General features: G+C 37.4%; 1 protein-coding gene across 7 annotated transcripts; it reads right to left on the minus strand.

The window, feature by feature from the left end:
* Positions 1-122,743: 122,743 nt before the first annotated feature.
* Positions 122,744-242,625, minus strand: ATP6V1H (ATPase H+ transporting V1 subunit H). 7 transcript variants are annotated; one of them, XM_072604587.1, is made up of 14 exons: positions 242,488-242,625; positions 240,785-240,942; positions 217,865-217,967; positions 215,244-215,333; positions 213,106-213,219; positions 210,577-210,681; positions 207,689-207,739; positions 196,118-196,215; positions 193,370-193,562; positions 185,759-185,937; positions 172,132-172,257; positions 162,926-163,027; positions 156,641-156,754; positions 122,744-123,160 (listed from the first exon to the last, which is right to left on the minus strand). In XM_072604587.1, the coding sequence occupies exons 2-14, from the start codon at positions 240,895-240,897 to the stop codon at positions 123,100-123,102; spliced, it is 1,449 nt and encodes a 482-aa protein (XP_072460688.1). In that variant the 5' UTR covers positions 240,898-240,942; positions 242,488-242,625; the 3' UTR covers positions 122,744-123,099. The 7 variants fall into 7 exon arrangements, with proteins under 7 accessions (XP_072460688.1, XP_072460691.1, XP_072460690.1 ...); XM_072604590.1 differs by lacking the exon at positions 242,488-242,625 and adding an exon at positions 242,311-242,408; XM_072604589.1 differs by lacking the exon at positions 242,488-242,625 and adding an exon at positions 242,307-242,388.
* Between the last annotated feature and the right edge of the window lie 40,854 nt (positions 242,626-283,479).

Genomic DNA, 283,479 nt, shown 5'->3' on the forward strand with positions numbered 1-283,479 from the left:
GGGCCCAAGCCAAATGTGTTGTTTCAGATTCGTTAGTCCGGAAGGGCAGGCAATAAAAATTAAATGTATCCTATTCATCCTGAATTATCTACTCAAATTGGGTAAAAGATGGGCACTGTGTTGAGGCAGTGAGTATATGGAGGTCATTTGATAATTGAGTTTGGAATATTTACATTATGTACTATGGAGGAGGGAGGCATATTGCTGCTCAAAATTCCATGATCCTTTAATTACCTTTGTTATTATGTTTTATTTGAGCTCATAATAAAAATAAATTTTGAGCCTACACTAAATGGTGAAAGGGAAATGGATCAAGCAGGAGGCAGTCAAGCCTTGTTGAAGCCAATTTGCGAAGTAGTTCATTCTTACATAAAATAGGCAGTGAAGATAGCACTATAAAATATACACAGATTCTCCTCTCTCCTTCTGGGCTGCTGCCCATCTCCTGGAGTTTCCCAATATTTCTAAGTTTATCTCAATTTTAAAACTTAGCTAGTAAAGACAAAGAGGAAACCATTCCCACTCTCCTCTTTATGATTCTCCATCTTTCTGTAGGTATCTATAGGTAATACACACTTACTATCGTTTGATCTCCAAGGCAAAAATTCTACAAGACCTGTCTTCATCAGAAGTACCTTCCCTCCTACCCTAACACCTATCCTTCCTCTTCTCCTTATCTGTCCTCAGCCCACTCAGAACCCTGCTCTCTTTATTCCAAGATACCTATAAGAGGAATGAGTAGGCCTCTAATGTCCCTTCCAACACTGAACCTTTTAATCCTATAATGCTACAACTCTTAAATTTGTCTCTAACCCTGACTTGTCCCCTGAGCAACTTATCTGTTCTTCCCATTGTGGGTTGGATAGCTTCATCTAAATACCCTAGTAATAGCATTTGAGGAGGGAGATGCACCTAAAGACACTGTGGTCTGAAATTTCAGTAGGATCAATGACTCCTATTGTGGAAACTTTCTCATGAAGATGACTAACATTTCTGTACCTCTTAAAGAGTTGTCTGGGGAACTTAGAGGTTAAATGACTTGCCCATGATCACACAGCTAGTACGTGTCAAAACAGACCCTCAAGAGTCCCAATCTCCCAGTCACTGAATGAAAGAAAAAGTATTTATTAAGGACTCACTAAGTCCAAAGCACTGCGCTGAGGCCTACAGACAAGTAGAAAAGCAAGACAAAAAGAAAGCAAAAATTTTCCTTTCATGGAACTCACATTCTAATAAATGGAAACAACATATGTTCAGGGTTTATGGAAAGGCCAGTGATCCTTAGGGCATGGCAGCAGAGACAATGGTAAGGTCTAGGGGTCTATAAGGCAAGTGATCCAGTTTGGCTGGAATAATAATAACAGCAGCTGTCATTTCCATGACACCTTAAGGTTTACAAAGTACATTATATATCTTATCTCATTTAATTCTCATAATAACGGTTTGAGGTAGGTGCTATTATTGATGTGGATACAAACAGTGCCCTATAAGAGTAAGTGAAGGTCACTTTCCCAGGCTCTCTGAGGGGATTTGAGGCTCGTTCTGTGGTCCATCCTGTGACTTGAGGGTATCCTAATGCCCTTTTTCCCTTATCTTGAAATACCATGCAACTTGTACCAAAAGAATTTCTTTTGTCCCCCTTATCCTATGTTCTCTATCCTGTCATTCATCTTCCTCATCCTGTGTCATGACAACTTCTCCTTATCTTGCAAAGCAACCACCTTCCTCACCTTGTTTGTACTTGTCCTGTCCTTAAATCTCCAACCTACATAAGAAACCCTAAAATTATATCACTTTCTGTATACATAAGTCTGGTTCTTTTCCTATAGCAATGCCTTTGTTTAGCTCCTTGCTAAATCTCAGGACTGCTGCTTTTGAGTCAGTAAAGCTCCCGATGCCTACAGAGAAGGTCTAAGTGAATTCATTCACATCTGAACCAGCTCTCCCATCTCTCTCCTCAACATTATTATCCTCAGTGTATAGGAGAGGAAACAGGTGGACAACAAATGTAGATGAGCAGCCCTGGAAAGGTTTAGCAAGGACTCACACCAGAAGTACTAGTCCTCCTCAAATAATCCATAAACCCCACAAAGCAAATATAAAGAAGTCAAATACTAGGTAGTTAAATATAACCAGAAGTTGGGGGATCATGAAAGGCATTATGCAGAAAGTGATGTTGAGCTATATCTAGAAGGAAGAGAAGGATTCTGTGAGGTGGGGTTGAGAAAGAGGTGTGTTTCAGGCATGGGAGACAACCAGTGCAAAATCATAGAGATAAGAATTAGAGTACTAGATATTTGGGGTGGCTCATGACTCTGGGCTTGATGTCATTGGTCAACTTAGGAATATTTATACCACGTGAAGCAGATTCTGCTCTCCTGCTCCTCAGCACTTGTAAGTGGGGAAACCCTCAAATAAGCTCTTTCAACTAGCAAACACCCTCAAAAGGGCACTAGAAAGTGTTACTGTCTGGAATTGGCTAGCAGTTCCTTTAAGTCAGAGAACTTTGGATCCTCTGGACCAAGTAAACAAAACTAGTCAGTTCTTCATTCACCAAAATTCTTCACTGTCCATTAGATTTCAAGCATTTCTTCCTTCTGAAAAAAGCTATTAAAAAATCTTTCTCTATTCTACTTTTCCCTTTCAAATCAGAGAGGGCAGACAAGAACACCAGTCACTTGTAAGAAACTTCAGCTCTTTCGAAATTTAGGTGGCACTGAAGGACAGTAGCTAATATTGATGCATTCATCTGATGAGCTCTGATTTCTCTGCAGCCTATCAGGAATCTCATAACTGGAGTCTTTTGTCATTTCTTCACACAGTTTAGACAGAGCTGAATTATCTATCCCCTACTAAGGATATACCTTAAATAAACCATACTTTATCAAAAAAATAGTAAATGATTGAACTGGGAAAAAAAATATTCAATTTTAGGAAATAAATCACAAAGTCATACTGTCCTTATGGATAAGACGAAAAGATAAGGGCTAGATGTTAGTATAGTTTGGTGATGTTAACATGGTCTCTGTAACGACTATACTATATATACTATACTATAGATATAGATATGTCTCTTCTTCACAGGGAAACAGGACAATGGAGTTATACAACAACCAGCCAGTTAGAAAATTTTCTGAGGCCCAGAGCTGCTTGACATACCAGTAAACCTTTGTGATTGAACTCTAGGCAAATTTGGAGATAGCTGTAGCTGCCAGAAACCCCAGAACTAACCTTGACCAGCTAAAGGGCATCCTCAAACAGAAACTGCTGAGTCAAGACCTTGCTCAGAACTTTCTAAATATCCTGGCTTATTGTGTCTGCAGATGATCCCCTCCCCTTACTAATAATTCCTGCCCAAAAGCCTCTAGAAACTATATTATCTCATCCTTTGAACAGTCAAGAACTCTCTCTCTCCTTCTCTGCTGCCTTGCAGCATCTTCTCTCCCCTATGTTTTTTTTTCCTCAGACAAAAATCACTTTGTAATCTCTGATTAGACCCTTTTATTTCAGGTTCTTTTATGGACCTGGGGGTTTTTTGTTAGCAGTGGACTTAGTATTGGTTAAATGCCCCGACTCAAAAAGAATGCAAGTTTCTTGATGTCCAGGATTTTTGTTTCTGTTATTGTAACCCTACCTGCTTAGCAAAGCATATGGCACTTAGTAAGTGCTTTAATAAATGCTTGTTTAATCATATTGTCTCATGCACATATGTCTCATTACAAACATCGTCCTTTGAAATATTTAATATGTTTTATTTAACATTCTCTTGAAACTTGAATCTTCAACCAAAGGCAAAGAATCATCAATGATAGGAAATTCTAGTCCTGTGGCAACTAAAATTATGACATATAACCTCAAAATAAAGTGATCTCTGCCTCTGAAACTAAATCACTTCCTCATATGAGAGCTTCAAGTATCTTTTCATAAGCATAGGCTATCTCATAACCCCTTATAAAAGAATGACCACTCTTCCTTAAATTGCTGGTATTGACATCTGGCAGCAGTACAGGATGTGAATGAGAGTTGTTGGTTCTATATGATAAACAGATAGTCCATTGTGCTATTTCTACTTGTTCCCTACTCTCCCACGTCTACCCACACACTTCATTTATTCCTCAACCATTCATCCTGTCTCTCACTCACTAACATATTCAACTAAATATATTGACCCAATCAGTCAGCTTATCCACCCATCATTTCATTCAACTCCAGATCAACTATTCTATTTTTTAAATTTGCACAACTAAGCTATTCATCTTTCTCTAAAAGCACATGATAATAAGTGGCACATTTTCAAAACCAAAAAGGAAGAAAATAGCATCCATTGAGAAGTCTCTTGTTCTTTAGCAACTCTCAATTCTGCTGCTGTCCAGGGTCCTACAACCTGCAGTTCCATAACTATTCCTTTTCTCAAGTACATTTCATTTTTTCCAATTAAAAAAATGATTCATCAATGTTAAATTTTCTTTAAATAAATGCCTCACTTCAGGTGCCACCTTCTCCATGAAGCCTCATCTGACTTTCTCTCCTTGTTCTCATATCACTCCACCTAAACATATCCTTTGTTCTTACTTCACTCTCCCTTGTAGCAGTTATTTGTATGCAATATTGAGACTTTGTTACATCAAAAGGTGGTTCAGAATGGAGCTTAGATAGAATACCCAATGTAGAGTTAAGAAGATCTAAGTTCAAATCCTTCCCTAAGCAGTTACTAGATGCATGAACTGGAGCAAGTCACTTAATCTCTCTCAACTCCAATTTTCTCATTTATACAATTAAGATAATAATAGCACCTACCTCACAAAGTCATCTTCATGAGAATATAAGATAACCTAAGTAAAGTAAATCTGAGAGAGAGAGAGAGAGAGAGAGAGAGAGAGAGAGAGAGAGAGAGAGAGAGAGAGAGATGGGAAAATACATTTTATCAAATAAGATAATCTTTGAAAACCTTAAAGCATCAGAATGTTAGCTGCTGTTGTTGTTTCATCCTCCAAACCTGGTATAGTGGTCGGTTATTGGTGCTAGAATGAATGAATGGAATTAATGACCAAAAACCAAGTTCATTTCTTTCTCCTAAATCTACTCATCCTTATGATTTCTGTCTAACTTATTCAAAATCTTAGGGATTATCTTTGACTCTTTTCTCTCCATTGGCATCTAGTTTCCAAGCCTGTTTAACTCTATCTCTTTATCATTTCTCAAATCTATCTCTCTGCCTTTATTCCAACTGGCACTAATTTAATAATAAATCTTCCTGATGCCATTCTCCACCACCCTCAGCACCCCCCAACCGCTCCTTCATACCATTATCACAATAGTTTTTGTTAGGCATAAATGTAGACATAACATTTTTCTGCTAAAAAAAAAATTCAGTGGTTCCCTTTGCATGATATCCAATAGACTCCACAATCTGGCACCACCCTAGCTTTCTAGCCTTATCTCAAACTGCTAAAGAGTAGGGCTGACTATGTTACTCCCTTATGAAGCAAGCTCCAATAGCCCTCTCTTGGACCAAATAAAAAGTCCTCTGTTTGACACTGAAAGCCTTTCACAATCTTATTCAAGCCTCCTTTTCCAGACTTATAAGACAATAGTCTTCTTCATGGACTCTGTCTCAGCCACTCTAGCCAACTGGTTGTCCTTCACATGTGACATTTCAATTTCAGGCTCCATACCTTTGCATAGTCTATTCCCCTTGACAGGAATGAACTAACTTCTCACTTCCATGTCTTAGAATTTCTAACACCAGTAAAGGTTCACCTCATAGCACCTCCTACATATGATCTTTTCTAATCTCCAAACTCCTGATACCTCCAGCCCAAAATGATTTTGTACATATTTTGTATAAACTATTATGTGTACCCATTGTTCTCCTGATAGAACATAAGCTCTGGGAGGAGAGGAATTATTTTATTTTATTTTTTGTATTTATATCCCCAGTGTTTCACACATAATAAACATTTGGGAATGTAGATTGATTAATTGAATCCATATATTCTATAGAACAGGAAAACTTGACTAATCAGGTCCAAATAAATGTCTTCCTCACCTCCATGCCTTTCCTCACATAGTTTCTTAGAATCCAGTGTTTAGAATGTTTAATTTTTATCTACTTTTATTTGTTTTAATCTATCATTTTTTATTTATTTTAGTCTCTTATAAGCCTGATACCTTGATCCATATCAAAAAGTAGGAATCATCCATTTATCACTTGTATCAATTGTAACCTCAACCTTGCAAACTAATATGAGTTGAAAAACAGACATCAAAATTAAAAATGGATTTTCAACTCAAGCCATTCACAAAAAATACCACCATATAGAAAAATTGTCAGGGTACATAACTATAAGAATCCATAATACCATATGGTGACATATGAGAGTATTTCAGGATTAGCCAGAATTGAAATTACATGGGCAGCTAAATGGCTCAGTGGATACAGCACTGTGGCTAGAGTCAGCAAGATCTGAATTCAAATCAAACCTCAGACTCTTGCTAGTTGTGTGAAGCTCAGCTAGTCACTTAGTGTCTGTTTGTTTTAATATGCTGGAGAAGGAAATGGTAAACCACTCCAGTATCTTTGCTAAGAAAACCTCATGGACAGTATGGTCCACAGGTTCATGGATAGCTGGACATGACTACACAACTGAAAAACAGCAAGGCACTGTGGTAAACACTGGGGATAAAAAGAAAGCAAAAAAACTGTCCCTGCTTTCTAGGAGTTCAATCTAATAAGGAAAACAACATGCAAACAGCTATGTGCAAAAAGAATACGTACAAGGTAAATTGAAGATATTCTCAGAGGAGAGAAGAAGGAGGTCTATGAAAGATTTCTTGCAGAAGGTGGGGCTGAGATATGAAGAAATTTAGGAGGAAGAGATGAAGAAGAACAACATTCCAGGTATAGGGAATAACCAGAGAAAACAGTCAGAATCAATAGGGGACAAACTATCAAAAAAATGATAGAGATAGAAAAAAATAACAATAAAATTCACCTGGAAGAGCAAAAGATCAAGAATATCTAGGGAATTAATTAAAAAAATACAAAGAAAGGTGGTGTAGTAATACCAGATCTCAAACTGTATTATAGAGCAGTAATCATCAAACTATCTGGTACTGGCTGAGAAACAGAGTGATGGATCAGTGAATAGATTAGGTGCTCAAGACATAGTACTAAAATAACCGCAATAATCTATGTTTGGAATAGATTAGGTATACAAGATGTAATAAATGACCATAGTAACCTGACCTATGTTACTGTGGTCATTTATTACTGTCTTGTATACTTTTCCAGAAGTCATTATTTGACCAAAAATTTCTGGGAAAGTAGAAAATAATAAGGCACAAACTAAAGTTAGACCAACATCTTACACAGCATACCAAGATGAGGTCAAAATAGGTACATGATATAGACATAAAGAGTGATACCCTAAACAAGTTGGAAGAGCAAGGAATAGTCTACCTGTCAGATTTTTGGAAAAGGGAAGAACTTCTGACCAAACGAGATAACATTAGAAAATGAAAAACAGATAATTTTGATTATATTAAATTTAAAAGTTTTGCACAATTGAAACCAATGCAGTAAAGATTAGAAGGAAAGCAGAAAGTTGGAAAACAATCTTTACAGCAAGTATCTCTGATAAGAAGCCTAATTTCTAAAATATATAGAGAATGGAATCAAATTTATAAGGATACAAGTCATTCCCCAACTGATAGATGGTCAAAGAATATTAATAGGCAATTTTTAGATGAACAAATCAAAGCTATTTATAGTCATATGAAGAAGTGCTCTAAATCACTTTTGATTAGGAAAAATGCACATTAAAACAACTTTGAGGTACCACCTCACACCTAGAAGATTGGTTAATATGATAAAAAAAAAAAAAAGGAAAATGGTCAATGTTGCAGAGCATGTGGGAAAATTGGGACACTAATGCACTGTTGGTAAGGTTGTGAACTGATGCACCTATTCTGAAGAGCAATTTGGAAGCCTTCCCAAAGGGCTATAAAACCATGCCTATCTTTTGATCCAGCAATACCACTACTAGGTTTGTATCTTAAAGAAATAATGAAAAACGAAAAAGGACCTACATGTAAAAAATATTTATAACAACCTTTTACATGGTGACAAAATATTGGAAATTGAGGGAATGTCCATCGTTTGAGAAATGGCAGGACAAGCCATGGTATATGAATGTACTGGGATACTATTGTGCAGTAAGAAATGATGGACAGGCAGATTTCAGAAAAACCTGGAAAGACTTGTATAAGCTTATGCAAAGTGAAATGAGCAGAACCAGGCAAACATTGTAACAGCAACAGCAACATTGTGTGATCAACTATGAATGTCTTAGCCCTTCTCAGCAACACAGTGATCCAAGACAAATACAATGAGCTCACTGTGGAAAATGTTATCCATATCCAGATAAAGAACTAATGGACTCTGAATGAAGATCAAATCACACTTTTTAAACTTTATTTTTTTCATGGCTTTTCCCCTATTGGTCTGTTTCTTCTTTCACAACTGTGACTGATATGGAAATATGTTTTACATGGTTGGACATATATCTATATCAAGTTGCTTACCATTTTAGGAAGAGGGGAAGGGAGTAAGGGAGAGAGAAAAATTGGAACTCAACCACTTGTAAAAATGAATGCTAAACATTGTCTTTACATATAATTATGAAAAATAGAACATAATTTTTAAAAAAGAATCAACAAAGAATATGTTGGATGTGAGAAATAGTAAAGAGGTCACTTGTCACTGGATCACAAAGCATGTGGGAATGAATAAGGTATAAGATAACTGGAAAGGTAGGAAGGAGCCAGATTATTGTGAGCTTTTAAAATTTATCCTGTAGGTAGTAGAATTTACTGAATTTGGAGAGAGAGTGTAATATGGTCAAATTTGCATTTAAGAAAGATCAGTTTGAAAACTGAGTAGCAATTAAGAGATCATTGGTAACTTCAGAGAAAGCAGTGATGATGAAGTCAGAAGTCACACTCAGAGTTAAGAGAGTAAGAAAAAAAAAAGGAAGCCCCTATTGTAGACACATTGTCAAGAAATTTAGCCATAAAAGGGAGGATACAGAATGATAGCCAGCAAGTATGGAAGGATGGTATTAAGGAGGGGAGAGGAGGAGAGGGAAAGAAAGAGAGGAGAAGAGAAGACAGGACAGGAGAGCAGAAAATGCTGTCTACCTCCAGAGAGAGAAATGAGGAACTCTACATGCAAATTGAATTATAATTTTTCTCACTTAATTTTTCTGCTTTTTTTTTTGCAATGTGGCTAATATTGAAATATGTTTTGTGTGATTTCACATGTATAAGTGAGATCATATTGCTTGCCTTCTCAGTGGGTGGAAGAAGAATAGGAGAGAGGGAGAGAATTTGGAACTCAGGTTTTTAAAAGAAAATGATAAAAGTGAATAATAAAATTTTGAGTGAAAAAAATACTTGTTAAAAATAAAAATAATTAGTGAGTGTAGGGATGATAGAGGAGCCAATCTTCTGGGGAAGACAGGATGGAGTAGGATCACTAATCCATGTAAAACAATTTGGCTTGGGCAGGAGAAGAGCCAGCTTCTCATGTAAGACAAGATTAAAGGAGGATTTAGTAACAGAAGCCACTATCAGGAGGATGGAAGAAAGAGAAGTAGCTCTCAGCAAATGACCTCAATTTTTTCAGTTAAATATAAGGCAAGGTTTTCAGTTGAAAGGGTAGAGAAGAAGGAGACATGAGAGGTTTAAAGAGGTATGAAAAGTTTAGAAAAACTCCCTAACAATTAGAGCTCTCTGAAAGCATGTAGTATGAGCAGCTTCTGAAAATGGTATATTGTAAGTCTTCAGACAAAGTCTAGGTGGCAATTTTGCAGGGGTGTTGGTGCAATGTGATTTGCAATAGACGTGTGGCTTGTCTAATGGTTGGCACTCTGGACACTGAACCCAGTAATCCAAGTGGATATCCTGATTCAACCTACAAAGTGTTGCTTGCTGGTTCCATAACTGCTCCTTTTCTTCCTCTTGTTTCTGCAACTGATATTTTTGAGGCAGGGTTGTATGGAAGAAAGAGGATTGGAATTCAAGTGAGAAGACACTAGTTCAATTCTGTCTATTCTATAACCTGTCTGACCTAGGCAAGTCATTTATATTCTCTGAAACTCAATTTCCTTATTTGTAAAATGGAGACTTAGGACTAAAAGATGTCTGTGGACCCTTCCAGCTTTAAATCTATGTATAAAAGGAAATCTATCTCCATGGCTAGTTTTCCAATCCTGAAATTCTGGGATCCTGGGAATCCTTTTAAGCTACAAAATAGTATGGCTTCTCAGACTACTTTTAATGCCCCTTAATACTCTGCTCTGCATTATATTTAAATAGATACATACATTATTACAATCCCTTAATAAGCATTGTGGCTATCAATGTGTTACCTCTTGAATATAATAATATCTCACTTGAGGCCAAAAGAAATGAAAGCTTAACCTCCAATTGACCCATTTTTAAAGCAATTGACAAAACGGATTGTTTCAATGGTAAAGTTCAGTTTGTCCCAGTAGAGGAGCTTATCTACTGCATAATATCTGAATTGAATTGATGCTTAGATAACATGATCACTAGCACACTAAAGAGGAGTTACTGACAAACTCTTCGGGACAAGTCCAACTAAAGAGAATCTGAAGCTCAAGATCTAGAAAGCTCTGAGTTCTTCACTCACTGAAATATCATGGGAGTATCTCAAACCTGTCCTCAAATTCTAAAATCCCAGGAGGGCTCAAACAACCTGCAGTGAGGATGTGACTCTTGGAAAGCCAAGTCACTCCCAATAAGTGAGAATTCACAGAATCGAAGAAATTCATCATTGGAAGAAACTTCAGAAGCCTTCTAGTACAGCCCTTACCTGTATAGGAATCCAGCATTAAACATTTCCAACAATTGTTCATGTAGTCTTTGTCCAAAGATCTCTAGTGAGTGGGAGGAATCCAATACCATGAGACGGTATGTGTATTCCACTTTTGGATAACACAAATTGCTAGGAATGTTCTCTGGGTAACTCAGGGCAAGTTAGTTAACCTCCATCTAAGTTTATTCATCTGTAAAACGCGAATAATAGCACCTGCCTCACAGAATTGTTGTATCAAATGAGATATTTGTAAAACATTTAATACTATGCCTGACACCTAGAAGATATTTAATAAATGCTTGTTCCCTCCCTCTTTTCCTGATCCCTTCTGATTCAAGTCATCCCCTAACTATTGTGGTGCCGTGGTAGACAGAGTCCTGGACCTGGAATCAGGAAGACCTGAGTTCAAATCTCACCATAGGCACTTACTACCTGAGTGGTCCTGGGCAACTCACTTAACCTCATCTGCCTCAACTTCCTCCTATATTAAATGAGGATAATACTGTTGCCTACCTCCCAAGGTTGTTGTGAGGATTAAATGAGATATACCTTTGACAAACCTTCAAAGTACTATATAAATACTATTTCTATTATTATTTTAATTTTATTATGATCATATACCAAACCTTCTTCTCTCTTTACTTCTGCTCACTACTTCTAGCTCTGCTGTTTGATGACAAGTACAACAAATCTGATCACTCTTCACTAATCTCTTCTGGTTCTCCTCCAACAACATGTCTGACTGCTCCTTGGTCTCCTTTGCTGGTTCATCATTGACATCACACTCCTTAATTGTGGTTCTATAACCATAATATTCTCCTGGACCTTATTTTTTCCCCTCTATGCCCTTTCACTTGATGACTTCATTAACTTCCAAGAGTTTAATTATCATCTTTCTGCAGCAATCTTTCAGCTCTATATATGCAGCACTGATCTCCCTCCTGAGTTATTGTCCCACATCACCAACTGCCTATTGGACATTCCCAAAGACATCTCAAACTCAGATGTCCAAAACAGAACACATTATCTTTCTCCCAAAATTCACCCCTCTCTGAACTTCCCTAGATCTGTCAAGGGCACAGCCAACTTTCTAGTCTCTAGGACACAACTTTGGCACCATTCTTCACTATTCTTCTCTCCTCATATGTCCATTCAATGGCTAAATCTTTTCATTTCTACCTCCACATCTCTCATATTCCATCTTTCCTTTTTATTTACATAGCAACCACCCTAGTTCAAGCCCCCATCACCTCTTACATGGACAATTGCAATAGTCCAAAAAGAGAAACTCCTAGGAACATTGTGGCCAAATTCCAGAGTTCCCTGGTCAAGGAGAAAATATTGCAAGCAGTTAGAAAGAAACAATTCAAGTATTGTGGAAATACAATCAGGATAACACAAGATCTAGCAGCTTCTATATTAAGGGATCAAAGGGTATGGAATAGGATATTCCAGAAGTCAAAGGAACTAGGACTAAAACCAAGAATCACCTACCCAGCAAAACTGAGTATAATACTTCAGGGGAAAAAATGGTCTTTCAATGAAATAGAGGACTTCCAAGCATTCTTGATGAAAAGACCAGAGTTGAAAAGAAAATTTGACTTTCAAACACAAGAATGAAGAGAAGCATGAAAAGGTAAACAGCAAAGAGAAGTCATAAGGGACTTAGTAAAGTTGAACTGTTTACATCCCTACATGGAAAGACAATATTTGTAACTCTTGAAACTTTTCAGTATCTGGGTAGTTGGTGGGATTACACATACACAGAGAGAGACAGAGTGCATGGAGTGAATTGAAGAGGATATGATCATATCTTAAAAAAATGAAATTAAGCAGTGAAAGAGAAATATATTGGGAGGAGAAAGGGAGAAATGGAATAGGGCAAATTATCTCTCATAAAAAAGGCAAGCAAAAGACTTTAGTGGAGGGAAAAATAGGGGAGGTGACAGAAAAACATGAAGTTTACTCTCATCACATTCGACTAAAGGAAGGAATAAAATGCACAATCATTTTGGTATGAAAACCTATCTTACAATACAGGAAAGTGGGGGAGAAGGGGATAAGCAGGGGAGGGGGGATGATGGAAGGGAGGGCAATGGGAGGAGGGAGCAATTTGAGGTCAATACTCATGGGGAGGGACAGGATCAAAAGAGAGAATAGAAGCAATGGGGGGCAGGATAGGATGGAGGGAAATATAGTTAGTCTTATACAACACGACTATTATGGAAGTCTTTGCAAAACTACACAGATATGGCCTATATTGAATTGCTTACCTTCCAAAGGGAGTGGGTGGGGAGGGAGGGATGAAGAGAAGTTGGAACTCAAAGTTTTAGGAACAACTGTCAAGTACTGTTCTTGCTACTAGGAAATAAGAAATACAGGTAAAGGGGTATAGAAAGTTATTTGTCCCTACAGGACAAAAGAGAAGAAGGGGACAAGGGCAGAGAGGGATGATAGAAGAGAGGGCAGATTGGTGATAGGGGCAATTAGAATGCTCGGTGTTTTGAGGAGGGGGGACGGGAGAAATGGGGAGAAAATTTGGAACACAAAATTTTGTGAAAATGAATGTTAAACGTTAAATAAATAAATTTAAAAAATAAATAAAACATAAAAAAAAAGAAAAACCAAGGAATAAAAAAAATACCCATTGTTTAGACAATTGTATGCAAATGAATAGACATCTCATTGACCTGGTGCCAAAGAGAGGCACTTTGCAAGGACAGTGAGCTGAGAATAGATTTGAGTAGTAGGAGAAAGAGATTATGCTGGATTGGTTTTAGGAAATTACATAGTAGATGTGTTTTGTATTTACATAACAAACATTTCCAAATTCCTACTACTACATGAGAAGTCTCTTATAGTAAAGTAAAATTGTTAATAAAAACTAAAAATAAAGTAACTTCATCTTAATATGCATGCAGCATTTCTTACCTCCCTATTTTTTTAAATAACCAGAAATCTATTTTTCCTCCATCCTACTAAAAAAAGAAAAAAAGAGAGAAAGAGATTTCTTATCACAAATATACATAAACAAAACAAATTCCCTCGATGGCTGTATACTATACATATATAATTCTACACCCTAAATCTAGCCCTAATAATTCAATGATAATTATTAGATGTTAAATCCATCAGGGTGAATGAGTTGTTCAGGGAGGACTAGCACCTCTAGTGTGAGGGCTTGCTGAACCCTTTTCAGGGATGCTAATCCTCCTTCACCCAACTCTGAACCTGCGGCTCCAAGAAGCTGGAGCATCTTGGCAAATGGGATAAACCAGGTGGAGGGTAAACAACAAGCCTCAAGCCCATTGGTGAGTTAAGGAAATGTCTATCCCAAGCATGTGAATACTCTCCCTCTGCTGGAATGGGCAGATGAAAACAATTTGTTCTAGCAGACATAAAGGTGGCTGAAGTGGGCACTATGGAGTCCTGCATCCAGGACTTTTAACTTTTGTCCTGCCACTGGACTTTGGTGACTCTGGAAGAGAGAGTGAGGTTGATGATTTTGTGCAATTCTGCCTCACTTAAATCCTATTCACACACAAATGAAGATGCTATTGGTCTTCTTCAAAAATGAAGAGCAAAACCACATTAAATCCATCACCTCTATGTAATAAATAGCATATTTCATTATTGGTCTTTGGAAATCGTGAATGGTCCTTGCACTGATCATAGTTCTTAAACTGTCAAAGTTGCTTTTATGCTGTCACTCTTACTGTATAAATTGCTTTCCTGGTTCTGCTCATTTCAATTTTCATTGGTTTGTAGAAGTCTTCCAGTTGTCTGCTTTTGTAACATTGGTGTTATGCCATAAACTGTTCTTATTCTACTACTTCACTCTGCATCACTTCACAGAAGTCTTTGCATGTCTTCTTAAGAATCATCTATTTCTTACAGCACAATAGTACTTCACGACATTTATGTGCCCCAATTTATTCAGCAGGTCCTTAAATGATGGATAGTGCTTTTTAACGAGCCTAAACTACTCCCTCAAATAAAGGCACATCTTTTAGCATTAGTCTCCTACTGCAACCATGAGTCATGGGATACCACAATTTTTAAAGAATAAAAGTTTGGGGTCAACCATAAGGCAGTGGAAAGATGCAAAGTCAGGGGGGGGGAGGGTGTAGCCTGTGACACTTTATCAACAAAAGAATTGTTCAGGGGAAATAGAATACAAGATGTCATGAAAATGGTGTAAGAACAGAAAAGAAGATGGTCACTTGGTAAAAGCAAGGGATTACCAATGGACAGTCCACTAGTATCCAAAAAATTTCAAGACCTATAGAGCCTCATATTGAGTTGGCCTCTATGAAGGATTTATGAAAAGATAAGGACAAGAGTTATACAGGATGTGAAGTCCAGGAGATTCACTGTTGGATTCCATGTCAATGAGATCACAAATGTAAGTTTAAAAATCCCACTGTTGACTCATATTTAACTCACCAACCACTAAAATCTTTAAAAAAAAAGTTTTCTACGTAAACTGCCTCACCTCCTCCACCATGAACTTTCAAAGTTGGTTTTCAACCCAAATAAAAGATTTTACATTTGTTTTATTAAATGTGACTTTGTTGGATTCAGTTCAACTTTCTGTAATCTGGTAACCACCTATCACAGACTGCTATCACCTAAAAATGTAATAATCATGCCACCTATATCTCCATCTAAGGCATTAACAAAAAGTAAATAGCACAAGGTCAAGAACAGCTATCTGGAACACCCCATTAGAAACGTGTCTCTAAATTGACAAGTGACTGACTAATGACTACCCTAGCCAGAGACAGCCAGGTGACACCGTAAATAGAGTGCTGGACCTGGAGTCAGAAAAACCTGAGTTCAGGTCCAGCCTCAAGACTTACCGGCTATGGGACCTTGGGCAAAGTACTTAACCTTTGTCTTTCTCGGTTTCCCCAGTGGAAAATGGGCATAATAATAGCACCAAACTCACAGAGCTGTTGTAAAGATCAGATGAGATAATATGTGTAAAAGTACCCAGCACAGGGACTGGCACACAAGATGTTTAATAAATGTTTGTTCCCTTTCCTTCACTTTGGGTGTGGCTATTCAGCAAGTTCTATATCATCAAGTTATTGTTTAGCTTGAATCTTTCTATCTTATCTAAGAGGCAGGCATGAGAGAAGAGCAGAATTCTATGTGAATAGATCTATGTTGCATTCAGTCTCAGGGGACTTAATTGTTAAAATATCTCAACAGTATTTCCACAATCTAGTATCTCCCACAGGTATTGGACTGTGGAAGACCAGCAAGTTCCAAGAGGTGTAGTGCTTCTCTTGGGGACTGTTAGGATACTTCAAAAAGACCATAAGAATTTTTTATTTGAGAATGTATTTGTCTTTGAGACTGGGTCTCCCTATCTCCCCCAAGCTGGAAGTATAATCACCACTTGCAACTCTCAGCCTGGGCTGATTATTATAGAAGTTTTGACCTGTTCCATTTCTAGCATGGGTCAGTCTACTCTTCCTTTGATAGGTTGGTTTCACCACCACCCCAAGAGCTTGAATTTAGTGCAGACAGCAGGGCTAGGGCCCTGCTGCAACTCAGAACTCCCAAACTCAAGCAGTCTACCAATTTCAGCCTCCCCAAAGGCAGAGATTACAAATGTGAGTCACTGTGCTCAGCTGTAATAGTAATCCTATCATGCCATTTAGAGAATAGGAAAAGAATAACAGTAGCTATCATTTTTACAGCATTAGAAAGTTTATAAAGCATTTTGCAAATATTACCTTATTTTATTTTCACAATAACCTTGGGAGGTAAATGTTTTTATCATTCCTAATTTACAGATGAGGAAACTGAGGCAGGCAGAGATTAAATGATGACCAAGGTCACACAGCCAGAAAGGGTTAGATTTGAATCTGAGGCTAGATTTGAACTCCAGGCTTCCTGACTTCTACCTACCTGGACTGGTATGGTCATTGAAGGCTTTGTGATCAATATACAATTTCAGCTGGTTCCTTTCTGTCTCCATTGGAAAGTTGGGTAAAGTTGAATATAAGTCACAAGGTGGACGTAAATTTGACCTTAGAGTCACCTGGGTTCAAGTTCACCCTCTAATACATGTGCACTGTGACTCTAGGAAAACTATTTAACTTTTCTGTGTCCCAGGAAAGTCTCTAAGACTACAAATTGACAAGAAAGGTACTAATTTACACTGGTAGAGAAATTCATTTTTATATTTTATCTTTCTAATTATATGTAAAAACAATTTTTAACATTCTTTTTTTTTATTTTAAATTCCAAATTCTGTCTCTTTCTCCCCTCTCATTTAGAATGCAAGCAATTTGACAATTTGATATAGGTTAGGTTATGCAAAACATATTTCCCTGTTGTGAAAGAAAATACATCCTCCCCCAAAGAAAAAGAAAGTTTTTTTTAAAAAATCTTCAATCTGCATTCAGAACCATCAGTTCTTTCTGTAAAGGTAGATAACATTTTTCATCATAAGTCCCTCAGAATTGTCTTTGGATCATTGTGTTGCTGAGGAAAGCTAAGTCATTCACAGTTTATTGTCAATATTGCTGTTACTGCATACAGTGTCCTCCTGGTTCTGCTCACTTCACTTGCATCAGCTTATGTAAATTTTTCCAGTTTTTTCTGAAATTATTCTTCCTGTCATTTCTTATAGCACAATACTATTTCATTACAATCATATAATCATATACCTTGTTCAGCCATTCCACAGCTGAAGGACATTATCTCAATTTCCAGTTCTTTGCCATCACAAAAAGAGCTGCTATAAATACTTTTTCACATATAGGTCCCTTTCCCTTTGTCTTGGATCCCTTTGAGATCCAGAGCTAGTGGTGGTGTTTATGGCTCAAAGGTTATGTACAGTTTTATAGCCCTTTGAGCATAGTTGTAAATTGCCCTCCAGAATGGTTAGACCAGTTCACAACTCCACTAACAGTGCATTAGTGTCCCAATTTTCCCAAATCCCCATCATTTGTCATTTTCTTTTTCTGTCACGTTAATCATTCTGATAAGTATGAGGCAACACCTCATAGTGGTTTTATTTTGCATCTCTCTAATCAATAGTGATTTAGAGCATTTTTTTCATATAACTAGAGACAACTTTGATTTCTTCTTCTGAAAACTGCCCATTCATATCCTTTGACCATTTTTCAATTGGGGAAAGACTTACATTCTTATAAATTTGACTTTTATCAGAGTAATGCGATAAAAAAAAAGTTTTTCTTAGTTTTCCATTTTCCTTCTAATCTTGGCTACATTTGTTTTGTTTATATAAAACCTTTTTAATTTGATGTAATTAAAATTATCCATTTTGCTTCCCATTATTTCATCTAAGAGAAATTCTCTATTGGGAGCTTCCTACACAAATGAAATAATAGACTTAAGCTAAAAATGATGGTAAAGCAGTCAGGACCCTGACCCAGTTTGCTTTTCAAATTCTTCTAGACACAGCTCATTCTCAGTGTGTAAAGGGGGTTGCAGACCCTGACAGTATAGAGGAAGGATGGAGTCATTCAGCATGGTTCAACTCCTCCAAGAAGCCTTCATGGGTTTCTCTCAGGCAAAAGAAACTAGATGCCGTAATAGTGAGTTGGGAGTAGGAGGAAACGAGTTTAAATTGTGCCTCAGACAATTCCTAGCTGTGTGACTCCATGCAAATCACTTAACCTCTCTTGGTCTCAATATCATCCTCTATAAAATGGAGAAAATAATAGCACCCACCTCTCAGAGTTTTTCTGAGGTTTGAGATAATATATGCAGTGCACTTTGCCAACCTTCAAATGCTTTATAAGTACCAGATGTTATTATCATTGTTATTACATGAGTGCTTCTTTCTCTAACCTCACATAGAGCTTGGTACATCTCTTAAATTCTTCATAGGGTCTATTCTGCGCTATTGTTATTCTAATGTAAGCCCCTTGGAACAATTTTTTTTTACCTTTGCACCACCAGCAGCTAGGACACTACCTTGCCCACTTGAAGCACTCACCCAATATAAATTCAATATAAATTGAATTGAAATCAGTCACTCTACTTCATCATCACCACCGCCACTATCATCGTCATCATAGTTATCATCATCCACATCATCATCATGGCTAATATTTATATACTGCTATGTGCCAGGCACTGTTTTAAGTGCTTTACAATTATCTCATTTTATTCTCACAACCTGAGAAAAAATTAATATAATTCTGTATATCCCTCTGCATTCCTAATTTTTGTCACACCCCACTTCTGAAGGACAAGCAGTTTCTAAAGGGAGTGATCAAGCAATGTGATTCCTTCTAGCCCCCAAAGCTCATTAACCAGCTGGGGCTGGTCCCCTCCCAAGTAGACCCTTGCCTTTTGTTTGCCCAGTAAGCAGGGAAGTCAGTTTAGCTAGGCCCTCCCCAGGGGATTGCTCCTGTTCTTGCTTTCTAATCAGTTAGGCGTGATGTGATCTATACAGGGGAGACCAAACCAAGGAAAACCTGGTTGACGTGTCTTCTGTTTTTCTAGCCAAGATTGGGAGAGGCAGCTGGGTCTCAGAGAGGGACCTAATCAACCACATCTGAAGGCCAGTCAACTTTTCCTAGTTGCAGACTACTACTTTCACTTTAGGATTAGACCTACACACCCCCATAACTCCCAAAAAAGATGAAGCAATAGGAAGGAGCTGAAAACTCTTAATGCACCTCCTCGTTAAAATGTCTACAAACAGTGATTGCTTTGCCTTTCTTTACCAGGGGAAATCCAAGTGATGTGATCTCAATCCTGACTGTCATCCACAGTCAGTCAGAAGAAGACATACCTATATTGCTCAGGATTTTGCTCTGTCAGCTTGCTAATTGTTGAAAAAGACCTTGTCAGTCCTTGCTCAAGGTCTTTGGTCATCTACAGGGCCAATAACCCAGTCTATTGGCTATTGTTAGCCTAACTAACAGATTGATCATGCTTGGAACTTTGTCTCTAAGAAATTCTATTTTTGAAATACCCATCCTTTATTATCAGGGCACATTCCCCTGTTAATAAGTGATATCTTACTCAAACAATTGCCTCTGTTTACTTTTTTGTTAAATTTCACTTTCAAGAAACCATAGCACATTCCAAGCACTGTGCTAGGTATGCAAAACAAGTACTGAAACAATCCCTGCCTGCAAGGACCATATATTCTAACATGAACTGAACTGCCCTGGTGTGCAACAGAGCAAAACCACTAAGAGGCCATACAAAAGTACCAACTCCAGTGAAGCAGCTGCCAACAGCGTTTTCCATGCCAAGCTACAGAGAGGGCTGAATAAAAGGGGTGGATAGAAAAGACTATTACAAATGAACCCATGTTTAAGGAGGGACTCCAAACCAGCCATCTCTTCATTTCCCACTTGGCTGCACTCTTTTGGACTTCCTCATCTTGCCATCATGACCCAGGAGCCTCATCATTGGGAAATCTCAACATCCAGCAAAATATAATCAGCCTTGGTACTCATCAGTAGCTTCTGTCATTCTGATAGGGAATATACAGCCATGTACTCATGGAAGGTATGGCCAGCCTTCTTTTCATTTCCCACAGGACTACACTCTTTTGGACCTCCTTGGACTTTTCAATCACATCCCTCTACAGGGTTTCAATCACATCCTTCCCCCACCATTTTCAGCTTCCTTTTGTGTCTTATCTTCCCCCATTAGGCTGTAAGGTTCTTAAAGGCAGGGACGGTCTTTCCTTTTCATTTTTGTATTTGTATCCTCATCACTTAGCACAGTGTCTGGCACATAGTAAGTCCTTGCTAAATGTTTATTAACGGACTGGCTGAAAATACTATAGGATTCTTATTCAAAGCTCTTTGGTGAATTGTACTGTAGTAAACTTGCCATTGGGGAGCATAACGCCCAGGATTCCAAGCAGTAGCTCCCTCTGAGTCTGCAGGTGACTTGGAAAAGGGGAAATAAAGAAAAAGTGTTCACATTATAGAGACCTCGTTGGATGCTTCTGTGTCAATATGTTTTATAACTGAGATGATAGTAATCTCAGCAGATGAGTTAGGCTTCAAATAGTACTTATGACATTTAATTCCTGTGTAACCTTGGGTAAGCCACTTTATTGCTATGTGCCACTGTTTCCTTATTTGTAAAAGAAGGTGTTTGAACTATATGACTCTAAGGTTCTTTCCCTAAATCTATTATCCTTTAACTAAAATCACCTATCATAACACCAGGCATTGAATGATGTGGAAAGAATCAGTTGTTCCTGAGTTGGGGTACTCTCCTAGAGATTTTTGTAGGAGAAGAATATCTCTGAATATCCAAGTTGAATCTAATCAAAAAGCACTTATTGAAGACCTACTACGTGCGAGGCAGTATGCTAAGCTCCAGGAATTTTAAAAAAGGCAAAAAAAAGCTCTTCTCTCTGCTGCTCTAAAGAAGGTCTAATGAGTCTAATCCATTCTATAAATGACCAATTGGTATAGCCTTTCAGGAAATCTATGACTTATTAGGAGAGGGACACCCCCCAAAGAATCTCCAGCCTTCATGTAGGTAAGAACTATTGCCATTAAGGTAATAATTACAAGGTCATTGAGATGAGAATCATAGTGGTAGAAGTAGATATCCTAGAAAGAGGTCCACCATACCAATTTACAGAAGTGACTTAACCTTAAGAGTCTAGAAAGGAAGCTGGGGGTCATATGACATGTCCCCCATCCTGACCTGGACAAATCCAAAAATCCCGATCCTGCCAGTTGATGCTGAAACTGCTCCCTCAACTAATTTTGGAAAATTCAATGGCCTTTACTCAGTACTCATCCTTGATATCTCTGAAGTTTTTCATACTGTTGACTATTCCATCATCCTGGATACCCTTTACTTTCTCAATTTTCACTATGCTTCTCTCTCCTTATTCTTCTTCTACTTGTCTCACTATTATTTCTTAGTGTCTGGTCCCTAACCATAATTATCACCACATCTCTGTCCTGAGCTCTTTTATCTTCTCTAGATATATTCTTTCTCCTGGTGATCTCATCCATTATCATCTCCATGGAGATGAATGACAAATTTGCAAATCCAGCCTTCTTGTGTCTCCTGAGCTCCATTCCTGCATCACAACTACCTCATGAACATCTCTACCTGGATGCCCCTTAGCCACCTCAAGAATTCATAAATTACCCACCCCCAAAAAATGCCACTCCTTGTAATTTTCATATTTTTCTAGTTAAGTGGTCTACTATCTTTCAGTTACCCAAATTCATAAACTTGGAGTCACAGCTACTAGTTGATGACAAGGGTAAGAGCTCAGAACTTGGAATCAGGAACACCTGAGTTCAAATCCCACCTGACACTAGTCATGTGATCATGGGCAAGTCATTTAACCTCTCTGAGTCTCAGTTTCTTCCTCAGTAAAATGGAGACAATAGCACCTGCCTCACAGGTAGGTGTTGTGAAGATAAAATGAAATTGTAAGTTCAATATTTTGCAAACCTTAAAATGCTATATAAATGTTGGATATTATTATTAATTGTTACTATTATTAATCTATTCCCTCTCCTTCACCTCCAGTTATGACCCATCAACTGCCAAAACTTGTCAATTCTATCTCCACACCAACTCTCCCACATCCATCTTCTTCCTTACAACCACCACTCTTATTCAGTCCCTCATCACCTCGAACTATGGTAGCCCTCACTCACTCAAAACAAAATCAAGTGCAAGTCATGTCATCATTTCTCTGATGGCATGGTCTTCTTCAGCAGTGAAGGACAAACACATCTCTAACTATGGTAACACCTCTTAATATGGCAATAGCATTCTAATTGCCCTCCTAATTTCTAAGCTCTCCTCTCATCCTTCATATAGTTGCAAAATCTAGCACTTCCCTGCTCCAAAACTCCAGTGGCTCCCAATTGTCTCAAGGACAAACCACTCAGCTTGACATTTAAAGCCCTTTACAACCTGACTCCAGGTTACCATTCCAGACTTACTTCACATTACATATTCCCCTTCACACAGTTTTTGTTCCAAACAAAATAGCCTACTTTCTATTCTGTTTTCAGCACACCATCTTTGGCCTATGTGCCTTTGTGTTGTCTCACATAACTAGAAAGAATTCCTTTCTTATCTCCATCTCGTGGAGTCCTTCAAGGCTCAGCTCAGGTTCCTCCTCCAATAAGAAGTCTTTCTTGATCACCCTAGATGTTCCTGCTCCCTCCCCAAATTATCATGCACTTACATGTGCTTACATGATGAATCTTCTCATAGAATACAAGCTCATTGAGAGTAAGAGATCTTGTTCTTTTGAATTCTTTTATCACCAAAACCTGGCACATAAAAAGTGCTTGATAAATTTTGGATTTAAAGTCCAACATTTCTATTACACATATTTTTTTCCAGAGGCATGTAGTCTAAATAATGTACGCCCATGCCAACATCTCTCTGCATCTTTAAAATTCCAAAGGAATCACAAATTTGGAACGTGGAAAAAAGAAGAAATGTGATGACCTGTCAAATTAACGGGAAGATAATGCTTTAAAGAATCCAAGCCAGACCTATTGTCCTCAATATGTGGACAAACTAAATAAACATAGTTCTTTGGCAAGAATCACTGAAACATCTGTTGGCAATTGGCATATTCCTCCTCTTTTCCCCTTGGTGAGATTGTTACCCTTTGGAAAATAGGTTATTCTGCATTTCAATCTCTCTTCTTTCAGTACAGCTTGGGGTGGTGATGGTGGGGAGGAATGTGAACATTTATTTTGACAGGAAGTGCTGTGAAATACTAATTTAACTCCCTGCTGGTTTCCGCATTTCAAGTGCAGATCCCTGTGACAACATCATCAAGCCAGAGCCAGATGAGAGCGGTAATGAGTTGCAATGCTCAACAAAACTGTTACACACTATGCTTATCCTATTTTCCTCTATCTGTCAGCATCCTTGGCATTTCAAATGTATTTTAAGGCAATATGTGTACATCCTCCTCTAAAGGTCAGTGGAGACTTCTGTGAAAGGAGAAGTAGGGGATGTGATGGAAACAATTGATCATTTACATATGCCCACATAAAAGACTATCAAGGGATAAAGATTATTATTTCCTTCAGAACCAAATCAGGATTCCATATAATGTATGTGAGCAAACTTAAGTCAGATTTGTTTCTAATATCAGGGGGTTTTTACTTGTTACTACATTACCACCATCATCATCATGCCTAAATTCTTAACATTCATTTGACTGTTGAATTGGCATGTCAATGCTAACAACATGATAAATTGTTTTAAAATTAGACATCATGTGTGTTAATTTTCATTTATCTACTGGGAAGCCAAGGCAGCATCACAAAGTGGATAGAGGGATGGCCTTGGAGCTTGAAAGACCTGAATTCAAATCTAGCCTCTGACATATACTGCCCGTGGACCATGGTCAAGTCCCTTACCCTCTCAGTGCTCTAGGCAACTCTAAATCAAGACTATATGGAGATGTTAACCTGGGGGTGGGGAGGTTCCTTACCAGGGAGTTTCCTATGCCACTGAAACCACAGGCCCTAGCCCCTTATCTCTGAGATCCATGCCTGTCAGATTTTTATCAATATCATAACATTTCCTTCAGAAATTTTCCTACTATTCTGAGCATTTAGTTTGTCCTTTACAATAGTCTGAAATCCCAGACCTATTTTGAAAACGATTTCTCTTCTAGTTCTTGATTTTATATGACACCAACAATAGCAAATGATTGGTGTGATCCTTAATTCCACCTGTATTGGAGCCGTTGATTTTTTGAAAAATAGTTTGTTGGTTTCCTTAAGGAGAGTTTCTGGGGTTTTTTCTTCTTTTTTAGCGACATGATTTTTTCTCTCCTCTAATGAGTCAAAATCACCCTTTTGATTGGTCTTACCACTGAGCTATGAGTGCCCCTGTAATGCTGTTGTCAAGCTTGCTACCATCTGAAGATTCTGCTTTAATTTTTAGCCAGAAATTATGAAGATGATTTGTTTCTTCTTCCCTCCTGTGCCCGTAACCCAACAATCCTTTTTGTATTTCCTGGACTTCGAGGGGTTCTGATCTTTGATTGTGACTGATCCTTGGGTAATTTAGAAGAAAGCAAGGGCCTCGACCTTTTATTCTTCAAGAGTGCCTGAAGATGTAGAAGTCCCCTTTTAATCCTATCAGTCACTTCAGGGGTTCAGAGGAAACAACTCACTGAAGAATGAAAGGGGCATTCAGTGGGCATGAATTAATGTCACTTAAGTATCTTCAAGTAATAAAAATGTGCTGGTGAATTAACAGCTTAACCCTGGGAGAATATCGTGATTTATTGTCCATGTCATCCTGGTTGAACTGTGAAAATAATCTGCTACTTACCATAGGTCAAGAAGTCAGTAAAGCAGGAATATGTACACATGTGAATATGCAGTCTTTAGGTGGTTCTGGGCACTCTCGAACTGGAATACAAATTACTTGATGCATAACCTTTAGAATTAATGAATTTCTATACAACTTTTTTTTCTGGAACAAACTTCCAAATCCTAGTGCAGCGTATTAATACTCACTAAAAGCTGAGGGATATTTATAGTTTCCTAAACGAACCAACTTAATAGTGCCATCAGAACAGAAATAGACTTAATTGAATGTCTTCCACACCTGTCCCAGGAGTCTTTCAATTCTCGTGCAAAAAGATATAGTTTAACACAGATGCTTCGTTAATAGATTATTCCTATCTTTCTTCTTTTTCTAAACAAGCTGTATGCCAAGAATTTACCGTCTCTAATGACTTCTATTCATTGTTTCCTAGACTTCCTTGTGCCAAACAAAATAAAAACAATTCCTCTTGAGTCACTTAGAACTGCAGCCTGAGAGGTAAAATGTCTAGGAAATAGATCTCAAACTCAGGAGCCCAGAGTTTTAAGTCCATCTCATCATTACATTAATTTGGAGCTTTTACTGGTTACTCACTCTCCCTGGACCAGTTTCGTCATGTAGGAAACAAGGTTCACCATAGAAATTGTGAGGAAGAGCTAATACAAAATGTTCTATGCAAGCACCAGTCACATATCCAAATGGTGATGATGGTGCCTTAATTCTCCATTGCCTTTTTGGAGAGTATCAAAATGTTTGTGCTTTTATGGTAGCACATATTCTTGAAATTTCTGCTGCTGGGGAGGCTGAGGCTAGTGGATCCCTTGGGCTCAGGAGTTCTGAGCTGCAGTAGGAAAGGAAAAAAAGAGGAGAAGAAGGAGAAGGAGGAAGAGGAAGACAAGGATGAAGAGGGGAAATAGGAGGAGAAGAAAGAGCTACAACAGCCCAGTGGAGGGTGAGATCAGAAGAAACATGATATGCTCTAGAGAGATATAATAATGCCCAATCAGGTACAATAAACATAACATCACCAGAAGGGAATGTCGGTAGGTTGTCATCATCGGAAGTATGCATTGTCCCTCCACACATGTCTAGGCTATACATGTGTTTGCTCCCCCGTATTTGATCTCTATGCATGATCTCTATAACATCCTCCCACTGATAGTATATAGATAAATATTTGCGTGTGTGTGTGTGTGTGTGTGCAGATATAACTATATCTACACGTACATTTCGGGAGAAATAAGTCTCCATTTTATTGGGGGGGAAGGGAAAAAGGGAATGTTCTGTTACTATTTTTTATTGTTATTTTGTTAAATGCTTTTTCTTTGAAGTAATTGTACTCCTCTAGTTTATTAATAAAAGTAAACATGAGTGGGGGTTTGTGAGCTATAGCTCTAAGCAGTTGTAGATCCAAAGAGTATTTTTTTGCAGTAGCTTTTAGCAGATCCACATATGTTAAAGAGTGGCTCAAGTGCTATATCTACTATGCAGTATTTACTCATGTCTGTCCGTATTGTCCATTTTAGGTTGGAAAGTTAGAAAATTTATGTTCTTTTTTAACACCTAGCATTATTATTTGTTATTATGGGGGCAGTTAAGGAGAGTAATGGATAAAGCATTGGGCCTAGAGTCAGGAAGATGAATTCAAATCTGGATTCAGACATCAGCTGGGTAACCTTGGGCAACTAACAACACTGTTTGCCTCAGTTTCCTCATCTTCAAAATGGTCTGGAGAAGGGAATGGCAAACTGCTTTAGTATCTTTGCCAAGAAAACCCCAAATGGGATCACAAAGAATCTGACACCACTGAAACAACTGGACAACAACAGTAACATTATTGTGTACATATAGATTTCTGCAAATACATGTGGATAACTGATGCAAGTTGGTCATACTTAACCCCTGCCTCCTGAAGGGACAGGAGACAAAAAATGTCAAAAACAGTCAAAGTAAATGGTTATTTGAGAGGTTTAACTACAAAGCACAAAAGTAAGTGTGCATTCCTTCTTTTGTTTAACTTCTGATGGATAGTCACAGGTGCATAAGGATTTTGTTTGCTTGTTTATTCAAACCTTGGTGCAATCAGAAAAAAACTGACCTGAGCTTAGGTGGAGGGGGGAAATACAAAGAAAAAAAAGTGAGAGTCAGTCTACCATTCTAGTAGACCTAAACAGTTTCTAGTTGGATCTCACATGTGACATAGTGATCAGGACAAATGGGATCCAGGGTGGCGTTGTCACAAAAGGTAAACATTTCCTTGCTGTGTCCTTTGTTTTGATATCATTCAAGTACAAATAAGTAAATTCCCTGAATTATGAACCATGTCTGACTGCCTTGAATCCATAAATGAAAACTACATTAGAATGACTTTAAACCAAAGTGTTTTTTTTCACTGTAGTGAGAAAACACAGATTGATAATTTTGATAATGGTAACTAAATAGATAACTGTTGACTAAATCTCAGTAATAAAAACATTGAACCTATGAGCATTTCCAGTCACACAGTCATAGGAAATAAATCTTTAGAATTGGATTTCCTAATCTTGAGGATGCAATAATCCTCTACTGAAACCTTTGCAATAACCAGCGTATCTTGTCATTATTTTATGTGTCTAGTTCCTGTCTTTGGAGAACTCCAATTACAATACTTGTAAAAATCATCTGCAATTGTGATCATAATTTCATTTGACCCTCATTTTCATTCTCTGGGCTAATAGATCAAGGTTATAAACTGCCTTCTACAATTTGAAAAGTGTTGTCGTCTAGACTCTAGGTGCAAATGGAGTCTCAACTCCTATTCCAGAAGCCCAGGCAACAAGCAGCATTTGACTTAAATGGAATTTTTAAATAATGAGATAGATGAGACTTAATAGGGGGTCTTAGTGTTCCATCTGATTTTTGTGTGTTCTGAAAAAGTAAAGAACTTTAGATGTTAATTCGTAATAGCTGTGTTTTTCACAACTACAAAAAAAAAAGAAAGAAAGAAGGAATATTCAGAAAAGGAAATTTGGCATTCTTAAATTCCTGAGATGGGACTATGAATGACCAAATGAATACATATGTACAGACATCAAATAACTGTGCAGTGGCTTGGAAAGATTCCATCTGGTTCTTATAAATGTGCTATATCTATGTTTGAAAAGTCTTCATAAATTATTTAGTGTAGTTTTCTGTGGGTGACATCAGATTTTCTTAAAGTGAGAAAAGAAAATTTTTTTTTCTAACAGTTCACTTTTTTTTTTCCTGAGCTGTTCCCCAAGCTACTCCAATCCATTCTACTTTCCTGGCTCCTTCATCCCAGCCCTGACCTTTCACTTCAGGAAAGCATTCAAAACCTTTTAGTCAAGAATTTCAACTTAGCCATATCTAGAGATACACAGTGTGTCCAAGACCCGTCCATTAACTTCCCCAAATAACTAAGCATACTTCCCTTTCTTCAAATAATTTCTGGATCCTACGTCTTCCATAAGCCCTTCCATGACTAACCAGAAATACTGAAAGATTGTTAAATCACTATGTCTCTATTTTGTCTAAATATTCAGTCTACATGACTCCACTTCAAGGGATCCCCACAATATGGACCTATCTGACGGTCAGAAGGACTAACCAAAATTCCCTGGTTTACTATTGTCTTTCATGGGATGTGAAACAGATTACTTGGAGTTCACAAGTGTCCCTAACCATTGAACATAAAGACATCTGTAAGACCACAGAACTATGTGAGACCAATGTTATCCCATGGTTGCTCCAATGTCGCTTCATCAAACCTCTCAGGATGCTGAGAACAGAGAGAATTCCCAACTACCAGACAAGGTACTTGAGTCCTCCAAAGGTTCTGTCACCATGCCTCTATGGAGGTGACAAAAGGTGAGTTTCACCTATAAATGTCAGTATATTCCTTATTTCACTTATAAATTAGCTGACTGTTGATAAATTCTTTTATGAAAAAAGTAATTGGACTTTATTTCAACATTCATTTTTAAAAATTTTCAGTTCCCAAGTCTCTCCCTGTCTAGCTACCTACCCACCCACTGAGAAAGTGGGCAATATTATATCAGTTACACATGTAAAGTCATGCAAAGCATATTTCCATGTTAGCCACATTGAAAGAAAAAAGTCAAGAGAAATAATTTTTATTTATTTATTTATTTATTTATTTAGCTTTTAACATTCATTTTCACAAAATTTTGGGTTACAAATTTTCTCCCCTTTTCTCCCCTCCCCCCCCAAACGCCAAGCATTCTAATTGCCCCTATGACCAATCTGCTCTCTCTTCTATCATCCCTCTCTGCCCTTGTCTCTGTCTTCTCTTTTGTCCTGTAGGGCCAGATAGCTTTCTATACCCCTTTACCTGTATTTCTTATTTCCTAGGGGTAAGAACATTACAGTTGATCCTAACACTTTGAGTTCCCACTTCTTTAGCTCCCTCCCTCTCCACCCCTTCCCTTTGGAAGGCAAGCAATTCAATATAGGCCAAATCTGTGTAGTTTTGCAAATGACTTCCATAATAGTTGTGTTGTATAGGACTAACTATATTTCCCTCCATCCTATCCTGTCCCCCATTACTTCTATTCTCTTTTGATCCTATCCCTCCCCATGAGTGTTGACCTCAAATTGTACTCTCCTCCCCATGCCCTCCCTTCTATCATCCCCCCCCACTCTGCTTATCCCCTTATCCTCCACTTTCCTGTGTTGTAAGATAGGTTTTCATACCAAAATGAGTAGGCATTTTATTCTTTCCTTTAGTGGAATGTGATGAGAGTAGACTTCATGTTTTTCTCTCACCTCCCCTCTTTATCCCTCCACTAATGAGTCTTTTGCTTGCCTCTTTTATGAGAGATAATTTGCCTCATTCAATTCTCCCTTTCTCCTCCCAATATCTTTCTCTCTCACTGCTTGATTTCATTTTTTTTAAGATATGGTCCCATCCTCTTCAATTCACTCTGTGCACTCTGTCTCTATGTGTGTGTGCGTGTGTGCATGTGTGTGTGTGTAATCCCACCCAGTACCCAGATACTGAAATGTTTCAAGAGTTACAAATATTGTCTTTCCATGTAGGAATGTAAACAGTTCAACTTTAATAAGTCCCTTATGACTTCTCTTTGCTGTTCACCTTTTCATGGTTCTCTTCATTCTTGTGTTTGGAAGTCAAATTTTCTTTTCAGCTCTGGTCTTTTCATCAAGAATGCTTGAAAATCCTCTATTTCATTGAAAGACCAATTTTTCCCCTGAAGTATTATACTCAGTTTTGCTGGGTAGGTGATTCTTGGTTTCAGTCCTAGTTCCTTTGACTTCTGGAATATCCTATTCCATGCCCTTCGATCCCTTAATGTAGAAGCTGCTAGATCTTGTGTTATCCTGATTGTATTTCCGCCATACTTGAATTGTTTCTTTCTAGCTGCTTGCAATATTTTCTCTTTCACCTGGGAGTTCTGGAATTTGGCCACAATGTTCCTAGGAGTTTCTCTTTTTGGATCTCTTTCATGCGGTGTTCTGTGGATTCCTTGAATATTTATTTTGCCCTCTGGTTCTAGAATCTCAGGGCAGTTTTCATTGATAATTTCATGAAAGATGATGTCTAGGCTCTTCTTTTGATCATGACTTTCAGGTAGTCCCAAAATTTTTAAATTGTCTCTCCTGGATCTATTTTCAAGGTCAGTTGTTTTTCCAATGAGATATTTCACATTATCTTCCATTTTTCCATTCCTCTGGCTTTGTTCTGCAATTTCTTGCTTTCTCATACAGTCCTTAGCCTCCATCTGTGCCATTCTAATTTTGAAAGAACTATTTTCTTCAGTGAGCTTTTGAATCTCCTTTTCCATTTGGCTAATTCTGCTTTTGAAAGCATTCTTCTCCTCATTGGCTTTTTGAACCTCTTTTGCCAATTGAGTTAGGCTAGTTTTCAAGGTGTTATTTTCTTCAACATTTTTTTGGGTCTCCTTTAGCAGGGAGCTGATTTGCTGTTCATGCTTTGACTTCATGTCTCTCATTTCTCTTCCCAGCTTTTCCTCCACCTCTCTAACTTGATTTTCAAAATTCTTTTTGAGCTCTTCCATGGCCTGAGCCCATTGAGTGGGCTGAGACACAGAACCCTTGATTTCTGTGTCTTTGCCTGATGGTAAGCATTGTTCTTCCTCATCAGAAAGGAAGGGAGGAAATGCCTGTTCACCAAGAAAGTAACCTTCTATAGTCTTATTTCTTTTCCCTTTTCTGGGCATTTTCCCAGCCAGTGACTTGACCTCTGAATATTTTCCTCACACCCACCTTACCTCCTGATCCTCCCAGCCAGTGTTTGGGGTCTGAGATTCAAATGCTGCTTTCAGCCTCAGGGCTTTGGGCGGGGGCAGGGCTGCTATTCAGTGTGAGATTAAATTCAGATGCTCAGGTGAGGGCAGGGCTGCCTCTCAGGCTCAGTTCCCTCAGGGAGTTTATGCACAGACCTTCAACAATGGATCCAGGCTCCTGCCTGCTTGGGGAGCCCTGGTCTGCCACTGCCCCTCAGCTTCTGTCTCCCGAGGGGGCCCGAGCCATGGGGGCACCCCACTCCCCGCTCGACCCACCAAAGGGACTCTCTCACCGACCCCCGTCACCTGTGGGTGGAGGTACTTGTGCGGCCGCTGGAGATCCCGTCCCTGAAGCCCGCTGGGATCTGTTCCTCTCGGTGCCGCGGCCACGGCAGGGCTGTACTCAGCTCCCAGTCCCGGTGCCCAGTCCGCAGCACGAAGGACCTTTTACGAGAGGTTTGCAGGTCTCTCCGGAACAGAAGTCTCCCTCGCTCCAATGTTCTGTGGCCTCTGGGTGCAGAATTCGCCGTGAGTTACTTCTTTGTAGTTGTTCTATGGGTTGTGGGTTCGGAGCTATGTGTATGTGCGTCTTTCTACTACGCCATCTTGGCTCCACCCAAGAGAAATAATTTTTAAAAGTCTGCTACAATCTACACTCAGAGTTCATTAGCTCTCTCTGTATATAGATAACATTTTTCTTCGAGGTCCTTGCATCATTGTCTTGCATCACTGTATTGATAAGAGTAGGTAAATCTTTTACAACTAATAAACATTACTATCACTGTTACTGGGAACACTGCTCTTCTGGGTCTGCTCACTTCACTTTACATTAATTAATATGTTTTCCCAGGTTTTTCTGAAATCATTATTTCTTATAGCAGAATAGTATTCTATCATAAGCATATGCTACAACTTATTCAGTCATTCTCCAACTAACAGGTATCCTCTCAATTTCCCATTTTTTGCCACCACAAAAAAAGCTGCCATATATATTTTTCTCTTCCTTTTCCTTTTTTTAATCTCTTTGAGATCCAGATCTAGGAGTGATATTATTGGGTCAAAGGGCATGCATACTTTATAGCCCTTTGGGCATAGTTTCAAATTGTTTTCCAAAACGACTGGACCAATTCACAACTCTACCAACAGTGCATTTGTGTACCTATTTTCCACATTCCCTCCAGCATTTATCATTTTCCTTTTCTGTCATGTTTGCTAGTCTGATAGGTGTGAAGTGGTACCTCAGAGTTGTTTTATTTGCTTTTCTCTAATCAGTGGTGATTTAGAGCATTCATTCATATCTCTATTGATAACTTTGTAAGCTGCCTATACATATCCTTTCACCATTTATCAATTGGATAATGGCTCTTATTTTTTATAAATTTGACTCGTTTCCCTATGTTGATACCTTCTTTATATCTTGCTACAGTGGTACTGTCTCACATATGATTGTAAGCTCTTGGTTGTTGAGATTTACGGCAGTTAACTGACTTTGTTAAAAATTGTATAATTCTCTGCTGCTACATTCAGTTTCCCAGAACTGTATGGACTACCTATCAATTCAAAACCACTACTCATAAGTCCCAATTTTTTTCCTCTTAATAGTCCCCTGATCAGTTAGAATTGGACACTGGATATCATAATACAACAAAGGTACATTGACTTAAAATGCATGTTAACAAAGAATTTAAATAAGCTGCAGAGACCTCTTCCCCAAAAATTGTTTCTCCTTTACCCACAGGACTCAAAGATACTTACAAATTCATACACCTAGAAGGGACATTAGAAGTCATCTCCAAGAGTGGGAAACCTGTGGCCTCGAGGCCACATGTGGCCCTCTAGGTCCTCAAGTGAAGCCCTCTGACTGAATCCAAACTTCACAGAACAAATTCTCTTAATAAAAGGATTTGTTCCATAAAACTTGGACTCTTTCAAAAGATTGCACCCAAGGACCTAGAAGGTCATGTGTCCTCAAGGTCACTGGTTCCTCACCCTTAATTCTAGTTCAACTACCTCATTATATAAATAAAGAGGTTATGGCATGGAAAGGTAGTTGAAAGAGCTCTGGGCCAAGACTCAAGAGACCTGGGTTCTAATTTTGGTCTTATCGCAGACTTTGGGCAAACCTTGTATAGCACTATAAGCTTTTATAGCATAAAACTGCCCTAAGGCTTTGTGTTGACAATAGTGATGATAATGATGGTGATGATGATTTATAATGTTTTTATATCGATGGTTTGTCTTATCTCTTCAGCTTTCTTTGTCTCCCTGATTCTCCTTCTTGACCACTCTCTTGGGATTAGTCATGTTCTTCCTTGCTCTGGAATATAAAACTATGATGAATGAAGATTTATGCTATTAAATTTTAAAAACTGCATTAATACTTTGGGGATGTCCTGCATAGCAATTTAAGGTTTACAATTATTGTTGTTCAGTCATATTCGACTCTTTGTCACCCCATTTGGATTTTTTCTTGGCAGAAACACTGCAGTGGTTTACTATTTCCTTTTCCAGCCCATTTTGCAGATGAGGCAACTGAGGCAAACAGGATTAAGTGACTTGCCCAGGGTCCCATGGCTAGTAAATGTCTGAGGCCAGATTTGAACTCAGGTCCTCCTGATTCCAAGGCAAGCATCTATCCACTACACCACCCACCTGCCCCTTAAGGTTTACAAAGCACTTCATAAATATGATCTCATTTTAACCTCACAATATAGCTGTAAGGTTAAAGTGGGAGATAATTGGATTTGAACTCAGGTCTTCCTGATTTTAGGCTCAGTGCTCTCTTTGCACTCTTTTTGTGACTTTGTCAATAACGATTCCTTTCAAAGCCCTAAGAAACTAATGGTATTATAAAAGGAGTTATGAACTCAAAAGCAGGACCCCTGAATCCAATTTCTGATACTAACTACGTGACCTTGGTCAAGCCACTTATTTAATAGACCTCAATTTCATCACTTCTACAATGAAGGGATTGAACTAAATGATTTCCAAGTTTCCTTCTATTTTTTAATCTCATAATCAGATCAAAAGACGGGGAGGCAGCACAAAGACTAGTAAGCATAAATATACTGTCAAAAGATCCTACCTTGGTGTAAGGAGGTGTATGAAATCAATTTCTTCTTTGCCCTCATCCTGCTCCAACAGAGTACCTTGAACCTGGGGTAGCTTTTAGTCTTCACATGAGAGGATGTTCCCCAAGGGTTTCATCTACTATTTAGCATTCCTTCATGCCTGTGTCCAGGCCTGCCATTCTAGATTGCAAAGTGAGAGCGTCTATATGCTCTTTGCAACACCTAGCATTACTATACTAATGGGCTCTCCATCGTGGGCACACCATCAATACAATTTGACAATTGATACTGCAGGCTTATGTGGTTTGTTGATTGGATCAATTAAAATGATGCCTTAAAGGCTCTCATCTAGTCTCTCACAGACATATCAAAATCATATATGATGGGAGGGGGAAAGTCTAGGTCAATCAATTACCCTGAAATTCTGAAAGTAAATGACTACATGCTATGTCCTAATGCGTTAACCAGGTGAGAACATTTTTCAGTTGAATCACGTTTATCAAAAGCTAGATTTCCACTAGATGCTGAAAATTCTTGATTGACTGATCAATTCAATAGAGGTGTTTAGATTTTTCTCAGACCTAGATCGTGCCTCTCTGATTGACTAGTGCAATCAAGAAATCTGGGCTGTTTATAATTATTGAGATTATAATTAAATATAATTATTTTTAGATACACAAGATTACTTAAAGATGCCACAATACAAATATGACTGTCTTAACAACCCTATGATTAGAAATAGCAAGTAAGGCATAAAACAGGGAGATGTATACTCGTCAAGGTATTTAACATTGTCATGGAGAATGTCTTGCACAGAGTCCAAATGAAAGAGAAATTCCCTGTAGACATTTCTCCAGATGATCTGGCTTATTGATGACACTGAATTGATTGTCCTAACTCCCAGAACACCATGTCGTGTAACTAAATGAGACTGATAATAAAAATAGTTCACCTCAACTATCCAGACAGGAAGAACCAAGTAGATAAAAATTGTCTATGGTTCAGATAGATATTCCATTGGATAGACAGTCCACGACTGTCTATCAAGCTGGTCCATCAAGACATATATCTTGATCAAACCCTGCAGATGCATAATTAACTGACCCAAAAAATGTATAGGCAGAGGACATTAATTAGGCTGCCACACCTTTGGAAAATTATGCAGTACAGTACTTTGAATGACTCCCAAGCTCCTCTCTGAAACAAAGATCCATCTTTTTTTTAAGTTATAATGTTACAAATATGATAAAGCACAAATCATAAATCAAAAATCATAAAACCACAATTCATAAAAAGTAGAGTGTCATGCAAAGGAACTAAGAGTCAAGGTAGGCATGTTTTAGACTGTGTCATGTAACCAACAAAAAAATTGCACACCAAAAGCTATGTAAAAGGGTTCTTCAAAGAGATACATAGCTAGAAAATGGGATAGATGAGTCACCATGAGGAATAACAACTGGACAGACATCATATTCTATTAGTGCCCCCATAAAATATAAAGAGATCTCAATGAAGGTTCCCAGTACTTTGGATGAACATTTGAGAGAGGATTTATGGGAACTCATAGACAAGAATTCCACAGGATGCAGAAGCCTGGACAGGTTACAATTTGCACAGTTAAAGGGAGTGACCATATCACTGAGATCACAGATCCATCAAAGCATTGAAGTATCAAAGTGCATCAAATTGAAACTTAATTAGTATCTATTTCCTCTCTCCCTTGACACCAGAACAGGAAGAAATTATTCTCAGCAACAAACTGCAAGAACTTAGCTAGATATTAGAAGAAATTTCCTGACTATGGGAATGGTTAAACATTGAAATCGATTGACAAGGGAAGACTTCAAAACCGTGATAGATGGTCGAAGGTCTGAGATGTTTTAGTACTCCTGCTGGTTTTCAAAAATCACTAGACAAAATTTGCTTTTATCCTACTCATATTTTCCACTATCTTTTCTACAGTGGATTAATAAACATTGATTAAGTACCTACAGTGTCTAGGAACTGTCTGTACCTGCTGGAGATACAAAAAAAAGGACAAAAGACAGCCCCTGCTCTTTTTTCTAGTCTAAAGCCCTCTATTAATCTCCATACTACTTAGCCTAAGAGTCCCATAGAATACAGGACTCTTTTTAATGACAGATTCCCAGAAAGGAAGACTAAAAGGCAATGAGAACCAAAAGGTTAAAGCAGAACATATTCATTATCTTGGGACTGATGCCAGCTTTTTAATAAACCTGTCCTAATTTCATTTAGGCTCTGGACACCAAGACCTCATTTTCATCAATCAGTTAGGATGTATCAAGCACCTACTTTGTATTTTTCACTGTGCTGAGGTGATATGATGCCATATGAAGCATACAAAAGAATTATAAGAGATGGTTTTGGGGTTGTGCCATGACTAGTTGGGAAGGGAGCTACAAGGATTACTTAATAGACTAATTTGGGATAGGCAATTGTACAAAGATGCTGGCTGATTCATTTTAGAGCAGAACTGAGAGGCAGGAGACACTGGGATTTGAATAGTCTCCAATGTCGCCTAGTTGTGTAACCCTAGGCTGGTCAATTAGCATCTTATTTAGAACATCTTCAGGGGGAAAGAGAGTATAGTCAGGGGGAAGGGGAAGAGAATGAGTGTTAATATATATCACCTACTACGGGCCAGGCACTGTGCTAAGTGCTTTCCAAATATTATCTCATTTGATCCTCACAACAATCCTACAAGGTAGGTGCTGTTAATATCCCTAATATGTTGATAAGGAAACTGGGGCAAATTGAGAATAAATGGCTGCCTAGGGTTATATCGCTAGTATGTTTCTGAGGTTAGATTTGAGCTTAGCTTTTCCAGACTCCACGTCCAGCACTCTATCCACTTTACCACCTAGCTGCCACAATTCCTTCATCTGTAAAATGAAGATAACAATACTTATACTGCTTATCTCATTGAGTTGCTTTGAGTTTTTGCAAACTCTAAAGCATGATACAATAGTGAGACGTTATTACAGCTTATTCTTGTATACCACTCCCAGTGTGTGAAACACAGCCCAGAGTGTCAGAAATCTACCAAAAAGGGAGCTCCAGCTTCATGCTGGGGTCAACTGAGCCCCCCAAAAAAGAATAAGGCTTTTCTTACACCACTGCTACCACCACCAACTCCAACAATAATATCTCAGAATAGAGCAAATCTTGGATACGAATCATGTCTAAGATCTCCTCAATGTAATTAATAAGGTCTCTTCTAGGTATAAAATGTACAAAACAGATATCAACTAGAGGGAAGCTATGTATTTTCTCCATCATAAAAAAATATTTAAAATACAAATGAATCCTAAACATATATTAACAAATGCTTAAAACATATGACGATATTATGTAGTTAATGGATTAAGTGCCCAGGTGGGAGTCAGGACCCAGTTCACATCTATTCTCAGACACTTACTAGCTGGGTAACCCTGGACAAGGCACTTAACTGTTTGCTGCAGATTCCTCAACTGTATTATAGGGGGAAGAGGTACCAATTTCTCAGGGTTAATAATGAGAATCAGGTAGTGTTTATCAAGTTCTTAGCACAGTACCTGGCACATAGTAAGCACTTAAAAATGCTTGTTCCTTCCCACACCCTACCCATTCCTCCCATTTCCCACTGTAGTCTCCTGAGAGGCAAAGATAACTCTGTTATAATGTTGGACAGATATTTCACATTCATTTTACATCTGTCCTAGCCAAACAACTCACAAGATCTGAGTCTCCTGGCCAGCTGGATATAGTCCCTCAGTCCCTTCAGACTCAGAATGATCCTACTTATGTCCATCTGTTACTCAAGAAATATAAGTACCTCCCATGAGGCAATTGACAATGACCCAAGAACACTCAGACTCACAAAATAGACCCTACAAGACTGGAAATGTCCATTTCTCTAGATGTTGATGGCTTGTTATGAAAAGCAACAAAAATTACAAACAGTCCTCAGAGACTAGTCTCAGGCTGCCTAGGCAAATGCAAATTGTTGCTATCATATGCCTGTAGCCATTATTGCCAGGGAATGGTGGAGAGAGAAATCACCTCCTTCCTCACTGGATGTCCAAAGGAGACCTGGAAGAATCCAAAATGACACACCCAAAGGGAAGAAAGAGCCTTTCTACAGCTTGTATGGACGACCCATCATCTTTGACACAAACCCCAGTCACAGAGACAAAGGGATATACTAGGAGCCATGTTGTGTTCTACACGTCCTTTAGCCAGGGAACCAGAGAATATGTCCCCACAGAGGATCAATGAACAAATCCAACTCCAAGTAGCTCTCTTGTTACAAAGAGGTAATGCTTAGAACACCCCCATATAGACAATCAGCCTAATGGTCCCACTCCAAAGACGTAAAGTCCCTCAGAAAAGAAACACAATGGGCATTCTAGAATGTAATTCCCTTTCCTATCACACCTCTAACATCCAAACAATTCTCTATAATATTATGCTAAGTTCAGTTTCCTTATTCTTCTGTACTGTGACCTAAATCACTTATTGTTACTCTTCTCAGCATTGGGGGCCATGTGCTGGAAAGAGCCTTTTTTCTTCCCAAGATGCAGACAGGCTCAGGAAATTCCCCTTATCTCAGCAGTCCAGATCCCAAGCTCTCTACCTTGAGGGCATTACAATGGAACGCTCCAAGACTGAGAGTGTTCTGGAAATTTTACATCCTCAAGTTAGTAGGCTAGATTCTAGGGTCATACTACTTCCAATCAACCAAAAGAAAAATCACTCAAACTTAGGGTTGCTAGAGAGAGGAAAATCTCAAGAACTCTACAATTGCTGCCATTTCTTGAAAGGTAAAACCACTCTCAGATCTCTGGTCTCTTATCTGTTCTCAGAAAAGAGGGGAAAGAGTGAAAAGGCAACTGGAAACTTTGGGCCTAGAAACACTCCTTTCAGGCAATGTGAACATGAATGTTTGTCTTCCTCTTCCAGGTACTTCTACTTCTTTGTGAAGAGATCCCCAACATCACATCTTCCTCTACCTAGTCACCTCTACCTGCTGTGATCTCAGGATCTCTCCAGAAGAAAGGTGAGAAGTAAAAAAGGGAAAAGGATGATCAAGTTTATCCTGTCAGCCTCTTCTTACAGGCCAGTAGAAAGGGATGTCTTCTCCCATAAAAACTTATCCTCCCAAGAGTCTGAACTAACCAACTCATCTTGAGGGGAGCCCTCATCTTTAAAACCCATTTCCAGGAGATGCCAGGGAACATATCCATGACCTCCAATTCTATTCCTTGACATTATATCATTCCATCACAGTAAATATTTAGTCTACCAGGCAGTATTTTATTGACATCAGATCCTTATGAAATATTGTTTTAGTATTAATATTTAGGATTTGGGAGACATAGAGTGATTTGGGACTGGAAAACTGAGCAACTTATCCTAGTGACTGATGTATAAAAAGTTTGAGAGACTTGGTTTCTGCATAATTAATTAATCATGTTATTGATCATGCCAGCTGTGTTGTGATCTCACACAATCATAGAATCTGGGGCTGAATCTTATGAAGTCATGCCATTCTATCTCCCTGCTCCCAGGCAAGCATGTGCCTGGCTCCCCCCGTAGGTAATTTATCTAAATAATATCTAGAGAATAATGCTCATAGCCTCCCTGAATGATGCATTCTGACTGCATGGCTTGGTTTGATTCTCTGCTACTAAGCAACATTATTGGGCTTTAAAATGCAGTGGAGTCCACTCACTTTGTTTCATCCAGATCTTTGGTGAATAGCTTCTTTCAGAAAGGACACAACACAGCCTCCCAAGGCCGGCCAGTAAGTGGGGCATTCCTCAGCAACGTGTCTGGCAGAAGTAGAAAGGCAGGGAAGGTGTCACAGGAAGATGAATTTACTTTGGAATAATTAAGGGGTGATGACATGGCTCCTTTACCCAAAAGATTTGCCAACACTAACTTTCCTTGATCTGTGTTATTTAACATTTTTTATTTATAACATGTGAAGTAATAAAATACTTATCAAATCTGCAGATGACACAAAGCAAGGAGGGATAACTAACATTTTGGATGGCAGAATCAAGATCCAGAAAGAGTTCTACTGGCTAGTAAGCTGATTCAAAGCTAATAATATGAAATGGAATTAAGATAAATGTGAAGTCACAATTCAGTTTTTTAAAAAAAAAAACAAATAGGTTTCAAAGGATAGGAAACTATGGCTAGACAGCAGACAATAAAAATTTCATGGACATTTTATTGGACTTCAGGTTTAAGATGAGTTAACATTGTACTAAGGAATTTTTTTTTAAATGAGACCTTAGACTGCATAGAGTCAGGCAAAATGCACATATATAGGCAAACATAAAACACATACAAAGAAGATACGAAGTAGCCTTTGAGGGGAAGGTGCTAGCAGCTGGTGGACAAGGAAAGGTCTCATGTGGAGGTACCTGAGCCAAGTCTTAGAGGAAACAAAGAATTCCACAACATAGAGGTGAGGAAGGAGAGCAATCGAGGCATGAAGAACAGGTAGTGTTAGCAGAACCAGGAAAACATTATACACAGTAATAGCCACAGTGTGTAAGGACTGTTTCTGATCAACTAAGCCCTTCACAGCAACGCAAGGATCTAAAACATTCCCAAAGGACTCTAGGCAAAATGTCCTTCATATCCAGAGTAAAAACTATGGAATCAGAACGCAGACAGAAGCAGACTCTATTCTCTTGTGTTATATTTTGTTTTGATTTAATTTTTCTCATGGTTTCTCCCATTCATTTTAATTCTTTTAGGTAACATGATGAATGTGTATGTGTAGAACCCATATAAGATTACACGCCACCTTGGGGAAGGAGAGGAAAAAAGGAGGGGGAGAAAATTTAAAACTTATGGAAGTGATTGTTGAAAACTAAAAACAAATAGATTAATTAAATTTTTAAAAAAACAAGAATAGGTAGAGTCAAAACACTGGAAAATGAGGTATCATGTGAGAATAGTAGCATGATGAATGAATGGGTGGATCTAATGTAAAAATAAAGGCTGGAAAGATAGGACCTATCAGACTTTGAAAAGGTTTTGTAAAAACTCTAGATAAATTTAGATTTGATTCAAGAAGTAATAGAGAGCAACTAGAATAGAATAGAGGGGTGACAATGGTCAGATATGCTCTTTATGACTTCCTGGAAAATGAACTGAAATGAGGAGAGATTCAGAACAGGGCGATCAATTTGGTGACTATTGCATTAATCCAGGTAAGGAGTGATGAGGACCGAACTAAGGTTTTAGCTTTATGAATGGAGAGAAAAGTGTATATGCTTCTCTTTTATGGGGATAGAAAGGACAAAATGTGGCAACTGAGTACATGTGTGAGATAAGGGTGAAGAGTTGAGGGTGATACTAAGATTGCAAATCTGATTGACAGCATGAATAATGGTACACTTGAAAACAATTGAGGAGTTAAAAAGAGGGACATAGTGGGGAGAAAAGATAATGAGATCTATTTTTTGGAAAAATTGAGTTTGAGTGGTCTGTGAAATATACACAACTGGAAATGTCCAACAGATAGTTGATAATGGAGCTCAAGAGAGAGCCTAGGGATAAATCTATTGATGTGGTGGGGGGGAGGTGTTGGGAGTCATCTACATAGAAATGATCATTTGAAAATGGAACCTTATGAGGTCATCAAATGTGTATGAGAATGTATAAAATGAGAAGAGAATCCAGAAAGAGGCTTGGGGTATACGCACAAATAACATGGATAAAATCCACCAAAAGAGACAGAGAAAGAAACATCTGGGTAGTGCAATGGATAGAGTGCTAAGCCTAGGAGTCAAGATCTGAGTTTAAATCCAGTCTCAGATACTTACTAGCTGTGTGACCCCAGGCAAATCATTTAACTACTGTCTGTCTCTTGAGTTTCCTCAAGTGTAAGATGGTGATAATGATAGCACCTACTTTCAGAGTCCCTGTGAAGAGTAAATGAGGTATTTGTAAAGTCCTTAGCACAATGCCTGACACATAGAAAATACTTAATAAATACTGGCTTCCTTCCTTCATTTCTGAGGAAGTTATTAACCTTTGACTGTCAAGTCCCAATTTTCTAATCTGTAAAATGGGGACAAAAATAGCATTTAACTCACGGGGTTATTGTGAGAATCACATGAGAATATATAGAAAGCATTTTCCAACCCTTAAAGAGTAAAGTAAATCCTAGCTAGTGCTATTATTATTAAATAAGGTAGAAAAAAGCTAAAACAGAAAGGCAGGAAAATAAAACAACAAAAATAGCATCTTCTTCAAAGAATGACTGAATCTGAGAGTGTCAGTGTCCCAGGAAGGCCTGAGACCTGAGCATAGACAATCAGGTAGCTACCTGTGGTAGGTGATGCAAAATCTTCACAGTTCATAGTGGAGTTTCTCAGTTTTAAAAATGTGACCATAAACCAGAGCAGCCCAAGAACATCAAGGCCACAGCAAAGGTGATGACATTTGTGCAAAGTCATCATTCCTCAACACAGGCCAGGGAGCACTGCCCCCTGTACCATCACCCACTTAGTATTCTGTGGCCCAACATCCAGGATCTCCTCCTCCCTGGTACCCACACAGGAAGCTGGGGGAAGGTGAGAGCAAAATCTTTTCCCTATAAGGGGTTGCCCATCTTCTTCTGTGGGGAATCTTACTTTTCCCTTATTGCTAGAAGACAAACACCCTCCCAACAATGCCACCCTTTTTCCTCCAAGCCCTCACTGGGAGGAATTGCACCATGACCACTAGATATTTTTGAGCAATTTAGAGATCCAATCAGTTTTACATTAAAGTAATCAATGAGCTACAGTGGGCCTGCCTATTGCTACTACACATGCCAGTGTCTACTCTTTCTGCCTGTGAGCCTAACCCTAACACTAGAAGTTACTCTAATGTTCACTGCCACTAGGCCATGGGCTATGACTACTACCCACTCTGCCAGGCTCAGTTCCTGTAGCTGCCCTATGATGGGACAGAGTAATGAGGAGGAGTGAGCGCTATTGTCCTAGCCTTGCTGGGTCTTGACTCTGCCTTGCTTTGGCAAGCCTGATATTAGCTCCCATTGTCAAGACAGATTGTAGGAGCAAGCCTTACACCAGTTGCACTGTCACTCCTGAGGCCTGACTGAGCAACTTGACCAGGCCTGATTCCATCTCCTCACGTTGGGACGAGGGCCATCCTCTCATGCCCAGGCTTGGGTCTGTGGTACCATGATACTTTGTGCATGGCAGGAGCGATGTGGATATCACCAGAATTGAAGCCTGACTACCCCCTCCTCTGCAGAGGGCCACTGCCTCTTGCTGGTCCACCATCATTTCTGAGGGCAGGAACCACCAGATGGGATGAAGGATCACAGGCAAATTACTGTATAATCTCCTAGGAGTGAGGAGAGCTTCACTGTGAGCAATCACCATCTCTAGAGACATCACCAAAAGCACCACCAGAAGCATGAAGGCCATTCCAGATTCACCTTCCCCTTCACTGTCCATCCCTCCTCAGTTTCCACCCCATAATACCATTTCTATTCTTCTGGTTGAGGTAGGGCTCGTGATTTAGATTCAATATCGGAACACAATGAAACACTCAGATCATTCAATAGTTAACACAAAAGGAAATTGACTTAGCCATAGCAAGCATTCTATAAGAATATGAACTGAGGACATTTCAAGTGGCTTGAGCTGAGCTTTGTTGTCTGATTTAACCACCATTTTCCACCAGCCAAGTCTCAGAATGTTTCTGAAGCTTTTACTGTTTCATACTCAGGAATTAATGTCAATAAGCCTGAATCTTTAATTCTTTGACCCATATAATTCTCAAGGCTGGGGTCAATAAAACTAGTCTAACTTGCATTAAGGTAGGGTTTAGGAGATTACTCCAACCAAGAAACAATTCTCCCCAGATACTTACATCGTGTCACTGACTTACAGTACTTCCCTCCATCTAAACATTTAAAAAATGAAATAGATTTGTAGATTTCTTTTTATAGTCACTGTCCGCATGCTGAAGGGAGAGGGATTTATAACCTATTTTAGTTTATTAGATACTGTTACATATATCGTCTCATTTGATCCCTAAAATAATCCTTTGATGTAGGTGGGTAAGGTATTCCCATTTTACAGATGTGGAAACTAAAACTGAGAAAAGTCAGATAATTTGCCCTTGAGGAAATACAACTAGTAAGTGAATTAGTAACTAGTAACTAACCATGAACTAGCAAGTCATCTTAAATTCTGGTCCTTTCCATTACATTATACTATGACAAAGCATCACTTTCCACATTTTTTTCAACTTTTCCAGAAGTTTACATGAAACCGCAAAAGAGGTGGAAAAACAGAGGTTAGAGTTTGGTTGCTATTGTTTCTTTCTTCAAACAAGAATCAAAGACATATACTTTTAAAGGCTTCCAGCAATATGGAGGGCAGCTATTGGAAATAACCCTTCATGATGGTTACTAATGAATTAGTGACCTAAATGAGAACATGATTTTAAATTCTGGGAGCCTATTAACATTTATAAAAAAAAATCAAAAAGAAATCCATCCATGTTTTGTTCACATAAATTAGGCTAGCCACGGTAATTGTTGGGTGAAACTGTAAAAAGGCAAGCTGACAGGAAACTGGGAAAACAGAACAATCACTTGGTTTGAAAAATTAGGTCTTGAGAAAGTGTAAAGAATAAATAATAGACCAAGGCTCATTAAGAGATTGATATGAAATACTGGGCTAATAAACCATGCCTTCCTTACCATGTGCCCCCACTTCAATTTGCATTTTGAGAGATGAGAAGGAGAAATTTTTATGGAGCACTTTCAGTTCTCAAAACCTGTTCTTTCCAGAGCCCTAAGTGTTGACTGTGCCAAATCAACAAGCATTCATTAAACAACTGCTGGGTTCCAGAAAACACACTAGGCACTGGGACACACAAAATAGCAACAGAACACTCCCTGCCTTCCAAGTACTTACATTCTGTTGAAAGGAAGCAACATGAATCCAGATAATTAAATACAAATGCATACCAACAAAGTAAAATTCGTGATCTGCAGAGAGGACTAGCTAGTGAGGACAATCAGGAAAGAATTCCAGGAGAAAGTGGCTCAGGAGCTGAGCCTTGATGGAAGCTAAGGAACCTACAGACAGAGGTGAGAATGGCCTTTGTTCCAGACATGGGGAACAGTCTGAACAAAGGTACAAAGACAGAAGAGAGAATGTCATGTGTAGAGAACAACAAGTCAGTGAAGGAAAAGCTACTGTGGCTTTAAGGTCTGAGGATCATTTTGGACATTTGGAACCTGAAAATCACATTTCATTAAACAATGCAGTCATCATCACAGCACATACTTGCACAAGATGAAAGCATTTGTACTTTCTTCACAGTAACCCTGCAAGGTGGATTATAGAAGTAGCATTGTCCCCACTTTGCAAATAAAGAAAGTCTCCGAGCAGTGGCGTGATCTTGATAAGGCCATGTAGCTAGTAGGCTTCTGAGCTAGGAATGAGCCCTGATCACCTAACCCCAAGTCTGGCTCTCTTTCTACTGGGCCTCACTAGGTCATGGTTAATCACTGTCAGTTGGAATCAAAAGACCCATATCAACTTCATTCCCTTCTTTGCCACTTCCTACCCCATTGGTCTTCACTTTGAGTCACTTTATTATCCTTTTAAACCTACTAGTCTTTTGTATGTGATCTTTTATTTCTGCTGACATCTCTACCCTGACTGTTTCTAGGATGCCAAAGTTACATAAGGAAAAGATATCCTTTTTCCTAAGCTCCATCTTTTCCATATGTACTTAGAATCCTATTTTCTGTCTTTTATCTATTAAAAATTATGCTTATTCCTGCCCCTTCCCTATCTTCAGCTGCTTAGTTTCTTCTGCCTTTTTCACCAGAATTAAACTGATATATTCAGTTTTTTCTATATTCAAGTAATATTAAAATAAAGTCACTGAATCAGAAAATTCCAGAGTTGAAGGTGATCTCAGAGGGCATCTAGTTCAAGCCTAACTTAAATTATGAATCCCCCCCAAAAATAGATTAAATTAAACTTTTTAAATTATGGATTCCTTGTATGATATCTACACAAATTATCATCCAGACTCTTTGAGTTCCTCACTAAAGATGAATTCACTACTTAATAAGAGACCATTACCCTCCACTCAGCCTTTGAACTACTGAAACATTATGAAAGCCTTCTGTGTACACCATGAGACATTTGAGTCATTACAGTATTGACAGCAGTTAACATGGGCTCCTATGCTTCCATACTTAAACCTATAGGAAAGCTTTGTATCATTACATTAGCTATCTAGTGAGAGAATATATTATCTAGATTGTCCACAGTTGGCATTCTACTCAAACTACCAACCAAAATGGTCTCAACAATGTCTTCCAGCATATATTTTGAGATACTTCTCAAGTTGCCATGCTATGCCGTGCAGCAAAAAGTATATCAGCAGTTTAAAACCTGTGCTGGCCAGATATTGCTCTAAGTTATTTTTTTAATGAGGAATCTATGGATCCATCTCCAAGCCACAAATGAAATCTTTCCCTTCTGTTAAAGGAGCTCCACATTCATAAGGCACAGGTATTTGGCATACTGTGGCCATATAGATAATAAACTTAGGAAAACACAAAGAAAATAATGGTTGTCTCCCTTGTGGAACCTTTTATTCACAGGTCATGGAAAGGGGATAAATGAAAAGGAGCATGTGTTGAGATCCAGGATGTCAGGTCTCAAAATGTATCAAGAGAAATGAGTCAATATGAAGGAAGAAGAGGAGCATATTCCCCACAGTCTCAGCAACTAATAAGACTTTCATTTCTTGACCCTTTTAAAAATATCATACTCACTTCTGAATGTAACCAGAAAGCCTTCACTTAAAACAAACACTTTTTTAAAGCAATTAATCAAAATGAACCCATGCACTGACCATGTCTGACAACATATGCAGCATTTCATGCTCATGGTTCTCCTACCATCTCTGCAATGAAGGTACAGTTTTCTGAGGCCAAGTTTAGTCATTTTAATGGCATAGGATCTGGGACTTTTGTTGTTCTTTCCATTTATATTATTGGAAGAATTGTACCTATTTTTTAAATAATTTCAAATAATTTAATTATTAACAATAATATTTTATTGAGAGAAAATTTGGCAGTAGTTCGAAGATCTGGTTTCTAAGTTCAATTTATTTTTATTCTTGGATTTTTCAAATGTTTATGTTTTTCTTTTTTATTATTATGAACTTTACAAACATTATTTCCATGCACAAAGAAGAGAAAAAGAGAATTATACATGAGACTCTGAATTTCTATCACATAGTGTATTGAACTGTTTTTAGGTACTCAAGTAAATCAATTAAATCAACCCATCCTATTTAAAGTTGTGTTAATTCCCCAGATGACAAGTGGTCAAAAGACATGAACAGGAAGATTTCCAGGGAAGAAATCCAAGCTATCAATAAGTATATGAAAAAATGTTTCAGAGCGTTAATAATTAGAGAAATGTAAAACAAAAGCAACTCTGAAGTTCTACCTTATAGCTATAAGACTGGCAAAGTAGACAGAAATGGAAAATGATGAATGCTGGAGCAGCTCAGGAAGGCAGGAGCATTAATGCACAGTTGGTGGAACTGTGCATTTATTCAGCCATTATGAAAATTAAATTAGAACTATGCCCCCAAAGGTACTAAAGTGTACATACCCTATCACCCAATGATACCATTACTAGACCTATTCACCGAAGAGATCAAAGAAGAAAAATACCCATGTGTACAACAATATTCACAGCAATTCATTTTGTGGTGACAAAGTATTGCCACCTAAGCGAGTGCCCATCAGCTGTGAAATGGCTGGGCAAATTATGGTAAGTGAATATAACAGAATATTATTGCACCATAAGAAATGACAAAAGGAATAGTTTCAGAGAAAACTGGGTAGACATATGTAAACTGATGCAGAATGAACTGAGCAGAACAAGGAGAACAGTTTATACAGTAACAATGACGTGAAAATGAAATCTTTGAAAGCCTTAAGAACTCTGCTCAACATAATTGTGTTATTGTTCAGTCATGTCCAACTCTTCATGACCCCATTTGGAGTTTTCTTGGCAAAGATACTGGAGTGGTTTGCCATTTCCTTATCCAGTTCATTTTACAGATGAGGAAACTGAGGCAAACAGGGTTAAGTGACTTGCCCAGGGTCATACAGCAAGTAAGTGTCTGAGGCCAGATTTTAACTCACCTTCCTAACTCCAGGCCCAGTGCTCTATCTGCTATGTCACCTAGCTGCCCTGACATCTTGTGAGTCTGCTATAAAATACCAAACAAGTTCAGGTCTGAGAGATTCAAGCCATCAGAAAAGAAACAACATTCCAGCTAAACCCTAGAGAAGGACTAGACTATGGGAAGAGAGGAGCAGCACTCCAGGCCTTGGTCTGTCTCAGTCTCTTCTCTCCCCCTTTGGACTAGAAGAGGATTCCATGAACTTTGGAGGTCTTGGAGGACTTCCCATCTTCTCATCCCCTTTCTAGCAGTGTCCCCAGAGCGAAGCATCTGCTTTGAGAGCCAAAGACAAACTATATGCAGATTCAAGGCCTAGAAAGGATTCAGGATAGAAAGATAGATAGAGATAGATAGATAGGTAGATAGATAGATAGATAGATAGATAGATAGATAGATAGATAGATAGATAGATAGATAGATAGATAGACAGACAGACAGACAGACAGACAGACAGACAGACAGACAGACAGACAGACAGGCAGGCAGGCAGGCAGGCAGGCAGGCAGAGACAGACAGACAGATAGATAGACAGACAGACAGACAGACAGAGATAGAAGGAGGAAGGAAGAAACAAAAGAAGGAAGGAAGGAAGAGAAAGATGAACAGATAGATAGACAGATAGATAGATAGAAAAGATGGATGGATAAATACATGGAAACATAGAAAGAAAAATAGATGCTTAAATAGATACATAGACAGAAAGATAGATGGATAGATAGATGAATGTATGGATGGAGGGAGGGAGAGAGATAGATAATAGACAGACAGACAGACAGACAGACAGACAGACAGACAGACAGACAGACAGACAGACAGACAGATAGATAGATAGATAGATAGATAGATAGATAGATAGATAGATAGATAGATAGATGATAGATAAAAGCTATACCAAACATAAGGGGAACAAGTTGAAGAATGCTGCAGAAGGACTTCCAGGAGTCATGAGTTCCCATGACCTCCTTTTGCCACATCCAATCTATGCCTGCAGTTCTTTCCCCCTGCACTCTATGTACTGGTAGGAGACTGTGTCACAGACTTTGGTAAGTTGTTTCATACCAGCTGTTCTTAATGTACTGCCTCAGCAAATGTCCTTTTCTTTAAAAAGCTAATTGTCTGCTGACTAATGGTACTAATTATAATAAATGAGGGAAAACATCAGTGAAAGCTCATGAGCTACACAGGCCTAGAACTCCCCAATTCCTCAGATACACCTTGAACCTTAAGGGGAGAGAGCTCTGAGGACTGAACCTGACAGTGACTGGGAGAATTGGAATTAGGACTCCAGACTCTACATGGTCTACATGAAAGTATATAATAAATTCAGCATGGTAGACTCAAAGTTGCCTTGTCTGAGTCTTTCTCTAAAATTCTACTTTTATCCAAAAAAAGGAGGGTTGCTATAAATATGTAATAAACAGTGATGACTACTACAATCTAGAATACTAGATTCCAAGAAGGAGAGGTTACTTATTGATGGTGGTTGAGGGAGAGTTTGGATGTGGCAATGGGGAACAAGGAATATTCCAACTTCCCCACTACTACTAGCAAGTGGAGCGATGTGGGGAGACTGGTATGAGTGAAAGTGCACCAGTACTGGAAAGGGTGGCCAAGGATACAGTGTCATCAGGAAGGAGCTAGGTCTCAGTGAATGCCAGAAGAGGGAAAGAAGGAGAAAAGGGTTAAGATGAAAGGAAGTTTGTTAACTATGGACCATAGGCATTTAGAGGAGCACAGGGAAAGAGATGGGTAGATCTGCTGTGGCATATTTTGGGGGGCAGAAAAGGGAGAAAAAGGAGGGAGGCTAGAATGTTGTTGGTATATAAACATAATAAAAGGACTGGCCAATGAGGGTATAGCTCTTAAAGCATGGATAATATCCACATGGAGGATTGGTGAGCATGCTTCCAAAAATTTGTGGAAAAATTCTTTCTATCCCTCTTTCAAGTAATTTCTATTTCCTTCAGACTTACTGTATTTTGTGGGAAAGCCCTTTACTTGCATAGTCAGAACTGAGTGTGCATAAAACTGAGAAATTCTACTTCTCTCTTCACTACTGGCTTTTGAGTGAAGAGGAAAAAGAAATTTTGAGAGTCTCCAGGTTTAGGGGAGAGATCACAGTAGTGCCTGGACACCATATGTCCATAACTGCTGGATGCCTCTCTGTTCTCTCTTTCTGTTAAATTTATTCTTTCCTGATTAGGTGAATGAGCAGCAGAGATAGAATGGGCTATATCAGTGCTGTTGGATAGAATTCAAGTAGAAACAGGGCCCATTGGTTATATATTTATTTAGAAAACCACAAATTAACATCATCTATGTTGTATTTTATTTTTAGTTGTTTTGTAAAACATTACATGTTAATTACATGCTACAAGTTAATCAATTACATGTTAATCCGGTTCTGATTCCAGGGCTGTAATATTGACACTTTTAGGCTAGATTATAACCTTGTGAGCTTTTAAAGATTTGAAGAACCATCAGAGATCCAGAAACTGGAATTAGTAACAGCATCTGCTGGAAGCTGCAGCAGACAAGCCATGTGAGGAACTAGCCTTGAGGAATACCCTGCTTGACCCAGCGCAATCCATTCAGTGGTCAAGATACCATGTCCTGCAAGCAAGGAACATATCTATGCTGCTTCTTGGAGCAAACTTGGTGGAGACTCCTTAAAGAAAAAGAAAATGATTCCCAAATCCAGAAAATACCCTTCCAGTGGGGAGGGGGAAATATTACGTAGCAATAACTTTCTTTGAGTCCATTCTCTCCAGAGACTGAGATATGGAGAGTAGGATCTCATTTTAGAATGTTATACTTCAGTATTAGTAATAACTTCTAAGTAAATATCCATTTTCCTAAAAAAAAATGCTAGTTAAATGATAATTGGAGCAATGTTAGTTGTCAATGGATATTGGGGCAGTATATGAGCTTGTGAGTGATGATATAAAATGAGCACCATCACCCTAAGATTATACCTAAAACTTTGATGGGAGAAGTAGTAGCTGTGTTTTGGTGAGCTGACCTGCATACTTGAGTGATAATTCCTAGAGTCTACTCTATACAAAGACTTTTCCCTTCAGTTATCCTTTTCCTTCATATCCTAATTACATTCATTTACCATAATTTTATTTATTTCATTTGTTTTTCATGTTTTATTAATGATCTTTTCTAATTTTTACCTTTTGAATCTCTATTGCTATCTACTAATGCCTGCTTCATAACAAATATGAAGAGTTTAGCCAAACTAATTTATACAAAAATATACATGTCATTTTCTACCTCTAGTCTTCTGACAATTGGTACGAGGCATACTTCATCATCATGGTTCATCATCATAAAAGTCATGGTTTGTCACTTCTTTGATCAGATTTCTGATCTTTTGAAGTTGTTATCCTTTATCATTCTACAAACTGCTCTCCTGGCTATGCTTATTTCACTCTGTATTGGTTCATCCCAATCTTCTCAAGTTTGTCTGAATCCATCACATTGGGTTTTTCTTAAGACACAATAATACTCTATTACTTTCCATTTTGTTGAGTCATTCTTCAATTCAGGGACACTCACTTTGATTCCAGTTCTTTGCTATAACAAATTTGCTACTATAAATATTTTGTATCTTTAAGTGATTTCCCTCTGTGCAGAATAAGCTATGTACAATAAATTATACAAAATTTAATGCCCCTTAACTGCAGAAGCAGAATGAGTTTCTCTCACTGTACATCCCCCTTTACTTTTTTCCCTTTGCAGGAAGGAAGAAGAGATCAAATCCAGAGGAGCTTGGCAGTGGTGGCATTCTGTCACCAACTATCAGGTCTTGGCAAACTTTTGGTATCTCATCCTGCTCACTTCAAATAGAAGTAGTACCAACCCAGTGAAGTTTTACAGGAAAAAGCAAAAAAGCAGGCATATTGCTGGATCCTGCTAACCCTTGTAGCTTCAAGATGGAGAAGGAACTCCTGGTTTCTCCAAAAGCACAGTCCCAGAAGTCTAAGGTCAAATACACCACCCATTAGTAAACTCTAGAACAGCATCTTCTTGAATCTTTAATCTCAGTAACAGTGCTAGCTAGAAAGAGAGGGAGTCAAAAGCAGGGCTCCATGAAATTATGTTTTCAAGGTGGTAGTGTTTTTTTTTTCTGGAATCCCATGCTTTCCAATAAATCAAAGGACTGATTTGGTTGCTTACAAAGTCCTAGAGCAGAGGTGTTTAACCTGCAGTTCAAAGATCCCCTCCAAGGAGTCCATTGATAGATTTCAGGAGATTTGTGGATTCAGGTGGGAAAAAATAGCATGTTTATTTCTATATACAGAAAAAATAACATCTAGGTATACATTAAAATCAATATAATACATTTTCTTTCAATCCTATATATTTTATTTTATACATTTAAAATAATTATGCTGAAAAGGGGTCCATGGATTTCATTCACCAAATTGCCAAAGAGGTCCAAGTCACGAACAGGTTAAGAACCTCTGTTATAGAGCAAGAAAGATATTATCAAAACAACAGGGATGTATACTATTCACTCGATGCACTATTTAATCAGGAGGGCATGGTACTGAAATGTCCCTCTTGACGTTTTGAGTTTGTGGTTAATTTCCAGGTTAGGAACATGCTTTTACCTTAATATATAACTTCGTTTTAATAAATGATCTATCCTTCACCTGAAAAATAAACATTAATAAGATACTCATTCAATATCCTTTTGAAGCTTGAATATGGTAGATACTTCTCCAGGGTCTAAATTCTTCAAATGGCTTTCTTTCACTTAGTATTTCATCTGAATTTAAAATAGTAAATAAAAAACATTTATTAAGCACATACCATGTGCCAAGTACCAAGGATAAAATAGAAAAGCAAAACAGTGTCTGCTTTCAAAGAGTTCACATTCTAATAGGGAAAAACATACGCAGGTGGTTTTAGCTATAAGTCAGCTTTAAAGGTTCTATGGTCCTTAGGGTACAGCAGCAAAGCAAATGGAAATGCATCTTCTTTAGTATCTTTAGTATCATTTCCATAGATAAAATAATATCTGAAAGAAGGAAATGTGGCTGAGTGGAAAAGGTACTCAATGCTGAATTATGGGACCATGGATTTAGAACATCAAGTTAATTCATCTAGGGCAGCCTTCTCATCTAAAGTGATTTGCCAATGGTTACAAAGTACTAAGCACCAGTGGTGGAATTTGAATCCAGAACCTCTGATTTCAGAACCCCTTTCCACTTTACTCTGTTGAATCCAGAACCTCTTTTACTCTATTGACTCCTCTAGATTTTCTATTCTTATAAATCCTGTGATTGAGAAAAATGTTCAACCATGCATTAGCTTTCTGCATTTAATTACTGCTCCCCAGACCCAGAACTGGCTTTTTTTTCATACACCAATCTATTCCATTAATCTGCCATTCTATTTCTTAGCCAGTATCAGATTGTTTTAAAAATTACCACTTTATAATATAGTTTGACATCTGGTATGGCTAGATCATCTTCTTCTGAATTTTTTTTTCATTTCTTTTCTCCCTTCCCCTTCCCTCCCCTCTCATCTCCTCCCCTCCTCCCTCCTCTCCTCTTCTTTCCTCTCTTTTGCTTTCAAATTACTCTTGTTATTATTTTTCTAGCCCTATAAAATAATTTTTGATAGTTTGATTAGTATGGCACTGAATAAATAGATTAATTTAGGCAGAATTGTCATTTTTATTATATTGGCTTAGCCTATCCATGAACAATCAATATTTTTCCAATTTTTTTAGATCTGACTTTATTTGCATGAAAAGTCTTTTATAGTTATGTTCATCTATTCCCTGGGTTTGTCTTGCCATGTAGACTCCCAAGTATTTTATATTGTCCACAGTTATTCTAAATAGAATTTCTCTTATCTCTTCTTGTTAGTTTTGTTGGTAATATTTCTAAATGCTGATGATTTATGTGGGTTTATTTTGATTCCTCCAACTTTGCTAAAGTTGTTAATAATTTCAAGTAGTTTTTTGGTTGATTCCCTTGGATTTTCTAAATATAACATATCATCCGCAAAGAGTAACAGCTTTGTTTCCTCATTACCTATTCTAATTCCTTTAGTTTCTTTTTCTTCTCTTACTTTTACAACTAACATTTCAAGCACAGTATTAAATAATACAGGTGACAATGGGCATCCTGGCTTCACCCCTGATCTTACTGAGAGGGTTTCTAGCTTATCTCCATTACAGATAATGATTGCTAATGGTTTTAGATAAATATGACTTATCATTTTGAGGAAAGTTCCATTTATTCCTATGTTGTCTAGCGCTTTTAATAAGAATGGGTGCTGTATGTTGTCAAAGACTTTTTCTGCATCTATTGAAATAATCATATGATTTCTGTTGGTTTTGTTATTGATATGGTCAGTTATGCTGATAGTTTTCCTAATATTGAACCAGTCCTGCACTCCTGGTGTAAATCCCACTGGGACATAGTGTATGATCTCTAAATTTTATTTAAAATTTTTTGCATTACTTAAATTTTCACATCAATATTCATTAGGAAAATTGATTTGGTTAGCCTAAGGATGGAGCTTCACATCTGGTCAGCAATGGAATGTAGGCCTTGTTGGTGGTTTGTGCTGAAGGTGGGGTCTCTAAACTGCACAAACTGCTCACTTGCCTCGGGAGCTGCTGGATTGCAGGAGGATGGCCCTAGCTGGTGGATTACCCCAGGCTTGGAGCCTTGCTGCAGGAACCTTGCTGTGAGTGCTGGGCTGCTGGGGCTGCCCTTGGACCTTGCTCCCCTCCCACCCCAGTGAAACACACCTTTCCTGCCAAGCTGGTAAGCCTCTTCTCTGTTTCTACATCAATTCTGAGGCATTTTTCTAGTTTTTTGGAGGGGAATTTTGGAGAGATTTAGAGGGTTCCTTTCTCTTGGCACCAGAAGCCTTGTTTTTCCTACATTTTCTCTTACAGACATAATTGCTCTTACAAACTGAAATAGTCACCCCAGGGTATGAGTACAAAGAAAAAAGGACTCTTGACAGACACGGGTAGATTTCCTTTACAATAAAACAACAACCAAAAATGTATAAACATTCACTCTTCAGCAATAATCACCTACAAGGGGTATCAGCAGGAAAAAGCCACTTTTTTGAATATTTAATGTGCAATAGAGGTAGTGCAAAGTAGTAGACAGCTGGCCTCAAACTGAACCAGCAACACCAAAGTTCTAGTCTAGCCTCCGATATATCCCACCTGTGTGACCCCCAAGTAAGTTACTCAAGGTCTCCGAGCTCTAAGAACTCCCTGAGGCCAGAAGTTGAACAGAAGGCAGCTACCTGCTTTGGGAGTTGGTGCTTCCTTCCCTGAGCTCCCCATCCCAATGAAATTCAAGTCCTTATTTCTGTTGGTGTACAGCTGTATCAGCATTAAAGTTGAAGTTGACTGAGACAATAAATCATCCCATCCCACTTAACCACCATACTTTGATGAGATGAGAACACATACTAATCAATTCAATGTGAGTTTTAAACAAGGTTTAGACACCTCTTTTGGTAGGGCAGGAAACCAGTTAGGATTGGTTGAAGGACTTGATCACATTTTGTGGGGTTTGCATAAAGCCAGTGAGCTAGTGGGGTCTAGCAATGGAAAGAAGGGCAGCTAGGTGGTGCAGCAGATGGAGTGCCAGGCCTAAAGTCAGAAAGGCTCATCTTCCTGAGTTCAAATCCATCCTCAGACACTAACTAGCTGTGTGACCCTGAGCAAATCACTTAACCCTATTTGCCTCCTCCGGAAAAATGAGCCAGAGAAGAAGATTGCAAATCACTCTAGTTTCTTTGCCAAGAAAACTCCAAATGGGGTCATGAAGAGTCAGACACGACTGCAAAATGATTGGACAACAAAAATGGAAAGGAAGGAATGGAAACCTCAAGAACTGAGCCAGGAAGAATCAGCAGCATGGAAGCAACAGAAGAAAGAAAAAGTAGAACTGAGCTGCAGCAGGAAAGAAAGTAATTAAGGAGGGTCACCAACATCTTACTGGAGTCTCTGAGCAAAAGACTCAGGTTAGAGCCATCACTTGTCACCCCTTCCCCAAGTACTTAGGGAAGTTCTGAGAAAAGATGTGCTCTTTCACCCCTTTCCTCTCCTAGTGCCCATCCATCAAAAGACACCAGAACATCCTCTTTACCCAAACATTTCCAGTAACCTAAATCTTGCCTAAACTTGCCATGGATTAATTAGATATAAATACAAAATTAAAGTAAAGCAGAGAGCCGTAAATCTGATTCAGTGTTAGGAATTTTCCTTACTGGAAACTCTGAGAGATTGTGATTGTACTCCTGACTTTGGTTTAATGTAAATTCCATAAGGAAGAAAAAGAGGGAACCACATGGACCTGAGGGGTCCTTTAGAGCAAGCTAATGATTATAACAAGGTATGACTGATTACATCTCCAGACATAGAGAAGAAGAGGTCAGTGGCAAATCTTTTTTCATTTGCACTCACTTCAGTGATATCATCGCTACTACCACCACCTCCACCACCATTACAGCTATTAATAATAATATTAACAACAAAAACAACAACATGTGGCCCTTTGAAATTTATAAGGCATCTTATACATGGAGATTCTTGTTCATGTATGAGTTGAATTCAGTGATCTCCAAGGTTCCTTCCAAAATTGAAATTCTGAGATTTTGTTATTCTTTGAAAGACTGAGACCAAAAGAATTCTCTCATTAACTTTAAAAGAGAAAACAGGGAAATGAATACAAGGTTATCAGTTCTAATGTTTAATCTATATATTTGAATCTGAATATTTTTTTAAATTATTTTCCTAGGAATCTTCTACTCCCTGAGCATTCCAGTTAATTAATCAATCAATAAACATTTATTAAGCACCTACTGTGTGCTTAGTAGGACCTTGTGCTAAGTGCTGGGGATAAAGAGAAAGAAAAAAGATAGTCCCACCTCTCAAAAAGTCCACAGTCTAATGGGGAGACAACGTACAAACAACTATGTACAAATATGATCTATATAGGATAAATTGGAGATATTCTCAGAGGAAAAACACTAAAATTAAGTGGGATTAAGAAAGACTTTTCACAAAAGGTAGATTTTTATCTGGGATTTGAAAGAATCCAGGGAAGCCAGAAGATAATTTCATGTCTTCCTTCCTCCTGTGGGACTCTTTCCACTCCCCTAGGCGTTCACATATAATTTGAGAAGAACTGTCTCTTGTATCAGATCCAAATCCAAATACTTCACACTCAAGGGGCCAATTTTATCATTGTAAGTACCATCTTTGTCAAAGCAAATTTTTAAGACTTTTATGTCCTTAAAAATCCTTAAAAGTGATTGTGGCTGAAATGTTCATCAACTTGTGACCAAGCTGGTAATGGCTCTCCAAATTTAGCTAGACTTGGCATTAATCGTCATGCATGCTGGCATCACTAAGGCTATATGCCAAGTCATTCTATCTTGAAAGAAGCTTCCAGAGCTTGCCTCACCCTGGCAAAGCACTGAACACTCCCTACAGGGAGCAATTACACAGGAAATCTTTAGTGAAGGGTGAGGTGCCAACAAATGAAAATTTAATAGAAGGGCCATCTTTAGCTCACTTTGGCCAAATCTTAGGACACCTAAAAATCCTCAGTAATATCCATAAAATAAGACTTATTATACTCCAAATATCTTCCCTGAGGTTTATGCAGGCTATCATCCTGTACGCATAGGGAAACAAGCCTCATTACTGAACAATTCAGTTCTCTGAGAGCCAGTATCCACAGCTGCAAAAACAAAAAGAAAGAGAAAAGCTAATAAACAATGGTAATCTAATTTGCAAAGGACCCCATATGTGAATCAACTAAACATAATTAACAAAAAGCATTGAATATGAAAATGTTAATAGGAATGTTCATTACTGGATCCAGTTTGCCACAAAATATTGATTCAAATGTTACTTACAGTAATCATGTAGAAAGAAATTGTCCTTCTAATATCCCATTAATCTACAGTGAATTAAAGAATGATACATACTTCTTAAAGATAAGAATATGACCATGGAAGCAAAAAGCTGTCAGTAATCTTAAAGAATTGCAAATAAAGCAAAGCTTTCTCATAGTTGAGATCAATCAAAACAGGTTTGGAAATAAAAGAAAAAAGTCATTCTCATAGGATTTGAGAGCTAGAAAGGTCTTAGAATAATCATAACAATAGCTGGCATTTACATAGCACTTGAAGGTGATATGTGACACACATATCACAATTCGATCCTCACAACAGCCCTGAGAAGTAGGTATTGTCCCTATTTTACAGACAAGAAAACCAAGCCCAGAGAGGTGAAGTGACTTACCCTTGGTCATTAAGTTGGTAGATATCTAAGGTAGAATTCAAATCCAAGTCAAAGCATCTAGTCCAGTTCTTTCATCTTATAGATGAGAAAACTGAAGCCCATCAAGATAATATGACTGGACCACAGTTGCACAGCTAGTCATTAGTAGAACTATAATGGGAAGTCAAGTTTCCTGGCTTCTAATCTGGAGCTCTTTCCAGAACGTCAGTCATACATACATACATATGTACATATGTACAAGTAATATATATATGTATGTATACATGCAGAAATAATTTAAGAAGAGTCCTCTCTTGCCTTAGAGAGTTCTGCTTAGCCTCAGAAGTCTTTAGACTATGAGAATAAACAGATGCCACAGAGATTATCTCTTTTCCATGTGTAGTCACTTTTATGTCTGACTTAAAATTAATTTTATTATTTCTATTGTGTTTATTAAATCAATAAATTAACCAACAAGAATTAAGTGTCTCCTGTGTACCAGGCATTGGGCCCAAGCACTGGTGATACAGAGCCAAAAGTTAAACAACCCCTACCATCAAGCAGTTTACATTCTATTCAAGGAGACAATTAAATACATACAAAATAATTGCAAGCCAAATGAGGGGGGAAGGGGAGCCAGCATCTAGGAGAATTAGAGAAGACTTCATGTAGAAAATGGCACTTGAGCAGTTCCAAAGCAAAGGGATTCTAAGAGACAGAAGTAAACTGGAAGCGTCTTGTAGACATGAGGGAGAGTCAGTGCAAAGATGCAGAGATGAGAGATGCTTCATGAAGCAGAAAAGTGAACTAAGACATTTTACCAAGTTTCAAGGCAAAGATCTGAAACAAACAAACAAAGGAAAATTTGCCTTTAAAGGTAGCGATCTAATAAATATGTCACTGGCTCAAAGTCAACCAACAATGAGTGTACTATACACTCAAGGACTTTCAATGTCTACTTAATTTCCACTGAATCTTTGGCCATGGGACTCAGTACCCAGAGGCTGCTGTTGTTACAGGCACAAAAGGGGCAATGAGAATGAAGGCCCTTCATTTCTCATTTCTGTACCACATAAAGAGAAGTTGGAAACCAGACTGTCACCATCTCATAAGTATATGCTACATGTCTAGGACTCTAGGTCACAGCAATGAGAGGGAAAATAAAAGAAAAAGAAATAGTGCTGCTGGCCTTTGGTAGAGAATAAATACACTAAAATGTCTTTTATCTAAGGTAAGGCACAAAGGAAAATCTTGCATCCCTCTTGAGTTTTTGTATCATCAGATGTGGGATGGATTTTAGTAATTTTCCAAATCAACTATTTGTCAATAATATGCCTTTTGAGGGAAAAAAGTCTGAAGCCACGATCGAGGAGGGTGCAGGGATTTATACTGAGAATATTTTTCTTCTTTATTTAAATATGACCATGGCTGTCAAAATGAGTTAATTTGCTTCATCCTATTTTGTTCTCCTTCCTCCCTCCCCTGCCTCTTTTAAGGAAGTGAATCAAGGAACAGTGAAGAATGGCCAACTTTAGGGTGTACCTGTTCCTGTCCTAGTGAGAATTAAGAGTAAGAGACCAAAGAACTTCGTGAACTCTTTGTTCCTTCGCATGAAGGTACCGGAGATAGGAATTCCACCATGGTAAAATCAGAAAGTCTAATGTCAGTGCCTTCCTTGAGGAATCTGGAAAAGAACTTTTGTGTGAAGCATTTCCTTCAGTTGCAAAAAAGTGACTAATGATGTGCAGCTGTCTATTAATAAAGTGACAAGCTACTGAGAGCATAAGTGAGTGAAGGCAACGGAGCACTGCTCTGGCTTTGGGCACAGTCTGTCATTCAGTCAACAGTAAATAATCATTTTTGCTTACTATGTGCCAAGCACTGGAAATAAAAATACAAGTAAAAAGAAAGACAGTCCTTGTCTTCAAGGAACTTACTTCTAATTGTCATAGATGGCACAGAAAGGAAGCTAAAGGGGAGAAGAATAATGGAGGTGGGGGGGAGACAGAATGAAAAGAATCCCCTTGCACCTTTCTAGGAAATATTTGTATCACCTTATTCTTCTCCCTGCCTCATCCCTTCTCTTTCCAGTCCATTCTCCACTCAACTACCAAAATGACTCAGAAAACAGATCTTACCTTATCATTCTCCTAGGCAGTAAATTGCAATGGCTCCCTATTACTTCCAGGATATAAATTACTTGGGAGGACATATATAACCCTTCACTGCCTGGCCCCAGGTTACTGTTTTATTTTGTTGGGGCTTTTTAATGTTTTACTTATTATGCATAATTTAACCCAAAAAAAAGCATTTCTTTCTATATAGCAGAGCATTTAAAGATAATTCTGTATGAAACCAAGGCTCTCCATTTCAGTGAATTTTTAAAAGAGTTAACAAAAGTCTACAAAATTATTTCAAAACTTGTCCTGCTTATCCAGACTACTAATTTAGACTTTTTGTGCATTACTCACTTTCGTGAACACTTCATTCTAGTCATCCTTACCTTTTTTTGCTGCTATTCATACATGGTACTCCATATCCTGGTTTATGGACAAGAAGAAGCAATCCAAGGACACTCTCAAGGTGTCTCTGAAGAACTATGGAATTGATTGCATGACTGGGGTACACTGGCCCATGACCACCCAGCATGGCATGTCATCAGCAAAGCTGCTGTGTTCTGTGAGCAAAGCAGAACTGAAGTAACTCAAAAGAAATGCAGGATGTGCACATTTAGAGTATCCACCCCATCCATACTATTTGTGTCCAACCCATAGTAGAGCATTCTGAGCTCATATCTCTCTGATCAGTCACTCTATACTTTGACGCTAACATAGTGATGTCATTTTGGTCCTCTTCGAGAACAAATGACAACAACCATTTTGTTTTGTTTATATTGGTTGCCTCCATGGCTAGAATACACTCGCTCTTTACCCCTCTCTCAAAATCCCTAGTTTCCTTCAAGGCTCACCTCAAGTCCTATCTTCTACATGTGATCTTTCCCTATCCTCCTATCGTAGCTTTCCCTCCAAAATCACCTTGTGTCTATTTGCATATCTTACAAAATAATCTTAATTATTTTATTATTATTAATTAATAATTAATTAATTATATGATCTCAAGAAAATTAGATACTAATGGGCACACAAAGATCTGGTTTTTACCCACTTCCTGTTCTTTAATCAGCCTATGGTTTGAAGTAAGCTCTGATCTGGGGCAGCTACCTTTCAGCAGGAGAGATTAGGCTCCTCTTCCTCGTGTTCTTCAGTTTTTAAACCCCATTCTCCCACCCCAGAACTCTAGAGAAGATTTTACTTTTAATATAGGGTGTGAGAGGGGTCAAACATGTGGCTAGCTGTCCTTTGAGGCCCATAACACTCCCTAATGAGACCAGTCATATTAAAAGTATTATTGGGAAATAATTAACAAAATAAATAAAAATTCAACATAACATAGAAAATGTTAATTTGTGGTTTCCTAAGTCAATATGAAAGCCTTGACACCACTGTTATAAGTTATAGCCCGCATCTAGGACTACCCCTGCCAAAGAGAGAGGGAATTCAAAAGGTAATGAATATGAATCAGATACGGGACAGGAAATTTATGCCTATATACAAAGGAAAACAAAAACAACTTAAAACAATTCAGTAACTTAAAACTTCTGTTAGAATGTGCTAGGAGACTGATATTTAAACCTTATCAGAATATAGTGCACTGTGCAGGACTCCTGAAAACACATTTTATGTTTTTTCTTAGTAATGCACTGTCCAATCCACTCTAAATGCATTTCTGTTGGTAAAAATAGCCAGGCTTGGACCACTGTTCTTTGGAACATTAGAATAGAAGCTAGGGCTCCTGCCTTTACATCATTCAATTCGAAATTCATTGACCTCCTCCAACCTCCTCAGATCTCCTCCAAGCACAGACACACTCATCTCAGGATTTGCCCAAGATCATGAAAGAGTCTAAAAGAGGTAGCCCAACTCAAGTTCAGTCTCCCTAGACAGAATGTGTACTTTAGAGGTCAGGTACTCACAATCAGGTGGAGACAGGAGGTGGGAGATAGAAACTGACATCCTTCTCCTACTCTCCCTTTTCCAGGGCAGTTAGGTGGTGTAGTGGATAGAGCACCAGTGCAGGAGTCAGGAGGACCTGAGTTCAAATCTCACCTCAGACACTAGCTGTGTGACATTGGGCAAATCACTTAACTCCAATTGATGGGTCATCTCCATCTGGTCACTGAATTCAGATGGCTCTGGAGGAGAAGTGAGGCTGGTGACCTGCACAGCCCTCCCTCACTCAAAACAAAGTCAAGTGCAAGCCATGTCATTATTTCTCTGATGGCATGGTCTTCAATAACGAAGGATAAATACACACACCCTTCCTTTTCAGGAAGCAGCTCAAAATAGAACTAATACAATTTGTAGCCAACAAGAAAAAAAAAAACAGAAGGGAGTTTGGGAACTCCCTTTTGTATATCTACTTAGTCATTGACTCCTCCACTTCTGCAGCCAATAGGAGGACTTTTTATCATATCACCCTTTTAGCCCTGAGTCACACATGGCCAGAAGCAGGCCCCGAAGCTCACACATGTATAATCAAGTATCAGGAATGGCAGGAAGCTTTAAGTCCCCGTGGGCCAACTCAACCTTGCCATACCCATATATGTCCATGTTGTCTTCTCCCTAGCCAGACCGTAAAGTCCTTGAGGGCTTTCCTTTTGTTTTTGTATTCCCAGAACCCAGCACAATGCTTGACACACAATATACATTTAATTAATATCTGTTGAAATGTATTTTACAGCAGCTCTTTTTGTGGTAGCAAAAAATTGGAAATTGAAGGGATGCTCATCAATTGGGGAACAACTGAACAAGTTGTGATATATGATTGTGATAGAATAATATTGTGCTATAAGAAATGACAAGCAGAATGATTTCAGAAAAACTAGGAAAGATTTACACAAACTGAGGCACAGCGAAGTGAACAAAACCAGGAGAACATCGTACACCATAATAGCAATATTGTACAATGATCGGCTATGAAATGACAACCATTCTCAGCAAGACAATGAGCCATGACAATCCCAAAAGGTTCATGATGAAAAAAATGCTATCCACATCCAGAGAAAAAAATGATGGACTTAATCATACTATTTTTCACTTTATTTTTTCATGCTATTTTCTTTTTTGGTCTCTGTCTACTTTCACAACATGACTAATATGAAAATATGTTTTGCATGAGCTCACATGTATAATCTACATCAAATCCCATCTCAGAGAGGGAGATTAGGGAAGGAAAGAATTCAAAACTCATTTTTTTAAAATGAATGTTGCCTTTACATGTAATTGGGGAATATTATCTAATTAATAAGTAGATATATAAATATACATATAGATGATTGTCGACTGATCTGGGTGAGAAAGATGGAAGTTTATTTGTGTTTCCATTTTGTATGGAAGTCGTGCACCAACTCCTAGCCTCATTGTATTCAGAAAACAAAGCCCTTCTTTATATAACAGCAGCAAAGAAAATAAAGCCTCAAGATAAGAGTCCTGTTGCCACATATATCCAGTCATTTCATCAAAGTAAGTAGATCTGACCCCTGAATAAACATCCTGGTCCTCCTGAGTGACACTTTGGAACCTCTACAGTTTATACCATTGACATAGGTGCCCATCGAGTGACTAGTCAAATCCCAATGCATCAAAAATGGTGTTTCCCAGAATTTGGAGCTCTGGAAGAGGAAAAAAATAATCAATAGGTATTTATCAAGTACCTTTTATGTGCCTGGCACTATGCTAGCTGAGAATACAAACAGGAATGGACTGTCCCTACCCCCAAGTAGCTTACAGACTAACTAAGGGAGAATGAATTGGCCTATAGGTCAAATGAAAGAGCCCCTGCCATAAATGAACTTATATTCTCCTGAACGCAAAACAATATACACAATGACAGCTAAATACAGGATATCTTCAAAATAAAGCTTATTTACAGTTATTAGGTGGCAGACACATTGAGGGAGGGAATCTGAAAAGGCCTCTCAAAGGAGATGGTTAAGGCCCCCTTGACCCCTCTGATTGAAAGACATGTCTTTCTCAAATTTTCTTCATCAACTTTGTCTGGTCTTTTCCTTTATCCCCATCATAGTCTACCTAGTATTGTATTTACTTGTTTATATTCATATTGTCCTTCCAATAAAACATAAATTTCTTGAGGATAAAAACTGTGTCTTTTTTTTATATCTAGCATAGTGCTTTTCACAGTGTTTTTCAAATACTTTTTTGTTGGATTGCATTTAATCTTTTCTTTAATTTATTCTTTCACCTTATCATAATTCTCTCTCCTTAGATGAGTACACAATTGACTCTTGTGGCTCATCATGGGGTAATTGTACTCTATTTTGAACTTACTGAACTGGATAAAGTTTAAAATATATGACCTGTCAATCAGATGACAAATCCTTTCTTACTTGACTTGCTCCCTTGGGTTTTCTCCATGGTAACCTTTTATTTACTTAATCCTCATCTCCTTTCTTTATCAGGATCATTTTTCCCCCAAAGACTGAGAGGATATTGTCTTTGGGTTTTGACAGTTTGAACATTTCAACAGACTGTTTTCTTTTCTACATAAGATTATCTACCAGACTAGTACATGAGAGATTAAAGAATCCAAAATCTCACCAGTGCAGATACTCCTTCCACTGATGCCTGTGGCAATCCCTCCATGACTCCTCATTCTATGTGATTCATGTCCATCTCTTTCCCTAAGACCTGAATAGAGATTCACATGGTGAACTGAAGACCTTCCTCAGTAACATTAACAACTGTTCATTTATTATCTTTTAAAATCAGTACATAACCAGTTCACCAACTTTTCCTTGTTGATAGCTTTTACACTGTTCCACGTCATTGGTTAGTAACATATCGTAACCTACTCATATCAACATTAATCTTACCATCATTCTTTGTTTTACTTAGGGCAAAAATGAACAAACTTAGGACAATGCAGAGGAGTGGGGAATACCTTCCATGGGGACCAAATTGGTCTTTTGGGTGAGAATTCCTTGCTGGTACTTACCTAGGACTCTCCTAATTCCCCCTTCTATCAGCTTGTATAGAGACTCCCTTCAGCATCCTCACTCATCACAGTGCCGCCCACAGTCGTCATTGCTATCTATATTGCATGTGAAGGCTACTTCTTCTGGAGTGTTATTGTTTTCTCTGCTGCTGTTATACAGAGAAGGGCTTTGTTTTCTGAATACAATGAGGCTAGGAGTTGGTGCACCACTTCCATACAAAATGGAAACGCAAACAAACCTCCATCTTTCTCACCCAGATCGATCAGTCGACGTCATCCCTATGCATATTTATACATCTACTTATTTATTAGATAATTTCCCCCAAGTACACGTAAAGGCCACATTCATTTTTTAAAAATTGAGTTTTGAATTCTTTCCTTCCCTAATCCCCGTCTCTGCAATGGGATTTGATATAGATTATACATGTGAGCTCATGCAAAACATACTTACATGACAGGTCATGTTATTGACTTGCTTCTACTAGTACTTCCAAGGGCAGCTAGGTGGTGCAGTGGATAGAGCACCAGTGCGGGAGTCAGGAGGACCTGAGTTCAAATCTCACCTCAGACACTGGACACTCACTAGTGTGACCTTGGGCAAGTCACTTAACCCCAACTGCCTCATCTTGGGTCATCTCCAGTCATCCTGATGAATATCTGGTCACTGGATTCAGATGGCTCTGGAGGAGAAGTGAGGCTGGTGACCTGCACAGCCCTCCCTCACTCAAAACAAAGTCAAGTGCAAGTCATGTCATTATTTCTCTGATGGCATGGTCTTCTTCAGCAACGAAGGACAAACACACTAGTACTTCCCATACACAGCAAGAAATGTAGTCTTCTTTGTCCTAAACTCTGGGGCTGTAGCAGTATCAGACCCAAACTCTCTAAGGTTCCCCTCTGCAGTGTCCTAGCCAGACTGCATAGCTTACTTCTTAATCTTTTCACCCTCAACCTAAACGTAGAAACTGTGGGTGCAGAAGGGATTAAATAGCACTGAGCCTATTTCAATTTTACCTACTACCAAAGGAAAGGCACTTCCAGTAAGAAAGTCAGTTAATTACAGAGAAACCATCAGAAAGAGAAAAAACACAGAACAATCTAAAAAAGGAGCCAATACGATAACTAAGTACTTTGAAATAAAGGAAATCAAGTTGAAAATTTCTGATAAAAGGGAAAGGATTCAGTAAATTCTACAAGAACACTAGAAATTATAATAGACCAATTGCTGGGACATCTGGAATGATTCAGAAGAACAATAAAAAAAACTTTAAAATGACATTTTAAATATAAAGGTAGAAACTGGAAAATAGAGATACCAAAGAATAAATTCATATGACAAGAAAATAGAAAATTCAAAATAAATATCAAAGAAACTCACCAAGAACAGATTCTTTGAAAAATAGAAAGATTTGGAGCACAAAAAATGCAAATACAGAAGGAAAATCTATTGACTTTTCATTCTTCTGAAATTAAGGTATTCACAGGCATATAATTTCTCTGGGAAGATGTTCAAAAATATGGGTTTTGTAGTAGGAAATAGCTTGGAGTCATTAAAAAGAATTACAGTTTTCCAAAAGTAATTCGTTCTAATTTCTTGTTACTATTAATATTAAAATCAGTATTTATTTGCAACACCTGTGAGAGGCAGAGACAGCAACAGAGAGAAAAATCTGTAACTAACTCAATATATTGCCATCTTACTTTATCTTGCAATTTGGACAACATCTATTTTTCTTCCACTTTGTTTTTCCAGTGAGAGGTGACTCTGAAATAGCTACAAATTTGAAACGAAGTTGTTGTTGAGGAAAGGAGAAAAACAAAAGCATGAACAATTGAATGAAAATTATGAGGAATACAGGAAACAACATGCTTCCTAGATGACCAAAACTATATAATATTCATCTATCTACATAGGAGGTGTTAGATAGATATGTTAGATACAGTACTTAACTAGTGATGAGAAAGATCTGAGTTCAGATTTTTAGCTTTATTAGCTACGTGGCCATGAACAATTCACAATCTCTGTTTTCCTTTCCTCCCAAGGAAAATTTTGATAACAATACCTGTGATACAGTTTTCTTAGACAGTTACTGTGAGGAATAAATAAAACAATGCATGCAAAGCAATTTATTAATTTTTAGCATTATATGTATGGGTGTATTTATTATTATTCTTACATGAAAACTCTTCACTAGAGAAAAATATATTCTGGGAGAAATTTTTCTTGTCAGAAAAGAAAAAAGAACATTTTATTTAATTATCAATAATAATAAGATTAATGTTATTACATGTTTATCTTTGCACATTGTTCTAGGGAACTAAACCCAAATTATATAGTTTTTCATTAAAATCTAACTATTCACAGATTGTTTTATTAAAACATTTAGATAGGGTAACAGTGAGAAAAAAAGTCTAAAAATAGAGTGCCATTTTTATATTCTGCTTTACCAAAGGCTTCACACTTTCCTCCCTATCTTTCCTACACTTAATTTTTCTTTTAACATCACAAAAATTCTCCTTGATGCTGTGAACAATCCTACATTTTTTCTTCTTTCCCTCTGACAGGATTTTCTCTTCTTTCCTTAATCACCACACTTTTATTTTTCATTTACAACAGGGATTATTCCTTCCACTTTGTGAATATAGAAGTTAAGAATCAGAGAAGCTGATGGCTCTACTGACAATCTCACAGAAAATGTGGAAGAGACTATTATCTAATAGCTCTGAACTCTCTCTCTCTCCCCACAAGGCTGTGGCTCAATCAATGAAGTGCAGCCAAAAGTAGAGGTTTAATCTAACATAATGTATATAATGTAATGTAATGATAAAGAGTTCCAGGAGGGTAAAGGGTATTGATTTCAGATACATCTAAAGTGCCTCTGGACTCATTATACAAAATTGTAAAGCATAGTATTGTGAGACCTTTTTTCCCCTCAAAATGAGCTATCTTTTGTATCATAGGGACCTGTCTATGTAAAGCCTCTTACATGGCTTATTTTAAGCCATGTCAGGTGGGAAAAAATTAGGCTTGCTGTGCCCATCTCTACAAAAGCAATGGGCAGAAATTCCAGACAGACTAATTCAGACTCTAAATTTCTTTAGAATCTCAGTTATCCAAAAATAGAATGGTTTCATCAGGAGCCAGTTGGGTTCCCTCTGAATAAATAGTTCGTTTGGATACATTTATTTGCTTATTGTCTCCCCTCATTAGATTGTGAGTTCCTTGAGGTCAAGACTGTCTTTTGCCTTTTTATATCCCTAGTATTTAGCACAAAGTAGGTACAGAGTAGGTATTTAATAAACGTTTATTGACTGTTTGTTGCAGGTTTTTTCCTATTTTTTTTTGTCGAGAGGAGTCAAAAATAGGAATTAGTAATAATGATACCCAAAAAGGGCCACCTTAAATGCAAAAAATAATTTGTAAATCCAAAAAATAATAGGACGCAGCACAGATAAGCAAGACAGTTTTGAACATAATATGAAGAATTGATAATATACTTTTAAAAGTAAGTCGTCTGAAATGGAGATTCACAGTTTCATGTAGAATCCTCTTTTGGTGTTCAGTTATGTATAGAAAATGCCATTTATAAAATCAGTTTAGAATGTTTTTTAAAAAATTATAAAAATAAAATTTTTAAATGGGGTAGGGTGACTAGATAGATAACCTTTGAGGTCACTTTTAGCTCTATCTGTGATTCACAGAAAAAAATTAGTTTTTCAGTGAAGGGTTGCATACATTTTGCTTTTTAAAATAAAAATACAAAATTAAGATAAAATAAAGGGTTTAAATGTTACTAAATCTTTTGAAAACTAGTGGGTTGTTGGTTATGTAACTCAAATATAGGTAACTCACATAAAGTATATGTACCATGTATATTTTTGGTAGGTATAGTGACTCATAAATGCTTATGGGATAGTGTCTATTATACAGGATTTCTTTTTTTTTTTTAATTAATTTATTTGTTTTCAGTTTGCAACAATCACTTCCCTAAGTCTTAAATTTTCTCCCCCTTCCTCCCCCCTCTCTTCCTAAGATGGCATGCAATCTTATATGGGTTCTGCATATACATTCTTATTAAACACATTTTCACATTAGTCATGTTGCATAGAAGAATTAAAATGAATGGGAGAAACCATAAAACAAAACAAAACATAACACAAGAGAAAATGGTCTGCTTCATTCTGCGTTCCAACTCTAAAGTTCTTTCTCTGGATGTGGATGGCATTTTGCCTTGAGTCCTTTGGGAATGTTTTAGGTCCTTGTATTGTTGTGAAGGGCTAAGTCTATCAGAAACAGTCTTCGCATACTGTGGCTGTTACTGTGTATAAAGTTCTCCTGGTTCTGCTCCTTTCACTCAGCATCAGTTCATATAAGTCCTTCCAGGCATTTCTGAAGTCTTCCTGTTCATCATTTCTTAGAGCACAATAGTACTCCATTACATTCACATACCACAACTTGTTCAGCTACTCCCCAATTGATGGGCATCCCCTCAATTTCCAGTTCTTGGCCACCACAAAGAGAGCTGCTCTTTGTACATGTGAGATCTTTCCCACCTTTATGATCTCTTTGGGATACAGTCCTAGAAGTGATATTGCTGTGTCAAAGGGTATGCCCATTTTTATAGCCCTTTGTGCACAATTCCAAATTGTTCTCAGCTCAGTTCACAGTTCCACCAACAATGAATTAGTGTTCCAACTCTCCCACATCCTCTCCAACATTTATCATCTTCTTGTTCTGTCATGTTAGCCAATTTGATAGGTGTGATGTGGTACCTCAGAGTTGTTTTGATTTGCATCTCTCTAATCAATAGGGATTTAGAGCATTTTTTCATATGACTATAGATAGCTTCAATTTCTTCTTTGAAAACTTCCTGTTCGTATCCTTTGACGATTTATCAATTGGAAAATGACTTGTATCCTTGTAAATTTGACTCAGTTCTCTATATATTTTAGAAATGAGGCCTTTATCACAGACACTAGTGGCAAAAATTCTTTCCCAGTTTTCTGCTTCCCTCCTAATCTTGATTGCATTTGGGTTGTACAAGATTTCTTAAAAGGGGGAAAATAACAGCACTTACTTCCCAGGGTTGTTCTGAGAATAAAATGAGATAACATTTGCAAAAGCACTTTGTAAATCTTAAAGTTTTATATAAATGTTGTTCTTATTCTTATATCTGTTGCATTCATACCAGCAAAAATGTTGGCACTAGGAATTGGGTTCAGGAAATAGCAATTTCTTGGAGAACTAAATACCTGAATGCCTTTTGTTAAAACAAGATTCATTTCAAGATTCCCCAACCCTACGTGCAATAGCTCAGATATACTGCTCTGCAGAATTTTGTGCTGCTGTAAGTGATCATCTGGATGACTCATGATTGCTTGAGGAAAGCTCACCATGGGAGGCACTGATGAAGGAGCAGCATTAGCTCTGATGATGTATCAGTGCTGTGCTCACTTCAGAAATTTCACAATTCATTTTAGTTTCCAGTCTGCTGTTTTCTGTTTGCTTGATTAGATAAGGCTGGGCTTCACCTAAGCATGGAAAATATATGTAAACTGTTGTATCATTTTTAATAAAGTATAAGAGGTTTTTTTAATAACTCCCATGGATAATTGTTATTTCATAATCTATTAAATCAGCACTTGAGACTTAGTTGATATTGACCAAATGCCTTTACTGACCCACCAAGCTGGAAGTGGTTTTTCTCTTCTCAAATCTCACATTGTTCTATTTGGATGACTCCTATGTATTTATAATATAATTTGTATTAAAGATATTTGGTGTTAACCTTATAGATTGTAAACTCTTTGAAGGCAGAAACTGTGCCAAACATTTTGTTTTATCCTAAGTGCCTTTAACAGTGTCAATCAATAAACATTTATTAAGCACCTACTATATGCCAGGTACTGTGTTAGGTACAGGAGATGAAAAAAGAGATACAAGAGAGTCCTTGCCCTGTAACAACAAGCAAAGTAGGATCTTTGCAGTTTTTCTTGATTGAGTTTTAACCAATCACATATGTGAATATGAGCTCTATCCAATCAGATATGTACATGTGGGCTCTAGCCAATCAGATATTTAGTCGAACTAGAGTGAAATGAACTGTTAACACATCCTCTGGACTTTGGAGGTGAATTGAGATAATGGTGCTGTTGGTGTGTATCAATATTGTCATTGTCCTGTTGAGCTTTGTTTTCCCAGAGGTAGAAGCTACCCTGGAGAGCTTGGAGTGGAATGGTCTCCATGAGCTGAGACATGGAGCAGGAGTGGAGAGCTGCCTATGTGTGAATCCAGGCAAGAGTCAGGAGTTGTTGAACCACAGAGGAAGAACCACGGGACTTGGAAGTCAACCTCGAGTTAAAATGAAAGAGGACTTTACTTGGACACTTGGTATTGCTTAAGGAGATTGTTCTTACTGTGACCTAGGGATGGGTAGTATAGTATTTTGAAAAAGGCCTTTACTTGGATAATTGGTATTGATTAAAGATGTTGCTATTGTTATGATATATATACATTTTACTGAAGGACGTTGCTATAAATGTTATGCTTTACTTTATTGAACAATATTTAGTTTATTGCTGAATCGAGAGTTCCTTGTACTGTGTGATTAGACTCTTGAAATCATTGGCAGCAGCAGTCCTTAGGTGTGCTGCTGTGACTGGTGTTCCGTGCCCTCACAATCTAATGAGAGAGACAACAAACAAGTAAATACGTACAAACAAACTATTCAGGATAAATAGGAAATAATAAGGAGGTAAACCATGAGAATTAAGAAGGATTAGGGAAGGCTTCCTGTTAAAAAGGGATTTTTATTGCGATTTAAAGGATGACAGGGAATTCAATAGGCAGAGATGATAAAGGAGAGAGAATTCCAAGCATGGAAGACAGACAGAAAAAATTCCTGGGGCCAAGGAAAAGAGTGTTTTGTTTGTAGAATAGTCAGGAGGCCAGCACCACTGAATAGAAAAATACATGTCAGGGAGAAAGGTGTAAGAAGACTGGAAAGGTAGGAGGAGGAGAGCTTATGAAGGATTTTGAATACCAAACAGAGTTTATCTCTGGAGGACACAGGGAGCTACTGGAGTTTATTTAGTCAAGAACAGACATGGTTGAAACTGCTTTAAGAAAATCACTTAGGTGGCTGTATGGAAGGTGGATTGGAGTGGGGAAAGACTTAAGGAATGGATTGGGGTAGGAAAGGACTTGAGGAAGGCAGACCCGCCAGCAGCCTGTGGCAATAATCCATGCATGAGGTGATGTGGGCCTGCACAAAAGTGATGGTAGTGTCAAAGGACAGAAGGCAAGGTATTTCAGAACCATTGCAAAGTTGAAATGATGAACCTTGAAAAAAGACTGGACATTGGAGGTGAGAGACAGTGAGGAGTTGAGGATGACACCTAGGCTATGAGCCTGACAAACTTGGAGGATAACAGGGTCTTTTATAGTAATAGGAAAGTTAGGAGGTGGGGAAGGTTTAGAGAGAGACATTACATTCAGTTTTGACATGCTGAGTTTAAGATATTCACTGGACATCCAGTTTGAGATGTCTGAAAGAAAACTAGAGATTTGAGATTGGAGGCCAGCAGAGAGGTTGGGGCACTACAAGTAGATTTGAAAATTCTGACCATAGATGTGGTAATTAAATCCATGAGAACTTATGAGATCACCAATTCAAGCAAAACTAATCTATGCAGTGGTCATATCCAAAAACACGTCCCTTTGCCTGTAATGTAATGTTAATGTAAGGCTAATGGTGGGTGGAAGAGTTAAAGATCTTCCCTGCCCATTAATAGCCTCAATACCTTTTGTTAATTTCTATTGAGGCACTTTGTGTGGCTCTGAAAAGTGTATAAATACTCTGAGGTGAGGTTTTACTTTGGGGCTTACTCACTGGAAGTTTTTGTTTGACCAGATGAGACTCTGGATAGTAGCTAAGGAGCCCACTGGCTTTGAAAACCCAGATGTTGGTGCTTTGCCCTCTAGTAACTATGTATTTATGTAATGGTCAGACAGTTGGGACTGTCTGTTGATCTGTGATATATGTATTGCTTATGGTCAGACAGTTGGAAGCCCTGTCTATCGGTCTTCATTTCTCTGCTTGTATTTCCTCTGTTGGTATATGTGTTTTATTAAAGTGATTGTTGACCACTCAAAAGTTGTTTTCTTTTTTAGAAAAGCAGATCTAAGAACCTGTACGTCAGGCTCTGTTGTGTATGCAGGGTCCTTGCTGTTATAGTGCCTTGTATCTATCATCTGTCAGGAGGCAGGTAAAGTACTTCAGTATGGGTTCAATGACATCTTTGGTCATGAATTGATCAGAGTTCTCCAGTTTTTGCAAGTTCTTTTTCCTTTCTAACATTGCTTTCCTCATATAAATTGTTGCCTTGGTTCTGCTCACCACACTCTGGCAATTTATACTACCCAGGATTTTTTGAAATTGTCTCATTCATCATTTCTTACAGCACAATAATATTTTCTTACATCCTTACACTACAATTCTTCAGCCATTCTTCAATTGCTACTTAATCTATATCAGACAATCTAAATTCTGAAAACTGCTGTCTACCAACATCCAGAACTTACTCCTTACTTCCTCAAGGAGTTCAGTGCCTGGCTCTTGATCTTTCTCTCTTCTCCAATTCTTGCCATCATATACATACACATATATACACATGTGTGTATATATGTATACATATATGTACTCACAGAGACAGAGAGAGAAATACTCCCACAAACACCTTAGCATCCCAGTTTCTCAATTTACTGATTTCCCATGAACTGCTTTTTCACTCCCTTCAGATACATTTAAGATGGTCATACCCTTGACCTTGCCATCACGCACAAACGTACCACTTTCATGTTCATGAACTCTGAAATTCCTTTATCTGCTCATAACCTGTTGTCATTCCGTCTTTTTCTCCACTTTACAATTCCTTATTGTGACCTCCAGTACCTCCACCCTTTAGTTTTTTCCAGGCCATTACCACTGCGCTGGCATTCTCTTCCATTCCCTACCTTGACCCCTTGGCGAATCAGTAACTCTACACTGTCTTCTCTTGAGTCCCTCACCTCCTTACCCTGTCACTGAACTTACTGTGCCAAACCTCAGCCTATGATTACTCCCACTCTCTGCTACCTTTGCTTTCATTTATATGTTTATTCTTCATTTATTCCTATTAATCACAGCAACTTTTCAAAACTTTTTAATCCCTCCTCAAATTTGTCATCTCCCCCTTTCCATCACTTGCTCAGATGAGAATCTTGCCTCAAATTTCATTGACAATATGACACCATCCTGTCCTCTTCATCTCACATCATTCAGATTTCTTCCTACACTATTTCTTCCTTTTCTCCTGTCTCACATTAAGAGATGACTTCTTCTCCTTTTGTAGGCAAACCCCTCCATTTGTACAAGTGATCCTATTCTATCCTATCTTCTTCAACAGATTGCTCTCTCTATCATCCCCACTCCCTCATTTCTCTTCAGTCTCCATCTACTGGCTGCTTTCCTGGTGCCTATAAATATGTTCAAGTCTTCAAAAAGTCCTCTGTCTATATTATCTATAGTCCCATCTATATCCTCATTTTCATGGCTAAACTCCTTAAGAAGGCCTTCTACGATCAATGCCTTTACTTTCTTTCCTCTCACTCTTTTCTTAAGTTTCTGAGATCTGACTTCTGGCCTCATCATTCAACTGAAACTGCTCTTTCCAAATTTGTCAAGGACCTCTTCGTTGCCAAATATAATGGCCTTAACTCAATATTGACCTCTCTGCAGCCTTTGACACTGTCAATCATCCCGTTCTCCTTGATACTCTCTTCTCTCTAAGATGTTGTGCTATCTCCTGGCTCTTCTCCTACCTGATTGACCATGTCATCAAAATATACTTTGCTGGATCTTTATCTAGGATGTACTGCTAACCCTGGGTGTCCCCCAAGTTCAGTCTTCTCCTTCTATACATTTTTACTTGGTAATCTCATCAGCTCAAATAGATTCAATTATCTTCTCTAAGCAGATGATTTTCAGATCTTTTTATCCATCTCTAACCTCTCTCCTGACCTCTATGCTTACAAATGCCTATTTGACATCTTGAACTAGATGTCCTATAAACATCAGACTCAACATGTCCAAAACTGAACTTATTATCTTCACCCACCACCACAACCACCACCAAATCCTTGCTACTTACTGACTTCCCTATTACTATTGAGGATGCCATCATCCTTCCAGTCACCCATTATTGCAACTTACATATCATTCTCTTTCTCCTCAGCCCTTGCCCAATTGTTAGGTATGTCCTTAGATTCTAGATTGTTTTTTTTTCTTCCCTCCTCCCCTTTTGAATACCTTCATCAAAATCAAGAGTTTTATTTTCTTTCCATCTATTCCATCTTTGGCATTATTCTTCCTCTTATTCTCCCCTTCCTTCATCTCTCCACTAGTGTTTCCCTTTTGAGTGTGATATAGTTCTACACCTAACTATGGGTGCATTCAACCCTCATTTGTCCATTTCAGATAAGAGAAAGGCTTGTCTGATGCCCATATCTTCTACCTTTTCCTCTTTGTTCTATCTTTTATTCCTCATGGACCCCAATTCTGAGGAAGATAAAGTTCTACCCTCCTTCCTCTTTTCTCCACTAGTTTATTCCAAGAACACTGTTTCTCAAGGGATCCTTGTTTCCTTTCCTGCTTAGGATATTAGCAATACATCATCATACAGCTCCATCCAATTGTCCAAATAAATTTATCTTTCTAGGTTTCTCTTGACACATGATTGTATCTCAAAATTCCTACTCAGCTTTATTGTTTTCATCAGAAATGCTTGACTGTTCTGTATTCCAGTAAAAGTCTATTTCTGTTCCCTGTAGAATTATACTCAGCTCTGAATCTTTAGAGCCCTCTCTGACATCTCAGGGCAGAGTGTCAGGGACCTTAAAACCCTTAAGCCTGAGCTGGCCTCATCTGAGTCCTGCTGAACCACTCTGGACAGCACAACACGGATTACTGTTGTCCCTGACTATTGGCTTTGTGGACAAGAAAGAGAACGTAGGCTTGATAATCAATTTTTAATAAACAATTGTTTAAGTATCTACTATGTGCCAGGCACTGTCCCAGGTACTAGAGATACAAGGGTTAAAAACAAAGCAGTCCCTGCTTTCAAAGACTTTCAATTTATCAGGAGAAACAACAAGTACACTTATAAGTGGATGGCACAGTGGATAGAAAGCTGGACCTGGAGTCGCGAAGATTTGATCCAGATTCAGATATTTATTAAACGCATGATCCTGTGAAAGTCACTTTACCTCTGCCTCAGTTTCCTCAGCTATAAAATAGAGATTATAATATGCTCACAGGGGATATATCTTACAGACTTGTCATCAGGATCACATAAGATAATATTTGTAAAATGTTTTGTAAATCTTAAAGCACTATATAAGTGCTACTGTATTGTTATTGTGGCTGTTTTTATAAATTATATACAAAATAAACTCAATTTTTCTGAAAGGCATCTAGGTGTCTTAGTGGATAGAGTCCTGGGCCAAGAGTCAGAAAGACTCATTGTTCTGAGCTCAAATCTAGCCTCAGACACTTACTAGCTGTGTAACCCCTGGGAGAGTTATTTAACTATTTGCTTCAGTTTCCTCACCTGCAAATGTGGTCATGAAGAGTTGGACTCAACTGAAATGACTAAACAACTTTTCTGAGTTTAGTGGAGAGGCATTACCATCAGAGTTGTCATGTAAAAAAAATGGTACTTGAACTGAGTCCTAACATAAGCTAGGAATTCTAAGAGATGAAGATGAGGAGGGAATACATTCCAGGGATGTCCATTTCTTCATCTGTATACAATATTTCTATTAATTGCGCCTCCCCCCAACAAGGTGTTGTGAGAATCATAAATTAGATCTGGAAGGTAATCAAGGATTCTCTAGATCAATTCTCTCATTTGTATAAATGAGGAAACTGAGACTTAGAGAAAGAAAGCGCTTGCCAAGGAGGCAGATAGTAAAGGGTAGAGCTGGGCTTTGACATCAGGTTACTGGACTCCAAACCCAGTAATAAGGTATAATGTTAATGAGATTTATGTTATAAAAGATCTTCTCGGCTCATTAATAGGCCTCAGGTGGAGCCCATTAAGGGAAGTTTGATTAGGAAAGGCTTGTTTTACAGGAAAGCCCACAGCTTTTGTTAATTGCTAATGAGGCATTGGGTCAGGTGGATCATGCCCTCCAACTCCGAAAAATGTATATATACTATGAGGTGAGATTTTGCTTTGGAGGCTACTTTTAAAGAAGGTTCTGTGCCAGGTGAAACTCTGGGTAACTATTAAAAAACTGCACACATCCCACATACACTTTGAAAACCCAGATGTCGGTGCTTCTCTCTCTGGTAACTATGTATGTATGGTCAGACAATTGGATCTGTCTGTTGATCTGTGATATATGTATTGGTTATGGTCAGACTATTAGAAGCCCTGTCTGTTGGTCTGTATTTCTCTACTTGTATTTTCTCTATTGGTGAATATAATTAAATTAGATTGTTGGCCCCTCAAAAGTTGCTTTCCTTTTAGAAAAATGGATCTAAGAACTTGTGAAGCAGGCCCTCCTGTACCAGAGTGCTTGCTGCTACATAAGGTATACAACATTTCTTCAGCACCTAGAACAGCATGTTGCTCATTTATTGTAGGTGCTTAATACATGTTGACTGAGAGAATAAAGGGATGAATGAATATGTTAAAGTCTCTAGTTTTTTTCCATACTTTTGAAGACAATGCATCATAGTTATTAGAGAGATATTAAATCAAAACGAATAATAGAAGTAGTTTTTAAACGAACAGATTTTCCAATAGATCTGACAGTGATTCATCCAAAGTAGTCAAATATGTACCTTATTTGTGATTTCATTGTCCTTTTATCTTTAACTCTTTATTGTTGTTGTTAATACTGTCCATGATGTTTTCTTAGCAGTTTTTACTGGAATGGTTTGCCATTTCCTACTCCAATCGAACACTTAGAAGTTAAATAACTTGTCTGGGGTCAAACAGCTAGTAAGTGTCTGAGACTGGATTTGAACTCAGGTCTAACTAACTGCAATCCAGGTGCTCCATTCACTGCTCCACCTAGCTGCTTCTAAAAATATAATAAATTAATCAGTTCCAGTCCTCAATGAGATTATATTCCAATGGAAGAGATAACATGTATATAAATTGATACCTGTTGTTGTTCAGTTGTTTCAGCCATATCTGACTCTGTGACCCCATTTGGGGTTTTCTTGGCAAAGATAATGGAGTGATTTGCCATTTCCTTCTACAGTTCATTTTACAGATGAAGAAACTGAGACAAACAGGGTTAAGTGACTTGCCCCAGGTCATATAGCTAAAAAGTGTCTGAGGCCACATTTGAATTCATGAAGAGAAATTTTTGTGATTCCAAGCCCTCCTATGCCACTTAGATGACCCTTTTCTTAGAGAAGCACAAAATTTTCTTCACTTCACCATTGTGAACCACATAAAACGAGTGACATTGGAGAGAATGACAAAAGACTGATTTTTTTTTTATTTAGATAGATTTGTTTTCCTCTTTCAAATAGCTCTAGGCAAGTATACCCTTTGTTCTGCAGATGCAAACACTTGGCAGAGTAAGTGAACACATGAAGGATTTCACACACATGGATACTACTTAGGTTTAAAAAGGTCAGTGATCTCATCACTCAAGTACATTCACTAACTAGAAATAATGCAACCCTTCTATATCTTGAAAGAGGGTCTTCATGAGTTGCTGTGGCCAAAATAGGTTCATTGCCTACTGGTCAGTCTTCTGGTGACAAGGAACTTCTAACTCAGTTAGACTGACTCTCAGATAATAAACAAAGCCCATCTGTTACTGGGTTCACCCTTGAAACTTTTCCTTCTTGGTGGAGGATCTACCCGAGCATGTCCTCTTGAAGGCATGTCCTTCAAGAATCCAATGCCAATTCTGTACCATAAGGACATTTGATTGGAAGATGCTGCTGCTGAATATTTTTATTGCTATTTAATATTATTTTTTTGTTTTACAAATTAATTTGGACTTAAGATACTATGACACATTCAGACATATGCCAACAGTCTCAGAGCTCTATAATGTGAGGCTGGATTAGAGGATTACTTATCTACTCAGTTGGAGCAAAGCAGAGGTATGAATACTATTAAACAATGAATTAGCCTCATCACTGCCTAATTTATTAAGAGCCTACTTGATGATAGGCATCCTGTAGGATAAATCTTCCTTTTTCTACTCCCCAAGAAGCTAGAACAATGCTCCACAGACACATGCTTAATAAATGTTTACTAGTAACAACAATAGTCGTAATAGAATCTTGTTGGGGAGATCAAATTGCACACTTGAAAAGTTAATTAATAATTTAGGGAACTAAGCTATACATGACAACTGCATGATGTGACATACTGTAGAAGTTTAGAAAAGGAGGAGTCATTGTGCATTGGTTAGATCAAGGAAGACTTCATGAAGGATGTTAAACATCAGAAAGGCCTTGAGAATGGATAGTATTCAAAAAGGCTGAGAGAAGGGTACAGGTGAAGGAGTATCTCAAGTTGACCAGAGACAGAGATAGGACCAAAGACATGCATATAATGCATTAGAGGGAATTATGAGTGCCTATTCAAATCTTGCTTAGTATTTTGGCCAAAGCTCAAATTCTTCCTTCTCTGTAAAAGGCTTCCTGAACATCTTAGCTGGGAGTGATAGCTCAACTTTTGAACTATTAAAGCATTTATTATCCATACAACTCATTCCAAACTTACCATCTTCTCACTTGTATTGTTATTTGGTTTTTTTCCTTGTATCTTAGCTCTCCATGTTGACTTGACGGCAAGGCACATACCTCAAGCTAGAAGAGAGCTTTGCATATTGAAGAAACTCAAATGACATTTATTATTACTGATTGTCCTAGGCTGAAAGAGTTTATATATACATAGTGTTAATTATTTCTGGTGCCACTTGGTGCCACAGCCCTACAACAATGTGGAGCAGTCAATTTTTTAAATTTAAAATATTATTAAATATTATTTTAAATATAACTGCAATGAAATCTCATTTTTATGTAATGAATGGGATAGGACAAGTCATTCTCAAAACATGGAAACTGATACTATACCTGAGAATTTCATTGGGGAAAAAGTTCTATCCTGTATGAATAATGCAGAAGATGCAATATACCACTATACTGTTCTTTTTCTTTTTTAATGAATTAAGCTATGCCCAAGTCCAATAAAACATTACATTAAACATTAATTGTAATTATCCAAATCTCTGTCTGGTACTTTCATTTCCTAGCTTTACTTATATTGAAATAGTATGATGTAAAATAGTGTTTCTCATAAATTCATGTATATATGTATGTACATCATAGGTATATATTAGGAGAGGGGGTATTGGATCTGTAATTTGGTCATGTTTTTGACACTTCTAATAAGAAAACTACCTATTCTAATATAGATCAATACCTGCAACAAAAGTGACTCATCCATGATCACTTAGGTGTCAGAGGTGGGTCTCAAACTCTTATCTTCTTTATTCCAACGTCAACTTTTCAACATCGCACCATGCTGTTTTCCAAATGTGTATATGTGTATTTGCATATATAATAATAATAGTTTGCATTTATATAGTACTAAGCATAATATAAGGTTGAGGTTTGCAAAGTACTTTATATATGTTCATTCATTTTATCCCCAAAACAATCCTGTGAAATAGTTGCTATTATCACTCCCATTTTACAAATGAGAAAACCAAGGCAGATAAAGGTTAAGTGATTTGCCCTGGATTACTCAGTATCTGAGACAGGATTCAAACTCAAATTTTCCTAACTCCAGGACCATAGCCCTATCCACTGTGCCACCTAGTGACCTTACGTATATATGCACATGGTATGTGTGTGTGTGTGTGTGTGTGTGTGTGTGTGTGTGTGTGTGTGTGTGTGTGTGAAATTTCATGTATAATAACCACATATGCATATGAATAAAATTTTGATCCTTAATATGATAGTATGGCTTCAAACCCTGTATGTACAGAGGCATATTTACTTAGGCAAAGGTTCAAAGGTCACATACTACTAACTAAAAGTGCTCCCAAATATGAAATCATTGGCAAAAAGATTACCTTCAGAGGAAACCAGTCCATTTTAATTAATAAACTTTTGTGAAGTGTCCACTGTGAATAGAGCACTGTACTAACTTGTCCAAATACTTGCCTCTTAAAGCTCTCATAATCTGCTATTAATGCCAGTGAAAAATGGGGCAATAAAAGTTTTTTTAATGGTTTACAAACTGTCTTCTCTTAATAGCTCCATGTGTCTTCTTAGACATAAACTTCCCCAAAAAAGAGGTGATTAGAGGGTAAGTTTTCCTCAGTGCTAGCAAGTACACTGTGTATAAAATACCTTCAAAAGACAGACTAATAAAAGAACATTATTTCAAAATGAAAATCCCTCTAACCTCATGAATATGCAGAAGGTCTCAGAGGAAAAGATGTTCCTGTCTAGCAAGTTTCTAAAGCTCTCCTGCTATTGGAAGCAGCCTGATTTATTAATTTTTTCTTGTCTCAGAAGATACATTTGGAAAGGAAATGCAAGGCACTGTGGTGTTTGCTTTTCGTACTTGTGAAATCGCATCGGCCTGCCCTGACTTGGGAAACCACAAGTACACATTAGTCCAAAAGACAGACCCAGAACACTATGCCATCACTTCCAGCAGGAGCTTGGCTCTGGCTATAGAAACGGCCCTGAGATCAACCTTCTCAGGATCTTTACCACTTTGTAAAACTCATCAGCTCATGTTTTAGTACTTCTTAACAGCCTGTTCTTCAGGAGGGGATTCAAAATAATAGTATTTTACAGATCTGTCCTTTTGTGAGTGTGGGCACTGCCTTCACAAATGGAAGTAGAAGCTCATCTATTCTTGGTTGGTTGGTTGTTGTTGTCCTTCATTCTCGAAGAGGACCAAAATGACATCATCGTGATAAAGTGAAATTTCAGCGTGTCCGACTATGGCTGATGAGACCAATACAAGCTCGGAATACTCTACCACAGGTTGGGCACAGATAGTCCGTGTGAACATTTGGGGTGGTTACTCCAAATTTGTGTATCCTGCGTTTCCTTTGTGCTTTTTCAATTCTGTTTTGCTCAGAGAGCGCAGCGCCCTTTCTGATGTAGACCTGTCATGCTGAGCAGTCCTGTGCTAGCGTCTCCCATGCTGCACAGTCAAATCCAAAGTTCTTGAGAGAGACTTTGAAAGTGTCCTTGTATTGCTTCTTCTGGCCACCATGTGATCACTTGCCTCATGCAAGTTCTCCATAAAATAGTCTTTTGGCAAACGTACATTTTGCATTTGAACAAGGAGGCCAGCCCATTGGAGTTGCACTCTCTGAAGAATAGTTTGAATGCTTAGCAGTTTAGTTCAAGCAAGGACCTCAGTATCTGGTACCTTATCCTGCCAGGTGATCCTCAGAATCTTCCTAAGACAATTCAAATGGAAACGATTCATTTTCTTGGCATGGCACTGGTAGACTGTCCATGTTTCATAGGCATACAACAATGAGGTCAGCACAACAGCTCTGTAGACCTTCAGTTTGGTAGTCAGTCTAATACCTCTTCTCTCCCAAACTTTTTCTTAGGAGCCTGTATCCGTTGAATTCAGAGACCAGACAGGAGCCTCTAGAGCTTGAAATGGAGCCCTGGAGCAGCAGCAGAAACCTGTTTGCTTATCGACCCAGCAAAAATGGACAACTGTCTATGTGCTGACCTTGGTGAGGTGAGAGCAAAAGCAGAAAGCTGCCTGTATATAGGGGAACTCAGGCAGGAGCCAGGAGAAACTGGCTCATGCTGGAGGAAGAGGAACCCCAGAGCTCAGAATTCAGCCCCAGGGCAAGATAAAGATTGACAAGCAAGGCAGGAGAGCAAAGTGTGTTTTTGCAACATTCTCCTGGGACATTTTGGGACCCAGGGGGTGGAGTTGCATATGGTGAGTGGGGGGAAGTACCATGTACCCCCAAGGACCCCACCTTGATGTCTTTGTTGCCCAACCTCCCCTCAGGACTTGGAAGCAGGGACTAGAGTGGTGTTAAGACTGGGACTTGGCTCATCAGAGCCTGTACCTGAGAGTGCCTGGGCAGTGTGGGGAGGACACACCCCCAAAAGGATATTTTTGGACATTTTATTTTGAATTGACTGTGACCTAGAGGTGGAATATGTTTAGTTCTGATGTTATATACCTTTGTGTTTGTTTAATGCCATGTGACCACCCTGGTAATAAGTTGTTATGTTATGTATTTTGTAAATGTGAAGTTCATGATGTTTCTATTTTGTGGGAATTATGTTGTATTTACTTAAGAAATGTTCATGCAAATTGCCTATATAATGGATGTGAAAGATCTTGGGGCTGAGTGTAATGGAAGTTAAAAATCTTCCCTATGCATTAATAAGCCTCAGGTGGGGCTATTAAGGAAAGTTTGCTTATGGGGAGGTTTGCTTGCCTGAAGGCTTTTGGTAATTAGGCAGTGGGTTGTGAGGCCTTCGGACCCTATAAATACTCTGAGGTGAGATTTTGCTTTGGAGCTCAACTCATTGGAAGAGTATTTGTGTGATTAACCCAAAGGAGACTCTAGGTAGCCATTAAGGAGCCCCCCAGCTTTGAAAACCCAGCTGTTGGTGCTTCTCTCACTAGTAAAGATGTATGTATTATCCATGATCAGACAGTTGGAAGCCCTGTTTGTTGGTCTTTCTGTTTGTAATTTCTGCTTGTAATTTCTATCTGTATTTTCTCTGAAGTTCAGGGTGTTGACTTTTTCCCCTGAACTAAGGGAATGATATATGTGTTTGATTAAAGTGATTGTTGACCCCTTAAAAATTGCTTTCCTTTTAGAAAAGCAGATCTAAGAACTTGTAACAGCAGGCCCTCTTGTGTATGCCGGAGTCCTTGCTGTTACAGTGACTAATAGATTAGAAGAAGAAAATGCCAAAAAACAAGAAAGCTAATATGACTAGACCAGAGAGTGTCTGAAGGGAGCAATCTGAAAGAAGACTGGAGAGATAGCTCTAAGCCAGGATGTTAAAAGTTTGAAGTGCCAATACACAGGAGTTTGGTTTTTATCCTATAGACAAAAAGAAGCTACTAAAAGTTTTTTCACAAGGGTAGGGTAATAGGAAAAGATTTCTGCTTTATTTAGGAACATTATTTTGGCAGCTGGGTGGGGCATGGACTGGAAAGGGAAGAAGCTAAAATCAGGGAAACCAAAGAGCACTTTAAGATATTGAGGGTCTGAGTTGGTAATGGCTGTGTGAGTAGAGAGAACTGTATGGACAGAAGAACTTATTGGCTTACTATTACATTATTTCACTGTCACATCTATAAGATCAATTTCTTTGGAACATCACATACCCTCCCTTTGTCATGAGTGTCATCACCGGAAGTCAACTCCTAAGGTAGGAGAAGTTCCATTATGTCACAAATTTAAGTCTAACTAGCATTAATTTTTGTCCCTCCCAACACAACAGCTATACATAGAATTTTTTGTTATTCAGTTGTCACAGTCATATCTAACTCTTCATGACCCCATTTGGGGTTTTCTCAGCAAATATGCTTGAGTGGTTTGCCATTTCCTTTTCCAATATACAGAAGTATCCTGACATTTATATTACTATGTTCCTGCTTTCCTCTTGGAGTGCTGAAGCAATGTTTTGTGCTGAGTGATTGCCCTGCATGGCAGTGCAGGTTGGCAGAGGAAGGTGAGATAAAATGCACAGACAGTAATTGGAGAAGGAAGCGTGCCTCTGCCCCTCTGGTATACATGCATTGGGGCAGAGCCATATTCACCCCCACACTAGTTCTAGATGGTAAGAGAATGCCTCATGCTAAAGAGAAAATCTAAAAAGAATGAGAGTTGTTTTAGCTTGAAATAAGAAGGACCAAAGGGGACTCAAGGGTGATCAATAAAGCAAGATGGGTCCTTGGAGTTCACAGAGTTCAGTCTCTTCCTTTTACAGATAAGAAAATTCAAGAAGAAAGAGTTTTAAGTGATTTGCCCAAGGTCACATGACAAAACTAAAATTTGAACTAATTTGACTCCAAATTCTAATACTCTCTCCAAGTCAATAACATCACTTCAACATTAATATGTATCACATAGGGGTTGGACCTGGGGTTTCTTTCTGTTTTCAGTTTTTTAAGTTTTATTGATGTGTTTTTCATTTATAGATTACTCCCCATTTGTGAGAAGGTAATGTGTAATAAAGTAAAACAATTAAGGAAAATTAATAATGCAGTGACCTCATCTGAAAGGACAGATAGTCTCCCATAATAATAGTTTTCCTGTCAAACATCTAGTAGAATGAAAGCTTTTGTAGTGGAATGTTGCATGCCCTTTCAGAGGAGGTCATGGTATTACAATGCAATTGTTAACATTACTATTCTCCAAATTCAAAAGAAATCATTACTTGGGATCATTTGGCATTATCCTGTTTAGTATTTAACGCTTCATCTCTCAGCTCCGCAACGCTGTGAATTTGAATCTAAATAGAGAAGATGTTATCTTCGTTTAATTTTCTTCAATTATAAGAACCATAATCATTATCAAGGGACATTTAAATCTTAGGTCACTTAAATCATTTCTTAAAGTCAGCAGGTGCTCTTAGGGAACCCACATTAAACAGAAACTATTGAGAAGTAACCTGCTGCTCATTGTACCTTAGAATCACCGGGCAAGGCTTAATGGGGTCAACATGTTGAAAAATCAGCAAGAAGAAAAAACATCAAATGCAACTTGGCAAGGGACCTAAAATTTAACAACACAGAAGAGTAAACCTTTTAGTCACATGGCCAATCCATTTAACTCTATAGAAGTAGGTAGAAAATCATAATACAAATCCTATAGGAAACAGGAATAAATAAATGAACTGAACTACACAAAAATGAGCAACTATATATATGAATTACATAAACTTGTGTATTCAATTTTCTGAAACAAGTGTTTTTAATAACCAAAAAGAAAAATGTAAATGTAAAGTGTTATCAACTTGTATATCACATCTGCTCTGATCATGGATAAATATAATGTTCTAATTTAATGCATTGAGTTCATCATTATTTTAAAAAATTAGGCAAAGTGAAAATCTGACTTTATTTTTTGACATGTGAATTTCATTGGGCCTCTAAGATAAATGTTAATATTGGAATAAGGCCTAGTTTCATCAGAACAATTATCTTAAAAGCAAGAGAAGAAAAATATGTTGTTTTTAATGTACTGAATCAGTCAGCCACATATTCCTTTAGGGAATTCATATTTGGTAAATTTCTTGATGTACTACTATTATGTATGATAATTGGAGGGCTTTTTGGAAAGAAAACATTCTCTATAAAGGTTGGATCATTTTTTACCTTTTCTTATGATCAAATTTTCATTTTCACTGAAGATTTTAGTCTATTTCCCTCTAAAATGATAACATTCTATTAGATTTTTAGACAACCTCAAAATAACCATCAGAGACAGAGAATGCAGATACATATGGAGTTTTCTTATCTGATTTTGAGTCTTTTTCATGAAAAGAAGAGTAGACAGCAAACAAGGAGAAATTAAGTTGTAGGTGACCTTGGACCTCCCAGACCTTCATTTTCTTCATTCTTAAAATGAAGGAATTGGACTTTATCTCAGGTCTCTTCTATCTTTTAAATTTTATGTTTCCAACTCCTTTTGGTTGTTACCTCTTTGTTACAATAGATAGATAGACAGACAGACAGACAGACAGACAGACAGACAGACAGACAGACAGATAGATAGATAGATAGATAGATAGATAGATAGATAGATAGATGATAGAGATAGAGAGATAGATAGATGATATACACACACACACACACACACACATAGGTGGAGCCAAGATGGTGGAGTAGAAAGACACACATATGCTGGCTCTCCCCACACAGCCCATAAAATACCTGTAGAGAGGGACTCTCAACAAATTTTGGAGCAGCAGAAGTGGAGAACAACAGAGTAGAGGAGATTTCCAGTCCAGGGTGACCTGAAAGGCCCACGGGAAACATTGGTTGCACCAGACTGGAGCAGAGCCCAGACCAGCCTTGGCTACACAGTGCACAGTTCGAGAACAGCCCTCAGGGGCAGAATCTCCAGTTGCAATAGCAGCGGTTCTCAGATCCCTCAACCCATAGGAGCCAAAGGTCAGTGACAGGGTTTTTTCAGCTGGCTGGGAAGGGAGAAGGGCTTTCCCATAGCTCTGGTCTTAGGCCACAGAGGCCACATCAGGCAAGGGGCAGCAGTTCCCACAGCAGCCCCTACAGCAGCCCACATCCATTGTTGGATTGTAAAAACCCTGGGGGCACTGAGGAGCTGATTATTACCTTAGCCCTGTGTAGAGGCCCTGAGGGAGATGATCTGTATCTCACACTGAATGGTGGTCTTGCCCATGCAGCTTATCTGAATCTCAGCTCCCAATGCTGGCTTGGTGGAACTGGAGGCCAGGTGGCTGTGGAGAGGAAACTCTGTTAAGATTCTGGGCACAAAAATCTCTCCCTGCTCCCAGATCAGTGTACATACTTGATTGTGCCACCTTGGAGGTACTGAGATCTTATAGATTCCCAGAGTATACCCTACTCTTGACAAAGGACCCAAAAGTCAAGTGACTGGTTGGGAAAATGCCCAAAAAAGGGAAAAAAATAAGACTATATCTTTAATATGATAGATGATTAAAAATAAATCAGTCCATTCAATATAAGCTAAATGGATGAAAAATGCCTCCTGTCCAGTCCATTGAGTTAATATAGCAATAAAGATATCGATGGGACACTGTAGACATTTGGCCCAGAGTTAAATAGAAGGAAAAGAACAAGCTGGAATGCACTGGGGAAAGTGAATAATTGTTTTCACAGTCCTATGCTCCTTCACAGAGCAGAAAGCTAGCCTTTCAAACACAAATGTTTTCCGGTAATTCTGTATGGTTATAAATCCTGGAAGATGACAACTCTCAAAAATCAAAGTGAAAAGTGACCAAAAGACCAGGTGATCTTAAGCTGTAGTATAAGTACAGTGATGATTTACATTGAAGGAAGGGGTAACAAGTAAGGGGGATGGGGGGGCAGAGCACATGTCATTAAGCAAATGTATGATTGGAAAAGAAAAGCTACTCTTGTAAGAGTAAGAGAAGAGGATAGTCAACATGTTACACTATTGTGTACAAATCCTTAAAATTCCTAGAGATCAGTTCTTAATGCTTTTGTGGGTCATAGTGCTCTTTACCAATAGAGGGGATATCCATGTAGATGAAACTACAAATCCATTAAAGAAGGATTAAAGCAGATAATATTCTCTTTCCAGTGTGGCTAAACCAAGGATATTCTGTCTAGAGCAGAATTGGTAGAAACTATCTTAACAAAAACCTAAGAGTTCCCTTTCTATGGATCTCTTCTCCAAACCAGGATAAGGCAGTAGAATGGCTAAACTAAACTACAGTTCTTACTGTCTGCATGGCTTCCTGCTCCACAGCAGATATAAAGATTACTGAAGGTCAAATAATGGTTGCATAATAATTGCTAGCATTTATATGGTACATTATGGTTTGCAAAGGACTTTCCACGAGTTATTTCACCTGATCCTGAACAGAGCCAGATTGATCTGTCACTATCTACAAATCACTTTTTGAAAATTCTAATAAAAGAAATGGTAATAAACTATTGTCTATTAAGATCTGGTTTCTGATACTCTTACTGGTAGCTCAGTAACACATATCCACTTCAAAGAAAAATATCCACATATCCATGGAACACAAATGGTCCATAAATGATCCAGCAGGAGGTAAAAATGCAAGAATATGAACAATACTTGATATATACTTGACTGGACAGAAATACAAATGGAAAGCACTTGCTTTGCAGAGTACAGGTCAAAAGGGACCTTCAAAGCCATTCAATTCACTCCATATTGAAACATTAAGAATCCCCTTGAAATATACAAGACAACATCCAGCCTGTGCTTAAATAATAAAGCATTTCAGATTTTCACAAAGTTGAAATTGCCTACTTGTACCAATTATAATCACACAAATCTCACAAAGTCCGACTCCAAGAGCTCTTAATGGTGTGAAGATTACTTTGGATATTTCAAGGGTGTGGCATGGAGGGCAAGTTCTACCCATATGGCTTGGCTTGAAAAATAGAGCCAGAGTGGGGTGGAGCCAAGATGGCAGAGTAGAAGGATGGACCTGCTCTAGCTCTACCCCTGTAGCCCATAAAATACCAGTAAAAAATGACTCTAAACAAATTCTAGAGCAGCAGAAGCAACAAAATAATGGAGTGAAAGGTATTCCAGCCCAACACATCCTGGAAGACTGACAGGAAAGGTCTATTGCACCAGGCTCAGAGTGGAGAGCAGCCCAGCCTTGGCCATGTGGCACAGCACAGACAGCACTGGAATAGGCTTTAGGACAGGGAATCAAGGGTAGCAGCTGCAGTTCCCAGATTTCTTAACCCACAAATGCCAAAGACAACTTTAAAGGTCAGTGAGAAAGCTCTTTCACTTGGGTGAGAAGGGAATGCAACCCTAGCCCTGGCCCGAGGGTAGCAGCAGCCACTTCTGTAGCAGTGTCCATTTTTGGAGCCCTCAGCCTAAAGACCCTGGGGAAATCAAGCAGCGATCTGGGAAACAGTCCTGAGTGGCATTCCTGGGGTGAGAAGGAGCACTGATGTGGTGCAGCTGATGGAGGCTGGAGAGGGAATTCTACTTGCTGATCCTGGGCAGGAAAGTTTGTGGTTGCTCCCAGACCACAGTGTAGGCCAGGAGAGAAGTAAACACCTCTTCCTTGATTGTGCCACCTTGGAGGAAATGAGAACTTACAGGTCCCTAGAGAATATCCTCCACTTAACAAAGGACTCAAAAGTCAAGTAACTGGCTGAGAAAACGCCCCAAAAAGGGGGAAAAAATAAGACTATCGAAAGTTACTTTCTTGGTGAACAGGTATTTTCTTCCATTCTTTCAGATGAAGAAGAAAAAAGCATACCATCAGAGGAAGACATTAAAGTCAAGGCTTCTACATCCAAAACCTCCAAAAAAAAAATATGCAATGATCTGAGGGGATGGAAGAGCTTGAAAAGGATTTTGAAAATCAAATAAGAGAGGTGGAGGAAAAATTGAGAAGAGAAATGAGAGCAATGCAAGAAAATCATGAAAAGCGAGTCAACAGCTTGCTTAAGGAGACCCAAAAAATGCTAAAGAAAATAACACCTTTTATAAGGTGTTTTCTTTTATAAAGAAAATTACCCAAATGGCAAAAGAGGTCCAAAAAGCCAATGAGGAGAAGAACACATTAAAAAGCAGAATGGGTCAAATGGAAAAGGAGGTGAAAAAGCTCACTGAAGAAAATAGATCTTTAAAAACTGGAATAGAGCAGATGGAAGCTAATGACTTTATGAGAAACCAAGAAATTACAAAACAAAACTAAAAGAATGAAAAAAATAGAAGACCAGGTGAAATATCTCAGTGGAAAAACAACTGACCTGAAAAATAGATCTAGGAGAGATCATTTAAAAATTACTGTTCTACCTGAAGACCATGATGAAACAAAGAGCCTAGATATCATCTTCCAAGATATTTTCAAGGAAAACTGCCCTGATATTCTAGAACCAGAGGATAAAATAGAAATGGAAAGAATTCACCAATCACCTCCTGAAAGAGATCCCAAAAGGAAAACTCATCCCAAGTCAAGGAGAAAATATTACAAGCAGCCAGAAAGAAACAATTCAAGTATTGTAGAAATACAATCAGGATAACACAGGATTTAGCACCTTCTACACTAAGGGACTGAAGGGCTTGGACTATGATATTCCAGAGGTCAAAGGAGATAGGATTAAAACCAAGAATCACCTACCCAGCAAAACTGTGTATAATATTTCAGGGGGGAAAATGGAATTTCAATGAAATAGAGGACTTCCAAGCATTCTTGTTGAAAAGACCAGAGCTGAATAGAAAATCCGACTTTCAAATACAAGAATCAAGAAAAACATAAAAAGGTAAACAGGAAAAAGAAGCCTTAAGGAATTCAAGTTGAACTATTTACATTCCTACATGGAAAGATGTTATTTGTAACTCATGACACCTTTTTCAGTATTAAGGTAGTTAAAGGGAAAAAAAATACATATATATATGAGTATGGGTATGTATGTGTATATTATATATGTGTATGTATGTATATGTACATGGGTGTATATGTGTGTATGTATATATATATATATGTGTATATATATGTATATATATATACATAAAGGGCACAGGGTGGGCTGAATATGAAGGGAGAATACCTAAAAAAATGAAATTTTCTGTTGAATAGAATGTACTAGGAGTAAGAGAAAGGGAGAGGTAGAATGTAGCAAATCACCTCACTTAAAAGAGAGAAGAATGGAGGGGAAGAGGGGGGAGATGAAAGGAAATAATTGAGCCTTACTCTCATGGAATTTGGCTTAAGGAGGGAATAACACACACTCCATTGGAAAATCTATTTTACCCTGCAGGAAGGCAAGGGGGAAGGAGATAGGAGAGGGAAGATAATAGAAGGGACAGCAAATTGGGGAAAGGGATAATCAGAAGCAAACACTATTGTGGAAGGACAGGTCAAAGAAGAGAATGGAATAAATGAAGGGCAGGATAGGACAGAGGGAAATGTGGTTAGCCTTTTACAACATAACAATTATGGAAGTACTTTGCATTGTTACACATGTATGACCTATACAGAATTGTTTGTTTTCTCAATGAGGGTGGGTGGGGAGGGAGGGAAAGAAAATGGAACTCAAAACTTTAAGAATGCATGTTAAAAATTGTTTTGGCATGCAACTGGAAATTAAACTATATAGGCAATGGAGTATAGAAATCTATTCTACCCTACAGGAAAACAGAGGGGAAAGGGGGTGGAAGAAGGGTAGGTAATAGAAGGGAGGACAGTTTGGAGGAAGGGGTAGATGGGGTGCATGCTGTCCTGGGGTGGGGGTGGGAACAGATGGGAAGAAAATTTTGAATTCAAATTCTTGTGAAAGTGAATGTTAAGAACTGAAAATAAATAAATTATACATTAAAAAAAATGTTGAACCACACAGGACCAAGAACAGGACCTGGGGCATTCCATTAAAAAACTCTTGACCCTTTGGGAAAAAAAAAAAAAAGAAATATAGTCCCAGCAATAGTCTATTTCTCTTCTCTGATTGAAAGCATAATTATGTATGGAGAAGCTGGCAACAGATCAATTGGTTATAAATTCATTGATCAAAGAAAACAATGAAGTAAAGAAAAATATGTATAGTGTTAGTCTTTTGTCGTCTACTTCCACAGTGATGTTGACAGATGGAGGGAAAAAGAGGCAAAGGATGCTAACAGTCACACCATTTGGATTGTAAATGTTAACTTGGCTATTACTACTCTAAATATGAGATCCTTGTATGGTAATCAATGAGTTCCACACTACTGGAGGAATTGAGACATATTAATCTTGACACAATATGGTATATGTAGTAGATCAAGAGATGACCTCAAAGCCAGGAAGACCTGGATTCAAGTTATACTTCTAACAAGTACTGATTACATGACCTAGAACACTAACCTTTCAGTGTATCAGATAAGTCTAAAACTATAAATTGTAGAAAAAGTGATGACTTGCATTGGCAGAAGAGGTTTCCTCACCTGCAAGTTCCCTGTACTAATTAAATCGCAAGTCTATTTCCTATCTCTATTATTGCCATAAATTAAACCAGAGGGAAAATGGAAACTGCAGCTAAATGGAAGAATGGTTTTATATTTTCTCCTTGGAAGATGAGAAATAAGAGTATTGGCAAAATTGATTTTACCATGCATCCAACATTATTCATTGAAGATCTGGGCATCTTATCTTTCAATATTCCTAAGTATAGTCAAAAAGTCAACTATGAAACTAATAGTTTTTGTGCCAACATGCTACAGTTAATCAATTCCAAAAAAAATTCACAAAAAGCTTCACAAGTTAAATTAAATTACACATTAATACAGAGTGAATCTAATACAAAGATGGACAAAGAAAATCACAAATATGAATATACATATATGTATGTGTGTATGAGAATATGATTCAAGAATAATAAACAAGAAAGAGAGCATACAATGGATCTGAGCTTGTGTCAAGAAACAGCAGATTCAAATAGAAAGCAACTCAAAAAAAAACAACTCTACTTCAGAGGTATAATAAAAATATGAATGATGTAGGTTATATACTTTAAATATCTAGAATAATTGGTGTTTTTCTTAGAATAGACATTCCCTTCACTGGCATAGATCACAAACCTCCCATGCTTCCCTGATTTCTTTCACCATACAGCTATAATCCAAATTTTGCCACAAATTCTCCCCAAAATGACATCCTCTTACTTTTTTTTACTTTTTATTTTTAAAAATAGTCTAGGTTGGGAGCCAAGATGGTGGAGTAGAAAGACGCATATACCCTAGCGCTTCCCCCACAGCCCACAAACTACTTGTAAAAAATGACAACAAATTCTAGAGCAGCAGAAGCCACTGAACAATAGAGGTTTCCAGCCAAAGGTAACCTGGAAGGCCAACAGGAAAGGTCTATCATATGGGATGCTGAGCAGAGCAGAGCCCAGCCCTGGCCTTATGGCACTAGGAGGAACAGGACCTGAACAGACCTCCAAGCAGAGTTCCCAGCAGGGAGGGTCCCAGATACCTCAACCCACAAACAAAAAAGAAAGTTCCATAGGTCAGTGTGGGAGGGCTTTCCCATTTGGGCAAGAGGGAACAGGGTACCTCCAGCAATAGCCCCAGGTGATGGCAGAGGCTGGGGCAGCAGACTGCAGGCAACTACAGTGGCCAAGAAGCAACCTGGGTTCATTGTCCAAGCAGCTCAGCTTAAAGCCTCTGGCATTAGGGAGCAGCTGATCTAAACCTCAGCTTTGAGTGATGGCTCCGCCCCTACCCAAAGCCCCCAGGGAAATCAAGTAGCTGATCTGAATCTCAGCCCTGAACACAGCACTGGGGAAAGGAGGGACAATAGGACCATCTTCTTGACAAAGGATTCAGAAGTCAAGTAACTGCCTGGGAAAATGGCCAAAAAAGGGAAAAAAAAATAAGACCATAGAAGGTTACTTTCTTGGTGAACAGGTGTCTCCTCCCATCCTTTCAGATGAGGAAGAACAAGGCATACTGTCATAGGAAGTCAAGGCCCCTGCCTCTAAGGCCTGAAAAGGGAACTTAAACTGGATTCAGGCCATGGAAGAGCTTGAAAAGAGAGTTAGCAGGTTGCTAAAGGAGAACCCAAAAAATGCTGAGGAAAACAACACCTTTAAAAAGAGGCTAACTCAATTGGAAAAAGAGGTCCAAAAAGCCAATGAGGAGAAGGAGGCTTTAAAAAAGCAGAATTAGTCAAATGGAGGAGAAGGTTCGAAAGCTCACTGAACAAAATAGTTCTTTGAAAGAAAGAATTGAATTCAGGGAAATGAATGACTATGAGATAAACCAAGCAGTTAAAAAACAAAACCGAAAGTTTGATAATGTGAAACATCTCAATGGAAAAACAACTGACCTGGAAAATATATGCAGGAGAGACAATTTAAAAATTATGGGACTACCTGAAAGCCATGATCAAAAAAAGAACCTAGACATTATCTTCCATGAAATTATCGAGGAAAACTGTCCTGATATTCTAGAACCAGAGGGCAAAATAAATGTTGAAAGAATCCACTGATCACCTCCTGAAAGAGACCTGAAAAGAGAAACTCCTAAAAATATTGTGGCCAAATTTCAGAGTTTCCAGGTCAAGGAGAAAATACTGTAAGCAGCTAGAAAGAAATAATTCGAGTATTGGGGAAATATAATCAGGATAACACAGGATATGGCAATTTCAACATTAAAGGATCAAAGGGCTTGGAATAGGATATTCCAGAAGTCAAAGGAACTGGGATTAAAACCAAAAATCACCTACCCAGCAAAACTGAGCCTCCAATCCATGATGCCAGTAAGCCTGTGAGATGCTGGTACGAACTGAAAAAGGTAATCTCATGGGAAGGGTGGGAGAGTGGCTGTTCAGCCTGGGCTAAGGTAGGATTCTCCTGACTCAATTTCCCCACTGACACCTGGCAGACTTTAAGCCTGACTGAATACAAGTTGACAATCTACTCCTGCCTGGAACTGACATGAAGTTGGGGAGATATTGTTTCCCTGCAATGTCCCTACTCTTAGTTGCAATTGCCTATAGTCAAAAGATTTGTAAGCTTAATACCAGATCTATTAAATTATAGATTGTTGGTAGGGGAACATCCCAGGTTAAGTCTAAAATTAAGCTATTAGGCTTAGAACTCTAGACCAACAACGATAAGTTAGGGTCCTTTAATTCTTAGTAATAGTGTGGAGACAATTAGGTCAAGGGTTTGTGAAGTTAGCATACATAATTATTATGTGTGTCTCAACTGGCTAATGTTAAAAAAAAATCGTTTGTGGTCTATATTGTAAATGCTTTAAAAGAAGTATCACCTGATCAAAAGTTGGAATTGTTTTATGTGATATGAAAAATAGTCTAGCCACTACATTTCAAAAGTCATAAATGAAAATTGACCAACTCTATCACAACCAGAGAACAAAAAGAAGTTGGAAATAATTCACTGATAGCTGCCTAAAAGAAACCCCAAATTCAAGTCGAATTCTAAACTGGAATTCAGAGTTGTCACATGAAATAAAATCAACATTCAGGCATCTAGACGCAACCAGAAACAACAGACAAAAAGCAGGAATGTTGTTCTGCCTGGTCTGGCAGCACTTCTGAGCTACAACAGAGTCCAGTTAAAGAACTAAGAAACAGCAGGAACTATGGCAGGGCTCCAGCATGGGTAGAAGAAGGGCCTGACACCAAGCTCAAGATGGTCCTGTTTCTCCAGAAGTTACTTTGAGCAACAGTGAAGTGAAATCTTCAGAATGGAAAGAGGATCAGATAGCTTTGAGATCTACCTCCAGGGGATCTGGCAATAAAAGAGGGGGATTAGAAAGTGAGCAATGAGTAGTATAAGGGAAAAACATGAAATTGACAAAGATACCATGAGAAAGACAATTCAGTTAAAAGCCTGGAGCACAAATTGATAAACCAACAGCGGATATTTTAGAAACAGAAGGACCATGGCCTCCAGAACATCTAAATTAATCCAAACACCTATGAATAAATATTTTGTAACAAGGGAAAATGAATCACCACTCAATGATTCACTTCCCAAGAGAGTATATTAACTATTCCCAAGTAGTTCAAGAAAGAAAGAAATGTCTTAAAAGCACAAATAATTGTCAGAAGAGAAAAATTTGAATAACACAAGACTATCTGCACCAACTAGAAATTGCAGAAGGAAACAGATTAATGTGTTTTGAAAACAAAGGAGTGCAAATGTAAACAGATTATTTCCTTTGTAAACACCATAGGTCTCATCTCTGTGAGTTCAAATCTGGCTGGAAAAGAATGCTTGTGGTTGCTCATAGACCAGAACACAGGCCAGGAGAGTAGTAAACACACCTCTCCTTAGTTCAAACCACCTTGGAAAAACTAAAAAATTACAGGACCCCTGCCCTCCAGAAATAATTCTGAAGAGACCTGCACAAAAAAACCTGAAGCTTGGGAAAGTGCCCCATTCACCCTGAGAGCAGAACCCAACTTTAAAATAAATTTAAAAGTGTAAAAATAGGCTGGCAAAATGAATAAACAACAAAAAGAACCTTACCATAGAATGTTACTACAGTGACAGGGAAGATCAAAACACAAACTCAGGAAAAGACTTTAAAGTCAAAACTGCTATACCTAAAACTTCAAAGAAAATATAAATTGATCTCAGGTCCCAAAAGAACTCCCAGAAGAGGTCAAAAAAATTAAAACAAATAAGAAAGGTAGAGAAAATTGAGAAAAGAAATGAGCGAAGTGAGAAAATCATGAAAAAAAGAGTAAAAAAAAGAACTTGGTAAAAGAAGCACAAAAAAATACTAAGAAAATTATACCTTAAAAAACAGAATAGGGTTAAATAGTAAAAGAGGCACAAAAATCTACTGAAGAGGAAAACTCCTTAAAAAGTAAAATTGGTTAAAAGGAAAAGAAGGTACAAAAAAGCTCACAGGAGAAAAATAATACCTTAAAATTAAAAGTGAGCAAATGCAAGCTAATGACACCATGAAATATCACAAAACAATAGAAAAAATTCAAAAAAATGAAAAAATAGAAGAAAAAGTGAAATCTCATTGGAAAAAACTACTGACCTGAAATATTATAGACCAAGGAGAGATAATTTAAAAATTATTGGACTTCCTCAAAGTCATAATCAAAAAAAGAACCCAAAAATCATCTTTCAAGAAATTGACAAAGAAAACTGCCCTCTTAGTCTAGCACCAGAGGGTGAAATAGAAATTGAAAGAATCTACCAATCACTTCCTGAAAGAGTTCCCAAAATGAAAACTCCCAGGAATATTTTAGCCAAATTCCAGAGCTCCCAGTTCAAGGAGATAGGAAAAAAAATTCAAATATCATGAAGCCACAGTTAGAATAACCCAAGATTTAGCAGCTTCTATGCTAAAGGATCAGAGGTCTTGGGATATGATATTCTAGAGAGCAAATCTAGAGGTAGGATTACAACCAAGAATGACTAGCAAGAAATTCAGGAGGAAAATGGATATTCAATGAAATAGAGAACTTTCAAGCATCTTGACAAAAAATACATGAACTAAGGGACTCAAGAGAAGCATAAAAAGGAGAAAGAAATTATAAGGGACAGTTAGGAGTATACATAGACTGATGGCATTGGTGTAGGTTGAAAATGATGGGAAGATATTGTATCAGTAAGCACCCTGACATATACAAGGAGGCCTGCTATCACGGGTTCTTACATCTGCATTCATAAAAGGAAAGCAACCACTTTAATCAAGCACATGTATCATTTCTTTACCAAACACATACTTCAGGGGAGTCAGAACCCTGAACTTCAAAGAAAATAGAGAGAAATCAAAAGTCACCAGGCACGGCTTCCTCTGCCTGAATTCAACAGACAGTTCCAACTGTCTGACCATAGTTTACAGAGAGGGAAGCACCAACATCTGGGTTCTTAAAGCCAGGAGGCTCCTTAGTGGCTTCCCAGAGTCCTCATCTGGCCAAACAAATACTTCCAGTCAGTAAGTCCCAAAATAGAACCCGCACCTCAGAGTCTTTATACACTTTTTAGACCCAGAGAGCATCACATCCCTTAAGAATCAGTGCCACATTAACAAAAAAGCATGGACCTTCTTACAGATATTCCAAGGCCCAATAATGGGTGGGAAATATCCTCCTTAATCACATTCAAATAGAGGCATTATACTTCTTCATTATACTAAAACCAGAACAGCAAAAGATCCTATTTTACTTGCTATTACAGATACCTAAAAAATTAAATTAAGGGAAGAGGAAGAGGAATGTATTGGGGAGGAGGAGAGTTGCTAATAGCACTGTGGATTTGAGAAGGCAATAATCAGAAGCAAAATACTTTTAAGGATGGACAGAGTAAAACGAGAGAGAGAGAAATGGGAGGAAGGATGGAAGTAAATATCCAGTAATCATAATTGTGAAAAAAATTATATCTGGTTCCTCTGATAAAAGACTCATTTCTTAAATAGAGAATTAAGTCAAATTTATAAAACATGAATCATTCCTCAGTTGCTAAGTGGTCAGAGACATGAACAGGCAGATTTCAGAAGATGAAATCAAAGTTATCTATAGTCATGAAAAAAATGTTTGAAGGTACCACCCCACACCTATCAGATTGATTAACATTACCAAAGAGGAAAATGACAAATGTTGGAGGGAATGTGGGAAAATTAAGAAACTAATACAGTATTAGTGGAGATGTGAACTGATTCAACCATCCTGGAAAATAATTTGAAACTATGCCCAAAGGGCTATAAAAACCATGCACACCTTTTGACCCAGTAATACCACTACTAGGTCTGTATCCCAATGAGACAAAAAATAAAAAAGGAAAAGGACCTATATTCATAGCAGCTCTTTTTGTGATGTCAAAGAATTGGACATTGAGAGAATACCCATCAATTGGGGAAGAGCTGAACAAGATGTGGTATATGATCATGATAGAATACTATAGTGCCATAAAAAATGACAAGCAGGATGCTCTCAGAAAAACCTGGAAGACTTGCATGAACTGATGCAAAATGAAATGAGCAGAACCAGAAGAACATTGTATAGAGTAACAGTAACATTGTACGATGATCATTTCTTAATGACTTAGCTATTCTTAGCAATACAATGATCCAAGACAATTTCAAAGGCCTTAGGATGAAAAATGCTATCCACCTCTAGAAAAGAAAAAAAAAAGCATTGCCTTCCACACAGAAGAATATGAGAGGATTCAATATAAAACAATACATTTCCATTTCAAAGAAATCTATATAATAATTGCTACACATTGTTTTCAAAGCTTCCCAGCTTTTCTTTGCTTCTATGTAGGTTTTGTTCTCTGCTGTGTACTTTTTATGTTACCCACCTCCTTCCCACCCTAAAGAAGACTACCTATGCCATAATCTCCAGTTCTTTCCATAGGGGCAGGAATAAGCCCCTTTCAAACTTTTCCTTTGAAGATTTTGAGGGCCAGCATTTGTGAATTAGAAATCCAGGACTTCACTGAGCAGTTAGCAGAGTTGAAGACCTTGACTCCTGACATATATTGCCTCTAGACTTTCAATATCTATTGTTCCCCAGCCCCACTCATTTTCATGGATGAGGGCACTGGAACTACAGAGCTCTTTTACCTGGGTTATGGCCAGGTCTTCAGAGATGCTAAATTAATAAGGGCAATAGCTTAGTGGGATGATGATGCTTTTTTGTCTTGAAGAGCTCTGCAATCGCTTATTTTGTGGTTATAGGTATCTGATTTTTCTAAATGAGAAGGCTAATACAACTTTGTAGCCCGCTGGTCCAGGATTTCAGCAGAAGCATTTACAGCAATATTCAGGAGAGGAGCAATTAGTTGTCCACAGAACAGTGCCCAGGAGTGTCAGAGACTAGAAACTTAGAAACAGTAAAAGTGTGAAGTCCTAATGCCTCAGAGATATTAGTTGCTCCACCAACATGCCCACCTTCATAAACATGGCCACATGCTTTCCCTACTTGGGCGACTGTGTCTCTACCACTCCTGTGATTTTGTATTTGTAGGAGAGTATGCTCCATGTTTATAGAGGAAACGTTATATTTCTCACCAAGTCATTTCAATAAATGCCTCTGTTTTGAGCTAAAAGCATCCTCTGGCTATGGAAGAGGGAACATAATGCTAAAAGCTCATAGATTACAGTGAAGATCCATAGAGAATAGGGGACCCAACCTGTGAAGACAAGTCACTGAACATTTACCAAGTACTATGTTTTAAGCACTATACCAAGCCTGGGGAAGCAAGGAAAGGAAAAAAATTATGATCTCTGTCCTCAAGGAACTTACATTCAAATGGAGGTGGTGAAAGGAAAACTCTTCATTTAAGCTGCTAACCAGGCAAACTCTGGATAAAGAGAATTAAAGGGATTTTATCATAAATACATCAAAGTAGCAACACATTGACACTGAAGATCAGCAGTGGATTCAGGGCAGGAACAGCTTTTATAAGTAATTTTAAAATAATCCAGATAGGTCCACCTCAGCAAAAGGGGGAGAGTCCTTCAATCTCAGTTCCTCCCCAAGGTAGCAAGAGCATGACAGTTTGCAGGTGGGGTCCATGTCAAAGAGCAGGTGATACAAAAACTGCAGACTTGGTGTCTCCTTCCCCAACATAGTCTCATCAAATACTCTTTGAAGAATTGAGAACAATTAATCACTAACTGAGTCAACAGGGGAGACCTATGAATGTGAGTTGAGGACAGGTATTAACTTGTTTTTCATATCTTCAGTGCCTAGTACAATGATATATAGTAGGCACTTAATAAATGCTTATTGGTTGCTTGATTTATTGCACATAGGAGATCTGGGTTAACATTTTGGCTTCAACACTTACCAGTCATATGACAATGGACATCTCTAAAGTGGGTACAATAGTATTTTACTGTCTTCCTCCCAAGTTTGTAAAGTTTAAAAGTACTATTGACATATGTTATCATCATCCTTATTATTCGCATCCATTGATAAGATAATTAAACAGTTCTCCCCTGGTTCTTCTTAGTAACAGGCTTTCCTTTTTTGAGACTGCCTCAAAAAGTTTAAAGATATAGAACAGAAGATTTCAAGCAGCAAAATTAACCAGGAATTTAACATATAATTGACTTCATTATAAGGTTCGATATGGAAAAGTAACTTTGACATCTACTAACTTTGAATGAAATTCAGAACTTAGCCCAAAGTGTTCTCACTTTGTTTTCAAAGATTGTGTAATGGGAACAAAGGGAATTTAAAACAGTTGTCAGAGATATCATATTCATCAAAAAACGTTACACCTGCAAACGTTTTCAAAGATTTGACATGACTACAACCAGATGATGTTCACAAAATGATTTTAATTGTATGAAAATTAACTAACATTATTCTGGTACAGTTAAATCAAAAGGGGAAGAGATTTTCTTTTTTTAATTGAAAATATTCTTTAGAAAAAAATAAAAAAAGATCTGTGTGACTAACTGGGTAAGGTCACCAAAGTTCAATATATTAAAATGAGCTTAACTCTTTTAATTAGAAGTTCAATTCAGTTGCTTTTAAAAATCTTAATGTCAAAAATCTTGGGGGAGAATGATTCTAACGTTTTTATACCTTATATTTATTTGTTTGGCGCTTTATACTTTGCTCCTATAAAATGCCATGGGTTCATGTTGAAAAGGTACATTTGCCTGAAGTATTCAAACTATTCCTAAAATAAGATCCTGCCCTATTGCCTCATCATGTTGCGCAATCCTGAAAGAGATCAAACCTGAGTAGGCCTTCACAAGCTAGATGAGTTTATAATCTGGTCCGGTGTCTGCTACCCAAGGACAAACCTGGCTGAGTTTGGAAAGCCCTAACCCCAAAGGGAGGACCACCAGGTGATATTTTTACCAACTATACAAGATTCATTAAACAATTCTTTGGTGAGGATGGAATGTCCTTGAATCATTCAAGGACACGTAGCTACCACCCCAGTTTAGGGCCTCATCACTGTCTTTTTTATTTTGTGTTTTTGGATGAATGCAAAAAGCGCCTAATTGACTCTCCTGGTAACATTTTTCTGTTACTCTCCCCTCACTACTCGTAAACTTTCCTCTTTGCCTCTAAGCTCAAATATGAACTGTTTGTCATTTAAAGCCCTTCACAATTTGGCTCCAACCTTCCTTTCCAATCTTAGCACACATTACTCCCCTACAGACACTCTGCCATCTATTCAATTCAATGTGACTCAATAAATATTTATTAAGTGCCTACTAGGTGGCAGGCACAGAGCTAAGTGATGGGGGCACAAATAAGAAAAAGGAATACATTCTGCCCTCAAGGAGTTTATAATCTAATGGGAGAAAACATGCACAAAAGGAAGATGGGGGGCAGGAAATCAAGGATACCTGGCATGGGGCATCATGTTCCATTGCAGTTTAAACTGAATTGAGCTGCAAATGGAAAGTGGAGTGATCCTAAAAAATCCAGATTCCAGCCCTTTACAAAGGAATGCTTTTGCAGCCTTCCGATAACAATATTAATAATAATAGCTACCAGTCATGTACTAAGCACTTGACAATTATTATCTCACTTGATTCTTACAAAAACCTGGAAAGTAGATGATATTTTGCTCAATTGTTTTCAGTTGTTTCAATTGTTTCAGTCATGTCCAATTCTTTGTGACCCCATTTGGAGTTTTCTTGGCAAAGATAATGGAGTAGTTTGCCAGTTCCTTCTCTAGTTCATTTTACAGATGAGGAACTGAGGCAAAGTTATGTGCCTTGCCCAGGGTCACACAACTAGTAAGTGTCTGAGGAACCTGACTTCAGACCTGGCACTCTATCCCTGCACCACCTAGCTGCCTAGGGATTATTATCCCCATTTTATACATGAGAAAATTGAGGCAAATAGTGGTTAAATGACTTGCACAGGGTAGAAAGTACACACCTAGGAGAGTCTGAAGCTGGATGTAAAATCAGAACTCAGAACTAGAACCTGTGTTCTACTGCCTGACCTCACTGTTCCGGCCAGAGTGGAGAGGAAGCTGAGGGAGTTTAAAAAGGTGTTGAGTCAAAAGCTGAGTAAACAGCATAATGATGGAATTTCAGATGATCATCCTATCCTGGCTGGGTCAAGATATTCAGTGTTCTGCTGGAATATTCCAAGCAGAGCTGCAGATGAAAAGTGGAGTTAGCAAAACTATTCCTTGCTGAGAACGTCTTCATACAAGACTTTCCCATTTCCATGTCTTTGCATTGGCTGCCTGCCCTCCCTCTCTTCCCCAATCCCAGCACTAAGAGCACACAACCTCTTCCCCTCGGACTCTTAAAATCTCTCATCTCCACCAAAATTTGGCAGCAGCAGAATCTTTTGCATAAGATTTATCCTGGACTTCCTATTATTAGTAATTATATCATATTCTTTGTATGCGTTTTGTATAGACTTATACATGTACATATGTGCAGGTTTTCTTCCTTGTTAGAATGTCACCTCCAGGAGGGAAGGAATGGTTTTATTTTTGCTTTTATATTCTTAATTAGAATAGTGTCTGGCACATAATTGCTGCTTAATAAGTACTAAATGATACTGTACATTAAGTAATGTTACTTAGAATTTTAGACGCAAAGAAAGTTTTTGGTTTTGTTCTATTTTTGTTTTTTCCTGATTTATTGCAAGTATTCCTGGGATGGATGTGTCCAGACTTGGAGACCACATTATGAATTCAAGAGCTTTGGAAATCCTGTCAGTGTTGATTGTACTTTGGAAGGAGTCCCCAGAAACTACTCTAACATTCTTAAAGATGTCCAAGGGTAGAAGATGAATCCAACCCCTGAGCAGACTTGCCATAATTCACGAACTTTGAGGACAGTGCCAAGTCAGTGTGAAAAGTCAAAAACCTGATCTGCCGAACATAGCAGAAGATAGCACTGCTACTTGGTTAATTCAAATTTTTCTCTTTATAAACACTTGTGAGTTTTGTATGAAGCATTTATTTTATGAGTAGGAAATTGTTACCTGTTCTATACCTATTTCTATTGTTTTTTCAACATATTTTTATTTAATTTATTAGATATTTCCCAATCATATACAAAAAAACTTACATTTTTTAAAATTTGAGTTCCAAATTCTCTCTCTCCCTTCCACTTTTCTTCTCTCCTTGAGATGTATTGTCAAGGGAATATTCACAGCACTGATGATGACTATGAATATGCCAGTGTAGTTCTCAATTGCAAAGTATAACAGACTCTCCTTATAGAAAGCAGAAGAAAAACATTTATTCAGACACCAGAAAGCCAAATCCCAGAACCAGAAGGCCAAATCCATCATAGCAACCAAGAAGTCAATACAGATTATTACCTCAGGGGGCAAAGCCATTCCCAAGCCTTCCCACCCCCTGCTGGGACCTACCCACAAACAAATATGAGCCTAGCTGTCTGCTTGCCTGTGTCCTTCCCAGCTCTGACTAGCCTGACCAACTTCCTCCTGGCTCTGCTCCACCCCTCCTGTTTCACCCCTTTAGCAAGCTCCTCTCACCACGTGTGACTTAGCCTTCCATGTGATCCAAGCAGGTCATATGGACCTATTAATGAATGGAAAAGATTTTCCCATTTCCATTACCATTACAGAAGGCAAGCAATTTGATATCATTTATACATGTGAAGTAATGCAAAACATATTTCCATATTAGCCATGTTACAAAAGAAAGCACAGACAAAAGAAAAACAAGAAAAATGAAGAACTATTTAAAACTAGCCTTAATCTGCATTTAGAGTTCATTAGTCCTCACTTTGGAGGAGATAGCATTTTTCATCATGGGTCTTTTGGAATTGTCTTGGAACATTGTCTTGAATACAGTAGCGAAGTCTAAGGTTGTTGATTGTGCTTACAATATTAACACACTGGATACAATGTGCTCCTGATTCTGCTCGTTTCATTTTGCATGAGTTCATATAAGTCTTCCCAGGTTTTTCTGAAACTATCCTGCATCATTTCTTATAGTACAAAGTATTCCACCACAATCATATACCACAATTTATTCAGTCATTACCCAATTGATGGGCATTCCCTCAGTTTCTAATTCTCTGACACCATAAAAAGAGCTATTAAAAATATTTTTATGTACTGCTAAGAAAAAAGTATATTCTTTTCTATTCCCATCCAATTTTCTCCAGAGGTTATCATATCTAATTTTTCTAAGAGTCTAATCATCTCCATAACATATTTCTTATTCATTTTATGGTTAGGTTTATCTAATTCTGAGAGGGAAAGTTGAAGTTACCCACTAGTATGGTTTTACAGTCCAGTTCCTCCTATCACTCAAAAAGTTTTCCTTTAAGAATTTGGATGCTATGTTGTTGGTGAATGTAATGTTTAGTATTGATATTACTTCATTGTCTATGGTGCGTTTTAGCAAGATGTAACTTTCCTGCCTATAATTTTAAATTGGGTCTTTTTTAAATTTGCTTTGAGATCATGATTACTACCCCTGCCTTTTTTAGTTTGGCTGAAGCATGTTAAACATTTTTACTGTGTATGCCTCTCTCCATTTCAAGTGTGTTTCTACAACACATTGTCGAATTTGGTATCTAATCCATTATACTCTCTGCTTCTGTTATATGGGTAAGTTCACTTCATTCACAATCTCAGTTATGATTACTGTGTGTTTCCCTCCCTCCTATTTTCTTCTATTTATTCCTCTGTCTTTTTAGACTGTCCTTCCTCAAAAATCTGTTTTGCTTTTAACCAATGTTTCCCTTAATCTGCCCAATTTTTTTTTGTCACTACCATGCCCTTTTCTCCTATCTCTTTCCTCTCCTACTTCCCTGTTGGCTAAAATAGATTTCTATACTCAACTGAGTGTGTGTGTGTGTGTGTGTATTCTTCTCCTTTTGAACCAATTCAAATAATTAAGAATCAAGCCTTTCCTCTACCACCATTTTCCTCTCCACTGTAAAAGCTCTTCCTTGTGTGTCTCTCTTATGTGAGATAATTTTTCCTATTCTTTCTCTCCCTTCCCCCTTCTCCTAGTGTATATCTCTTTCTCACTCATCCACTTTTTGAGTTCATCCCATGATATTCAACTTACACCCATGCCCTCTGTCTAAGTATACTCCTAACTGCCTTCTTGGTTGATAAAGTTCTCAGGAGTTACATATTTCATCTTCCCATATAAAAATGTAAACAATTTAACCTTACTGAATTCCTTACAATTTCTCTTTCATGCATACCTTTTTATGATTCTTTTGAGTCTTGTATTGAAAAGTCAGATTTTCTATTCAGCACTGACATTTTCATCAGGAATTCTTAAAAGTTCTGTATTTCTCTAAATATGCATATTTCCCCTAGAAGATTATGCTCAGTTTTGATGAGTGAGTTGTTCTTGGTCTACTTCTTTTGCCTTCCAGAATATCATATGTAAAGCCCTCTGTTCCTTTAATGTGGTAGCTGCTAAATCTCGTGTGATTCTAACTATGGCTCCACGGTATTTGAATGTTTTCCTTCTAGCTGCTTAAAGTATTTTCTCTTTGACCTCCGAGTACTGGAATTTGACTATAATATTCCTGAGAGTTTTCATTAGGATCTTTTTCAGGTGGTGATCAGTGGATTCTTTCCATTTTTATTTTACTCTCTGCTTCTAGGATACCAGGGAAGTTTTCCTTAATAATTACTTGAAATATGATGTCTAGGTTCTTTCTTTAATCATTACTTTCAGATAGTCCCATAATTCTTAAATTATCTTCACTTTATCTATTTTGCAGGTCATTTTTTTTTCTGTTGAGAGATATCACATTTTCTTCAATTTTTTTCATTCTTTTGATTGTTTCTTGATAGCACATGGAATCATTACTTTCCACATGCCCTATTCTCATTTTTAAGGAGTTATTTTCTTCAGTGAGCTTTCATATCTTTTTTTTTCAATTTGGCCATTTTTTGCTTTTTAAGGAGTTATTTTCATCAGTGAATTTTTGTGCTTCTTTTTTCCATTTGAACAATTCTGTTTTTTAAGGTATTTTCCTTAGTTTCTTTTTTTTGCCTTTTTTTTAACCAGACTGTTGTCTTTTCATAATTTTCTTCCTTTGCTCTCATTTTTTTTTAACCTAATATTTCCTTGGCCACTCTTATTTGGTTTTAAAAATCATTTTTTTAGCTCTTTGAGGAATTCTTGTTGGGTTTGTGTTTAATTCAAATTTTTCTTTGAGGCTTTGCTTGTAGCTATTTTGACTTCATTATCTTCTTCTGAGTTTGCCTTTTAATCTTCCCCGTCACCACAGTAAGATTTTCATGGCCAGGTTCTTGTTTGTTATATACTCATTTTTCCATGCTATTTCTTGATTTTGAACTTTAAGTTAAAGCAAAGTTAGCATGAGTTGGGGAGAGGCATGGTCTCAAGCTTCAGGTAGCTTCACACAGCTGTTTTCAGAACTAGTTCTGGAAATTTGGAAGCTTACTGTACTTCCAACATGGTGTGAGCTGGAGAGAGGTGTGGTCACTGCTCTCCTGCTCTGTACTCTGTTCTTTCCCTTCCCCCCCACTTAATAGTATTTTCTTTTTTTCTAATTACATGTAAAAACAGTGTTTCATCCATATGGGCTCTGGGCCAGTCTCTACCCCCAAGTCACAGATCTGTCTTTCCAACCTCTTAAGTGGTCTTGGGCTGGGAAAATGTCTTACTCTCACCTTTTGTTGGCTCTTCCAATCCAGAATTCAATATAAAGTATTATTTCAAGCTGTTTGGATGGGAGTTTTGGAAGAACGTAACTGAATGCTTTCTCTATTCTGTCAACTTGGTTCTGCCCCCTGGAAGTCCATGATTCATATTGTACACTAAGTACTTTATACATCACTTTTTAAAGGGAGGTTCTAGACATAAGCCTAAACCTGTGATTGAAGTAATTTTTCCCTGCAGCACCAAGTAGGGGATTCAATGAGCTGAAAAATGTGAGAAAAGAAAACCTATCCCCTCTCATTAGAAAATAGATGCCTCTAGGGCTGAACCTGACCCAGACCATTTGTTTGGATATAGAGTAGAGTGAATCTTTAGTGGAAAAAGGGAGTAGGTGGAGTTGCCCAGGCTCTTAGGTCCAGTAGACTAATTTTATTGTAGTCTGCCCACAAGAAGAGGTATTAAAACATATCATCTAAACAATGCATGATTGGGGGTGGGGGCAGCCAGGTAGCGAGAATAAAGGATGTCACAAACAATCCTGAAGAATGCACCAGTGTCCATAAAATAATAAAAATCCTAGAAGAAGATTTCTGTCATGTTCTGTTGATCCTCCTCGGACAATTTATGGAAGGACAAGAATGATATGCACAGTACCTGGCATATAGTAAATGCTCTATCTGTGCATAGAATGAGTAGGTATGGATAGGCTTTGAGCTCACAGTTAGAGATGTATCAACATTAATAAGATCATGTTCATTCACTGGAGGTATTTTTTAAAATAGAAGACTTCAAAGTGCAGCAGAAAAGAAAAGATCTTAAGAGGTGGCCCAGAATCCTAACCTATATCAAAAAGTTTGAGAGGAACAAAGGAGAAAAGGAAGGAAAAAGATCAAAGAACAAATGGAGCTTAATAACAGAGGATACCCTTCCAAAAGAGGGATGAGCCAGACTCTTTGCAGAGAAAGCATCTGCTTTTTTTCAAAGGAATGATGACATGCACTCACGGGTGCTGTCAAGTGAGATGTCATTCAGGAAAAGCAAAAGGAAAAAAAGAGAGAGATGAATAGTGGTGGTTGGCGATCTCCTCCTGAGCAGTTTTGAAACAGTTATTTCTTGGTCTGATACAATAATAAGAGAGAGCAGTAATCTGCTTGATTATTCCTAGAAACAGTAGATCATTTGAAGCACTCATCTATCAATAAAGTGGGATCCCCAGAGTAGGGATTCTGGATTTATCCAGTAAGTGATAGAAAACCTTACCAGACTTGTCTAGTCAAATGACTACGCAGTTCTGGTGCATCTTGCATAAATGATACAACCAGAAGAAATCTGCTAAGTATTCTAAAGATTATGAAGTCACAGGAAAACAATGGAAAACCCTATGGGCACAGGTGGGGCATCATTGATGCCAGTGAAAGGCAAAAGTCTCTAGAAGAGAAAGGTAAGTCTGAGAAGAGAAGTCATTTTAAGATGGTTTCTGAAAACAGTCCTTGGATTTCTGAACCAAAGCATAAAATATAGGAATGGTGGGCTCCTACCCAGAAATGGAGTGTAAATGTTGAGCACTGTTATTGTCTGCAGACTTGCAAATCTAATCGAAAAGATATAAAATTGAAAAGGAAATAAAAGAAAATTTTCTACATATACCAGCCATGGAAGATACCATATACAGTAGCTATAACATAGGAAGAGGAGTAGTAAAGGGGTCTCAAAATTAACAGGAGACAAAAATTCATTAAAGGAGCCAGTAATAAAATGTACAACTCTGATAGCTATAAACAAATACACAATATATGTGTAACAAGCAAAGTTGAGATTTTAGTGATGTTTGTGGTCCACGTGTAGAAACAAGGAGGTTGGCATTTGAGGCCATCACTCATCAGTCAGGACAGCAAGGCACTAGAGTAAAGGTTCTGGAGCTCAAAGGGTTAAGTCCTATGGAGCATAGTCTATTCTGGATGGCAAGGCAATTGGCAGGAATATTGCCATAGTGAACTTGCAGTCCACTAAAAAACTCAAAATTTTCAGAAAAACTGCTGAATAGCATTTTTGTATTTATGAAACTGATTTTTTGAACTTATGTTTAGATTTACCCCTAATAAATTTCAACTCATTAGATTCAGCATAAGGGCTAGCCTATCAATCTTTTCATATCCTATCTACCCTCATGTGGTTTAGCTTTGTTTCAACTGCAAGCTTGTATCATCTGCAAATTCTAAAAATATGCCATCTATGTTATAGTCCAAATTATTAATAAAAATATCAAATGAACACTGCTAAGGTCAGATTCCAAAGAGTACAACATTGGACCTCTCTCCAAGATGACACTGAACCATTAATATCTACCTTCTGAAGACCCAGCCATTCAACCATCTCTGGATCCACCTAGTTGTATTTTTAGCTAGCCCACATCTCTCTACATTTTTTACAAGAATATCATGAGTCTGTCAAAAACTAAAATATAGGTGAACTATAGCCACAGCAATTTTCTGAACTATCCATCCTGTAATCTTGTTGGAAAAAGGAAATGAAGTTAGTCTACTGTGGCCTGATCTTAGGAAGGCTATGCTAGATCTTGGTGTTCCCTGATTCCTTTTCTCTGTGTTCACCAACCATACCTTTAATAATGTGTGCTAGAAAAGAAATATGGAAGTCATTCACAGAATGTAGCAGATCATGTTTGTGTGTGTGCGTGTTTTTGTGTATCATGTTTTGATTTGTTATATGGTTTCCTTCATTTGTTTTAGTTCGACTACATAGCATGACTATAGTGAAAATGTACTCAATAGGAAAGTATATGTAGAACCTATACAGAATTGTATGCGGTCGTGGGGGGCAGGGGGGTAGCGGGGGGGTAGGTGTGGGGGGGATAAAATCTTAATTTTATGGCAGCGATTGTAAACCATTAAAAATAATTTTAAAAAAATAATGTGTGCTAGAAATATGCCAGAACTAAAGACAAACTCATGAGATTATAGTTCTGTCTGTATTCTGCTTTTAAAAAAAAAAAAAATTAGGTCATTTTAGTCTTCTTAATCCTTGTGGAAACTGTCCTGTGCTTCCACGAGCTCTTTCATGATCTTTCAAAGATTACTCAGAAAAATAAGGATAAGATCCAAAGATCTAAAATCTACACAGCAATTCAGGCAAAGAGGTACATGGCAAGTTCTCTAGAATAAAATTCTAAAAATTCCAAAAAAGAGAAAAAAAATCAGCTGAAGATTAGAAGAAGTTGTCCCCAAAAAATCCTATTTGGTTGCATAAGGAGGTATCAATATTTTTTTCTTTAAAGGGAATGTACAGAAGACAGAAGGCAAGGTAGGTAAGAGAGAATGGATACTGTGGGAATTGAATCAATCAATCTTGTGATTCAGTTCTGGATGTAGCTCAGTTCCCTTTATATTCAAATATAGGTCTAGTCCAACTTGTTTTTTTAAAAGAAATTATTCAACAGTGGTAATTGTCAGAAAACTTTATTGCATTGTTTGAACCTATCCCTGCATATCTGGGAAACGGGACCACTTATACCTGTTGCCTAGGTCATGATGATCAGAAACCCAATCAGATCCAAAGATTGATGCAAGGGGTTTTCTTTCAATTATACACCTCAAGCAACTCACGTCTTATCTGAAAACTGGCCCCCTACTGGTCAAACCAGTTATTGTTTCCATGTTCCTTTTAACAGATACACTTCCAGAGAAGTGGAATGGGATGACTTTTTTCTGATTTCAAGGAATTGCACCTGTTCATTTCTCCCCTTCCAACTTGGAAATGCCCTAATCTTTCCTCCAATGAGAAATCAGATTCCCTAATTTTGTATCGTGGTTTTTTTAATTAGTCTTATTTGATCAATTGTCTTAATGCATAAAAACCTATCTCCTCCTGTATATGGTGTCTAGTGCAAGAGCTGAAAAGGCCTGTTCCCAATATGTTATGCAATCGGCATGGATTATTTAATAATTCAATGTGCTTGGAAGCTCACACCTTTGTTTCTTCAGTCATTTGCCACAATATCAAAGTATGCAACTGTCCTACAAAATGTTTTTAACAAGGTCAAAATTCAAAATGAACTAAAGTTGGTGAGTAAACAAAAACAAAAAGGGTTTTTTTTTTTTGGATTATTTATTTTAGCAAGATAGGTAAATAAAGTTATCAGAGAAAGTCTAGGACCATTTATTTGTGGCAGATGGGATGATAGCAGATGTCAGAAGACACGCTCCACCCTTATTTTGCTCCTTTTTTCCTTTTTAAAAGACTATAAAAGACTAAACAACAACAACAAAAAAGTTAAAGGAAGTTGATACCCAAGATAAGTTGGGAGAAAGTAAGGGAGAACTGGGATTCCCTTGAATGATTCAAGGTACCACACACAACTGAATGTCATTGTTAGGTGCTGAAAAATAATAGCAAATATGATTACTGAACTACTTCTCCATGATTTTTCTAAGAATATTGAGAATGGGAAAGGCACTTCAAGATAATTTAAATGCTGTCCTAATTTTGAAAACAGAAGAAAAAAATGGAGTCAGCAAACTACAGTGACTTCTATTCCTCAGTAAACTTTAGAATGCATTTAAGGGATATTTAGTGAATAAATTGAGGGCAACAGTGAATGGAGCTGGAGTCAAAGCCTGAGTTCAACTCCAGCCTCAGACACTCATTAGCTGTGTGATATAAATCACTTAATCTATGTCAGTCTCAATTTCCTCATCTATAAAAAGGGGATAATAATAGCACCTACTTCCCAGGATCCTGTTAGGCTAAAATGAGAGGAGATTGTAAAGTACGCTGCTAACATTAAAGATCTATATAATAACGAGTTATTAACAATAGTAAATCAAAAAACATTAATCCCCTCCTACATTATCATGAAGATAGGTGTTGGGGATATAGAGAATTTACATTCTCCTTAGTGGACAGAACATGTTCACAGACAAGTAAATGCAAAATATTTACAAAATCATTGCAGGAAGTTGGGGGGCTGGGGAGGGGAGAGCACTGACAACCAAGTAACTTGGGATAGGCATCTTGTAGGAGGGTAAGCAAAGCCTTCAAGGGAGCTAGGTGTTCTAAGCAGAGTAAATAAGTAGGGAATGCTTTCTAAAGGATGATATAATATTATAGACCTGGATCATCAAAGAGAGTCATTATGCTAGACTGTGGACCCTATGAGAGGGAGTGATGTGTAGGGAACCTGCAGAAAAAGAACCTGGAGTCAGACTGTGCAAAGCCAAAGCTTGCATTTTACTTAGAAGCAGTAGAGATCTCCTGAAGATTCCTGAGAATGATATAGTCAGAACTGTGCTTTAGGAATATTGATTTGGAGCAGAACTGGAGAAGGGGGACAAATTAGGTTATTTCAATAATCCCAGTGGAAAGTGATAAGGACCGGAACTGAGTTGGTTGTGGTATGAGTGAAAAGAGAATGGATGCAAGAGATGTTGTAGAGATATAATGAACAACATTTGGACATGGGAGGGGCAGTGAGAGTGAAATACTGAGGATGACTTTGAGGTTGGGAGACTAGGAGAATAAATGATGTTACTTCTGAGGACTAGATTGAGGGTGGAAATAATCATGGGACCATTAAAAATGCAGGATTGGAGTCAGGAGAGACAAAGGCTGGATGGAGAGATTTCAGATATTTATTATATAGAGATGATATTTTAATCAATTGGAGCTGATATCACCAACAGTATAGAAAGAAGGGAAGAGATAGGACTCAGGACACAACCATGTGACACCCCATGTACAGCAGGTGAAGCATCTATGAATGATCCTGTAAAAAAGGATGTGAAGTGACAGAAAGGTAGGGAAAGAACGAAAACCCAGGGATGAGAAAATGTCTAGAAGGTGGGATAGTCAGAAAAGCCATAAATGATGAGAACTGAGAAAAAGTCACTGGATTTAGCAGTAAAGAAGCAATTATCTTAGTATATTTTCAGTTGATTTTCAGTGATTAGGAAAGCAGCCAGACTTCAAGGGTTGAGAAGTGAGTGGAAGATGAAAAAGCAGAAGCAAGGATTTTTCTTAGGAGTATGACTTTAAAAGGAAGGAGAGAGGGGGTGAAGCTAAGATGGTGGAATGCTAGGAAGGTGTGCAATGAGCTTCCTTCCACAAACTCCTCCAAACAATCTAGAAAATGCACCACACAAAATTCTGATGGGGAAATGCAATGAAAAAAATCAGTGAGTCATTTGTCTGCCCAGGTTTCCATCGACACTGGGGATGGGGTCCAGGCAGGAGCATGCTCACTCACTCCAGCACCTAAGGAAAAGCTGTGCACCAAAACAAGAGGAAGTCTCAGATCCATATAATGGCACCACCAGACCCACAGTGGGTGACAGCAACAAGGACAGATGAGAACAGGCAGTTTGTTGTTCACCTCCCAGTTTGTGATCACAGACCCAGCATGGACTAAAAAGACAACCTACACAAGTTCTGCAAAGGGAATAACTGCTATCAATTAAGTCAATTTACAGCTTCTGAGAATAACTACTTTAAAAATAGCATAAAAGGAAGATTATCAAAGAAGAAATAGCTGTCTTAACTCTCCTGAATAATTCGGCACCCAATTTATCAGGGCCAAGCATATGCATTTAGGAGCCCCCAATCTGAAATGTTATAATGTGTAATTCCTGAAGCCATTTTTTACCTCCCTAAGATAAAACTTGTAAATCTTTATCACCAGGCTGTAAAGACAGTACTGATGTGACAGTGAATTTGTTCATGGATTAGTGGTAGAATTTCAGTGAACCTTTAAAGTTACTGCTGAAATAACATCATCAAAATTAACCCTTGTTGCCATTCAGTTGTTTCCCCAACTCTTCAAGAGTGTCCTTTTGGGGGTTTCTTGGCAAAGATACTGAAATGGTTTGCCATTTCCTTCTCCACTTCATTTCACAGATGAGGAAACAGACAAAAAAGTTAAATGACTTGCCCAGGATCACTCAGCTACTAAATGTATGAAAAGTTTTGAACTCAGGAAGATGAGTCTCCTTGATTTTAGGCTTAGCACTACATTCACTGTGCCTCTTAGCTGCCTAAATTAACCCTATATGCCACTCATATTAATAGTGCTTTAAAGTTTAGTAAATGCTTACTTCATAGGTTAAGTTAAAAATTTCTTGGCAGCTAATAAAGTTAATACTTTTCTAGGCAGAACTGAAATACAGTGACTAGAAAGATGAGACAGCCTCTCATCTTGATGATGTTGCCCAGGTCAGAACTAAAGAATTAGGTTCGGGTTCAGGTTACCACATTTTAGGAAAGCCACATTGATAAAGTAGAGAGCAAACAGAAGAGGCAGATGTGAAGGGTCAGATGAGGACTCAGAAAATGGACCAGGGATGTTTTAGCCTGGAAAAAAGTCCCAACTGTTTTCAAGTATTTAGAGGTGTCTCACATGGAAGAGAAATTCATACTGTTTTGCTAAGACCCAAAGGGCAGAACTAGCATCAATGGATAGAAGTTGTGAGGTCTAAGAGAAAAAACCAAAGCAGGTTGTGGAGAGAACAGGGGTTTTTTGTTTGTTTTGGTATTTTTAAAAAAGTATTTATTTAAGCTTCCAACATTCATTTCCACAAAATTTTGAGCTCCAAATTTTCTCCCCATCTCTCCCCTCCTTCCACCCCAAAACCCCTTGCATTCTGATTGCCCCTTCCACCAATGTGTCCTCCCTTCTAACATCCCTCTCCTTCCCTTATCCCCATCTTCTCTCTTGTCCTGTAGGGCAAGATAAATTTCTATACCCCATTACCTGTATTTCTTATTTTCCAGTTGTACACAAAAACAAATCTCAACATTTGTTCCTAAAACGTTGAGTTCCAACTTCTTTTCCTTCCTCCCTCCCCACCCATTCCCACTGAGAAGGCAAGCAACTCAATATAGCCTAAATATGTCATATTGTTTAAGACTAACTGTATTTCCCTCCATCCTATCCTGCCCCTCATTTCTCCTATTCTCTTTCGACCTTGTCCCTCACCAAGAGTGTTTACTTCTAACTGCTCCCTCCTCTCATTTGCCCTCCCTTTTATCATCCCCCTCACCTGCTTATCCCCTTCTCCCCTACTTTCCTCTAGTGGAAGACAGATTTTCATACCAAATTGAGTGTGCATGTTATTCCTTCCCTGAGCCAAATGTGATGACAGTAAGCTTCACTTTTTCCCTCTCACCTCCCCCTCTTCCCCTCCATTGAAAAACCTTTTTCTTGACTCTTCTATGAAAGATAATTCATCCCATTCCATTTCTCCCTTTCTCCTTCCAATATATTCCCTACTCACCCTTTTCATTTTTTTCTTAGATATGATCCCTTCCTATTCAATTCACTCTGTGCATGTGTGTGTGCATATGTGTGTGTAATCCCTCCAACTACCCAGATACTGAGAAGTTTCAAAAGTTAGAAATATTATCTTTCCATGTAGGAATGTACAGTTCCATGTAGGAACAGTTCAACTTTAGTAAGTCCCTTGTGATTTTTCTTTCCTGTTTACCTTTTCATGCTTCTCTTGATTCTTGTGTTTGAAAGTCAAATTTTCTTTTTAGCTCTGGTCTTTACATCAAGAATGCTTGAAAGTCCTCTATTTCACTGAATGACCATTTTTTCCCCTGAAGTATTATACTCAGTTTTGCTGGGTAGGTGATTCTTGGTTTTAGTCCTAGTTCCTTTGACTTCTGGAATATCACATTCCATGCCCTTCGATCCCTTAATGTAGAAGCTGCTAGATCTTGTGTTATCCTGATTGTATTTCCACAGTACTCAAATTGTTTCTTTCTGGCTGCTTGCAATATTTTCTCCTTGACTTTGGAACTCTGGAATTTGACTACAATATTCCTACGAGTTTCTCTTTTTGGATCTCTTTCATGAAGTGATCGGTGGATTCTTTCAATATTTATTTTGCTCTCTGGTTCTAGAATATCAGGGCAGTGCTCCTTGATAATTTCATGAAAGATGATGTCTAGGCTCTTTTTTTGATCATGGCTTTCAGGTAGTCCCCTAATTTTTAAATTGTCTCTCCTGGATCTATTTTCCAGGTCAGTTGTTTTTCCAATGAGATATTTCACATTATCTTCCATTTTTCCATTCTTTTGGTTTTGTAATTTCTTGGTTTCTCATAAAGTCATTAGCTTCCATCTGTTCCATTTTAATTTCTAAAGAACTATTTTCTTCAGTGAGCTTTTGAACCTTCTTTTCCATTTGGTTAAATTCTATTTTTTAAAGCATTCTTCTCTTCATTAGCCTTATGGACCTCTTTAGCCAATTGAGTTAGCTTATTTTTATTTTTGTTTGTATCTATTATTTATTTATTGTTATTATTATTATTATTTTCTTCAGCACTTTTTTGGGTCTCTTTTAGCAAGCTGCTGACTTGCTTTTCATGATTTTCTTGCATCTCTCTCATTTCTCTTCCCAATTTTTCCTCCACTTCTCTTACTTGATTTTCAAAATTCTTTTTGAGCTCTTCTATGACCTGGGACCACTGCATATTTATCTTGGGGGTTTTGGATGTAGAAGCCTTTACTTTTAAGTCTTCCCCTGATGGTAAACATTGTTCTTCCTCATCTGAAGGATGGGAGAGAATGCCTGTTCACCAAGAAAGTAACCTTCTATAGTCTTATTTTTTTCCCCTTTTTTGGGCATTTTCCCAACCAGTTACTTGACTTTTGGGTCCTTTGTGAAGAACAGGGTATACTCTGGGGACCTGTAAGATCTCAGTTCCTCCAAGGTGGCACAATCAAAAGAGAGGGGTTTACTCCCTGGCCAGGCTGGAGGCTGAGATTCATATCAGCTGCTCAATTCCCCCAGGGGCTTTATCCAACAATAGATGCTGACTGTGGAGCAGCCAGGACCAGCCACTGCTGCCTGGGGCCAGGGCTAGTGCAGGACCCTGCTCCCTTGTCACAAAGGGGAAAAAGCCCTTTCACTGACCTTTGAAGCTGCCTTTGGCGCCTGTGGGTTGAAGGATCTAAGAACCGTGACTACTGCTGTCAGGGATTTCACCCCCGAGGCCTGCTCTGGTCCTCCTTCCGGGGGCACACGGCCAAGGCTGGGCTCCCTCTGTGTTTGGTGTGACAGACTTTTCCCGTTGGCCTTCCAGGTCACCCTGGGCTGGAAATCTCCACTCTGTCGTTCTGTGGCTTCTGCTGCTCTAGAATTTGTTGAGTCTTTCTTTACAGGTATTTTATGGGCTGTGGGGGAAGAGCTAGAGTATGTGTGTCTTTCTATTCTGCCATCTTGGCTCCGTCCCCTAGAACAGGGCTTCTTCTCCATGACAATGGTGGAAAGTGACTGGGAGTTATCATGTGGGAATGACTGTTAAGGAGTTAGAATTTCTGATGGGCAAGATCAATAAGCTAGTGAAACTTCTGGTTAGTAGTATGAAAAATGGTGAAGTTTTTAAAAAAAAAATCTGCTGCCTTGAGAGAAATCAAAAGATATATTAAAATAGTGACATGAATAAGATTTAAAAATTAAGATTTTACCCAGAAGGAAACAAATGATGGTAATGACACAATAACAATGAAAGAAGTAAATTAATTTTAAATGTATTTATAAGGTAAAAATACAATATGTTTTGCATGACTTCACATGTATAATTGCTTGCTTTCTTAATGGCTGGAGAGAGCAAATTTGGAATTCAAAAATTTTAAAATGAATGTTATAATAGTAAGAATGAATATATGAATACAAAAAATGTACTGGTAAACTACAGAATCTATTCAGATCTACATGAAGATGGCTTTGCAGCTTATGGGCAAATAGAAGGAAATGATGAGAAATTCTGAGTTGTACTGGCACATCTGGCAAGGATAATTGCTACTGTAGATGCCAGTATAACAGCAAGCCAAGAACTGCTAAAAGCTCATTAAAAATGAGCTATGTGCCACATGTTCACAACACATATCAGACAGTAAGGTACAAGTTATATATCTAAGAGGAATCATTTGCCAAATCTGAAAGCTTATTTTCAAAGCAAAAGCAATTCCCAATCTCAGAACATGGAAAAATATTTAACTTCTTCAACAGAAGGCTGAAAATTAAGTAACATCCAAATTTGTTGTTTTCTAAAATATGACTAAAATTAATGCAGTTAAAGCTACGGAAATCATTAAGAGTGGAAAAAAAATGTGTGTAGCCATTGCCTCTGTAAAAAAAAGAACTGTTACTTGGTAGTCCAAAAGTCTTAGCACTGGTTTAAGCACTAAAAACTTGTAAAAATAAGCTTTGATTCAAAGTTTTAATAGCTTAAAACTGCACTAAGACTTTTGGAATACCCTTAGGACCTAATTGAAATATGTAAGAATGACAATCTTTCTTACTTTGTTTTTAAGTTCTCATATTTAAATTTATGATATGTTTTTGTCTCTTTTCTCTATTCTGCATTTGTGTTCTGGCCCTTGAGTCTAAAATATTTTTTTAAAAAGTGCTACAGAATCACAGATAAGGAGGACAACTTTGAATGTTACATGTTCAATTTATTATATATTTTAAAATAAAAGCAAACCATACATAATACAGATACACACACACACACACACACACACACACACACACACACACACACAAAGAATGAATGATTCCCAACAGATAAATGGTGAAAGTATATGAACAAGAATTGTCAAAAGAAATCTAAGCTAGAATATATGAAAAAATGTCCCCAAATCATCAATATTTATTTAATAATTAATGCAAATTAAACCAGTCCTCCATACCCTTCATATTTGCAAAAATGCCAAAAAAAAAAAAAAAGGAAAATGACAATTGGAAGAATGCACATGAGAGGAGTTGTAAACTGACCCAGTTACTCACTCTGGAGAGCAATTTGCAACTATGCTCGAAAAGTCACTGAGCTCTGCATGCTTTTTGACTCACTAATAACATTACTAGGGCTCAACCCCAAAAAAGATTTAAAAAAAAAAAACCCACTCACGAACACAAAAATATTTATACCAGTTTTTGTTGGACTAAAGAACTGGAAGGGAAGAGGCAGGGAAAGAGAACCATCAGTCAGAAAACTGCTGAACAACAAATTATGACATATGAATGTAAGAGAATATTACTGTACATAAGAAAATGATGAAAGGGATGGTTTCATAGAAATTTGGTTAGACTTGTATGAACTGATCCACAGTGAAATGAATGGAAGGAGAAAAATATATGAAGTAACAACTCCGTAAAGAAAAACAACTTGAAAAGACTTTAAAGCACTCTAATGAGAAGACATGTGCATGCAGAGGACTGATGGAGTATGTGACCTACAGTGGATATGAGAGGCACAAGGTGCAGAATACCACATGTATTTTTGGATATGGAAAATGTGTGACTTCAGTTTTAAAATTACCTATGTTATACAGATTGTAGGTTCGTTGGTTTTTTTGCTTTGGCAGGGGAGTGGTGGTAAGAGGGTAGAACGGAGATGGAAGCTAACAACACTTGCCAAAAAAAAGGAAAATAAAGCATCTTTTAAAATACACCGAAGTAAAACAGACAAGCAGGACAGCTTTGAAAGCAGCATGTTGAATTTATTATACTTTTTTTTAAAGCAAGCAATACGAATAAAGACCTACTGTTTCGTAAATCATCTTCTTTCTGTTTTATTTTGTATATCAAAGTGTCTTTTGGAAGATTGGGGGGTCATTAAATTCAGAAATAAAAAGCAAAATAAATGTTTGCTTACAGCTACAGAAGTAAGATTTGGTAAAGTGGAGAGAGAACTGGTCTTAAAGCCAGAAAGTTTTTGGGTTAAGTCCTGCTGCCTCTCCCACACTGACTGTGTGACCCTGGGCAAATCCCTTAAACTCTCAGTACTCTTGTAGAATTGTCAGCCTGCACTGGTAGAAGGTATTTTTTCACCTAGGAATTCCCTATGCCATTGAAATCTCAAGTCCAAGGCCTCTCCCATACCTCCATAGAAAAAAATATTCTTCTAGACTCCAAACCCCATTTGTTCATTGACAGACAACAGAGTATAAGTAGAAAGACTGCTCAACCTGAAGTAAGGAGAGGGTTTCATACTTACTGGCTTTATGTCCATGGCCAAGTCACTTAAATTCTCTAAGCTCAAGTTCCTGCATCTGTAAAATGAGGATGATGAAACCTGTAGAATTTACTTCATTGAGCTATTGTGCAGCTCAAATGAGAATTATTTTTCTATTGACAATCATATTCATTTTCATCCTTTCAAGTCCCACTATCAAGGCTCAATTTGTGGTCTTTTTTAGTTCAGACAATAATCTAATGTCTCCCTGCCTCCAGATTCTCTAGGGTTACCAAGTCACTTTCCTGACTCCCAAAATCACTCCATTACCTCCTACAATCAGGAGTCACCCTGCTTTTCTAGCCTTCCCATATTATTCTCAAGTATAGAATATATGGTCCACTCAAACTGGACTCTTCTCTGTCCCATCTTTATTCCATGGAGCATGCTCATGCACCATCTGTTCACTATTTCTGGAATGTCTTCCTCCTTTTGTGAAGTCCAACTTTTAAAACTGTCCATTCTGTACAAACATCTAAAAGAGGTAAAAATTTTCTTTGCACTAACTACTTTACAATAACTTTTTTTGCATCCACTTTGGGATAATAATAAAGCACAAGGGGAATGTATGAAACATTCAATTTCTGACAAGCCAGGAAAGAGAAAAATATTTGGAGAAGATGTTTTGACAAGAACACTCTGGAATGTATATCTTTTAATAGCTATATTCATTTCAAAACAATAAATATAGAAAACAAAGGCAATACATGTAACAGTTATATTTTTGCAGATATGGGAAAGGACTAGCTTTTTAAAAGGCAATTATTCAAATTATTCAAATGATACAATTTAACAAATAATCACTTTCACTAGGAGACAGCATAAGAAGAAAAAGAAACAAGGGAGAAGAAATATCTGCATAGCAGGAGGTGAATACTGCAAAAAAAAATCATTTACTCTTGAATCTAAATATTAAGATTCACACTCCAGTTATGCCACTGTATGGAGAGTTGGAAATTTTGAAAACGGACATCACTATTCAACTTCTTGCAGTAGCTGTTTGAGGTTGTTCCGACTGTAGTTGTTTACCAAGATATTCCCTGAAAAAAATAAAAATAAAATGAGCATTTATAAATACAATAAAGATGCCACCCCCATCTTCAACTCCAATCCCCAACTTCTAGCAAAGAAAATCACAAACCATGCTGCTATAGATATTTCTCTTTCACACCAAAATACGGTACGACCATAACTTTTGCTTACCACAAAAGGTTTGTAAATGTTGATAGTTCACAACTTCTGGAAAAATAAGAATTCCTAAATCTCAGACTTGGATACTAACTATCAATTCTGGATCTCCTCAGATCTCATGCCCCTATGTGAATCACTGGGCCAGTGGGGAAGTAAACTTCTTGCTTCTCATTCTGATTTCTAGACTGCACCTTTGTTGAAAGTTATCCACAGAGAAGCAATAATCAAAGTTGTGATAATGGGAGGGCAGGAGAGGGTAGGGGAAAAGAGAGAAGGACAGAGAAACAGACACTCCAGTGGCTTCTTCTTGCCTAAGCATGGGCCAGCAACACTCCCAAGCGTGGCTCTGAATCAGATTGAAATGTAATTGCAAAGTTAAAATAAATAAAAATACAATAGAACCTAAATAATGTTAACATGCAGTTTTCTAAGTCAATATGTGAGCCACAGGTGTTCTTATGTATAGTTTAGGGGTTCTCATTTCTACTTGAGTGTGACACCATTGGCTTACAGAATTAAACACAAAATCCTCTGGCATTTAAAGCTCTCACAGCCTGGCCTTTCCTATGTTTCCTTCCACATTCTCTAATGATGCAGATTAATTGAGCTACTTGCTATTTCTCCCCTAGGGACCTCCATCTCCATCTTCCAACTCCCTGCCTTTCCAGTGGCTGTTACTACATTTTAATCTCTCTCCTATCTCCACCCACTAGCTTCTCTGGCTTCCTCTGAGGCTCAGCTCAAATCTGACCTTCTGCAGGAGGTCTTTCTCCTGCTTCCCTCACCCCAATCTCTAGCCTCCCAGCTGCTAGTGCCTTTCCCCCCACAGATTACATACCATTCACTCTGTGTATGCATGTGTACGTTGCAGGTACCTTGTTGTTTTATAATATGTTGTCTCCCTCACTAGAATGTTAATTCTTTGAGGACACAGGCTGTTTCTGCCTTTCTTTATATTCCTATAAATTGCCACAATAGCAAGAGCTTAATAAATGCTTATTAAGCATGTGACTGACAGTGCATGTAAATAATATGTGTGTATGTCTGTAGGAGAGAATCAAAGGGGAAGAGGAGACCAAGAAAAGCATCCTGGTGATTGTCTACATTTAAAACAGGAGTTCTTAACTGGGGGTTGGGTCTGTGGATAGATTATATGGGTGTCTGTGAAACTTACTCGAGGGAGAAATGACATTTTTATTTCCATCAGCCTCTAAGCAAAATTGATTGTTTCCATCAATCATTAATGTAAGAAAAAATATTATTGTGAGAAGGGGTCCAGAAACTTTAACAAACTGCCAAAGCAGTCTATGACATGCAAAAAAGTTAAGAACCCCTGATTTAGAAGCAAGAGGACTTAAAAATGAGTGGTCAGAAAGGAAAGAGAAGTGGAAGAATACGAAGTCGGAGACTCTAAGAGAACTATCCAGGTAATGAATGATGACTAAGGTAAGGCATTTTAATTTAGCTACTGAGAAGCTGATTTTTGAGATGAGAGAGCTAGTTCAATAGAGAAAAGAGAGATTGAAAGACACTGAGGAACAAATCAGTTGCTTAGAGAAGTGGTGACAGAAAGGTCAAGTTACTCTTTAAAGAATTTTCACAGTGAAAAGATGATAAATGGGACAGTACCTCAGGGAGGCAGCCATAGAAAAAGTTGGAAAAAGGCTCAGTTCAACCCTTTCATTTGACAGAAGAGGAAACTGAGCCCCAACAAGAGGAAATGATAGTAAGCATCAGGAGCAGGATGTGAATTCAGTCTTTTTTTACTCTAGAGTTAGTGATTTTTAAACCTAGGGAATTACTTTTTTAGGAGAGAAGAAATATAAGCATGTTTATATGCAGTGGAGATGAGAGATAAAAGATGCCTGAGAGTAAGACTGCTGGAACAAGGAGTTAGGAAAGAAACATGGCGTTAAGATTAAAGACATAGAGGAGGTAAGACACTTCTTCCTAGAGACATGACTGTAGGAGGTGAAAATAGGGAGAGATTTTTCAAGCAGAGAAGACAACAGTGCTCACATTTTTTTAAGTAAAGTAGGAGAGGTTATTAAAAAGGAATAAAGAATCAATTATCTTTTGCAATCTAAAAATTTCAAAAATGTGCCCAAATATTTAGTGTTTGAATGCTTGTCAAAACTAGTACTATATTTCCAAATGTTAGAATTCAATGTCCTACCTACACCGTCACCAGAACGAAGCAAGAAAAGATAATTTACTTCAAGGAAATTCACATACGGAACAAAAAAGCAAACTGAAAGAGCCTTAGTCATTTAATTCTTTGTCTACATACTACTGAAAACAAACAAAAAATTCTGCGAAATTCCCTGAAATAAGAGTATCAATGATGAAAATGAAAAGGATCTGCCACTGGCTTAGGAGTCAGAGGGCCTGAGTTCAAGTACCTCTAACTCTTATTCTCTACATGACTTTGAGCAAATTACAACCTCCCTGGGCCCCAGTTTACTCATCTTTAACATGAGAGGTTTGTGCTAGACAGCTTCCTCCCTTCTCTAATCTGGACTAAAGGTCCTCCTTCAACTCTAATTGTGTGATCTTTTGAGTAATGTGATTGAAGTAACTTGAGAGAGAACAGATCAAACACTCATCCTTCAATAAAACAATACATATTTTTGCACTTGATTCATTCAAAGTGACACTGATGGGAAACAAAAGTAAAGTTATATTCTCTGTCTCAGCCAGCATGGGGGTCAAGATACATTACCCTGGGGAAGAAAGAACTTGGGGAAAAAAAAAACAAGTATTGTTTAAGTGAAGTATTGAGTTTTCATCAGAGAACAAATGAAAGAACCTATAAAGCTAGACCAGACCCAGAACACATTCTGCAAGGCTATGCTACTTGGAACCAGTACTTACACACGAAGAATCTGAAGCCGTCCCCTTATTAGAATCAACATATTGGCATAATGAGATGCTAAGGAAAAATGTAAATATTATGACATTTTACTTGGCAAGACTATGTACCACAGTGTGAAATAAATTTTTTTTGGTCACTTACAATTTTGTTATATAGCAGAAGTGTAGCAAAGTTACCAGAATGACATTTACCGGCTGTGTGACCCTGGTCAAGTTACTGAAACCCAGGCAACAAATATCCTTCATCAACTTAGTTTTGCACAAAATTTTAGAATTGCAAGGAATCCCAATATGGCAGCATAATGTACTAGGTAGAGTTTTGGACTTGGAGTCAGGAAAACCTGGATCCAAACTCTTCCACAAACAGTTACTAGCTATGAGACCTAGGGCCTAGGTAATTTGATCCACCTCTCTTGGCCTCAGTTCCTCATCTGTAAAATGAGAAGGCTGGACTAGATGACTTCTGAGGTTTGACCTTGCTCTGAATCTATGGCGTACCTGAGTGGCCTACCACTCAAGCTACTGTGTCATTTCTCCAATATAAAATTCCTAACAAATGCTCGCACAGCTTCAGCCTGAAGACTTCTGATGCTGGGGAACTCACTACAACCACGGCAGCCCATTCTATTTTCAAAGATTTTTAACTATTTAGGAATATTTCCTTTTATCAGGCTGAAATTGAGCTCTTTGCAACTTCTACCTGTCGTTCCTAACTGCTCTCTTAAAGCCAAAGGAATATGTTTAATCTTACTTCTAAAGGATGTTTTTCCATAGATTTGAACAAGGATATCAGCCCCCCTCTTTCCCCATCCCCCCACATACACCATAGCTTTCTTTTCTGCAGTCAAACGTGTCCAGTTCCTTTAAACAATCCCCACAAGGGAAGGACTCAAGGCCCTTCACCATTTCGGCCACTCTCCTCTGGATAATCTTGATAACATCAATGATATTCCTAAAATGTGATTCACATTTCAGACAATATTCCAGATAAGGTCAGATCAGGGCAGAGTACAAAGGGACCATGCCTTCTCAATCTTTGGGGCCCAAGATCTCATTTGCTTTTTTGGCTGCCATAGCAGACTGTTGGCTCTTACAGAGCTTACAGTCTATTAAATCTCCCAGACCTTTTCTAGACAAAACTGCTATCTAGCCTTGCTTCCCCAGTCTTAGATTCACAAAGTTAAGTCTTTTGTAATTAAGTATAAAACTATGTTTATCCCTACTATATTTTCTCTAATCAGATTCGAACTAATTCTGTAATCTGTCAAAATCTTGTCAATCCTATCGCTAGCATCCACAGTGTTTCTGGGTTCTCCTCAACTGTGTCATCTATGCTTAACCCTTTATGTGCTTCAAGCAACTCCTTATGGCTCTCTGATAGGAGAGGAGATATCACACATGGGGTATCATGCCCTTACCTGAGGGTGTTCTGCCCAAAAGAAGGTATATTTTAATGGCTGGAACCTACCTAGTTTTCTTGGGGTTTATTGGCTAGATTTCTTTCTTAAAGACCAAGCCTTTAGCCCAACTCACTCTGGTTTTTATTGATTGGACAATAGGCCCCTACACAAGCACCACTTAATGGTTACTTTTTGGGCCCTCCTGGCTCACACTGAATGTAATCTTCCTGAAAGATATCTGGCCACTGGATTCAGATGGCTCTGGAGGACAAAGTGAAGCTGAGTTGCACAGCCCTCCCTCACTCAAATCCAATTCAACTGCAAGTCCTGTTGCAATCATCTCCTTGAGGTCATGGTCCTCTTCCAAAATGAAGGACAAACTACACAATGGCTCTAAAGTACTAAAGCAAAAAGCTTTGAAATCTGCTTTCCCTGAATCAGGGAAGCATGCCAGATTATACTGTTATCTACAAGAGAGTATCTTCTGAACCAATGAAAAAACAAACATCAGCAGTGATTGAAAATCTTCTCTCCCATTCACTAAAAAGCAAACATAAGAACAACAGAATTTTTCTTTGATCTTTCATTCCTTCCTTAATTTAAATCCTCTGAGATTCCAATGTGAAGGACTGATTTTGTAAATTAAAACAATGGGCCCACCTAAGGAATGCATGCATTCTCTTAGTCTCTGATCTTCTGTCAATATAACAAGCAATTTGAGAGGGATATCTAGCAAAGCATGTGTATTAACTACAAGTGACAACCAGATTTTGCCTCTGCTATTAATTAATACACCAATTTCTGAGGAGGAGGGAAAGTTTGACTCACTATGCTTGGAGCTTTTTCATATCTCGAATCACATTAATCCTAAACAGAACTGCTTAAATAACATCCCCCAAAAAGACTCACTGTATAAACAAAATGGAATGGATTTGAATGTTTGCTAAGTAAGTAATATGTTCAAAGAATATACTAGCATTTTAGAGTGATCAAGATGGTAAAAATTATCAATAAACCAGCCTTATAATTAAGTGCAAAAGATTTCTTAGCATGCGACATTTTCTATCATAAAATTTTTCCTAAGACATAAAGAGGACAGCAATTTTTTATTTGTTTCAAGTAGTCTAATACGTATTTGCAAAACAAAAAGTTGACTATGATTGCTTTATACACAAAGCCATGATATATTTTTGTGAACTAAAAAAAAAAAAAAAGACGACTATTACCACTAATACAAAATTAAACATCTTTCTGAGGAAAACTGAAAAAAGTCAAATAACAATATATTTGATCTAAAATATCATACACATAAGTAATGAACCTAAAACTATCATTTCCAAAATTTTCATGGACCCAAATGGAGAGGAGCCCGCCCCGCACCAAAAATGGGAGGGAAAGAAAGGGAAGATCCAGGTCCCCAAGATAAATATGGTCTTGAAAAAAAGAATCTATGATAGTCAAGGTTTTTTTTTTTCTTTTCTTCATAGCCAGCTGATGCAGTTTAGGAGTACAATACAGTACAACCCCAAAATTATAGAGGTACAGGGCTGTGTTTGTCCTTTGATGCCGAAGAAGACCATGCCATCAGAGCAATGATGACATGATTTGTACTTGACTTTGTTTTGAGTGAGGGAGGGCTGTGCAGGTCACCAGCCTCACTTCCCCTCCAGAGTCACCTGAATTCAGTGACCAGATATTCATCAGGATGACTGGAGATGACCCAGGATGCACTGGGAGACCCTGGCCCCTTTAGACCAAGGTCTATCCAGGTACTCACTTAGGGTGAAGGGTGAGGTAACACCTATTCATTGAATAGGCCTGTTAAGAAGTAGCCAGAGCACAGCCCCTTTAATGAGACAAAGAAAAGAAAGACATCAGGCTGGGAGGGAAACAGCAGCAGTAACTACTGATAATCACTCTGAAGCCAGGAGGATCCAGAAGAGAGTGTTTAGGCAGGGGCAGGGCAGAGTCATTCGGAAAGAATTCAATTTTACAGATTCAAGCAGACTTCCAGTCAGGGGACAAAAAAATGTACCGTTAACACTAATATAGCAGGTGAAGCTCTTCAGGGAACTTCCAGCCTAATGGGGATGATGCTAAAGCTTATATAGGAAAAACTTACTGCATTATGTGCCAACTATGCTCAAGGAGGGAAGGGCAGGAACTAAATGTTGGGTACAGGTATCAGTCACTACTGGAAACCCTGGGAGCAGCGGAGATGCGTTCCTATGGGATATATTTTTTGGTCTGCCACGTCTGTAACAAGATAGCCAGGGGAGCTGACTGCTATAGCTTGACCTCTGGATTGTATACAGTAACTGTGGGAATCAGTACATGATAGTTCCGTTGGCACATGATAGTCCTGGTCATAAAAGGAAAATTCTACAGAGGTCAGCTTGTTCTTATAACAGGTGGAGATAGTTTGCCTCACTGGCGCCCATTCATGAGTTACTGCCAAAGATAGACAGGGTCTTCGGGTTGGGGTGTGAGCACCCTATCAAAGTGAAATTCCATAACTGCTGTAATAATTCTAATTTCTCAAAATTTCAAAAAGCAAAATAACAAGCATTCTTAAACGTGCAGACACCAGATAACTATTAAGAAGGGATAGTGATGATATTCCAAGAAATCCTACCTCTACAAGGAAACAAAAATAACTGAAACAAAGACTATTGGAAGAAGCCTCAGTGGCCAACTAGTCTAACTCATATTTGTGCAGGAATCTACTCTACAAGATTCACTGGCAAGTGATCACACAGGTTCTACTTAAATATTTCCAATCATGGGGAATCAGCAACTTCACCACACAGTCCATTTCAATTCTGGATAGCTCTAATTTTAGGAAATCTTTCATTCTAATGAGCTAAAATCTGTCTCCTTATAACTTCTCCTTATTCATCGGTCCTAAAGATGTCTCCGGGGCTCAGGCAGAATAAAATTAATCTTTCACATTATACTCCTTCCTTCAAATATTTGAAGTTAGTTATGATGTTATTTCTCTAAGCTTTCTATTCTCCAAGTGACATGCTCAGTGCTTTCAACCAATCGTGGTTTGCCTTGGCTTCAAGCCCCTCATAATCTTAGACATGTTACAAAATTTCTTACTAAAATGTGGCCCTCCAAATCGAAGAGATAGTAATCAAAGAAGAATTCAGCAGGCCTACTAGTGGGGGGCTGTAGTATTAGTAAAGTAGGATCACACTAAGGCTTACAATCTTTTAAAATTATTGTCTTTCTCACATAAACTACTTTCTAGCCACATCTGTCTCATCCTATCCTTGTGTCAATGGTTTCTTGAAACCAGCGAAACCAGTTTCAGTGAAACCAATCCCTTCGTTCATTTTATGCAACAACAACAAAAAGTGGCTTACTTTTAAATGACCCTTTTAATGTTTACATAATACGTACCCTTCAACGTCTTGTGAAGCAGGTAGTGGGAACAGCTGAAAGATGCTAAATTATTTCTACGAGAATAACAGGAATTAGAACTGGAAAGGGTCGTCTAGTACAAGTTAATTTTACAGATGAGGAAAATAAAGTTGTGGAAGGTGATTATCCAAAGGTCAGTTTCAAAGAGATAGCATAGGGAGATTCCAAATCCAGGTCCTAACTCCAAATCTAGTACTCGATCCATTATAGCCCACACTATTTCCCACAACACAAGGGCTGTTTGTTGAATATGGCATAACAGTGATTCCAGCCCTCTCTAGGTCAAACCTACCCTCCACCTGCAAGGAAAGGGTTTTAATTTCTTTCATTCAATGAACAAGATAAAGCTAAAACTAAGTCAGGCAAAATCAAGTTAACAAGCATTTATTAAGTGCCCACAAAGGTGCCACTTATTATGCTAAGTACTGGAGATAGAAAGGCAAAGAAAATGAATCTCTGCACTCAAGGAGCTCAGAGTCTGATGGAGGAAATGATATGCCAAAAACTATGTACAAACATAATACAGAAAGAATAAACTAGAGATAATCACAGAAGGAAAGACAAAATGTGAGACTTAGGCTGAGTCCTAAAACTAGGCAGGGAAGCTAGGAAGGAGAAAGTTCCAGGCCTGAGGGACAACCAGTGAACATAATGAGCCTGGAGGCAATAGGGAGCCAGTGGAGCTTATTGAATAGGGAGGTGACAGGGTCAGATCTGCATTTTAAGAAGATAAATTTGATAGCTGGTGGAGAATGTATTGAAGCAGGAAGAGATTTGAGACAGGAATTCCAAACAGCAGACTACTGCACTAGTTCACATATGAGGTGATAAGGACCTGCGCAGGAGTGGGGTGGCTATGTCAGATGAAAGAATGAGATGTGCAAGTACAATCATCAGGGCTCAGTAAGAAATTGCATAGTGGAGGGTGAGAGAGAGGGAGGAGTTCATGATGACACTTAGACTGCAAGCCTGGATGACTGGTGTGTGTGGTAGTGGTGTGCTCAACAGTGATTTTTTTTTTTTGGTGAGGCACTGGGGTTAAGTGACTTGCCCAGGGTCACACAGCTAGTTAAGAGTCAAGTGTGTGAGGCCACATTTGAACTCAAGTCCTCCTGACTCCAAGGCTGGTGTTCTACCCACTGTGCCACCTAGGTGCCCTGCTCAACCATGATAAGGTAGTTAGGAAAAAGTTTTCAGAAGACAGATAATGAGTTTTAGACATGCTGAGTTTAAGATGTTTAAATGACATTAATTTTGGTACACACATTCTTAGTCTATCTTACAGAGTTACAAAGTTTCTACATCAGGCTCCATCAAGTGGTCTCAACCTTTTTGGATCCTGGTATAGTCATCTACAGACTTGATAAGCATGGTAATTATTCCATCCCCTAACTTATAAAAATGTTGAAAAGAACAGTACTCAATGAAACCATTACTAGATCTATATCCAAAGAGAAACAAAAAAGAGGGGAAAAACTCATTATGTAAAAAATATTTATAACAGCTCTTTTCATAGTAGCAAAGAAATGGAAACTCTAGGGATGCCTGTCAAATGGGGAACAGCTGAATAAGTTATGGTATATGAAGGTGACAGAATACTACTGTGCTGTCAGAAAAAATGAAGGAAATGTTTTTTTTTTTTTTTAAATCTGAGATTTGTGTAAACTGATGCAAAATGGAGTGAGCAGGACCAGGAGTACAATGTGTACAATAGCTATAATGTTCAAAAGATAAACAACTCTGAAAGAATTAAGAACTCTGATCAACATAATGATCAGACATGAATCCACAGGACTCATGATGAAACGTTATCCATTTCAAGACGGAAAGCTGACAGCCTCAAGAGTGCAGACTGAAGCATGTTTTCTTTTTTGGTGGTTTTTTTTTTTCCGGGGGGGGCGGAGATAGGAGGAGGAATAGTGATTGTCAGAACTAGAATTTGTTTTACTTGACAACATATATTTGTAATGAGGTTTTTTTTTCTTACCTTCTCCAGGGATACAGAAAGGGGAGAAGGAAGGGAGGGAATTCAAAGCTGAAAATAAAACTGAATTTTCAAAAAAAGAAATCAAGGAAGACCTCCAGCCAGGGTTGTGCAACAAATACAGGCTTCATTTATTGTTCTGTCGATTAACTAATCAGAAGAAATTGATGGAGAAAATGTCAAATTATGAAAATAAATTTGAATGTCTTGTGACAAAAATGTTAGATGCACTTTCTGATAAGGTCACCATATTATTACTTTTACTTAACTGTTGTACTTTGTTACAAGAGATCTCTCACAAAATAGGAATGATCAATAAATGTTTGTAGCATAAAAATGAAACACAAAAATAAAACTTGAATCTAAAAAAAGAAAAGAGCACCCACAATAAAACCCTACAGCACTCTACTACAAAAGTTCTTTCAGGTTAACACCGGTGAGTTAATCATGACAAAGTAGATAGAGAGCAGGGTCTAGAGTCAGGAAGACCTAGACTCAAATCCCACATTTACTATCTGTATGGTCACGGGTAAGTTATTTAATCTCTCAAGGCCTCAGCTGCCTTACACAGAAAATGAGGAGGTTCAACTAGATAGGCTCTAAAGGCTCCTCAAGCTGTAAATACAGGACCCTATTTAAATAATCTATATTAAACAAAATTAGAGTTCTTCCTTGGTCATCCAGGTTAACAGAAGATGATGTTAATAAAAATATTCAATTAGGATCACTGGATCACCAATCTATACCTATAAGGAACCTCAGATATCATGTAAGTCTTTAAGGCCTCATTTTACACATAAGAAAACTGAGTCCCAGAGAAGTAAGAACCAAGGACACAGGTATAGAGTATTAAAGGCATAACTTGAATCCAGGTATCCCTAATCTCACTCCAGAGCCTCTGTACTAGGGCAATGAGAATCAAAAACACCATTTATATTTACGTGTCATGTAATTTGCACTGTGGAAAAAATCTGTTGAAATGTATCAGAACTGCCTTTCAACTTTCCCATATCATAAGCTTAATAAAAGCTTAAATTCTTTAAGTCTACACTAAAAGGTCAGAAGAGCAGGTGACAGGGTAGTACGCTGGATTTGTTATTCCAACATTTCAGTGATACCCAAATCTTCACGACCCCATTTGGGGTTTTCTTGACAGAGATACTGGAGTGGTTTACCATTTCCTTCTCCAGTTCATTTTACAGATGAGGAAACTGAGACAAACAGGATTAAGTTACTTGCCCAGGGTCACATAACCTGTAGGTGCCTGAGGTCAGAATGGAGCTCAGGTCTTCCTCACTCCAGGCCAGGCACTCTATCCACTGTACTACCTAGCTTCCCAGGATGCTGGATAATAACAACGAGCAAATAACTTGGGACTAAAATTCAGTTGTGACTAATGGATAGGTGACTACTTCAATGCTGACTCCTATCAAATTTACCCAAGAAACAAGACTGCAGAAGTCATACTGAAAAATTATAAGGAAAAGATATCCTCCCTCAAAAACCTATTCTCATATTTTAAAACACCTAACCATCAGTTTTTTCTAACTTCTTATTTAAATTTCAGTCCATTTATAAAAAAAAAGGTTTTCTCCTCCATGGAAACAAATAGCTCATGAAAAAAGCTGTTTATACTATTGGTTCTGAACTAAGAAATGTCTAAAAATGGCCCAAAAAGGCACTTGAGCAAATCTTTACATGCACCAACAATATATCAAATAATGAATGCCTCAAATAATTCAACTTTTTCAAATAAAATCAAGTCCCTTCAAAATTTTAAACAAGCTGTTATTCATAAATAACTTAATAAGAAAGTACTAGTGATGCAAAACAGAAAAGACATAAATAGAAGTAATCAACAGAAGAATATGACTAGATTTCCCAGTCTTTACATGAATGTTCTAAGTTTCAGGAGAAATATTAACGTCAGAAAGAAACATCAGAAGCCAATTTCTGAAACCAGGCCACTGGCAGCAAGTTTATTATTAGAACAAAGAAAAATAGGCCAGATACCTTTATTAACTAGAAAGACAACTTTCCTTTCTCAGCAACAACAGCAAAAATAAATAAATAAATAAAAATCCTATTTTAAATCACTAGACTATTAATTCAAATTACTGGCTATATTTTAGTTCACAGACTGTACCAGCAGGCATTGCCAAAAGTTGTTCATTTTTTGAAAAAGTGAAAGTTAATGTACCTGCCACTAATCACCTAATGGTTATCATTTCATGCTTTCACAAACAAGGATTGGTGGTGGTGTTCGCTGTTGCTGCTGCTGCTTCAGGGAAAATAACTTTTCCAAAAATGGTAAATGTTCTTGTGATGGACAAACTGTAAAATCAGTCTGGGATATGTATTAGGGACTTTGTGGGTGAAGATGCTTAAATACAATCTTGCTTATATGCCTACACCTAATATTCTATTTGTTTTTATTTATTTCTATATTAAAGTTAACATTTCTTCCTCACAGTTCTCTCTAGCAAACAGGTATATATTCTTATTGGTCTATATTTTCAAGTTAAAACTTTAAGTCTTAATATTTCACAAAAAACACATGCAACATGAAGGCTGCCATGCTCTTGCTACATGTCCAGCACATCTTTTTCCACTGAGATAAAAACATAAGTAAGATCCTATTATATATTGTCAATATGCCTCCTCCTACTTGCATCCACCGTGAGTCTTCCCATTGCATTCTACAGTAGTAGACTAGTAATAAATAATAGTATCCTACCAACAACAAGCATACATCATCATTTGCTGCACTCATAAGAATGGCTTTGGTTGGCTGCAAGTACCTTGGGATTGTTGAAAGAACTGAATAATTTCCCCATAATGATCCAGCCCACTCATTTATTCCAATTCAGTTCTACATTGTTTATCTTCAATACTTGCCAATACAGGTACTGACAGACTAATCCAATGAACTTTCCATCCAACTGCATGTCATAATCTAAGCAATATGCACAATTTACTTACTTGGTTTTGGCAGCATGCTTTACTAAGTCAGTATCTTTTGAGTGGCCATGATTATACTGAAGCAGCATTCTGTGCTTAATAGAATCAGCATGTTATTTGTGAAGAGCAGGATCTGGAAAACTCATTTTCTATAGGCAATCTCTTTTCTAATCTGGATTTTGAATAGGTCACCCTCCATGAAATTGGAAATGTATGTCTTCTGGTTATTGCCTTGTGTCATTATGAGAAGTGTTGCTATAAGTTATCCTTGTGATTGCAGCATAGCAGATTCAAACAGCATCTTGGGCCAGATATGAACTTCCTGACTCCAGGTCTAGCGCTCTATCCACTGTGCCACCTAGCTGAGTAAGAATCACCTCTACAATATAACTGACAAGCTCTAGTGTTTATTTGCAGTCCTGTGATGAAGGAGGACTAACCACCTCCAGAAGCAGGCTATTCCACACTGGAATGGTTGTGTTGGAAATTCTTCCTCACAATAAAGCTAAATCTACCACTTCGCAACAACTTCTCATTTGCTCCTAGTTCTCGGAGCAAATCTTTTCCCCATCCCCAATCTTCATCCCCAATTTTCGAGGGAAATAACATTAGATGGAAGAGTCAATGATTCCAGCCAAAAGGACAACAATCAAAAAGATGAAATAGAAAATAAATTACTGCAGTATAACCTTCACAGTGAAAAAAAAAAAACAGCAAACCTGCACTACCAACTCCAAATTCTTCTTACTCCACAGACTGGGACAGCCCTTATATAGGCCCTTGTAACAGGGACTACAGAAACTACTGAATTAAAGAAAGTTTGAATTTAGGATCACAGTATCCTAGATTTTGAGCTGGAAGAGACCTCAAAGCTCTTTAATCCCAGCCCTATTATTGTACAGATTGGGTAATTAGAGTTAAGAAAGGTTATGTGACTTGACTAGGGTCAGTTATTAAGTGTCTGAGATAGGATTTCAATTCAGGTTTTTTAAACTCCAAATCCAGCACCCTATTTTCTGCACTATCTTGCATGTAGGTCAATCACTATGCTCCTTCATTGATCACAAGTATTTTTTTCACTGTTTTCATTTTTCATTGTGTTAGGACTTTTCATTGATTTGGTCATTTTGTGTTTCTACTATGCCGCTCCATGTTTTGCTTCCCCATGGGGGCTTAATCTTTGAACTTTCCTTTTTTGAGAGGTGGAGGATTCTGAACAAATAATTCTAGAAGGGATATTTCTCCTGCAGTGTTTGAAGAAGACCATTTGTGATTGTTTCTTGCAGTTACTTTTAAACTTTCTAGTATTCAGTGCACTGTAGAGTACTGAGGTCAATACAGCCATCATTTTAAGAAAGGAGTCCTAGGTGGGGAAGCTTGGCAGTTTAGTTCAAGAAAGGACATCAGTGTCTGGTACCTTATTCTGCCAGATGATCTTCAGAATATTCCTAAGACAATTCAAATGGAAGTGATTCAGTTTCCTGGCATGGTGCTGATATACTATCTAGGTTTCACAGGCATATAGCAATGAGGTCAGCACAACTGCTCTGTAGACCTTCAGTATGGTAGTCAGTCTACCTCTTTTTTCCCAAACTTTCCTTCGGAGTTTCCCAAACACAGAACTAGCTCTGACAATGGCTGCATCAACCTCTTTGTCAATATGTATATATCTGGAAAGTTCACCAAGGTAAGTGAACTTATCCACAGCATTCAAAACTTTTCCATTTGCTGTAACCAATGGTTTCACATATGGACAGTGCGGTAATGGCTGATGGAGCACCTGTGTTTTCTTGGTATTAACTGTTAACTAAACTGCCAGGTATTCAAACTTTACTGCAGAAAGAGCAACTCTGATGGGCTGGCCAAGCTGTTCAAATGCATTGCCAAAAAGACTGTTTTATGGAGAACTCACCCAGGGCAAATGCTCACCCAGTAGACAGTAAAAGCAATCCAAGGACACTCTCAAGATCTCTCTTAAGAACTCTGGAATTGGGGGGGCAGAGCCAAGATGGCGGACTAGAAAGACACACTTACGCAGGGCCTCCCCCAACAGCCCATAAAATACCTAAGGAGAGGGACTCTCAACAAATTTTGGAGCAGCAGAAGTGGAGAACAACAGAGTGGAGGAGATTTGCAGCCCACAGCGACCTGAAAGGCCCACGGAAACATCAGTTGCGCTGGACACAGAGCCGAGGCCAGAGCCCAGCCCAGCCTTGGCAGAGCAGCACACAATGCGCCGAGACTCTGGGAGGAGGACACCTCAGGGGCGGAATCTCCAGTTGCAGTAGCAGGTCCTTAGATCCCTCAGCCCACAGGCACCAAAGGTCAGAGACGGGGTTTAATCAGCAGCTCAGGAAGAGAGAAAGGCCTTCCCATAGCTCCAGTAGCAGGCAGAGGCCACAGAGCCTGCACAGCAGCCCTTATGGGAAGCTCCACTGTTAGAGAGTAAAAACCCCTGGGGGCATTGAAGAGCTAAGTCTTGCCTCTGCCCTGGGTGGAGGCCCTGGGTGAGCAGGTCTTTGTCGCACACTGAATAGCGGCCATACCCATCCAGCTTATCTGAAAACCAGCCCCCAGTGCTCACTTAGCGGAACTAGAGGCCAAGTGGCTGTGGAGAGGTATCTGCTAAGATTCTGGGCACAAAAATCCCTTTCTGCATCCAGACCAATACACACTGGATTGTGCCACCTTGGAGGAACTGAGATCTCACAGATTCCCAGAGTATACCCTACTCTTGACAAAGGACCCAAAAGTCAAGTAACTGGTTGGGAAAATGCCCAAAAAAGGGAAAAAAAGTAAGACCATAGAAGGCTACTTTCTTGGTGAACAGATATCTCCTCCCACCCTTTCAGATGAGGAAGAACAATGCTTACCATCAGGGAAAGACATAAAAGTCAAGGCTTCTGTATCCCAAACACCCAAAATAAATATTCAGTGGGCTCAGGCCATGGAAGAACTCAAAAAGGATTTTGAAAATCAAGTTAGAGAGGTGGAGGAAAAACTGGGAAGAGAAATGAGAGAGATGCAAGAAAAGCATGAAAAGCAGGTCAACACCTTGCTAAAGGAGACCCAAAAAAATGCTGAAGAAAATAACACCTTGAAAAATAGGCTAACGCAATTGGCAAAAGAGCTCCAAAAAGCCAATGAGGAGAAGAATGCTTTCAAAAGCAGAATTAGCCAAATGGAAAAGGAGGTTCAAAAGCTCACTGAAGAAAATAGTTCTTTCAAAATGAGAATGGAACAGATGGAGGCTAATGACTTTATGAGAAACCAAGAAATCACAAAACAAAACCAAAAGAATGAAAAAATGGAAGATAATGTGAAATATCTCATTGGAAAAACAACTGACCTGGAAAATAGATCCAGGAGAGACAATTTAAAAATTAGGGGACTACCTGAAAGCCATGATCAAAAAAAAGAGCTTAGACATCATCTTTCATGAAATTATCAAGGAAAACTGCCCTGAGATTCTAGAACCAGAGGGCAAAATCAATATTGAAAGAATCCACCGATCACCACCAGAAAGAGATCCAAAAAGAGAAACTCCTAGGAACACTGCGGCCAAATTCCAGAGTTCCCAGGTCAAGGAGAAAATATTGCAAGCAACTAGAAAGAAACAATTCAAGTATTATGGAAATACAAGGACAACACAAGATCTAGCAGCTTCTACATTAAGGGATCGAAGGGCCTGGAATAAGATATTCCAGAAGTCAAAGGAACTAGAACTAAAACCAAGAATCACCTACCCAGCAAAACTGAGTATAATACTTCAGGGGAAAAAATTGTCTTTCAATGAAATAGAGGACTTTCAAGCATTCTTGATGAAAAGACCAGAGCTGAAAAGAAAATTTGACCTTCAAATACAAGAATGAAGAGAAGCAGGAAAAGGTAAACAGCAAAGAGAAGTCATAAGGGACTTATTAAAGTTGAACTGTTTACATTCCTACATGGAAAGACAATATTTGTAACTCTTGAAACTTTTCAGTATCTGGGTAGTTGGTGGGATTACACACACACAAACACACACACACACACACACACACACACACACACACACACCACACACACACAGAGCACAGAGTGAGTTGAATAGGATGGGATCATATCTTAAAAAAATGAAATTAAGGAGTGAGAGAGAAATACATTGGGAGGAGAAAGGGAGAAATGGAATGGGGTAAATTATCTCTCATAAAAGAGACAAGCAAAAGACTTTTCAGTGGAGGGAAAAAGAGGGGAGGTGAGAGAAAAACATGAAGCTTACTCTCATCACATTCAACTAAAGGAAGAAATAAAATGCACAATCATTTTGGTATGAAAACCTATCTTACAATACAGGAAAGTGGGGGAGAAGGGGATAGGAGGGATGGGGGGGATGATGGAGGGGAGGGCAGTGGGAGGAGGAAGCAATTTGAAGTCAACACTCTTGGGGAGGGACAGGATCCAAAGAGAGAACAGAAGCAATGGGGGGCAGGACAGGATGGAGGAAAATATAGTTAGTCTTACACTACATGACTATTATGGAAGTCATTTGCAAAACTACAGAGATATGGCCTATATTGAATTGCTTGCTTCCCAAAAGGAATGGGTGGGGAGGGAGGGATGAAGAGAAGTTGGATGTCAAAGTTTTAGGAACAACTGTTGAGTATTCTTCTTACTACTAGGAAATAAGAAATACAGGTAATGGGATATAGAAAGATATCTGACCCTACAGGACAAAAGAGAAGATGGGGACAAGGGAAGGGAGGGATGTTAGAAGAGAGGGCAGATCGGTGATAGGGGCAATTAGAATGCTCGGTGTTTTGGGGAGGGGGGAGGGGAGAAATGGGGAGAAAATTTGGAACCCAAAATTTTGTGAAAATGAATGTTAAAAGTTAAATAAATTAAAAAAAAAAAAAGAACTCTGGAATTGACTGCATGATATGGGAGACACTGGCACAAGACAGGTCAGCATGGCATGCCCTCATCAGAGAAGTTGCTGTGCCCTATGAGTAAAGTAGAATTGAAGTAGCTCAAAAGAAATATGAAATGTGCAAATTTAAATTATCCACCCCAAATGTTCACATGGATTATGTGTCCCCAATCTGTGGTAGAGAATTCTGAGTTTGTACTGGTCAGATCAGCCACAGTTGGACACAACATAACTTGATTCTAGCATAGTGATATCATTTTGGTCCTCTTTGAGAATGAAGGACAACAACCAACCAACTAACGTAAGTGGGAAGTAGTCTAAGACTGGCAAAATAAGAGGTAGAGCAGGTTATGAAGAGCTATGAATGCCAAACACAGGATATTAAATTTAATACTGAAGGTGATAGGAATAGTGATATTAAACTAGACTGACATGGTCAGATGTGTACCTAAGGAAGCACAATTTGACAAATGAGTGGAGGATGGACTGGAATGCAGAAAGAATTGAGCCAGGAAGGTAAACCAACAGGCTACTGCAATAGTCCATGCATGATGAGGGTGATAAAGGTCCACACCAGAGATGAGAGAAAGGGGTACAGAACAAAGATGTTTTGAAAGAATCAATAGGTCTTGGCAACAGGCCAGAAAGGAGGGAGGGGGCAAGAGACAGGGAAGAAGAGAGGAACAGAGTGGAGAGAACACAGTAGTACTTCCGACAGTAGCATGGAAGTCAGAGGAATTAGCTGGTTTGAGGGGATAATAATGAGTTCAGTTGTAGACATGTTAAGCTTAAAATGTGTATGGTATATTCAGTTTGCGATGTATAACAGGCAGTTGGAGATGTTAGGCTGGAGGTCAATCTGAGAATCATATGCACAGAGACTGTACTGACTTCAACACTGCTCTTTGACGTTAATGCTGGGCAAATTTGTTTTCATAAATCGTGGCACCGTTTTTGGTTTTCTTATGCCCTTGGAGAAGTTCAGTTCTTAGAGTCTGTCTTCATTCCATGTCAGTTGTTTATGACATTGAATCTCACTTCTTATTTTAATTATTCTAAATAAAAGAATGAAGCCTTTATGATATGTTTTATGTCATAAAGTAATGGTGCTGGATTAAATCATGTAATAGAACTAAATGGGTTAACTACAAATTTATTTAATCTAATTTCAAATGTGCCAACACTGAAGCAACATAAGCATTTTACTCCTCTGTGATTCTTTATTCCAGTCTCCATAATAACTACTGCAAACCCTGGGCAAATTACTTAACTTCAGTCTGCCTCAGTTTCCTCAAGTACAAAAGAGGGATAATAAAAACATCTATGTTCCAGGGTTGTGACAATTAAATGAGGTATCGGTAAAGAGCTTAGCACAATGCCTGGCACATACTAAGCACTGATTAAGTCCTTCCTTCCTTCTCTCCTTCCAAGGCATGTGGTAGAAAAGACCTTGGACTTGGAGTCAAGGCAACTTCAATTTGAATCTATGGCAGCTACTTCCTGTGTTACCCTCTGCAAGTCATTTAACATCCCTGGGTCTCAGTTTCCTCATATGTAAAATAAGGAAACTGGATATGAAGTTCTATAAGTTCTTTCTAGCTCTAAATCTACCATCTCTCTCTATAAACAGGAAATCTTAATCTGGGACGTGAACTTTAAAAAAAAAAATTTGACAACTATATTTCAACATAATGGCTTTCCTACATAATCCTATGTATTTTATGAATTTAAAAAAAAATTAGCCTGAAAAGGGATACATCAGCTTTGTCAGTGATCTAAAGGGGTCCATGATACACAAAGAATTAAGAATTTCCTGCTCTAGAATCTTTAATCCCTCACTATATACTGGTTCCTTCCCTACTGCCTAAAACCACACTATCTCCCCCATCCTTTAAAAAAGAAAAACTTTCTCTAGACTCTACAATTCCAAAAGTTATTATCCTATGTCTCCCTCCCTTTCTCAATCAAATTCCTTGAAGAATGAGCCCTGAGGGACTCTTGAAGTCATTCCAGCTACCTGTACCATATCCTTGAGGAGCAACTAAGAATCAGACCTTCTTTTCTCCCCTTCACTTTAAACCTAAAATAAATGAATTTCCCTTAAGCAGATATTTTATATTGGAAAATATAGATATGTATAAATATAAACTTCCTTATCCCAGAATTTCTATAACTACTTTGAACGCAAATTTAATGGAATCCTGCTGGATTTTATTTGATTTACTACATATAATTTCCCCAACTACAATCTAGCCTGCCTTCTCCCTTATTTTCAAAAATTCTAAACCAAGCTATACATAGGAACTACATAAATTCAACTATAAACCACTCTTTACAGAAATACAGACCTAACTAATTAGGAGACATTAACTGCTCATATTTAGGCCATGACAATTAACAAAAATGACAATACTTATGCTGTACTAAACTACCCAAAATTTACTTTACTGAGCTAGAAAGCATTATAAGAAAATCAATCTGGAAGAAATCTAATCAATGGAAATGGCAGAACAGAGAGTGAACAGAATCCAGACTTGGTGTCAGTATAACCTGTTCAAATACTGAGACATTTACTGTGTTAAACTAAACAAGTCCTCTCTGAACTACCCTTTCCTCTTCTTAAAATGACAAGGTTGGACTCCATTATCAAACATTTTTTCCAGGTCTAAATCTATGATCCTATGACTTCAGGAGACTAGTTCTAAAGTATACTCCTCACCCCTTTGTCAGAGGTAGAAAAGAAAGCTGAGATTTCCAGACAGGATAAATCTGTCTATTTGCTTGGTCTGTCTACATTATTTGTTGCCAGTAAAGGCTTTTACATTTGTAAGGAGGTGACGGCTATGTAAGGAAGGGTGAATGAGTAATAGTGATGCCAAAAAAAAAAAAGCTGCCAAAACATTTTTAAAACATATAGGAGAGCAGAATTAAGCTCAGAAAAGGACAAAGACAAGCAAAGCTGTATGGGTACTGTGTTAAATTTAATGTATACTCTGAAAATAAGCTGTACAGAAAAGATTCAGTTTTATATATAACCTTTTTCTGCTCTTTGTATATGGAAACATTCTTTTGTTCATTTTTGTCAAGTTTACTTATAACACTTATTATTTGCTGTCACGCTCTTTCTCTCAGGCATTACCTATGAAACCATTGCTGTGTTTTAGAAGTAACAAATTCCGGCAGAGGTATCTGCCTTGCTTCTGTACTTACATTATGTGCGGTTACTTCATTTCATGGCTAAACTCTTGGCTTTTTAAATTACTGACATAAGGCATAAGTCACTTTCTGATAAAGAACACAGCTAAGCTGTTGTAGTCTGCCAACAGGCAAAAAAGGAAGCATGTGCACTTAATTTTCAACATTTTTCCTTAGCCACACAAAAACTTTGTTTAAAGAGGAGGAATATAACTGCAAAAACAAACTTCAAAATTTGAGAGAACAAGATCAGGAAGGGGGAAAAAAGTTTTTAAAAGGAAAGCAGTTTCATGATTGATGAAATATAAGCTCATTTGAATTTCTATGAAGATATAAGTATATCATCACCATCTTTCCAACCACAATTATCCATTTCTCCATACATGTAAGCTTTATAATTAAAGGACATTTGAAAAACAGGCTAAATATATGCTATGTTTTAAAATTTTTTCTTAGTTGCATTGTGCTGTAGAAGAAAGTCCAAGAATAGTATTACAAATCATATCTCTGGCAGTCAAGAACATAATCAGGTTTTTGTTGTTAACTTATTACAATTTTCTAAATTTTCATAAGCAGCAGTCATATAAAATCCTAAAATAAATCAAAGTTCTCATGCTAGCCTTGGAATTGCACTAAGAAGTTTATATATAACCAATTTCCAGTACAAAACTTGTGCTTAAAGGAAACTCATTTATTTTAGGCTTAAAGCAAAGTAAGGTCTGATTTCTTCGTGGCTCAGCAAAGATATGCTTTGGGCAGCTGGGGTGACTCTAAGGGCCCCTCTAACTGGATTCATATATTTCAGTCACTACACCTTGAATCCCTGAAGTGACTGCATAAACATTTTCTTAAAGATCTGGTTATCTACAAAAGCACTACAATGTATTTGGAAGTACAGCCAGCTCTCCTTGAAGGTGCTATTTTACTGCCTAAGCATTAGTGATGACAAATTATATATTCAACAAAGCATTACCTGTCTCAGAAGTAAAACTGTGGCTCAAAAAGACACTTTCAGATAGTGGGTTTCTAATGTCTGTCTTTCTCTCTCTCTCTACACACACACACACACACACACACACACACACACACACACATGCATGTACACGCACACGCGTACACATGTACACGCACCCGCGTACACACGTACACGCACCCAAGTACGCACAAGCCTAAAGTCAGGTTAACTCATCTTCCTGAATTCAAATCTGGTCTCAGACACCTAATAGCTATGTGATCCTGGGTAAGTCACACAACTCTGTTTGCCTCACTTTCCTCATATGTAAAAATGATCTGAAGAAGGGAATGGCAAAGCACTTCAGTAGCTTTGCCAAGGAAATCCCAATTGCTATCAGAGTCAGATACAACTGAACAACAGCAAAAGACAGACAGACAGCAATAAATGGTACTTAAAGCCCCAACTAGATTCACTCTACCAATATTATAATAGTGAGCTTCCACACACATAATTTTTTTTAAAATCTCATCTCTCTAATGACAGCTTTGTCAAAGAAACTAAAAGAATTAGATACTAAGATGAAGACTAAAAGAATTAGACACACAACTATTTATTTCCCAGTCAAAAGTCATAATTGTTGAGTTATTAATGAAATTTAAAAATTTTAAATGACATCAATGCAACCTTAGTAGGCAAATATGTGCATGACATATTAAAAGCAAACACCAATAATATCTAAGATAATAACCAGCTTTGTCAAAACATTCCTCCATTTACCTTCATCTTTACCAAGCTTTCCTCATTCTCCTTTAACCTTTTTTAAATAAAATGATGACTTTTCTAAAATCCTAAGTGTAGTCCTCAACAAAAGTCCTACTCTGAGAGATCTTGTGGTGTTTTGGAGATGACCCTGAATTCCTGAAATGTATGACAGTGGGCCAACCTCTCCCAGGTTCAAGCACACTGGAAAAGCTTCAAGCATGACCCCAAGCACAGAAGGAATGGCTTTCCAACTGTCAGATGGCTTAAGAAGAAAAAGGCTCACTCCCTGCACACTGCCCATCTGGTAATGAATGAATTCTTTGTCACAGTAAAACATGGGGAAAAAAATCGTCAGTGGCCCTCAGTGCTCCCCAGCTTTTCTTTTCCCTCAATTCTGCATACCGGATGGCAGGGTGGCAGAAGGAGGAGCAGGAATATTTCTTCATGTCAAGTCTAACTTTGCCCCTTTTCAACTTCTACCTTAGTTCTACCCTTTAGGGCCAAGCAGAACAAGTTTAATCCATCATCCAGGTGACAGCCCTTCAGCCCCAAACCCCTGGGGCCAGATTGAGCCTGCTTTTCTTTGGGTTAACCCCACCCCTCTCCCACCTCCTTCATAGGACACAGGCGCAAGGGTTTTCACAGTGCTGCCATCCCACCTCCTCAGGATGCTTTCCAGTTTACCAATGACCTTTCAATTTAATGTTACGCTGTCATATATGTGTGCCCTTAGTTCTAACACCACTCACGCCTTTCCAAACCCTAACAATAAATTACTCACCACCATCTCCCTCTTCCACTCCTACTCACAGGCTGGAATAAATCACACAAGTATCCTAACTGGGTCCATTACAAAATTTTATTATCTAATTTCTCAACTGGCTGTACACCAAAGCAAGGCACTCCACTTGCCCTTCTCTGTTTCTCTATTGTACTCTCCATAGGGGCTGTTCTCAATCTTCTATTCTCAGGCCTCCCAGTTAATGACCTCATCTCAAACTTTTCTGCAAGTTTCTCTTCTCTCTCACACTCTATCTCAAAATTCCTTGTCCCTCATCTTTCTTATAGTCCAGTCTCTAATGAAGGTGGCCCTTTCCCTCAAAGTCAACCACTCTACTTGTATCCACGGTCACATTTCCTCCAGACGATTTCCCCCACAAATGGCATCACATCTCTAATCTTCAGTCTCTACCTTTTTATACTGCTCATTCCCTATGTAAAGTCCTTCTCTTTTCAAACCTAGGCCCAAACTAGCTTTCCAATTTTATTATACCTTGTCTCCTTTTACACGCTTATAGTCTGACCAACCAGGTCTTCTAACTTTTCATTCACACATGACACTCCATTTCCATGCCTTTCCATGGCATCTCCTTGTCCCCCAAGCTAGGAATTCATTCCTTCCTCACTCCTATCACTAAGAATCCCTAGTTTCCTTTAATACCCAACTTAAGAATTACCTTCTCTATAATACTTTTCCTGATTTCTACAAATACTTTCCTCAACCAAATAATTTTGAACTTATTTTGTGTGTGTGTGTGTATATATATATATGTATATACAAATATGTATATGTGTATATATGTGTGTATATATGTATGTATATACATATGTGTATATACATATGTGTATACATGTGTGTATAGATAGATAGATGTATTTGCTGCCTCCTCTGATAGAATGTAAGCCCTTGTAAAGGCAGTGACTGCTTTGACTTTTTTTATTTTTATATTCCCAGCACTTTGTACAATGTCTGACATATACAGGGTGGCTAATATTTATTAATGGAATGATTGCCTGGTGCCTACAAACACGCCCAGGTCTGCCCCATCCTAAAAAACAAAACAAAACAAATAAGACTAAAAAGAAAAAGAAAAAACCCAAACCAAGGCTCCAACTTAGGCTCTCTTATCTTCTTCTTCTACAATGACTCTTGGGAACCTCATCAGCTCCCATGCTTTCCATTACCATCTCTATGCTGATAACTTCTAGACCTATAGATACAAGCCTTGTCTCTCCTAAGCATCAGGTCCAAAACAAACATCTTCTACTAGGTTCCTGTCTACTCTATGTACTATAGGCATTGTGAAGTAAATATCTCAAAAGAAAGTTTAGTATCTTTCCCCAAAAATCTTAGCCCTCTTTTGAACATTCTACTGTCATGGGCAACACTATTCTTCCGGTCAACCAGATTCCAAATTATTCTCAAATCCTCATTGTCCCTCAATGCACACTTCTAATTAAGTACTAAGTCTCATCAATCCTGCCTCCAGATACCTCTCAAATTCGTACCTTGCTAGACAACATTCAAGTGCAGCACATCACCACCTATATGACCTGGATGATTTTGAACCTCCTAATTGGTCTCAAGCCACTCCTTTTCCAATTAATTATCCATACTTCTCGCAAAGTTAAATTCCTAAAGTGCAAGTCTGACCAGTCACTACCTTGCTCAATAATTCAATTCAATAAACATCTATCAAATGTCTTATGTATACCAGTCACTGTGTTTAGCAATGGGGCTACAAATAAGAAGGACAATTTCTACCCTCAGTGATCTTACTATCTAACGGGGAAAGACAATACACAAAAGAAAGCTAAAAAGTGGGGAGGTGGGGCGGTACACATCAGGATGAAAGGAGGGAATATGACCAGGGTCCAGGAGCAAGATGTTCCATGGAGACCAAACCAAGCAGAGCTACTGATGGAAAGTAAAGAGTTAACTGGCCAATTCTGATCTAAGCCCTCTATAAAGGAAAGCTTTGGGAGGAGTTCAGCTGAAGGAGAGACCTCCAGTCTGCCAATCACAGGGGAAGGAGGCTGAGGAGCTGAGGATAAAGACTGAGAAAGGGCCATTAGATTTGCAAGTAAGAGATAACTTTAGAGATGGCTGAAACATGAGGTCAGAAGACAGACTGCAGAAAGTTTAGAAAAGAGTGGGAAGAGAGGAAGTAGATGCACCTAGTATAGAAAGTTCTCTCAAGGAATTCAGTCATGAAAGGGAGAAGATATAAGAGACAATACCCAGGGGAAGACAGCTGGATCAAGAGAGGGTCAAACCAAATTAACAAGCACATGCATATGTTAAAATTACACATGTAATGACAAAGATAAAACTACTTTATAACCTCCTGAACAATATCAAGTAAGGTATAAGAAAGATGCTGCCACTGTCATGGTGAAGATCCAGGAAAGAATTTCAGTCAAAGAATAAAACGGAACCTTAGAGGTCAATGAATCCAGCTTAATGACCCCAATCTAATCTTCTCCCTGAAACAAAGGCCCATAGTTTTAATATCAATATTCTACTGGTATTGTGTTCCCTTATTCATAGTCCAACACCTCCAGTGTCCACAGAATTAAGAATTAGTATAATTCTAAGGCAATGAAGAAGCACATAATGGGTGTTGAAAGGCTGCCACAGTGGAGAAAAGAATATTATCAATCAAATGTAGGACTGAAAAGATTAGACTGATCATGGGGCAAGAATGAAGGATAATTAACAGGCAGCCTATGAGCTCCAAAGGAATCCTCTCGGTATCAAGAGAAACTGGGGAAGGCCTCCAGAACACTGAGTGGATCTATTATAGAATGGCAAGGACAAGAGTTGCAGGGAATGCATAGGTATGATGGATTGCAATGTGTATCACTTGGGGGAGCACAACCATATGAATAAGATCCCAGAGACATCTGAATCCATAACTTTACCACTTGTATCACCCTTCCAAAAGTAACACTCACTGTTATATAAATAGGTATGCTTCACAACTCTTGAATGACAAAATTCCTGACTTGAAACATGACAATACCTATTCTTAACCATAAATAAATACAAACTCCTCTTTCAATTGTACTCATCTTCAAAAGAGAAAGACAGCATCACTTCTGTGCACTTGCCCTACAGTTGTTTGTATTTGGCTGATATTCATTTTATATGTATATATATATTTATATATATATATATAGGAATTGCTTAGGAAGCATGGGAAACCATAAAGGACTTCTCCAGCTGAACTTGCTAAAAGGGGATTTTTTTTTTCTTATTAAAAAAGAACTGGATAAAAACTAAATATAATCCCCATGACATCACCTGCAAAATCAGTACAAGAACAAGCAACTGATGTTCTTTTTTTCCCATTACTGACAGAAACAACGCCCTGGGCTCCTGGGAGAAGGTAGAATAGCTCATGCCCCAAAGGATTCTGAGTTTCAGTCCTTAACAAACAACTGTCACACTGGGGATCTGGAAAGGATGTAGAGTGAGAGTCACTAAGGATATCTAGTATACAGTGTGTGTTAATGTTGCATGTGTGCAGCCTGGTTGTTTTGGGGTGGGTTTTATGGTTTGGGTAAATAACTCTACCTCCCAAATATTCAAATCATACATCTTTTCTCCTAAATCCACTTTTAAAAATGCAACTAATGGCAAGTGATACAATGATATTTAAATTATATTAAGTAGCTAAGGAACTGCCTTCAGTACCTACATCTTCGTAGTAGTTTTTTTAATGGAATTTCAATTCAGGAATATTCTGATCAAAAAGTATCTCTCATAACAATAGATTTTCTCACTGCCTCTCTTAGGTTCTTTAAATTTTCAATAAAGGAAAGCTTGTTAACTTACATCCTTCTCCCAAAAACATCTTTTCTAAATGAGATGAAACACTTGGGTGTCTTAAAGAAATTAAGAAAATAACCCCAAATCAAAAGTCGATTTGGTTACCTTAATAAATAATAACTATTTTTATTTGCTCCATTAATTTTTATTTGTTCTATTTCAGAAATGACCTAAGGGCTGTTGTATAGCTATCAGTTATAGAAAAGCAGACTAAAAAGTTCATGAAACTAGATCACATGTGATCTGCCCTTCATATCAAAAAAGAAAAGGCAGTAAGTCTAGAATACATTATTTCCCATGTTCACTACTCCATAGTTCACCTTCTTGGTGTTCAAGTTATTCCTCATGCCTGGAATAACCTTCCACTTTCCCTCTACCACACCCATCCTTCAGAATGTAAATTCCTTAGGAGTAGGATTGGTCCTGTATTTGTTATCCCTAGCACCTAATAGTGTCTGACACATAATTGGTTTGCCATTTCCTTTTCTACTGGATTAGGACACACAGAGTAAATGACTTGCCCAAAGTCACAGAGCTAGTAACTATCAAGGATGGATTTGAACGCAGGTCTTCCTGACTCCATGTCCAGAGATCTATCCACTGAGCCACCTAGCTGCCTCATAGCCAACATATAATAGTAGTTAATAAATGTTTGTTGATTTATTCATTTCAGTTCTCTTTTCCAACTGGTCTTCCTTGTCTAGGCAAAAACAAGTCTTACTTTTGAACATTTTACTCCCCTTTTTATTGAACAGATTTTGTCTGGTATTCAACTGCACATCATAGTACGGTCTAAAATAAAACAATATCCTCAGCCTGGCATTTCAAGTCCTGAACAGCATGGATCTCACCTGTCTTTCTTGATTTATTTCATATTATTCCCTCTCCAGATGCTGTTTCAAACTTGCTTGCTAGCTACTTTCTCTACATGATATTCCAGTTCCCAGATCAAAGGTGATCTATAACTGAGATGCCTTCTTGCTTCCTTCAAAGCACAGCTCAATCTCCATCTCCAATGACACTTTTCCTACCCTAGCCCCACCACCACCACTTAGCACCTTCTCACTTTTGAAATAACATTATATATACTTAGTAAAATATTCCCTTATCTGTGTGCATCCCCCAGTAGAACATGAGCTCCTTGAAGGCAGGGATGATTTTTGTTTATCTTTGTATCCCCAGTACCAAGAAAGGGATTCTGATTTCATTGGATACAGGACTCATTCACAAAAGAGGAAACACCCTCTATAAATGCAGGTTGGCATCTTCTTAGCAGGCAGGTTAGTGGCACAGTGGATAGATGCTGGCTCTGGGGTCAGGAGGACCTGAGTTCAAGTCTGGCCTCAGATACTTCCTAGCTCTGTAATTCTAAGCAAGTCACTTAATCCTGTTTGCCTCAGTTTCCTCATCTGTGAAATGAGCTAGAGAAGGAAATGGCAAACTACTCTCGTACCTTTACCAAGAAAACCCCAAATGGGGCTATGAAAGGTCAGACACAACTGAAATGAATGAAGAACAACAAAATACACTTTGTAGTCTAGCCACAGTGAATCTTTAAAACCACTGACAACCAATTTCTCATTAATCCTGAAGGAGTTATGAGACAGAAAATAAGTTAAGAGAGAAAATGAAGGTGGCTATGCACAGGGTGCTGCTTTACACTAGTACAAGCAGTGATTTTCTGTTCAGTCTCATAATGTAATATGTAAGATATCTTAATATGTATAAACAAAAAAGTTAACCAATCTTCAAAAGGAACTTAATTTTCATGTGGAAAGAAGCATCAGAGTAAGAGTGATTTGAAAAATTTTTGACAGCTAGAAGTAGTATGCTTTATCTAAATGTGAATTGTTTTATAATTGTTAAGAACCAAGTTCATAACCTTTTCCCTTTTTAAATTAAAACATATGTGTAAACATACACTTTAGAGATACATGTAACTAGACTTTTAAAAGGACCATACACTAAAAGCTAATAGGAACAGCTTCCAAAAATTCTAAGCACATAAACAAGACCTAAGTTATTCTGGAAAACGTCAGAAACAAGGATTAGGTTATTAGAATTCAAACGGAACTGTTTTATCATTAGGATATTAGTGCTACGTTGAAAAACCTATAGTGCCTTTATTCAGATTCAAGTGTCATAATTTTACTCACTGTATGTGTTCTCCATGCTTACAAAATAACTAAAACATTAGAATCATAATCATGTAATCAATTGTGAAAAGGAATAAAAGACAAGGAGATAGAGAATTCTATATTTAGTTCTATTTCTTTTAACCTATATAATGAATATGTCTTCCTTTAATTACTATTACTTTAATTCTGTGGTTACTGACATGAAGAATGCCTCCTCAGGCCAGAGTGATTCAATTCAATTCAATTCAAACCAAACATTTATTAAACGCCTGTGCTAGGTGCTCCATGATAGATAAAAACAAGTCATTTGCCCACAAAAAAATTTATCTTCTACTTATATTCACAGTCTAACACTAGTCTGTAAGTTCTCAGTAGGTTCAGAAAATTTGAAGTTCTTTTTGGTATGCATATGAAACAAATTTTGTTATAGTCTATGTAGGGATAATTCCTATTCTAAGAACAAATAATTTGGGCTATTTTTATGCAGGGGCTAGTTGTTTCAGTAATTATTCATTCCTGGGGGTTGGGGGGAGAAAGATTGATTATATCTAAATAGCTCTAAATAGATAAGTTATAGAACAGTCCCACAGAACATTAATCCTTGATAAAGACATGGTGATGATAGAGAATTGTTAAAAGACATTAGTGTTCCAAAGTAGACAGTTTCATTTAATTAAGACTGTTACTGTTACTCAGTCCTGTCCAATTCTTCATAATCCCAACTGGAATTTTCTCAGCATAGATACTAGAGTGCTTTGCCATTTCCTTCCCCAACTCATTTTACAGATGAGGAACTGAGGGTTAAGTGACTTATCCAGGGTCACACAGCTAGGAAGTGTCTGAGGCCAGATTTGAACTCAGGAAGATAAGAGAAACTTCCTGAATCAAGGTCCAGTGTTCTATCCACTGACCCACCTACCTGACCTACACATATTAAGATAGACTAGTTGATTCTAGGCACTATATGGTTTTCTTGCCTAAAGATAACCAAGAGTCAGTGTGATTTTCCTGGAGTTTAAGTAAGCCTTCTTGGTGCCCCATTGTGCAGAAGCACATGACAGTCAATTTAATAGACATCTGCTGAGTCATCTGATGAATAACTACACCGAGAATGGGGTAGGAAAATTATCTGGTGGGAAAACAAGACAAAATTCACCTAATAATTTGCTTTAGTATATTCTTTCTCATGCTTAAATTTCTCTATATATATATTTCAATTTACCCACCTCTACTGGAGAATTCTGATGCCTGTAGAAAAATATGTACTGGACCAAAGTTCTTACCATTTATTATTGCACTTTGGTGGGGGGAAAAAAAAAAAACTAAAGAAAAATTCAAAACATACAGGTGATTCTTCAAGTAATCTATGTAATTAGAGTTCATTAATCATCCTCTACCTACAAAATTCAGTGTTTCTTTCCTGATGTCCTGAGCTTTCCATATGCACAGAATGTTGCTTCTGAATTATGAGCTGACTGATTAGATTTTAAAATCATTCTGTAGGAGAAAAATGATGAAATTTTATGATGTAAGATTATACAGTCTGGGTATATCTATCAATTCACTCTATAGTATGTTCTCATTTTGTATACTTTTCTATATGTAACGCATAAAGCTAATACTGTTCCAAAGATTAAGGGATAATAGTTATGCCATTGTGGTGAGATCAATAACCGTTCATCTCATTCACATGTGCTATGAATTGGGATCTGATCTGCTAATAACATCCTACACTTACTGTTTATAGAGGCTATTCCACCACAACTACCACCACCACCACCACCACCATCACCACCACCACCACCACCACCACCACCCCCATCACTATAGCCCCAAAACAAACAAAAAGAGCTTATCTGCAGTCCCTAATCCTCTTATGACTAAGGTCACAGTGTGGAATTCGGAGAAGGATCTTGGGGCCCTACCTGTTCCCAGCACTTCAAATTATTAAAATGATTCTTTAAAAACTCAGAAAACTGTCAGTGGCAGAACATAAATAACAGTATTTTGACAGATTATATAAACTCCTTCTATTACTTACCTCAATAGATATGGGAAACCTTAGACTTCAACTCCATAAACGAAACTCAAATGAACTGCCACCATATGCATAATGACACAATTTCAAAAGTACTTAAAATAAATTTGAAGTTTAAAGTCTATGTCAATAGTCAATGATCTATAATTCCGTCACTGCACTGACAGATTTCTACCCATCTAACAATTTAGTAGGTAAGTCTCAGAGGGCTGCCTTAGGTCCAGAGATGTTAAGGGATTTGGCCATGATCACCCAGCTCATTAAGTATCTAAGGGAAGAGTTGAACATGGATTTTCTTACTCCAAGTCCATAACTCTTTAGACTCCATGCCTCACAAGTCCACCTAAAGTTAAATATATTCTAGTTTTACTTTACCACCAACTATTGATTGTCTTGAGAAATGGAAGACACAAGTATAGATAATCTTAAATCATGAACAATTCACAAGTAGTCTGGATTTGCAATGAATGATTTTAAGTATATACTGGTAAGTATATAGGTATGTAATATAAATTCTGGGCATATAGACGTACATATATAATATAGATTTAGCCTATGGGTGTGTGTGTAATACACATGCAAACAAATACATACTGATAAGTGTATATGTAAAATAAGTTATAGGTGTGTATAAAAAACATACATAGACATATAAATAAGGTATGTATAATACAAACACACATGTGTGGACGTGGACACATACACACACACACACACACACACACACACACACACACACACAATTTCAATTTGGCTTGCACTAACCAAATCACAGACTTGCTAGTTGATGGCTGGAAGGAGGGGGCAAGACGGACAAGGAAGTACTAAGGTGGGGAGTGAAGAGAAACAATTTTAAGGTATACTTTCCAGAGATGAAACAATTCACCATAGATAAATATATATAGAAATAACTGAAAGCTAAATGTTAAAACTATGTTTTAATGCTAGACAGATGAAACCATTCCAGAATGTTCTCTACTTTGATTCTCTGCTTATATACTTCAAGGAGGGGTGTGGGGTAGGGGGGGTGTAGGAGAAAGAAGAAACCTATCTTGGCATAATTATTCACTTAGTAGTCATACCACAGATATTCCTGCATGGCAAGATTAAAATCCTTAATGTATAATTCAACAGTAGCCCCTACTGACTAGTCTACTATAACTATATATGGTACAGTGATAGCTTTTTTTTAATCTATTTCAATTCTATATTAATTCTTGCCTGTAGAAATGACAGCTCTGCTCAGTCTACACTAAATATATTTCACAATGGCAGGGTAAAAAATAAAAACAGCTCAGTGTGAACTCATATTTGCTTAAAAGGGGCAAGGTACAGAAATACTTTTGATAATTTGATACCACTTTGAAAACACTGACCATAAAAGAATACGGGCCAATGATGATACCCAGCCAAAAGACAAACAACTAGTCTACCTGCCCTCAGAAGAAGGTTTAGTAATATCAAGCTGCTAGTGATGTGTTTCATATACATTAAATTACAGAGAAAAGGGTCATAATTTTGTATAAAAATAAACTAGAAAAGGAAACAGGGAGAAGGCAGAAAATATCTACTACTGCCACACAGAGTACACATGCATATTTAATATACAATCTGAGTTATGACTAAATTTATTAAGTGTTTTATTAACATGTGTGAACTGATACAATAAATAATAGATACAGAAAGTAAAATGAAAGGTTTCAAATCTATGAAGTTTTTAAAAAACCATAAATAACTGGTATTTAACTGTGAAGCAATTTATATTTCACTCAATTCTTCAAAGTCAAAATTAAATTTATATTCCAAAAAGAGTTTTATCATTCAAAAGAGAAAGAATATTAATTGCTTTTGATGGTGGCAATGTGAATACATATTCTCAATTCATCTTAAAAAACCATTTATTACTTCATTTACACTAAATACATTTTTAGAACTTTAACCCAATACTAATACTTTAAAAGCTGTCATTCTTCAGGATATATAAATAAAGAATTTTCAGAACACAGAACGCAACACTTGCAATTTCAGACAGATATAGGAGAGGGAGAAAATAAAAAGCTGTCACATACCAGTTGTGAACCATTAACTTCTGCACAGCCAGAAGAGCATTATAGCGAACCTGCTGGTCCTCATGATGCATATGGTTCATTACCAGCTGCTTCCCACCAAGTTGTTCAATAACCCTGTGGAAGAGAGGAGAATTTGTGACGATAATGCAATTTATTTTCAACCCCTTGCTGTTAAGAAGTAAAAAGTTCAACTAGTTATAGATAGACATAAAGGGATTTTTTAAAAGTAAATTTAATACATTAGTAAACATACCAAAACTGTGTGTACTTGTATCTTGCATTTTTTTTTCTAAAACTGGAAGTATACATAATAGGTTTTAAAACTCTATTTTAGGCTCTAAGATGAAAGGTTTGTTATCTCCATCTTCTGCCATATCATATGTTGTGCATATGTGTATGTATATGTATATGCACGTGTGCATGATCAAGGAGGTTGGGTCTTGAAAGGAGGAACTTCAACAGGCAAGAGAGGAAGATGACAATCACAGATCCCCTTCTCATGGTGATTTAAGCTTTATGAAGCACTTTATATACAATTCTCATTTTATAAAAGACAGTTTATGTCCCTACTTTAAGATGAGGAAAGTAAAGACCAGGTATAACAGAATCTCCTATTTCAAAATGAAAGGATCACAGAGATGAGTATCTAGTTCACAGCCCTCACTTTACAGAGAAAGAAACTGAGGCTCACAGAAGTGACGCAACTTGCCCAAGATCATCCATACAGCAAGTGGCAGAGCTGAGACTTGAATGCAGGCCCTCCAATTCCAAACAGTGGCAAGACTAAAACACTAGAGCCTGTAGTTTGTGTTTTATTTTACTGGGGAATGAACAGCACTAAAACTTTCTGAGTAAAAGAAAGATATCCTCATACCAATATTGGAAAGCACATGCAGGAAGCCATGCAGGGGCCAGACTAGAAAGCTTCGGCACTGGCTGTACTGAGGGGCTGAGCACGGAAGCCCCTCACTTAGAGGAACCTAGTGACGTTGATCTGCTGGCACTTTGGTGAAACAACAGCACTGTGCCTTTCCATGGTCACCTGTGGAACCTGAGAAGGAAACGCTACCCTTTACCAGCCAGAGTGGATGCCACAGGCCTAACCCTATTCAAGATTGGTTTGAAGACTCATCCTTTCATATGAATCTACTACCCTAGAGTCTACTACTCTATTCCTCCCCAGGCACTGCAAAGGTGCTGAAGCCAAAGAGGGAGAATTATGAAGCTAACATGGAGGAAATCACAAGAGAAACAATAGAAAATTTCAATGATTACATGAAATTTGAAAACTTTTGTATAAACACTACCTCTTCCTGGTTTTCCTCTGTACCTGCCTAATTGTACCTCAGGTTCTTTGGAGGAGGTAGTCACCTAGAATATTGTGATTATAACAAGTGATTAAGGGATAAGGACATATTGCATGTTAAAAGGTTACCCTGGTTACTTTTTTAAATGTGAAAAGTTATGAGGTTTAGTTATTTTATTTGTCCTTGATAATTCGTGCAGCACTGCAACAAACAGAACTATCCCAAAGTGGCATAAGCAGTATTCTAAAAATGATGGATTCCTCTCTTTGAGGGTCCTTCAAGCAGAAGCTGGATGATTATTTGTTGGTATGTTATAGCAGGAATCCCTTTCACAGACACTGCTGATGTCCCTTCCAACTCTCAAATTCTATAAGTACAGTTTTGGGTAAGGTTATGGCAGAATATCCATTTAATGCTCTCTGGAGAATAGTTGCTGGTATGTGACTAGAGTTGCGGGACCAGGGAGGAAATGGGATGGGTAAATCTGCACATCTAGATTTGGGACTAAACTCTTTGGAAATAATTGAACCAAAAGAAGCTGATGACATCACCATGGAAAGTACATAAAGAGAAAAGAAGGTGCAGGAAAAACCTTTGAAGGTTTCCCACACTGTTAACAGCTTGAAGGAATAAGTTAAGGAGATATAACAAGAGAGGTAAGAAACACAGGAGAAAACAGGAAAGAGCAGTGTCAAAGAAGACAACTGAGTTAGTGGACGGTGCCAAATGCATGAAAAGTCAAGAAAAATGACAAATGAGAGAAAATGATCTTTGAGAAACTAATTTTAGAAGAAATATGGGTTGTGAAATCAGACTGCAAGAGAAGTGTGGTAGTGAAAAAAGTGAAACATCCAGAGAGTTTCCAGAGAGTACAATCTTCTTAGGTCAACAGTTTGGAGAGGAATAGTTTGAGATGATAATGAAGTCCAAGATATAAAGGAGGGCAAGGGGAAGGCAAGTGAGGTACAGTGGAAATGGAGGTTATTAAAGTTAAGAAGGTGGATTACATGAGAGTTCATCTTTTGAAAAGTAAGTAACTACCATGAACATTTAGGTACCCAAGTAAGTAGGATAAGGCAGGGGTAGCCAGGAAATCAATAATCCAGATACCAAACTCACTAAAGAAGGAAAGAACATGACCTGGAGGTCAACAGATAACAGCAATAAGAATGATGACAACATGATTGATATAGGCGAAGTTAAGTGAAAGGGTCCTTCCTGGGATCACTGCCTTGTCTATTTGCATAGTTCAATGAAACTATGAGTTATGCCATGCAGGGTTGGCCAAGAATGACAGGTCATAGTGAAGACTTACAACAAAAGGTAATCTGCTGGAGATACAAAGGACAAACCACTCCGGTATCTTTGCCAAGAAAATCTCACAGGCAATATTAAAATGAAAAAGTGATATGACGCTGAGAGTTAGGCCTCTCAAGTCAAAAGGTATCTAACACACTACTGGGGAAGAACATAGACAATTACAAATTATCTTCAATACTAATGAAGCAACTGGGCCAAAACCAAAAGTAAGGTCAGCTGTGGATGCCTATGGTGATGAAAGTAAAGTTCAATGCCACTTCTGTTTGACTGACTACACTAAAACCTTCAACTGTGTGGATCAAAACAAAATGTGGAAAGTCCTCAAAGAGATGGGAGTACCAGATTATTTCATTTATCTCCCGGGGAACCAGCATGAGGGCTGAGAAGAAACAATTAGAACTGAACATGGACCAAACGATTGGTTTAAGATTGGAAAAGGAGTATGACAAGACTGTATATTGTCACCTTATTTAACTCATACGCAGAGTACATAATATGAAATGCCAGGCTGAATAAACCAAAAGCGAAAATTAAGGTTGCCAAGAGATATCAATAATCTCAGATGTGCAGACAATATCACTCTGATGAAAGAAAGTGATGAAGAATTAAGAAGTCTCTAGACAGAGTATAAAAGCTAGCTTGAAACTTAACATCCAAAAAACTAGATCTTGGCAAGTGGTCCCATCACTTCCTGTCAAATAGAGGAGGAAATGGAAGTACTGTCAAGATTTTATATTCCAGGGTTCAAACATCAATGCACACTGAGACTCCAGAAACTTTCTCCTTGGAAGAAAAGCTATGGTAAATCTGGACAGCACACTAAAAAGCAGAGACATCACCTTGACAACAAAGTTCATAACAATCAAAGCTATGGTTTTTCCAGTAGCAAAGGCTGTGAGTTGAACTATGATGAAAGATAAGTGCCAAAGAATCGATGTTTTCAAAGTGTGCTACTGAATTAGATATAGTTTAGAGTAGCAATAAGAAATATAAGTTTATATGCCCAAAGGGCTACAAAAAGGTGCATGTAGCCTTTGACCAAGCAATACTGCTTCTGGGACTCTATCCCAGAGAGATCACAGAAATGGGAAAGGGTCCCACATATACAAAAATATTCATAGCAGCTCTCTTTGTGGTGGCGAAGAACTAGAAATTGAGAGGATGCCCATCAATTGGGGAATGGCTGAACAAGTTGTGGTAAATGAACGTAATGGAATACGATTGTGCTATAAGAAACTGATGCTGAGTGAAAGTAGTAGAACCAGGAGAACTTTGTACACAGCAACAACCACAATGCGGGAGGAATTTTTCTGGTAGACTTAATACCTTCATTGCAATGCAAGGACTTAAAAAATTCTCAATGGACTCAAGGCAAAATGCTTTCCACATCTAGAGAAAGAACTATGGAACTGGATCACAGAATGAAGCAGACCATTTTCTTTTGTATTATGTTTTGTTTTGTTTTATGGTTTTTCCCATTCATTTTAATTCCTCTATGCAGCATGACTAAGGTGAAAGTGTATTTAATAGGAATGTACATGTATAACCTATGTAAGACTGTATGCTGTCTCAGGGAGGGATAGGGAAAGGAGGGGAAAAACATATAAGATAGATGGAAGTGATTATCTAACACTGAAAACAAAATAATTTAATAAAAAAAAGTTGAAATGCAACAATAAAAAAAGAAAAGAAAATTAAAGATAAAAAATAAGTTTAGCAATCTTTAGTTTTAAAATTAAATTTAAATTTTTAAAAAATTTTAAAATTAAATTTAAATTTTTTAAAACAGAAAAGTTTAGCAAATAAAGGAGCAGGAAGTAGGAATTTACTGGCTATTCTATATTCTCTAATCATGAAGGAAAAAAGGAAATTAATTTATAAATAGGTTAAACTATAATTTAATGTAATATAATATAAAATGGAATTTAATATTATGACATTTGTATTGTAAAGTTCTGACTACCTTATAGAAAAAGTCAAAGGTTGGGGTAGAACCAGTTAACAACAAATTCAGAAAATATGAATTACATGTAATACATGTTGTTAAGGTTTCTAATGATAGCACCTAGTTCCCATTACTATTAAAGTATCCTTACTCAACAAGAACATTTTCACATATTTCTTTTAAATACAAAACTAATCTACTCAATAAGAAAGGTACAGAGAAAGAAGTGGTGAATTTGGAGACAGAAGATCTATATTCAAATCCTGATTTTGCCACCTGTGTGACCTTAGACAAGTCACTTAACCTAGAGGTGTCAAAATCAAAGCCTGTGGGCTGATAAGAATCAGATTAAAATGGAATTAGGAAATGTTTAACAAAATAAAAATTATGTTCACTTGTGGTATTCTAAGTCAATATGAAGAATACAGATACAGGATGAACATGTTTCTATTTGAATTTAACAACACTGGCTTAATCTCTCTGGGCCCCAGATGCTTATCTATAAGATAAGAAAATTGAATTCAATGATTTCTAAATTTCATTACAGCCCAAAATCCATAATCTTATGATCTACCAAACATGCATCTTGATCTCTGATCATCACCTTGTTCATTACAACTTTATCCTCTACAGCAGGACCTCAATTCTTTTGTGTGTTATGGACCGTTTGGCAATATGATGAAGTCTGTGACCCCTTCTGAGAACAATGTTTTTAAATGCATACAATGGAACATATTGGATTATAAAGGAAGCCAATAATATTCAAATATGGTTATCAAAATTTTTTTTTAATTCACAGATTTCAGGTTCAGAACCTGTTCTACAGACTCCTTGCCACAAACACGTATACCCTAGTCCAAACAATCAAAGCTAGTGTTTAAAGTTTTCTCCACTTTAACACCATCATACATTCTCCTATAAACTTATAGTTGCCTCCTTCTGCATTAAAGATTAGAAGTTTCTCACCCTCAAAAGTTTAGTATTTCACAAGTATAATTCAACCTAATTCATTTTCCTTGCCTCCCACTGTTTTCCTTTGATTACTCTGTCCCAAAAAAGTGATTATCCCCTCTGGCTTCTATGTTCCTTAACTGAAATAGTCTCCAAGATTCAACTAAGTTATTCAAATCGCCCTTGGAAAACCTCCTCTTCCCTGTGAAGTCTTCCCTAATTATGAGGCAGAACCTTCTCTGAAATATAATCCCTAAAATGAACAATTCATTAACCACCCTACAAATTCAAATCGTTTCACTTGTTTCTAACACTAGTTAAAAGAAATCAACAAAGGAACGGTCAGAGAGAAAAAAGAACATGATACAGTAATGTTGGGAAGGTCAAGAAACTGGAATGCCCAATAGCATCAAACACTGCAAAGAGACCAAGGACAATGAGAAATGAGAAAAGGCCACTAGAAGCAGAGACTTGCAGTCGTCCACCTTACTATAAGACTACAACATCAGATTACAAGCTCCCTCACAAAAGCGACCGTGTTGTTCTCCAAGTCTGTATTTTCAATGCCTAACAGCACAGTGCTTCACACACAGCAGGAACTTAATAAATATTTGCTCAACTGAAAGAGTCAGTCATGAGTAAAGGGTAAGGTAAATGGCCCTTCAAATATGAAGAAAAAATATTATTTTAAAGAAATAAAAGAGGGTCCAGTACATTAAAATAAAAATATTGATGGTAGGCATTTTTCAGATAGATGTTTACCGTTTGCCTCGTGGGTAATGTCGGACATATTCTCCCACATCGTGAGCAGCAACAGCTAAGACCTGCGGATCATCTGACACCTCCAGAAGTTTTGTCAAGATCCTAAAAAAAAAAAATAATATTTTGTAAATTTTTTTATTTATTTTAAATTTAAATACAAAATGAGAAAATAAAAAACACTGCCATGTACAGAACATAGGAGGATTCGATATAAAACAATAAATGTCCATTTCAAGGAAACCTATATACTATATATTGTTTGCAAAGCTCCCCAGCTTTTTTTCTTTGCTTCCTTGTAAATTTCCTTTTGTTCTCTGCTGTGCACTTTTTACTACCTGCCCCGCCCCCCCCACCAGTCTTAAGAAGGCTAGAATTAAGTGTGGAGATACACACACACACACACACACACACACACACACACGCACAACTCATACACATATATGTAAAACCATACTATGCTTATTTCCACTTATGTGTTTCTCTGAAAGTGGATAGCATCTTCCTTCAAAAGTTCATGTTTTTCCATGTTTTTTAAAATTAACCAGCTCATCATTTCCTATACCACAGCAATATTCCAAAACAATCACATTTGGCTTCATGGGTTTTATTTACACAAGAAAATTTTAATTTAAAATCATCAAAATTATCCTTTTTGCATTGTATGCGTAATGCTCTCTTATAATATAGTTTAAGATTTGATACTGCTGAATCTGTTTCCTTTACATCTTTTTTCCCTACTTTCTTTCAAGTTCCCAACCATTTGTTCTTCTATATGAATTTCACTATTTTTTTCTCAGTAAGATAACTTTTTAGCAATTTAATTGATATGGCATTGAATAAATAGATTAGTTAGGAAAAGCTTTTATTTTTTGAAATTATGTTGGCTTTACTTACCCATGAACAATACATATTACTTCAATTATTTAAATAAGACTTGATTTGTATAAAAAGTGTTTTACATTTATGTTCATATAGTTCCTGTGTCTGTTTTACCATGTATACTCTCAGGTGTTTTATATTGTCTAGTTATTTTAAATGGTCTAAAACATATTAACTTCAACTTTGAGATGTTAAAATTTGTCTCTACATGTAATTAGAAAAAACAAGATACTACTGTAAAAAATTACAGAGAAGGAAATGAAATACATGGTTCATCAAAAGACTAGGTCAATTGCTAGGTCTGTATCATAATGAGAAACAAAAAAGAAAAGGACCTATTTGTATAAAAATATTTATATCAGCTCTTTTTGTGGTGGCTAAGAACTGGTTGAAGGGATGAACAAGTTGTGGTATTCTAATGATGATGGAATACTATTGTGCTATAAAAAACGATGAGCAGGCAGATTTCAGAAAAACCTAGAAAGACTTACATGAACTGATGCTGAGTGAAGTGAGCAGAACCAGGAGAAGATTATACATAATAACAGCAATATTGTACAATAAAGAATTGCGAACAGCGAAGGACCACATGTCTAGGATACTGCCATGAAGGATCCTCTGATGACAATGGACAATGTCAATCTAGTTCCTCTCAGTACCAAGGGTTAAGATAATAACCTCAATGGTGCTGTTCAGACATGGTTCCTCTAAAAGCAACTGATACTAATTTAATGACTCTCAGGTAGTCAAGTCTTCAGCCTTAGGGAAGCCACTTCACATGGAAGGTGCTATTGTCTTTCTATCCCTAGCACCTACCCCAGTGAAGTCATGGCAAGCTCTTGATGAACGCTTGCTAATTTATTAATCAACTGAGCTAGCTTGGTCTCTTGTTCCAGAAGGTTTTTTACTTTTTTTGTAAATAGTATTTTACTTTTTCCAATTATGTATAAGGACAGTTTTTAACATTCTTTTTTTTATAAGACTTTGATTTTCAATTTTTTCTCCTTTCCCTTCCATCACCCCTCCCAAGATGGCAATCTGATATAGGTTATAAATGTCCAATCATGTAAACACATTTCCGCATTAGTCATGCTATGAAAGAAGAAACAAAACAAAAAGGAAAACCCACAAAAAACAAAATAAAAGCAAAAATAATATGATTCAATCTGCATTCATAATCCATCATTCTTTGTCTGGATCTGAATAGCATTTTCTACCATGAGCCTTTTGGAATTTCACTGTATTGCTGAGAAGAGATAAGTCAGTCATAGGTGATCATTATACAATGTTATTCTTACTGCTTACAATGTTCATTTAGCATCAGTTCATGTATGTCTTTCCAGGTTTTTCTGTCATCTGCCTGCTCATCATTTCTTCTAGCACAACAGTATTCCGTTACATTCATATGCCACAACTTGTTCAGCCATTCCCCAACTGATGGACATGCCCTCAATTTCCATTTCTCTGACATCACAAAAACAGGTGCTATAAATATTTTTGTATATGTACATTCTTTTCCCTTTTTTATGATCTCTTTGGGATACAGATCTAGTAGTGGTATTGCTGGATGAAAGAGTGCATTAGTTTGATTGTCCTTTGAGAAGAGTTCCAAACTACTTGCAAAAATAGTTGGATCAGTTCATACCTCCACCAACAATGCATTAGTGTTCCAAGTTTTCCATATCTCCAATATTTATCATTTTCCTTGTCTGTTACATATTAGTCAATCTGGTAAGTGTGAGGTGGTACCTCAGAGTTGTTTAATTTGGATTTCTTTTATCAATAGTGATTTAGAGTACTTTTTTTACACGATTATAGATAGCTTTAATTTCTTCATGTGGAAACTGCCTGTTCATATTGTTTGAATATTTATCAATTGGGGAATGACTTGTATTCTTACAAATTTGACTGGATTCTATGTGTATTAGAGAAATAAGGCCTTTATCAGAAACTCTGTCTGTAACAATTGTTTCCCATCTTTCTGCTTTCCTTCTAATCTTGACTGCATTGGTTTTGATTGTGCAAACCTTTTTTAATTTAATGTAACTAAAATTATCCATTTTGCATTTGATAATCTTTCCTATCTTGTTTGGTCATAAATTCTTCCCTTCTTCTCTTTCCTTCTCTCACTGGTAAACTATTCCTTACTCTTCTAGAAATCTGCTTATGGTATCACTCTTTATGTCTGAATCATGAGCCCATTTTGACCTTATCTTGGTATACAGTATGAGATGTTGGTCTATGCCTAGTTCATGCCATACCATTTTCCAGTTTTCCCAGCAGTTTTTCTCAAATAGTGATTTGTTATCCTGGAAAGTAGAGTCTTTGGCTTTATTAAATAGTAGAATATTATAATCATTTACTACTGTGTCTTGGGTACCTAATCTATTTCACTGATCTACCACTCTATTTCTCAGCCAGTACAAAACAGTTTTGATGATTACTGCTTTGTAATACAGTTTTAGATCTGATATGGCTAGGACAACTTCCTTTGCATTTTTTTCATTAATTTCCTTGATATTCTTGACCTTTAGTTCTTCCAGATGAATTGTCATTTTTTCTAGCTCTATGAAATAATTTTTTGGTAGTTTGGTTGGTATGTCACTGGATAAATTAATTTAGGTAGAATTGTCATTTTTATCATAGCTTGGCCTACCCATCCATTAGCAATTGATATTTTTCCAGGTGTTTAGATTTGACTGTATTTCTGTGAAAAGTGTTTTATTATTGTGTTTAAATAGTTCCTGGGTCTGTCCCAGCAAGGTGACTCCCAAATATTTTCTGTGGTCTACATTGATTTTAAATGGAATTTCTCTCTCTTCTTGCTGAGCTCTGCTGGTAACATACAGAAATGCTGATGATTTATGTGGATTTATTTTATATCCTGCAACTTTGTTAAAGTTGTTAATTACTTCAAGTAGTTTTAGTTGTTTCTCTAGGATTCTCTAAGTAATACCATCACATCATCTGCACAGCCATAGTTGTTTCCTTACTGCCTATTCTAATTCTTTTCACTTCCTTTTCTTCTCTTGATTTTTTGCTTATTTTTTCAAGTTGAACTCTACTCCTGGGGTATAGGTGGCACTGTCCCAAGCTTCTTGATCTGGGGGCCAAGGGCCTGGTCACTGGCTTTCTGCATCAGGGCCTCTGGGGATGATGGCTTGCCCACTGCACTAGGGTGCCCTGAATCCCTAGGCTGGCAGTCTGCCTGCTGCTCTGGGGCTGAAGGCCTCACAGCTGATCTGCTGGGTCACTGGCCTGCTAAGCCAGAATTGTGGAGCCTCAGTTGATGATCTGTGCTGTGACTAAGAGCCTCCCACTGGCTTGGCCAGGCACCACCTCTGCTGGGCTGCACTCCCCTTTTACCCAAGTAAGACAGACCTTTCCTAAAGTCCTTCTAAGTTATCTTGGGCTATAAAATTAATTCACTTCATCTTTTTGTGGATTCTGTCAGTCCAGAATTCTTCTAGAGGCTTGATTTAATGTTGTTTCTGAGGAAAACCGGGGAGAGTTCAGGCAACTTCCTGGCCTCTCTCTCGGCCATCTTGGCTCTGCCCCCAGGAGGCTCTTTCCATTAGTATTTAGGAGACACCAGTATCTCTGCAGTCCCTGGGCTTTGTCAAGGTTTTGGTATTCATTAGTCTCCAACTGGATAAATGTATCTAAAAAGCCAAGCAAGAGTGCCAAATCTCCCTTTGGTATAGAATGGACTGACAATGTTCTTCATACAGTGCCATAATGCGTATTTCAAGACTACAAATAGTCGGTGGCCATTATGTAGATTTCTTTTCAACTGAAGAATCTCATAAAGAATGACAAATTTCTTGGTATCTTCAGACTTTAGGACGACAATGACTGTACAGAGGTCTATATAAAGATAAGCTCAGGCATAGCAGAAACAGCATGGGGCCTGAGTTCAAATCCAGCCTGAGACACTTACTGTGTCTGTGTGACCAAGCACTTAGCCCTGTTATTACTACTGTCGTTGCTGCTGTTGGCATTATTACTATTACTGTTGTTTGTTATTGTAATTACTATTATCATTAGACATAGGGAAGTGGATTTCAGAGTGAGAAAGCCCCCCACAAACCTGTACCTAACAGAAGCTAGGATTAGGACCCTAACTTCCTAGGTTCACTGATGGAGAGAAGAGGGCTGGGTGCTAGTAGAGAAGATAAGATGGGACTGCTAACTACCTTACTTGTATGGATGATTTCATCAAACATTATTATTTACCAAGACAGTACTTGGCACTCAGTGCTAAGAGAAGAATATGACCTTGACCTTGTTGTAGTCTTTTTCAATGTATTTTTTTTCCAATTAACAAAAATCTGATTGCTTCCTTAGAAAACTGCCTTTCTATAGCCTCTGCCCATTTGCTATTTGAGAAATGTCCCTTATTTTTATAAATTTTAATCTGTTCCTTGTATATCCTGAAAATGAGACCATTATCAAAGAAACTTGCTACAGAGATTTCTCTTCACCCTCAATTTTCTATTTCCATTATCGTTTTAGCTGTGTTGGTTTAGTCGGTACAAAAACTTTGATTAACCAAAATTGCCCACTTTCTCTTCTGTGATACTCTCTATCATGTAAAATAAGTATATGTAAAGTAATTTCTTCCTTTGTCCTCTACGAAATCAGCGTTTCTGTAGAAGTCTTGGTAAATGGTACAAAACGCTGATCTAAACCTAAATGCTGTCACACTTACTTGTGGTTTTCCCAGACATTCTAGCAGAGGCCAGATCTCTTCAACAGAGATCCTGGCTCCAAGGGCAGTTTCTCATCTACTATACCATACTGCCTCTCAATATCTTTGTTTTGCAAAAATGGAGCTCTTGCTTTAAGATCTTTGGTATCAACAAGTAAGCAATATTTAGTTGGATAAATATTTAACATAATTCAGATACTTTTATGTCAAATTAAGGTAAGAAAAAGAAAAGAAGGGCAGACTAATAAGTATATGTAAAACTTAGCAAGCAGAGCCTTGATGTAAATAAATGTCAAGAGTAAAAGGTAATATTTTCATTATGTACCAAAAAGAAACACAAGAAGCTTGCTATCAAGTCTTTTATGAATAAAGAAAACTTAGGAAGCTGACACTACTGATAGCTTAGTGAATAATTCTTAATGTCCAAAAACAGCACTTTCAATGGGCAGAGACATTTTTATCTCTGAAAAGCCCAAAATATCCAATTTTTTTTTAATTAGGAATTTAATGACTAAATGATTTATTAATAGTTCTGGTATACTTTGACTAGGTAAAGGCAGAACATAAAAAATGCATTTACTAGCTCAACTTGTGACCTGAACATTTGGCTTGGTAACTACACTAAGCAAATGCCTGTTGAACTAATAATCTCATCTGCAGGCCACTGACCACAGAAGACAATTATACACATAGCATTCTTTCTCTGATTACCACAGTGAGTATACACCTATCTGTCAGTAAACAGTTCTCATACAATAGCCCTGAAATGGGGTTCTACATACATGCTTATAAAGCTATGAATATTTTTACAGATTCTATACCAAAGGAAAACATACATTTCAGACTCAACTTGAATAAAAAATGTTAACAGGCATATAAAACCCCAGAACCTCAGGAGCAATTTAAATTGTTTAAGAGTTGTAAATTGAGATAAATGAGATATTCTCATATAAATAAGAATATTAATTTGGGGCCCATACAGGAAAATGCCTGAAAACCTTGGTGCTTTTCCCAAATATTGCTAACACCAGAATGTAAATAGATAACCCAACTATGGGATCAGCACCACCATTAACTATAGTAGCTATGGGTCTTCTCCTTCCCCAACCCAATCCCTACTGCTACACTACTTGGTTCCCACTAGGAATTAAATGCTGAACCCCAAAACAATGCCCAGTTCTGCCAGAGCAATACAGAGTTCCACTGCACTGTGATCCTTGAACTCACTATCCTATTGCTTAAAGACCATCTGCTCTATCTTTGCTCCTCAAGGTCCTTGGTGACTTGCCATCTCCCCTGCTACTTGGCAGAATCTAGGTACCATCTGGCCTTGCTGTGGTTCATAAAACTGAGTTGTCCTTTATGTATTATCTCACAAGAACAGAGAATGTCTTGATTTTTATATCTGTGTCACTAATACTTAAGGAAGTACTTGGCATAAGTAAGTTTTGAATCTGCTTTTTCATTCCATTCCATTCCAGCTAAGAGGATATCACATGTAGCAAGCAGGAGAGGAGGAGACTCCAGGGGCAGGAAGGGAAGTATTTGTTTCCTACAGACAGGCAGCCTTAAACACTTCCCTTTCATTTCTAGTAAGCCTAAAGGTTTATATAAAAAGTAAGTTAAAAATTGATTCTACAATGTTATTTTTAGAATTATGTCAAATTTGTTGTTCAACTGTTCAGTAGTGCCAGATTCTTCATGACCCTGGGGATCACACTGTCCATGGGGTTTTCCTGGCAAGGATACTGAAGTGGTCTGCCACTTCCTTTTCTGGTGGAATAAGGCAAACAAAGGTTAAGTGCCTTGCTCAGGCTCACCGAGCTATCCAGTATCTGAGGTTGGAGCTGAACCCAGGTCTTCCTGACTCCAGGCCCACCACTTTATCCAATGAACCATCTAGCTACCCTATTATGTGGAATAGATATCCTTTAAAATTAGTACCATTATTTTTAATTTTATAAAGAATGTAACAACCAACATATGTATGTACAAAGCCTTAGATACTTATTCTCTTATTTGAGCCTCACAACTACTGACTAAGGTAGGAATTACAAAGAGTATTAGGCTCATTTTTCAAATGAGGAAATTGAGTCTCAGAAATTGCCCACTGTCATACAGTTAGTAAGTGTCAGGGACATATCTGAACAGGGCTCTTCTCCTAGTTCCCAAACTAGATCCACGACACAAAACTGCTTTCCAATATGTTCAATAACTGTCCTCTCTCTAAAAAGTGACACTTGAAATTAAATATAATATAGCCGTAACATCATAACAAAATTGTGTACAAGATAAAAACAACTTTAAAACAGAGTAATAGCATAACTAGTTTGAATGTCAGAAAACACTTGATTTATCAAAATCAGAATTTAATTCAGTAAATCAAAATAACTGATTTAAAAATCAATCAACATTTATTAAGTATATATTACGTACAAGGCCCTTTGGAACATAACTGGGGCTACAAAGACCAAACAAGATATAGTTTCAGTCCTCAAGAAGCTTACTTTCATGAATATACATGAAATATATTTATACATGAATAAATAATTATGATGCAAAACTTAAGAATTTTTTCTTTTTATTGCCTTTTTGTAACCATGTACATAGTAATCATGTACATGAAATAAAAATTGCATCTGCAGAAGCTACATTTCTTTATATCCAGAATTCTTAGCACATACACAACAGTAAAATATCCTGCATGGTTAATAATCATTGATAATTGTAATTTTTACCATACAAGGAGGGCTTTAGAAATCTTCATTATAAAAGTAAAATTAAATCACTATAAACTTCAGTTTAACCTGCTGATAACTTTAGTTATCACCGTCCATTACCATACATGTGATCTTGAAGTAATGACTACTACCACAGCCTCTTCACATTTATATAGTCCTTTTAAGGTTTACAAAATATTTTCTCATAATAACTTTATGAACATCACAAAACGTAAATCTTGTCTTGAAAATATAAATATCACAACAGAACAAAGATTCTCCCTATTACTTTCCTTCAAGCTAACAATACACAAAATAGAGATATTTTAAAGTTGAATTTTCACTCAACATGAAAGCAAATCATGGATAGCTTTATCTTAGATGAAAAGATTTCGTAACAAATGCTTTCCTTGGTATGAGATATGTATTTTGATCAGGTATGGATTTCTTGTGAGTTGTTCACTATTACAATTATTTACTTAAAAGATATCATAGGCAAATAAGTAATTTTTAAATATTTAAGAGATATAAATGTAAAAGATATTTTACAAGTGCCAGTAAGTGCTATCAGAAGTACATACATCAAAGTCCTCCCAAAATGGACCTAGATCCATATGAGTCAAATCCTCTGGGCAAAAGGTAGCATAAATTTAGCACATGTCCTGTTTATATCTGTGACCGTGCCACAGCCTTCACTCCAGTAGAATGCAAGCGCACCTGCAGAATAGATTGTCTCACATTTGTATTTGTATTTCCATTGTCTGGAATATAGTAGATACTTAATAAATGCCTGCTAATTTAAAATTTTTAAAGACATACAAATTCCTTTCAATCTCAAGAATCTAAACATGAAGTATAATTTCAAGGTCAAACTGTTTTAATAGATGAGAACTTACTTCAACAGCTCGTAGTTCTTTTCATTTAACCTCGCAGCATTTTCCCTCCAAAATTTCTCTGATTTATGAACAGGGCTCCATTCCAGCCTTCCTGACTTGAGTTCTGAACTGTATTCATCAAATGAGCTATAAAAATATTAAAAAAAAATTTTAAGTTAAGTCTCCAATCACTCAAAGCCTGAGCCAAAAGGTTTTCCCATTATTCCCCAGTTAATACAAATTCAAATATTCTGAATCTCAAATGAGCTATAACTATATCAAAAATAAGGAAATTACTAATAAGACTGAAATGTAATAAAGCTTTCATAGAATCTTTAATGAAATTTAAGTAAAATTCACTTTTAGGACAGTATGGCACCAGATATGAATAAGTATGTGAAGTCATAAAACAGTAGAACTGGAAGAGACAAGAGGCTCACAGATTTAGAGCTGAAAGGGACCTCAGAGATCATCTACACTCTTCATTTACAGATGGGAAACTGAGACCCAAAGAAGCTGATTTATCTAAAAATAGCTGGCATAGGACTTCATGCCTCTGTCCCCAAATCTGATGCTACTTTCACTGTCAAACCTAATCCTAAATATGCCTAATCCAAAGTATGAAATGGTGCAGTCAAGCTAAAATGCCTGGTATGAAGTAGATCACACTTAAAATAAGTGTGAAACAGACTAAGTAAACAAAATCATATAACACTAGGAGATAGAAGGGTATGTAGTTGACTTCATAAATATAAAGTGAGACTTGATGACACAGGATTCACAAATAGATAATATAAGAGGAAAAATACACCTTTGTCATTTAAAAAGAACGAAGATAACTATTTTCAACTATTTGAAGGCCTAGCCTTTGTAAGAGGACCTAAGCAAGTTTTGTAAAAAAGAAAAAAAAAACACAGCAGGGTAGAAGCAGAACTAGGAGCAAAGGGAAGAAATTCCAGAGGCAGATTTCAGTCCTATAAAAAGAAAAGTTTCCTTATAAGCAACACTGGACAAAAGTGTAATGAACTACCTTAACAGGAAGGGAATTCCCCTATCTCTAGTGGAGGTTATATGATTTCTTCTTGGAGATGTTGTACAAAGAATTCTTGTAACATTTTTACTGGATGAACAGACCTAAATGAGATTCTGTGATTCAATGAAATCTAACTGAGGAAAGGTGAAGTAGTCCTATTATGCGAAGCACAAATACCTTTTAAACATATGAAAGGGAAGGCACAATGCTGAACATTTGGCTGAAAACTGAAGTCAACAAACACACATTCAGTGCTTACCATGCATCACAAAAAGAAAATTATATGTAACATAAGCAGGAAAACTGGTAGATGTAAGATAAAATAGCTAATGAAGAATTTCTCAGCTATCCAAACAACTAGTTGAAGTCTCTTCTGCTAAATACAGAATGGTAGATAAATTTATAGAGTGCTTTCCTGATAATTTGAGATCTTCACAGAAGATGCACTGAAAGGAATCTTGAATTGAATCCAGATGATGAAGAAAGAAATGGCTGTTGGAAGGGGATACAACTGGAAGCTATCAAGGAAACACTTATAATTAAAGTTTGTGACAGACAAGGAGAGAAACTCTGAATACAGAAATATTCCCTAAAAATTAGGAAGCAGATTTCAAAAGTTTAAATAAAAGACAATCATGACCCCACAGTCAAGGACTCCATAAAGGAATGATAATTTCTCAAAATTTAAACTTTTATGAAGGAAGAAGGAAATGGGGGGGGGGGTCATATAAAAGGATGAATACAATTTAACAGGGAGAGCTCTCTGACAAGTCTAGGTTTTTGAAGTTCACATATAAAATATGGAAACGGTCACATAACCAAGAAAGAATGGAAAAGTGGAACGATCCAATTTTAAAAAAGTGCCAGAATGACAAAAATGAGAACAGACTCATGGAAAAACAAGAGAAAATAAAAGTATTTTTTAAAAAACTATTACTACAAGAAGGAAAAACTAGGAAGGGAAAAGCAACTAAAACAGAAAAAGTAGAGGCAAAGAAACTATTCAAACATCTCTTTTGCTTCTTTCTTCTTAATTACAAAGAACCATGTTTTTACTGGAAAAGGTAAAACAAATATGGTTAAGAGAGAATAGGAAAGCTAGGGCACAAAAGCAAGTAAGCTCAAATTTCTGTGCTGGAAGGTGAGGGGGAAGGAGGAGAAATATTTTTTAATTTTTAATTTTTCATCATGAAACCAGAATCCATCTCCTTTAAAGATCTGTCGATAATGAAGATATTCCAGAGGACTGAAGATAAGGATATGCCCAAATTTTGATAGGGGAAAATGGTAAATTCCAAAAACTATAAATCAATGTCCTTAATAAAAGCCCCCAGTAAAATTCTAGGACAGGTTACCAAGTGAATATTTACATCTTTTCGTAGTCATAAAAATGTATCTGAGGAACGATCAGCAGAATGAGTGGCTTTGCTCTGCTTGGCCCACGGAAGGCAGAACTAGGAACAGTGGGTAAAAGTTTCAAAGAAAAGTATTTAGATTTGACGTAAGGAAACAATTGCTTAAAATTAAAACTATCCAGTGGTGGAAAGAGCTACTTTGGGAAATTTAACCAAAAACTAGAGGTTTTAAAGTTCGGTGTGTTCAATGAAAGGGATTCTTATTTGGGAAAAGGTCAGATTAGGTGATCTCTAGTACCTTCCAACTTTGGTATTCTGTGTTTCTAAACAGGAATTGTAATGGGAATAATAAATATAAGCGCTGAATATAGGTACAAAGAATCTAGTACAAGAATATAGAATGAAATGAGGATTAGAAAGTACTAACATGCTGAGAAAAATACCTTAAGAGTTTTAGGTGACCTAAAAAAAAAAAAAAAACTCGGTAAGACATCTATATAATGTTGTAGCTTCTCTACCCTCAAATCACCATCCTTTTCTTCACCCACTTTACCCCCAACTGTTCCTGCCCAGGGGAGAGGAAGAGGAAGAACTCATGGGGGCTCTTAAGAGGTAACAGAGTAGAGAGAAGGTTGGGCTTTGAGATAAGAATACCTAGGTTGGAATCCTGACTGACACCTACTAGCTGTGTGACCATGGGAACACCACTGAACTTTTCAGTGGGTCGAGGCAGAACTCTCAGGCTGTAACTGGCAACTGCGTAGATGATATAAGTCAACTAAGGGAATTTCTAAACCAGAATTTCCTATGCCAATAGTTCTCAAACTCTTTGGTCACAGGACTCCATTACATGCATAAAAATTACTGAAGAAGCCCTAAGAGTTCTTGTTTATGTGGTCATATCTAAATTAAAACATATTGGTATAATTATGAAAATAGCTTTGGCTTCACAGATACCCTCCAAGTGTGGTTTTCTTGAGAACTCCTACCCTTTACTAATAAAAAGACAAGTCTAGACCCCCAAAAAGGGTAAGGGGAAAGAAAATCTCATACTGCATTAATAGAAGCACAGTACCCAAAAGAAGAGAATAGTTTCACTTTGCACTACTCAGACAAACTTCAAAATTATATCCATAGCTAGAGGAAATTTAGGGAGAAGTATACCAGATAGTAAAAGAACCTCCAATTCACTTGCAAAGTAGTACTTTAACCTTAAAAAAATGACAACTTGGTTGGGGAAGGGGAGGGAGAGCATAATACCTGTCAATTGGTGGAGAGATTAGAATAAATCTGTATTAAGTCCACAATGAAGACCCAGGATGAATAGAAAGAAGTTACAAAGATGTAAATTTTGACTCATTGATGGAAAAAAACTTCCTAACAATTAAAAAATGCTTGAAAATAGAATGGGGTATTTTGTGAGACACTGAGTCCCCTACAGGTGTTCACACATAAACTGGAAGACCATTTATCTGCAGTGTTGTACAAGGAACTCAGCAAAAGGTAACAAGCTGAACTAAATAACCTACTAGGACTCTTTCAAGTCAAAAATTTCTATGATCATAAATACAAAAACATAAATGCAACATTATCAATTTATATTTTTGCCATGAATTCAGAACTTGAACAATAATGTCTTTAGGCACTAAGCTCTTCAATTTAAAAATAATAATTAGCTGTTAGAAGTGGATGGCTTTTAAAATCTCCAACTGTTCTGAACAAAGTATGTCTCCATGCTATGCACAAACTGCACTGTAGGAAGTAACTGACATTTAGTTCCAAAGAAAGCAAATGAGTCAGGAGGAGGGAGAAAGAGAACCAACTTTTATATTTATCACCAGGACAGTCATCAGTTAAAGGACTCGGGTAAATGAGCACATGTTCCTATATCTTAGGTCTAATGATATTAGAAAAAATAGCTTCGGGGCGGAGCCAAGATGGCGTAGTAGAAAGACGCACATACACATAGCTCCGAACCCACAAACCATAGAACAACTACAAAGAAGTAACTCACAGCGAATTCTGCACCCAGAGGCCACAGAACATTGGAGCGAGGGAGATTTCTGTTCCAGAGAGACCTGCAAACCTCTCGTAAAAGGTCCTTCGTGCTGCGGACTGGGCGCCGGGACTGGGAGCTGAGTACAGCCCTGCCGTGGCCCCGGCACCGAGAGGAACAGATCCGAGCGGGCTTCAGGGATGGGATCTCCAGCGGCCGCACAAGTACCTCCACCCACAGGTGACGGGGGTCGGTGAGAGAGTCCCTTTGGCAGGTCGAGGGGGGAATGGGGTGCCCCCATGGCTCGGGCCCCCTCGGGAGACAGAAGCTGAGGGGCAGCGGCAGACCAGAGCTCCCCAAGCAGGCAGGAGCCTGGATCCATTGTTGAAGGTCTGTGCATAAACTCCCTGAGGGAACTGAGCCTGAGAGGCAGCCCTGCCCTCACCTGAGCATCTGAATTTAATCTCACACTGAATAGCAGCCCTGCCCCCGCCCAAAGCCCTGAGGCTGGACGCAGCATTTGAATCTCAGACCCCAAACACTGGCTGGGAGGATCAGGAGGTGAGGTGGGTGTGAGGAAAATATTCAGAGGTCAAGTCACTGGCTGGGAAAATGCCCAGAAAAGGGAAAAGAAATAAGACTATAGAAGGTTACTTTCTTGGTGAACAGGCATTTCCTCCCTTCCTTTCTGATGAGGAAGAACAATGCTTACCATCAGGCAAAGACACAGAAATCAAGGCTTCTGTGTCTCAGCCCACTCAATGGGCTCAGGCCATGGAAGAGCTCAAAAAGAATTTTGAAAATCAAGTTAGAGAGGTGGAGGAAAAGCTGGGAAGAGAAATGAGAGACATGAAGTCAAAGCATGAACAGCAAATCAGCTCCCTGCTAAAGGAGACCCAAAAAAATGTTGAAGAAAATAACACCTTGAAAACTAGCCTAACTCAATTGGCAAAAGAGGTTCAAAAAGCCAATGAGGAGAAGAATGCTTTCAAAAGCAGAATTAGCCAAATGGAAAAGGAGATTCAAAAGCTCACTGAAGAAAATAGTTCTTTCAAAATTAGAATGGCACAGATGGAGGCTAAGGACTGTATGAGAAAGCAAGAAATCACAGAACAAAGCCAGAGGAATGGAAAAATGGAAGATAATGTGAAATATCTCATTGGAAAAACAACTGACCTGGAAAATAGATCCAGGAGAGACAATTTAAAAATTATGGGACTACCTGAAAGCCATGATCAAAAGAAGAGCCTAGACATCATCTTTCATGAAATTATCAATGAAAACTGCCCTGAGATTCTAGAACCAGAGGGCAAAATAAATATTCAAGGAATCCACAGAACACAGCCTGAAAGAGATCCAAAAAGAGAAACTCCTAGGAACATTGTGGCCAAATTCCAGAACTCCCAGGTGAAAGAGAAAATATTGCAAGCAGCTAGAAAGAAACAATTCAAGTATTGTGGAAATACAATCAGGATAACACAAGATCTAGCAGCTTCTACATTAAGGGATCGAAGGGCCTGGAATAGGATATTCCAGAAGTCAAAGGAACTAGGAATAAAACCAAGAATCACCTACCCAGCAAAACTGAGTATAATACTTCAGGGGAAAAATTGGTCTTTCAATGAAATAGAGGATTTTCAAGCATTCTTGATGAAAAGACCAGAGCTGAAAAGAAAATTTGACTTCCAAACACAAGAATGAAGAGAACCATGAAAAGGTGAACAGCAAAGAGAAGTCATAAGGGACTTACTAAAGTTGAACTGTTTACATTCCTACATGGAAAGACAATATTTGTAACTCTTGAAACATTTCAGTATCTGGGTACTGGGTGGGATTACACACACACATATGCACACACGCACACACACATAGAGACAGAGTGCACAGAGTGAATTGAAGAGGATGGGATCATATCTTAAAAAAAATGAAATCAAGCAGTGAGAGAGAAAGATATTGGGAGGAGAAAGGGAGAATTGAATGGGGCAAATTATCTCTCATAAAAGAGGCAAGCAAAAGACTCATTAGTGGAGGGATAAAGAGGGGAGGTGAGAGAAAAACATGAAGTCTACTCTCATTACATTCCACTAAAGGAAAGAATAAAATGCACACTCATTTTGGTATGAAAACCTATCTTACAACACAGGAAAGTGGAGGATAAGGGGATAAGCAGAGTGGGGGGGGGATGATAGAAGGGAGGGCATGGGGAGGAGAGTACAATTTGAGGTCAACACTCATGGGGAGGGATAGGATCAAAAGAGAATAGAAGTAATGGGGGACAGGATAGGATGGAGGGAAATATAGTTAGTCCTATACAACACAACTATTATGGAAGTCATTTGCAAAACTACACAGATTTGGCCTATATTGAATTGCTTGCCTTCCAAAGGGAAGGGGTGGAGAGGGAGGGAGCTAAAGAAGTGGGAACTCAAAGTGTTAGGATCAACTGTAATGTTCTTACCACTAGGAAATAAGAAATACAGGTAAAGGGGTATAGAAAGCTATCTGGCCCTACAGGACAAAAGAGAAGACAGAGACAAGGGCAGAGAGGGATGATAGAAGAGAGAGCAGATTGGTCATAGGGGCAATTAGAATGCTTGGCGTTTGGGGGGGGAGGGGAGAAAAGGGGAGAAAATTTGTAACCCAAAATTTTGTGAAAATGAATGTTAAAAGCTAAATAAAAAAAAAAAAGTAACTGAAAAAAAAAAAATAGCTTCAAAGAAATTTGGTGAGCACTGTCATCTTTACCACATTAAGTACTCTGGAAAAGGTGTTATGAGGACTTCTTGGCAAAGATGGCTCCATGAAAGGCATTAACCAGATCCAGGGCTCAGGCATGACAAATAAGAACATCAGATGATAAAAAGATAAGACCCAAATCTGGTTGGGGCTTTACGCAACAATTACAATAAAATAAAAACTTGGAAAAAATATAATAAAAATAAAATAAAAAATAAATGAAAAAAAAAAGAAAAAAGGGCTTACAGCCAAGAACATATCCCACAAAACTGAATAAAATTCTATAGTAAAAAAAATGGACCTTTCATAAAATACTTTCAAGCATTTCAGAAGCAAAAACTGATTCTAGGTATAATCTCTGAAATATAAACACAAAAGTCATGAGAAGCCCAGAATGGTACATCTATGTAGACAATATTAAAGCATTAAAGGGTGATCAGATATTGAATGCTTAGTAAGTGAAAGAGAGAAGACAATTGTTTGCTCAGAATCACATGGTCTTTAAGGATCAAAAAGAGAAAAATTCTGGACTTGAGTGTGGTTTTGCTGTTTTATTTTTTAAAAAGGGAGGAAAAAAGTATCATAAATTTAGATCTGAAGGACATGTTGGAGGCTTATTTTCCACGTAAGGAAACAAGCATGGAGTGGCTAAGTGATTTCATCAGGGTCACAGTGCAAGTAAGCATCTGAAAAGGGATCTGAACCAAACTCAGGTTTTACTTACTACAAAATCCAATACCCTAACTTCAACATGAGAAAAACTATTAACAAAACAGATAAAGAAGGAATCCTAACAAATTTCCTCTAAAAGACAAACACGACACTCAAGTCCAAATCAGAAAATGCTAAAGAAGAGATCTACAGACTAATATCTCTAACGACTATTGATACAAAAACACTGAATTATCAAAGAGTATAACTTCTTTGATAGCAACAGATTCCAAAGACTATTGTTGTCCATGTGCAGATCCCATTTACATAAGGAATATGGGGCTTGGTCAACATTAGGAAAACTAAACACAACAGGCCACATTATTGACAAAAACTATAAAAACCACATGGTTATTATATTAGAAAAAAAAAAACTTCAAACAAAATACAACTAATTTATGCTAAAAAAAATACTAAGAATCAAAGAACTAAACAAACCATCCTTTAATACAGTAAAAATTATTGAAATTCAAAAGCTAGCATTAACTATAGAAGTCTTTCCATTAAGAACAAGGTTAAAGCCACAACAGGAACAAGATTAAAGAAGCAACAAGCAGCACACTGAGAGAGCAGTAATTAGAGCAATGAGCCTAGTCAGAAAGCTGTCCTCAGACACTAATTAACTGTGACGCTAAACTAGTAACCTAATCTCTGTTTGTCTTACTTTCCTCAACTATGAAGTGGGGATAAAAGCACTCTCCTCCAACAGTTGGTTGTGAGAATCTAATGAGAATTTTTTAAGCGCTTAGCCCAGGGCCTGGCACATAAATACTTATTCCCTTTCCCTTCAGCAAGAACGACCATTGTTGTTACTAAATTATTTGATAGCTACAGCAATAAGACAGGAAAAATAAACTGAGAAATAAAATATAAGGTGGATAAACAAAACTACTGTTCTTTGCAGATGATAGGATTACTTACTTATAGAACACTAAACAATTAAGTTAACACAAAAATAACCAGTAAATTAGCAGTACTGTAAAAATAAACTCCTAAAAATTACCAGCCTTTCTATATATTGCAACAAGAGTAACTATAAATATATAAAGTACCTGGGAATCAATCTCCCATAGTATTTAGTGCTATATGAATACAACCACAAAAAATTCTTTCTGGAAATATAGAGAAAGACTTAAAGAATTGGAAAAATATTTATTGTTCATCTTTGGGCTATGCCAACAAAAATATTACTATACTAATTCACAGATTTGGTGCCATGCCAAACTATGGAAGGCTTGCTTCAAAAATCATAACAAAAACTATCTGAAAAAACAGAAGTTCAAGAATCTCAAAAAAATAGAAAAAAAAGTATGAACAATGGAGGCCTAAGAATACAAATCTCAAACTATACTATAATGCAACACTGAAACAGTCTGGTACTGGTCAAGAAATTTAAAAGTTGATCAGTGAAACAGATTAGGTATATAAAATCCAAAAACAATGAAACCCAGCAACATAGTTTGATTGTAACATGCAAAGAAAAGCAAAACTGAAATAAGACCTAAATATAAAATGTCATATAAATGAATTAGAGGAGAGAACTTTCACAACTATGCCTAAGGAAAGAATTCTTAACTAAATAAGGGTTAGATGACATGTCAAGATAAATGGATTTTTTAAATAGCAACTAAAAGGTTTTGCACAAGTTCAACTAATACAGTAAGAATATGTACAGAATCTGTTAAATGGGATAAAAATCTCTGCAACAAATCTGTCTGAAAAAGGTCTGGCAAGCAATATATATGGGGAATTAAGATAAATATATCAGAACAAGAGCTATTCACTAATTGATAAATGGTGAAAGGAACAGGCAGTTTTCAAATGAAGAAATGCAAGTTATAGATCTCCACATTAAAAAATCCCATATTAACAAGAGAAATGTAAATTAAGACTAAAATTCTTTTAAAAAATGACAAAAGGTAAAGATGGCAATAATGGGAGGGCCTATCAGAGGGCACGCACATTACTGAAGCACTGTTGTTGGACCTGTAAATGGTCCAACCATTTGGGAAAACCAAATACCACTACTGTGTACGTACACCAAAAAGTTCCAAGAGAAGGAAGAGATTCACATGTACAAAAATATTTATAGTAAGAACAAACTGGTATCCATAAATAGGTACATGTATGAACAGACTGCTGTATATGAATGCAATGCTTTCACTACATAAAAAAATAATAACTATGAAGGATTCAGAGATACTCAGGAACTTACATGAACTGATGCAGGCCAAAATGGGCAACACTAGGAAAATAATTTCCATGATGATCAGAGTATTATATCTATGAATGACTTGACAAATCTGATCAATTCCACAACCAGTTATTACTTCAGAATACTGATAACAAACCTCTTGGCAAAGAGGTAAGAGATTAGAGATTCAGAGAGATATACAATATTTTAGATGCAAAGTATGGATATGGTTTGTCTGATTATATGTATTTGTTAAAAAGGAGAGCTTCTCTTTGGTTGGAGTTGGGAAAGAAATTAATGAGTAGTGACAAAGATGCTCCTTCTCCAAAAAGAGCATCAATAAAACATTTTTTTAAATACAAGAAAGTAGAGGGGGCGGAGTCAAGATAGCAGAGCAGAAAGACGCATATACTCTAGCGCTTCCCCCACAGCCCACAAAATACCTGTAAAAAATGACTCAACAAATTCTAGAGCAGCAGAAGCCACAAAACAACAGAGCAAAAGAGGTTTCCAGCCAAGGGTAACCTGGAAGGCCAACAGGAAAGGTCTATCCCACAGGACACTGAGCTGAGCAGAGCCCAGACCTGGTCATGCGGCACTGGGAGGAACAGGACCTGAACAGACCTCCTGGCAGAATTCCCAGCAGGAAGGGTCCCAGATCCCTCAACCCACAAGCCACAAAGAAAGCTCCAAAGGTCAGTGTTGGGAGGGTTTTCTCAGATGGGCGAGAGGGGAGCAGGGTCCCAGGCAGGAGCAAGGGTGGTAGCAGCAGCACCAGCAGGCAGCTACTGAAAAGCAGTCTGGCTCCATTGTCCAGGGAGCTCAGCTTAAAGCCTCTGGCAGAACTGAGCAACTGATCTGAACCTCAGCCCTCAGTGGTGGTCCCACCCCCACCCAAAGCCCCTGGGGGAGTTAGCTTATCTGAATCTCAGCCTTGAGCACAGTACTGGGGAGAGGAGGAACACTAGGACCTTCCTCTTGACAAAGGATTCAGAAGTCAAGTAACTGGCTGGGAACATGCTCAAAACAGGGAAAAAAAATAAGACTACAGAAGGTTACTTTCTTGGTGAACAGGTATCCTTTTGGATGAAGAAGAACAAGGCATATTGTCAGAAGAAGTCAAGGCCTCTGCCTACAGTACTTCCAAAATGAAGATGAAATGAACTCAGGCCATAGAAGAGCTTGAAAAGCAAGTCAGCAGCCTGCTAAAGGAGAACCAAAAAAATGCTGAGGAAAATAACACCTTTAAAAAGAGGCTAACTCAACTGGAAAAAGAGGTCCAAAATGCCAATGAGAAGATTTTAAAAAGCAGAATTAGCCAAATGAAGGAGAAGGTTCAAAAGCTCATTGAACAAAATAGTTCTTTAAAAGACAGAGTGGAGTTCAGGGAAGCTAATGACTATGAGATAAACCAAGAAGTTAGAAAACAAAACCCAAAAGTTTGAAAAAATAGAAGATAATGTGAAACAACTCACTGGAAAAACAACTAACCTGTAAAATAGATCCAGGAGAGACAATTTAAAAATTATGGGACTACCTGAAAGCCATGATCAAAAAAAAAAGAGCCCAGATATTATCTTCCATGAAATTATTAAGGAAAACTGCCCTGATATTCTAGAACCAGAGGGCAAAATAAATACTGAAAGAATCCACTGATCACCTCCTAAAAGAGACCTGAAAAGAGAAACTCCTAGGAATATTGTGGCCAAATTTCAGAGTTCCCAGGTTAGGGAGAAAATATTGCACGCTGCTAGAAAGAAACAATTCAAGTGTTGTAGAAATACAATCAGGATAACACAGGATCTGGCAGCTTCTACATTAAGGGATCGAAGGGCTTAGAATAGGATATTCCAGAAGTCAAAGAAACTAGGATTAAAACCAAGAATCACCTACCCAGAAAAACTGAGTATAATATTTCAAGGGAATAAATGTTTATTTAATGTTATAGAGGACTTGCAAGCATTCATAATGAAAAGACCAGAATTGAATAGAAAATTTGACTTTCAAACATAAGAATCAAGAGAAGCATGAAAACATAAATAGGAAAAAGAAATCATAAAAGACTTTCTAAAGCTGAACTGTTTACATTCCTACATGGAAAGATAATCTTTGTTAACTCTTAGACTTTTCTTAGTATTTGGGTAGGTGGAGGGATTATACATACATACACATACATACACACATACACACACACACATATAGACAGACAGTACAGGTTGAGTTGAATCAGAAGAGATGATATCCTTTAAAAAAATAAAATAAAAATTAAAGGGTAAGGGAGAAAAATACTGGGAGGAGAAAGGAAGAAATGGAATGGGGCAGGCTATCACTCATAAAAGAGATAAGAAAAATCTTGTTCAATGGAGGAGAAAAAAGAAAAGGTGAGAGGAGAAAAGTGAAGTTTACCCTCTTCACATATGGATTAAGGAGGGAATAACATGCTCACTAAATCTGGTATGAAAATCTATTTTACACTACAGGAAAGTAGGGAAGGAGGGGACAAGTGAGATGAGGGGGATGATAGAAGGGAGGGCAAATGGGGAGAAGGGAGTAAATAGAAGTAAACAATTTGGGAAAGGACATGGTCAAATGAAAAGAATGAAAAAAGGGGGGATAGGGTAGGATGGAGGGCAATATAATTAGTATTACACAACATGATTATTATGGAAGTCTTTTGCAAAACGACACATATACGGCCTGTATTGAATTGCTTGCCTTCTGGTATTAGAAATGAATGTTGAGAATTATTATTGGATATAACTGAGAAATACGAAATAAGGTAATGGGGTACAGAAATTGATCTTGCCCTACAAGAAATGAGAGAAGATGGGGATATGGGAAGGGTGGGGTACGATAGAAGGGAGGGTACAATGAGGGAAAGGGTAATCAGAATGCAAGATAGTATGGGGGGAGGGGAGAAATGGGGAGAAAAACTGGAACTCAAAATTTTGTGGAAATGAATGTGGAAATCTAAAAATAGACAGACAGACAGATATACAAGAAAATAAAAATATTCAGGAGTCCCAAGTGGGGCAATTTTGTTATTATCTTGTTTCAAGTTATCTTAGGAAGATAACTGCTTTACCAAGACTTTTATTTATTTCTGCCACTCTACATTCACTTTAAGGTGATATTCTTTCTTTTGTGTGGAGGATATTTGGAGATCCTGGAGTTTTCTGACCTACTCCACCATCTTCCTAAATAAATTCTTATTCAATTAAAATGGTACTTGCTACATGAAAACCTTTCAAAATCTTGTACCCTCTCATCCCTTAGTCAGAAATAATCTTTTCCTTTTGTAACATTATTTAAACTTTGCTTTTATATCTTCATAATCCTTTATGACATATTGCTGAGTATTGTCTCATCACCACATTCCCTTACCAAATTAAAAATACCATGAGATCATACTCTTAATTTTGTAACCCACCACTGCATTAGATTTTAACACAACTATTAAACTGTATTTGGGGGTGAGGGAGGAAAAGGGTTGAATCTCTAATTCTATTTTAAAACACAATTATTCAATACCAGTCTTTCCAATTTGCCTAAAATATATGCATTCCTATGTGTATACACTCAAAATCTTAAATTAATTCAAATTAAGTCATGCTATAACATACCTAAGATCCTGGACACTTTCACCAAGTTTGTCCAAAAGAAATTTTATATCTTCACTTATATCTTCATCATCATACTTTTGCTGATCCAAGTTCTCCAATTGTTTCAGAACTTTGCACTGAATCATAGCCAGGGCATATTCTTGGCGAGTTTCCCTTTCAGTTGATTTTTCTAAAAGGTTCTAAATTAGAAAAATGTAAATTTCAAATCAGACTTACAATGTGAGGAACACAATGTATGGAAGAAAAAATAAGTAACTACCTGACATTTATATTAAGCATTATAAATGAACATCTACAAGCTGTCTGATGAGTGAATCTGAGTGATATATTTATAAAAACAGGACAAAGTAATTTATATCCTCTGCTACCACTAGGAAAAAGTAAGAAATATGAAATCATAACTACCTAACTCTGAACTACCTGGTCAAAATTACTACACAGAGTGTTAACCTTAAGAGAAGGTCACATCATTGATTATATTTTCTAACTAAAGCAGATTCTCCTAAGGTCATACTTTCTTTTCCCCCATTCTAATCGAAGGTCCTTATCATTTCATAACTGGATTATTTAAAATAAGCCTTGAATGGACATCACTGATTCGCCTTGTCTAATGCCACTAGATTTAGTTTCTTGAAATTCTTTTCATTATGTCATTCTCCTGCTCAAAACCCTTAAATGATTCCCTAGTACATGGATCCATAGCATCATGGCCAACTTACTATGCTTGGTATTCAAGACCCTTCCATCTATTTTACTCCTTAGTGTCCCCCTCACATATACAAGGCATTTTTTCACTTCCATATTTATATGTGGTACCTTTCATCTAAAATTTCCCTCCTTTCTCTCCAGATAACCTAATAATTTTTCAAAAGCCTGCTACAGCATTCATTTGACAATACTCATATACTACAATTTTTGATCACTGATTCAAGTGAAAGGACTCCTCAAAATACTTTCCAAAATTTTAACAAAACAACCAATAGCAAATACAAAGCATTGCTGACCCTTAGCAATGACTTAAAAATCACAAATTCTGCAATAATGTTAATGTTGCATATCTATACAGAATATGGAATCTCAAAAGCTAATAACCCAAAAGAGGGGGAAAAAAATCTAATAAAGGCCACAGAAGAAAACAACTTTTGTTTAGAAAAAATTCAGTGATAAATTCATTTGCTTTTTAAATTAATAAAGAAAATTAAAATTAGAAAAATGTAACAAAATATAGAAAAATCCAATAAGAAAGGAATGCAAGAAAAAACATTTTGGTTGAATCAAATACAAAACAAAAGAAAGAAAAAGATAAAATAGTGATTTATATACAGAAAATAAATTTTATGTAAAGAGTCTATGTTGCAGACTTTGGGTGATATTGTCACTCAGGACTTAAAAAGCTATGATAAAGATTTACAAGTGCATGCCTCAGTGGTTTTGTGAACTCTTGGTGTCTGCCCAAAAGACCAGATGACATTAAGCCATCTGGACAGTTAACATCAGATATTTCACATCCCCAGTATATGCCAAAAGGTTAAAACAGAGGCTAAAATTTTTTTGAAATGGTTATTTGCCTGTTGCACTTAAAAAATTCTTTAAGAAGATAAAAAGATAACCCATCAACATGCACTGATATCACCACTCTTTATCATATAAGAACTAAATTAATGTTTATAAGTTGTCAAAAATTGTGAATTTTTAAAAAATTTTTAGCAGACTCTTCCCCATTTCTGTAAATAGGGAGTGGACTGTATAAAATGATGACCATTTTATATTTTTTGTTCCATCAGCTGTCACAACCAAAGAACTCACCACCTACTGACCAAGCTAAATGGCAATGAGCACCTCCTTACACAGCTCTAGAAGTCCTCAAACAGCTATCACTGGCAGGGCAGATCTCACTCCACTGGTCTTCCAAGTATGATCAAGCATCTGAGCAGGACTTTCTTCACAGTGGAATAATTGTACTTAACACATATGTATAGCACTTCAGTTTGCAAAATGCTTTAAGGAACTGTATAAGCTATGGATGACAGTTAACAGGTTTACTTAACAGATCTCCATTTAACATATGAGAAAAAAAGAGATTCACAGACAGTAATTATCCTAGTGTCAGAGCTAGACCTCAATCCAAAGTCTTCCAAGGTTAAACGTGATACTCTTTTCAGTGCTTCCTTTTAACAGAAATACTACTAAATTTTTATCAATGAAGAGAAAAGGCTTATATCACTCACAAGCTTCTACTAATGGAATACGTATTAAGGGGAGAAAAACTTAAGGATGGAAAAGAAGGAAAAAATAGGAAAAGAAATTAGGGAAGGTATATGTAAAAAAACATGATGCAGTATCACAAATACCCAGAGAAAAGAATAACGATCAAGAAATCCAATAAGAAATTACAGTGATTTCTGTCTTTACCACAGAACTGGACTAAAACTAACACACCCTATGAGCAATAGGAAAGGGAGCCACAAACAAAGCCAATACAAGCAAATAAATCATCAACCTCACAACATGACCAGAGTGGAATTAAAGGCATGTTTAATCAAAAGACTCTGTATATGGGACAGGAAAAAGAGAGGGATCTTCAGAGAGAACCTCAAGGTGATTGCAAATATTTTTACAGGTTAAAACTTCTTTTGGCTTTTTTTAATATACAAGTGACAGATTTTCTGATAGAAGAGAATTCTTTTAAAGACTGAAAGAATAATGAATAATTTCTATTTTAAGTGAATTAGGACTATCTCTACTTCAACAGTCTCTTGGAACTATGTTCCTGCTTTCCTTTTATAGAAATTCTAAAATTAAAATAAATTGATTTGATACTGCCACAGCCTTTTTTTTACAATGATTAAATATAAACACAGAAAATGCTAACAGTACAAATGATTGAAAATAATCTAGAATGTTTAAAAGATATGAATACTGAGGATTAAATGGAATTATCTAATACTAAATGAGTGATAAGTGTACAATACTCAAAAGATTGCAAAGCACATCACATACACCATCTGATTTAAGTCTCATAATAATCCTGTAAGGAAGGTATTTTTTTTCCAGATAAAGAAACTAAGACTTATGAAGGTTAAGTGACTTACTCATAGACACACATTTAATAAGTGTCACAGACAGGAGTTACAGCCAGGTCTCCGACTTCAAATCCACCCCTCTTTCCACTACACAAGGCTGCCTGCATTCTCTATCATAGTTCCCCCCCTCTTTTTTTCTTTTACAAATGAGGAAACTGAAGCCCAGAATGGGAAAGTGATTTCTTATCTTCTCACCTATACCTCTTCCAGCTATGCTTAGTGCTGGCCCTCAAAAAAATTCTTTATAATTTATGTGTGTGTGTGTATATATATATATATATATATATATATATATATATATATATATATATATATGCATATACATATGCATATATACATACATACATAAGCACAAATCTATTGATGTGCATATTCATGTAGTGATGACTTGTTTGGATTAGACACAGGACCTTGATATCTTAATTCCTTCAGGTTGGAGCTGGATTGTACGTGATTTTGAAACTTAATTCCTCTTTGACCTTGAGCTACGATATGCCAGATGCTAGTATGTGGCAAGGTAGCCTGGTTCTGAACAAGATAAGGCAAAAGTTCATCTTTAAAAAGGAGTCCAGGGCTCCAGGGGTCAAGACCAAATTCTGGTGGAATATTAACAGAGCAATACCCAAGGTTCTATACATATGTATGAGGGAGTGAAAATGATACTTAAGAAAATTAAGTCAGGAAAACAGTTGAAATGTACCAAAGAAATAAAGAAAAATTCCATGTTAGATATAACATAATTTTGAAAGTTTCCAAAGGACTGATTTTCAAGATATCTGGAAAAGGAAAAGATACCCATTTTTTTTTTACATCATGGAAAACATTATTATGCCTAAAAAGGCTAATCAAGAGGATATCAAATAACTGATCCATATGTTAACTTTTTCACATTTTAATGGATCCAAGATCTTATTGCCAAGGGTACTCCTCAAGACTGCAATTCCTAATCAAGCCACACCTTCTTGTTCTATGTAATTCTTGTCCACATCCTCCCATAAATCACCCACAGAGCTGCCAACCTTCCTCAACTTCATGAAATAACTACAAAATGCCATCTATGCACAAGGCACTGTACTGGCCCCTGGGGAGGATGTGAACATATGATTAAGACAGCCTCTATTTTTAATGGCATTTAACTTCGAATGGAGGATATGATCCACACATACTTACAATGCAGAAAAGCATATGATAAGAATGTAAGAAAGGTATAGAAGGATAGTTATAAATGTCCAAGGAAGAGAAAACGATTTTTGATTGGGAGAGATCAAAAAAGATTTCACAAAGTAAAAGATATTCTTTAAGAATGGGCAAGATTTCAACAAGTCTGCGGAAATAAATTTTAAACTTTAAGTTATTACATACAGTTGTAAGTTATTTCACGTTTATTTCATATCTGGCAAAATACAGAATAATTAACTCCAATGCTCCCCCTAAGTATCTAGCACAGTACTGGGCAAAGGAAAGATGTTTAATAAATGCTTGATGATAAATCATCACAAAAGAATCCTGAAATGTGGCTCTATGCCAGACCTGCACAATCTGTGGCCCACCAAAGGATTTTAGGTTATGTGCAGACCTGCTCTATACCAATGATGGTTTTAACCAAGCCACAGAATCAATTATTTCAATAAGCTACAAATCATCAATACCAAAGGCAGCTAACAAAAACCACTGTAAAGAAATCTCTTCATTATTCAGACTTTACCACCATGACTCAAGCTGCCTCCTCCCACTGTTGGAACCTTCATTTTGAAGAAGGGCCAGCCTAGACATCTTTCATTTTCAGAACCCAGCCACCACTCCTCTTCCCTGACTTTTCAGCCTCCTTTTGATGTGCTGTGTTCCACCATTAGAATTTAAGATTCTTGAGGGCAGGGACTATCTTTCCTTCCACTTATATTTTTATCCCCAGTTTTTAGAACACTGTTTGGCACACAATAAATATTTAATAACTTGTTCACTTGTTTGCCATTTTATGTTCATAAGGTTATTAATACTGAAGAAAATCAAATGAATAATTAGAGTATGAATAAGATTCTAAACAACAAAGGGTCATTACTAAGTTTATCTGTTATATCTTGAAAACATTCTGATTTATTTTGGGTGCTAAAGATTGACTAATCAATCCAAATCTAATTCAAGTATTAAAAAGTTTACAGAGACCTAGTGATGCTAAGAATAACTAACTGGCATTTCCCAAAATAAAAGAATGTGTCCAACCAATTTTTTAAAAGTCAACAGTTACTTAATTTGTTCAACAGAGGAGATTAGCAACTTTAGCAAATTTAGCATCACTAAACTTTTAGCATTAAAGTTTTCCTAAGGTTCAGGATGCAATACAGAATACAAGAGCAGAACAGTCTCAATAATGCTCCCTATTGGGTCTTTTTAAAAAGTCAGAAGTATATCAGAATGACAAAAATAAATGTACCATCTTTATTCTAGTGCATGGCCTCTAGTTGGATAATAATCCATTACTGTTCAGTATTGAACTTTTATCCTATATAAAAGAATTAAGCATTCCCAAAGACAGTGAGAACAGAAAGAAGGCCAAAAAAGGGGTTCCTCATGTCTCAGGGCATATGAGACATCATCCCATATTTAGCAGGTCTACTGACTTAAATGCTTTGCACTAAAATAAAAATTATAGAATTAATAAAATGTTAGAGATAGGATAAACCTCAGAGATCACTGTTATTTATCTCCTTTTTGCAGATGGGGAAACAGGCTCAGAACAGTTCAATGACATTCTAAAGTTGTACAAGAAGTTAATGGCCAACTTGGGTCAAAAATCCAAAATCTCCAAATCTGATTTCCAGACCCATAGTCTTTCTGTCATACTACACTGCCTCCCAGTATATTAAGTGTAGTCACTTAAATAATCTTGAATCCAGGTATAGATCTGTTTACAAATGTCACAAAAACAATAGTTTTCATTAAATGACAAGGTTACAGTTTAGTTAATTTCAGTATAATTTAAATATTTTAAACTGTTATACATATTAAAATGATTACAAGTGACACGTTAAGATTACGATAAACAAAGCAGAGCTGAAATTCTTGACTAGCCACAACATTAACCTAACAGGATCCTAGATCAAGATACCAGCTCTTCATAGAGACTAAAGAGTTATGAATAGTAGTCATATTTTAATATGTGGAAAAACTGAAATGAGGAGAAAGCTCTGTCCTTTATTCTCTTCACCATTAATGAAGGATACTGATATTACCCTAACGGAGAGAAAGGTTCTTTCAATTTATTATAGATGAAAGAAAGATGATAAGCCTGTTGTACAAACCATGCCATTTCAGAAAGCATGCTTTACAGTGGACCTGTCAAAGACAGAGTCAACAAAAACTGACTCATGTTTAAAGTTATGATTCAAACAAGAAATTTAACATTTCTCTTGCCTGACATAACCAATTTTATACATCTCTAAATCTCTTTATACTACATAACTATCTGCCAAAACAAGGGCATGAGAATTATCTTGGCTTTAAAAAAAAAAGTACAGAAAAAAACTGCAAAGAGATAAGATTTACTTGTTGAGAAACTCATAAATTTTCTAGTCTGATGATACTCATCATGAAGGGGCTTGGGCAGTATAATTCTCTAGCCATCACTTAAAATAATCATACTTCTTTGGATTTGTCTGATCTGTCACAGAAGCTCAGAGCACTTAAATGTTATCTAATCTTCAACAGCTTTATGAACTCTTCTCCCACCCACACACATGAGAAAAACAAGCATAGGTTAAATGATTTTATGCAGGGGCTCAATAGAAGAAGCAAAATAAAATTTGGATCATCTGACCCCCATGCTCTTTTGAGCAACTAAATTTTCTCTTTTAAAAACAGGTCACAAGTAATTTTGTAGCATATGATACCCATTTTAATTCTTAAAATACTATAACTATTTTCAGTAAAATATACAAAACTAAAATCCATAAATGAATTAAAGAAAATCAACTAAAAAGCAACATCATTCATTCAACCTTAGTTAAAAAGGAAACTGTTGCCCTTTCACTTCCTCAAAAAAGATGAACAAAGAAAACAATGAATCTAAAGTGGATTCTTAGATAAATGGCTTACCGTCAATATTTCAGGATCTCTAAAAGAAAGAGTTATGCTGAACTTTTTTTTTATGTTGTTTTGGACTAAAGATTGCTGCACTTTGCTTTTTTTCCCAAAAAGAACTTTCAACACATCAAATTTGGAATCAAGTACTGGGATTAAAAAAATAGGTACCATATGAAAAGGAATATGCTCTGTATATTTTTGTTTTCTTCCATTCTGTTCTTTTATTACAATTAGGCTTATACAAAAGTGGAACAGGTTGCCTCTGAGAGATGATGGGTTCTCCATCACCAGTTGGAAGTCTCCAAGAAATGCTAGCTGATAATTCAATAGGTATGTTGCAAAAGGGATTTTAGTTTAAGGTATAAATTGAACTAAATCAGTCCCTGAGGTCCCTTCCAACTCTGAAATTCAGTAATATCACAATGCTACAATAAACAAAAAAACTTACCCGGAATGCTGCAAGAATGATTCTAGTTACTTTTTCTTTAACAGATTCTTGAAGGATATCAGACAGAACAGGAATAATGTTATATCGACGAAGATGTTCACACATTTGAGGGCTAAATGCCAGCAGCCATATTGAGAAAATCATTTGGTACTGGAGTTGGAAGCCACATTTGTTACTCAAAACTCCCATTATACTAAAAAAATAAACATTTTAAAAAATATAGTAAGTTATAAAACAAAGGAAAACCATATTTGAGTATGACAGCTAATAAAAGAAATCATCATGAACTACATTCAGATAGGTTTTCCCTCCTCATCAGCAATAAAGGTTAAGCAGTTAAGAGCTCACGCATTGAAGGCCAGCTTGAGTTCCAGACTCAAATTAGGATTTCTCCCTAGACTCAGTCTAGGAAACAGGGGCAGTTACAAGGTTACAAAATTCTATCTTGGATACTAGTTCCCTTGCTACTTTCAAGTGCCCTCTCCCCAACACTTATATGAGTATCTCGATAGAGACTGCTGATCACAGACAGCAGTATAATCCCCTTGTTGTCTATTCCTTGAAGAGATGTCATCTCATCAACTTTCACTGCTTCACTGAGCAGATCTATGTAACTGACTGACCAGGATCCATCTCTCAAAGTTCCAACTACCAACTAAATACCCACTGCATTTCAAGCTTCATGGTGAAAAATGAACTCATCTTCTCCCCAGAAGGTACCTCCCCCATTTTAAGTTCACTGCCATTTTTCCAGTCACTCAAGTTTGAAACCCTGGAGTTACCTTTGATATTTCCATCTTTCTCTCTCATCTCCTCCTTTCAGTCACACGCCAATTTTTATTATTTCTACTTGTGAAATAGATACTTAATCTATTGCCGATTCATCACTTGTACTGCCTTATTTCAGAGTTTCATTCCTATCTTTACTCTCACATCAGCTCATACTTACACCACCATATATCTTGTAACCACATAGTCCTTTCCCCTTCTCAAAACCCTTCAATGGCTACCAAGTACCTACCCCAAAAAGTGATGAAAACAAAGGGCAAACAACAATAAAAACTCCTTCAAAGCCTGACATTCAAGATTCTGGTCAACCTGGCTCTAGTCTACCATTCCAGCCCATTATTTCACCTTACATTCATCTCTACCCATTCTGCACTCCAGCCAAAATGGACTTGCTGCTCACTCTCCTTTCTAATCCTGCCTCTATTCCCTTATGCCCCACATCCCACTTCCTTTTTTAAATCCTTCCCTTCTGTCAAGTTTCAGCAGCTGGAAGGGACCTCAGAGGGCATCTAGTCCTCTTCTGCACTGTGTGTGCATGTTCATCCTTCGCTGCCGAAGAGGACCATGCCATCAGAGAAATACTGACACAACTTGCATTTGACTTTGTTTAGAGTGAAGGAGGGCTGTGCAGGTCACCAGCCTCACTTCTCCTCCAGAGCCATCTGAATCCAGTGACCAGATACTCATCAGGATGACTGGAGATGACCCAGGATGAGGCAATTGGGGTTAAGTGACTTGCCCAAGGTCACACAGCTAGTGAGTGTCAAGTGTCTGAGGTGAGATTTGAACTCAGGTTCTCCTGACTCCTGCACTGGTGCTCTATCCACTGCACCACCTAGCTGCCCCTCCTCTTCTACAATACTCTGATCAAGTGGTCATCCAGTCTCCATTTGAAAGCAACAAACCATAGTGGATAAAGTACCAGACTTAAGACTTATGAAGGACTATACAAATCCCTCCTCAGACTTGTGACCCTATGTAAGCCATTTAACTTAATCTGTACTTCAGCTTCCTCACCTGTAAAACAGTAGTTTGACTAGGGACATTCTACAGGTCTTTCTTCAAACTCTAATAAATCTATGACTCTATAAACCTATAGAGAACCCTATACTAAACTACTACCTCCCAAAACAACTCATTCACTTCAAGAACATTCTACATGTTGAGAAGTTTTTCTTTTCTAAATCTGTCTCCTGTCAACTTCTACTCAGTGCTCCTAATTCTGTCCCCTCTGAGGTCAAAGAGAATCAGTTCAAATCTTATAAAATAACAAAACTTTGGTATCCTTAGCACCTAGCTTGGCACATAGTAGGTACTTAATATATGCTGAAATGATCTGAAGACAGCTGTCAGGTTCTCTTTTACACAGTCCCCTTCTAAGCTAAACACATCTATCTCATTTAACCAATCCTCACGTTAGGTACACTCTTCTGGAGGTACTCTTGCTTATCTGTCTTTCAAATAAATATGGTGCCCATAAGTGAACACACACATTTCAAACTGGGGCAGAATATAATACACATTACGCTTCTTTCAAAGCAAACTATGGACATCATTATCTCTGGGTGCTATAATGTCACACTGCTGATTCATAAAAACCCCCAACTCAGGTTCTAACTCTCCTAACTTTACCATAATTCTTAGCTGAAAGTGAGTTCTCCTTCCTCAGTTTCCCATAGAACTTTGTATGACCTTCATTTTGGTATTCATTGCCTAATCTTTATTACAGCTGAGTAGGTAATGTCAGCTATTCATCTTTTCTATCTCTAGCTTCAAATACAAGATTAAACTACCCAGCAGATAAATAACAAATATTAGTTTTAGAGAATTGGAAAAGGCATGAAAATGAAACCAACCTTCCAGAAATTTAACTGGACCTGTTTCCCTGAAAATTATTTGCTAAAATTGCTTTACATGCTTAAAATGTCACTCTCTTTCACAAACAAAAAAGATACTCACCAGTTGACCCCATCAGCTTCTACCCATGCAAAGCGATATTCATTAACACGGAGCATCAGCTGAAGACATCCAGCAACACACTGCACATACTGGGAACACTAAGCAAGAAAAAGAATGAAGTCTTAAAGGCAACATAAAGTTTGAATCCATAAACCCTGAATCTAAAAATAAAGCTGCACACACACATCCTCGCACGTACATATCTATCTTCCAACTAGAAGAGACCTTTCGTTCTTGTTAGAGTTAGGTAATCCAAATAACTGACCTCACAGAGCTATCATTCTCTCTTGGCTCTACACTTTTCCTACACCATTATCTGCCATATTAAACTCTCAAACAATTAGAAACTGTTTATATTATTTAAAGAGATTCAAGGAAAAGCAGGAGGAATTGCAGCTTATGTACTATTTTTAAAGTATCATTTACTCTGAAAAAGTGGCACTGCATAAAAATCAAACAAGAATTAATGATAAAATGAGAAGCAAGCAATTCTTAATGAACCTTCAAGTACAGAGATACATATAACTTCATACATGGTGTAAAAACTAAAACAATCAGATTTTTAAAATGTTCTCTTAGCATTAAATACTCTTCTCCATTTATGAGCATATTCTATGAATGTTTAATTCTAACATCCTTAAAATAATTTACTATAAAAGCAATATACATGTACCATAATATCATTATAAATAAGGTATTCCAAATAGTAAAATTCAGGCAATGATTCTATAATTTACAGCTTTTAAAATACTTCCTGGCAATGAACTGTTTATCTGTTATCATCTAGGGACCAGCACAGTAAAATGGGCAAACCCAGCTAAGTTTGTAGAGGTCCCTCACCAGGCTAGTCACAAGATGATCAATTTCTAAAACATAGGAACTAAGCAACACCATTTCACTAAGGTATAGAGTAGAAAACTGCATCAACAGACCTAGACTACAGAAACATAGGTCTCTGAAGTATCTCTGTCTTATTCCACATTAAAGTCTTTTTTCCATGTCATTCAACAGAACACTTCAAATCTTTAAGACTATCAAATGAAAAAGCATATTGTAAAATTTATTAGTATCTTTTTTTTCCAAAATGTAATTTGCAGTGACAAGAAGAATAATTGTCTTCCCAGTGTCAAATATTGACCACAAAAACCACTAATCTAGTAAAAATATAACAACAAAGTTTGAGGTTTTTGAAAAACTCAAAGGATAACAGATCTAAAGTTGGAAGGGACCTAAAAGGCCATCTATTTTACTCCCTAATTTCACAGATGAGAAAACTGAGGTTCAGAAAGTTTGTGTGGCATGCCCTAAATCATACAGGTAGCAAGTAAAAAAGCCAAGATCCAAACCCAAGTCTTTTGGCACTGTTGCCACTACATCACGCTGCTTTTTTTCTAAATCATCTAAATATCAAAAGCATTTCAATTTGTTCTTTTTCATTCAATCATGAAACAGATCTTCTCAAGAGGAAATTCTTCTTTCAATGAATAACCAAAACTGATTCAATAACCAACAGAATTTACTGTCTTAAGCAGATACACACTGGACCCAAATGAAAGTTCATGATCTGTATAAAGTGAATCAAGGAGGCAAAAGATTATTTAATCTTCTGCTGAATATAAATATCAAGAATATATATGAGAGGAAAAAAAGAATATTTAAGTGCAGTTCTGAAGATCCCTGCTAAATAGGAACACACCCAGATTATACAACCAAAAAGGGATCCTCTTGACAGGATAAAGATTTTGCCAAAAAAGTACTTAGCCTAACTATCCCCATTCTATATCTCTATGACTGAAGAGTTTCACTGGGTTTTAAAATCACTAATACCAGCCAGTATAATCAATCCCTTGGAGTCCAAGGCCTAGGCAAAATAAATAATTCCAAAGGCATTTTCCCCTCTTTGTCTTGATCCATCTTGGTCATCCCAGGACAGCAATCCAAGATAAGAGTAAATAATCTCAACCTTTGTACTAAGTATTACAAAATACAGCACCCATGGAGAATAGTCTGTAAGGCACATAATAAGCTGTGGGGAGGAGGGGGGGGAGAATGATCGCCAAAACCACAACTGCCCCACAAAGTGAGAATAGCAGAATGGCTGTTGGGTGAGTAAATCAGAAACTGATCAGAAGACCACAAAGGAGCAAGAAAACACTGAAAATAGAAGACAGAACCAATAAATCAGTCTCCAGCCACCAGGAACAGAAGAGCTCAAAAGGTATCTGTCTCAAAGTCTCTGCAAAAAACAGTATCTAGAAACAGAATCTAAGAGCTTATAATCTCTTTCTCTGCATCATATCTGATGATCTGATATATTTTCTCCCCTTTCATCACTCCACTACCCATTTGGTATTCTCCATTTACGAGACTGCTACTTTCCACTCAGAGACATCTACTCCCTAGATGAATGAAATCACACCCTCTTAAACAGAATATAATGATAGTCAAATTTCTCCAGAGGTCCCACTGCCCACCATTTTACTTTTGCCCATGGACTAGGCAAAAGGATTAATCAGGCAACAAACCTTCTGCCCCAGGCCCACTCCTTTTCATGATCAGTGTCCACTATTCCTCCCTCAACTGTCAAGCCTTCGCTGACATTCAGAGGTGATTTGCCCAAACCATTCAGGAAAAATTAAAAAAAAAAAAAAAAGGATGACAGGACATTAAGGAGAATATCTTGTACAATGTTAGAGTCAAGATGTGTTCCTTGATCAAACAATATGATGGAGAGATAGCCATAAGGAAAGAGTCTTTCCACAGCATTATTTCACTCTAAGGAACAGCTGCATGATGATGAGCACTAACAGAGCATACCCAAATCTCCATCAACAAAGTTCTGTGAAGTGAGAATCGATGCCACTAGGATGAGCTGTTGACTATCTAAGGCTCTGAACCACTCATAGTAATAGTTCACTGTGACAAGGATCTAGGTTTCCCATCCCCCAGAGACTTACCAGAGACTCAGTTGAAATTGGCAGAGAACAGAATGAGATGCCAAGCCTGTAACAGGCAGAACCATCCACAAACCAAGCATCCGAAAAGTTCAGGGTCCAAATCCTTACAAGCAGTTATCCAGAATGATAGTGGCAGGCAAAGGGACTTCCTGAGAACATCACCCTCAAGGTACAATGGTAAAGATGTAGCCTATGATTTAACATCACTTACAAAAGCCTGTGTTTCTTACTAATACCTTCATCTTGGATGCCAATGCGCTTAATTTTTGTATAGAAGACTTGCATAAAGATGGGAGAGTAAGCATATAATTTAGTAGCTGATGTTTCTTCTTGAGTTTAATTTATTCTGCAACTCAAAGGTCTCATTAAACAGAATGAGCTGATTCAGGGATATCTCCCACATAAATAACAAGTTTATTCCCACCTGTTTAAAATCTAATCTATTTTTTCCCCACAATGTTATTTGTTGCTTGCCATGTCAAGTGATATTAAATCTTTTCTTGAAGCATTCATAATATAAAGGCATTAGTCTTCAGAGTAGCCATTGACCTCTTCTCATTCCTTTTTTATTAGTTATACTTTCCCATGTATCTGAGGATTCTCACCTTTTCCCACCTTTGCTGTGAAGTTACCTACCACATATCAGAATATATGGTGATTTAATTTGGCGGACCTTACCAAATTCTTTACAGAATTCTTCCACCTCTTCATATTTAGCAAATGATGATGGTGCATAAGCTGCATTTATTTTCATGATGGACTTTTTACAAATACTTATCAGAGATACTGTGAATAAGGTGACCAGATATCCCATGAGATGTTTCTTGTTGTCTATGAACATAAATGCAAAATGCATTGCAAAAATGTCCAAGATTGATATGATTCAGCATACTTCCTGATCCCCCAAACCCCAACCCATGTAGTATTCCAGTCTGGTCACTGAACAAGTTTGTCACAAATCTGCCATCATCACCACAGAACCACATGTGTGAAATTAAATGTCTAATACTCTGTGTTTCACTGATGCTGAGACTTCTTCCATTTTTCTTTATTTTAATAGTTTCATAGCAACTCCTACACAGAAAGTTACATACACATACAAAGTATTAAGAATGCCATTTGATAGTAAAATCATATTTAATGTTCATAATAGAACTAGATTACATCTCATATAAGCAATCATCTTGCAAAAAATTTTTAAAGGTTAAACTAGCTTCCAACACAGTCTTCAACATAGCTTAAAATTTTGTACTAAAATTGTGCCAATATCAGGGTTTTTTTAGTGATTTCATTACAGACAGAGACTAAAAATACAATGGAAATCAACAGGAAAATAAGCTTCATTCTGCAAATATGTGCTTCACAAAGGACTTTGAAGGAAAGCAACTAGCATATAAAGTAGGGCTATCCTATATTATTGTGGTGTGATACTCTGAGAATGACAGTAACTCAAAGAGTTTACAATTGAGTCTATTTTCCAAACTGCCTGCATATAACTCTTGCCAGTTCTTCAAACACAGTTTGATGGTTACTTAAAATTTTTAAAAAGAAAAAAAAACAACTTTCAGATTACAATTGTGTACCTTTTGTTAAAGATCTACCACAGCAGAGGGCAGATCCAAGAAGGCAGGGAAAAGCAAGGAAGTTGCCCAAGTTGTCCCCAATTTCCCTCAGAAACATTAAATCAAGCCTCTTAAATGAATTCTGGAGCAACAGAACCCACAAAAAAGACAAAGCAAAATTACATCACATGAACAAGTAGGAAAGAACTATTACAGGAGAGGGAAAGAAGAGAAGGGACAAGCATTGTTTGAATTTTACTCTCATCAGATTTGGCTCAAAGTAGGAATAACAGATAAACTCAGCTGGGTATAGAAATACATCTGGCCCTATAGGGAAGTATCAGGGGAAGGGGAAAAAAGGGGGGAGAAGCCAACAGAAGGGAGGGCAGATTGAGGGAGGTAGTGGTCATAAGCAAAACACTGGTGAGAAGGGATAGGGTAAAAGTAGAGAAAGAGAAAAGTATAAAGAGGGGAAAAAATAAAATGGAGGGAAATACGCAGTAATCATAACTATGAATGTGAATGGGATGGACTCTCCCAGGAAACACAGGCAGATAGCATAGTGGATTAAAAGCCAAAATCCCACATGATGTTGTTTATAAGAAACATATCTGAAGCAGAGACATATAAAGAGTAAAGTTAAAAGGATGGAGCAGATTACGCTACAGATGAAGTGAAAAAAAAGGCAGGAAGCAATCGATCTCAGACAAAGAAAAAGCAAAAATAGATCTAACTAAAAGAGCCAAACAAGGAAGAACACTACATTTTGCTAAAGAGATACCAATACTAAATATATGCACCAAATAGTACAGCATCCAAATTTCTAAAGTGGAAGTTAAGTAAGTTGCAGGAGGAAATAGAGGGCAAAACTATATTAGTTACGGACCTCAACCTGCCCCTCTCAGAACTAGATAAATCTAACCACAAAATAAACAAGAAAGAAGTTAAGGAGATGAATAGAATTTTAGAAAAGTTAGATATGACAGACCTCTGGAGAAACCTGAATGGGGACAGAAAAGAACATACCTTTTTCTCAGTGGTACACAGCACATACACAAAAACTAACCATGTATTGGGGCATTAAAACCTCACAATTAAATGCAGAAAGGCAGCAATGTTAAACGCATCCTTTTCAGATCATGATGTAATAAAACTACATGTAATAAAAGGCCACAGAAAGAAAGATTAAAAATTATTTTGGAAACTAAGCTAATCCTAAATGAGTAGATCAAACAATAAATCATAGAAACAATAATTTCATCAAAGAAAATGACAATGAGACAACATACCAAAACCTATGGGATGCAGCCAAAGTACTAAGTACTTGGGGGAGATTTTACATAACTAAATGCTTACATGAATAAAATAAAGAGGTCAATGAATTGGGCATATAACTAAAAAAGCCAGAAAAAGAACAAATTAAAAATCACCAATTAAACACCAAATTGGAAATTCTGAACATCAAAGGAGAGATTAATAAAATTAAAAGTTAAAAAAAAAAAACAACTAATGAACTAACAATTTAAACTAAAGGCTGGTTTTATGAAAAAAAAACAAGAAAATAGATAAGCTTCTGGCTAATTTGATTTAAAAAAGAAGAAAAACAAATTATTAATATGAAAAATGAAAAGGGACAATTTTTCACCAATGAAGAAAAAATGAAGACAATTGCTAAGAAGTATTTTGTTATATGGCAATAAACCTGACAATCTAAGTGAAATGGATATTTCCAAAATTTAAATTGTGCAGATTAAGAGAAGAGTAATTAAAATACTTAAATTAACTACATTTAATAGAAAATGATATTGAACAAGTCATCAGTGAATTCCCAAAGACAAAATCCAAAGGACCAGCTGGATTCACAAGTGAATTCCATGAAACACTGAAAGAACCGTTATTTCCAATACCATATAAACTACTTGGAAAAAACAAGTGAAGGAGTGCTACCAAATTTCTTTTATGACACAAATATGGTGCTGATATCTAAACCAGGAAGAGCCAAAACTGAGAAAGAAAATTATAAATCAATTTTCCTAATGAATACTGATGCAAAAAAATTAAATCAAATACTAGCAAAGAGATTACAACAATTTATCATCAGGATAATACACTCCAACCAGGTAGGATTTATACCAGGAATGCAGAGCTGGTTCAATATTAGGAAAACTATCAGTAAAACTGACCATATCAACAAAAAAAACAACAGAAAGCATATTATCTCAACAGATGCAGAAAAGGCTTTGGAAAAAATTACAGAACCCATAACTATTAAATACTCTAAAGAATATAGGAATAAATGGAGCTTTCCTTAAAATGATAAGTAATATTTATCTGAACCCATCAACAAGCTTATCCCCAAGTAATGGAAAGAAGCTAGAAACCTTCCCAATATGATCGGGGTAAAACGAGGATGTCCGTTGTCAGCACCATTATTCAGTACTGTACTAGTTGTACTATTGTACTGGCATTATTCAGTACTGTACTAGAAATGTTAGCGTTAGCAATAAGAGAAGAAAAAGAAATGGAAGGAATTAGAATAGGCATTGAGGAAACAAAACTATCACTCTATGCAGATGATAAGATGGTATACACTTAGAGAATTCTAAAGAACCAACTTAAAAACTACTGGAAATAATTGACAACTTTAGTAAACTTTCATGACATAAAATAAACCCACATAAATCATCATCATTTCTATATATTGCCAACAAAGCTCACTAAGAAGCAACAGAAAGAGAAATTCCATTTAAATAACTGTAAGCAATATAAAATATTTGGAAGTCTACTTGCTGAGACAAACCCAGAAACTATGTGAACACAAAAATACTTTTCACATAAATCAAGTCAGATCTAAACAACTGGAAAACTATCAACTGCTCATGAGTAGGTCAAGATAATATAATAAAAATGACAATTATACTTTATTTATTCAGTGTCATACCAAACTACCAAAAAATTATTTTATAGAGCTAGATAAAACAGTGATAAAATTGTCTGGAAGGACAAAAAGTCAAAAATATCAAGAGAATTCATGGAAAAAACTGCAAAGGAAGGTAGCCTAGACATACCAAATCTAAAATTATATTATAAAAGTAGCAATTATGAAAACTACTTTGTACTGGCTTAGAAACAGATTATTGGATCAGTGTAACAGGGTACACAAGACAGTAGTAAATGACTATAATAACCTACTGTTTGACAAACCAAAAGACTCCAGTTTCTTGGATAAGAAATCCCAGACAAAAACTACTAAGAAAACTGGAAAATAGTTTTGGCAGAAACCAGGCACAGACTAACATATCACAACATATGCCAAGACAAAGTCAAAATGGGTACATGATTTAGACATAAAGGGTGATACCCTTTATGTCTAAAATTAGTAGAGCAAGGAATAGATTGTCAGATCTATGGAGAAGGGAATTTATGACCAAATGAGAGAGAACATTATAAAATGCAAAATGGATAATTTGGATTACATTAAATTAAAAAGGATTTGCACAAATAAATAACAACAATGAAACCAAGATTAGAAGGAAAGCAGAAAGCTGGGGGCAGGGAAATTTCTAGCAAGTATTTCTGATAAAGACCTCACTTCTCAAATATATTAGAGAAGTGAGCCAAATTTATAAGAATACAAATCATTCCCCAATTGATAAATGGTCAAATGATATGAACAGGCAGTTTTCAGATTAAAACTATTTAGTCATATAAAAAAATGTTATATATCACTACTGATGAGAGAAATGCAAATTAGAACTCTGAAATATCACCTCACACCTATCAGATTGGCTAATATGACACAAAAGGAAAATGATAAATGCTAGAGAACATGTGGCAAAATTGAATGCATTGTTGGTGGAGTTGTGAACTGATCCAACCATTCTAAAGACAAATTTGGAACTATGCTCAAAGAGCAATCAAATTTTGCCAAATCTACCATTACTAGATCTTATACCAGAGAGACCATAAAAAAGGGAAAAGAGCCATATGTACAAAAATATTTATAGTAGCTCTTTCTGTGAAAGCAAAGAAATGGAAACTGAGGCAATGCGCATCAATTGGGGAATGTTAATATGGTATGTGAGTGTAATGGAATACTCTTGTGCTACAAAAAACGATAAGCAGGAGGGTTTCAGAAAAATCTGAAAAGCCTTACATGAACTGACGCTGAGTGAACTGAGCAGTGTACACAGTAGCAGCAATACTGTGTGATCACCAACTATGACAGACTCAGCTCTTCTCAGCAATGCAATGATCCAAGACAATTCCAAGATTCATGATAGAAAAATGCCATCCACATCCAGAGAAAGAACTATGGGGTCTGAATGCAGATTGAAGCATACTATTTTCACAATTTTTTTTTAATGTTTTGAGGGGATTTTTCATGGCTTTTCCTTTTGTTCTGTTTCTTCTTTCACAATGTGACTAATGTGGAAATATGTTTAACATGATTGTACGTGTTTAACTTTTATCACACTGCTTGCCACATTGGAGAGGAGAGAAGGGAGGGTCAAAAAGTTGGAACTGAAAATCTTATAAAAAATGAATTTTTAAAACAATTTTTACATGTAATTTAAAATAAATTAAATGTATTAATTAAATTAAATTAAAATAATTTAAAATAAACAAAATACTACCAAAATACTATTGATATTAATTCCCTAACAGAGAATATACAAAGGAAAATTATTCAGGCAGTCATTTCTATTTAAATACTTCATGTAAATAATTGTTCTTAAAACATACAAAATGGTACATAATTGATCATGAACCACTCTAGTAAGTCCCCAAAAAGTTCTGAACTAATCACAGGCCAACAGAAGATTAAAATGCTATTCTATCCTGCAAGAGAAAAATCTGAACTACAGACCTGAAACCTGTTACAAAATTTAGTTAATTTAAGTAGCATATTGTCCAGTGATTTCACTGATTAAAAAAGTAGGAAAAAAAAAAAAAACAAGAAAACACCAACATAAGGACCTTTTAGCAGTGTGCGTAATACTTCATAAGATTATTTTATACATCTTACTTAAGATATCTAGAGACCACTTATTCCTCAGCTGAAAGTGAGATTGTTGCTTTCATATATTTAGAAAACTACAAGCATATTTTAAAAGGAGTATCAAGAAATTCAGGATAAGTCTATGCATAACCTTAAGGCTAGTCTCTGCAACCATTTAAAGAGAATAATATATGGCCCATCAACATTTTGAGTTTTCTCATTTTGTAGTATTTATCAGAACAAAATTTTATTTTATACTGACATCAAGTGGTAAAATCATGCACTGCTAATGTGTCAAAATTCCTTTCCACCTATATCTGAAAACTGAAGGCTCTGGGGCTAAAAGCCTTACCAGAAGATACAAAAGTTTTAGCTGACCACATGGTGGGCTTCTGACAGATACCAAAATCCAGTATCTGAAATTATCCCCCACATCTGCAGTCACCAATGTTTTAAACTTCACTATTTGAGATTTCTTTCTTTGAGGCTTGAAGGCCTTTCAGCCTAAAGAATCTCTTATTAAAATTTTTAAAATTTCAGGAAAGAATAGAAAAATACTGCCTTTATAAATGAACATGCTTAAAATGACATTCCAACTTGAGTGAGAGGAAAGTCTCTTCAAAAATGAAGACTGATAAATTTCCAGGGAAACTCAAAATGAAAAAGCCTAAAAAACACAAAAATCACTTACCATGCTGAACCTCAATTTTTATGAAACCAGCCTAAGAGACCTCCAAGGTCCCTTCCAGATCTTAAAAACTGTATGTTTCATGAAATTAAGCTAATCTTCAGTTTTCTAAATTTTTAAAACAAGAGATTCATCACCGAATTAGCCATTACAGAGGAGTTGTAATTTACATTAGTAGAAGGAAGTAAGCACAAATTGATAAAAATATGGAACCCTGAAGCAGTCAAAACATTATTTATGTCATATTGGACACTCATTTAAAAAAAAGGATCTGATCACGGCACATGTCCTCTTCCTATCCATGTCTGTCTCTTTGTCTGTCTCTTTCTCCATACCTCTCCCCTGCTTTACGGTCGGGTGAGCCCATTTACTTCCATCAGCAGATCACAAGCTAACAATATTTAAGAACTGTCTCTTGATGTAGAGCACAGACAGGAAATGATTTCATTCTTGACTGAAGCAAAAGGACACGTCTACCAATTGAAAACCTTTCTGCAACTGGTGCCTGATACCTATTGACCACAGTCCTAACCTTGATTCTGAAAAGGCCCTCCTTACAAACCAACCTCAATATCTGCCAAATTTGAACTCTAGAAGTCTTCCTGAATCTTCCTGACTCCAGGCCCAGAACTCTATCCAATGGACCACCTAGCTGCCCCAAACAATAACAAAACCTCCAATCACCCAGTAATCAGGTTTGAAACAGTCATCCTAGATTCCTGACTCTCATTTACTACAAATTTCCACTCAGTTGACAAATTTTATCTTTCCTACCTTCAACACATCCCTCAGATATTGCCCCTTCTCTCTACTCCCACAGCTACTACCATCCTACTTCAGGCCCTTATCACCTCTCACATGGCCTAAAGCAAGTCTCCAAACTGGTCTCCCTACCTCAAGCATCTCCCAAGTCCAACTAAATGCTCTTTAATCTTATGGCTAAATAATTCAGAAACCTGCTAATCATTCATTGCCCCACTATCTGTAAGGAGTATCATTTACAAGTATTAGTCCAGATGCCTAAACAAAGTTTAAAATGGTGATAAGAAGCCTAACAGTAGAATTTCAATGTCCCACTAAGCAACAACCAAGCAAATATCCCATCTTGCTTTGATTTTTATGATGCAGAGCTGACCTGTAGTACAGATCAAGAAGGAAGAGTGATGGACTATGTCTATGCGCCAAAAATAATTTATGAACGTGGACTATCAAAACCTAACGTGGATGATAAACAGATTTAAATGATGTCAAGACAAAATAAATTGAGGCTAGTGAACATTTTTTTAAAAACTAAGTATCACTTATTAACAATAACAAATGTAGTATGCTAGGTCAGTGTATTAAGATGGTATAAATACTTACCTCACTTGTAGAGACCGTTCCTGATTCGGCACTCCCGCTACCACTCAGTTTCTATTGCAAAATAAATAACTCATTACTTAGTTTTGTTTTTAATTTTATCCTAACATATCAATTTAGGAAAGGGATCACAGCAAATTTTATTTTTTATCTAATTCTATTTAGTCAAGTATATAACAAGGTAATGTTGTCATGAGTATAATGTGAAAAATATTCTAGACAGCACATTTTTATTTAAATAGTATTAAGTACTTGCAAATATGTGTATCCTTATTATAAAGCAACCATGTTATATAGAGAAAAGCACTGTCACTAAAGCACTAAATGACAATACAGCAAAAAAACCTAGAGGCACACAAAATTTCAAAAGGAAAGGCTCAAGAGGACATGCACTTTGAGTCAGACTTCAAGGAATATTCAAAAATTTGTGCTAAATCAACCATGTTTCTCTACTTGCACAAACCTGAGGAGACAATCACCTGAGATTTGGGTCTATGCCTTAAAGCTAATGACTGCCATACCAACAGTAGTATTAACAACTTATATTCAATTAAAAAAAATATTTTTTACATAGTTAGCAGAGTAATTAAGGTAGAGAAACAAAAAATGAGCATACAAAAGGGGCTGAGAAGTTCTTTAAGGAAATAACAGAGTTTCTTTTTTATTTGTCCACAATTTTAGAACTAGGAATTTCATAAATGCTGTTGACTGATGCCATTAAACAATAAATGTTTCAAGGACATGGCCCTTCCAATTACTTTGAATTTAAGGAATTTCATATGGAATGGTGCATTTCTAGCCATTATGAGGAGAAAAAAGTCATTCAAATCATTCAAAAGTTGTCTTCCAGAAATACTGTCACAGGGTACTTGAAAAAAGGCATTAAGGAGAATTGAAAATAATCATAGTGATAACCTTTAAGACAGATTACAAAGTCAATCCTAGCACAAGTACAAGAAAAGAATTCTAATAATCGCACCAGGTACTATGAAAAGCCATGAAGTAAGAGTAAATACAAAGAAAAAAAAAGAAAACAAAGAAGCTCAAAATTTCTAACCTTTGACAGACGTGTTCCCTTTCAGAATGACTTATTTAACATGAAATGAATTCAATTCTAAGAAAAAAATCTTACAGACACTGAAACTTCTATGGTAAATTATGATTATGCCAGTGTTATTTCCTTGTATTTTAAAAGGAAACTAGGAATGAATAACTGTAACCACAGGCTCTTGCAATAACACCAATTCTCTCAGTTGTGAGCCACAATATAAATTTTATTTCCAAAAAGTTTAAGACTAAACAAAAAACGAAATGAAACCACCCAAAATACTGACTGTAAATTACAGTGTTGCTTCTTTACTATCAATGTTCACTCCAAAACTTAAGAGAATGAATCAAGTTACTACAGACAGGTTGATTGAAATGTTAATGGTGTTACCATGGTAGAATTCTAAAATTAGAGTGACAGTTGTTTAAAGAAAGCTTATTTCAAATAGAGAGAGTGCAGAAGAACTCTAAAATGCTAGTTGGTTAATTGAAGCACATTAAAATTGAGCGTGATGATATACTTAAAAACAAAGTTCCATTTTCAAACTTCTATACCTCAATTTGAAGGCTCTATGAAGAAACATGACTGATTTGGAATTAACTAGTTCTCTTCTAAATATAATTATTTTCAAAACTAAGCCCAAAGAGGCATTTTAAAATAAAATAGTAGGCTCTTACTTCAATGAAGCTAGTGTCCAGACAAGTATTTTATATTACTAAACATCTCCAGAACTATTTTTTCAAAAATGTATCTATCCCTATTTTCATTACTCTTAAATATATTGTGCAATTTTTTTTAAAGTACCAAAAATCAGCTATAGAAAATAAATGGGAAATGTCATATATCACATGCCTGAAACTAAAACCCATTTAAGCATTACATTCACACACTCATACATCTATATCTTTCAGAAAGCTTACTCAAATATAACAATTAGAAACTCAATGCCATAAAAGAAGTACATCATCTGCCCCTTTCCTGTGCATCACTAACAAAATCCTTCCAGTAAATTAGCACCTCCCATTACCCCTTACGTGACATTATCCTGCTCTGATATGCCTCCATCTCTAGAACCACCAGGTACCACTTCAGCGCCACGCTTATTCTACTCTCTTCCATCACTCCCTCTCCAAGATTCTCTTCCAGAAATCCCACTCCTCATTTCATCCTGTCTAAAAATAATTCTTAAATATTCTCATCTTCACCACCTACCTGCCTGAAGGCTATGAGGAAAGCATCATCCTTGCTGAAAGTTTCAACATACCAACAAATTTAACTCCCATCTAAAGAGACTCTGTCTGTTCCCTGGCTTTGACCTCACTCTTGAGAACAAGAAGTCCAAAAACTGAAAAACTATATTCCTAGCCAACAAGTCACCTATTTTTTTTGTCCCAAGAAAGAGCAGGAATGGATAGGCCTAGAATCAATAGGACTAGCCCAATAGCAGAGTCTCACCAACAACTTTAGGTCTTAACGTTCAACAGCAGGGAAATGCGATGAAGGAGGAATCACCAACAGGAAGTGAAATACAAACAAGATACTGCCTGATAGAGAAATGCAGCAAAAGGGAGTTAAAGAGAAACACAATTTTACCATGAGGTACAAGTATATAATGAAGAAGAAACAGAAGAAGTAGGAAGAGAAAGCCAGTAGAATAAAAGGTGAGTAGAAGAGCCAGGTCTACCCCAAAGAAGCAGGCTCCCACCAGAGAGCAGATGAAGGTTACTAATAATGTGTGGCCCTTCAATTTGCTACCATAACTATTAGTATCACAGCATATCATATTAGCATCATAATATAAATTAAATGTTCTTTTCAAGATTAAAACTGAAATTTCTTTTACCTGTGAACTCAACTGAGTTTTTATCCAGTTGAAATAATAATTTAAGTCACTGCCTTCCATCAATTCTTTTCCCCATGCTGCCAATTTGGCAATAATTCTTGCTGCCTAAAAACAAAGAAGAAATGCTTGCATTACAATGGATTAATAATCACCAGTGACATTTGATTCCTAAAACATATCAAGTATCCTTTAATCTTTGAATCCGAATATGTTTTGGAGTTTCAAAACCCTATCATGATTTATTTTACTGGTTCATTTTTTTTTGTCTTTAAAATTATCATTTCTCACATATGATAACCCTCTCTTGGAAAGAGAAGAAAAGGAATACAGGGGAAAATTCTGATGATGTAAAAAAAAAAAGATATCAATAAAAATGTGTTTTTTAAAATGTGTTCTGAGGGGAAAATCACAGAAAGATATGCTCCTCAATGAGCTACAGTGAGAATCAAATGAAATAATGTACATAAGATGCTACATAAATGCAGGCTGTTATCAAATCATTCATCTTTGCAATCTTAAATGCTTTGAGAAATCAATCCACAATCTCATGGATGCCAGTACTTCTTATGATGTTACAAATCAAAAACCACTTACACATTTTTATTCCACGGGACTTTTCTCCCTCCATAAATCTCCCATCAAAGACATACTTAAGACTCCAGAAGCCTTACTATGGTTGATATTTCTTGGATACTAACGTAATATTCAGCCTGTTCATCTGTAATCATTTGCTCTTGCTATGTGGCTAGCCCAGTCTTTTCTAGTTGTAACATATTTTTCCAAACATCTTTTATGCCACTTTTCTCATGCAACTCATAACTGCAAACATGTTTTATGGCTTTATGCCTACCACACACCTTTCCACTGTCCTTTGGGTTACATGACCAGGGAGTGGTCCTAAAACTGACCTAAATACAATTCATCTCAACTTTTTCTCTTTCAACTTTCAATCCCAAATTTGTACATACAATTTCATGTCATCACCTAATAGAAAAGGTAGGTAGCACAGTACAGAGAGCACCAGACCTGGAGTCAGAAAAAGTCCTGTTCCTGAGTTCACATCTGCCCTCAGACACTTACTAGCCGTGTGATGCTGGGCAAGTCACTTAACCCTGTTGGCCTCCATTCCCTCATTTTATTTGGACTTTATACTCTATCCAGAAAATGTATAAACATAAATGGAAGTGGAAAAATCATGTAGCAAGAATAAGGATAGCAGACAAGCAGCTCAAAAGTTGCTCTGGTACCCACATAATTTTAAGACAGAAATGAGGGTCTTCATCACATTCGATATAGCCTCTACGAAGAACTTTTGGAGATCATAGAGATAGATGTTTGTTGAATTGAACTGCTGTGAGGCTCTCTCATTCTGCCACACATCTTTTCACTGCCTTTTGGATCAATTACAGTTTTGATTTTTTTGCAGTACTCTACAGCATACATCACCAGAAGACTACATACATACATGCAAAGGATGAAAAGGCACAGACAACTTAGCACTGTTCTAGAGTGCCCATAATGATGAGATCACAGATCTGTTGAAGTACACAAAGTATAATATTGATAAGAGATCACAGAATAAAGTTATTTTCTTCGATTTATCATAAAATCTTGCACGATTCTCTCATATGCAGAGGAAATACCTTATTGGAGAAGAGTACCTAAGTTCACATTTTGTTCAACAAAATCAAAAGCTATTTTTATAATCAACAAACAACAAACACATCAGGATCTTATATTCTTTACAAGCTTTGTTATTTCATAGTATGAGAATGAATGTAAAATGTCTACAAAAGTCTGCCTGCTTCCTTTCCATACCTTTCATGAAAGATACCCTTAATGAGTGCAAAGACTGTTCTCAAATATTTTATAAAGAACAAAGAAGCTAAATTAGTAAGTAGCTGATGTCTTCCTTTCAGTTTTTTGTTTTGTTTTGTTTTTTTGGTAATAATACCATCTGTGATTTTTTCCATTCTTTTTGGAATTTTCTCCTCTCTGAGTAGCTTGAATATTGATTCCTAAGTACCTTTAAAACCATATTAATTCCAACATTTTCTGTATTGATTAGATCAGGATCAGCCACACTGAGTATGTAAACTCAGACTTCTTAAATGTCATTTCCACTGCCTTTGTGGAGGTAAGAGTTCTACTGTGATAGTGTGGTTGTACAAAAAATAATAAGAATAGATTATAACAGAAACACAATTAAATCATTTCCATTCAATTTGTTTACTGCTCTCCACTAGTTCTGATGACATACACCCTTTGGATGATGAGGCTTAAATTGCATCATCCCCCAGTTATGTACAACCTCTTTTCCCCTCCACTGCTTTTCACTACTTTGTCAGAAGATATTTTACAGTTATTGAGATTACCCAGCCATTAACTTGAAATTAACAGAGCTAAAATTCCTAAATAATAGTATAGCTATGATTTCTCCCAAGGAAATGGAAAAACAATGTGTGAACCACAAATGTCTCTGAAGTCATCTCTCCTTTACATTAGAAATCTAATCAACTGAATGCTTACCATGTGGACAGTGAAAAGATCCTGGCGATTCAACATTGGCAGAAAATAGGACCATGCTGTAGTCTTGCTACGTTTAGCATAATCAAAGAAAATGCTAACTCGTTGGTGATTTTCCTAAAGAAACATAAATGTTCAGAAATGTCATTTTCATATCAAATTTTGTACATGAAACATTTTCCTCCTTATTAAACATACAAGTAAGGCACTAAAGGTTTTTCCAATTTGCAAGATCACAAAACATTCTATTTTATTCATGCTAGTTTTTTGTTTGTTTTCTGGATGTTAACAATTACCTGCTGTTTGACAAAGGCATATCCTTATGTGTTTGTTCATATCCTTATGTTGTGGAATGCTTATTCTAATTATTGAGTCAAGTAAAAGTACTTCAAACAAGGACTTCATTCAGCTACAAAAGACTTTAAAATATTTTTATTCTTAGTCCAAGAAAGCTATGAAAGTTAATACTGTTCTCACTTTATAGTTAAAAGAATTAAGCACCAAGAAAGTTTCATTAAAGCAATATTTTTATAAAAACGAAAGTTTTATTTTCCTAAACTACTACTCTACTATTTCACATTTCTGCTCAAGAATATATAAAAAAGTCCTAATTTCTATTTTATTAACTCTAAATTTATGGCCTTCAAAACAAGCCATAATCTGATATCAGATGATCTAACCTACCCTCCAACTCACTACCCTCCCCTCCAACTCACTACCCTCTAACATCATACTTCTGGTTCCAAAAAAGCTAATCATCCACCTCCCTGCGAAGGCCACACTCATTCCCAGCCCCCACATACGGTCACATCATTCCTTCAAGTTTATTAATGAAAACTAAAGTTCAGGATTTGACTTAGATAATACTTCAGCCTTTGTTTAAGGATAGCCAGGATAACATGCACGTGATCATAGCAGATACACACCAGTGTCTTAAGTGCCCTAATAACTGATGAGGCAATTGTAATAATAATAAAAAAAAATAAGTCTTCATGGAAGAGGCAGCATTTGATCTGATCCTAAAAAGATCTTTGCTTTTCTCTAATAAAAATGACCCAACATTTAGCACAGTGCCCGGCACATAGTAGGCACCTAATATTTATTGCTTATTGATTGATTATTCAATCAATTGCCCTGGATCCTTATCCCTTTTGGGGGGCAGTACACCAAACTGCAAAGTGCTGACCTGGCCTTTGGATTCAAGGACCTGGGTTCAAGTCCCACTCTTAACATACACTACCTGTAGGGTCCTCAGCAAATCACTTAATCTCTCAGTGTTCTAGAGAGCAGGCAGGAAATTACTTGTTCATTTTTCAAGTTTAACAAGCAACCTTCTGTTTGCAACTTTAAATTTTTCCTGGTCTTAAACATATTCATCTTCATCTTCCAGCAGTTCTATAAGAGATTAATCCATTTAACTCACAGGCACTGGTCTAGTTACAGTACTTTGGAAGATAAGGAAGATACAGACCCAAATGTCTGATTTTTCTTGCTTAAGAAAATAAGTCCTGCTCAATTGTTAGCTAAGTCTTCAAATTTGAGGTTTGGAAAGTTTGGTTATGATGGAAAAACATCATTCATCCTGATTCTCTAGATCAGAGGGCAGGCAGCTACAAATCTATGGTATGCAATAGTTCACAAAATCACAAGTCACGTGGAAGTCCTTGGGCATTCATGATCTCAGGAGATGTCCCTAAAAACATACTATTTCACTTTCCTTCAACTCTCTCTAAACATATGTAGTGTTAGTGTTAATAGTCCAATAAGCTGCTTATGTGGCTATGACTTGTACTCTTCGCTAGGAAGCTGGAATAGAAACACAGAAGATACCTTGTTCTACACGTAGGGACAATCAACCAATTTTAAAAGAAAAGCTGCTAGCAAAATTAAATGCACATAGTATATGTTAAATAAAGACCATCTAAGTACTGAACATAGGGAAATTCTGCATATTAATCACCCTGAAAAATAAATCACACTTACACATATATTCATAATTACTAAATCACAATTCTCACAAGTTACAGAATTGGGGAAAATTTACTATCACCATGTATAAGTAAAATCCCTAAAATTTTCATTACTCTAAAGTAAACAAAAAGGTAAAACTAGCATATCAACTAAATGGAGTATTAACCTACCTGAAGCATATCATCAACCAGGGTTAGTATGTATTGAACTGTCTGTTCTTTGGAGATGTGAGTCATCAGGTTTATAAATGTTTTGGCACACTAGAAAATAAAAACACATTCAAATTTATACTAAATACTGTAATTCGTAATCTATAACTTTTATCAAGAGATGCATTTTTGATAACTATATTTGACTAGCTAAAGTTACTCCATACGCTTACGCAATTCAACTTAAAATTTGAGTAAAACTGCTTCCAAGACCCTTGAGAACAGGGGAAGCTAAGTCTGAGATTAAACATTTGCTACAGAAAATCAGCAAATAGATAAAAGAATTGACTGCTATATAAAAGACAATTTTTTTTAAAACACATTTTTTTCTCTATAAGTAGAATCACCATTGTCATATTAAAATACAATGCCTCCAAATCTTTCAAGGAAGAGAAGCACAGGGATTCTGACACCTTCTAAAGGACAATGTGTTGAAAAGGAACACCATAAGAGGTAAAAGAGATTAAATTTTAACTTATTATTTATTAAGCACATATTATGGGAATAGAAGCAGTGTGGCATAATAGATGAGAGCTGGCGTTGGAGTCAGAAAAACTTGGGTTTATGTCCTTCACGTTGATATATACTGGCTGTGGGATCCTAGGCAAATGTACTTCTCAGTGAGTGCCTGGCACATGGTGCCTAGCATGTAGTAAGTGCATAATAAATGCCTATGGACTGACGGAAAGACCAGAAATAGAAAACAGATACCTAACTGCATTAGTGAAGAGAGTTTCCTCACTGAGCTATCCCTACATGGATGAAATGCCAGATGTAATCCAAAATAACAAACAAAATATGCGATGGGTGAAGCCTTCTGCCAAGATGCTATAGCAAGATTCAAAGATGAGCAAGATGCTGACTCTACCTTGACAAAGCTTATAAAAATAGTGAGGATAAGGCAAGTACATAATTAACTACTCTACAACACAAACTATTTTAACTGCCTTTATAAGAAACACTTTATTCATTCATAAGTAACATTGATTGTCTATTACAATCTATGTGCTAGGTGCTATGGGAAACCCAAAGTTAAGTAAGACAAATCCTGCCCTCAAACAGTTTACAATCTAAGTATAAATCTTTTATGTGAAGACAGAAAAATCTTTCAGTTATAAGAAATGATGACCAAATTGGAAAAAATATAATTTTTAATTCTCCCTTACATTACAAAACTACAAATTACATACAGCAAAATAATATGGGTAATTTCACTCTAACTCTAGCTTAAGACAAATGGGTTGGACCTAATTACAGATCTTCTCATCCTTCCTTTAAGGTCTGCAATTTCAAGCTTTACCTAAGCCCACAGGGAAAGCAAATGATAGTCCTGAGGGCCATGATGAAAATGAAGCATCATTAGAAGCTGAGAACCACATAGTAAAAACATTTTATCAAAAGAGTAACATTCTAGCAAAAAAAAAAAACAAACCTATTTCAAATATTCAAAACATTTAGGGCTTTAAGATTTATGTTCCATATGTAAACAAGCAGGAATTCAAGTAACTATCTTCTTCAGGGCACCCAGGATTCTTTCTCAGATTAGATAGTTAACTCTACACCATATAACAAATACCACACTGAGATGTTCTCATTGAAAAGATCACCAAGGTGATCCCTGTAAGAAACATCCACATGAAGTCATATCACACAAAAGTAATAATCATAAACTAAGCCAAAAGTTTCTTAACAAAAAGCACCAAAGTAACAAATAGACAAATAAAATGTCAATGAGAAAGAACTTTCCAATTCTCTTTGTAGTTCCTTCTAGCCAAACAGCCTTTTTGTATGGATTTAACTCCACTGATAGTCATCTCCCTAATGATCCTAAACTCAACTAAAACCAAAATGAACATTGACTATATTTTGGAAGAAGTGATGAACTACACCAGCTACATAAATGGACTTCCAAAGATCAAGGACATGTGGGCTGTCTAGAAAAGAAGGAAGGAAACTCAGTGCTCTTGCCACTCACTAATTTAACATTTATTTGTACAATCATTTACAACCCACAAAACTATTTACTAACCCACAAATAAAAAATTAAAAGAGCCCAAAAGAGTGAGTGAAAGGTGTTATCCTGGCTATCTCACCGAATAATTACAAGAACTGATTTCCCTATCAGACTAGTATTAGCTATGTGCAAAAGTAGAGATTTCCACATGGATGCCACACACTTCTAAATCAGTTATACTTTTTCCTTATGTCTGTGAATTTAAGGTAGTATGTAATGTGCCCTAAAATCTAATGATAACTCTATGGGAGTTGACATTTTTAGCTAGAACTTTAAAAAGGTTATCTAAAATTAAATAAAATACAATAAAATCTCTTCTACATAATGATTTGTGGAATTCATCTCCAATTTTCCTAGTGTATCATTAAAAATGATAAAGTATTTCAAATCTAATATTTTATTATTTTTGAAAGGGTTCATTTATATAGCCAAATCCAAACACCAAAGACCACATTTATTACAAGATACTACTACAACATTTATATTACTTAAGTCATATGAACCCAGACATCTAAATTTTATCAAAATTTTAACATTTTAAACATGAAAAAGTATCAAAATAAAATACCTGGCTGCCTTCATTTTGAAGCATTTCTTGCTTCTCTTCTGGACTTCTTTTCATCTCAAACCTCTGAATAAATTCACAATCTTCACCTGAAATCATCTGTCCCCTAGAAAGCAAACACAGAATTTGTTTTATTAAATAAAAGTTAATATGTGTATACTAAAGTTGGTTTCCAATGAACCACCCAGAGATCATTTTAGATTTTCTTGTCTTTTCTAAAGCCCCCTATGCTAAAAAGTGGAAATGAAAGCAGCACTAAAAGACAGCTCAGGTTAAATGTAAATTCTGTACCAATACTTGCACAAGATGACAGAGGACAAAACAAACTTTCCCTCCTCTTAGTAGAAAGGTAGAGGAGTATAGATGTAGAATGTTGCAAATCTTGTCAGATGTTGGTTTTACTTAATTGTTTTTGTTACATAACAGGGTTTAATGGGGAGTTGAGGGAAAGCAAATAAAAAAGACAATGTTTAATAAAAGAGGAATCAAAAGTGAAATGTTGATAGTAAAGACCTATATCCCACTGAAAAACAAACTGCCTCAGATTCAATACATGAGTCTCCTATATTTTATTTCCTATTTCATGGAGGCAATAAAGGAATAACCTGTGGCACTTACCTATCTTCCTTCAACCCATTTCTATCACGACATCTATCCTTTTATTCCTCTCTCTAATCTAAGGATGTAGCCCTGCTTTTCTCCACGAGTTCCCTGATCTCAACCATTTTCTACTCCAAGAAGAAATCTGCTCCATGATATAATCTGAAACTCCTCCTTCACTCCTATGTGTCATTCAGACTCCTTTTACTATATTTGGTTCTCCCCCAAGATGCAATCCTGGGTCTTTTATTTACACTAGCTCACACAGAAAGTAAAATGCTAGCAATTCCTTTAAGTAAATAAATGGGTGGGTGGGTGGGTGGGTGAGTGGGTGTGTATAAAAACCCCTCTTCCTGAATGCTGAAAACTAAAAATAATTTTTTTTAAGTCATTAAAAAAAAAAATGAGGAAAGATGCAGTGGGACAGACCTGGGAGAGATGGTGTAGTAGAGGGGAAAGAATTTCTTATGTGATTTTGGGTATGTCTCTTAGCCTAACTGGGCTTCAGTTTCCTCCTCTTTAAAATGAGGTTAGACTAGATGGTCCCTCTAAAGGTCCTTTCCAGCTATGATACCGCATTAACCCAAAGTTAGTTTGCTTTCTTTTTTTATTTTATTTAATAGTATTTTGTTTTCTCCAACTACATATAAAGACAATTTGTAACATTCATTTTTTGAAGGATTTTGAGCTCCAACTTTTCTCCCTCTTTCTCTCCCTCCCCCCCCTCCAAGGATATAAAATCCAATGGTTTTTAAAAAAGAAAAATACTCAAGGACAAATACAATACCCAAATACAAAACTATTAAGGAAAAACAAAACAAACAAAACCTCCTCTTCCCTCTGATCCAGTCTCTTATTTACAAGTATCTAGGAGACATTTCTACTCATATCTTACTAACATTGCACCTTCAACATATCCAAAATTAAACTCATCACTGCCCCCCTTAACCAGCTCAGACAACTAAATACCCTTCAAAAGGCACTAAAATCTCTATCTACATCCACTCCTTTCTTTCCATTCACACTGCCACAACTATTTTATGCTCTTATCACATCCTACTGCAATAGCTAGCCTCCTTTGCTCTAAAAATATAACACTTTTGGGATGCCTACTCAAAACTTTATGACCTTAATGTCCCATATATTCTCCTGGGTCAAATAATACTACTAAATCCTTAAATGTAGAAGGCAATACAAGCACAGATTACTCTGAGTTATCATCCCCCCAGAAAGAGATTTTACTAGCCTTGAGGCATTTTCCAAGAAGGATCAAAACAATACAAAAATAGTTCCATTCTAGGTATAAGCCAGGATTAAATCCCCTTCCGAGCTCCTGATTTCCTCAGTACATGGTTATAGTCCAAAATATTCTGATTTATGCAACGTTTAGAAAATAGTTTCCATGAAACCAAGCACAGGATAAAAGATCAGTCAGAACCAGAAGAGGCCTCCTCAGAGATATCATGATAACAATAATGATCATTTACAGAGCACTTTAATGTTTCCAAAGTACTTTGCAAATATGAAGTCCTTTGATCTCCACAACAACCCTGACAGTAGGTGCTATCATTATCTGCATTTTACAAATAAGGAAACTGAGGGTGACAGCATTTAGGTAACTTGTACTGGGTCACACTGTCACTAAGTGTTTGAGGTGTGATTTGAACCTGGGTTCTCTGGACTGGAGGTCCAGTACTCCATGGACTCAGTCACCTAGCTATTCCCTTATTATAGAGATTAGCAAAGTGAGGTTCAGGGACTTGAAATGACTTGTCCAAGGTAGTAAGTGTCATAGGTGAGATTTACACAGCTTCTTAAGACTATTTGAAACTACTTTTCACTTCCTTATAAGAAATACATAAAATAACCGGAAGCAATCTAATTCTCTTCAAATTGAATCTTCCTAAATATACAACATAATTGTTTATCATTTATTTTTTCTTGTGCTATTTAGGATAAATACTATTATGATGAATAAATTGGAAATTTCACATTAGAAATACCTCAATAACCAATAAAATGCTGAAACACTTTTCAAATGGAATACACCTAGGCTAGAAACAGATGGCCACACATACACAATTTACCATGATCTTAAAAAAAAAAAAAAATGTTCAATTTCCAGCATCAATTATCTTAACAAAACTGTCTATAACAGTAACAGGCTCAAAAGAAAAAAGATCTATTGATTAGAGATGCAAATCAAAACAACTCTGATGTACCACATCACACCTATCAGACTGGCTAACATGACAAAACAGGAAGATGATAAATGTTGGAGAAGATGTGGGAGAGTTGGAACACTAATTCATTGTTGGTGGAGCTGTGAGCTCATCCAACCATTCTGGAGAGCAATTTGGAACTATGCCCAAAGGGCTACAAAAATGTGCATACCCTTTGCCCCAGCAATAACACTTCTGGGACTCTATCCCAGAGAGATCACAGAAATGGGAAAGGGAACCACATGTATGAAAATATTTATAGCAGCACTCTTTGCGGTGCCCAAAAACTGGAAATCAAGGGGATGTCCATCAACTGGGGAAAGGCTGAATAAATTGTGGCACTTGAATGTAATGGAATACTATTGTGCTGTAAGAAATGATGAACAGGAAGACTTCAGAGAGGCCTGGAAGGACCTATATGAACTGATGCTGAGTGAAAGGAGCAAAACTAGGAGAACACTGTACACCACAACAGCCACAGTGTGAAAGGACTTTTTCTGGTAGACTTAGAACTTCATTGCAATGCAAGGACTTTAAAAATTCCCAATGGTTTCTTAAGGCAAAATGCCTTCCACATCCAGAGAAAGAACTATGGAATTCAATCACAGAATGTAGAAGATCATTTTCTTTTGTATTACATTTTGGTTTGTTTTATGATTTCTCTCAATTCATTTTAATTCTCCTATGCAACATGACAAAAGTGAAAATGTATTTAATAGGAATGTATGTGTAGAACCTATATAAAATTGTATGCCATTTCGGGGAGGGAGGGGGGAAGGAGGGAAAAAAATCCAAGTTATATGGAAGTGACTGTAAAACACTGAAAATAAATAAAAGAAGAAAAAAGATCTAACTATTCTACTCCAAGCATATCAAGGAATAACAGAGCACTGTCATGGGAGTCAAGAAATTTAAATTCTAGTTCTGCTACTCATATGTGACAAAGTCTGGACCACAGTTTCCTTATCTGAAAAATGGGAAGGGAGTGAGGGGTGCCTCCCCCAGATTCCTGTTATTACACAATCTTCCAAATTACCTCTAAATTCATTCCAGCTCTAAGTCTACATAGTCTATAATTCTGTGAATGAAGGCAAACAAGTTACTTTATAACTTTTCATCTAGTTGGTACCACATAAAAACTCTGTGGCCCATATAAAGATTGTTAAAAATGTCCAGGTCTTCCAAAAGACTCATCATGAAAAATACTATTCACAAGAACTACGTAATCTTAATGCAGATCAAAGCAGGCTCTCTTTTTTTGTTGTTACTTTGTTTTGTTTCTTCTTTCTTGTGGTTCCTCCCATTTGTCCTAATTCCCCTGTACAACATGACTAATGTGAAAATATGTTTAATATGAATGCATATACAGAACCTATATCAGATTGCATGCTATCTTGGGGTGGGAAGAGAGGCAGAAAAAAATTTGAAACTGAAAAGTTTATGGAAGTGAATGTTGAAAACTAAAAATAAACAGATAAAATTAAAATAGAAAACAAGACAGGAGACAACTTAGCTACAAGTTAGATGGAGCAGCAGAGTGATACTTAGAGAATAACAGCAAAGCTTTTGTTAATGTGTCTTCTTTAAGGTTCTTCTCATGAATAAAATCATACAATTTCTGATATTGAATCATTAAAAAAAATGTCCAGGTCTTTTAAAAAAAAAAAAAGCAAAGACAATAAAAGTATTTGACTCAATAGAACACAAATTAAAACTCCAAATTTTAACTAATTCTTAAAAACAGGATTCCTATTTCAACCAAAAATATAGTGATACATATGACTATCACATCACTTGATGAAAATATTGGTAGCAATTGTCACTTATTTTACACACAGAAAACTTAAGGCACAACAGAAAGATTATACAAGGTCCTGAAGGTCAAAAAATTGAGAACCTTAAACTAAGGTGCTCAGAATGTCCAAGATTAAGCAAAAAGAAAGTCCACATAATAGAAGAGGACTTTCTACCAAGACATCCCTTAGAAATTAGAATTAGTGGTCTCAATTCTAAAATATAAAGAACTGAGTCAAATGTACAAGAATACAAGTCATTCTCCAGTTGATAAATGGTCAAAGCTATGAACAGGCAGCTTTCAGAGGAAGAAACTGAAGCAATCTATAGTCATGAAAAAAATGCTCCAAATCACTATTGACTAGGGAGATGCAAATCAAAACAACTCTGATGTACCACATCACACCTATCAGACTGGCTAACATGACAGAACAGGAAGATGATAAATGTTGGAGAAGATGTGGGAGAGTTGGAACACTAATTCATTGTTGGTGGAGCTGTGAGCTCATCCAACCATTCTGGAGAGCAATTTGAAACTATGCCCAAAGGGCTACAAAAATGTGCATACCCTTTGACCCAACAATATCAGTTCTAGGACTATACCCCAAGAGATCACAAAAATGGGAAAGGCTCCCACATGTACAAAAATATTTATAGCAGCTTTTTGTGGTGGCCAAAAACTGGAAGTCAAGGGGATCCCCATCAATTGGGGAATGGCTGAACAAGCTGTGGTATACGAATGTAATGGAAGACTATTGCGCTATAAGAAATGATAAACAAGAAGACTTTAGAGAGGCCTGAAAAGACTCATATGAACTGATGCTGAGTGAAAAGAGCAGAACCAGGAGAACTTTGTACACAGCAACAACCACAGTGTCTGAGGAATTTTTTCTGGTAGACTTAGTCCTTCATAGCAATGCAAGGACCTAAAATATTCCCAATGGACTCTTGAGGCAAAATGCCTTCCACATCCAGAGAAAGAACTATGGAACTGGATCACAGAATGAAACAGACCATTTTCTCTTTTGTTATGTTTTGTTTTGTTCTGTTTTCATGGTTTCTCCTATTCATTTTAATTCTTCTATGCAACATGACTAAGGTGAAAATGCATTTAATAAGAATGTATGTACAGAACCTATATAAGATTGCATGCCATCTTGGGGAGGGAGGGGGAAAAATCTAAGATATATGGAAGTGATTGTAGAAAACTGAAAAAAAAACTTAAATTAAAAAAAGAAATTAGAACTAGTATAAATGTAATAATATCAAAATGATGAATATATCTATGGATCATTATTATGATTTATCTTAATAATTCATATCAACAGGTAAGATGCTAGAAGAGAAAAACAAATCCTTACAACTTCAGGTCCTTAAGGTTTCTGCACCAAAATAGAGAAATTCAAATTAAAGTTCAAATTTGGTAGAAAACAAAATTATAAAGTGTTTTAAGAACTAAAATACCATATAACTTAAAACCCAGGTGAATCACAGTGGGGTGCTCCTGTACTTCTATAATTCCTGCTACTCAAAAGAGAGCTAGAGCTAAGGTTGGTGGGATCACTTGAGTTCAAGAGTTGAGCTACAGTGGGTCTAGGGTATGTAACCTATTAAATAGTCCTCACTTTTCAATTTGGGGAGCCTCAGGAGCAGGGGGCCCAAGCAGAGGGCAGGTTGCCTGAGGAGAGGTAAAATAGCCCCAGTCAGAAAAGTAGAACAGGTAAACTACCATGCCAATTAGTAGTGGAATCTAACCCAGGAGGGGTTGCTGCACTTTCAGTTTGGGTGATAGAAGACAAGCTAAAATACTAACCAAACAAAACAAAAAAGCAGCACACTCAGCTAATAATTAGCTGACTTTTGCCATATCAAAGCCAATAAATTTAGGCCCAAGCTTCATATTATAAAAAAGACTAGCAGTCAATATATGCTCAAAAGATATACTATAATCATAGGAAGAGTGTTATGAAGTAATACAGGGTGAGCAAAGCAGAACCAAAAGAATATAGACAACTATATAAATAAAAACATTTTTTAGATGGCAATAAAAGGCAGATTTTTAAAAAACTAGAAACTTAGTGCATACACTTTTCTTCTAACAAAATGTAAAACTACTTAAGTATAAGGTTATATGCATGTACTATTTATTAACCTCAAAAATTCTTTTATCCTGTTTTCCTTAACTTCTAGACCATGGAAGATTCAAATCTGAGCACAGTGGAGGTTTCACGAGTCAAAACACAATTAACCTATTTAAAAAAAAAACAACTTTTAAATTACTTTCTTGAAATCCAAAAGAATAAGAAGGCATTTAATATTTCAATATTACATTATTCACCTCCACAAAAATCCTACTCCAAAGCCTCATCTCTGCATGAACATGATCCTGTCTTCTTGAACACTATGCCAATGGAATACTAGCTCTGAAAGTTCCTACCAAGATAGAAAGGTCTGGTAGGAGTCAGTAGGGGGTTAATAATGGACTAAAGGTTTTTCATCCAAGGAATAGCCTAGCTAAGTTCAGAAAAGCTCATCAGGTTGGCAATAACATGATGAATTTGAGGATAAGAGTAATTCTCAAAGACTATTCACTAAGCAACTCAAGCAATCTGCTTCTTTAGAAAGTACTAAACTATGGCATTAGAAAACCAAGTGGCATTTCAAATTCTGCTTCACCACACCTGTTTAGCATCAAATGAATTTCAATTTAAAACAATTTACAAATAAATTTTCTTGTCATCAAGAGATCCTGACTTTAGTATAAATACAAAATCTACTTTGTCAAAAAATGAGATACTTCAGCATATTTTCCTTGTGCAAAATCATTAGGGCCTCAGAATCTATGTGTTTTAGCATCATTCAAAACGCTTTTCTTAAAATACAATAAACTTCACCTATACATGCGTCCATGACAAAAGTCATATAAACCAAATTTTTGGAAACGGGATAATCATTCTAAATGAACTTAGGGTGTTCTATATTTTAAATAACATGCTGTGAATCCTAATAAATTCCCTAATTTATCTCTTTCTAAATTTCAACATTTATACATCAAGTGTTCCTAAAGCAAGATATACTCTATACTAAAATTAGTCCTGGAAAAAAGAAAAATAATTCATACTGAGAGAGTAAAAAACATCCTGGAAAATTTGGCTTCATTTCTTGATAAAGTACCTCCACTAAAACCCTACTTTGAGGCAGAGTGCTCATATGTCTGTGGATGAAGAGTGGGTAGGGGCATGGAACTGGTTCCAGGGTGGGAGAAAGTCAGTAGTAAAACATCAGAACTAAAGCCTGAAGAGGAATGAAAGCTGGCTGGCATGGACCAATGTGGAAGTCCCTGGAGAAACACACACCATTCAAGGGACATTCTAAGTGAGAAGGCTGAAAGATCAGTTGGATGTTCTAGAGCAAGAGTGGGGAACCTGTGGCTTCAAGGCCTCATTGTGGTCCCCTAGGTCCTCAAGTGCAGCCTTTTGACTGAATCCAAACTTCACATAACAAATCCCCTTAATAAAAGAATCTGTTCTATAAAACTTGGATTCAGTCAAAAGGCTGCACTTGAGGACCTAGAAGGCCACAGGTTCCCCACCATGTTCTAGAGTAAGGAAGTCTCAGGGGCCAAGAAAAGTCCCAGAGTGAAACAGCAGCTAAGGAAAGGGGGAAAAGTGTAGGAAAGTCAGAACAGAACCAGGAGGGGTTAAAGCATGAAGGCTCTGACAACAAGCACAGACCCCACGGGTCCTACCCCAAGCTAACAAGGTTTCAGCAAGGGCACGATAACAAAGCACATCTGTCCTCCAAAACCAATCTAGCTAAGTTATAGAAGGTCATCACCACAAGGTCAAAACCTTGCCAACTAACTGTGAGGACCACAGCAACTCAAGATGACAAACCCTGAAGGAGAAAAGGTTATACTGGGTCACTGTCTAACAGATGGCTTTATTCTCTGTTGTCCTTAGACAAGACTACCTCAACCCTGCTGCCATGAATCAAACAGGTTTCTGTCTTAACAGATCATAACAATTTTATCTATATGGTCACCTCCCCATTCTGCCCTGGAACAGAAATTGCTTTCCCACCTGGTAACATATCCTACCAACTGCAGGACAAATGTATCCCTAGAAAGTTCCTTTTCTCTCCTTGGTCACCTCTTTTTCTCTTCTCTTCCCTCTGCTTCGAAAATGATTTCTGGGGGAGGAGCCAAGATGGTGGAGTAGAAAGATACACATATGCTAGCTCCAAACCCACAGCCCATAAAATTCCTGTAAAGAACTCCCAACAAGTTCTGGAGCAGCAGAAGCCACAGAACAACGGAGTGGAGGAGATTTCTGTTCCAGAGAGCCCTGAAAAACCCACACAAAAGGTCCATCGTGCCCTGAACCCGGAGAACAGCACAGCCCTGCCTTGGCCGCCCGGCACCAAGATGAGCAGATCTGAGCAGGCTTCAGGGACAGAATCTCCAGCAGCTGCGCAGGTCCCTCCACCCATGGGCGCTAAAGGTCAGTGAGAGAGTCTCTTTGGCTGGCCAAGAGGGGAATGGGGTGTCTCCCTAACTCAGGCCCCCTCGGGAGGCGACAGCGGAGGCAGCAGCAGACAAGGGCTCCCAAAGCAGGCAGGAGGTCGGATCCATTGTTGAAGGTCTCAGCATAAATCCCCTGAGGAAACTGAGCCCCATGAGGTGGCCAAGCCCCCACCTGAGCACCTGAACTTAATCTCACACTGAATAGCAGCCCCGTTCCCGCTGAAAGCCGTGAGGCTGGGGAGCAGCATTTGAATCTCAGACTCCAAGAGCTGGCTGGGCAGATCTGGAGGCATGGTGGGTGTGGAGAGGACACTCAGAAATCAAGTAACTGGCTGGGAAAATGCCCAGAAAAGGGAAAAAAAAATAAGACCATAGAAGGTTACTTTCTTGGTGAACAGATATCTCCTCCCATCCTCTCAGATGAGGAAGAACAATGCTTACCATCAGGGAAAGACATAGAAATCAAGGCTTCTGTATCCCAATCATCCAAAATAAATATTCAATGGGCTCAGGCCATGGAAGAGCTCAAAAAGGATTTTGAAAATCAAGTTAGAGAGGTGGAGGAAAAACTGGGAAGAGAAATGAGACAGATGCAAGAAAAGCATGAAAAGCAGGTCAATACCTTGCTAAAGGAGACCCAAAAAAATGCTGAAGAAAATAACACCTTGAAAAATAGGCTAACGCAATTGGCAAAAGAGCTCCAAAAAGCCAGTCAGGAGAAGAATGCTTTCAAAAGCAGAATTAGCCAAATGGAAAAGGAGGTTCAAAAGCTCACTGAAGAAAATAGTTCTTTCAAAATTAGAATGGAACAGATGGAGGCTAATGACTTTATGAGAAACCAAGAAATCACAAAACAAAACCAAAAGAATGACAAAATGGAAGATAATGTGAAATATCTCATTGGAAAAACAACTGACCTGGAAAATAGATCCAGGAGAGACAATTTAAAAATTAGGGGACTACCTGAAAGCCATGATCAAAAAAAGAGCCTAGACATCATCTTTCATGAAATTATCAAGGAAAACTGCCCTGAGATTCTAGAACCAGAGGGCAAAATAAATATTGAAAAAATCCACTGATCACCACCTGAAAGAGATCCAAAAAGAGAAACTCCTAGGAACATTGTGGCCAAATTCCAGAGTTCCCTGGTCAAGGAGAAAATACTGCAAGCAGTTAGAAAAAAACAATTCAAGTATTGTGGAAATACAATCAGGATAACACAAGATCCAGCACCTTCTACATTAAGGGATCGAAGGGCGTGGAATAGGATATTCCAGAAGTCAAAGGAACTAGGACTAAAACCAAGAATCACCTACCCAGCAAAACTGAGTATAATATTTCAGGGGAAAAAATGGTCTTTCAATGAAATCGAGGACTTTCAAGCATTCTTGATGAAAAGACCAGAGCTGAAAAGAAAATTTGACTTTCAAACACAAGAGTGAAGAGAAGCATGAAAAGGTAAACAGCAAAGAGAAGTCAAAAGGGACTTACTAAAGTTGAACTGTTTATATTCCTACATGGAAAGACAATATTTGTAACTCTTTGAAACTTTTCAGTATCTGGGTAGTTGGGGGGATCACACACACACACACACACACACACACACACACACACACACACACACACACACCACACACACACAGAGCACAGAGTGAGTTGAATAGGATGGGATCATATCTTAAAAAAATGAAATTAAGGAGTGAGAGAGAAATATACTGGGAGGAGAAAGGGAGAAATGGAATGGGGCAAATTATCTCTCATAAAAGAGGCAAGCAAAAGACTTTTTAGTGGAGGGAAAAAGAGGGGAGGTAAGAGAAAAACGTGAAGTTTACTCTCATCACATTCCACTAAAGGAAGGAATAAAATGCATACTCATTTTGGTATGAAAACCTATCTTACAATACAGGAAAGTGGGGGAGAAGGGGATAAGCAGGGGAGAGGGGATGATGGAAGGGAGGGCAATGGGAGGAGGGAGCAATTTGAGGTCAACACTCTTGGGGAGGCACAGGATCAAAAGAGAGAATAGAAGCAACGGGGGCACAGGATAGGATGGAGGGAAATATAGTTAGTCTTACACAACATGACTATTATGGAAGTCATTTGCAAAACTACACAGATATGGCCTATATTGAATTGCTTGCCTTCCAAAAGGAATGGCTGGGGAGGGAGGGGTGAAGAGAAGTTGGAACTCAAAGTTTTGGGAACAACTGTCGAGTTCTGTTCTTGCTACTAGGAAATAAGAAATACAGGTAAAGGGGTATAGAAAGGTATCTGGCCCTACAGGACAAAAGAGAAGATGGGAACAAGGGAAGGGAGGAATGATAGAAGAGAGGGCAGATTGGTGAAAGGGGCAATCAGAATGCTTGGTGTTTTGGGGTGGGGGGAGGGGACAAATAGGGAGAAAATTTGGAACCCAAAATTTTGTGAAAATGAATGTTAAAAGTTAAATAAAAAATAAATAAATGAATAAGTAGATAGATAGATAAATAAATAAATAAAAGAAGAAAAAAAGAAAACTATTAGCAATCTGACCTAAACTGCCACAGAATGCAGCCTGTGACTTTTGCAGAGGGGGCTAGGATACAAGTTCTAGTCAAAGCAATACTAATTGTTCAGAGACCGACTTACCAGGAAATGGGCCCCCTCCGTTAGATTTAGAATAAACTTTATTTCCTTTTACTGCCAGTCTCTAAAGTTATTGGCCTCCAATCTGCATACCCATTAGTGGTCAAGATTCTCCAGAGGTTCCCTGGGAGTAATGATCCAGTGCTATTAAACAAGTTACAATATGTATATGTAGTTAAGAGCTGAGGAAATTTACATCATTTAAGTACTAAAATAGTTATAGGATAGCCTAACGCAAATGTCTTGAAACCTCAGGCATAATCATAAAATACCTGCTAAAAAGCATCACATTTTAAAAGGAGCTAAGCAGGTTAACAAGGCAGTAAGGTGGCACAGTTCATAGAACACTGGGCCTGGACTCAGGAAGATTCACGTTCCTCAGTTCCAACCTGGTCTCAACACATACTAGCTGTGTGACCCTGGGCAAGTCACTTAACCCTCTCTGTTTCAGTTCATCTGTAAAATGAGTTAGAGAAGGAAAAGGCAAACCACTCCTCATCTTTATCACGGAAATCCCAAAATGTTATCACAAAGAGTCCCACGTGACTGAAACTACCAAACAACAACAAGTTAACAAGCTAGGCAACTCCTATGGCAACAGAGTTGCCACATAGAATGTAAAGCCAGGGTAAAGTTGGTTTCCCTAATATTCACTAGGAAAATCAATTCCATTTAATATTTAATAAGTCCCCATGGGTAGGGAAGAGTGCTAGGCACTAATGACAACAATGACCAATAATAATAACCATGATTAACAGAGCGGCTTAAAGTTTCAAAAACACTTTACATGTGCTCTCATTTGAGCCACACAGCAATCCTCTGAAGTAGGTGTTATCATTATCCCCATTTTGTGGATGAGGAAACTGAGGCTAAGAAAAGTTTGTAGAACTCTTAAGTGCCTGGGGCACCATCAGACCAGCACTATTTACCCCTCTCTGTCTGCCACTAAGGATACAAAGCCAAAAGTAACACAGTCCCTACCCTCCAAGCTTCTGTCGAGGTACTCACAAATGGGGCCAGAAATGGGCAGGAAGGAAGGGCCTCAGGTGAAAGGCAACACCTACACTGTGCTTTCGGGGAAGTGAGGAGAAAGGAAGAATCAGAAACAGCATATCCCCTATGTAAACTTCATAGTCCTTTTCATAAATAAGAAAGAGGCAGCCAGGTCCTCCAATCTTCCCACCAAATCTGGCCTTTCATACTCAAATCAGCGACCCTTGGCCTAGCATGGCCCTCCATTGTCTGTTACCTCTTGATTGCCCCACCCCAACCCTCCATTGTCTGATCCCACCCAACTGCTTCCAGCTGTTTCCCATCATGGATTACTTCACTAGTTACCCCAGTCTCATCACAAATACCTCTAGATCTTTCCTAGTCTTTTCAGTATTTAAGTTCCATCTTGCCTCCATGAAAGTGCTCAGATTCAACCCAGCTCAGACTCTGTCTAGCTGAGTTTGCATCTGGCCTGCTTGTTAATAAAAGCATTACAAATGCTTAGGCTCCTTAAGACTCAACCCAATATGGCAAATCTTTACTAAACTGTTTTTCTTTGGCTTTAAAAAAAAAACCCAGAAATTTAAGATGGGGAATAAGATGTTTTGAAACTTCCTTGATTTTTTTACTGAACAAGTAGTGGTATATGAATGTAATGCAACTATTATGCTGTGAGAAATGATGAACAGGAAGACTTCACAGAAGCCAGGAAAGACTGATATGAACTGATGCTGAGTGAAAGGAGAACTTTTTACACAACAACCACCATAGTGTGGGAGGAATTTTTCTGGTAAACTTAGTACTTCACTGAAATGCATGGACTTAAAAAATTTCCAATGGACTCTTGAGGCAAAACGCCTTCCACATCCAGAGAAAAGAACTATGGAACAGACCATTTTTTTTTTGTATTATGTTTTGTTTTATGGTTTCTCCCATTCATTTTAATTCTTCTATGCAATCTGCATTTAATAGGTATGTACAAGTAGAACCTATATAAGACTGTGCCATCTCAGGGAAGGAGTTGGGATGGAGGGGAGAAAGAGGAAGAGGAAGTGGAAAAAAATCTAAGATATGGAAGTGATTGTCAAACACTGAAAACAAATAAAATAATTCAATTAAAAAATAAAAACAAATTTTAAAAAATAATTATAATAAAATAAAAAACTAATTCTAAAACATTTATACAAAATTCATTTTCTTAATGCTAAGTGCAGCCTTAATATAAATTCTCCTTGCTCACATCTATTCATTCTCATTTATTCAGAATACTGTATTAACATGAAATTGTACCCATCAAAATACTCATAAACTCTTCAAAGATATGATTATAAAATTTCAGTAATTCTGACAGAATTATCCACATTGAAGAGGTATATATAAAAAGTCTTAATGAACAGTCTAAATTATAACTCATTAAAGTTACTAAGAAAAAAACATATATAAAACAATCTAAGTTCTAAACTACTGTTCAATGTCCACAGTAAACTCCCTGACAACTTCCAATATTTGTTTCTGCACTCCAACCCCAATAAATACTAAGATTATTTGAAAGGAAACTGGGAAAAGGTATATAGGTAAAAAAATCAGGTATGACTAGTCATAAAGGAGGATTTTGTTGTCCTTTTTAGTTTAGTTTCTCAAGATCCATGACCATGGTCATATCTAGTTTCCAAGTGTTAGATAATAACTCCCAGAATAGTTCCAAGAATTCTAGATAGTAATTCCCAGAATCAGAGTGATGGGCTGTCCTACTTAGGCTGCACAGTGAGGTATACGGATGACATAATTGATATTAAGCTTGCTTGCAAAGAATGAGGGCACTGCTAAATTTAACCTGAGGCCATTGTTGGCAAGATGCCTTCTTTGCGTGCTGCCACATAAACCAAGTGGGGACTGGTCAGTGAGTGGGGAAACCATAGGGAATGCATAGAGGAATGCATGTATCTCTGCCTCAACTGGCCCCCACTGAGATTTTAAGGGATTTAGGGGAGCATACAAGCTACACCTGTCTCAAATGACCCCATCGAGACTTAGGGGTAGTTGTCCCCCCTTTTAGCTGGCCTCTACAAGAAGGGTGACTAGGGAATGCTGTAGGAGCTGGTTCTCCCAGCAACCATTTGAAAAGACTAGAAAAGACTAAAGCTGATTATTAACCCCTCCAAAGGTGTCTGCCTATCTGACCAGATTAAGAGTGAACCTGTTAGAGACTGGAGTCCCAAAAGTCCAGTGCCTCCTGTGTGATATCTATGAAACACAAGTCTACCTACCCTGCCCCCCTCCCATTCCATTATCTATATCAATAGACTATTATTCTTCAAGGCCCATCTGAAGTTGAACCTTCTCCTCAAAGTCCTTCCTATAAATTATACCTCACATTTATTTATCCTCTAACTCTTTCCAAATTTGTGAGCAACACATTTTATATCATAATTTGGAGATAGAAAACCAATAGTCCCTAAGGCCAAAGGCAGTTTTCCAAAGTTTCAACTGTATAGTAGAAAGAGTACTGGACTTGGATGGATCAGAACACATCTGATTTCAAATACCTCCATGACACTTACTAGCTGTATAACAACAGTCAAGACATTTAAGCCTTTTGAGCCCAATCTGTAAAATGAAGGTAATATCTTTTCTCCCCATCTAACTGGATTCAAATGGCAGAATAAAAGTACATTTAAAACTGTAAGGGTCACACATAAGGCATTACTATTTTTCAGTAATATCTTCATTTAATTTATTCTTTCATCCATTAACAATTACTGGGCACTGACTATATGCATGACATTGTGAAAGATACAATTATAAATGACACAGTACCTATGCTAACGGAGTTTCCAGTTTAATAGGGCTTATTCATTATACTATTCAAATAACTAAAATATGAGGAAGAAAATGAAGTATAAAGAGGTAATTCAAAAGAAAAAATACTTCTCTTTGAGAGGAATCAGGAAAAAAGGACTTCATAAAATAGAAAGCATTTGAGCAGGGCTTTGAAAGGTAATTAAAAATTATACAGGTAAAACAAGGAGTAAAGGACATTCTAGGCAGTGGGAACAGTAACTTGCCTTTGGGCAAGAAGAGCAAAAACCATAGTTAGGGAAAAGCAAGTAATTCAATTTGACTGAAATAGAAAGGGGAGAAGAGGGAGGTAAGGCTGGAAAGATAAACTGGGAGCAAAGAGTAGTGGGTTCTGAATATCAGCCAAAGGAGTTTAGACTGATTTCAGTAAGTTAAAGGAGTGGGGGAAAACTAAGGATTTTAGGAAAAAGCAGTGTTCTAAGCAAAGAAAACCATTTAGTCAGCCTGGGAGAGCTAAGAAGCTGAAGAATAAAATTCTCAAACCCTCAAAATTCAACAAGAAACAAGTGTAAGGGCACAGAGAACTTACTGACCAATTTAAATATTTTTAAAGACACAGTACATAGTCCTATGAAAAGGTCAGAAAACTCCAGGCTCTCTAAATTTCCTCCACCAACAAAAACAAAAAACAAAAAAACAACAATATCACTTCAAAGAGAATACAGTGCAGCAGAAATAAATCAAAGCGAAGCTAGAGCAGTCGTCCTTCCACAAAACTTGAGACAACCTCAGGAAAGACTGGACCTCTTGGGTGGAGGCAGGCAACAACACCTAATCAACAAACAACAAGTCCTTCAGGCAGCTGGGTTAGAACTGCAGCCTCAGTCACTTTCACAGACAATGCTGTGTTGGACAACTGAGTTGGTTGGTTGTTGTCCTTCCTCTTCAAAAAGGACCAAAATGACATCATCACGATAAAGTGAAATTTCAGTGTGTCCAACTGTGGCCAATCAGACCAATATGAGCTCAGAATGCTCTACCACAGGTTGGGCACAGATAGATTCATGTGAATACTTGGGGTGCATACTCCAAATTTGCACATCCTATGTTTACTTAGTGCTGTCTCAATTCTGCTTTGCTCATAAAGCACAGCACCCTTTCTGATGTGGGCACACGATGCTGAGTGGTGCCTTGCCAGTGTCTCCCATGTTGCCCTGTCAAATCCAAAACTCTTGAGAGTGTCTTTGTATCACTTCTTCTGACCACCATGTGATCACCTTCCCCATGTGAATTCTCCATAAAATAGTCTTTTTGGCAAACATACATTTTGCATTCAAACAATATGGCCAACCCATCACAGTTGCGCTCTCTGAAGCACAGTTTAAATGTTTGGCAGTTCAGCTTGAGCAAGGACTTAAGTGTCTGATACCTTATCCTGTCAGGTGATCCTCAGAATCTTCCTAAGACAGCTCAAATGGAAGTGATTCAGTTTTCCGGCATGGCACTGGTAGACCGTCCATGTCTCACAGGCATACAACAAGGAGGTCAGCACAATGGCTCTACAGACCTTCAGTTTAGTAGTCAGTGTAATACCTCTTCTCTCCCAAACTTTTCTTTGGAGCCTCCCAAACACTAGCTCTGGCAATGCATGCATCAACCTCATTGCAATGTGTACATTCCTGCAAAGTACACTACCAAGGTAAGTGAACTTATCCACAGCAGTCAAAACTTCTCCATTTATCATAAACAATGGTTCCAGTATAGATGGTGTGCTGGTAGCTGATGAGCACCTGTTTTCTTGGTGTTAATTATTAGGCCAAAATTAGCATAGGCAGCAGAGAATTGATCCATACTTTGTTGCATCTCAGCTTCAGAGGCTGCACTGAGTTCACAATCATCTGCAAACAGAAAATCACGTACCAACACTCCCTCCACTTTGGTCTTGGCTTGTAGCCTTTTCAAATTGAAGAACTTACCATCAGTACAGTAGTTGACCTTGATGCTGTGTTCATCCTCATTGAAAACATTTGAAAACATCATGCTAAAAAGCATGGGAGCAAGCACACAGCCCTGTTTCACTCCATTGGTGACTGGGAAGGCATGAGAGCATTGTCCACTATCTAGAACCCAGGCCAATGTGCCATCATGAAATTGACGTACAATATTGATGAACTTCTCCAGGCAACCAAATTTTGACATAATTTTCCATAAGGCCTCACAACTAACAGTGGGACAGCTGAGTAGGGGAAGACAGAAGGACCCTCTGCACCCTCAGGACCCCAGTCCCACCTGTGCTAATCAGACACAGTCCCAGACTGCAGCTCTGGGCCAGAGGGAGCTAGCACATACCAAATGAGTTCTGTAGCATCAGGGCAGGGGCCCTGGTGGTTATGGGCACTTACAGGAGAGCAGAGTCCCTGGTTTCAGCTCCAGAAGCGAGCTGAAGTTTGCAGTCCTGAGAGGGACCACAAGGAGGAAGAACGTTTCAGGCACAGGTGACTTAGGGGTAGAGACAAGGAGTGCCTGAATTTGGGCTCTAAAACAGGGAGCAGAAAACTATAGTAAGAAGGATCTGAGGCCTGGGGAACCATTCCCCACAATTCAAGCCCAGAGCCTGATTATAATAACAAAAAGCTAAAAATAAAACAAAATTAAAATTAAAATAGGTAAGCAAAGGAAAAAGAATCAATCACAGGCAGCTACTACAGGGATAGAGAAGATCTGGGTTCATTATCAGAGGAAGACAGTCAAATTTCAAGTCATTCTTACAAAAAGAAACGTTAAACAAATCTAAAAAGAACACCTGGAATAACTTTTGAGTTAAGGGCATCAAAAATCAAATAAGAGAGGTTGAGGAAAAAATAGGGAAAAAAAAGAAAGAGCAATCCAAGAAAATCAAAAAAATTGTGAAAAAGTCAACCAATTGGAAAAAAGAGATCCAAAAACCTAAGGAAGAAAATAACTCCTTGAAAACTAAAATTCACCAAGAGGAAGCTAATGACATTATAAGACACCTACAAATAAGCCAAAATCAAAAGAATGAAACATAGAAGAGAATATGAAACACCTCATTAGAAAAACCGAACTGGAGAACAGATCAAAGAGAGACAATATGAGAATTGTTGGACTACTTGAAAGTTATGATAAAAATAAGAGTCTTTATACAATATTACAAGAAGTTATTAAGGAAAACTATCCTGAAGTTTTAGAACAAAGAAGGCCTAAAGGAAAAAAATCCACCAATCACCACCTTAAAGAGATCCCAGGAAGAAAACTTACAGGAATATCATAGCCAAAGTTTCAAAGTTCCCAGATTAAGAAGAAAACAAGCAACAAGAAAAAAACAATTTGAATACCAAGGAGCTACAATCAGGATCACACAAAACCTAGCAAATTCTGCATCAAAAGACTATAGGTCTTGGGAACGTTATATTTCAAAGAACAAAACAGCTGGGGTTACAGCCAAAACTAACTTACTTAGAGAAGTTGAATACAATCCTGAATGGGAAAAAAAAAAGACATAACAATGAATTGAAAGGCTTTCAGGGATTGGTGACAAAAAAACTAGGACTTAATAGAAAATTTAACTCATAAGATCCAAGAGAAACATAAGGTAAACGTTAAAGACCAATTAGAAGGGACTCAGTAAGGTCAAATTGTTTACTTCTTATACATCATTACTTGGGTAGTTTGAAAGAAAGACTTGGACTGAACTGAATATGATGGGTTTATTATAAAAAAATAAAACTAGATAAGAAGAGGTAAAAAGGAGCAAATATCTCATAAAATTGAGACATGAAAGGAAGAACTGATACAGAAGAGACAAATGAGGGTGGAGGAGAGAAGGGAGGGAGGGGAGGGGAAAGAAAGGGAGGGGAGGGAAGCCAGGAAAACCCAAGTCAACTGGGCAACTTTTGGCCATCCCAATTTACCTTCCTTTGGAGAGCAGAAGGAAGGGGAAGGAGAGGAGTAGGTGAGGTGAGGTATGTTCGTCCTTCGTTGCCGGAAAAGACCATGCCATCACAGAAATAATGACATGACTTGCATTTGACTGTGTTTTGAGTGAGGGAGGGCTGTGCAGGTCACCAGCCTCACTTCTCCTCCGGAGTCATCTGAATCCAGTGACCAGATATTCATCAGGATGACTGGAGATGACCCAGGATGAGGCAATTGGGTGAAGTGGCTTGCCCAAGGTCACACAGCTAGTGAGTGTCAAGTATCTGAGGTGAAATTTGAACTCAGGTCCTCTTGACTCCTGTACTGGTGTTCTATCCACTGCAACACCTAGCTGCCCCACTGGTTCAGGAGGTGAGGTGAGGTACCCAGCTAGCATTCAGCCAGCTGCATCTACTCACGGGTCGTGTTCATCCTTCATTACAAAAACACACACACACACACACACACACAGATATATGTATATACACATATACATACATGCACACACAAAAAATACATATATGCATGTGTGTATTTGTGTTCAATTGTAGCCTCCTCTAGGGCAAAGTGGGGAGAGAAGAGGGAGGAAAATAATTTCGAAGTGCACAGCAAAGAACAAAAGAAAATTTAGAAGGAAGCACAGAAAAACAGGGTAGCTGTGAAAACAATATATTTATTACATAGTTTGCTTTTTTTTTTTAAAAGGAAACAGTCTGAGGTGGAACTTTTATATTTATATATTTATATTGGTTTTATATTGAATCTTCTCTTTATGTTCTGCTGTGTACATGCAAATGTCCTTTTTTCCTCTTTTTTTATTTAAGTTCAAAATTTAAAAAAAAATAGGTCTTGCAAGACTAAATCCACCTGTTTGGTGATAAATAAGATCAAAGTAATGTTATAGATAATGATTACACCTAGATTTTGATGAAATATTTGACAATGTCTCTCAGGCTAAGTGGGCTACAATGGTACAGTTGGGTAGATTCAAATTGACTGAATGGTCTTATCCAAAAAATTGTCATATCAACCTGGAATAAGATCTTCAGTAAAATGGCACAGGGATATATATGTGCTTTGTCCAATGTTGCTTAACTATGTCACTGAGTTTAAAATGCTGGAGATTTAGATGAAAATATTTACCAAATTTGCAGATAACATATACTTAGGAGGGATAGTTATTCCAGATTTCAGGATCCAAAAAGTTAACAAAAAACCAGAATACTGGGTTGAATCTATCAAGCAGGAATTTTAAAGGAATAAATGTAACATCTTATCTTTTAGTTCAAAAAATCAACTTCACAGGTGAAAGATTAATAAAGCATACACAGCTTGTTACAGTCTACCTAAAAATGATCTGTGGTTTTAGTGGACCACGTGCTCAACAAGTCAAAAACATGTTTTAGTAACCAAAAAAAAAAGGTAATATAACTGTATTATCAAGGACTGTAAAAGGTATAATCTTGTTAGGTGACACAGGAGAGAGGGTGCTAGGCCTGAAGTTAGGAAGATTCATCCTCATAAGCTGAAATCTGGCCTCAGAGATTTACTAATTGAGTGACCCTTGGCAAGTCACTTAACCTTGTTTGCCTCAGTTTCCTCATCTGTAAAATGATATGCAGAAGGCAATGGCAAACCACTTCAGGATCTTTACCAAGAAAATCCCAAAGGAGTCACAAAGAATCAGACACAACTGATGAACTAAACAACAACAACCCATCAGAATTTAACCTTAAGGGAACAGCCATATGGCTCAATGGATAGAGCACTGGTCCTGGAGTCAGAAAGATCAAAGTTCAAATCCAGACAGTAACTACATGTGAACAACACACTTAATCCACCAAAGAAGGCAATGGTAAACCATTCAGGTATATTTACCAAGAAAACCCTGTGTTGTCCACAGGGTCATGAAAAGTCAGACATAACTAAACAATGGCAATCTTGTTATACTCTATCCTAAACAGATCCCATTGTGAGAATTGCTCTCAGTTCTTCATACCACATTGACACCCTGGAGAATACAGAGAAAAGTGACCAGACAGGTAAAAAGCCCAGGGTCCATAGCATACGAAGACTGGTTGAGATTTTAGTCTGGAGGAAAAAAAAGCTTTGTGAAAGGTGGGGTGCCATTTTCAAATGTTTAAAGAGCTGTCATACAGAAGGAGGATTAGATTTATTCTGTGTGGCCCCAGAATGGAGACCTAGGAGCAACAGGTAGGCAGAAGATACAAACAGGCAAATTTAGGCTCCAACAACAAGATGCATGGGGGAATTATAGAGGAAAAAGTCTGAATGAAGACTAGTTGAGGGGCTACTGCAATAGTCCTGGAGACAGCTAATAAAAGCCTGAAGCATACAGGAAATAAGAAAGAAGAAATTGTATTGTTTTGAATGTCAGTGACCAGGAATAAGATTGACATATATAGGGAAAATCAAGAGGAAAAACAAAGTTAAATAGTAGGATGGTTAATTTAGCTGGGTTTGAGATATCAGCAGGACATACAGCAAACAGCTATCAACAGAGAACTAAAACTTGAGTTTTCATTTGTATGTCTTAATTTCCCTAATTATGTCACAAGTTGCTTCTTATATTCTCTATAGCAATTAAAATGGCTTTCATGGAGGATATATGAAGTACAATGAAGGCATATGGGAAAAAAGAATATGTAGATGTATAGGAAGTAGAAAAAGGAAAAAATATAAAAAGTAACTTTATGGAAATGGAGCATTATAAAAAGTTTAGCAAACCTAAAATATTTTTTCAGGGGCCACCATTATATATGAAAGCCTACCAGTCTGTGTTTCATAATGAACAACAAAGCCATTGTTTAAAGTATAAACAGATCCAGAGGTGTTATAAACAGACTCTCTGCCCTCTCTAGACTAAACTGAATCCAGACTAGAGAAATCAGGATACTTAACCAGACCCCAACATTTCACTGCCTACAAATTATTATAGTAACACACATAAACACAAAAGGAGTGATTAAAAGAATTGCCATTGTAACTCAAGTTCCTCCACTCAGAAAACAATTAAAATTTCTAGCTAAAGATTTCTAAATTTCATTATTCACAATGTACACACACATGTATATATACATAAATCAAATACGTACATTTTAATAAAAGAAGAATCCATTCTATCATAAACATCCATCAATACACACAGTAATACCTTTGATGACAAAAGCAGGTCTCAAGGGAAAAAAAGAGGACTACATGCCAATGAATGAAGAGCAGCAAAAAACCAAACACATTAAATCTTAATATACAAAAAAGCCATTTATTTTAAATAGCAAGTTTTTCCACCTATTCACATCATAAATGTTTTTCCAGGATCTGTCACAGTAACATGACCATGAAAAAAAGCCTACCAGATTGAATGAGAAGCAGCTGACAACCCATGATTCACTATAAATCTCTACTTACTGAAGATAGGATTGCCAGTTGACTTTGTTGGCCCGAACTTCTGCAGCCTTGGCAGCAATGATGTTTGTTGGAACAGCATTATCCACAGCACCTCGGATATCCATTTTGGTCATCTAAATTTGTAGTCTTGAACTTTTTCAACAGATCTTCAATAATCACTAAGTCAGATGCAAAGAAAAAAACAGATCAAAAATAAAACAAAATTACATGATACTTTCCAAATTTTAATTACTTCAACATAAAACTCCACCTCTAGGGTCTTGATTTAATGTAAAATGGGGGGAGTAGGGAAGAGTACTGCCAAATAGATGACTGCAAAAGTCAATTCCAGCTTTAAGATACCAGGTGGCCTACTTGGGATTGTAGCCTAAGAATGATAATTTCATCTAGTACTTTTATTTTTCCAGATAAAAAGATCCTTCAAAATATTTCCATTAATGTAAAGGTAACATCATACTAGAAATCTTTTAAAATAACATGTCAGAAATTGTTTAAGAAAATGCTTCAAATTAATCAAGCAGGATCAACTTTTCTTCTAGATTCTCCTGGGAGAATATAAAAGTGCCAAACATCTAAAGTACAAGTAAAGCCATGCGTATCATCGATTTACTAACTTTATTAACTGATTAAAAGAATGACATTGCAAAATAAAATTTTAAAACTTTTTTAAAGGGAGATATTTCTGATCTAAAAGACTGACATCACTTAAAATAAAATTTTGAGAGAGTGGAAAAGTTATTTCTCCAAGTAGTTATAAATTCTTCTGTTATTTTACAAACATATCAGTTCTCCTGCAAGACTGTGACGCAAAGTCCAAGTATAAACAGTAGTGAAAGTCTATCCTGATCAAGGAGGTCTAAAGTCTCAATGTAACATATTACTTTTTCCTCATGTATACAACTGCTAACCATTTATGAGGCTACAAGATACATTTCCCATATCACTAGTTACGTACAGGCCCACAAAAAAGCGAAGATACACTAGCCATTTTCAAAACCACAAAACCAGACCTTCAGCTTTAGGGCTAATCGCATTACCTGAGGGTGTTCTACCTAAACAAACAGTGGTGACAAGGACAGGACCGGCCAGACCAGGCCTAATCAGGTTTTCCTATGGTGGCAATCAGAGAAGATAATCACCTCGGTAATAGAAACAACCTTTATCACAGGAGCCCCTACCAGCCTGAAGCCTAAACCGAACCAGTCCTCCCGCTGCAGGCCCCAAGAGGAGAAGGGGGGGGGGGGGGGGAGAGAGAGAAGGGGGAAGAGGAGAACGGGACGCAGCTTTGGGGAACCTCCACCTCCCCGACGCCCAGGGCCCTTGCCGGGCCTGCTCCGAGGGACCCTTCTCCCCGCCCTCCCACCCCCGTGTCCTCACACCCAGCAACAAGGACTCCACGCTTCCAGCCCCAAGGGAAGGTCATCAGGGGACGAGAGAATTGGGGGCTGGGAAGAGGGCCCGAGGCGAGTCTGGAAAGGTGAGTGGGCCGCTCCCCAGCCTCCCGCCCCTCCCTCACGTTTACCTACATCCGCATCGTCCACGCCCAGGCCTCCAAAGCCCGGAGGAGGGCACGCCGCTGGAGGGGGGTGAAGGAGAGACAGGGACTCCCGGCGCGGAGGCGGGCCCGGGGCGCCGTCCCCTCCGCCCCAGCCCGGCCCAGACCTCGCCTCCGCTCGGGCCCCGCGTTCGCGTCGGTCTCTTACCCGGCCCTGGACGCGCGGTCTGCAGAGTCCGGGAGCGTAGGTGGGAGCTGCGGGAAGGGCAGGGAGACGCCAGGACAAGCGGGGACCGCGGAGTCACCAGAAGGAAACCGGTTGTTGCCGTCTCGAACTGACAGAGCGCGGGTCATGTGACAGGACGGCACGTGACGTGCCCCGGACTGCGGAAGCTCAGAGGGTTCCGGGGCCTCGCGCGGCGTGGGCGGGGCCCAGTCTTCGGCTCGCCCCGACGGAGGGCGGTCGGTGGGTCACTCTGTAGTACCCTAGGCCGGGCCTGTGACCTGCGGAGACGCTGGAGGGCCGGACGAGGGGCGCATGCCCGGGGGCCACGCACGGCGCCCGGGCGAGGCGAGCCTGGTGGGGCCCCCGCCGGGTCAGAGATAAGGGAGAACCGCGTTCACGGTGCGGGCCGAGAGGAGCGTGAGGCCGCGGCAGCCGCCCCTAGAAGCCAAAGCCCCCCCTCCCCCCCCCCCCATACCTTGTAATGGAGCCAGAAGCACCTGGATCTAGACCTGGAAGAGACCTCGGAGCTCGTGCAGCCCGCGCTCCTTATTTTACAGACTGGCGGCCCGGAGACATTGAAGTGCATTGACCAGTGTCGTGCGCAGAGCTGGGATTTGAATTGCTCCCCTCCCCCACTTTTAGCACGCTTTTTTTCGCGTCGAATCACAGTAGCATTTTGAAGTGATACATTGTATCCAATTTGGGGTACGGGGTGGGCTATGGTCGGGCCCGAAAAGGTGTAGGCGGGCTTACAGGGAACGCGCATCTTCTTTCCTGACCTTGAAGAGGGCATGAGACAGTCAAGCTCCATTTTGAGTTTTTCTTCCAAAGTTTTCTTCCGGTGCTGTGGCTGGAGCAGAGCTGTACGGCCTGACCCCTGCAGGAGAAGCCCCCATTCCTTTCCCCCACCCCTCTGACTGGATCTGTTCAGTCAGTACTCAGCAGGCTCTGAGGTCCAACAGACGACGCTTATTCCGTTCCCTTCCCCACCCCAACCCACCAAGTTTCATATGATTATTTCTTTCTAAAAAGTTAATTCATTCTGGCTGGCTAATTGTTAATTGGAAGCTTACAAATGTAGAATTTTGAATGACTGGTAAATATCTAGATAAGGTTACCCCCTAGATTGTTGTCGGGTACCTTCGGGGGACCAGGACTAATTCTATTGGAAGTAGAGAAAGTACCACCAAAAATGGTGTACATAAATTTTGCTATCTACTCATAAAGTGTTTAGTCAATAGCCATTTAAAAAGGGAAAAAAAGTAGGTTTGATTAATGGCCAAAAAAGTAGGTAGAATCCTAAACTAAAAGACTTAAAGGGGCTTAAATGATATCTCCTTTCTTCAAACTGTATATATGAATAGATTTAGAATATCACAGAAGAAACCTTAGTTCAGCCTTTTACAAGAATCCCCTCTGCATCCCCAACAAAAAGTCAACAAGCATTTGCTTAAAGACTTCCAGTTAAAGGACTATACCACTTCCTGAAGCAGCCCTTTCGACTTTTGGGTAGCTCCAATTGTTTTGGAAGTTTTCCTCATAAAGCCCTGAATCTACTCTCAGAACATTGCTTCTGCTTGAACGGATTAGGACCTAAGAAGACTCCCTCTACTATGCGATAGCTGATCAGATTGTTGAATACAGCAATCATGACCCCTAAGATTAAATATCCCAAATTTAAACTTTTTCCAGGATAAACATCTGTCACTCCCTTGCTAAGGAAGCTCTAGTAGATATCCTTTTTCCTCTGGGATAAAATACAGATTTCTCTGTTTGGCTTGTAAACCCTTTCACAATCTGGGCCCTGCTTATCCTCCCAGAGTTATTGTACATTACTCTCCTAAATGCACTCTACATTTCAAACTACCCTTGCTTTTTCACCCATATATGACATTCCACCTCCCTACTCCTTGGCTTTACACCTGTTGTCCCTTATGCAAAATTCATCCTTCTTTACCTGTATCTCACAGAATCCTAACTTCCTTCAAAGTTCAGGTCAAGCACCACCTCCAATGAGAACTAGTTGCTAATGTCTTCCCTCTACAAGGGAAGCCTAGGGACAATAATGAGGAAGAATAGATTTCCAGGCATGGAGGACAGCCAGTGAAAACAGGAAGAGATGGGTGTCTTGTTTTGTTCAGGGAATATCAAGAAATATCACTAGATTCTGGAGTAAGGGGTTGAGGGAAATAGGGAGTGCTAGGTGTAAGAAGACTGGAAAGGTAGGAGGCAATCAGGTTATGAATGGATTTGAATGCTAAATAGAGAATGTTATATTTGATCCTGAACTTCACAGGGAGCCACTGAAGTTTATTGAATAGAGGGCAACATGCTCAGAGCTGCACTTTAGGAAGATTAATGTGACAACTGAGTAAAGGATAGACTAGAGTGGGATGTGATTTGAAACAGGGAGATCAACCTAAAGACAATTGTAGTAGTCCAGATGTGAGATAAAACTCAATGACAGAGATGTATTAAAACACACCTACAACTTGCAAATATATCACTATAATACATAAATATGCATATGTGACATCAAAGGAATAAAGTTGGCATTAGCATTTACATCCTTCAGAGGAGTTATAGCAGGTGTCCCTTCTTAGTTTGCTTGTTTGAATCTCTCTGTGCTACAAATCTTTGTTATTAGCTAAATTCATTTTAATACTCACATCCCAGGTTTACTTACATTCTATGGAGAATTGAAGCAATTACTGGAAGAGGAGTGTCTACACCTGAGGCACCCAAATATATTTTCAATAGATCTATGATCTGAAAGTGGGTAATTCAGTGGGCAATGCACCCTCTAGTGTAAAATGCAACCTCATCTATATTTTCTAATATGTGTGATTGTTTTCCAGAAATTCTGCACAGGGTGATCCACCCAATTTTCTAGAGTCCCAACAATATAAGTAAAGTAAGGATTTTGCCTCTGTTGTGTCAGTTTTCTGAATATTTAATAATGGAGAAATACTTACAATGTCAAGGGTAGGGAACCTGATACCTGGAGGTCACATATGGCCTTCTAGATTCTTGGGTACAGCCTTTTGATTGACCCCAAGTTTTACAGAACAAATCTTTTTATTAAGGAGATTTGTTTTGTGAAGTTTGGATTCAGTCAAAGGGCCACACTTGAGGACCTGGAAGGCCACATGTGCTCTTGAGGCCACAGGTTCCCCACTCTTGCAAGTAAAATTATACTAGTCCTTACTCTCAAAGATTTTAGAATTATTATAATTTAAAATAACAAATGCCCAGTCTTACTCTTGTATATTAGAGGGAAGATTTAATAGCCAGTCTTTTTGTCCTTCAATGCCCATGGGTCACAGGAAGGTATTAATACCCAAATTGGTATCTAGGAAAATTTAAATGCCAAAAGGAAATAGAGGACCAAAGCCAAGAAAGTAAACAGGAACAGTTACTGAGAAATGAATCAGGTCCAGATTAGATGAGCATATTAGCCAAAAAGCAAATAAGAATAACAAGAAGAGAACTGAGGAAGCTAGTAGTCCAAATGACAGGCAGCCGTCAGGAGGGCACAAAGTTCAGGCAGAAATTCATAATACCACACAATAGCATCCACATAGCTCTCCTCTTCAATTTGATGGTGTATTAGTACATCACACCTGCATCCCCATCCCACCCTTAACATCTTAAAGGAATGGACTTTTGGTTTCTGGCAATATTGCTCACAGCATTTTTTAAAATCTTAATGTCAACTTCATGTTTACAAGTCTAGAAAAGAGTTTGTAAACTGGGGTCCATAAACTTAATTTTTAAATATTTTGCTAACTTCAGATGGAAGAACAGAAAAGATCAGGAATTTAAACAATAATAAAAAGAAGTAGGAAAAAAGGGTATAATATCAATTGCAGGTCTCAAATTGTACAAGAAAACAGTAATCATTAAAAACAATTTGTGATACTTTTTTTTTTTAAGAAGTCAATCAGTGGAACATATTAGGAATGCAGCATACAGAAGCAAACAAACCATTTTATGATGTTTGATGACCCCAACATCCTCAGTTACTACAATGAAGGACTCACTATTTGACAAAAACTGCTGGGGGAACATAGCTATCCTGCAGAACCTCACACCGTATGCCAGGATTTCTCTTATTTTTAGAAACTTTGAGACTTTTCATATAATTGTTAATAGGTTATACTTCTTACTGTGGAAACTACCCATTCAAAACATACAAAAAACTCTGCACACAAATACAGATCTAAACAGTTGGGGAAATATTCATTGCTCATAGGTAAGTCAAAGCCAATAAAATAAAAATGAACAACACTACCTAAATTAATTTACTTAATCAGTGCCATACTAATCCAACTATAAAAAGAATTATTTATTGAACTAGAAAAATAAAATTCATTTGGAAGAGCAAAAGATTAAGAATATTAAAGGAATCAATGAAAAAATGTGAAGGAAGGGGGCCTAGCATTATCAGAAGTCAAACTATATTCCAAATCAATTATAAAAACAATTTAGTACTGAATAAGAAACAGAATGGTTGATCAGCGGAATAGATTAGGTACACAACATACAGAAGCAAATGAGTATAGTAACCTGGTGTTTGATAAACCCAAGGATCCCAATTTGAGAGTGAAAAACTGACAAAACTGCTAGGAAAACTAGAAAGTAGTCTATCAGAAAGTATCATCTCGCACCTTATACCAAATTAACTCAAAATGAGCACAGGATTTGGACATAAAGGGTAATATAAGCAAATTAGGCAATCATGGGGAAAAACCTCACCTGTCAAATCTATAGATAGGGAAAGAGTTCGTAGACAAATGAAATCAATCCATTTACCATAGGAGGTAAAATAATTTTGATTACATAAAAAGTTTTTGGCAGAAACAAAACTAACAGCCAAAATTAGAAGAAAAGCAGGAAACTTGTGGTGGGAGGGGGCGGGGGGGGGGGTTACATCAAGTTCTCTGATAAAAGTCTCATTTCTCAAATATATAAGAAACTGAACCACATTTGTGAAAAAAAAAAAGCAATTCTCCAATTGATAAATGATGAAAGAATATGAACAGGCAGTTTTCAGAGAAAAAAGCTATCAATAATCATGAAGAAATGCTGCAAATCACTAATAATTAGAGAAATGAAAACAAGTCAGGTACCATGTCAAATCCATCAGACTGACTAAGATGAAAAAGAAAATTATAAATGCTGGAAGTGATTTGGAAAAATAGAGACACTAATGCACTGTTGGTAAAGCAGTGAATTAGAACTATGCCCAAAGAGCCATAAAACTGTGCATACCCTATGACCCAGCAATATCACTACTAGGTTTATACCCTCAAGGAAATCAAAGAAAAAGGATTCATAAATAAAAAATATATTTATGGCAGCTGTTTTATGGTGGCAAAGAATTGGAAACTGAGGGAATGCCCATCAATTGAGGGAAGGCTAAACAAATTATGGTATATGAATGTGGTGGAATATACCATCATGGGAGGACTTACATGAATTGATGCTAAGTGAACTGAGCAGAACCAGAAGAACAATGTAAACAGTAATAGTAATATTGTAAAACTATCAACTGTGAAAGACTTAGTAATTCTGATCAATACAATGATCTGCCACATTTCCAAAAGACTCATTGTAAAAATGCTATCCACCTCCAGACAGAGAACTAATAGATTACAATTGAAGATTGAAGCATATTTCTTCCTCTGTTTATTTTTCTTGCTTTTTTTTCCCTGGAACATGGCTAATGCAGAAATACGTTTTACATGACTTCATGTATATAATGGATATAATATTTCTTGCCTTCTCAGGTGAGCAAGGACAGAGGAAGAGAGAGAATTTTGAACTGAAAATAAAAATATATTTTTAAAGTTTTTTTAATTTATTTGTTCTGTATTTTCAACATTCACTTCCATAAGATTTTGAGTTTCAAATTTTCTCCCCCTCCCTCTCCTCTCCTCTCCTCTCCCCAAGACTGCAAGTAATCTGATATAGGCTCTACCTAGGCATTCATGTTAAACACATTTTCACATTTGTCATGATGTAAAGAAGAATTAGAACTAATGGGAAGAACCAGGCAAAAAGAAAAGAAAAGGAAAGGAAAGCAAGTAGTATGCTTCCATCTGCATTCAGACTCCAAAGTTCTTTCTCTGGATGTGGATAGCATCTTCCATTGTGAGTCTTTTGGAGTTGTCTTAGATTCTTGCATTGCTGAGAAGAACTAAGTCTATCAAAGTCAATCATCCCACAATGTGGTTGCTACTGTATAAAAATACATTTTTTTAAAAAAAAGAAAGAAAACTATTTGTTCATATTGTTGACTATATCCTGGAGAATATCTCTTGGTGTTAAAAATTTGAATCAGTTGCCTATATATCTTAGAAATGAGACCTTTATCAGAGTCACTTCCAATGGATATGTGTTTTAGATATAAAAAGTCACATCATAAACAAATTAGAGGAGCAAGGGAGAAATTACATTTCAATTACATGATAGGGAAAGAATTCATAACTAAAGGAATAGAGAAGAGCACACAAGATAAAATGGACACTTCTGGTTATATAAAATTTAAGTTTATGCTTAATAAATCTAATGTAGCAAAATTTGGAAGAGAAATAAAATTAGGGGAAAAATCTATGCAACAGGTATCTCTGTTCTAAATAATTAGTAATAAGAGAAATACAAATGCAAGTAATGTCAGTATTCTACCTTTCTCTATCGGACTGGCAAAGGAAAATGAAAAATGTTGGAGGAGCTAGTGCACTGTTAGTGGAGCTAGGAATTGGTCCAGACATTCTGGAAAGCAATTTGGAACTATGCCCAGAAAGCTATCAAAATGTGTACACTCTCTGACCCAGGAATACAACTACTTGACCTATACCCCTAAAGAAATCAAAGATGAAAAGGTCCTTTGTGCACAACAATATTTGTAGCAGCTACTTTCATGGTAGCCAAAAACTGGAAACTAAGTGCCTGTTCTACATCCCAATATGCTGACACATTCTATTTTCTGACACATCCAATCATTAGGAAGTTTTTTCTGTGGGAAAACAATGACCCTAATTCATTACTCTACTTCTAGATGAAGTGCAAGTAATAAACAGCATGAACTAGAGAGCCTAATGCAAGAAGGCAAAATTTGAGCTCAAAGGTATTATTGCAGCTTGAAGGAAGGAAGCTTATGTCATGACTGGAGTAGAGTTACTGGAAGAGTGTAAGTGATTTAAAGAAGATGGAAAATTATGAGTCATGTGATAGTACAGTTAAATGAATATAAAACTGATCGAATCATTGGACCCAAAGATCACTCATTAATGCTTAAGTTCAGTATCAACTTAGGAGATTTCCAGTGGAGACTCCAAGGATCTCTACCTGGAATTATAGTATTTGATATTTTTAGTCAATGACTGAAAAAAAACCTGCAGAAGACAATTCCTGATTAGTCTCAATGACCAGGGGTATCTCAAGATCAGTTGGCTGTGTTGGAGTCTCCACATGGTACCTTATAGAGGAAGATTTTGAGTGACTAGAGCTTGCCCACAATATGAACAGATTAACCCTAGCTCTTGGGAAGGTGGGCTCTCCTGGGCAAAGTACCCTCCTTTGAGCTGTTCTATGAAAGTGAACCTAGAGGACCTACTGATGAGTCATCCCTAAACCCTTGTCTGTCTCCTAGAGGTAGCTAGGTTCAGTGGATAGAGAGCCCTGGGCCTGGAATTAAGAAGAGTTCAAATCCAGCATCAGACACGCACTAGTTGTGTGACCCTGGACAAAGTCTGTTTGCCTTAATCCACTTGAGTGGCAATCTACCCAAGTATCTTTGCCAAGAAAATCCCATATGGGGTTACAAAGAATTGGGCATGACTGAACAACAACAATGAAAGTGAGCCAAGAGACCTACTGATCAGTCATCCCTAAACCGCTGCCTCCTGATTAGAGATTTTCTAGGCAGGGTGATTCCAGAATCTAGCCATCTAGCCAGACAAAGGAGATTTCTTCATTAACCTTAAAGGATGCCTAAAGAGTAACCCTAAATTCATGAATCCAGAGATCTATACTATTCTATGAGGAAAGGGGGAATTTCTTAGCATTGTTTCCCTTGGAGAAAAAAAGTGTCACCACATGGCTCTCATACTTAGAGGAGTAGTAAGAGATTAAATTCATGACATGAAACAGAAGACCTATAATTTATTCCCTACTATTAATAAATTATTTGAATGGCACAAGACTGATAGGAAGAAACCGCCTGTCCTGCAGCTCCAAAACTATTTGCTTCCCAATGTAAAGTCCAAAGCACAGAATGGTTCTACGAGTCTAGAATCTCAATGTATATATTTCCCCTGGTAACCCCAAGCTCATTTCACTTCCAAATGGAGGTCAAACACCAGGCTGATGCTAAATTAAAAGGATTTGGGGAGCAACAGTACAAACATAGGACTTGGTGTAGAAGGAGGAAAATTGTGTGGATTGTTTTGTGGGCTCCCTTGAGTCTTTCTGTACTATACCTAATGTCATTGTAACCGTGAATCCTTATATGGGAACTTGACAGATCTAGGGTTTTGGTTTTTTTCCCATCTCACTGCTTTTTCTTTTAAATTAACCTTTTTTAAATCAGTTTAACTAGTATGACCTCAGTTCCCCAGGAAGCAGGTATATCAAGGTTAATAAACCCAAGCAGTAAGCATTAAACCTCTTCTAGCCTCCTTTTGGATATACAACACAAATTCCCCAATCTTGATTTAGTAATTTAGAAAATAGCTTCATTTTACTGATCCTATAGCTAAAAGGACAGTCTCCCACTGGTATCATGCGAGTTCTTTGTCTAAACCATGTATTTTACACCACTCTGTACTGCCCTGAAACTGTTCCTGCTAACAGTTGTGTTCTTCCCCTTGTGAGTAGGAATAAATTTTGTCAAAAGCTATCTCTGAATGCTGATGTTACTCTTCATCTAGATACCTCTGTACTACATCCTCAATCTGATTTGCAAAATTCTAGGCAAATATGATCCCAAGTAAATTCTTCAGATTAAATTCTTTTTCCCCACTCAGAACTGCATAATTCTTACCAGTCTTTTTCAGATCTCTTCTAGCTATATATCACCTGACCCTACATTAATCTCCAGGAATAGATATTATTATCACTTTTTTTTATAAGTTTCAAAAAACTCTCTCTCCATTGTATTCCATATACATGCCCCCTAAAAACAAATACTCTCTATTATCAGGTCAACAAATAGCATTCTTAGTATTACCCAACAAGGAGTCACCAAGCAACACCACTTGCCTTTTCTTTTTCTGACATTCACTGGATGATCTCCTATCCTATGACTCATGTGAATCCATAGTTATAGTAAAAGAAGTTACTTTCTTCTAAAATGATACATCTCTCCCTCTGCAGAAAGAGCCTTATATCACTTAGCTCTAAATGTTTAATGGCCTTTTTTCACTTTCTTCTCAGTATTACAGCCTTTGACCTTCCAAAACCCTGATGCAATTTAGAAATCCTTTTTGCCTGTTCACATACTTTCTCTTCTGTTTTTTTTTAAACTTCTCTTCCATTCTTTCAAGAAACACTTCATTATCCCCAGTTACTTGAAGAATAGAAATGTATTCCTTTTACTTCCTCCTTTAAGAAAGAAGCCAACTTATACTTTGTATACAGCATCACATTTTAGGGTTTCATACAGTAGATACATCAAATGAAATATATAGTATTACATGTTGAAATTACTTACAAAGTATATATACATTATACATTACACTAGTAAGACCCATGTGTTACTGCTGGAACATCATATATTAGGTTGGTTACTGGCCAGATGATCTTGGCATTTTGATGTCTCAATGTCATTCCTTTTTTTTTTTTTTTTAGTATTTTATTTTTTCCCAGTTATGTGTAAAAACAATTTTTAACATTCATTTTTAAAACTCTGAGTTCCAAATTCTCTTCCTTCCTCCCTTCCCAATTCTCCCCCCCACCACCACCACATTGAAAAAGCAAGCAATTCTATGTAGGTTATAAATGTGTAGTCATGCAAAACTCTTCCATAATAGTCATGTTACAAAAGAAAACATAGACAAAAAAAATCAAGAAAAATAAAGAAAGTTTAAAAAAGTATGCTCCAGTCTTCATTCAGATACCATCAGTTCTTTGTCTGTGGATATATAGCACTTTTCATCATAAACCCTTCAGACTTGTCTTGGATCATTGTATAACAGAGAATAGCTAAGTCATTCACAACTGATTGTCCTACAACATTGCTGTTACTTTGTACACAGCACATTTCACTTTGCACCAGCTCATGTAAATCTTTCCAGGTTTCTCTGAGAGCATCCTGCTCATCATTTCCTAATACAATAGTATTCCATCATAATCACATACCACAATTTGGTCAGCCATTCCCCAATTGATGGATATCCCCTCAATTTCTAATTCTTTGCCCCCCAGAAAAGAGGTGCTATAAATATTTTTGTACATATATGTCCTTTTCCTTTTTGGTTTTTTTTTTTTATCTCTTTTGGGAGCCAAACCTGGTATTGCTAGCTCAAAGGGTATGCATGGTTTTATAGACCTTTGGGCATAGTTCCACATTGCTCTACAGAATGATTCAATCAGTTCACAACTCCACCAACAGGCATTAATGTCTCATTTTTCCCAAATACCCTCCAACATTTGTCATTTACCTTTGCTGCCCTATTAGCCAATTTAATAGGTATGATATAGTAACTCAGAATTGTTTAAATGGGCATTTCTCTAATCAATTGTAAGTTAGAGTATTTTTTCATATGGCTATAGATTGCTTTGATTACTTCATCTGAAATTTATCATATGTTTTGATCATTTATCAGTTGAGGAATGGCTGATGTTACTTTCTGTATCATCAGTGACTTCAGAACTACTGGTCTACAGTCTCAGTTTTAGGTCTGTAGATGGCCGGGGTACTATACTGAATGTTACTTTCTCTCGCCAGTACCTTGAGCTCAAAAGATAGCTTCAGGTCCCTTAGTGCCTCAAAAACTGAAGTAAGACAGAAAAGAGGAAGCCTACTGATTTAGCCTTTTCTGCTCTCCAGGCAGAGGTTCTTTTCAGGCTGCAATAGTTTTGGAAGGCTTCCTGATCCTTAATGGGATATCTACATGCAGTTTCCTCTTCACTTACATAATGATCCCAATCCACTTCATACTGGCCATAGACTAATTGCTCATCTACAACTGGTAGACATATCCTCAGAATTCATTTCCTCAGTTCCTCAGCACTCTTGTACTCCTGGTCAACCAATAAACAAGCATCTAAGCGTTACCAGGGAATCCAGCTAATTCCACTTTCAGGAGCAAATATATACCATCTCCACAGGGTCACAACCATTCTCTAGGACTATTTAGTAGACTGACAGACTATCCAATTTTCAAAATATTTTTTATGTGATATTTCCCCACAAGAATACTATCTTCTATTTTCTCTTGACACCAAGGTCTCAGAATAGGACTCCCTAATTAAAGTTCTTTATAGCAAACTGAACCATCACAATATTGCTTGCTCTTTTCCAAATGCTTCTGGGCTAAAGCCACATCTAAGCAGTTGGCCTCCAATATCTGAGTTGAATGATGGACAGGTTGTGAGTCTCCACCTTGTCACCATACTCCAAAATTCCAAGGTACAGATCAATATGGGCAGTTATGGATCTTGTTCACATATCAACCAATGTAGAGTAAAAGCCTGTTTACATTCACTAAGCAGAGGTATTAAACTCAAATCAGGCAAAAGACTGCCAAACTCCCCAGTGCAGTCTAAAGCAGGTTAAAATATAATAGATAGGTATGTAATAAAAATACAACACAGATAATGTTAATTTGTGGATTTCTAAATCAATATGAAGCCTACAGGGATCCATTTCTATTTGAGTGTGACACCACTGTACTAAAGCACTTATAGTAACTCCACTAAACACTTTGTTTTCTGTAGAGAGCAGAAATGTGTTCTTCCAGCCCTTTCCCTCTTCCTCTAGGACAGAGACCAACTGATAACTCTGTGTATAATGTGTGTATGTATATTACTTGATAATGCTAGAAATACAAACATTACAAACAGGTCACTCAAAATTTCCCTTGAGCTCCCTTGCTAGAAGATAGGTCATTAGTCCTTAGGTTTGCTTTTCCTTTTCTTCTCTTTTCTTTTTCTTTTTTTTTTTTTTGCTAACCCTCCTGGGTAATTCTTTGGCTAACTGTCTATTTTGTTACATTTGTTGACTGTGCTGGAGGCTCCCTCACTGGGAATTTCTGAGCTAAGCTTAATTTATGATAAGACTTGTATTTTGCTAAGATAGGGCTACCCTATTTACTCAATTGCGTTTAACTGGTAATTACAACATTCCTGATAAACTCTAATGCAAACATAAACCCAGGGAAAAATAGAAAGCCAATTATTTAATTAGATTATTATTTACCTGCTCTGTCTTTGCCCAGTGATTTCCAAATATCTCTTTATATTTGCCTTATCACTTGATTCTCTGATATAGATGAGCAAAGAATAAAATAAAATGGGGGGGGGAATTATATACCTATGTTTTTATCCATGGAAAGAAATACCTTCAAAACTAAAAAAAGTAGTAACTGGTGCTAAGATATTCATTCAGATGTAGCAAGACAAAATTAGTCTTACCTTAAGAAGCAAGAATAATTAGTTGAGAGTGTTAAATACTTTAGTTGTCTTAAGAAAGTACCCAAGCATTCAGCAGCCAACAGAGATGTTTTGCCAGTCCCTAAATAAGTGTCATATATCACTGAAATGACAAAACAACAAGAAAAAAAGAGCAAAGTGCTCCCTAAGATAGAGAACAATCCTCTGAGGAGTTAGAAGGAAAGATTTGGGATCACTATTTCAAAACCTGGAGTTTATAGAAACCCCACAAAACTGGAATACAACAGGAAACCTGTTCCTAACCAAGTTTGGTGTTCAGAAGCTAATCCGGACAATGACAGAAAGGATTTTAGCTTCAGTAAAAAGAAGTTTGCCTTCTGGTGCGATTTTAGTACAGCCATGATACCTGCAAGAATATTATTTTCTGCCAGGCAAAAAAGGTCTTGAAATTTTTCCCTTGGTAGCAAAGCCCACTCCAATAACTCAATGACCTGGGTGGGAGGAGAGAGGAGAATTACTTTCCTTGCTCAAAAAAACAGGGAGATCCTTCCCTTTGGGAAGATGTTAGGAGGATTTGTTTTCTTTTCCAAGGGTTCTGTTTGTTTTCTTTATTCGTTTAATAAAACCTGCTTCCTCCTATACCAGGGGTCGAGGCCACATGTGGCCCTCTAGGTCCACAAATGTGGCCCTTTGACTGCACCCAAACTTCACAGTGATCTACACCATTTATTGTGAGCTATGTGTATTTCAAAGAGGATAGCTGGTCCTGCTATGTGCATAGGTTGTCCAATCTTCCCTATATAGGGGCAAATGGACCAAGAAAAGTCAGAAAAACTTCCAAAATATAGCCATCTTCTTAATGTTATAAGAATCTCAGACACAATAGTTACCTAAAACTCACAGGTACTTTTTAAAAACAGGTTATAAAAGAATGATCAGTTCCATTATCTTAGGCATTCTCTTATGTTTGTTGTTATTGTTGTCAAGATACTATTAGAAGACACCCTGTTTTCCAGAGTTAAGTCCCAGCAAGCAAGCTGTGCCCTGAGTTTGGCATAACAATAATCCTTTGTGCTCACCCTCTGGATGATCTCAGCCATAGCAAAATCCAAAAATTGCTTCATATAATTATTGCATTGCTTTGACCCAACACCAGATGTCCTCTGAGCTTGGACAAACACCTGTAGTATCTATGTTCTGATCATGAAGTCCTGCTATGAATCAAACTTGTCTCATTGTTGCTGTTACCCCTCACTGTATAATTCATTTTGCACATAATGCCTTGTGATATCCTTTGTAGCATTGCCTAGTATCATCATTTGAATTTTTTATAGACACACAATGAATATTGATTAACTTGACAACTATTAGATTGCAAATTCTTTGATGTCAGAACTCATTGATTATACTTCTTTGACTTCCCATAGTGCCAAACATAATACTAGGTGCTTTATAGATCTTTAACAAATATTTTTGCATGCATACTTGCATAAGCGAATAAATAAATTACTGTTTGTGAGGTAGATTTTAATGTGTACAAGGTAGATTTTTGTTATTCTTTTTCAGATAATTTTTCCCAGGTTCCTGGCCTGAAAAACATTTTTACTATGGGGCTTGTGCATCATTATGTAACTTTGCAAAATATAGACATTTGTGTTTAAAATCATAAACATATTATACCTGCACTATGCTAAATTGACATGATATCACTAAGACTTCATGTAACCTTATGAAGCTACCAAATGCCTTCTTTGTTTGTTACCCTATAAATCAAGTGGGCATTGGCTAAGAAGTGTGGTGCCTTTCCTCACTACTCCTTGTGGGCCCCTGCTTGGAGTAATAAACTGATATGAAATCCCTCTCTGTTGCTCCGTTGTCTTTCTTTGGTTTGTCTGAATCCAGAGTGAACCTGCCTGGATTAAGCTCCTGCCTTACAATTACAAATAAGACAGGATCATTTATTTAGTTTCATCACTAGTGAACAGACTAAATCCCCAGTTCCAAGATGCCTTCCAGAATAAGGGCAATTAAATGGCACGGTGGATAGAATGCCCAGCCTGCAATCAGGAAGACTTGGTTTGAATCTCAGACACTTAGTAGCTAGGCAAGACACTCAACTTCTGCCTTAATTCACTGGAAAAGGAAATCCCAAACCACTTCAGTATCTCTTCCGAGAAAACCCCATGGACAGTATGGTTCACTGGGTCCCAAAGAGTTGTTCTTCACTGAACAAAAACAACAAAGATACATGGAGCATTTATTAATCATTTACTGTATAGAGGAGAATGTCTAAACACCAGGGATACAAACACAAGCGGAGAAAAAGGGCAGTATCTATCCTCAAGGAGGTTACATTCTAATAAGGGAAGACCTCACATAAAAGGGAGTTACAAAGCAGGAGAACAGAGTAGAAGACTCTCCACATGTCTGGCAAGTCAAGAGCAGACACAGGAGAAGCAAACACAGGCTTTTCACGAAGTTATGGTAACAGGTATCAACTCGGCAGTTAGAGAAGGGGAAGCAAGGTTAGAGTCATCTTCAGGATGAGAAGTTATTGGAGGGCAGGTGAAAAAGTCCTAGGAGTCAGTGGTGGAGAAAGTAGTAACACTCCGGACAAAAGTGTTTATCAGTAAATACTCCCAATCATCAGGTCTCCTTGAAGACTTAGCATTGCTGACTGTCCTGAATACCTCTGGTTGAGCTTCTGGGCCATCTTTTCTGTATTCAGGATTAGTCTTCGATAAAACTCAGACTAGGCATTTATTCAAGTCCCTGATTAGTCTTCAATATGCACATTTTAGGCTGGGGTAAAATTTATATAGTTTTATATAGTTTTTATATAGTTTTCATAATTACCCTAAACTTTACATAGTGACTTTGGGAGCTGATGTTTATTTCAAGATGGACTGTCTGTTCAACTTGGATACTAAGAAATATCCTATATCCCTAGAATGACCTAGTCCTAGATAGAAGTTATTGGTATAATGAGAGGGTAAAGACTTCTGCAGAAATTAGAAGGGAAGACAATTAAAATGGCCGAACTTTTGATGAGCAAATTTATGAGGCTATAAGAGGTTGTGCTTCAAAAAAATGACCTATTAATTCTTAACATGCAAGTAAAAAGGACTATAGTAGTAAACCATAGTCAATACACAGCTCTAAAAAGGAATCTCTCAAAATGAGAGATACACTTGAAGTTTCAATAGGCAATAAATCACAGTAATAACAATAATTATAACCACAATAATCATGATATAATTATAATAACCATATTACAATAATCATCATAAAACAACAATTATAATCAGACTGACTTGATCCATCACTTAGCCTCACTTTTACAGGTATAAATTCATAGTTCTTTAGAACTTAGGAGCATAACACAGGTCACAGGAATCAAAATAAGGTGTTCATTAATGGAGTGGGGAGAAGGCCATTTAGGCCATCCCAATAATTACAGATTTTTCTAGTGTATCCATTCATAAGACTATTTTCTTCTATGTACATCACTTTTGTGGTTTTAGTATACAAGTTAGAATTAAGCATTTTTACTCATACCACTAAAGTAAATTATTGGAAGGAAGCTATCGTTGGAAACAATATGAATGACCCAGCAACTCCTTTTATATTAAAAGTTCTGGGCAGTTAATCTTTTCACTTCCTGCCTGTTGAAAGTTATAACATCCAAGGTGTGATATTGGGTTCACTTTGATCTGAAGATATTGAAATTAGTCTGAGGTATTTCTAGATAACACCTATTTTCAGTTGCGTAGACAGAGTTTTTCTTCCTGAAAATGGTGATCTCTAGTGAAAGTTGCTGGCTGTTTAGTGCTCCTTGGTAGCCAAGAATCTTCAATCTAGCAATTTATAGAAAAGGGTAGGACTAAGACTCATACAATTCTATGATCTATAAAAATAGTCCAAAGTACTTTTCTAATGGCAATACTTTTTAAGGTATAATCATAGCAACTTGTATTTTCTTTTCATAGGTTCCCAAAGTGGGCAATACAGGAGGTGCTGGACTGATCCAAGGGATGGTAGTAGCCTTGTGTACTATTGGGGGGAGCATGAATAAAAAATAAGGGGGCGATGGAAGCATAAGGAGAGAAGAGAAGAAAATTTTGAAAAACTGTTCATACATGTTTCATCTGTTGTGTAATGGAGTTAATGTAGTAGGGATTACATTATTTTCCAGAAAAACACACAAAATACAAGTTACAAGATATCAGTGGTCAAGTCCACCAACAGGTCCTAAAAAGCAAGTACTAGCAGGTAAGTGTATTGCACATTGTCAGGAAGTCCAGCATACAGAGGCAGGAATATGTGCATGTAATAACTTATTTACAATAAGATACTATACAGTTATATGACACAATATTGCATCATCAAAATTTCAATGCAGGAAAAACCCCACAAATATGCAATAAATTATTAAATTTAAGATGCATCACATTTTAAAAAATTATATTTTTTGAAATTATGCTAATTAAAAACTGTTCAACATTTAATGAAAGTGGATTTCCAGAAGAATAAATAAGGGCCAAATTTCAATTTCTATTCCTTTTTCATTTTAAGGAGATAAAGCTAGTGTGGGCCCAGCAATACACTATTATCTGAGGATCATCCTTGCTAAATTTGGAGGGGTTCACTACCAGTCAATGAATTTTTTTTCCTACCATAGCAGTGCATGAAGAGTTTTTACATATATATATATATATATATGTATGTATGTATATATATGTGCGTGTGCATGTGCATGTGTATATGTGCATACATATCATACATATGCATTGTGTAACATACATGTGTGTACATGCATATATGTGTGCATGCACAAACACTAACATATAACATGTTTCATTCTGTAGCAGCGGAGGGAATATTCACACCAGTGAAATCTTGGATCCTTCAAATAAAACTGGAATCCACATCTCCATATGCCTAGACTCTTGCTCATTCCACAACTTCACGTCATTGGTCCAACTGAACCATAAATGTAAATTTCACGTCCCCATGCAAAATGATGAATAACATTAATTCATATGCTCTCCTCATAACAGTAGTGTAAGTATTACTTTCATTTTCCATATAAAGGAGTATGTGGTACTGGAGTTTTCCTTTATATTGATAGGGCACATGAGAAGAGACAGGTGGCTGAGCATCTGTGCCCATTCGCTTCCCAGAAGCATAGTTTTTAATAGTTACTTGGTGTCCAATATCAGCATAAGTCAGAAGATGGCACTCCAAGCCCTAGCTACCAACCTCAGTCCTCTTATGTATGTGTGATTATAGACTGCTTGCCTGGATCACTGTGTATGATCAAGGAAGCACTGACAAACTCCCTGCCTGCCTGAGTTCCTCTGGGCTCAATCTAAGGTTTACAACATAAAATTCATTAGTGTACAATATTTTATGAATTTATCTAAGGTGACTGTTTCTACATTTTCTATTCTTTTCCCCCTCCTAATTTTATATGACCCAAAGGAAAACACACCGGCTTTGTAGATTGGAATACATTTACTGACGAAGACCAGAATTGAAAGTATAATAGTGTTAAAACTCATTGCCACTCTTACTTCAGTGAAAACATGAAAAACTTTCTACTTCACTCTTCCTTATATTTCTGCTGGGAATACCCAGGTCAACATTCCTTCATTCCACTTTCAAAGTCAAAGTTAATGAGAGAAAAGGGAGTAATAGCCACCTCCACTCCCCAAAACTGCTAAGTACTGAGCATGCAAGACGACAGAGCAGAAACTGGAGAGGGGGAAGATTTCCTTCCTATTCAACCAACAGAGTAATCTCCACCTCACCTGTTGCAAATTCCTGTTAATGTTGCTTCTCTCTGATGTCTTGGTTTCCTGATGAGTCTGTAATAAAACAGTCTATTATCTTTATTTTAAACACATGATTCAATACAAAGCTTTTAGGGAATTTTTACATTAACAATTTTGGACAATTCATTCCCAGAACCCTGTATTTCCTGTACCTTTACAATAGGAAAACCCAAAGGAATACTAAGGAACAAACAAGCCTGCTTAAGTCAGTGTCATATTCAGATGAGAGTACTGAGTCTCTAAGGTTAAAATTGGTTTCATATTCGCATAGTTAGTAATTGAGACAGAATTTAAATTCAGTTTCCCTGACTATAGGTCTAAGATGCTTTCTAGTTAGATTTATTGCTTTCCTAGAAAAGGATTATAGACATACAGGAGGAAAGGATCTTAGAAGTGATATGACTCTCACTTTACAGAAGGGCTGAGCAATGTGCCTAAGGTCACCCAGATATAAAGTAACAGAGGCAACATCTGAACTCATGTTCTCTGACTGCCAATTCATCCCTCTCTTTCCACTGCATGATCCTACCATCCCCTTTCAACACTGTAAAGCAGAGATGTCACAAACATCTGTGGTCCAAGGATGACATGCAGTCCACAACACTCCTGAATACAGCCCAAACCAGATTAAAATGTAATTCCTATCTGATTTTAATGTGTTGACACATTATTTTAAAAAAGAAATATATAAACGTGTGTTTTTCTAAGTCAATATGAAGCTCACAGGTATCCTTATATATGGTTTAGTAGCTCTTTATTTCTATTTAAGTTTGATACTACTGTGGTAGAGGATGATTGAATATAAATACAACTTTGCTTATAAGAAACATTTTTCAGATTTCTCTCTCATTATTATTAATATTTTATATTTCATCACTCTTTATACTTTTTGAAGGATTTTCACTAAATTGTGGCACTGAAATGGTGATTCTTAACATATTCAGTGAATAGTGATCTCATGCCAAAATCAAGTGAGATAGTCTTTGTAAAGCATTTAACACATGGGATTATATAAATGCTTATTGCCTTCCTCATCCCTTTCCTCCCAAGAAAGTAACCTCTAATAACACTTTGATAATCTAAGTATAGCAACCTATTAAAAGTTGAGCTTAAGTTTCAGCTTTAAGTTTGTTATAAGTCTCTATATGCAAACATAGCTGTTACTAAAATGGTCTTTTCAAAATGCCTAGAAGGATTAGCAGTAGACCATCTGTTCTGTCCATTGGGCAGAAGGTGATTAACAAATACTATTGACTTAAGCTAAACTTGACCATTTTGCACACATCACTAAAGCAGCATTATGTTACATCCCACACACCTTCCCCTCCCCCCCAAGTGTAATTCTTTCTTCAAGAAGCTACAAGAGAAAACTATTAATTTTAAACAATAAGCTGTCCTGCAAATCTTGCAAAGATGTGTAAGGTTCCTCACCATGGATTTGAATCTGGCATGTGCTCTTGTTTTTAGAATGCAGTTTTCAAATACAAAGTTACAACAAATAATAGGTCTCAACTCTAAGCTGGAATAGCACATTAAAGCTTTGCGGATAAAGTACTGGTTCACAAAGCATGTATAATCCTTTCTTCATTGATCACTGTAAATGCTCTGTTGAGGTCCTGGCAAGACTTACCAGCATTTTTCAAGGATGGAGAAAAGAGTTGATTCTCTACTGATATCATTCAATCTAAGCTATGGGATTCATTTTGTTTCTTTAGCATAAAGACTACTCAAGTTTTCCCAAGACAATCAAGTGTGGCTTCAGAAATAATTCCCCAAACCATCCATGTGGAGGCAAATTCTGCTTCAATTTAGAACTGAGAGACAAAATGCAAATATTTACCAAACTAAACAAAACATCAAGGATGGACATGAAGAAGACACAAAAGTGCCTCACTATGTCAAGGTAAGAACATTACTACAATCACTAATCCAGGTAGAAGAGTTGGTCTGGAGAAATTATGAACATATGTACAAGCTCAAGAATCCAAACTCTCCTTTTTTATTGAACTGTGTGTAGTTCTAAAATGGGAATTTCTTCTATTCTGAGTTAAACATTCCTCCCATGATGATTATGGAGCTTGTCTGTCTTGCTTTTTCCTCAATTTAAAGGGCCTTTATCAATGAAATCTCACATATTATTTCTGCTCTCTGGAAATAATTAAAAAGGGAAAAATAATTAATTATATTTAATGATGAAGTACAAGATGAATAGATTTTATGGCTGGAGGCAGTATTCTTAAATAGTCTCCCTAATATCTTTATACATAAAAGAAAGAATAATTTTTAAAGATATTTTTAAAGATTGCTAAATGGTGAAATTGATTTGTTAAGTATTGAATACTAAAGAACCAAGAATGGGATTTTTTTCATTTTTCTTGTATCTTTTTTAGAGATAGTGCACTTCCTAAGAAGTGTGAATTTTCTAATTATAGGCATAATTATTGGTCCAGGGTGTTATAATATTACTGATGGAGATAGGTGAATACTTTTGCAGAAAATACATTCACTTGCATTTGTCTATAAATAACATTACCTAATAATGGAACCATTTAATGGAAAATTTGCTTTACTTTTGCTGGTGTATCTTTAGCATAGCACTTTTCACATAAATACTTCAAAAAATGATGAATTGAATTGAATTTCAGTATCTTGAGTTGATTAGTAATAAAATTTATTAAAATTAAGAAAGAAGTTTTTGTCTTTTTTTTTAATGCAATGATCTCATCCAGAATCTAACCACATAATCGCTTTTTGCTAGTGTTTCATATAGTGTTGTAATACTGATCCTTACCCACAGACCTGGTGATTTGGTTTTCTGCTCTCTCACCTGATGATATTTAAAACTGAGTTGTGAAAAGTGAAAGAATCAATCAATAAGAAATTTTTAGATATCTACCATTTGCCACACATTGTACTAGGTGCTGGAGATCTCAAGACAAAATTAAAACAATCCTTAACTTGAAGGAGATTACATTCTGTTAGGAGAAATAACATATACATATACATATACATGTATATATATATATGTACTTGTGGTTTTGGTTTGTTTGGGTTGGTTTTGTTTGTTTGTTTTTAGTCCAAATGTATGATTTCATTGGTGTAGAAAAGTCCTAGTGAAAAACCTCTTCTCCCAATATAGATTCAACAATACCTTTACAACTTGAAGTAGTAGATTATTGCCCAGGACGCTGACAGGGAAAGACCTTAGAGTCACATAGCAAGAATTTGTGCAGATGCTGAATTCTAACCCAGTCTTCCTTGCTCTGAAGCTGGCTCTCTGTCTACCCAGAAAGAATGCGTTTCATAAGAAATATATACAAAATAAAGACAACGTCATTTCCAGAGTGAAGGAAAGACACTGGCAGCTAGGGAGCTCTGTCTACAATGACACCTTTCCTGATGACTTCAACTTCTAGTCTCCAAAAAATTACTTGGTGTTTTTACATGAATTTTGTATATATATTCTTATGTACCTAGTTCTTAACATGTTATCTCCTCTATTAAATGGTAAGAATAGTGATTCTGCTTTTGTTTGTCTCTCCAGCATTTGCCATAGTGCCTAGAACAGTCAGTGCTTAATAATGCTTGTTTTTTGACTGATTTCTTCACCTAGAGAATGTAAAACTCTTTGAGAGAAAGGACTATTTCATTTCTGGTTTTGCATCTCCAGTGCCTAGCAAAATGCCTGGCATATAGTAGGTGCTTAATAAATGTTTGTTGATCCATCAGTTGATTAGTGTAGGAGATAGTGTTTAAACTGAACTTTGAAGGAAGTTGAGATTCTAAAGAGTGGAGGTGATCAAAGAGTATATTCCAGGCCTGAGGGAAAGTCTACACAGAGGTTCAGAGATAAGAGATGGACTGTCATGCATGAAGAATAGGAGGAAGGCCAATCTGACTGCACTACAAAGTGCATAAAGGGGAATAATGCATAATAAGCCAGAAAGGTTAGATTTGAACCAAGTTGTAAGAGTTTTGAATGCCAAATGGAGGAATTTGTATTTATTCCTGTTCATTGTTGTCATTGTTCAGTCATGGCTGATTTTTTGGTGACCCCATGGATAATGGCATTGGAGGCCTTCTATTCTCCATTATTTCCCAGGTGAGGTTGGTGACCTTGCATGGCCCTCCCTCACTCAAATCAAAGTCAACTGCAAGTCATATCATCATCTTGATGTCATGGTCCTCTTTGAGAATGAAGGACAAACACAACCTGTGAGTGAGTAGCAGCTCCTCTCCTCCTCCACCTCCTCCTGTGTTCCACCCAGGGGAAGGTACACACCAAGCTCAAAAGCTGTCTTTTTTCCTCTGGGTTTACTGCCTACATTTCTTTCTCAAAAATCAAGCCTTAAACCCAATTTACTCTGGAGCTTATAGACTGTACAACAAGTCCCCACGCACCTAGCACAGAGCGGATTTAAATACTAAGTAGTCATTGTTTCTCTTTTACCCAGGAACCCTGAGCGCCTTCTCCTCCCAGTTTGATTTTTTTTATATTAAACTGGCCATTCCTTGAGCCACTACTTAAAGAAGCTTATTCATCAAATGAGTGTATCTCACTCAAAGTGAGAATGCTATAAGACCTTAGCCTGAAAGGGTCTCACATTGCATCCTGAGCTATCTTAAGCTGTCCTGATGAATATCAGGCCAGTAGATCCAGATGGCTCAGGAGAAAAAAGTGAGGTTGGTGACCTTGCACAGCCCTCCTTCACTCAAATCAAAGTCTTGTCATCATTTTGATGTCATGGTCTTCTCTTCAAGAACAAAGGACGACACAACAACCCAAAGACTGTCAAGTTCATTTTCATTGCTTCCATGATACTATCTGTCCCTCTTGTCCTCTGCCGTCCCCTTCTCCTTTTGCCTTCAATCTTTCCCAACATCAGAGTCTTTTCCAGTGAATTCTATCTTCTCATTATATGACCAAGGTATTCATTATTTGACCTTCTGATGAATACTGTGAATTAATTTCTTTAACTATTGGCTGATATGACCTCTGTAATGTCTGAAAGACTCTCAAAAGTTTTCTCCAAACACTGTACATAGCAACAGCAACACTGTGCAATGAATAACTATGATAGACTTAGCTCTTCCCAGCAATACAATGATCCAAGACAACTCCAAAAGACTCATTATGGAAAATGCTAACCACATCCAGAGAAAGAATTATGGAGTCTGAATGCAGATCGAAAGACACTATTTCTACTTTTTTTGTTGTTGTTTTTTTTTTTCTCATGGTTTTTTCCTCTTGCTGTGATTCATCTTTCACTAATATGAAATATGTTTAATATGATTACACACATATAACCTCTATCAGATTTCTTGTCATCTTGAGGAAGGGGGAAGGGATGGAGGGAAAGAGGGAGAAAAAATTGGAATTCAAAATCTTATAAAAGTGAATGTTAAAAAAAACTATTTTACATGTAATTGGAAAAATAAAATACTATTAAGTAGAAAAAGAAAAAAGCAATAATAATAAAAATGATAAATTTTTTCCAGATGACAATTTGAAAGCGTCTATTCTGTGTCACTATGCTTTCCTTATAATCTAGTTCTCACAACCATATATCACTAGTGGAAAGACAATAGATTTGACTATACAGACCTTTGTTGACAAGGTGAAGTCTCTGCTTTTTGGTATGCCCTTCAGATTCACCATAGCTTTCTTTCCAAGGAACAAATGTCTTAAGTTTCATGCAGTCACTATCTACAATGATCTTTGAGCCCAAGAATATAAAATCTGACACTCTTTCTATTTCTTCTCTTTCTATTTGTTAGGAAGTGATGGAACCAGTTGTTATAATCTTAGTTTATATATATGTAAAGCTTCAAGTCAACTTTTACACACTTTCTTCTTTCACCCTCATCAAGAGGCTTCTTAATTCTTCTTCACTGTCTTTCATCAAAGTGATATCTCTGCATATCTAAGATTGCTAATATTTCTCCCAGCAACTTTAATTCTGGCTTTTGATTTATCCAATCTGGCATTTTGCATAATGTACTCTGCATATAAGTTAAATAAGGTAACAATCTCTTGATATCTCTAATTTTCATTTTTTTTCTTTTTTAGATTAAGATTTTTTTAATTTTTAAAATTAAATTATTTCTATTTGTTTTCAGTGTTCAACAATCACTTCCATATATCTTAGACTTTTTTCCTCTCCCTCTCCCTTATTCCTCCCTCCCTCCCCACTCCTTCCCTGAAACAACGTACAATCTTATATAAGTTCTACACATACATTCCTCTTAAATATATATTACATAGAAAAACTAAAATGAATGGGAGAAACCACAAAACAAAACATAATATAAAAGAAAATGGTCTGCTTCTATCTGTGGTCCAATTCCATAGTTCTTTCTCTGGATGTGGAAAGCATTTTGCCTCAAAAGTCTATTGGGAATTTTTTAGGTCCTTGCATTGCTATGAAGGACTAAGTCTACCAGAAAAATTCATCACACACTATGGTTGTTGCTGTGTACAAAGTTCTCCTGGTTCTGCTCCTTTTGCTCAGCATCAGTTCATAGAAGTCTTTCCAGGCCTCTCTGAAGTCTTCCTGTTCATCATGTCTTATATCACAATAGTGTTCCATTACACTCATATACCACAACTTGTTCAATCATTCCCCAATTGATAGGCAACCCCTTGCTTTCCAGTTTTTGGCCACCACAAAGAGAGCTGCTATAAATATTTTTATATGCGTAGTACCCTTTTCCATTTTTATGATCTCTTGGGGATACAGTCCTAGAAGTGATATTGCTGGGTCAAAGGGTATGCATGTTTTTGTAGCCCTTTGAGCATAGTTCCAAGTTTCTCTCCAGAACAGTTGGCTCAGCTCACAGCTCCACCAACAATGAATTAGTGTTCCAACTCTCCCACATCTTCTCCAACATTTATCGTCTTCTTGATTCCCACTTTAGCATTCCAATCTCCTGTGATGAATGTGACATCTTTTGGGGGTGCTATTTCTTTTTTTTTCTTTTTTTTTGTTCCTGTGTAGAAGAAATATAATGAATGGGAGAAATCATATAACAAACCAAAACATAATACACACACAAAAAAAAATGATATGCTATATTCTGTGATTGAAGTCCGTAGCTCTTTCTCTGGATGTGGAAGGCATTTTGCCTTAGAAGACCATTGGGAATTTTTTTTTAAGTCCTTGCATTGCTACAAAGTTCCAAGTCTACCAGAAAAAACTCTTGCACACTGTGGTCATTGCTGTGCACAAAATTCTCCTGGTTCTGCTCCTTTCACTCAGCATCAGATCATAGAAGTCTTTCCAGGCCTCTCTGAAGTCTTCCTGTTCATCATTTCTTATAATGCAATAGTATTCCATTACATTCATACACCATAATTTATTCAGTCATTCCCCAATTGATGGGTATCCCCTTGATTTCCGGTTTCTGGCCACCACAAAGAGTGCTGCTATAAATATTTTTGTACACGTAGGACCCTTTCCCCTTTTTATGATTTTTTGTGGGTACAGTCCTAGAAGCACTATTGCTGGGTCAAAGGATATGCACAATTTTGTAGCCTTTGGGCATAGTTCCAAATTGTTCTCCAGAATGGTTGGATCAGCTCACAGCTCCACCAACAATGTATTAGTGTTCCAACTCTCCCACATCCTCTCCAACATTTATTATCTTCCTCTTCTGTCATGTTTGCCAATCTGATAGGTGTGATGTGGTACATCAGAGTTGTTTTGATTTGCATCTCTCTTATCAAAAGTGATTTAGAGGATTTTTTCATATGATTATAGATATTTTAATTTTTTCCTCTGAAAATTGCCTGTTCATATCCTTTGACCATTTATCAATTGGGGAATAACTTGTATTTTTGTACATTTGAATACACTTGACTCATTCTAGAAATGAGACCTTTATCCCCAACATTAGCTGTAAAAATTCTTTCCCAATTTTCTACATCCCTCTGAATTTTGGTTGCATTAGGTTTGGTTGTGCAAAAACTTTTCAGCTTAATGTGATCAAAATTATCCATCTTATACTTCATAATGTTTTCTATCTCTTCTTTAGTCAAAAATTCTTCCCTTCTCCATAAATCTGATAAATACACTATTCCTTGCTCCACCAATTTGTCCATAGTATCAATCTTTATACCTAGATCATGTACCCATTTGGATTTTATTCTTGTGTAAGGTGTCAAGCATGGGTCTATGCCTAGTTTCTGCCACACTTTTATCCAGTTTTCCCAGCAATTTTTGTCCAGCAGTGAATTCTTATCCCAGAAGCTAGGGCACCTGGATTTATCAAACAGTAGATCACTATATTCATTGTCTTCTATGTCTTGAGTCCCTAGCATATTCCACTTGTCTACTCTTCCGTTTCTTAGCCAGTACCAAGTGGTTTTGATAATTGCTGCTTTATAATACAATTTGAGATCTGGTAGCGCTAGGCCACCTTCCCTAAGATTTCTTTTCATTAGTCCCCTTGATATTCTGGACCTTTTGTTCTTCCAGATGAATTTTGATACTATTTTTTCCAGGTCTAGAAAATAATTATCTGATAGTTTAATTGGTGAAGCACTAAATAAGTTAATTAATTAATTAATTAAATTTTTTTTTATTAATTAATTAATTGATTTTTATCATATTGGCTCGGCCTACCCATGAGCAACTGATGTTTTTCCACTTACTTAGATCTATTTCATAAATGCTTTCCATCTCCTGTTTGACCACATGCAGCTTACTTTATTCTTATTCTTATTCCTTATTCTTATTTCTTGATACTGTTAATATCAATTGTACCTGGAATGCAAGATCTATGAATTAAAGTAAGCTGCATGTGGTCAAACAGGAGATGGAAAGATTAAAAATCAGCATCTTAGGTGTCACTGAACTCAGATGGATGGGGATAGGTGAATTTAATTCAGGTGATAATTGCATATATTACTGTGGGCAAGAATCTTTTAGAAGAAATGGAGTAGCTCTCATAATAAAATGGTGAGAAAAGCAGTACTGGGATATAATCTCAAAAGTGACAGAATGATAAGCAGCCTTAGTTAACAACATTTATATGTCATACCTGTTAGACTTATAGTCTGGAAGACCTGGATCCAACACTTACTAGGTAAGACCCTGGGAAAGTCATTTAACCTAAGTTTCCTCATTTATGAAATAGAAAATGTTAGCACCTCTCTCATGAGGTTGTTGTGAAAACCTAATGAGTAATATATGTTTGCTTTGCAAATCTTAAAGTGATATATAGATATCAACTCTTATTATAGAATAAAATGTTATAGAATAAAATAGACACTTCGTGGACAATTCCCAATCCTACCCTTTAACACTCTTCCTCCACTTCTTACTCCCAACTCCAAGTTCCCTTTTAATATTCTGTTTTTGCCTTTTAGAATTATAAGCTCCTAGAAGATAGGGATCTTCTTCTTTTCTTATATGTGTGTCCCTAGTACTTACCATATTGCCTGGCACATAATAAGCACTTGATGGCTTTATCTATTTAGAAGGAATAAAAAGAGATGGCAGTGCTCCTTCCATTTCACAGAAGAGTTGATTTCAGAATCCAGGAATAACAATCAGTCCAGAGTCCCATAAGGAATCAGAGGCAGAGCTGAAAATGGGACCTAGGACCCATCTCTCCAGACAGGCTTTGTAACATGGGCTCTTACATTACTAAGAGCATATGATTTCTCTGAGGATACTGTTAATATCAACTCCTACTGTACAATCTAATTACTGTGATTTCCCCCCTATTCTCATTATTTGCTACTCTTTAATCTAAAGTCTTAACGTATTAACTGGATTTTCTTGAAATTCTGCCTAGATATCTGTTATTTCCTCCGTTACAACTGCCTAGAAGATAACCAGATACCTTGAGGTGTAGTTGTAAAGTTGTTCATTCACCTGGGCTCATACATCAAAGACAAGGTATCTGAGCTGTTGCATTCCATAGCATGTGGAATTCTGCCCCCACACACATCTCCTGGGATTCACACTCATATAAACCCCTCCAAGTCAGCTGATCTCCTTCTTACAGTTCTGCTCTTGCTCTCTCTTTAGTTTCTTCTATGGCTCCTCTGCTACAACTTGTCTGATACATCTCCCTACTGGCTCCTAGGGTCTAGGAGCCCTGACTAAAACCAGGTTGTACAAATCATTTGGAGAGTGGTGATAATCTGGAAAATGTGCCCTCAGTGCCATATTGTTAGGCAAATGGTCCAGATACAAAGACAAATCTAGAATAAAGTTATGAGGTATTTTTTTAAGAGATAAAACCTGTCAGTCTGCCCAAGAAGCTGTGCCTTTACAGAATTATCCCTTCTTTGAAGTTATAGAAAAACTAAGACTTGGTGGGAGGGTGTTGGGAGGTAGGGAAGATGAATGTGATTTCTCTAAGAAAACATTATTAGACCCAAGTGATTTGCCCTTAATGCCCAAGAAACAACCCAACCCTTTACCAAGAGGTAAGCTTATAGGTTGGGCAGCTAGTTGGCACAGTGAATAGAGTTCTGGGCTTAGAAATCAGGAAGACTTATCTTTATGAGTTCAAATCTAGCCTCAGATAGTTACCAGCTGTGTGACCCTGAGCAAGTCACTTAATGCTATTTCCCTCAGTTTCCTCATCAATCCAATGAGCTGGAGAAGAAAATGGCAAACCAAATTTTCTTTGCCAAGAAAACCCCAAATTGGGGTCATGAAGAGTTGAACACAACTAAAAATGGCTGAACAACCACAACAAGCCTATAGGTATGATGGAGAAGCCCTAAAGGTAAAGTGGGAGAGACAACAATCAGAAACTCAGGAAAATGACTCTTTCCCTACTGTCTCCCTTGATTTCACTATAGTTTGTTCCCTACTACTCCCTTCATCCACACCCACAAAAAGTTTATTATCCCAGATGATTGTTTAAAAAAAAAGTCTAGAGAATTTGTCAATCAGTGCCCAGCCTAGTAGAGCAGTGGCCCTCAGTGACTTTGAAACTCACCAGTAGAGAACCTCCACTGGTTGTCCTGGGGCAGCAGTTAGCATCACAGCCTCTCTTCTAGGCTGAGCAGCTTTTCAAGGGGCAAGGACTGCCATGACAGTGGCCTCTCTCTTGTCCTTCTCTCAGAGACAGTTCCCAAACTCATCCTCTAATATTCTCCCTCTACTCCCTACCTCCCACTGCCAGATAGTTCTAGGCTTTGGGAAGAGTATTTATGTCCTTTCCATGGAATAAGTTATAGCTTTCTTGTACATTAATAATAAAGACACTAACTTATGTAATGCTTTAAAATTTACAAAGTACTCACCACAACTCTGTGAGATTGGTACTATCATCATAAAAAATGAGGAAATTGATGTGGGAGAAGTTATTTGCCCCAGATACATTTTCCAGGTCTCAATTCATATATCATTGGGGTCAGAGAAGGGAGATGAGAATAATGACAATTTTAAACTACAGATGAATGACAGAAAAGACATTAGTATTACTTGACAGCATAGAATGGATATGGTCTTAAGGACCAGTTTTGAAAAACAAGTTGTATGTGTACAAGTTCTGCTACAAATTAGTTGCTTTCATCAAGATCACCTTGAATGTCATTACCATGCTTCCACTGACTCTTCTCTCCACTCTTTGGCTCCGTTCTCCCATTGGTGAGTTCCACTTGGAGCCCCCATTTTGAGGACAGACCTGGACCAACCATCCTTCATTCTCCATGTGGAGACCATGACTCCATGTGGGTACATCTCTCTCTCCTCTTTTTTATCTCCTTTTATTTGTCTTCCTCTATTAGAATATAAACCTTCTGGGGACAGGGATTATCTTTCCTTTTTCTTATATTTGTATCCTAGCCTAGCACAAAGTCTGGCACATAGTTAGCACTTAATAAATGTTTGTTGACTGTTGCACTGACCTCAGGGCCACACTACCACTAGCATCAACATCATTTCTTCCCTGGCAGAATAAGTAGCAGAATTTTAAGAGGGAGGGATAATGTTAACAATGGTGAAGTCAGAGGCTCTACTCATAACTAGAATAGAAGGAAGAGCAAAAGACAATATAATAATCAAGTTAGCTTTTCACAGCCTTGAGAGCTTATGCGTCTGTTATGGTATGTCATGAGGCTCTTCAGTAGTGGGTAGTCTTTCCTAGTGGTGGGCCATTGAATTCAGGCACAAGGGTAAGATGTGTTTGAAATGACTGAATTTAACAAATGAGTCCATGACCACTGAGATCCTCTCTTCAGATATTCTCTGTGTCTTGCGCCCAGTCATCATTGGGTCCAGCTATGACTACCTAAAATATTCAGCCACTTAGTTGCATTCTCTGGAGGCATTTTATTAGCCAGAACCACAACATTCATACCACTGAGGAAAATGGGAAGGAAATCCCATAATGACACAGCCCAGCCAGAGCAAATCTTTCAGAGTCCCACCTGCCAACTGTTCATCCCCACTCCCTCACATGTTATGCTTCTATTCCTGCAAAGGATGTCCTGACCTGACCAAGGTACAACAACCATCAGGGTTATGCAAAGGTGGCTCAGAAACTTACTTCTTCCCTGCCAGGTATGGGTAAAATCCATAACTGCCTCTTTATGACTCCTTATGACATGCACCCTACCCTCACCACCTGGTGCCACTATTTATCTGCCTTTTTAAGGTCCCTCCACCACCTCATAGGCCAGTAAAGAAGGTTCTGACCTTTCAGGGCACTCCTGGTGAAAGTACCTCACTAGTACTAGAACATGTACATGCTTCACACCTGATTCTCAGAACTATGCCCTTCCCATGATAGTAGGCAAAACTTTATTTATTGTGTACAATACAAAATCTCCCATACCTCATATTCGCTGGTGACTGGACATAAAAATGATGACTGATCCTTTCTGCTGTTTTTGTGAGAATTCATGAGGATTTGCACATTTTATGTAAGAACTGTGGAAGGCAGGCTACATTTTCCAGGTGGTACTCCTATTTCATACGTTACCAGTGGACAGAGTATGTCCTGGACATATAATCAGGAAGACCTGAGTTCAGATCTGGCCTAAAGCACTAACGAGCTATATGAACCTGGGCAAGTCACTTAATATGCATCTGCCTCAGAATTCTTAACTGTAAATTGGAGACAATAATAGCACCTGTCTCCTGGGTTTTTGTAGGGATCAAATGAGCTGATATTTGTAAAGCACTTTGCAAACCTTAAAGCACTGTATAAAAGCTAGCTGTTGTCTATTGTTTTTATTACATTCACTTTACACTCTAAGGTTTACCAAACAGTATTCTCACAACTCTGAAAGGCAGAAGGTATTATTATTCCCACTTAGCAAATGAGGAAAATGAGACTCATAGGGATTAAGTGATCTTCCCAGGGTCACATAACTATTAAGTTTTGGAACCAGGATTTAAGCCTGGATCTTTTGAGGCCTTTCCATAATATCATGTAGTATAACACTTTTCATTTTCTAGCCCACCTGAGTGGGCAAGTCTAGTGTCCCTGTCCAATCAAGGCCAGACCAAGTCAGTAAAATTTAAGCAAAAAGGTATACCAAGAAGTTGTATGAGTTTAAGTTAATGAAGTTAACGAAGTCAAGCCAACTCAATGAAGTTAAACTTCATTAAGAAGTTAACGAGCCTGTGATCTACTTAGAAAGACAAAAATTAGCATTTATAAATATACAGGGTGTCCCTGTATATTTGTATATTGTACTGTTCTAAGCTTTAATAATTTCAGAATTTGTAGGGTCTATGAAGGCTAAGGCTACATGGAAAAGTTATGATTTGAGATAAGTCTCAAAGGATGGATAGAATTTGTACAGTCATCGAGGAGAGGGAAAGTCATGAGGAGAAATGGAAAATGGATAGAACAACATTAGTAAAGGTTCAAAAAATGCTCAAAAAAGTACCTGGCACATTCAGAAATCGATGAAGACCCCCTCCAAAGGTCTATGAAATATTATTCTCTTCCACTTGGCCAGGAATATCAGACTAAATAATAGAGGCAGCTAGACAGTCCGATGGATAGAGCATTGGGCTTGGAGACAGGAAGACCTGAATTCAAATGTGAACTTAGATGCATATTAACTGTGTGACAGAAGTCACTCAGTATTTCTGCCTTAGTTTCCTCAACTATAAGATGAAGATAATAATAGCTCTTACCTCTCAGGGTTGTTGTGAAGATCAAATGAGATAATATTTGTAAAGTGTTTAGCGCAGGGCCTGGAACATAGTAGACACTTAATAAATGTTTACTCCTTTTCCCCGTGTTGCTAATGTGTAAACAGCAATCATGCATTTCTTTCATTTAGCATGACCAAACCATTGTTCTCTACAAAAGAAGATAGCCCAAAAGAGATGAAAGAGTCTAAAGAATAAAATTCTGAAGAAACAAAGGGAAACAGTTCCTATGTGGGGAGAAATGGGATTAGTCTAAAGAACCCAATGTTTTATATAGAGAAAGCACAAACCAACTTAGATTTTTTTAAGAAAAGACCTGGATAGAAGATAAGGCCAGTAATAGAATATTAATATGAGTATATAACAGTCCTAGAAAGACAATGTTAGAAATGTGAAAGCTCAGAATGAACTGAGGTTGGTAAGGGAGGCTAAGAACAACAAAAAGGAAATAAAAAAAAGCAAAAACAAAACCAACATCTATTGGGAGAAAAAAGAATTGTCCAAGAAGGTCTTTTGCTTTAAGCTCCTTTGCTTAAGAAAGTATTGGAGAAAATGTTCATAATAGTAAATTAAACTTAAAAGTGTGCCCTGTATGCCCTCTTTGGAGAACAAATTTTTAAATATCTTTCAGCATATCTCTGACAATAACTCATATTAACATAAAGCCCTTTCCTCATAATAATTGCTGGGTAGATAATATAAGTATTATTATCACCATTTTATAGATGAGGAAATTAAGGTTTAGTGAGGTTTTTCCCAGGTCACACAGCAAAACTAGTAAATGTCAGATATGGAATTCAAACGTATCTCTTTTGATTCCAGGTCAAATGCTCATTCTACTATAGCTATATCAAACCTGGCTTTTAAAAATTACTGTTCCTACATGCTAGAAATAAGAACATTGATTTACTTAAATTATGTTTTTACTTATTTCTCTAACTCTGGAATTTCCTATAAATGTGTTAAGGCATAATGGTGGTACACTTTCAGGGTAAAAAACAAACTAGGGACATCTGCAAGGCAAAATTTTTCATTATTGCAGAAAAAAAAGGTTAGGTATGAGCCAAATGGTCTTCCAGCAGTGCAATGTCATCTTACCTCTTTCCAATTAGGTTGTTAGAAATGGCCAAAAGTATTATGTCAACCCATCATTAAATTATTTTATATAATTCCCCTCCCTTTCTGCAGACTTATCTAAAGCAGTCATCTTTCAATAGATCTCCTTCACCACCTCCTATCCCTTTTTTCCCCCCTCCCTGAAGCCTGTTTCCTTCAGGAACACTTCATTCTCCCTAATATTTTGGAGTAGAGATATTTAGCTTACACTTGGAAGTCATACAATAGCCACTGATTGCTGGCAGGAGTGTAAATGTGAAAAGCAGTTGTGAAGAAAGTGCTGTATGTTAATGTGAGTAGAGAGTGTTGGTACACGTTTAAAAATTGACTCTCCAAAAGAATATATGCAGGATATACTTTTAACTTTATTAAGATTACTGTAATTTACATTTTTATTATTAACATTTTTCCATCATTTTCTTAAGTATAGATAATCAAAGGAACATCAATCAAACCATAATTTATAGTGTTTGCCTACTTCTGCAGAGTAGATGTGAAATTGCAGAACTACATATAAGACTCTAGGTCTAACACAACCCATTTTTCAGTTGGAATTGGACCCCACAAAAGATGATCAGTGAGTTATTCACAGGCCTTTTCTACCACATAACTTCCCATTGGTCTGATAACAACTCCTTTAAAGAACAGACTATATGGATACTGCTATCCGGATCCCCATGCCAAGACCACCTCTTTCTTTTTATTATTAAGAGACACCCTGTTTTCCAGAGAGAAAGCCCAGCAAGCAAGCTGTGCCCCAAGCATGGCATAACAACAATCCTTTCAGCTCACCCTCTGGATGAACTCAGCTGCAGCAAAATACCAGAATTGTTTCCCACCAGCCCCAGTGGTCTCTGAGGTTGGAAAAGCACCTGCAGGACCCGTGTTCTGGTCATGTGTATCGCCAAGGCAATATTCATAGCACTGAAGGCAACTATGGATATGCCAAGTTAGTTCTGAATCGCAAAGTATAACAAACTCTCCATATAGAAGGCTGAAGAAAAACACTTCTCCAAACACCAGAAAGTCAAATTCCAGTACCAGAAAGCCAAAAATGAACACCCTTAAGCAAAATGCCCTTCTCTCACTCATAGCCAGCTGCCTGCTTCCTCTCTCTCTCCCTGCTCTGACTAGTCTGACCAATGTCCTCTCAGCTCTGCTCCAGCTCTGCCTCTTCCTGTTCTACCACTTCCTGTTCCACCCTTCAGCAAGCTCCTCATACTACAGGCTTCATGTGATTCAAACTCATGTGACTTAGGTTTCCATGTGACGCAGGCAGGTCACACAGGTCTGTTAATGAATGGGAAAGATCTTCCCATTTAAATTATCATTACATCTTGAAGCTCTGCTATGAATCAAACTTATTTCATTATTGTTGTTACCCCTTATTGTCAGGGAACTGTGTTATTTGTATTAAGATTTAACCTCACTAAAGCAGGTCTCCTTCTAGACGAGGCCCTAGCACATGTGTCTAGTGTGCCTCTTCCAAAGGAATAAAGAAAGCTTTTTGCTTATGACCACTGTGAGCTGTTTTTTCTTTATTTTGTTTTTTTAATTTTATTTTTCTTTTTTTATTTAACTTTTAACATTCATTTTCACAAAATTTTAGGTTCCAAATTTTCTCCCCATTCCTCCTCTCCTCCCACCCCAAAACACCAAGCATTCTAATTGCCCCTATCACCTATCTGCCCTCTCTTCTAACATCCCTCCCTTCCCTTGTCCCCATCTTCTCTTTTGTCCTGTAGGTCCAGATAACTTTCTATACCCCATTACCTGTATTTCTTATTTCCTAGTAGCAAGAACAATACTCAACAGTTGTTCCTAAAACTTTGACTTCCAACTTCTCTTCATCCCTCCCTCCCCACCCATTCCCTTTGGGAAGGCAGGCAATTCAATATAGGCCATATCTGTGTAGTTTTGCAAATGACTTCCATAATAGTCATGTTGTGTAAGACTAACTATATTTCCCTCCATCCTATCCTGCCCCCTATTGCTTCTATTCTCTCTTTTGATCCTGTCCCTCCCCAGGAGTGTTGACTTCTAATTGCTCCCTCCTCCCATTGCCCTCCCTTCCATCATCCCCCCCACCCTGCTTATCCCCTTCTCCCCCACTTTCCTGTATTGTAAGATAGGTTTTCATACCAAAATGATTGTGCATTTTATTCCTTCCTTTAGTGGAATGTGATGAGAGTAAACTTCACGTTTTTCTCTTACCTCCCCTCTTTTTCCCTCCACTAAAAAGTCTTTTGCTTGTCTCTTTTATGAGAGATAATTTGCCCCATTCCATTTCTCCCTTTCTCCTCCCAGTATATTTCTCTCTCACTGCTTAATTTCATTTTTTAAATATATGATCCCAACCTATTCAACTCACTCTGTGCTCTGTGTGTGTGTGTGTGTGTGTGTGTGTGTGTGTGTGTGATCCCCCCAACTACCCAGATACTGAAAAGTTTCAAGAGTTACAAATATTGTCTTTCCATGTAGGAATGTAAACAGTTCAACTTTAGTAAGTCCCTTATGACTTCTCTTTGCTATTTACTTTTTCATGCTTCTCTTCATTCTTGTGTTTGAAGGTCAAATTTTCTTTTCAGCTCTGGTCTTTTCATCAAGAATGCTTGTAAGTCCTCAATTTCATTGAAAGACCATTTTTTCCCCTGAAGTATTATACTCAGTTTTGCTGGGTAGGTGATTCTTGGTTTTAGTCCTAGTTCCTTTGACTTCTGGAATATCCTATTCCACGCCCTTCGATCCCTTAATGTAGAAGCTGCTAGATCTTGTGTTATCCTGATTGTATTTCCACAATACTTGAATTGTTTCTTTCTAGCTGCTTGCAATATTCTCTCCTTGACCAGGGAACTCTGGAATTTGGCCACAATGTTATTACGAGTTTCTCTTTTAGGATCTCTTTCTGGTGGTGATTGGTGGATTCCTTGAATACTTATTTTGCCCTCTGGTTCTAGAATCTCAGAGCAGTTTTCCTTGATAATTTCATGAAAGATGATGTCTAGGCTCTTTTTTTGATCATGGCTTTCAGGTAGTCCCCTAATTTTTAAATTGTCTCTCCTGGATCTATTTTCCAGGTCAGTTGTTTTTCCAATGAGATATTTCACATTATCTTCCATTTTGTCATTCTTTTGGTTTTGTTTTGTGATTTCTTGGTTTCTCATAAAGTCATTAGCCTCCATCTGTTCCATTCTAATTTTGAAAGAACTATTTTCTTCAGTGAGCTTTTGAACCTCCTTTTCCATTTGGCTAATTCTGCTTTTGAAAGCATTCTTCTCTTCATTGTCTTTTTGAACCTCTTTTGCCAATTGAGTTAGCCTATTTTTCAAGGTGTTATTTTCTTCAGCATTTTTTTGGGTCTCCTTTAGCAAGGTGTTGACCTGCTTTTCATGCTTTTCTTGCATCTCTCTCATTTCTCTTTCCAGTTTTTCCTCCACCTCTCTAACTTGATTTTCAAAATCCTTTTTGAGCTCTTTCATGGCCTGAGCCCACTGAATATTTATTTTGGATGTTTGGGATACAGAAGCCTTGATTTCTATGTCTTTCCCTGATGGGTAAGCATTGTTCTTCCTCATCTGAAAGGATGGGAGGAGATATCTGTTCACCAAGAAAGTAACCTTCTATGGTCTTATTTTTTTTCCTTTTTTGAGGGCATTTCCCCAACCAGTTACTTGACTTTTGGGTCCTTTGTCAAGAGTAGGGTATACTCTGGGAATCTGTGAGATCTCAGTTCCTCCAAGGTGGTACAATCAAGCATGTACTGGTCTGAACTCAGAGAGGGATTTTTATGCCTGGAATTTTAGCAGTTACCTCTCCACAGCCACCTGGCCTCCAGTTCCCAAGTCAGCACTGGGGGCTGATTTTCAGATAAGCTGGATGGGCAGGGCCACCATTCAGTTTGAGACAAAGACCTGCTCAGCCAGGACCTCCACCCAGGGCTGAGGTAAGACTCAGCTCTTCAATGCTTCCAGGGGTTTTTGAGCTCCAACAATGGAGCTTCCCATATGGGCTGCTGTGCAGGCCCTGTGGCCTCTGTCTGCTACCAGAGCTATGGGAAGGCCCTTCTCCCTTCCTGGCCAGCTGATAAAACTCTTTCACTGACCTTTGGCACCTGTGAGCAGAGGGATTTGAGGACCCGCTACCGCGGCAGGAGATTCCACCCCTGAGTCCTCTTCCCAGAGTCTCGTCACGCCATGCTGCTGGGCCAAGGCTGGGCTGGGCTGGGCTCTGAGCTTGGCTCTGCATCTGGCACAACTGATGTTTCTATGGGCCTTTCAGGTCACCATGGGCTGGAAATCTCCTCCACTCTGTTGTTCTCCACTTCTGCTGCTCCAAAATTTGTTGAGAGTCCCTCTCTACAGGTATTTTATGGGCTATGGGGAGGACCCTGCGTAAGTGTATCTTTCTAGTCCACCATCTTGGTTCCACCCCCCCCAATTTTATTTCTTAGAGTTAGCTGTGATTGTGACAACCTGTGTGAGCTCTTTGATATTTGCAGAGCTAACAGCTGTTGTATAACCTCTATGACTTTTTGGTTGTGTGTTTTCAAATTTGACACTGCCTTAAATGTAGTTGTTCTTAGTTTCAATAAGAATGATAAGAATCATAAATTATAAAACTGGTGGAGTTGGAAGGGATCTTAGAAATCAACTAATTGTAACCCCTCATTTTGCAACTGTAGAAGCAGGTGAAAGGAGAAGGTCATACACATCTAATTAGTGGCAATCTTTATGTAAGTTTTTTGGCAGGGTAGAAAGAGAGTGGGGAGGTGGAGGGTTGAAAATGATTACAGTCATGAAGACCAGCGAAATGAGACATAATACTGGTATATTGAGTGGCCTGAAGTCAGGAATACCTAAGTTTGAATCCTACCTCTGATATATACTGACTGGATGACCCCAAATGACAACCTCTCATGCTGGAGGCAGTTCTATTACACTGCAGTCCATTGCAAAACAGGTACAGATCTTCATGAGTATAGGATATTTCCTCATTGAGAATTCCCTAGAACAATGAAATCATAGGTCTGGTTTTTGGTTTGTTTTTTTTTAAGTGCCAAAGAAAGGGCAATTATCTCCCCATATTGGAAGACCTCTTTAAACAAATAATTAGGGCTTTCTCAAGGATTAGGGCCATCTACTGAGGATAAAATCTCTGCAGTTCAGAGAGTTGGTTAGACAGCAAAACATTTTTTGTGTTATTCAGAAGACAACAGATGCCCCTTTTTAGATCTAATTATATTGTCTCCAAGGGCTAAACTAACGTAATAAACACAAGGATACCTGGCTATGTGCCCAGCTGGAAAATGGAAATGCATGAAAATTAAAGATCTGTGGACACAGCTGGACAGATCAGCTAAAATAAGTGACATGCAACATTGGAGAATCAGTGAAGACTATGAAATATGAAGTTTGGGAAGGGAGGTGCTATGAATGTAAGGAGAAAGAAAAACACATCTCAAATAACCATCTTCAGACCTAGACTGCAGTCTGATTCATCTCTTATCAATCTCCTGAGTGCTTTACTATTATCAAAATGTCTTAAATTATCCAATGTGGATAAAATCAATAGTCAGTGAACATTTGTTAAGCACTCACTCCCTCTAGGAACTATGTTAAGAGCTGGGGATTAATACAAAAGATAGTACTTGCCCTCAAGGTGTTTATAATCTAAAAAGGAAAGACAGCACACATAAACTGAAAAGGAGGTGGGGAGGGGGAAGAAGGTGGAGAAGGCATCCAATTCAAGATGTGGTAGAGAAGTAAAAAAAAAAAATCCAACATGGGCACAGCCCGATGAAAAATAGGATGTCCTGTGCCTCTCTCCTGAAATGGAGGTTGAAGAGTTCATGACTCTGCCCTCTAATTAGAGGGGCAGTGGACACTAAAGTTATATGAAAACCAAGATTAATTGGATGTTGCAGGATGATAAGATTTCCCAAAGATGAGGTTCCTGGGGACATGGTGGAGAAGTCAAAGATAAAATGTTCACTCCAATCGTGAAGCAGTGTGCAGCTACTCTGTCAGCATTTATCAGTGGTAAATTGTTGGTTATCAGTAGCTGTGTGCATGATTGAATGAGTATGATGAGATTAGTATAATCAGGGGGTAAAATGTGAAAATAAACTCCTTCCCAGGCTATTTTGGTCATAATTCCAATAACTTGGATAGAGTCCTAAGGCAGAACCAGGAGACATGCAACAGAAACATATAAATTTAATTAGACTCTGCATTAAAGCAGAGAAAGATATTTGAATTATTACCTATATCCAATTAGTCCTAGACAGAGGATACCACCCAGTTTATTTGTCTGAATAAAAGTGGGATATTCCCCTTAAAAGTATAAGTGAGAGAAAAAAGAAATTTGCTTGCTTTTCTATTTGGGATGGGAGTGGGGAGTAAGATAAAGATAGAGATTTTAAAAAATGGAACTTTGGCAATATACTCTTTTTTTCTATCCATCTCAGTCTTACCTATCAAGTCCTCTGTGCTTGCTTCCATTGTTCCTTTTGGAAACTCAGTTAATTCAATCTGCATTACTATTTGATGTCAACTGATAATCATAGGAGGAAGTACACTGGAAGGAACTTGTGAACTATAACATTAGAAATACACTCCCCAACCCTTTAGGGTTATCCCTAGAACTCTTAGCAGAGACAAAACAACTGAGCCCCTGGGATTTAACCAGCTAGAGCAAGTAGGGGTTGGAAGAGTTATTTCCAGAGCCTGTACTAGAGTTCATTTTTTTCTAGAAGTTTGGCAGTGAAAGAGGAGTAATATCAAGCAACTACCCTAGCTTAGGCCTCCATCACCTGTCCTATCCAAATAGCCTCCCAACTGATACCCTCAAAACTACATTGCATTGCTGGGATAAATATTAGCCAATCTACAATAAGAGAGTCTGAGGCAGAACTCTGAGCCAATTGCACTTTATTAAAGAGTCCATGTTTCCCTCTAATGAAGGGAACCTCAGATCTTCCTCACTATCTGAGATGCCCCTTCCTTCCAGGGCAATATTTTTATAAGATTCAAGATCTAACATTCAAGAATATATATACGTAGTGGCAAGCAAAATGGGATCTTTTGCTGTTTTAGTATAATCAAATGCCTCGGATTGTTTCTTGCCGTTATCAACTAAGAGTCTGTACTAGGAGTAAAGTATAAAAACAAAGAGTTTCTTTAACTAGAAACTATAGTATGTTAATATGATTAAAGATCTTCCCCATTCATTAATGGGCCTGGGAAGATTTGTAGGAAGGCCTA

This window comes from Notamacropus eugenii, chromosome 4 (genome assembly GCF_028372415.1).
Source record: "Notamacropus eugenii isolate mMacEug1 chromosome 4, mMacEug1.pri_v2, whole genome shotgun sequence".
Lineage (NCBI taxonomy): Eukaryota > Metazoa > Chordata > Mammalia > Diprotodontia > Macropodidae > Notamacropus > Notamacropus eugenii.

What these genes read in the sequence shown, in the direction of transcription:
- ATP6V1H (XM_072604587.1), bottom strand. Translation starts at nt 240,897, where the DNA reads ATGACCAAAATGGATATCCGAGGTGCTGTGGATAATGCTGTTCCAACA. An exon ending in GAACGGTCTCTACAAGTGAG is followed by an intron (nt 196,216 to 207,688) that starts GTAAGTATTTAT and finishes TTTCTTGCTTAG; the next exon opens with TGTTCCCAGTATGTGCAGTG. An exon ending in AAGAACTACGAGCTGTTGAA is followed by an intron (nt 163,028 to 172,131) that starts GTAAGTTCTCAT and finishes TTTTTTTTTTAG; the next exon opens with GATCTTGACAAAACTTCTGG.